The sequence below is a fragment of the Odocoileus virginianus genome, chromosome X, assembly GCF_023699985.2.
Source record: "Odocoileus virginianus isolate 20LAN1187 ecotype Illinois chromosome X, Ovbor_1.2, whole genome shotgun sequence".
Classification (NCBI taxonomy): domain Eukaryota; kingdom Metazoa; phylum Chordata; class Mammalia; order Artiodactyla; family Cervidae; genus Odocoileus; species Odocoileus virginianus.
Window position 1 is genome coordinate 13451914 of NC_069708.1, and position 288358 is coordinate 13740271.

Sequence of the window (288358 nt, forward strand, 5' to 3'; positions counted from 1 at the left end):
TTAAAAAATGATTGGATAGGACCACTGACCTCCCCCCCCCAAACTGGGCATGCGGACACCCGGAAGTTTTTGACTCAGTGACCTTCTGATATCAAAGGTCCAAAATTTCCACCCCCAGGTCGTGCTAAGAGCAGAAGCCTGTAGCTTAGTAGCTCAGGCCTGCGTAGAACTAGATAACAGTACCTCTTTCCAATCACCTTCCCCTCACCATCCCCTCAGTGATGCCCTGCAGGAGAAATGGCTGCGATTCCTGGGTCAGGAAGATCCCACATCCTTGGAACAACTAAGCCCGTGCGCCATGGGAACCACAACTACTGAAGCCCTCAAGCCCTAGAGCCTGTGCTCTACAAGAGAAGCCACCGCAATGAGAAGCCTGCATACTGCAATGAAGCGTAGCCCTCACTCACCACAACTAGAGAAAAGTCCACCCAACAATGAAGACCCAGCACAGCCCAAAATTAAAAAAAAAAAAAAAGCACAGGTAAGGTTCTAGGGCTGACACATGACTGCCATCTCCATTGTTGAGAGTTTCTAGAGGTTTAGTCATCCTCTTTTTCCTGGTACTGGAGAGGGCGACACCCTTACAAATGGAGATTTCCCTTACAAATGTAAATGTCTGTTACAAAAGAATAACTTCTAGTGGGTTTTCAGAGCTTTTCCTATGTCTAAAAATAACCAGCTCAAAAGAATTCTTACGCTAAAGAGGCATATTTTGAGGTGGTAAACGCTGCTTCCCTTCACCTACCACCAATTAAAACATGCCAAGCTCTTCCCCTGCTTCAGGTCCTTTGCACTTACTGTCTCCCAAGCCTATAAATCAAATTGTCCCCCTATTTCACACACAGCTGGCTCGCTTGTATCTCATCTTAGATATCACTCCTTCCCTTACCACCCTAGTCAGAGTAATTTGCACTACTCCCCCAACCCCCCCCCTCCACCAACACACACCCTGATTCTACATCACATGTTCTATTTTCTTCACAGCACTTACTATAGCTGCAATTATTTTTATAGATTCACTTAATCATTGGCCATCTCCCAAGTAGGTTCTAAGGTCAAAATAGCAGGCCCTAGATTTCTTAACCCTACTACCATCCTACACCCAGAGCAGTGCCTGCCATAGATTAGGCACTCAGTAACTATTTGCACTTATTGTTAAACTTGCCTTCTATCAAGATTAGTCATGATCAGACCCTTAGGACATTGTGTCAAGTTTGGTTTCCTGGATAAATGAAACTGGTGAAGAACCTGAAGATGTAGGAGGAGCAAAGGCAGATTAATTAGTCAGCTTGGGCTGCTATAATAAAATATCATAGATTGAGTAGCTTAAACAACAGACATTTATTTTCTCACAGTTCTGGAAACTGGAAATCTGGGATCAAGGTGGCAGCATGGTCAGGTTCTGGTGGGAGCTCTCTTCCTGGCTTGTGGATAACTGCTTTCTCAGTGAGTCCTCACGTGGTAGAGGCGGAGAGCAAGATTGGCAGAGAGAGAGAAAGGTTGCACCTCTACTCTTATAAGGGCACCAGTACCATCCTGTAGGCCCCACCCTCATGATCCCATCTAATCCTAATGATCTCCCAAAGGCCCCATCTCCAGATACCACCACATTGGTGGTTAAGGCTTCAACATATCAATTGGAGGGGTTACAGTTCAGTCCATGACAGTAGTAGAATTCATTAGAAAAGGAATGAAGTGTAGATTCATGGACTTGAGCATGGACCCAACCACCATCCCATTCATTCATTTAATAAACATCTGTTGACTGTTATGAACCAAAATTATAGTGCCGAGCCTTGGAAACATATATGCATAGAGAAGGTGGTGCTGGTACTCAAGGAGAGATGAAACTTGTAAACAGACACTGTAATAAAGTATGGTGAGCAGTAAACTGCAGATTTGAACAAAATACCTTTGGAGTACAAAAGAAGAAGTAATGGGTTCTGTCTGGGGAAGGTAGGAAAGGCTTCACTGAGGAGGTAACTTTGACTTGAAAACTGAGTAAACTGTGATCATTTCGAAGTGTATAGAGATACCAAATCACAATGCTATGTAATACGAACTAACATAGCATTGAAGGTCAATTATCCTTCAAAAACAAACTCATAGAAAATGAGATCAGATTTGTCGTTACCAGAGATAGGGGATGGGGGGAGGGGGGATGGATGAAGATAGTCAAGACATACACACTTCCAGTTACAAAATAAATAAGTACTAGAGATGCATATGGCAACCCACTCCAGTATTCTTGCCTAGAGAATCCCATGGACAAAGGAGCCTGGTGGGCTATAGTCCATGGGGTCGCAAAGAGTTGGACACAACTGAGCGACTAACACAACACACACACAGATGTATTATACAACATGATAAATATAATTAACACTGCTATATGTTATATATGAAAGTTAAGAGGGTAAATCCTGAGAGTTCCCATCACAAGGAAAAAAATGTATATTTTCTCTGTTTCTTTAATGTATCTCTTGGGTTGGCCAAAAATTTCATAAGAGTTTTTCTGCTAGATGGGATGGGAAAACCGAATGAACTTTTTGGCCAACCCAATATATGCAATGATGGATGTTCACTAAACTTACTGTAGTAATCATTTCATGATGTTATATGTCAATTTTATCTCAATAAAACTGGAAGAAAAAATTTTTTAAAGAAAGATAAATATGAGTTCACCAACTGGAAATGCAGGGTAAAGCATTCCACACAACAGGAACAGAAGTCCATGGGTTGCTTCTCCCTTTCTTTTCCTTGCAATTTATTCATTGAAGAAATGGAGTCATATCTCCTATGGAAAGACCTGTTATGCTAGGTTTTGCTTTTCATATACCCAGTGTGACCTTAACAGGTTCATCTTGCCCTTCTATTTTATATATAATAAATATATAAAATTGTATATAAAAATTTTATATATAAATTTATATATTTTATATAAACTGGTAGTAGAACCTAGAGTTTTATCAGAGACAGATTTTTTAAAAAGAATATTTCATAGATAATGTTGTAAATATCTATCAGGAAGTATATAATATCACCTTTTTTGTGATATGGCGACCATCGATCAATTCCTAGATCCATCACTTCATTAATTATTATTATGTGGAAAATAATGATGTTCTAATTCAAAAGTTCTCAAATTTTAGACTCAGAATTCTTAATAGTTATTAAGGATCCCAAAGAGCTTTTGTTTATGTAGGTTATAGCTTCTAGTATTTACCATGTGCAATATTCAAACTGAGAAATTTTAGAATGTTTGTATTAGTGCATTTAAAAATAATGTAATAAGTAGAACATAAATAGCATATTTTATGGAAAATAACCATATTTTGTTTCTTTTTCTAAAAGAAAGATAATTAGTAAAAAAAGTGGCACTGTATATTTGTGTAAATTGTTTTAATGTCTGGCTTACTAGAAGAGAGTTAGATTCTCATATTTCCTATATTCAATCTGCTGTAATATGTTGCTTTGGTTGAAGTATATTTGGTGGAAGAATACCCAGCCTCATACCAATCTGTAGTTTAGAAAAGACCGGAGCATTTCAATAGCCTTTACAGATAATCATGGATGTACTTTTTAGAAAGAAATGGTAATTTCTTCAAGGGTAGTTGCAATGGGGAATCTTAAACCACATCAATGTACTTTTCATAACCTGTTTCATTAAAATCTATCTCGTACTTTGAGTGGATCTTTTACCCATCCATGATTTTGTAACAGCATGCATTAGTCATTTCAAAAATGTTGGTTCACTGAGTTATGCAAATATTACAAATGTTGACATATCTCATTGCACAATATCCCCCAATCACATTTGTTAATATCACCAAGAGTCTCATCTGAAAAGTTTTTAAATATTGACAAGATATTAAACTCACAGGGGTGGATACAAGTTTCCAAAATTCCAATTTTCACTTGAAAGCTTGAATTTTATCATTGGCAATAAATACTGTCAAGTTGTTTTTCTTGAACTGACAAGGTCCACATCTTAATTTTCAAGATGTCTGCCAGATACCTCTGTCTGAATACCCATAGTTTGCCTGTCAGTAAAAATAGCTTTCCACCAAAAAAAAAAAAAAAAAAGTGGCTAGTTCAGCTCTCCACTCAAATAATTGCACAATCGCTTTTCCTGGAGACAGCCATCATATTTCAGAGTGTAGCAGAAATGCCTGGTGCAGACTTCCCATTTCATCACACAGAATATTATAAAGACACGTATTCAAGGGTTGATTTAATAAAATTAATAATTTTTACTACTTCAGCAAAGACATCCTTAAGTGAAACTTGTGATTTTTTTTTTTAACATTGCAGTAAAAATAAGTGACCACTAAGACAATGAGTACAACTGCCTTAACTCATGCTAAAGCACTAGCAGTTTTAGCTTTTCCACCATCAATGCAGTGTCAACCTAGTGAAAAAGGTAAATAAAATCTTATGAAAATAGTTTTGACTTCATGCATCCCTGAAATGATCCAAGGGTCCATACTTTGAGAATCACTGTTCTAATCCTATCATTCCTTCTTCATTTTTGTTTATATATATATATATATACATATATATATATATGTATATATTTAAGTTGCTGATCTCTTAAAATTCAAACATATTTTAACAACCCTGCATTATTCCTTGCCCTCCCCCAACATTTATTGGTTTTGACATCACATTTTGCATCATTTTTTTAATACACCCCTTAACTACTTATTATGGATATAGATTTTACTTTTGTCTTTTAATCTTCCTACTGGTTTTCTGTGGTTAATTTACTACCTGTGCTGTATATTTGCCTTTACCAAGGAGATTTTTTTCCTTTCATAATTTCATGTCTCTAGTTGCAGCCTTTCCTTTTTAGCTTTGAGAAGTCCCCTTAACATTTCTTATAGAGCTGGTTTGGTGTTGCTGAACTCTTTTAACTTTTGCTTACCTGTAAAACTTTTGATCTCTCCATCAAACCTGTATAAAAGCCTCGCTGGTTAGAGAATTCTTAGTTGTAGGTTTTCTCCTTTCATTATTTTAAATACATTGTGCTACCCTCTTGGCTAAAAGAGTTTCTGCTGAAAAGTCAGCTGATAGCCTTATCGGGGTTCCCTTCTACATAACATGTTGCTTTGCCCTTGCTGCTTTTACTTTATTTATTTTGGGCAGCACTGCAAAGCATGTGGGATCTTAGTTCCCTGAACAGGAATCAAACCCACATCCTCTGCATTGGAAGCAGGGAGTCTCAACCATTGGACCACCAGAGAAATCTCACCCCCCCCCCCCCACCCCGCCCCGACTCCCTGCTTCTTTTAGTGTTCTCTTTTTATCCTTAATTTTTGCCATTTTAATGACAATCTGTCTTGGTGTGGTTCTCTTTGGGGTGATCCTATTTGGGATTCTGTGCTTCTTGGACCTGGATGCCTGTTTCTTATCCATGTTAGGGAGGTTTTCAGCTATTATATCTTCAAATATGTTCTCTGCCCCTTTCTTCCTTCTGAGACCCTATTAACATTGCATTAATGGTAATGTTACTACATTTGACGTTGTCTTAAAAGCCTCTTAAACTGTCCTCATTTCTTTTTATTCTTTGTTCTTTTTTAATGTTCCACATCAGTGATTTCTGCATAGAAGATTCTAAAGACACTACCAAAAAATTTCTAGAGTTTGTCGATGACTTTGGTAAAGATGCAGGATGCAAAATTAATATATAGAAATCTAAATCATTTCTATACACTAACAATGAACTATCAGAAAGAGAAATTAGGAAAATAATCCCATGTACATTGCATCAAAAATACCTAAGAATAAATCTAAATTGGTAATCAGAAAACCGTAAGACACTGATGAAAGAAAATGAAGACACAAGCAGTTGGAAAGATATACTGTGTTCATGGATTAGATGAACTAATGTTGTTTAAATAACCCAACTACCCAAAGCTAGAGATTCATTGAAATCCTTATAAAATTACCAATGGCAGTTTTCACAGAACAAGAACGAATAATTCTAAAGAAATGGAAACAAAAAAGACCCCAAATAGTCAAAACAATCTTGAGAAAGAAGAACAAAGCTGGATGTGTCACATCCCTTGACTTCTACAAAGCTACAGTAATCAAGACAGTATGGTATTGACACAAAAACAGACAAATTAGTGCAACAGAATAGAGAGCCCAGAAATAAACCCACACACTCATGGCCCATCGACAACAAAGGAGGCAATAATAAACAATGGAGAAAAGATAGTCTCTTCAATAAGTGGTGCTTGGAAAACTGGTCAACTACATGTAAAAGAATGAAATTAGAACATTTTCTCATACCATATGCAAAAATAAACTAAAAATGGATTAAAGATCTAAATGTAAGACTAGAAATAAAACTCCTAGAAGAAAACACAGGCAGAACACTCTTGGACACAAATAATAGCATTATTTTTTTGGATCTGTCTCCTAAGGCAAAGGTAACAAAAGCAAAAATAAACAAATGGAATCTAATTAAATGTAAAAGCTTTTGCACAGCAAAAGAAACTGTCAATAAAATGAAAAGACAACCTACTGAGTGGGAGAAATATGTGCAAATGATATGACTGATAAAGGGTTAGTATCCAAAATACACAAACAATTTATACAACTCAACATCAAAAGAACAAACAGCCCAATGAGTAAATGAGCAGAAGAACTGAATAGACATTTGTCCAAAGAACATACAGACAGCTAACAGATACATAAAAAGATGCTCAACATCACTAATCACCAGGGAGATGCAAGTCAAAACCAGAACAAGATATCACCTCACACCTGTGAATGGCTGTTATTAAAAATGAAATAAATAAGTGTTGGTGAAGATGCGGAAAAAAGGGAACCCCTCGGTACTGTTGCTGGAAATGTAAATTGGTGCAGCCACTATAGTAAACAATATGGATATTTTTCAAAATATTAAAAATAGAACTACCATATGATCCAGCAATTCCACTCCTGGGTATTTATTCAAAGAAAACAAAAACACTAACTAGAAATGCCGCATCACTATGTTCATTGCAGTTTACAACAGCCAAGATACAAAGCAACAGATGAATGGATAAAGAAGATGTGGTATAAAAAATAAAGGAAAAAAAGAAAGAAGATATGGTTTATATACACAATTGAATATTACTCCACCATAAAAAAGAACAAAATCTTGCTATTTGTGACAACGTGTATAGACCTAGAGAGTATTATGCTAAGTGAAATAAGTCAAACAGAGAAAGACAAACACTTGATGATTTCACTTGTAGGGGGAATCTAAAAAACAAAACAAATTAACAAATATAACAAAACAGAAGCAGAGTTATAGATACAGAGAACAGGTGACTGCCAGAGGTGGTGAGGAGAGAAAAGAAATAGGTGAGGGACACTAAAAGGTATAAGTTTCTAGTTGCAAAATAAATGAATCACAGGTATGAAATATACAGTATGGGGAATATACTCAGTAACTATGTAATATCTTCTTAAAAATAATTTTAAAAATAAAGACCTTGATTTTATTAAATATACTTTTTCTCTTCTATGCTGAAAATCTTGGTTCCTAATGATATTACAACAATTAATTATAAGTCTTATACTACTAAATATATATAACATACATTTAATATATATTTAAATTTAATAAATAGTTATAAGTAAATACAATAAAATTTTTAAATTAAATATTTAATAACTATAATATATAAATATATAGTATTATCAGAAAAACATATATAATTTTAAATATATATTTTTACTATAAAAATATATATAACTTTCAGTTTAAGATTTTTTTAATGTATTTCCTTTTTATTAGGGTATAGCCCATTAGAAACTTAGAGTCAAATTTACTATCTTTTGAAGTTCACTTGAAAGCATTTGTCTCCACCTGATTAAGGCATTAACTTAGTACATAGATCCATTTATTTCATGTTGCTTTGGATTTTTAGATATCACATTTAAAAATTTTATTATTTAATTTTGCTTTATAATTATGTAAAATACTGACATGGTTTTAAAGTTACATCTCTAATTCAAAGTATCTTCAGAAAAAAATCTAGGTTCTATCTCTCCACTATTTCCTTCTTCCTTCCATAGGTAACAGTTTATTTATTTTATGATCTATCCTTTACATTATCTCTTAAAAATATAGATCCTGTTTGGGGAGGGGGTTGGGGTGGAGGGAAAGAAAAACATAAGTACATTCATATTTGCATTCTTCCCCCTTTCTAAGATAAACTATGATAAACTATGTTCTTTTATTTTTCCACTTTACTTTCTTTTTATTTAACATTAAATACTGGAGAATACGTTATAGCAATGCACAAAGATATTCTTTGTTTTCTCCCATATTTAAATAGTATTCATAGTTGGGGACTTCCCTGGCGGTTTGGTGGTTAAGACTCTGAGCTTCCACTGCAGGGGGCATGGTTTCATCCCATCCTTGGTCATGGAACTAAGATCCTGCATGCCAGGCAGTGCAGCCAAAAAAAATTAGTATTCATTGTGTAGATGTATCAGAATTTATTCATCGAGGCTCCCAATAGTCATTTGCATTGTTTCCAGTTTCTTGCTATTATAATTAATGTTGCAATAAATATCTGTGCTTTCATTTTTTTATAGTATACCCTTGGGATAGATTCATAGAAGAGAGAATATCAAAAGAAAATGTCAAACTTTTGGATTTTTGCTAACCTGGTAGGAGAGAAAAGATACCTCAATGTAGTTTTAATTTGCATTTCTATAATGAGCAAGACCAAGCTCTTTCCATATGGTAAAGAGACATTTGCACTTGTTTTTCTTAAATTGATCATTTTTATCTTTAGCCCGCTTTCTAGAATTGTCTTTTTCTTCCCTATTTTTAAATGTTTATCATACATTAGGAATAGTCCCCCTTTATCTGTGCTCCAATTTGCAAATATTTTTTCCCATTTTGTCATTTATGTTTTTATTCTATCTAAGCTGTTTGGGGGGTTGGTTGTTGGTTTTGCATGCAACAGTTATATTTTTATTGAAGTGTAGTTAACTTACAATGTGTTAGTTTTAAGTGTACAACAAAGTGATTCAGTTATACATATATATGCATATATATGCATGCTTTTTCATATTCTTTTCCATCATAGGTTATTACAAGATATGGAGTAGAGTTCCCTGTGCTAAACAGTAGATCCCTGTTGCTTACCTACTTTATATATAATAGTCTCTATCTGCTTGCATGCTCAGTCGTGTCTGACTCTTTGCGACCTCATGGGCTGTCACCCACCAGGCTCCTCTGTCCATGGGATTATCCCAGCAGGAATACTGGAGTGGGTTGCCATTTCCTTCTCCAGGGAATCTTCCCCACCCAGGGATCAAACCCATGTCTCCTGAGGCTCCTGCATTGGGAGGCGGGTTCTTCGGCTACCAGGGAAGCCCATATATAGTAATGTGTATATGTTAATCCCAAACTCCTAATGTAGCTCCCCCCCGTCCCCTCCCACCCTGTCCCCTTTGGTGACTATAAGTTTGTTTTCTATGTCAACAACAGTTATGTTAATGTCGCCACATTTATCTGTATTTTTCCTTATGGCAATTGTATTTTGAGTCATAGTTAAAGATTTTTATAAGGCAGCAGTGCTACTTTTAAGTGTGATCCTCAGATCAGCAGCAAAGTCTGCATTTCTAACAGATCTATTGAATCAAACTCTGCATTTTAACAAGATCTCCCTAGGTAGTTAATTTGCACATTCAAATTTGAGAAGCCCAGTTCTAGAGAATTTTACTCACTTATCTTCTAGAACTAGCGAGGTGGATGACTGGTTCTTAATTGGAAATCGTTGGTGAGCTCTCATCCACAGCTGCTGAGGAAAAACAATGAAGAGACCAACACCAGCAAAGGGTGTAAATGGAAGGCTGTCTAGATAACCAATATTATAAATTCAGATATGAGACTCTTCTATTAAAATGGCCTTTAAAAACATACCTTTTGTAGTGCTATGATTATCTGATTGACTTATCAATCTATCATTTTCTGAGATATCTGTGGACAATATACCAGTGAAAAGAGGGCTTTGGTTATTTTCCAAATGAATAGAACTGTCTCCTGCTGTTAAGCTTTTCACAATTCTCATGACCATGGACTTCACAGAGGATAAAATAAACCTCTTCAAGGCTTGCTGCACTGCACAAGCAAATTCTGTCCCCCTCCCACAAGCTGCAAAGATGGTCACGTGACATACGCTAACTATATGGGTGGATAAAAGATTCCATAGAAAGATTCTTGTCGTGCCTTTGTAACTAGCACCATAAGCTGTTTGTCAGTAATTTTCATTTCTGCCAGAATATGTTATCCCATCTCCTTTGCCAATGGGTTATGTAGAATTTACTCAATAAGAATAAACACATTGGAGAATTAGATCTTGACTCAGCCGTTTATAACAGCTTTTTGCATTTTTCATTGTCTTGGAATGCAAAAAGGGCAGGAATCAGCCATGATAATATGGTGCTGTCACTCATTTTTAATACACGGGCTTGTACTCAAGAGCCACCCAGAGTTCCAAACACTCCTAAAGAGAAAACTAACCACTTTAAAGTCCAGAACTGGGCCTGTGGACATGAGGAACATGTATCAGTTTGACAAGTGACTTCTTGCTCTAGATCTCTTTTGACTTTTGTAGTATTTCTGAGGCAAAGTTCTTAAAATTTAGTATATCAATTTAAACCTAGATTTTAAGTTCAGAGAACATTTTAAAAACTGTGTGGAAAAACACTTCATAAACTATAAAGCATCATCTTTATTTTGGTTATTGTAGTGGGATTATGTTTCACATTTCAGCTTTATAAAAGACAGGAAGCCTAATATTTCAAATAATGAACATTACTTGCTTAATGAGTCTCCCTAAATAAAGTGGCAGCTTTCCACAGCTTCATGGAAGGAATAATCAGCTTGACTCTGCCATATCTGGTGACCTACACTTGTAGGAACTATTTCCATGAAATATTTTTGTGTAGTCATAGCATCAACTTTTTCCACAGTGCAAATAGTTGCTAGTTCTTCTCTTAAAATGCTAATGGAAATATAAACTGGTATAACCCTAGAGGTTAATTTTGTAAAATTTATCAAAATTACAAATGCATACATCTTTTGATCCATCAATTCTAGTTCTAGAGATTCATCCTACAGAAATATTTACACATGCAAAATAATATATGTACAAGATTATTTCAAAGAGCAAGGATTAAAAACAACCTAAATACCCATCAGTGGGAGGCTAAGTTACATAAATCATGGTACATCCATGGAATACCATGCATCTGTGAAAAAAAAATGAAGAAGCCTTCTTTGTAGTGATTTGGAAATATATTCAAGATATATTGTTAATGGAAAAAAGTAAGGAACAAAAGAATATAGTATGCTACCACTTAGGGAAAAGGGGAACATTATATATACAAATTCAAACACCAAAGAGAAAATATGTAAACATAAAGAAATATATATCTTTATTACATATATAGATATATATACACACAAAAAGCAAATAATATTTTTATTGAAAAGAAAGCTAGATGTCTGAGGAGTGCAGAGATGTGAAGGAGACTTTTCATTACAGACTCTTTTACACTTTGAATGCAGAACTATGTGAATCCATTACTTATTCAAAATGTTTAAATGTTTGAAAAGACAATATGTACATCTGTACTTGTCTATTTCCTTTTAAAGCACAGTTGCCAATAGATAGTGGAGTCTGACCATTTGGCCATGTTGCCACCCTTTTGCTTCTTGATGGCTGGAAAATTTCTTCACCAGAGTCACTTCTCTAGGTTATGTGTGACCCAGCTGATAGCCCACCTCTTCCCACAGCTCCATCCACTTTGACCCATACACAGGCTCAGCCTGACTCCAGCCCTAGGACCAAACACCCGCCTTGGATAAAGAGGTGATGGAAGGATGCCCCTGGTGGTCTAGTGGTTAAGACTCGGGGCTTCACTGCAAGGTACCACAGGTTGGATCCCTGGTCAGGGAAGTTCCACATGCCGCACAGCGTGGCAAAAAAAAAAAGTGACAGAAGACCCCAAGCACCAAGTTGACCCAACTGTTATTTGACTCTTACATGAGGACCAGTAAGGCAATGCACATGCTGTTCCCGACATGTGGTCACTTTCCTTGTCCCGGATATCCAACCCTCACTGTTGATAATATGCCCTCCATAGGACTGCATCCTGCCAGGCTTTTGTCAGTACCAGTTCCAGGAACTGAAGCCTTTGCATCTGCTAGCAGATGTCCCTTAAATAGACTCCCTGTTGGCCTGCCTGCCTCAGTCTCAGAACACTGCCTTCTTCTAGAGCCTTGGTCACCAAGTTCTGCCCTCTGGTTGAGAAACCTCATTCCTCTGTTCCCATGTTTGGTCCTCCCATGCTTACCATTTTATTTGTTTTTCCCTGTCAGACTCTCATAATGGTAATAATACTAAAGAAACTGACAGGGGAAAACAAATAAAACTTACCATTATGACTTCCGTGCTGCGTTAGACCTGCTGGAACGAATTTTGTCTTTGCGCCTGGAACTAGGACACAAGGGCCAAGGTTCAGCCTGTCCCCTCCCAGTCTGTCTCATCTCATTGCTCAACACCAGACAGGCTGGACACTGAAGCAACTACACTGTTAAAAAAAAAAATGACCCTTACTGGAGGGTCTTCTGTGCTTCCTCTGAAATTTAGTCTGATTGAAGTTTTGTTTAAATATCTCTAATCCCTCAGTTTTTCATTGGCAATAGACACATTTAATGGAGGCTTAAGATTTCAACTTTTAAGGACAATGCCAAGAAACAGATTAACCATAATCACTCACCATCACAAGAGATTAGTAGAAACCACGGAAGGTATTACAGGGCTTAGAACACTGCTTCTCAAACTTTAGTGTTTATCAGAAGAGGGAGCTCATTAAAGCAGAGTGCTGGGCCCCATCTCCTGATGTTCTGATTTGGTTTGCCTAGGCTGGGGCCAAGAATTTGCACTTTTTCAAAGTTCCCAAGTGGTGGTTAATGCTGCTGGTGCAGGTATAGAGGTTAACATGAGAAAACTGAAATATAGAGGGATTATGTGACTTGCTCAAGGTGCCATAGCTAATACGTAGTGGAATCAGAATTTTGAACCCAGGTATTTTTACTCCAGAATCATCACTACATCATTGCAGTCTTTTTGGAGAAAACATACAAAAAATACAACACAAACAAACTTCAAATCTAAAGCAAAACATCATAATTTCATAAGGATCATTGTGATTTAATACTATTAAATATACTGATTTTTTTGGCAGCATCTATTTTTTCAACAGCCTGATATTCTCTAATGCTATTAACCGTTAAACATGTTTCCTCAAGAGTTTTAATTATTTTCAACTTAGAAGAAAAATATTTATTGAGCATCTGGTATAGTATCCATGGATAGTAATCATCAACAATGCAATTCAGAGAAGCCTCTATTCCACTCAGCAAAATAGCAAGTAATTTAAATTGTCTCTGGTTGAATTTTTAACAGTTTAATGCAAAGCTATAATTTCATTAGCAATGATTCTATTGAACCGAAAATGTTCCACGGGATCTTTTCTACATCTCTCACAATGGAATCTATATGCATTTGTAAAATTTGAAGTAAGACATGCAAATAAGTCAGCAACTGTCCTTACACTTAAAATCATGAGTCTAGCCAGGTACTTTATCAATTACAAGACTAGAAATAGTCAACTACAATTCCTTCCCCTAAAAAAGTGCAGGGGTATGACACTATCATAAAGCAGAGGAAAAATCTTTAATGTATCACTAAATTTTGCTGACATGTGACCAAAAGAGTCATCTACACAGATAATGTGAAAAAAAATCTAATTATCACTTGTTTTAAGATAATCTCTTATCTATTGACATACAATAAATCTTATAATGTGTAATTTCAACTGACTTCCTCATCCTTGACACTAAGAAATGGTTCTGCCTCTGCCACAGCATTTTATCTTTACTTTACAATAAAAGCATCACAATCATTTAGAATGAAAAGCTAGTAAGCTTAGAAGGCAAAGAGAAATGCTCTTGACACACCAGTGAACTATAGATAGGCAGGCTCTCTAGGTGCCTGCAAACTTTGCTCCATTTCAACAAGGGGCATCAGTAACAAATTTAGCAAGTGTCCTCATTGGTAAAATGGAGATTCTGAATTATTCAAGGTAGTTTTCCCGATAAAGTGATCTATTGTGATACCAATTATATGTGTGTGTTCATATTTTCATCATACTATGTAACTGAGTCTAGTAATACTTAGAATATTAGACTTCAATGAAACTGCAAAACAAACAGAATGCTTTATTACTGGATAAACCATTGGAATAGAGCTTAATAGTTTAGAACATATATGCAATTTCATTCTCACTGTTGTTCAGGACACAAAGCTGCAAAGTAAAATTTGTGGCTATGTACCATGATACAGTAGACAGAATTCTAAGAGTTGCAGAAATCTGAATTGATATCCCAAGCACATAGAATGAAATGCTATTCAATATATGGCTGGGCAAACAACAACTTCTGATGAAAGAACTTCCAAAAGTTGTATTCAATCAATTTCCAGAGTTTACACAGGATCAGGGATCTTCAAGTTCTTACCAGTCTGAGTAGAGAAACTTTGATTCCAGAAATATCATATCTTAGGAGTATAGCTAATCTAGCCCTAAAGAAAAGGCTATTCTAGACCAACCCTAAAAATTCTTAAAAGAAAGTCTGGAAGGGATCAAGCTGACCTACAAATAAAATAACTATCTGACAAAACAAGTCCAATAGTATTTAAAGTAATATGGCAAATTCTAAGACTCAATGATGTAAAATTCATAATGCCTAAAATCCAATCAGAAACTACTTAGCATGCAAAGAAATAGAAAACATGACCCATAAGGAGAAAAGTCAATAGAAACAGAAAGAGGAATTACAGAATGATAGGGCTAATGGACAAAAATGATAAAACAGCTATTGTAAGTATTCCCCATATAGTAAAATAAAAATAGGAAGTATAGTAAAGGAAAATATAAACAGAATAAAAATAGAAATGGAAGATAAATGGAAATTCTAGATATGAAAAACACAATACTTAAATTTACAATTCCACTAGATGAGATTAACAGCAGATTACACAACACAGAAGACCAAAGGACTTAAAGATGTAGCAATAGAAACTATCAAAATGAAGATAAAGAGAAAATAGCCAAGAAACAACCCACAGAGCCTCAATGATCTATAGGAAAACATCAAGCAGTTTAACACATACACAACTGAAATCCCAGAAGACAAAGAAAAAGAACATGAAAATACTTGAAGAAGTAAGGGCCAACCTTTTTCCAAAATCGATTTTTAAAATCTGTTAGTGCTCACTTCAACAGCACATATACTAAAATTGGAACGATACAGAGAAGATTAGCATGGCCCCTGCGCAAGGATGACAGGCAAAAAAAAAAAAAAATTTAAATTAAATAACATCTGTTAAATTTTAGTAGGTGAATAAATAAATAAATTGTGGTACATCCAGACAAAGGACTACAGTATTATTCAATGCTAAGAAGAAATGAGTTATCGACCCATGAGAAGATATGGAGGAATCTTAAATGTGCATTACTATGTTAAATCTGAGAATGCTACATATTGCCTGATTCTAACTATATAACAGGGCTTCCCTGGTGGCTCAGTTGTAAAGAATCCGCATGCCAAGCAGGAGACACTGGCTCGATCCCTGGGTCAGGAAGATCCCCTGAAGAAGGAAATGGCAACCCACTCCAGTATTCTTGCCTGTGAAACCTCATGGACAGAGGAGACTGGCGGGCTACAGTCCATGGGGTTGCAAAAGAGACAGACATGACTTGGTGACCAAACAACAGCAACAACAACTATATGACATTCTGGAAAAGGTAACACCATGGAGATAGTGAAAAGATCAACGGTTGTCAGGCAGGGGCTGGGGTTGGAGTGGAGATGGGGATGAATGGCACAGAGCACAGAAGATTTTTAGGACAGTGAAAATATTTTGTGTTTATTATAATGGTGGATATATGTCATTATACGTTTATCCAAAGTCACTGAATATACACCACCAGGAGTGAACTCTAACGTAAACTATGGACTTTGGATGATTATAATGAATCAGTGTATGCTCATCTTTGTTAAAAAAAAAAAAGGTCTACTATTCCCATGAATGATGTTGATAAATGGGAGAGGCTATGCATATATGGGAACAAAGGGCATATGGGAAATCTCCGTATCTCCTTCTCAATTTTAGTGTTAACCTAAAACTTCTCTTAAAAAGATCTTTTAAAAAGTAATATTCTTTTCTTTTTCTGTTTTGCATATAGGGTTATCATTACCATCTTTCTAAATTTCATATATATGTGTTAGTATGCTGTAATGTTCTTTATCTTTCTGGCTTACTTCACTCTGTATAATGGGCTCCAGTTTCATCCATCTCGTTAGAACTGATTCAAATGAATTCTTTTTAATGGCTGAGTAATATTCCATGGTGTATATGTACCACAGCTTCCTCATCCATTCGTCTGCTGATGGGCATCTAGGTTGCTTCCATGTCCTGGCTATTATAAACAGTTCTGCGATGAACATTGGGGTGCACACGTCTCTTTTGGATCTGGTTTCCTCTGTGTGTATGCCCAGAAGTGGGATTGCTGGGTCATATGGCAGTTCTATTTCCAGTTTTTTAAGAAATCTCCACACTGTTCTCCATAGTGGCTGTACTAGTTTGCATTCCCACCAACAGATCACCAGCCCAGGTTGGATGCATGAGACAAGTGCTTGGGCCTGGTGCACTGGGAAGACCCAGAGGAATCGGGTGGAGAGGGAGGTGGGAGGGGGGATCGGGATGGGAAATACATGTAACTCCATGGCTGATTCATGTCAATGTATGACAAAACCCACTACAATATTGTAAAGTAATTAGCCTCCAACTAATAAAAATAAATGAAAAAAAAAGTAATATTCTTTTCTTTAAAAAAAAAACCTATAAACAAACGTATCTGTATGCTCAAGGAGCCCCAAACATGATAAACACAAAGAAAACTACATGAAGACACATCCAAATCAAAATGTTAGAAAACAAAGATCAAGAGAAAATCTCGGCACCTCTCCACTTCAAGATCTTTTCTTTTGGCCACATCAGGTCTTAGTGGTGGCACACAAAATCTTCCCTTGTGACACATCATTCCCTAGAAGTAGCATGCGGGCTCCGTTGCTCCTTGGCATGTGGGATCTTAGTTCCCCAGTCAGGGATTGATCTCACATCCCTTACATTGCAAAGCAGTTTCTTAACCACCGAACCACCAGGGAAGTCTCATGAAGTGTTAAATCAAGTTGTATATATCATTCAAAATTAGAGAGAGAGAGAATCTTAAAAGCAGCCAGAGAAGAAAGGCACATTATGTACAAATGTAAAAATCACTGTAGACCTTTCTTTAGAAACTGTGAAAGGCATAGAAGGTCTTTACAGAGCTGAAAGATAAAAAAGATATGTTGACTTAGAATTCTCTACTCAGGAAATATATCTCCTTCAAAGATGAAGGTGAATTAAAACAGTTTTCAGACTAACAAAAGCTGAGAGGATTTGGCACCAGCACGCATGCACTACAAGAAATGTTAAAAGTTCTTCCAAGCATGTAACACCATGAAAGTTAGATTTACACAAAGGAATGAAGAGTGCTGAAATGGTATATATGGGGTTAAATATATTAAAAGTTATTTTCTTAATTTTCCAATTATCTTACAAGATAACTATTTAAAGCAAAAATACAACATGAATGGGTCTAGAGATTGTCATACTGACTGAAGTCAGACAGAGAAGGAGAAATACTATATGACATCTCTTATATGTGGAATCTAAAAAAGAAATGATACAAATGAACTTACAAGACAATAAGAGACTCACAGACTTAGAGGACAAACATAACTGCCAGGGGAAAGGAAAGGGGGAAGGGATAGTTAAAGAGGTGGGGATGGACATGTACATACCGCTATATTTAAAACTGATGACCAGCCAGAACCTACTGTATAGTACATGGAACTCTGCTCAATTTTATGTGGCAGCCTAGAAGGGAAGGGGGTTTGTCGGAGAATAAATACATGTGTGTGTATATATATATATATATATATATATGGCTGAGTCCTTTCACTGTTCACCTAAACTATCACAATATTGTTAATTGGCTATACCCCAAAACAAAATTAAAAGTTTTTTAAAAAATTAAACATTTCAGTTCAGTTCAGTCGCTCAGTTGTGTCAAAATGTTTGTGACCACATGGACTGCAGCATGCCAGGCTTCCTGTCCAACAAGAACTCCCGAAGCTTATTCAAACTCATGCCCATCGAGTCGGTGATGCCATTCAACCGTCTCATCCTCTATCATCCCCTTCTCCTGCCTTCAATCTTTCCCAGCATCAGGGTCTTTTCCAATGAGTCTTCATATCAGGTGGCCAAAGTATTGGAGTTTCAGCTTCAGCATCAGTCCTTCTAATCAATATTCAGTACTGATTTCCTTTAGGATGGACTGGTTGGATCTCCTTGCAGTCCAAGGCACTCTCAAGAGTCTTCTCCAACACCACAGTTCGAAAGCATCAGTTCTTCAGCACTCAGCCTTTTTTATGGTCCAAATCTCACATCCATACATGACCACTGGAAAACCACAGCTTTGACTAGATGGACTTTTGTTAGCAAAGTAAAGTCTCTGCTTTTCAATATGGTGTCTAGGTTGGCCATAGCTTTTCTTCCAAGGAGCGAGCATCTTAAAATTTCATGGCTGCAGTCACCATCTGCAGTGATTTTGGAGCCCAAGAAAATAAAGTCTGACACTGTTTCCACTGTTTCCCCATCTATTTGCCATGAAGTGATGGGACCAGGTGCCGTGATCTTAGTTTTCTGAATGCTGAGTTTTAAGTCAACTTTTTCACTCTCCTCTTTCACTTTCATCAAGAGGCTCTTTAGTTCTTCTTCGCTTTCTGCCATAAGGGTGCTGTCATCTGCATATCTGAAGTAACTGATATTTCTCCTGGCAGTCTTGATTCCAGCTTGTGCTTCTTCCAGTCCAGCATTTTGCATGATGTACTCTGCATATAAGTTATATAACCAGGTGACAATATACAGCTTTGACGTACTCCTTTCCTGATTTAGAACCAGTCTCTTGTTCCATGTCCAGTTCTAACTGTTGCTTCTTGACCTGCATACAGATTTCTCAGGAGGCAGGTCAGGTGGTCTGGTATTCCCATCTGTTCAAGAATTTTCCACAATTTGTTGTGATCCACACAGTCAAAGCCTTTGGCATAGTCAATAAAGCAGAAATAGATGTTTTTCTGGAACTTTCTTGCTTTTTCGATGATCCAGTGGATGTTGGCAATTTGATCGCTGGCTCCTCTGCCTTTTCTAAAAGCAGCTTGAACATCTGGGAGTGCTCAGTTCATGTATTGCTGAAGCCTGGCTTGGAGAATTTTGAGCATTACTTTGCTAGTGTGTGAGATGAGATTGTGCGATAGTCTGAACATTCTTTGGCATTGCCTTTCTTTGGAATTGGGATGAAAACTGACCTTTTCCAGTCCTGTGGCCACTGCTGAGTTTTCCAAATTTGCTGGCACATTGAGTGCAGCACTTGCACAGCATCAGTTTTTAGGGTTTGAAATAGCTCAACTAACTACCGCACAATTGCACTCATCTCACACGCTAGTAAAGTAATGCTCAAAATTCTCCAAGCCAGACTTCAGCAATATGTGAACCGTGACCTTCCAGATGTTCAAGCTGGTTTTAGAAAAGGCAGAGGATGGAGAAGGAAATGGCAACCCACTCCAGTACTCTGGCCTGGAAAATCCCATGGACCGAGGAGCCTAGTAGGCTACAGTCCATGGGGTCACAAAGAGTTGGACACGACTGAGCAACTTCACTTCACTTCATGGCAAAATGTCTTGTGTGAAACATGTTTATCTTAATTTCCATGAAACAACATTCTGCAGTCTAATAAAACTTTTATCTACTGTACATAGAAAACACAAGCCTAACTTTTAAGTGTCTTTTAAAGTTATATAACAATGTCTTTATATCAGATGACTATCAAGTGAATGAGCTGTTCATGTCCTGTCAGTTTATTAGAAAACCATGTTTTTTAAAAATGTATTTAGATTAACATCTATGTGCATTCCTGCCCAGATCTGCTTATTACCCTTCTGCAGTATTAAATGGTCTTCACTAATAAAAAAAAAAAAAAAGAAAAGGCAGAGGAACCAGAGATCAAATTGCCAACATCTGCTGGATCATCGAAAAAGCAAGAGAGTTCCAGAAAAACATCTATTTCTGCTTTATTGACTATGCCAAAGGCTTTGACTGTGTGGATCACAATAAACTGTGGAAAATTCTGAAAGAGATGGGAATACCAGACCACCTGACCTGCCTCCTGAGAAATCTGTGTGCAGGTCAAGAAGCAATAGTTAGAACTGGACATGGAACAACAGACTGGTTCCAAATAGGAAAAGGAGGACATCAAGGCTGTATATTGTCACCCTGCTTATTTAACTTATATGCAGAGTACATCATGAGAAAAATTGGGCTGGAGGAAGTACAAGCTGGAATCAAGATTGCCTGGAGAAATATCAATAGCCTCAGATATGCAGATGACATCACCCTTATGGCAGAAAGTGAAGAGGAACTGAAAAGCCTCTTGATGAAAGTGAAAGAGGAGAGTGAAAATGTTGGCTTAAAGCCCAACATTCAGAAAACTAAGATCATGGCATCTGGTCCCATCACCTCATGGGAAATAGATGGGGAAACAGTCAGACTTTATTTTCTTGGGCTCCAAAATCACTGCAGATGGTGATTGCAGCCTTGAAATTAAAAGACACTTACTCCTTGGAAGGAAAGTGATGACCAACCTAGATAGCATATTAAAAAGCAGAGACATTACTTTGCCAACAAAGGTCTGTCTAGTCAAGGTTATCGTTTTTCCAGTGGTCATGTATAGATGTGAGAGTTGGACTGTGAAGAGAGCTGAGCGCTGAAGAATTGATGCTTTCGAACTGTGGTGTTGGCGAAGACTCTTGAGAGTGTCTTGGACTTTAAGGAGATCCAACCGATCCATCCTAAAGGAAATCAGTCCTGGGTGTTCATTGGAAGGACTGATGCTGAAGCTGTAACTCCAATACTTTGGCCACCTCATGCGAAGAGTTGACTCATTGGATAAGACCCTGATGCTGGGAAAGATTGAAGGCAGTAGGAGAAGGGGACAACAGAGGATGAGATGGCTGGATGGCATCACCAACTCCATGGACATGAGTTTGAGTAAACTCCGGAAGTTGGTGATGGACAGGGAGGCCTGGCGTGCTGCAATTCATGGGGTCGAAAAGAGTCGGACATGACTGAGTGACTGAACTGAACTGAACTGACCTGGAATTCCATCACCCTCACTAGCTTTGTTCATAGTGATGCTTCCTAAGGTCTACTTGACTTCGCATTCCAGGATGTCTGGCTCTAGGTGAGTGATCACACCATCGTGGTTATCTGGGTCATGAAGATCTTTTTCGTATAGTTCTTCTGTGTATTCTTGCCACCTCTTCTTAATATCTTCTGCTTCTGTTAGGTCCATACCATTTCTGTTTTTTATTGTGCCCATCTTGGCATGAAGTGTTCCCTTGGTTTCTCTAATTTTCTTGAAGAGATCTCTAGTCTTTCCCATTCTGTTGTTTTCCTCTATTTATTTGCACTGATCACTGTGGAAGGCTTTCTTACTCTCCTTGCTATTCTTTGGAACTCTGCATTCAAATGCGCATATCTTTCCTTTTCTCCTTTGCCTTTCACTTCTCTTCTTTTCTTAGCTATTTGTAAGGCCTCCTCAGACAACCATTTTACCTTTTTGCATTTCTTTTTCTTGGGGTTGGTCTGATCACTGCCTTCTGTACAATATCACAAACCTCTGTCCATAGTTCTTTGGGCACTCTATCAGATATAATCCCTTGAATCTGTTTGTCACTTTCACTGTGTAATTGTAAGGGATTTGATTTAGGTCATACCTAAATGGTCTATTGCTTTTCCCTACTTTCTTCAATTTAAGTCTGAATTGGCAATAAGGACTTCATGATCTGAGCCACAGTCAGTTCCCAGTCTTGTTTTTGCTGACTGTATAGAGCTTCTCCATCTTTGGCTGCAAAGAATGTAATCAATCTGATTTCAGTGTTGGCCATCTGGTAATGTCAATTGTAGAGTCTTCTCTTGTGCTGTTGGAAAAGGGTGTTTGCTATGACCAGTGCATTCTCTTGGCAAAGCTCTATTAGCCTGTGCCCTGCTTCATTTTGTACTCCAAGGCCAAATTTGCATGTTATTCCAAATATCTCTTGACTTCCTACTTTTGCATTCCAGTCCCCTATAATGAAAAGGACATCTTTTTTGGGTGTTAGTTCTAGAAGGTCTTGTAGGTCTTCATAGAACCATTCAACTTCAGTTTCTTCAGCATTACTGGTTGGGGCATAGACTTGGATTACCTTGATATTGAATGGTTTGCCTTGGAAACGGACAGAGATCACTCTGTTGTTTTTGAGGTTACATCCAAGTACTGCATTTTGGACTCTTTTTTGAGTATGAGGACTACTCCATTTCTTCCAAGGAATTCTTGCCCACAAACATTTAAGTACAAAAAAAGTAATAAATAAGGCAAAAATAATTATGATGTACTGTGGGGTTTATAACATATGTAGAAATTAACACAAAGACCAGGAGAGGAGAAAGGAAACACTGTTGTAGGGTTCTTATACAATATGTGAAATGATATAGTATCTGAAAACAAATTGTGATAGGATAAACAAGCATTTTGTAAACTTTAGAGCAAATACCTCAAAACAAAGAAGTGTGGAAAGTAAGCCAACAGTGGAGCTGAAAAGGAGTACAAAAGTACTCAACCAATCCAAAAGAAGACAGGAAAAGAGGGGAAAGGAAGTGAAGAGCAGATGAATAAGAAATGAAACAAAGAGCAAATGTTAGATTTAATCATACTGATACATTAAATGTAAATGGTCCAAATGCTTCAATTCAAAAGAAAAATTAGCAGGCAGGGTTTGAAAAAATTAAAATGTGAGACCTACTGGTATGTCTACAAGAAGTAAAAACAGGAAAGAAAGCCAAAATTATTATTGGAGATTTCAAAACAATCCCTATAGAAATAGATAGAAAAGCAGACAAGAAATTGATAGGAGTAAGGAACACAACATAATCGTTCAACTTGACCTAATTAAATTTAGATTTAATATTTAAGTTAAAATTAAAATACTTCATACAGCTACAGAATATATGTTCTATTCAAGTGCGTATGGTTCATTCACCAAAATAGACCATATGGGGAGCCATAAATCAATAAATTTAAGATTATAATCATACAGAGCATGCTGTTTAACCACAACAGAATTAAATTAAACCAATAAGATCTGGAAGTGTCTGAATATTTGGAAATTAAGCCACACTTCTATAAAACACATAAGTGAAAGAAATCACAAGGAAATTTTTATAATTTTAAATATTTATCTTATAAAAGAAGAACTGTCTAAAACTAATAATCTAAGCTTCTACCTTAAGAAGCTAGAACAAAAAAATCAACTATAATTCAATTTTTAAAAAGGAAGCTAGAAAAAGAACTTATTAGACCCAAAGAGATTGCAACAAAGGGAAAAGTAAAGATAGGAACAGAAATCAATAAACTAGAAAATGGACAAACAATAAAGAAAATCAATGAAACAAAAAGTTGGTTTTTTGAAAATGTCAATAAAGTTGATAAACCTCTAGTTAGACTGATCAAGGAGAGAAAGAAGACACAAATTATCAAAATCAGAGATAAAAGAGGACACATCATATGGATCATGGAGACTATATATTTATATAATGACTTAACACCATAAGTTTAACAACTAGATGAAATGAACAAATTCCTTGAAGGACAAAAATTACCAAAATGGAGTCAACAAGAAATAGAAAAGAAGAAAAATCCTATGTCAATTACAAAAACTTAATTCACGAGTAACCATTTCAGAAAGAATATTCTAGGCCCTGATGGCTTTACTGAACTCAACCAAGCACATCAGAAAGATATAATACTAATCCAACTATACTCTTTTCAGAAAATAGAAGAGAAAGGAACACTTTACAACTCATTGTATGAGACTAACATTATCCTGATATAAGAAAATAAAACTACAGGGACTTCCCTGGTGGTCTAACAGCTAAGGCTCCTCACTCCCAGTGCAGGGGCCCTGGGCTCCATCCTTGGTCAGGGAACTAGATCCCACATACCACACCTAGCAGTTCACATGCCACAACTAAAGATTCCACATGCTGCAGTGAAGTTCAAAAATCCACGTGCCCCCCCAAAGAACACAACAAAGAAAATAAAACTACAGACCAGTATTCCTCATAAACATAGACACAAAAATTCCGAATAAAACAGCAACTCAAATCCAGCAACATATAAAAAAGATACTACACCTGACCAAGTGGTATTTATCCAAGGAATATAGGTTGGTTTACCATCTGCAAATCAACCAATAAAAAGACCATATTAACAGGTTTAAAAAAAACTGAATAGGAATTTCCTGGCAGTCCAATGGTTAGGATTCAGTGCCTTCACTGCCAGGGCCTGGACTGGATCCCTGAGGGGGCAACTAAGATACAGCAAGCTGCATAGTCCAGCCAAAACAAAAAAATTATATGATCATATCAATACAACTCCCCCACATTTGATAATATCCAACACTCATTCATAATAAGATCATTCAGAACATTAGGAATAAAAGACAATTTTCTTAATCTGATAAAGAATGTCTATGCTAAATCTACAGCTAACATCATATTTAATGTTAAAGAATAAATGTTTTCCCATTAAGAAAAGAAATGGGGCCAAAACACTGATCTTCACTATTTACACTTAATATTGTACTAACCAGCGCAATAAATCAGGGAAAAGAAATAAATGGCATACAGATTGGAAAGTAAAAAATAAAACTGAAATTATATGACATGATCATGTACATAAAACATTCTAAGGAATCTACAAAAAGCCCTAGAACTAATAGGTGAGATTAGAAAGTCTTCAAGACATATGAAACAAAAATACAAAAATTAACTATATGTCTATCTACAAGTAAAGAAGAGTGGGAAATTGAAATTTTGAAAATATCATCAGTGCTCGCTTCGGCAGCACATATACTAAAATTGGAACGAAATGGAGAAGATTAGCATGGCCCCTGCACAAGGATGACACGCAAATTCGTGAAGCGTTCCATATTTTTTATAAAACTCCTACAGGAGAACATAGGCAAAACACTCTCCGACATAAATCACAGCAGGATCCTCTATGACCCACCTCCCAAAATATTGGAAATAAAAGCAAAAATAAACAAATGGGACCTAATTAAACTTAAAAGCTTTTGCACAACAAAGGAAACTATAAGCAAGGTGAAAAGACAGCCCTCAGATTGGGAGAAAATAATAGCAAACGAAGCAACAAAGGATTAATCTCAAATATATACAAGCAACTCCTGCAGCTCAATTCCAGAAAAATAAATGACCCAATTAAAAAATGAGCCAAAGAATTAAACAGACATTTCTCCAAAGAAGACATACAGATGGCTAAAAAACACATGAAAAGATGCTCAACATCACTCATTATCAGAGAAATGCAAATCAAAACCACAATGAGGTACCATTACTGCCAGTCAGGATAGCTGCTATCCAAAAGTCTACAAGCAATAAATGCTGGAGAGGGTGTGGAGAAAAGGGAACCCTCTTACACTGTTGGTGGGAATGCAAACTAGTACAGCCACTATGGAGAACAGTGTGGAGATTTCTTAAAAAACTGGAAATAGAACTGCCATATGACCCAGCAATCCCACTTCTGGGCATACACACTGAGGAAACCAGATCTGAAAGAGACACGTGCACCCCAATGTTTATCACAGCACTGTTTATAATAGCCAGGACATGGAAGCAACCCAGATGCCCATCAGCAGACGAATGGATGAGGAAGCTGTGGTACATATACACCATGGAATATTACTCAGCCATTAAAAAGAATTCATTTGAATCAGTTCTAATGAGATGGATGAAACTGGAGCCCATCATACAGAGTGAAGTAAGCCAAAAAGATAAAGACCAATATAGTATACTAAAGCATATATATGGAATTTAGAAAGATGGTAATGATAACCCTATATGCAAAACAGAAAAAGAGACACAGATGTACAGAACAGACTTTTGGACTCTGTGGGAGAAGGCGAGGGTGGGATGTTTCGAGAGAACAGCATGTATATTATCTAGGGTGAAACAGATCACCAGCCCAGGTTGGATGCATGAGACAAGTGCTCGGGCCTGGTGCACTGGGAAGACCCAGAGGGATCCGATAGAGAGGGAGGTGGGAGGAGGGATGGGGATGGGGAATACATATAAATTCATGGCTGATTCATGTCAATGTATGACAAAACCCACTACAATATTGTAAAGTAATTAGCCTCCAACTAATAAAAATAAATGGGAAAAATAAATAAGTGGAAAAAAAAAAGAAAATATCATCAATGATACCATCCAAATACACGAAATAAATTTAACAAAATATATCCAAGACTTAGACATTGAAAACTTCAGAATACTACATAAGGAAATTAAAGAAGATCTAAATAAATGGAGAGATATAGCATATTCATGGATTGGAAGATTCAATATTATTAAGATATCTGTTCTCCCCAAATTTAATAGATTCAATGCAATCCAAATAAAAATCCTACCAGTGTTTTTTTTTAAGAAATTGACAAGCAATTTCTAAATTTATGTGGAAATGCAAAATAACTAGATTAGACTAAACAATTTTGAAAAAGAAGAACAATGTTGGAGGATTTACATAACCTAATTTCAAGACTTAGTAAACCACTGGATATCCACATGGAAAAAAAATTGTAGCTTTACCTTGCCTTACATCATACACAAATATAAGCTCAAAATGGATCTTAGTTCTAAATGTAAAACTCAAAATAAAAAACTTTTACAAGAAAACATAAGAGAAAATTTTTGTGGTCTTGGTGTAAGAAGAAATTTCTCAGATAGGACCCAAGAAATGTGAACTAGATAAGAAGAATTTAATACATTGAATCTAATCAAAACTTAAAACTACTGTTCATTGAAAATCAATAATATGAAAATTAAAAAAACAAGTCGACTGGCTGAGAGAAAATATTCCCTATATATATATATACATATATATATATACACACACACACACACACACACATATATATCTGATGAAAGATTCGTATGCATAAAGAACTCCTAAAACAATAAGACAGGGACTTCCCTGGTGGTCCAGAGGTAAAGAATCCGCCTGCCAATGCAAGGGACATGGGTTCCATTCCTGGTGTGGGAAGATCCCACATGCCTCGGGGCAACTAAGCCCATGTGCTACAAATACTGGGCCCAAGCTTAGAGCGTGTGCTCTACAACAAGAGAAGCCACTGCAACAAGTAGCCCCTGCTCATCACAACTAGAGAAAGCCCATACATAGCAGCAAAGACCCAACCATAAATAAATAAATTTAAAAAAAAAGAAAATCCCCAATATATAGGAAAAAATTTAAACAGATACTTTAGAAAAGAAGACATGGCCCATAAATACATGAAAAGATGTTCAATATCATTAGTTAATGGAAAAATGTAATTTAAAACCACCCACTTAAAAAAAAAATACCACCAACTAGATTGCTAAAACTAAAAAGGTTAACACTGCTAAGAGTTGACAAGAATATGAAGCAACTATAATTCCCATACCTTGTTATTGGGAGTAAAAATGCTATAGCTGCTTTGGGGAACAATTTTGAAGATTCAAAGTTAAACATATACTTACTATACAATCCAAAACAAATGAAAACATACGAAGATTTGTGTACAAATGTGCATAACAACTTTGTTCATAGTAGCCAAAAATTGGGAACAATATGAAAATCAATAGAAAAATGGTTAGACATATTATGGTATATCCATATGAAGTGATATTATTCAGCAATTAAAAAAACAAACAATTTATACACACAACACCAATAAATCTCAAAACATTGTGATGAGAAATATAAGCCAGACATACTATATAATTCTATTCATATGAAATTCTAGAATGAGCAAAACTCATCTATATTGATAGAGAACAGGCCAATGGTTGCCTGAAACTATGAATGAAGGTACACATTGACTGAAAAAATGACCAGGGGAACTTTATGAAAGGCTAAAAATATTCTACGTTAAAGATTGACAAACTTCACCCCCATGGGTCAAATCTGGCCCACTGTCAATTTTTGTACAGTCAGTAAGTGACAAATGTCTTATACATTTTTCTTAGAGCATTGAGATAACTCAAAAGAAGCATGTGAACATTATATGGAATTCAAATTTCAGTCACCCTAAATAAATTTAAGTGTCCCTAAATAAATTATGGCTTCCCTGGTGGCTCAGATGGTAAAGCATTTACCTGCAATGCGGGAGACCTGGGTTCGATCCCAGGGTCAGGAAGATCCCCTGGAGAAGGAAATGGCAGCCCACTCTAGTACTCTTGCCTGGAAAATTCCATGGATGGAGGAGCCTGGTAGGCTACAGTCCATGGGATAGCAAAGAGTTGGACACGACTGAGCAACTTTACTGCTACTGTTTGAAATAAATGCAGTTGATTCTCTATTCCAATACAACCATACTATTTGTTTATGTACCATCTATCGCTAATTTCATGCTACAGCAGCAGGGGCAAGAAAGAATTTACGACCTACACACCTAAACTATTTACTATCCGACCCTTTACAGAAAATTTTGCTAACCCCTGAGCTAAGCCATCCAATGCCATGCAGTTTCCACCTTGCTCACTACAATACTCTCTGAGCCCTGAGCTGCCATGTCATCAATCCAGCCACCTAGAGTTACCACCCAGTGGGCATCCAAGTCATAAGGAGAACCACATGTAAGCAGACAATCTCTGGCAGACAATCTGAGTTGAGCCCAGACTCCAGAGTATCTTATCCCAGGCACCAGACACCATAAAAGAAGTCTTTGGCCCAGCTGTTCAGCTCATCCCCAGACATTTCAGTCTCCCAGTTGAGGCCCCAGACTTCATACAACAGAGATAAACTGACCCCACCACTTCCTTCGTGAATTCCTGAACCATCTATAATAAAATACTAGCTGTTTTCTTGCCACTAAGTTTGGAGCACTTTGTTAATCAGCAATGCATTACCAAAATAGGTAAACCTACCTTAATAAGAAAAGGATGGATAATTAGGAATCTGGTTTTAAAGCAAACACAGAAAGAAAGAGAGATAAACATGCTCATACAAGAAACCAACCAGTAAATATTTTTAAAGATTTTCCCCATTTGGTTATTACCTCTTAGAGAATGAATTTTCCACAAAATTCCAGCACATAACATCAAAAATATTCAAAGCTCCAGAGGGCTGCCACTATGAGTCATCATGACGCAGTCTGGGTAGAGCTGGCAAGGTTGCCTTTTATTTTTATGAAAAGGGATATGTTTATTTCAGAAATGCAGGATTGGTGTGCAATTTGAAAGCAAATGCTACTCACTATATTAGCAGAATAAAGGAACAAAATCATGAGTATTTCAAAAGACATTAGAAGCATTTAATATAACATTCATTCATGATAAAAAAAAAATTCTTCGAAAGCTCCAAATAGAAATGGGCTTCCTTAAAGTGACACCTCCTAAAACCCTACAGCAAACATCATACAGTGATGAAATATTGAAGGTTTTGAAATTGGAACAAGACAAGGATGTCCACTCTATTTAACAGCCATCATAATGTAGCTAGGACAATAAGGCAAAAAAGAATGAATAAGAATGCATCATGTATGTGTGCTTAAGTCGCTTCAGTTGTGTCCAACTCTTTGCGACCCTATGGGCTGTAGGCCGTCAGGCTCCTCTGACCATGGGATTCTCCAGGCAAGAATACTGGAGTGTGGTACCATGCCCTCCTCCAGGGGATCTTCCTGACCCAAGGATCTAACCCACGTCTCTTACGTCTCCTGCACTGGCAGACAGGTTCTTTACCACCAGCGCATTGTGTCTAGCAAATAGAAATAAACCATCTTATTTGTTAGCAGCGTGATTGTGTACATGGAAAGTTATGTGTATTGGAAGGTCAGCAAGGTGCAGCAGCAATTGTCAAAACACACTATCAAATTTTTGTATGACATTAAAAGCGTAATTAGGGGACTTCCCTGGCGGTCCAGTGGTTAAGATTCACCTTCCAGTACAGAGGGTGCAGCTTTGGTCCCTGGTCAGGGAGCTAAGATCCCACATGCCGCGAGGCCAAAAAACCAAAACATAAAACAGAAGCAATATTGTAACAAGTTCAATAAAGACTTTAAAAAAATAGCCCACATCAAAAAAACCTTTTAAAAAAGTGTAATTAGGAAATGACACCTTAAGAGAAATATTTTATATTAGCATCAAAAACACTAAACATGTAAACTATCAGAGTTGTCCAAGAACTCTGCAGAGAAAGCTATAAAATACTATTAATATTGTTGACGGGCTTCCCTCATAGCTCAGTCGGAAAAAATCTGCCTGCAATGCAGGAAACCCAGTTCAATTTCTGAATCGGGAAGATCCCCTGGAGAAGGAAATGGCAACCCACTCCAGTATTCTTGCTTGAAGAATTCCATGGACAGAGGAGCCTGGCAGGCTACAGTCCATGGGGTCTCAAGAGTCGAACATGACTTAATGACTAAACCACCAATATTGTTAACAGAAATGCATGGAAACCTAGATTGGAAGACTTAATATTGTGAAGATAGCAATTTTCCACAAATCAGCTAAACTTAAGCACCTATATATTGTTCATAAGGGCACATTGGCTAGCTTTATTGACTACGCTAAAGCCTCTGTCTGTGTGGATCACAACAAACTGTGGAAAATTCTCGAAGAGATGAGAATAACAGACCCACCTCACTGACCTCCTGAGAAATCTGTATGCAGGTCAAGAAACAACAGTTAGAACTGGACATGAAACAAAGACTGGTTCCAAATTGGGAAAGGAGTACATCAAGGCTGTATATTGTCACCCTGCTTATTTAACTTACACGCAGAGTACATCATGCAAAATGCCGGGCTGGATGAAGCACAAGTTGGAATCAAGATTGCCAGGAGAAATATCAATAACCTCAGATATGCAGATAACACCACCCTTATGGTGGAAAGCAAAGAGGAACTAAAGCAACTGAACTGAACTGGCTAGCTTATTCTTTTTTCCTAATGTCGATTTTAATATTTAAAGTTAACAGTGCTGATCAGCAGCAAGGATATAGTGCATAGTATAGGGAAATATAGCCATTGTTTTCTAACAACTTTAAGTTGTTGTTGTTCAGTCGCTCAGTCATGTCCAACTCTCTGCCACCCCATGGACTGCAGTATACCAGGCTTCCCTGTCCATCACCAACTCCTGGAGCTTGCTCAAACTGATGTCCTTTGAGTCGGTGATGCCATTCAACCATTTCATCCTCTGTCATCCCCTTCTCCTGCCTTCAATCTTTCCCAGCCCCAGGGTCTTTTCTAATGAGTCAGCTCTTCGAATCAGATGGCCAAAGTATTGGAGTTTCAGCTTCAGCATTAGTCCTTCCAATGAGTATTCAGGACTGGTTTTCTTTAGAATGGACTGGTTGAATCTCTTTGCAGTCCAAGGGACTCTCGAGAGTCTTCTCCAACACCACAGTTCAAAAGCGTCAGTTCTTCAGCACTCAGCCTTCTTTATGGTCCAACTCTCACATCCATACATGACTACTGGAAAAACCATAGCTTTGACTAAATGGACCCTTGTTGGCAAAATGATGTCTCTGCTTTTTAATATGCTGTCTAGGTTGGTCATAGCTTTTCTTCCAAGGAGCAAGCGTCTTTTAATTTCACGGCTGCTTTCCACCATAAGGGTGGTGTTATCTGCATATCTGAGGTTATTGATATTTCTCCTGGCAATCTTGATTCCAACTTGTGCTTCATCCAGCCTGGCATTTTGCATGACGTACTCTGCATGTAAGTTAAATAAGCAGGGTGACAATATTCAGCCTTGATGTACTCCTTTCCCAATTTGGAACAAGTCTTTGTTCCATGTCCAGTTCTAACTGTTCCTTCCTGACCTTCCTGACCTGCATTCTAGGTTTCTCAGGAGGCATGTCAGGTGGTCTGTTATCCCCATCTCTTTAAGAATTTTCCACAGTTTGTTGTGATCTACACAGTCAAAGGCTTTAGTGTAGTCAATGAAGCAGAGGTAGCTATTTTTCTGAAATTCTCTTGCTATAAAAAGACTGAATCATTATGTTGTACACCTGACATTAATATATTATTGTAAATCAACTATACTTCAATTTTTTTTATACTTCAATTTAAAAAAATTTTTAAATAAAGTTACCAATTCTATTATTGAGGCTATTAAGATGGTTTCATGTTGAAATGATTAAAATAACATTTGGAATAATGAGTGATGAGTAATGTACAAATAGCCCCCAACACTTTTTTTTAAGTATAAAAAGTATAAACAACTATATATTTATTTATATGTAAAATATCTATTTATAGGTATATCTGGAAATAGATTTATATTGTATATTATATAACGGAAAGTCTACAGAGGCATTCTTCTGGAAGACTCAGAGTTGGGAGACCAGAAACACAAGGCCAGAGGGTCCTAAGAGGTGATCTACCACAAGACTTGGAGCCTTCCCACCTACCTGGAAGGATACAGAACATCCCTAGTAAAATGAAAGGCAAGTTGAATTGCTTTGGAACTCACTCTTTATCTTCTTTCTAATTGTTCAAAGACTAAAAATGCCTGTTAAAATAGGCCTTTATATTCTGCCAGGGAAAGTTTGCCAAGGTTGGCTGATTTTGAACCCAAATATTGCTTAAGCATTTAGGGCAGAGCTCCAAATGTATAGAGTTTGTTTCTCCTCCTTGCCAAAGTTGCATCAGGCCCTTTTCAAAGATATCTTAATTTCATTTTTCCAGCAGCATAGGTCACCCACAAAGTGATGCTTTTGGCTTTGGCCATCAGTACACAAAGGTATCATCCTGCTCCAGGAGGGAACCGCTATGGTGATGAAGGTTAGCTGAGCCCAAGCCTTGGCAAGGAGCCGCTTCTTGTGTGATGGCAGCTTGGCCTGCTGGCCTGGAGAAGAACCTTCCTTAAGTACCACTATAAACAGTTCACTAACCAGTTGGAACTCCCAAGGCAAAGCTCCATGGAAGAACTCGGCAGGTTCTTTTCCCTGTCCCCACCTTCAATGCACTGCAAGGCAGTAGGATGGACTATCAATCTTTGGGCAAAAGAATCTGGGTTAGTTCTGGAATAACCCTGACAGTAAAGGCAGAGATACCATCACTTCGGCACCCAGCCTCCTCACCCTCGAAGCCTCTCATGTGCCACCAGAATGACCTTTCTCCTGCCTTCCTGTGGGCTGCTTGATCATTTTTTATAATTCCATTTTAATTTACCTGTAGTGTTCTTTGAGTGTGTCTTTTTTTTTTTTTTTAGCTGTGCTGAGTCATTGTTGCTCAAGGGTTTTCTCCAGTTGCAGCAAGCGGGGGCTGCTCTCTAGTTGCAGTTCATGGGCTTCTCACTGCGGTGGCTTTTCTGGTTGCAGAGCATGGCTCAGGAATTGTGAGCCTCATAACCTTCATGGGTTTAGTTGCTCCACAGCTTGTGAGATCTTCCCGGAGCAGGAATTGAACCCGTGTCACCTGCGTTGGTGGCGGATTCTTAACCACTGGACTACCAGGAATGTCCTGGGTGTATCTCTTTGTACAGCATTTTTAGTGGCTGTGCTAAGTTTTATACATACATAATTTACTAGTCTACTGATGTCAGCATTTTACCAGTTGGAGTAAAGTGCAGAAATTTTACTTCCTTTTAAGACTCTTTACCCTCCCCCATTCATAATATAATTGTTTTTATTATTTTCCTCTACATACATTGAGGAGTTTTGCAGGCTGCAGTCCATAGGGTCGAACAGAGTTGGACATGACTGAAGCAACTTAGCACACATGTGTGCACATACACTGAGAACTACATAAGCCAGTGTTATAATTTTTGTTTCAACCAGGAAACATAATTTTAAAATTCTCTCAATAAAGAGAATGGAAGTCTATTGTATTTACCCACACTTTTACTCTGCTATTTTTCTTCCTTTCTGATGAGCCAAGATTTCCTCTTTTATCATTTTCATTCGATTTAGAGAATTTGTTAGCCGTTCGTTTACAAGAGTAGGTCTGCAGGCAACAAATTCTCTTAGTTTTTTTGTCATGGGAGAATGTCTTGATTTCCCCTTCACTCTCTAAGGATATATTTGCTAGCTATACAATTCTGCATTGAAAGTTCTTTTCTTTCAGCACTTGAAAAATGTGCCATTTCCTTCTATCCTCCATGGTTTTGGATGAGAAGAAATCCACCATCACTCAAACTGTTTTCCCCCATAGGTAGTGTCCTTTCTCCTGGCTACTTTCAAGATCATTTCTTTGCTTTAGTTTTCAGAAGTTTGACTATGGTGACCTTGGCATGCATTTCTTGAGGTTTATCCTGTTTGAGGTTTGCTTCAGTATCTTGAATCTGTAGGTTTATGCATGCATGCGTGCTAAGTCACTTCAGTTGTGTCCAACTCTATGGGAGCCTATGGACCGTAGCCTGCCAGGCTCCTCTGTCCATGGGGTTCTCTAGGCAAGAATACTGAAGTAGGTTGCCATGACCTCCTCCAGGGGATCGTCCCAACCCAGGGATCAAACCTGTGTCCCTTATGTCTCCTGCATTGGCAGGCAGGTTCTTTACCACTAGTGCCAACAGGAAAGCCCCCCTGTAGGTTTATATCTTTTGCCAAATTTGGGGGAATTTTAGCCATTATTTCTTCTAATGCTATTTCAGCTCCACCTTCTTACTCTTCTCCTTCTGAGACATCCATGATCTGAATATTGGTTTTTTCTTATAGTCTTATATGTTCCTGAAGTGTTGTTCTTGTTTTTTCTTTTCTTTTTTTAGTCTGTTTTCTCTCTATTGTTCAGATTGGGTAATTTCTATTCTATCCTCAAATTCTCTCTTTCCTCTGTTCTTTATATTCTGCTGTTGAGTCTATGCATTGATTTTTTAAATTTCAGTTATTGCAATTCTTAGATCTAAAACTTCTATTTGGTTCTTCCTTATATCTTGAATTTCTTCCCTGAGATTTTTTAAAAATTTCTTTCAAGCCTCTTTGTAGTTGTTCACTGAAACATTTTTCCGGCAGCTGCTTTAAAACCCTTGTCAGGTCATTCTAACAATTCTGTCATCTTGGTTATCTCTTCTCATGCAGATTGAAACCTTCCTGGTTCTTGGTATGATCAGCGATTTTTGACTGAAACCGGCACATCTAGGGCAGTACAGTGTTATAAGAGTTCAAATATTATCTAAATCTTGTGTTAGCTGACCTCTTCTGAAGCTGCTCAGGCAGAGGAAGTGAGGACACTGCCCAGCCAGATGAGGGTGAAAGTCCAGTTGCTCCTTTGTTGACAAGTGTGGGGGTGCGCTCCTTGTTACTGCTGGACAGAGACGGGAGTTCAGGCTCTCCATAGGCCTCTACTGATCCCACCCTTCCTGGGAAGGTCAAAGGTGCTTCATGACTGCTGTCACTGACGCTGTGGTGGGGGGTGGCCCCATAACCTCTGAACCTTGGTGAAAGTCTTGGTCCTGCATTGGATCTCCTCTGACACCACCCCCAAGAGAGGGGGTGGGGTACCTTGTTACTGCAGGGTGACGGAGCTGTGAAAGCTCAGGCTTCCAGGTGGCTTCCATTGGCATCAAGGGGTACAGGGCTCCTTACTACCCAACAAGGGGTAGAAGTCCCACCTTCCCATTCAGCCTTCTCCGATACCACTTGGTTGGAGGGTGGGTGGGAAGGGATGGTTTGAGGACACTTCCTTACAGGATGGCAAAGATGGAGGTCCCCACTTGGTCTTTGCTGGCAGAGTAGGACCCCAGTTTTTGTTCTGTGGTGTTTGCCTGAAGTAGAGAGAGTATTGTCTAAAAGTTTCACTAGGTTGTCTTTTTCCTGGTCTTTTGGTTAGAAAGGGTAGGCTTTTCTTAGAATCCTTCTTTTTCTTTTTTTGAGCTGTGAGCTTCTCCAGCACCCAGTCAAGGAGATATGAGACAAAATGAAAACTCTAGGAATTTACCACCATGCTGTTGCTTGGGTTCTGAGGTTCCTAACCAGTCTGCCTTTTTCTCGCCACCTCTTAGAGTCTTCCTATGCTCTAGGGCTTCCCTGGCGGCTCAGTGGTAAAGAATGCGTCCTGCCAAAGCAGGAGACATGGGTTTAATCCCTGGGTCAGGAAGATCCCCTGGAGAAGGAAATGGCAACCCATTCCAGTAGTCTTGCCTGGAAAATTCCACGGACATAGGAGCGGGTGGGCTATAGTCCATGGGGTCACAAAGAGTTGGACATGAGTTAGCAACTAAACAACACCACCAACAATGCTTATTGTACATATAAACTCTAGAGAAAAGTACATTTACTCCATATTCCCAGAAGTAGAAGCCTCAAAGGTTGCCTTTTGGTGTTCAGCCACAGCCAGTATATGATTGTACCATTGCTCTGTATGTGGATTTGGTGGGTCCTTTCTACTGTATGAGAATCCATGTGTAAATGGGGAACAGTCTTAAAGAATCAATTATTGGATTAAAAAAATTTTGAAAAAGTAAGCACTTGCCAAAATTTTTCTGTCTCCCTGCTGTCAAGATTATGTAAGATAACAGAGATCCACTGTTGGGGGAGTGGTGAACCCAAGTTTGGGAGTTTCTTTGCAAGTCTTTATTGAGGTATAATTGATATACAAAATCTGTACCTATACACATTTAAACTATACAATTTGAAAACTATATATATAGTTTTATACATAATATAACTATATTATACATTATATATTATATATATTATATATATAACTATATTATACATAATATAACATATATATATGTATGTCTGTATGTTTATATTTCCATGAAATGATCACTGCAATATAGTGAACCTACCATCATTCTCAGAATTTTCCTGGTGCTCCTCTGTAATTCTTCCTTCCAGTCCCTCCCCACCCACTCTTGCTCTAAGCAACCACTGATCTGCTTTAAGTCACTATAGGTTATTTTGCATTTTTTTATAATTTTATATGAATGGAATATATACAGTATACTCTCATTATTGTCTGGTTTCTTTTACACATAATTAGGTTGCAATTCACCCATGTTGTTGCATATATCAATAACTTGTCCCTTTTTAAAAAATTTATTTTTTAACTGAAGGATAATTGCTTTATAGAATTTTGTTGTTTTCTGTCAAACCTCAACATGAATCAGCCATAGGTATACACATGTCTCCTCCCTCTTGAACCTCCCTCTCATCTCCCTCCCCATCCAACCCCTCTAGGTTGATACAGAGCCCCTGTTTGAGTTCCCTGAGACATAGAGGAAATTGCCATTGGCTAGCTATTTTACATATGGTAATGTAAGTTTCCATGTTACTCTCTCCATACATCTCACCCTCTCCTCCCCTCTACCCATGTTCATAAGTCTGTTCTCTATGTCTGTTTCTCCATTGCTGCCTTGCAAATAAATTCTTTGGTACCATCTTTCTACATTCCATATATATGCGTTAGTATACGATATTTATCTTTCTCTTTCTGACTTACTTCACTCTGTATAATAGGCTCTAGGTTCATCCACCTCATTAGAACTGACTCAAATGTATTCCTTTTTATGGCTGAGTAATATTCCATTGTGTATATGTACCACAACTTCTCTATCCATATTTCTGTTGATGGACATCTAGGTTGCTTCCATGTTCTAGCTATTGTAAATAGTGCTGAAATGAGCATTGGGGTACGTGGGTCTTTTTCAATTTTGGTTTCCTCGGGGTATATGCCTAGGAGTGGGGTTGCTGGTTCATATGGTGGTTTTATTCCTAGCTTTTTGAGGAATCTCCATACTGTCTTCCATAGTGGTGTATCAATTTACATTCCCACCAACAGTGTAAAAGGGTTCCTTTTTCTCCATACTCTCTCCAGCATTTATTGTTTGTAGACTTTTTGATGATGGCCATACTGACCCATGTGAGGTGATATCTCATTGTAGTTTTGATTTGCATTTTTTTAATAATGAGCAATGTTGAGCATCTTTTCATGTGTTTGTTAGCCATCTGTATGTCTTCTTTGGAGAAATATCTGTTTAGGTCTTTTCCCCACTTTTTGATTGGGTTGTTTGTTTTTCTGGTATTGAGTTGTATGAGCTGCTTGTATATTTTGGAAATTAATCCTTTGTCAGTTGTTTCACTTGCTATTATTTTCTCCCATTCTGAGGGTTGTCTTTTCACCTTGCTTAGTTTTATTGAGTAGTATTCCATTCTACAGCTGCATCATAATTTGTTTATCCATTCACCTGTTGATGGACATCTGGTTTGTTTCCAATTTGGAGCTATTACAGATAAAGCTGCTATGAACTTTTGTGTATAACTCTTTGTATAGATATATGCTTTCTTTTCTTTCTTTTCTCTTAGGTAAATACATAGGGGTAGAATAGTTGGATCATAAAGTAAAGTGAAGTGAAGTCACTCAGTTGTGTCTGACTCTTTGCGACCCCATGGACTGTAGCCTACCAGGATCCTCAGTCCATGGGATTTTCCAGGCAAGAATACTGGAGTGGGTTGCCATTTCCTTCTCCAGGGGATCTTCCCGACCCAAGAACCGAACCTGGGTCTCCTGCATTGTAGGCAGACACTTTACCGTGTGAGATATCAGGGATAAAGTAGGTATATGTTTAACTCTTAAGAACCTGCCAGGCATTTTACAAAATGGTTTTACCATTTTACATTTCTACCAGCAATTTAAGGAAGTCCCCCCAGAAAAAAAAAAAAGGAAGTCCCATTTCCTCTGCATCCTTGCCAATACATGATACAGTCAGTCTTTTTAACTTCTGCCATTTTAATAGGTATGTAGTGTTTTCTGGTGGTTCTAATTTACATTTCCCTAAAGGGAATACTGACATTGAGCATCTTTTTAAGTGCTCTTTTGCCATCCATATATCTTTTTTAGTGAAGTATCTATTCAAATCACTTGCTAAAATTGTATTGGGTTGTTTGTTTCCTTACTACTGAGTTTTGAGAGTTATTTATATCTCTTAAACACAAATCCCTTGTAAAACATATGCTTCGTGCTTAGAAATAGAATTACCATATAACCCAGCAATTCCATTTCTAGGTTTAGACTCCCCAGAATTGAAAGCAGGGACTTAAAGAGATCATTTGTACACCTGTGTTCCTTAGCAGCATTATTCACAATAGCTGAAAAGTGAAAGCAACTCAAGTGTCCTTCAATAGATAACAGATAAGTAAAATGTGGTATATCCATACAATGGAATAATACTCAACTTTATAAAGGAAGGAAATTCTGACACTTGTTATAACATAGATGAATCTTAAAGACATTATACTACATAGAATAAGCCAATCACAAAATGATGAGTACTGTATGTTTCTACTTACATGATGAAGTGCCTAGAGTAGTCAAACCCACCGAGATAGAAAGTAGGATGGTGATTCCCTAGGGACTGGAGGAGGGAAGAATGGGAGTTTAATGGGTATAGAAGTTTAGTTTTACAAGATAGAAAGAGTTCTGGAGATTGGTTGTACAATGTCATGAATGTACTTAACACTGATTAAACTGTACACTTAAAATGGTTAAGATGGTGAATTTTATGTTATATAAAAATTGCCACAACTAAAATATCTTAAATATGTTTTATAAATATGTTTCCCAGTTTGTGGCTTGTCTTTTCATTCTCTTGTGTCATTCAAAGGACAGAAGTTTTTCATTTCGATAAAGTTCGGTTTATCACTTAGGGAGGGATGGCACTTTTGGTATTGTATCTAAAAAGCCTTTGCCTAATCCCAGGGCACATTTTCCTGCCTCTTTACATGCCTGGTAATCTTTATTTTTCTTTTACACGCCACCCCCTAGCCTGGTCATCTTTGATTCAATGATAAACATTGTAAATCTTATCTTGTAAGGTGCCAGATATTTCTGTATACCTATAAATATTTTTAACCTTTGTCTGGGATGCAGTTCAACTATGTGGACATAGATTTATCCTTTTGACTCTTGCTTTCCTGATATTTGTTAGGTGGGTCTGGAGCAGTCTAGGACTAATTATTCCCCATTACTGAGGCAAGATCTTCCTGAGTACTTCTAGCTTTGCCTGTTAATTGAGGTGTTTAACCGTTCACATGTAATGTAATTTTTTTTAGATGGTTAGGTTTGAGTCTAACATCTTGCTATTTGTTTTCTGTCTGCCCCACACGCTCTTTGTTCCCTTTTTTCTCTTTCACTAACTTTTTTTTGGGGGGTCTTAATTGAGTATTTTGTATAATAAAGTTTTATCACATTTGTTAGCTAATAGCAGAAGAGGAAGTCAAAGAATCAAAACCCAAGAAGATTTAATAATGTTGTTGCTGCCTTCAAGATGGAGGGGGCAATGTGTCAAAGGTGGTGGGCAACCTCTAGGAGCTGAAGGGCAGCTAGTGGACACCTGGCAAGGAAACATAGACCTCAGTTCAACACAAACAGGGAACTGAAGTATAACAACAAAAGAACTTGGAAGTGCATTTTTCCCCATAAAACTGCCAAACAAGAACTCTACCAGGCCAACAATTTGATTTCAGCCTCTGACACCCTCATGAGAGAACTAAGCCACACTGTGCCTGGCTTCTGACCTATATAACTATGAGCTAATAAACAGATGTTGTCTTAAGCTGCCAAATTTGTGATAATTTGTTATACAGCAATAGATAATAAATTACAGATATTTTTAAATTTTAGTAGCTGTCTTAGGGTTTATAGTACACATAGCTAACTTATTAGTCTACATCTAAGTGACATTTTAACACTTCATTTATAGTATAAGAAACCTTACAATAGGATCCTTCCATTTCTCTCTCTTGGCCTTTAAGCTGCCGTTCAGTTCAGTTCAGTTGTGTCTGACTCTTTGTCACCCCATGGACTGCAGCATGCCAGGCTTCCCTGTCCATCACCAACTCCCAGAGCTTACTCAAACTCATGTCCATCAAGTCGGTGATACCATCCAAACATCTCATTCTCTGTCATCCCCTTCTCTTCTTGCCTTCAATCTTTCCCAGCATCAGGGTCTTTTCTAATGAGTCAGCTCTTCACATCAGGTGGCCAAAGTATTGGCGCTTCAGCTTCAGCATCAGTCCTTCCAATGAATATTCAGGGTTGATTTCCTTTAGGATGCACTGGTTGGATCTCCTTGCAGTCCAAGGGACTCTCTAGAGTCTTCTCCAGCACCACAGTTTAAAAGCATCAATTCTTTGTGCTAAGCTTTCTTTATAGTCCAACTCTCACATCCATACATGACTACTGGAAAAACTACAGCTAGACGGACTAGACAGACCTTTGTTGGCAAAGAATGTCTCTGCTTTTTAATATGCTATCTAAGTTGGTCATAGCTTTTCTCCCATATTCCATAGCAATTGTTGTTTAACCTTAACTTTCACATCTGTCACAAATCCCATAATACAGTATGATTATTTTTGTTTAGTCAATTTAAAGTTGTTTTGTTTAGTCAATTTAGTCCTTTAAAGAGATTTACATAATTAGAAAAAGTCTTATATATTTATCTATGTAGTTAACTTTTTGTGGTGCTCTTCATTCCTTTGTGTAGATCCAGATTTCCATCTGGTATCACTTTCCTTCTGCCTAAAGGACATCTTTTAACATTTCTTGTACTGCTTGGGTGCTGGTTATGAATTCTTTCAGCTTTCAAGGGACTGAAAATGACTTTTTATTGCTTTACATTATGAAGTATATTTTCCCCAGGTGTAGAATGCTAGTTTTCTTCTCATTTCTTGTGTTTGTTGAATTTCTAGGATCTGTGGGTTTATAATTTCCATGAAGTCTAGAATGTTTTGTCCAATATTTCTTCAAATACTTTTTTCTGTCCTTCTCCCTTTTCAGGGGCACCAGTTATCACATACTAGACCTCTTAAAGTTATCAAACATCTCACTTATGCTTTTTTAATTTTTAAAAAATTTAAACAGTTTCAATTACTATATCTACAAATTCACTATTTTTTTCTCCTCCAAAATTATAAAGGGCACCTACCAAAAAATCTATGTCTAACATTAGAGTTTATAGTAAAATATTGAACATTTTCTCCTTAAAAGCAGGGGCAAAGTAAGAATTCCATTCTCATCACTTCTATTCAACACGATACTTAGAAGCCTCAACCAGTGCAACAGGGAAGAAAAATAAAAGGCATAGAGAGGTCTGTTTGCAATTGACAGAACTGTTTATTTAGAAAATCTTAAGGAATATACACAACTATAACCTAATTTTTAAATTCACAGATGACAGCGTTAATTTTTTAAAACTCGATTGCATTTTTATGTGCTACTAACAAACAATTGTAAACTAAAACTAAAATGAATTTCATGTATGTTGCTGCTGCTGCTGTTAAGTCGTTTCAGTCGTGTACAACTCTCTGCGACCCCATAGACGGCAGCCCACCAGGCTCCTTCGTCCCAGGGATTCTCCAGGCAAGAATACTGGAGAGGGTTGCCATTTCCTTCTCCAATGCATGCATGCCTGCTAAGTCGCTTCAGTCGTGTACAACTCTCTGCAACCCCATAGATGGCAGCCCACCATGCTCCTCTGTCCACAGAATTCTCTAGGCAAGAATACTGGAAGGGGTTGCCATTTCCTTCTCCAATTTCATGTATAATAACATCATAAACAAAATACTTAGGGATAAATTTAATATATAAAAATCTCTATACTATGTAATAATTTTGAGAGAAATTAAAGAAAAACTAAGTAAATGGGAGGATAGATTAAGTTCATGAGTTGGAAGACAATATTGTTAATCTGTCAATTCTCCCTAAATTGGTCAATAGAGTCAATGCAATCTATATCCAAACACTAGCAGTTATTTTTATAGGTATTGAAAATCTAGTTCTAAACTTCATATGGAAATATAAAGGACCAAAAACATGCAAAGAATTTGAAAAAGAACAAATTTTGAGAACTTACACCACACAACTTTAAGCCTTAATGTAAACCTACACTAATCAAGACAGTATAGATCATAAATTAACAAATAGAATAGAGAGCTAGAAATAGACCCACACTTACACACAGTTGTTTGATTTTTTTACAAAAACACTAAGCATTCCAATAGGGAAAGGAAAGTTTATGCCACAAATGATGCTATAATAACTGGCTATCCATATGCAAAGGTATGAATGTCAACCTCTACATCACACCATATACAAAAATTAATTTGAAATGGATCATACACCTAAATGTAAGTAGTAAAACTGTATATTTTAGGATGACTTCCCTGGTGGTGCTGTGGTTAAGACTCCAGTCTCCCACTCCCACTGCAGGGGGCTTGGGTTATATCCCTTGTCAGAGAACTACAATCCCTTATGCCACATGACATGGCCCCGAAAAAAACAAACAAAAAACAAATATTTTACACTTGATCTTAACCAAAAGGTCAAGAAGTGTTTAAAAAATATAAAACATATAATTTAAAAAGAAAACCTTAGAAGAATATCTTGCTGATTTGGGATAGGTAAAGTTGGCTAGCAGATCACAGATATCAATACCATAAAAGAAAACACTGATAAATTAGATTTCATCAAAATAAAAAACTCTATCCCTATGCTAGACAGTTCCTGTTGTAGAATAAGTACTGAATAAATAAATTTGTATTGAATGAAAAAACAAAAACTCTGCTTATCAAAAGACACTATTAAAGAGAATTCCCTCACAGACCAGTGGTTAGTATTCCACACGTTCACTGCCAAGGGCCTGGGTTGAAGCCCTAGTCAGGGAACTAAGATCCCTCAAGCCATGTAGCGTGACCAGGAAGAAAAAAAAAAGACACCATTAAGAATATTGAAAAGCAATCTACAGACTGGGGAAAGAAATATGCAGAGAACATACATCTGACAAAGGACTGGTATGCAAAAAATGAAAAGAACTCTATAACATTGGTAATAAAAAGACAAACAACTAAACTTAAAATGGACAAAAAATTTGAACAGTTACTTCTCAAAAGAAAATAAACAAGTGGTCAATTATCACACTAAAAAGTGATCAAGATCACTGATAATTTAATATAAATTAGTCACAGTGAAATACCACTATACACGTATTATAGTGGTTAAATTAAAATGACTGACAACGCCAAAGTTTGATGAGGATGTAGAGAAACTCCAACACTCAAGCTCTGTTGGTGAGAATGCAAAATTGTGTAATGACTTCGGAAAAAGATCTGGCAGTTTCTTGTAAAACCAAATGTTCAGTACCCTGAAAACCAGCGATTACATTGCTAGCTACACAGAAGAAATGAAAACATATGCCTACACAAAGATGTGTATATGAATGTTCATAGCAGCTTTATTCATAATAAAGATGAGGAAATATCAATAGGACAGTCAACGATTCTAGGAGAATGGATAAAACAAGCTCTCCTATGGTCATACACTGGAATACTACTCAGAAGGAATGAACTGATACATGCAACATCATGAAGAATCTCAAAAGCATGTCAATGAGTGAAAGAAGCCTTACAAAAAGAATGCATACTGTATGATTTCATTTATATGAAATTTTAGAAAGAGCAAAATTCATCTGTAGTGGAAAAAGCCAAAACATTGTTTGCCTCTGGCAGATAGGGTTGGGGAATTATAGGAAAGAACATAAGGAAACTTTTGTTACTGAGTCCAAGTTCATAGTGCCATACTCTTTGCAGTACACAGGCCAATAAATTGAGAGATTAGTTGTTGGGACAAAAAATAGCAACTTTATTTGGAAAGCTAGCAGCCTGAGAAGGTACTGATCAACTGTCCCAAACAACCATCTTATCAGTTAGAACTCAGACTTCTTTTCTATTAAAAGGGGAGGGAGTATGGTTTGTTTTTGCAAACTTGGTGTTGCAATCTTTTGTTCTAGCAGCTGTCCATGTAGATCTGGTCATAATGTTGCTATAAAGTTCCCTCAGGAGGTTATTTTCTGTTCTGCAACTTTTTGTTTTTGCATGAAAGGAGAAGAAGTATTATACCTTTAAAGGTATGAGATTGGGCTCTCATTCTTTCACAAAGGTGCAGAGCCAACGTGACTCAGCACAGCCAACAGAGCATAAGGATTAGAGCTAAAGGAATAGACCCAATATGGAGTCTAGTTTGTTCTTCTCTGTTCCACTTTCATGAGTGATGGAAGTGCTCTATATCTTGGTAGGGGTTTAGGTCACTAGTCATTGGGCAAAATTCGGTGAATGTATTCTTAAAATTTGTGTCTCGTTATATGTAGATTTTATATTAAAAGAACTGTAAACAAATGTTCTAATTAATTATCTGCCTGCTGAAGTATTTGAGGGGACATGTACTGATGTCCACAATTTAAAGTACATTAAAAATGAGATAGATTAATGGATGGAGGGATGGATCAAGAAATTTATGATAAAACAATTTAGTAAAAAGTTAATGGTAAAATCAAGATGGGGTATATCAGTGTTCACTATAAAATTCAGTTTTGCTGTATGTTTGAAATTTTAGTATTAAAATACTGAGAAAAAATTAAAAGAACACAGAAAAGCATGTTGTAAAAAGTAAAAATCCCCCTTTCTCCACCTCAACTTTTGCCCTTTTCCAGAAGTAACCACTATTATTAACAGTTTGGTAGATATTATTGGGAATCCTTTTTCTTTGAATGTGCATAAATGTAAAGGTTGAAATATATAGTGATCTTTTTAAAACACAAAGGGGGTTGTACTAGTCATGCATTGAGTCATCTGCTTTATTCACTTGATATTTTATCTTGGAGATCATTCTACATCAGCACAAATGTTACTGACTTTTTTTGCTGTTGAAAAAATAAACCTCTCCAAAGCAGCTGGGTAGGGCTGGGTTTGTTTTTTTTTTTTTTAATATTTATATCAATGCCTGATTCCCCACACTCTTGCCAACACTGAACATTATCAGTCTTTTTCATTTTTGCCTGTCCAATGGGTGAAAAATGTTTTGCATTTTCCTGAAAGTTGGTGAGTTTCTGACTCAGTATTTTATTGGCCATGTATGGTTTTTCTTTTGTGACTTGCCTTTTCATATTCTTTGTCCTCTTCTCTATTAGGTTTCACTCCTTCTAATTCTTCATATATTCTGGATATATTCCTTTGTCAGTTATCATGCTGAAAATATAAAAATATGGTCTTCTAGTGTGTGGATCATGGTTTCACTTTCTTTATAGTGTCCTTCGATTAACAAGTTTTAAGTGTATTAGTCGCTCAGTCGTGTCCGACTCTTTTTGATCCATGGACTAGAGCCCACCAGTCTCCTCTGTCCATGGAATTCTCCAGGCAGGAATACTGGAGTGGATAGCCATTCCCTTCTCCTAGGGATCTTCCCAATCCAGAGATGGAACCCTGGTCTTCTACACAGCAAGCAGATTATTTACCACGTGAGCCACCAGGGAAGCCCATTCAAATGTATAAGCCTTTCTTCATGGTTTGTCCTAAGAAATTTTCTGCTATCACAAGATCATCAAGATATTCTCTTATATCATCTTCTAAAAAGTTTTCCAGATATTTTTTTCTCTGCATATTTATAGTCTGGATAATAAGAAAACAAGATGACATCATGCATAGTGTTTTACAGTCTGCGGTTTTGTCATTTAGCAATAGATTTTGAACATCTTTTCATATGAATAAATGTGTTGGTAATGTTGTGGGTGGGGTTTCCCAGGAAACAGACCCAGAGACAAAGATTTGTGTGCAGGAAGTTTATTAGGCAGTGCTTTCAAGTTCAACATGTATGGGGGAAGGGAGTGAAGTAGGATCAGACAGGAGGGCAAGCTAGGTAATGGTGCAGGAGCAGCAAGGGCTCCAACTTTGGAGCTTAAAGGGTCCTGTAAAGCTGTCTCTAATTGAAGAAAGAAGGCTAGGACTTTATACTCCTGGGTTGTTAGATGTGGGCTACCCCCACCCTGGGAAGAGGGCGTGACACTGGGCAAGGTAGCTGACTTCCTCAAGAGAGATGACAGATGAAGGCTGTCAGCCAGTAGTACTTGCAATAGTTGGGCTTCCTGAAGAGGTATCTATGCAGCATATCACATGGTCCTAACCATGGTTAGGGCCGCTTTTGACTCTGAAGAGCAGAAAACCTCACCGACCCTTGCTGAATAAACAGGAGTCGGTCTGACTTAACAGAAGGTCTGCAGTAGGTGAGCGCTGGCATCAATCGTATCTGTCCTTTTTATCAGGAAAGCAACATTTTTTCTCAGAAGTCCCCAGAAGATTTCCCCTTCTATTCAATTGGCCAGAACTGGATCACAGGACCATCCCTAGGGGCAGAGGAAGATGGAAAAGTGGGAATAGGATTGTCTGGATTCTGTGCCTGGAGCAGTGAACATTCATTGCTAAGTGACAAATCTCTGGGTTCTGTTAGCAGAGAAGAGGAGGGGAAAGGATATTAGACCCAAAAGTAACAAGGCCTGCCACAAATAGACCCCTACAAAATTATTTTGGAATAATTGCATACAGATATTATAACTTATTGAAATGATCTCCCTGGTAAAGGGAATGGCTACCCACTCCAGTATTCTTGCCTGGAGAATCCCATGGACAGAGGAGCCTGGCAGGCTACAGTCCATGGGGTTGCAGAGTTGGACGTGACTGAGCAACTAACACTTTTACTGTAGTATAATAAATGTCTTTGTAATTTTTCCCTGCCCATATCCTCATTTATTTCTTCAGGACGAAATGTTCTATATGTAATTGCTAGGCAGAGGTAATGTACCTTCAAAAAATGTTTGATGCAGATTGCCAAGATGTACCTTAGAAAGGCTCAACAAATTTATGTTTTACTTGAGCAGTGAATGAAGAAGCCTGTCCTTACTGACACTAGATATTAACATCCTCATTAATTTTCACCATTTTTATACACTTTAAAAAGTAACCTAGTTTGGGCTTTCCCAGTGGCTCAGTGGCAAAGAATCCACCTGCCAATGGAGGAGACATGGGTTCGATTCCTGGCCCTGGAAGATCCCACAGCCACAGAGCAACTAAACCCGTGAGCCACAACTCTCAAGCGAACGCTCTAGAGCCTGAGAATCTCAACTACTGAGCCCATGTGCTGCAACTACTGAAATCCATACACCTGGAGCCCATGCTCCGCAACAAAAGTAGCCACTGCAATGAGAAGCCCACGCACTGCAACTAGAGAGTAGCCCCTGACTCTGCAACTAGAGAAAAGCCCTCCCAGCAACGAAGACCCAGCGCAATGAAAAGTAAATAAATAAATGAATTTTTAAAATACCTAGTTTTGATTTGCACTTTGCTTTGATTTTTATTAACCATTTCTACTAATATTTTCATCGTGCTCTAAAAGACAAAAATGTGCTTTGGACTGTAGCTTTCTGGAAAATAATGAGATATAATCAGTGTTTCATTTTCATGCTCTGGGGGTTAATTCCAGCTGGACTGAGTTGTTTTGCTGGTCAAGACATGAAACATAGTAATTAACAGTTTTCTTTTTAACCTCAGGCCCAAGGAATTTCAGGGCATTTTGACCCAGTTTGTGAACATTGTTTATCAATAACAGTGAAACTGATGATTTGCAGGTGGTCTTGATGTTACCCATTCCTGCCTCCACACCCAGAGGGCTCTTGTCTGGTTACATTTCAAGAAAATGTCTAGGTGTTATAAATACCTAAATATATGTTCATGACTGTTCATAGTATTCACAGTGGCAGCAGTAGAGCTACACATATGAATATTTATATGACCTATAAGTTGATTACACTGAGCAAGGTAAAAGGAGAAAAAAATCATTTTGCCAATTCCTCCAGTGAGGATTGACTTGTGAATTTAGAAACATATGCCATAGCTATCTTATTGGGAAATATGGCAGAGCTGTTTTAAAAACATTTACTGAATATGTAGCTCATGAATAATAGATCTCAAACTCCAGATTGTATTTTCTTAGTGAAAAAGGGTTAACAGTTATCATTAGAGCAAAAATAAAACCATAGTGCTATAAATCTGAAAAAAATCACATGAATATTTTAATGGCTTTAAATATATGAATATCTTGTACTAAAATTGCTAGAATAATTTTTATTGCATTTTATATGACTTTTGTATAATCATTGCTGTATTTTATAATTTTTGCACATGTTATAGTCTTGCATGTAAGTACTCAGTATTTACTGGCTCAGAAAAATATTAAGTCTACATGCACTTAAAAGATATAGAAATATAAATTTAAATAGTCAAAAAGATATTTGATATATTTAGTTTGTAAATTAATAAGAGTTATGTCTGAAATACAGAGTAATAAACGAACAGTACTGAAGCATGATGTGAAATTACATGGCCACTACAAGAATATACCTAGATATAATTGTCAAAATAGTATAGATTAAAAACAATTAGACTACTCAATTCAGATTAGATATAGAGAAAATGTAATATAGTGTAGTTCTTTTCTGAACCAATTTAGTAATACATAAATAGAGCATAAGAACTGTTCATAATTTTGATTTAATAAATATGCATCTGTAGTAGTCTAATATAATAATCCTACAGCCAGAAAAACCTGTATACACAAAGATATCCATTGCAGCACTGTCTGTAGTGATGAAAATTATAAGCAATTTAGACGTCCAAAAGTTGGAGAAGAATTAATAAATGATGAAACCAGTAAGATATATAATGGAGTTTTTGTTGTTATTCTTGTTTTGGGGCCACACAAAGCAACATCCTAAATCTTAGTTTCCCAACCAGGGATCAAATCTATGCACCCTGCATTGGGAGTGTGGATGGAGTCTTTAGCCCTGCACCACCAGCGAAGTTCCTATAAAGGAGTTTAATGAAACTATAAAATGGAGTAATGTAGAGCCCTGTGTGTTGCTATTAGCTGATTCAGTGGGAGATGACGCTAACTGAAAATAAGCAAGATGCAGAAAAGCTGAATAGTAGGGAATATGTTTTGAGAGTATGAATATAGGTACATATTTCCGGATGTTTTTCAAAACAGAGCAATGGAAAGATAAAGCAAAAACTAATATAATTAAAGTAGTTTTGTAAAGTGAGAGGAAAGGAATGTGGAAAGCACAAAGATGGAAGCTTGTAAAAGATGGCCTCCAAAGATCCCCACCTTCTGGTATTCACATCCTTGTAAAGTTCTCTTAACATTGTGCCAGGATTGGTCTGTGTAGCCAAAAGAATTTGGCAGAAATGATATGTGACTTCCAAGATTATGTTCTTAAAAGACAATGTGGCTTCCGTTTTATTCTTTCATTTCTTCTGCATCACTTGTTCTGGGGGAAGGCAGTTGCCCTGTTGAGCGGTCACTCCCACAGGGTGAGGGTCTGAGGTCTGCCCACAGTCACATGTGTGAACCAACCATCTTGGAAGCAGATCAGTTAGCCCCAGTTTAGCCTTGAAATGACTGCAGCCCTGGCTGGCATCTAGACTGTATTTCATGAGAGACCCTGAGCTAGAACCATCCAGCTAAGTCATCCTAGATTTCTGACCTTCCAAAACTCTGAGATAATGAACATTTGTTATTTTGAATTGTTTAGTCTAATTTGTTAGGCAGCAGTAGATCATGAATACACGTTGGAGCCATAAAATTGTTTTAAATAATTAAAAACCTGAATATAAATAAAAAGAAAAAAAAGCAGTCCTTAAAAATTCAAGACAAAGGGAAACAAACTGAACTATCAAGCCGGTGGCAAAACTACACAGACAATAATTGCTTCAAGTGACTTGCAAACAATACTTTTTACTGGACATCCCTAATGTGCTAGATCCTAAGGACAAAAAGAACTGCAAATAAATCTTAAATGACATTCAGTTGTTTAATTGTAAGCAATGACATTGGTATTGCTGCCCTGACACTATTCTATCTATATAGAAGTAAAGCAAAGTCATTATGTTAACATCACTAAGAACCAAGATTTTATATGAGTCAGAAAAGAGACACAAACACAAAATCAAAGAAGTAAGTAAAAATCCTTTGCTCTTTAATTTGGATTGGAGATAGCAGTATAGATTCATTATTTTTCTGTCTCCAAAAATATGTCTTTCTAGCTCTGTGCACTGAAAGACCTAAAAGAAATAACAACATGATAGCAATAAATATCCATCCAGACTGTGATGACTAAATATAATTTAAAACAAATAAACATGCAGAATTCCTTAGGGAAATGGCTAATTTCAATTTTGAGACTGGAAATAGAAAAGATGAACCTGGAATATTCTGTCTTACTAGAAATTAAGAGCTACAAGAGTCAAATTAAAGGACTAAGGAGCCAACTTTTTGAGGGGTTCTCACTGACCCAAGATAGGGCCTTTGAGCATCCAAAAACTATAATGACTACAAAGTAGCATATGTTTTTATACACCAAATATTTTAAAACTCTGTGAGTTCATAATTATGTGTGTTAGTGGCTCAATTGTGTCCAACTCTATGTGACCCCGTGGACTGTAGCCCACCAGGCACCTCTGTCCATGGAATTCTCCAGGCAATGATACTGGAGTGGGTTGCCATGCCTTTCTCCAGAGGGTCTTCCCCACCTAGGGATCAAATCTAGGTCTCCTGCACTGCAGGCAGATTCTTTATCATCTGAGGCACCAATGATACTAAAATATAAGTAAAACCTCAATGTTCACTTTTTGGAGGTTGCTTGGACACCAACTTATTAATCATAAAATTGACAAAGGAAAAAAATGTAAACATTTTTTACCGCCTGTCTGTGTTTCAGAGCATCCAGAATTAATGGGAAAGTTCTTCAGCTTATAATTCAAGCTCTTGAAGAATGTCAGAATTAGAAAATCACCATTTCATGAAGGAATGGTCTGGGTTATAAAAATGCTTTAATATCTTGATCGAAGTGGTAGCTACATGACTGGATCATTTATAAATATTTTTTCAGCTATCCATTTAATTTTTATGCATTTTATTGCAAGTATACTTCAATTTAATAATTTTACCTCAATTATAAAAAATTCCCATTATGTTTTCCCATGTAGTGTAATAGGAAGTACACAGCACCCTATGAAATATCATTGCCAAAAAATTGAACTTGAATCTAAACAGGGCTCCAGATATAACTACCAGCTCACAGAAAATAAAGAGAACAGAGGAACATGTTAAATGATACCAACAGGATACAACCAGACAAATGGAGAATATGGAACGTTCTATAGAACAAATGTGGTTTCCCTGGTGGCTCAGCTGGTAAAGAATCCACCTGCAATGCGGGAGACCTGGGTTAGGAAGATCCCTTGGAGAAGGGAAAGGCTACCCACTCCAGGATTCTGGCCTGGAGAATTCCATGGACTCTATAGTCCATGGGGTCGCAAAGAGTCGGCCATGACTGAGCGACTTTCACTTTTCACTTTCATAGAATAAATGTCCATGGAGTAGCCAAGAGTTAGACATGACTGAGTGACTGAATACACATCTGTGCACAGGACAAATGATGTGACTTCTTCAGTAAATTCATCATATAAAAGGGAAAGAGAAGGGGAAAGGATGAGTCATAGATTGAAAGATACTTAAGTGTTAGTCACTCAGTCGTGCCCGACTCTGCAACCCATGGACTGCAGCCCACCAGGCTCCTCTGTCCATGAGATTTTCCAAGCAAGGATACTAGAGTCGGTCGCCATTTCCTTCTCCAGGGGATATTCCCAACCCAGGGATCAAACCTGGGTCTCCTGCACTGCAGGCAGATTCTTTACTGACTGAGCTACAAGGGAAGCCCAAAAGAGACTTAAGAGACATATTAATCAAAAAAAAAAAAGAGACATATTAATCAAAACAATACCTGGACATTGTTTGGGTCTTGATTGAAATGCTGCTGCTGCTAAGTCGCTTCAGTCGTGTCCAACTCTGTGTGACCCCATAGACGGCAGCCCACCAGGCTCTGCCATCCCTAAGATTTTCCAGGCAAGAACACTGGAGTGCGTTGCCATTTCTTTCTCCAGTGCATGAAAGTGAAAAGTGAAAGTGAAGTCTCTCAGTCATGTCCGACTCTTTGTGACCCCATGGACTGCAGCCTACCAGGCTCCTCCGTCCATGGGATTTTCCAGGCAAGAGTACTGGAGTGGGGTGCCATTGCCTTCTTGATTGAAACGAACCAATATAAAAAGCCATTTTTGAGACTATCAGAATCATTTGAATACAGATGATATTAAGGGATTAGTGTTCATTTTATTAGATGTGATGGTGGTATTGTGTTCTTAATGTCTGTATTGGTAGATAGCTAAGTATTTATGGGTGAAATTATACGATTTGCTTTAAAATATTGTTGGGGAGAAATACAGAGAAGAATAAATGACTCAAGAAAGCCACAAGGGTAATAACTGTTGAAGTTGTATGATAGATAAATTGGGGCTTGTTAAACTTGTTTTCTTTATTTTTCTGTATGTTAAGAAGTTCTTCAGTTATTGAGCTTCAATTCACCCTTCTATACCTTTTGATTCTGGGGATGGAATTTGACCATCCACATTTCTGCTTTGCCAACTGTTCCCCATCAGATTCTGACTATAGGGGGTTGATAGAGGGAGACTGCAGGACTGGAGGAGAAAAAGGAATTTAAACTCCTTTCTGCTCTTCCTTGTTCCCTCCTCCCAGCTTCCTGCCTCCCTCAGCATCCCCCCACCCAGGAGCATTTCTTCACCCCTGAACCCGCAGCGCCATTCATGTCAACAGCTGATTGCAGTTTGCAGTTTTCCAACATTCACAGAATGAGCCTCATCAAACCCACATCAGAAACACCAGCATGAGGTGAGCAGCAGCCCCTCTTCAGAGGTCTGAGTCCCAGCCCACAGAGCCCTTCCTCTAAGCTTCTAAGTTGTAATGATTCCATTCTCTTTCCCTGGTAATCAAGCCTTGGGGCGGGGGTGGTAGCAATTTTCTGTTTCCTACTCCAAGATATCTTACAGTTCTCTGCACCATTTGAGTTAATCTATTGATACTTCACTTTATGACTACTTCACGCTTTTTACATGAAATTCTGCCTGTTCAGATAACTAATGTGGCTTCTGCCTCCTGACTGGGCCCTGACTGAAAGGTACACCCATCTGTCATTGGTTGGAGGCTGCTTCCAGGGAGGTTCATTACCCAGCATTTACTATCAGTCACAGGGGAAGTAAAGTCGACACCTGCAGCAGGGCAGTCTCCAGTGGCAAGACACAACACTCAGGCAAAGTACTGCAGGAGCTAGCTTTGAAGTCGGGCCGGTGTGTACTAAAGTGATAAGGGAGAGGGAACAAGGGCGGGGTGTGACAATGTTCGCTACATGGCCTAATGCTCTTTATAAAAAATTAATGTCTCATTACACAAGCATTCATTATCTTTGAAAGACTCTTAGTCATTAAGCATAAGGCAAAAGTCCTCTCAATCACCATTCCCCATCTAGATTCCCTTTTCTTCCTTCCTCCCTAGAGGTAATCACTGTTATCAGTTATCATTTACATGTGTTTTTCTACATATATATGTATATAAAACATACAGGGCATTATTTTGTAGGTTTTGGTTTTTATTTCAGAGTATACATTGTTTCTTGCAATTTGCTTTATTTACAAAACAATTTGTCTTGGAACTCATTCCATATTATGACACATAGAGCCACCTATTTCTTTTTAACTGCTGCATAATATTCCCTAATGTCCATATGCCATTGTTTATTTTGCTTGTGATCTATGTTCACAATTAAAAAAATTCTATGATTAATATCCATGTCTGTGTGTCTTTGTACCAGTTTAGGAGGGTTTTTCCAGGTTAAATACAGAGCAATAGAAATGCCGGGTCAGAGAGAATGCAGTTTTAAATGTGCATTAGATGTTAAAAATATGTCTTCTAAAATGTGGTTCTAATGTACAAGCTGTGATATTGCAGCTTATAATAAGAAATATATACAGTAAGTCCCCTACATACAAATGAATTCCATTCTAAGAGTGCATTTGTAAGTCCAATTCGTTTGTAAGTCCAACATAGTTAGCCTAGGTACCCAACTAACACAATAGGTTATATACTACTGTACAGTAATAGGTTTGTAATATTTTTCACACAAATCATACATAGAAAAACAACACAAAAAATAAGGAAAACATTTTTAATCTTATAGTATAGTGCCTTGAAAAGTACAGTACTATAGTACAATAGCTGGCATATAGAGGCTGATAGCAGTACAAAGTACAGCTTTTACGCTTGTTTCCGGGCATCCTGAGCTTGAAATAAAGATACTGTACTACTGGACTCTATACAGTACTGTACAGTAAGTTACGCAAAAGCACAGCCACTTATAGAGGATGCACGCACAAGACAATGTACGCCAGACCTGTCAACTATTATGTGATTGGATGTGCAAACACACATTTGCATCTTTGCTAGTTCACCACTTGAACGTTCCTATGTAGGAGACATACTGTAGTTGGCCTACATCCACATTTCTGGCAGAGTTCCTAAAACCCTTGGAATTTCCTAAGCGAAGAGAGCAACAAAGGTGTCTTTGTGATGTGAATAAGGTGATTCCCCAACTGCACCTAAGGATGGGGGCTGGTTGCCAGGGGAATCAACACTGTGATTAGAGGGTTGCAACTTTCGGTCCCACCTTCTAACCTTGGGGGAGGGGATAGGACGAGAGCTGGAGGTTGAATCAGTCAACCAATGGCCAATGATTGAATCAATCTTGACTAAGTAATGAAGCCTCCTTCAAAACCCAAACCTATAGGATTCAGAGAGCCTGGATTGGTGAACTCGTGCTTATCGGGGGGAAATGGGACTACTGGAGGGGTCATGGACGCGCCTCATCCTTTCCCCACACCTTGTCCTAAGGATCCTTTCCGTCTGGCTGTTCCTGAGTTATATCCTTTTATAACAAACCGATGATCTAGTAAGTAAATCGTTTCTCTGAGTTTTTTGAGCCGCTTTAGCAAACTAACTGAACCCAGGAGGGGAATCTTTGGAACTTAACCAGTCGGTCAGAAATACAGTGTCAGGATTGAGTTGAATTCTTGGACAGCCCACTGGTGTCTGAAAATTGGGGTTGTATGGGAAGCACCTCCGCTCCCACCAAAAAAAACCCTCCACATTCGAATTGGGTTTGGGAACTCAAGAGTTGGTGTCAGTGAAATAGGATTTGCTAGAACGGCCCAGGCTCAAAGAAACTTGTAGTTTGGGAAGGGAAAGGATGAATGGGGGTGGGGAGGTACATATAACCTTATTACAAAATTTTAAACTTGTTCGGGAAGTCTTAACATAATTTGCTCTTCTGCTTCCCCTCAAGGGTCTTACAGATGCTAATTAAAAACATTAGGTTAATTAACAAGACAATGAGAAGACACTGAGAGGCAATTCTTCTTCCCCACTAGGTGGAACTTTTAAAACTGTTTTTAAGGCATAAGGTGGATAAAATGAATATTGACTGGGGTGAAACAAAGAAGAATCTGGAGAGAGCCTTGGGGACTTGTACCAGTAGAGTGGAAATCTTTAGATGGTTGTTAAGAAATAGGATGAAATAAAAATGGGACATTGGTGGGGTTAAAACAAAGGTTTCTTTTAAAAAATAATTTCTTTTGGCCATGCTGTGCGGTTTGGGGCAATTCCCTGACCAGGGATTCAGCCTGGGCTGCGGCAGTGAAAGAGTCCTATCCAATAGACCACCAGGGAACTCACCAAAGCAAAGGGGTCCTAAGGATGGGTGGGCAAAAGGACCCCTTGTTGACTCCCAATATTAAAGGACCCCAAACAAGTCCACTCTATTTACCCTGGTGGAGAAATTAAAAGCTGGAAAGCAAACTTTGCGATGAGAAACATGACCAGTATAGTAATTGCTTGGGGTCATGCTTAGGCCTGTTAATCAAAACAGAGATTGACAAAAGGATTGGGGTCCCTAGGCTTGACCCCTCGCTGGAGACCTAAAGCCTTTTACACTAAAGTGGATAAAATGGGGAGGGGGTGAAGAAGAGAAGTTGCCAGTACTCACTGATAGAATCCATTGAACCCACTAGTGAAGCCCTTACTTAGGTTACAGCTAGATCGAGAGAAAGTAAAACTGGAATGGTTGATAGAATCATGAAAGCTGAAATGTCTAAGCAGGGATTATGTAAAAAGTTGTGTCAGTGTTACCGGAATGTTTTGTGGGAATGGCTGTTATGTCTGGCTGGGGAACACCTCCCCTACCTAGTGCTGTAAAATCCAAACCTGTGGATGAGGTCCTGAGGAAGGCTACACTTAGGACCGTAATGGATGGTACTAAGGTAAAGTTTTGTGGGAGAAGCCGTATGTTGGAACAGGCTTTCTGTGAAGTGGTGATGTCTCTTTTACCTGTCATGGGGACGGACATGCTATCTGACCAGGGAATGTTTCTCCCACTGAGGATTGTAAAACAGAGGACACGTGACTCCACCCCTCAAGCAACATTAATGGGACTTGCTAAACGGGAACCGGTAAGACCACCTAAGCCCACACAGTGGAATAGAAGCTGGGGTACCAGTAGGGACAAAGTCTCTGTGCCATAGCCCAACATGGAATGTAGCTTGGACTTAGGGCAGGAGCCTGTCAGCGTTCCCCCTGACAACTGGGATTTGCAACTAGAGAATTCCCATTTGAGGGCTATTTGCTATCTTGTTATTGTACATTATTAATTGAAGCTACGCTTATGACTGAAGGACTTAAAGTGCTCTTAAATCTGAAATGGTTATAATGTCAAGGACAACATTTGAGAAATGCCCTAATAGGAATGGCAGCACCCAGAACAGTTCCTTAACAATGTGGGAATGGGTTATACAGGATTTTGTTATTGGGAGAAAGAAAGCGAGGAGACGGGCAGGAGCAGGGAGCCTCTTTTCTCCTAGGACTGACTCTAGAACTGTGTGAGTAGCGGCTAGATTCTATTGTCATTTGAACAGTGTCCTATAAACAGCTCTCTACCAACAGAGAAAGAGCCGCTTGGTTTGTGGACAGCAGTTCCACGGTAAATGAACATCCCCGATCGAAGAAGGTGAAAACAAATTAGCTCAGTGGGCTGAGTTGCATGCTGTTTGCCTAGCAGTGATGAAAGAATTGAATAGTGGTAAAGCCCCTGTCTCTGAGTTTTTACTGACTCATGGGCAGCGGCCGTTGGCCATACAGTCAGGCAGAGGGCAAGGGAAACCTGGATTATTTAAGGATATATATATTATTCCATATCCCGTATGGAAGTCACTGTGGGAATTTGAGGGGGGCGTGAAGGTAGGATGTGTCAATGCTCATTGGCAGAACCCCCTTCCAGCTTTGGGAGGTGACTGGAATCAACAAGCAGATATCCATCCCCACGCACTTGCCGGAGGTGGTCACCTGGGTCCATAAAGTGAGTGGATATGGGGGTGCTGCAGCATCGCAGAGACGGGACTGATCCGGACGTGGTCCTCTTGTTCCCTCTGAGATGCAAGATGCCAAATAAGAGCTGTTCTGTCAGTGAGACAGACAGGGGTGCGGTGGGCTATGTGGAAGATTCTGGTGGGAAGACCTTGACTGTAGCTGCCAAGTGAGGCCAAGGCTGGAGGCTCAGGGCTCCAAATGGGTCCTGGGTCCTGATAGGAGCAGTGTTGAACCCAGCTTGGGCTTTACTTGCCTGGTGGTTGATGCCAGTTCTCAGGGTGTTAGGAAAGGACCTGAACACAGGAGAGGGCACCAATTTGAACATCTGATAATCATTTCTTCAGACCAAGGAACACACTTCACCAGCTCGTAATGTCCAAGGACGTATGTTTGTGCTAAGTCACTCAGTCATGTCAGACTCTTTGCAACCCCACGGACTATAGCCTGCCAGGCTCCTCTGTCCATGGGATTTTCCAAGGATGGACTGCAATATATCCTCTTCAGAGTGTGATGGAATCTGAAGGGGCAGTTAGAACAATGGTTGTCTATAACAGGGGATAGAAGCATGAAGGGCCAGCTTCCATGCCTTCAACACTCACATGAGTGGGGCTAAAGGGTTTCCTCGCTGGGTAGATTTCTCTGTGTCTCTGGTGGATCTGAAGGAAAGGGGGAGTGAAAGGCGTTGGTATTTTTTCTTCCCCACATCACTTTGGCTTTTTTTTCCTCCCTACTTGATGCAGGGGTCACAAGACCAGGGCTAGAAACAGGGATGGTTCCTGAGCAAGAAACTGTAGCTGTGTTTTTAACCTTTGTGTCAGAATTCCTAAGAGCCTGATGGGGCAGGATGTGCCTTCACCCACCTGACAAAATCGGGATCAACAGCAAAAGCAGCTATATTGCCTGGAGGTAAAGATAGCCTGCTAGTTCTGAGTCTGTGTAACCTTATCTGACTAGAGGAGCACTCAGGGGGAGGTGCTTGCTTGACTAGTATTGCTGCCTGCCATCTAGACCAGCACCGAGGCCGAACCTAAAGTCCCTCCCAGAAGTAGGAAAATTTGGATATAGATAGAGGGAAGGGAAAATGGTAGCCGAGGGTAAATAGGAATGAATAAATAAATTGGTTCGGTAATGAGGGACATCCAATATTATGTTAACATCTCCCAGGAGGCTCAAAGCACGATACCTGAAAGGGTGAAGCCACATGTTGCTGACCCCACTCCTGCTTTTAGAACCTGACAAGATCAAATTGAAGCTTGCAAACCTGAGTGGACCTGGCCCTGGGAGACATTTTCATACGATCTGATGCTGGGTTGGAAATTTATTAATGACTGAGTGGGATTCTAGTCATGGGCCGGTATCTTTTGACTTTTAGGATTATTTTGCTGTAAGGGATCCATATTTGAAGATCAGGGAGTGACTGGGATATTTTGACTTATAATAAGAAATATATGTCGTTGGTCCCCGATTCTGGCAGTTACTAAAATCCTTGGAACTTCCGAAGTGAAGAGAGCAACAAAGGTGGCTTTTGCTATGTTAACAAAGTGGCTTTTGGACTGTACCTAAGAATGGGGGTTGGTTGCCAGGGGGGCCAACGTGTTGATTAGAAGGTTGGAACTTTTAGAAGTAGAGGGGAGCTGTAAGTTGAATCTGTCACCCATGGCCAATGACTTAGTCAATCGTGCCTGTGTAACAAAGCCTACATAAACACCTAAAAGTACAGAGTTCAGAGAGCTTCCAGGCTGGTGAACACGTGGAGATGTGGGGAGAGTGGTGAGCCCAGGTAGGGCATGGAAGCATGAGCCCAGGGGAGTCCTATCCCCCCACCTTACTCTATGAATCTCTTCCCTCTGGCTTCCTGAGTTGTAGCCTTTTATAATGAACCAGTGATCTAGTGCCTAAAATGTTTGAGTTCTTTGAGCTGCTCTAGCAAATTAACAACAAATTAACAACAAGTTAACAACCCAAGGAGTGGGTTGTTAGAACAAAGTCAACTGCTCCAAAGTACAGGTCATAGCCGGGGCTTGTGACTGGCATCTGAAGTCAGGGTGAGGTAGAGGGCAGTCCTGTAGGATTGAACCTTCAACCTATGGAATCTGATGCTGTCTCTGGGTAGATGGTATCAGAATTGATACGACCTGAGTTGAATTCTTGGACACCTGCTGGTGTCTGAGAATTGTTTATTTGCTTGGGGAAACCTCCCCGCCCCCAACATACCTTGGAAATTGGATCTCAGAACACCTAAAAGACAAGGGTACTAGGAAGGTGCCAATTTTCTTCTTGTTACAGGACTCGCTATAGCTGTCTTAGCCTTCATTTCCCATCTGGCACTGCTCTGGGCCCCCTTAGTAGAGGATAACCCAGTGGGGAGAAAGTTCACCCCAACCATCCACAAGCCACCTGGCATCTTCTGCATTCTACTGTCCACGGGGCCACCAGGGCAGGACTAACTTGAATGTCACAGCAGACACCAAAGGGGAGTCTTCAGGCTGGCAGCAATGTCTGTGGTGTCCCCTGAGAACAGAGTCTCATAGAGATTGTTGGAATGGGCTTGTTCCTGGGCCTCTGTGACAGTCCTTAGCAACTCCTGGAAATAATTTCAGTAATTACATATGAGTGAGTTCCATCTGGAGAGTGCATTCATTAGGTCCAATAGGTCCAATTTGTTTGGAAGTCCAACAAAGTTTGCCCAGGTACTCAACTAACACAATCGGCTATACTGTAATAGATTTATAATACTTTTCACACAAATAATCTATCAGTGCAGTTCAGTTCAGTTGCTCAGTCATGTCTGACTCTCTGCCACCCCATGGACTGCAGCATGCCAGGCTTCCCTGTCCATCACCAACTCCCGGAGCTTACTCAAACTCTTGTCCATTGAGTCGGTAATGCCATTCAACCATTTCATCCTCTGTCATCCCCTTCTCCTCCTGCCTTCAATCTTTCCCAGCATCAGGATCTTTTCCAGTGAATCACTTCTTCACATCAGATGGCCAAATATTGGAGTTTCAGCTTCAGCATCAGTCCTTCTAATGAATATTCAGGAATGATTTCCTTTAGGATGGACTGGTTGGATATCCTTGCAGTCCAAGAGACTCGCAACAGTCTTCTCCAACACCACAGTTCAAAAGCATCAATTCTTTGGCGCTCAGCTTTCTTTATGGTCCAACTCTCACATCCATACATGACTACTGGAAAAACCATAGCTTTGACTAGACAGACTTTTGTTGGCAAACTTATGTCTCTGCTTTTTAATATGGTGTCTAGGTTGGTCATAGCTTTTCTTCCAAGGAGCAAGTGTCTTGTAATTTCATGGCTGCATGAAATAATACATAAACAAACACAAAAAATAAAACATTTTTAATCTTACAGGACAGTACTGGTGGCTCAGCAAGTAAAGAATCGGCCTGCCAATGCAGAAGATGCCAAAGATGCGGGTTTGATCCCTGGGTCAGGAAGATCCCCTGGAGAAGGGAATGGCAACCCACTCCAGTCTTCTTGCCTGGAGGATCCCATGGACAGAGGAGCCTGATGGGCTACAGTCCATGGGGTTGCAAAGAGTTGGGCATGACTGGGCAACTGAGCAAGGCACACACTACTGTACTCTATACAGTACTGTGCAGTAAAGTGCACAAAAGTACAACCACTCGTAGAAGATGCACATATATGACAATGTACGCCAGACACTTGAACTAACTTACATGATTGACATTCGAAGAAGTGTTAGTTGCTCAGTAGTGTCTGACTGTTTGCAACACCATGGACTAGAGTCCGCCAGGCACCTCTGTCCATTGGCTTCTCCATGCAAAAAGACTGGAGTGGGTTGCCATGCCCTTCTCCAGGGGATCTTCCTGACCCAGGGACTGAACCCAGGTCTCCCGAATTGCAGACAGATTCTTTACTGTCTGAGCTACCAGCGAAGCCCCTGACATGCAAACAAATGTTCGTATCTGTGAAAATTTGAAATTTAAAGTTTCATATGTAGGAGACTTACTGTAGTTGCATTTGAAGGGCTCTGAAGTCCTTGCCTGACCCTGGGGCAGAGTGAGTAGCTTACCATAGCCTTCCTTTTATGTCACTAACCCTGGACCCAGTGCCCGTGGGAGTGGCATCAGGTCCATGGGCACTGGGTTCAGTGTTAGTGGCATCTGCATGAGAAAGGCTGGTTGGTTTCTTTCAGTTACCCCTAAGCATACCTGGGATTGGGATCCACAGTGTACTTGGCCATGTCAGTATGTGGAAAAACATTTTTCAGGCAGAGGAAACACAGAGTCCTAGGATCTGAAGTGAGGACATGCTTATCATGTTGACGGAATGGTCCAGGGTCTGGTTGGAATAGAGTGAGGAGGACAAATGGGATACGGAGTCAGAGGCAATGATGGGGATTGGAGACTACATCAGCTCTCCAGCTCACTCCTGCCCAAGGGTTGTTTTAAACCTCCCAGTCTTTCCAGACTGGGCTCTTGGTTTCTTTGGCAATTCAATTCCCTCAGACCTGAATAGCCCTCTGATCTTTTTGCTTCTAGGCAGTTTTGAGTTTTGTAACCATAGTCACATTTCTTTCCTAGACATAGTTGTTAAGTCTGCTTTGTGTTTTTACCTCCTTCCCATGCTTTTCCTTTTTCAAGTGACTGGTGGCTACCTCGATGTTGTCACAAAAAAACAGGCTCAGATAAGAAGGATGGACACCACCCTCAATCTGATTTTTTTTCTTGAAGTATGGTTGATTTACAATGTTGTGTTAGTTCCAGGTGTACACAAAGTGATTCAGTTAGACATATATATATATTTTTTTTCAGATTCTTTTCCCTTATGCGAATGTGCTCAGTCATGTCTGACTCTTTGCTACCCCAAGGACTGTAGCCCTCCAGGCTCCTCTGTCCACGGGATTTTCCAATTAAGAATACTGGAGTGTGTTGCCATTTCCTCCCCCAGGGGATCTTCCCAACCTGGAGAATGAACCTTCATCTCCTACATTGACAGGCGGATTCTTTAGCACTGAACCACCAGGGAAGCTCTTTTCCCGTATACGTTTTTATAAAACATTGACTATAGTTCCCTGTGCGATACAGTAGGTCCTTGCTGGTTATCTATTTTATACTCAGTCTGATTTTTGCTTCAGGGCAGACTCCCTGTGTTTAACTGAGGAGTCTTTTCTTTCTTTCTTTTTTTAACCTGAAGAGTCTTAACGTGCCTTGTGTCAAGCGCTTAAGCAGTCCCTAAGCTGGGGCCTGGTGGCTGACACGATTGCAGCTGTTAGGCTGGGGAGAGAAAATGAGGCCGAATGCATTTAGATTATATATTACAGAGACCACATAGGCGAGATCAGCATGGTCTCCGCTCCCCAGGTCCCTCGCCCCACAGCATCATACTGAACAAGAGGAGCTAAATGACTGAACACCAGTGTGCTAAGTCGTTTTGCTGGGGGGAGGCCAATTCTAAACTACAGTCAAGCAGTTTTCTAGATAGCCATGGAAGTTGGCAGCTGTAGCCTGGCGGGTACTGGGGTGGGTAGAAAGGGTTGCCCTCCCCAGAACCAGGGAGATGGGTGAGAAATGGCCTCTGGCAGTCTCCTACAAGATAGTGAGGGGAAACTGCTTTGTAGCAGCTCCCTGTCCGTATCTCCCTTTGTTCCAGGAGGAATCACAGAGCTTTCTGCCAAGTCTGGTCAGACTACCGACAAGCCCTGCTTCTGTGACCTATATGGAGATGTGCAAGGCCACCAGTGTGTCCTGATACAGCTTGTCCCTTACACTCTGTCACACAAAGCCTCTTTCAGGTTTCTCTCTTGTCGTTGGGGATTCAAAAGCAGGCAGCTTTTCTAACCCTGTGTTCCCCAATTTTTTCCCTCTTTTCCTTTTTGTCCTTGAATCTGCCAATTCTGGCCTGAGCTTTTCATTTTCTTGGAAAAATACCTTGTTAAACACACCAAGTAACCATCAATACACACTATTAACATTTCCTTCTATCCTCTTTCCCTAAAGCCATTGGCTCAGTCACATGTAGAATCATCATTGTGGCATGTCAGCTCTTAGTTGGGCCACATGGGATCTTTAGGTGGCATGCAGAATCTAGTTCCCTGACCAGAGACTGAACCTGGGCTTCCTGCATTGGGTGCTTGGAATCTTAACCACTGGACCACCAGAGATATCCCCTGACATCTTTTTTAATACAGGCGTTACCTTAATCAAGCCTTTTGCACCATTTAATAAGACTCTCCATCTTTCCATCGGAGAAGGCAATGGCACCCCACTCCAGTACCCTTGCCTGGAAAATCCCATGGACGGAGGAGCCTGGTAGGCTGCAGTCCATAGGATGGCTAAGAGTCAGACAAGACTGAGCGACTTCTTTCACTTTTCACTTTTCACTTTCATGCATTGGAGAAGGAAATGGCAACCCACTCCAGTGTTCTTGCCTGGAGAATCCCAGGGACGGGGGAGCCTGGTGGGCTGCCGTCTATGGGATTGCACAGAGTCAGACACGACTGAAGCGACTTAGCAGCTGCAGCAGCAGCAAACAAGGTCATCCATAGGTTAAGGTACAGAGCCATCTCTGTTGTAGCAAGCTGGAAACGTTGTAGCAAGCTGGACCGTTGTAGCGAGCTGGAAACGTTGTAGCAAGCTGGAACGTTGTAGCAAGCTGGAAACGTTGTAGCGAGCTGGAGACGTTGTAGCAAGCTGGAAACGTTGTAGCAAGGCGAAAACATGTAGGCGTATGCTCCGGGGGTTATATAAGCAGGCTGAAAGTGGCCATGCAGTTTCTTCTCACATTCCTTTGCTCTCATTTCATTGCCTGGCCATACCTAACTGCAAAGGAGGCTTCGGAAATGTGTCCCCAAGAAGACAGAGAAAACCTGGATTAGGTAAGCAGCTATCCATCTCTGTCAAGGGGTGCTGTGGAACAGTGTGTTGGCAGTGTGAGGGTGGTGAGAAGTGGTTTGATGTCTGTCATTAATATTGGAAAATACTCAGCAATTGTTAGTTCAAATATTTATTCATTTCCTTTTTCTCTTTCTTCACCTTCTCTTATTCCCATTATGTATACATTATACCATTTATAATTGTGCCCCTCTCCCAGTTCTTGGATATTCTATCCTGTCTTTTTCATCCTTTTTTTCCTCTTTACATTTCAGTTTTAGAAGTTCCCACTAACATATATTCCAACTCACTTATTCTTTTCTTGGGCATGTCCAGTCTACTGATAAAGCCACCAAAGGCACTCATTTCTGTTATAGTGTTTTTTATTTCTAGCAATTCTTTTAAATTATTTCTTAAAGTTTCCAACCCTTTGCTTACGTTATTTGTCTGTTCTTACGTGTTTTCCATTGTTCCCACCAGAAGTTTTAGGATATTAATCACAGATTTTTTAAAAAATTTCTTGTATGATAATTCTAACATCTTTTCTGTATCTGAGTTTAGTTCTGATACTGCTGTCTCTTGAAACTTTTTGACTTTTGGTATGCCTTGTAATTTTTGGTTGAAAGTCTGGGACATGATGTACTGGGAAAAGGAAACTGTAGCAAATGGCCCTTTCGTGATGTGGTGGTAATGTGTGGGGGAGGGGAAGCATTCTATAGTTTATGTCTTTTTTTTTTTTATGCATTTTATAGTTTATGTCTTAGTCTTTTTCTGAGCCTGGGTCCTTGAACCGTGACCTTCACAAGTACTTCTCATCCTTTCCCCCTTCCTCATGATAGATGAAATAGGAAGGCTAGTGGGGACTGGAGTTGAGTATTTCTCTTACTGTTTGCAAAAGGCTACAGAGACCAACCTCCCAGCCCACATCTTTTAGGCTCTAGTGATACCCATCATAGTTCAGCAATGTTAAAATGTTTCCCTTGGGACTTCCCTGGTGGTCCAGTGGATAAGAATCTGCCTGCCAATGCAGGGGACATGGGTTCAATTCCTGGTCCAGAAAGATTTCACATGCTGTGAAGCAACTAAGCCTGTGTGCCATAAGTACTGAGCTCACCAACCTAGAGCCTGTGCTGCCCAACAAAAGGCACCACAGTGAGAAACCCAGGTATCACAACTAGAGAGCAACCTCACTCTCTGCAGCTAGAGGAAGTCTGCGCAGCAAAGAAGACGCAGCACAGCCAAAAAAAAAGTTTCCCTTGAAGGCAGGTCTTTATTAAGGAGAACAGAATACTCTGGGCATATTTCACAAAATTATTTTTCCCTCTCCCTGCTGAGAAGTAGGAGGGGATTTTTCTTCAGTCTGCACAAAATATGGTGGAACTCTTAGAGGTAAAACTTAGAAAATTATGGGGGCCCTCCTAAGATGGGACAGCCCCACCCCCAACCTCGAGTATTTAGCTCTCTAGTTTTTCCACACTGAATCTCCAGTGATTTATTGATTACAATTTAAGTTTTCCTATCCTGGTACTGGCTCCAGCTGCAGGCTTCTGTTCCAAGGCTTCTGCTCTAGTAAACTATAATTTTCTGTAATTGCCTGTCTCTCCCATTTGAGGGGCAGTTAACTGTGAGATCTCAATTTTCTGATGGATTTAAAAGGAGTTGTTGATTTTCAATCTATTTACCTTTCTTCTTGTGAGGATGGGAGTGATGAATTCCAAACTCCTTACATGCTGGATGGGAAACTGGAAGACAGCATTTTCTTATAATAGCAAAAGATTAAAAACATATCAAATGGATGCATCAATAAATGACTGGCTATCCTTCCCTGATAGCTCAGCTGGTAAAGAATTCGCCTGCAATGCAGGAGACCCCAGTTCAATTCCTGGGTGGCGAAGAGCCCTTGGAGAAGGGAGGCTACCCACTCCAGTATTCTGGCCTGGAGAATTCCATGAACTGTATAGTTCATGGGGTCACAAAGAGTTGGACACAACTGAGTGACTTTCACTTTCATGCAAATTATGCTGCATTCACCATCTGCTGTGATTTTGGAGCCCCCCAAAATAAAGTTTGTCACTGTTTCCATTGTTTCCCCATCTATTTGCCACGACGTGATGGGACCAGATGCCATGATTTAGTTTTCTGAATGCTGAGTTTTAAGCCAACTTTTTCACTCTTCTCTTTCACTTTCATTAAGAGGCTCTTTAGTTCTTCGATTTCTGCTATAAGGGTGGTGTCATCTGCATATCTGAGATTATTGATATTTATCTCAGCAATCTTGATTCCAGCTTGTGCTTCATCCAGCCCAGCGTTTCTCATGATGTACTCTGCATATAAGTTAAATAAGCAGGGTGACAATATACAGCCTTGACATACTCCTTTTCCTATTTGGAACCAGTCTGTTGTTCCACGTCCAGTTCTAACTGTTGCTTCTTGACCTGCATACAGATTTCTCAGGAGGCAGGTCAGGTGGTCTGGTATTCCCACAGTTTGTTGTGATCCACACAGTCAAAGGCTTTGGCATAGTCAATAAAGCAGAAATAGATGTTTTTCTGGAACTTTCTTGCTTTTTTGGTGATCCAACGGATGTTGGCAATTTGATCTCTGGTTCCTCTGCCTTTTCTAAATCCAGCTTGAACATCTGTAAGTTCATGGTTCACATACTGTTGAAGCCTGGCTTGAAGAATTTTGAGCATTACTTTGCTAGCGTGTGAGATGAGTGCAATTGTGCGGTAGTCTGAGCATTCTTTGGGATTGCCTTTCTTTGGGATTGGAATGAAAACTGACCTTTTCCAGTCCTGTGGCCACTGCTGAGTTTTCCAAATTTCCTGGCATATTGAGTGCAGCACCTTCACAGCATCATCTTTTAGGATTTGAAATAGCTCAATTGGAATTCCATCACCTCTGCTAGCTTTGTTCGTAGTGATGCTTCCTGAGGCCCACTTGACTTTGCATTCCAGGATGTCTGGCTCTAGGTCAGTGATCACACCATCATGATTATCTGGGTCCTGAAGATCTTTTTTGTATAGTTCTTCTGTGTATTCTTGCCACCTCTTCTTAATATCTTCTGCTTCTGTTAGATCCATACCATTTCTGTCCTCTATTGTGCCCATCTTTGCATGAAATGTTCCCTTGGAATCTCTAATTTTCTTGAGATAGATCTCTAGTCTTTCCCATTCTATTGTTTTCCTCTATTTCTATGCATTGATTGCTGAGGAAGGCTTTCTTATCTCTCCTTGCTATTCTTTGGAACTCTGCATTCAAATGAGTATATCTTTCCTTTTCTCCTGTATCTTCTCTTTTTTTCTCAGCTATTCGTAAGGCCTCCTCAGACAACCATTTTGCCTTTTTGTATTTCATTTTCTTGGGGATAGTCTTGATCTCCACCTCCTGTACAATGTCACAAACCTCCGTCTGTAGTTCTTCAGGCACTCTATTAGATCTAATCTCTTGAATCTATTTGTCACTTCCACTATATAGTCACAAGGGATTTGATTTAGGTCATACCTGAATGGTCTAGTGGTTTTCCCTACTTTCTTCAATTTAAGTCTGAATTTGGCAATAAGAAGTTCATGATCTGAGCCACAGTCAGCTCCCGGTCTTGTTTTTGCTGACTGTATAGAGCTTCTCCATCTTTGGCTGCAAAGAATATAATCAATTTGATTTCGGTGTTAACCATCTGGTGATGTCCATGTGTAGAGTCTTCTCTTGTGTTCTCTTGGCAAAACTCTGTTAGCCTTTGCCCTGCTTCATTCTGTACTCCAAGGCCAAATTTGCCTGTTACTCCAGGTGTTTCTTGACTTCCTACTTTTGCATTCCAGTCCCCTATAATGAGAGGGACATCTTTTTAGGGTAGTAGTTTTAGAAGATCTTATAGGTCTTCATAGAGTCATTCAACTTCAGCTTTTTCAGCATTACAGGTCGGGACATAGACTTGGATTACCTTGATATTTTTTTTTCATTTATTTTTATTAGTTGGAGGCTAATTACTTTACATCATTACAGTAGTTTTTGTTATACATTGAAATAAATTAGCCATGGATTTACATGTATTCCCCATCCCGGTCCCCCCTCCCACCTCCCTCTCCACCCGATCCCTCTGGGTCTACCTTGATATTGAATGGTTTGCCTTGGAAATGAACAGAGATCATTCTGTCATTTTTGAGACTGTGGTAGTTGAGTCGCTAAGTTGTGTCTGACTCTTGAGACTCCATGGACTGTAGCCTGCCAGGTTCCTCTGTCTATGGGATTCTCCAGGCAAGAATACTACAGTGGGTTGCCATTTCCTTCTCCATGGGATCTTCCCGACCCAGGAACCGAACCCAGGTCTCCTGTGTTGCAGGCAGATTCTTTACCAACTGAGCTACAAGGGAAGCTATTCTTCAGGCCATAATACTCCGGGTACCTGGTTAACATTTGGGCATCTCAAAGGCTTAATGGATGACTGCGGATTGGCCTTTGGCTCTAATTAGAAAATCCATAACATTTATCCAGAAAAATGTGTTTTAAGGCCCAGACTTCCAATCTATAGCTTCTTGGTTTCAGCCTGACCCCTGTGCAGAGTGCAGATAGCTTCTCCTGCCTTGGAACTTTCCACTATGATTTGGCGTACCGTAGCAGCTAAATGAGGGCTTCCCAGGTGGTGCCCTCAGAACCAGCCTGCCAATGCAGGTGATGTTCAATGCAGGTGGGTTCAATCCCTGGGTGGGGCAGATCCCCTGGAGGTGGGCGTGGCAACCTACTATAGTATTCTTGCCTGGAGAATCCCATGGACAGAGGAGCCTGGTGGGCTACAGTCTATAGGGTTGCAAAGAGTCACACATGACTGAAGTGACTTAGCACGCACGCACAGCAGCTAAATGGTAGCATCTTGGTGGCAGGGTAACTGTAGTGCTGTTTTGATTGTGAAAATGGTTGAGAAGATCAGGTCGACTCTGCACTTCCACATTTAAATCATGAGGCATATACTTTGGCTAAGTAAGACTTGGAAAATTTGGAATCTTCTGGACAGATACATGGACAGAGCCTTGCTATACCACTGTTGAGGAGCTCTCAGTTTATTAGAACTAGCATAAGGGCAGGAGGGAGGCCTAATTAGCACTGGGAAGTCATGCTCAAGCAGCTCACCTGTGCCACAAACTGGTGAAAGGAAGATCCAGGCTTCTCTAGACTCACAGTTGTTATTCTCCAACTGGGAAAATATGTACTTCCCTCGCTTAGATGAAATAGCAAGACTGTGCTAGTAAAAACACATTTAAAGGATCGGATTATTTTGCACTGTGGTTTATGTGAAATATATGAAATAGAATTCTTCAAAATTTAAGTAAAACCCAAGAGAACCAAAAATTCTAGAGTAAAATAAGTCAAATAATAACCTGGACTGTAACCAAGTGCTTGACTGGGAATAAGTCCGTTTCAGAGAGATCCTCTCAGAGCAGGATGGACGGACTATTTTTAAGCATGTCTGTTCTAGGCACTGGTGTCTAAAATTCAATTGAATATCCTTGAGCACTAGCATATTATCGGCTGTGATCTTTTATGTTGTACCTTTTCTCCCTGGCTTCATTCTCTGCTTGATGTCACAAAGGAAGATGAAATGGGGCCATGTCCTCAGATTCTTAGTTCTCATTTTTTTATGTTAAAATACCCAGTCACTGTGGACTTTCTTCATTCCATTCAAATCACAAAGCCTTCTCTGGGGGGCATATTATCAAAGATCCCTCCTTTTTTATATTTGCTTGGACATTAACCTAGAAGACACTTCTGCAGGGGTGAAGCATTTAACACTTTGCCTATAGAACTTTGAAATGTGTAGCCCTGAAAGTATTAAATAATAACAATTTGTTCAGGAAATTCTATTCTTTTTTTCTGTCTATTCTTTAAGTAAAGTGTACTAGGAAGTAATGAGTAAACTTACCAAGGTTTTCTGGGGGTCATGGAAATAAGAGTATATTGGGAAATTTTATGAGGAAATGTGATATAATAAGGCTTTGCTCTACCAAGGCAGAACTAGGAAGTAAAAAATTATAGTTTTAAACCTAAAGGACAGGTGTCAGAAAAGAGAAACCAAAATAAAAGACCTAAGAAGGAAGCCCTGGACTATATGGATTTTAAGGAGCTGCACTGTGACACTGAACCTATTCTTTAAAGTTGTGCTCAGTCATTCGGTCCTATTGGACTCTTTGTGACCCAGTGGACTGTAGCCTGCCAGGCTCCTCTGTCCATGAGGATTCTCCAGGCAAGAGTACTGCAGTTGGTTGCCATTTCCTCCTCCAGGGGATCTTCCCGATCCAGGGATTGAACCCGAGTGTCTTGTGTCTCCTGCGTTGGCAGGCGAATTCTTTACCACTGGGCCACCTGAGAAGCTCTATGCTTTAAATTTAAAACTGTTCATTTTCTATCCCATTAACTGAGTGGTGGTGGTTGAGTCGCTAAGTCGTGTCCAACTCTTGTGACCCCATGGACTGTAACCTGCCAGGCTCCTCTGTCCATGGGATTCTCCAGGCGTGAATACTGGAGTGGGTTGCCATTTCCTTTCCCAGGGGATCTTCCTGACCCAGGGATCAAACCTGGGTCTCCTGAACTGCAGGCAGATTCTTTACCAGCAGAACTTCGAGGGAAGCAAGTGGAAGGTGTCAAAAGAGGGCAGTCTTATAGGCCACACCCACCCTGGGAGCCGCGTTGCACACTGGGTAGCTCCAAAGAGCAGAGAAAGGAATGAGTTGCTGCTGACTTGGTGGACTAAGTCCCGCTAGAATTACTGATGGGGATGTAGTTTAGGCTAAAGCATATGACATTGATTTTTTTCCTACTTGCACAACATTGCGGGTAGGAAAAAACTGGTAAAATGTATATAACATAAAATTTTAAAATGTGTACCATTCATTGGCTTAACGTGCATTCACAGTGCTGTGCAACTTCCACCACTTTCGATTTCCACCACTTTTGTTTTCATCACTGCAAACAAACACTGTACCTGTTAAACAATTACTGTTCATTCTCTCCTTCCCCCAACCCAGGTAACCTCTATCCTACTTGTTGTCTCTTTGTGTGTGCTTCGTTGCTCAGTTGTGTCCAACTTTTTACCATTCCATGGACTGTAGCTTGCCAGGCTCCTCTGTTCACGGGAATTCTTCAGGCAAGAATACTGGAGTGGGTTGCCATTCCCTTCTCCAGGGGAGCCTCCCAACCTAGGCAGCAAACCTGCATTGTAGATGGATTCTTTACCTTCTGAGCCACCAGGAAGCCCTGTTGTCTCTATGAATTTGTTTATTATAGGTACCTCATTAAGTGGAATCATCTGATATGTGACCTTTTATGTCTGACTTCTTTCACTGAGCACAATGTTTTCAAGGTCCATCCATTTGTAGCATGTATTGAAATGTCATTCCTTTTCAAGTCTAATAGTCCATTGTATGTTTATACCACATTTTGTTTTTCCACTAATCTGCTGATGAACATCTGAATCGTGTCCACATTTTGGCTATTGTGAACAATGCTGATGTAAATATGGGTGAACAGGTATTTGTTTGAGTCCCTGCTTTCAATTCTTGTGGGTATATACTTCGGAGTGGAATTGCGGGATCATATGATTTAAATTTAGCTATTTGAGGAATTGCCAAACTGTTTTTCCAAATTGCCAAATGTTGGCTGCATCATTTTACATTGTCCACCAGCAGTGTACAAGAGTTCCAAGTTCTCCACATCCTGGCCAACACTTGTTATTTTCCACTTTTTGATAACAGTCATCCTAATGGGTGTGAAGTGGCTTCTTCTCATGGCTTTGATTTGCAATTCCCTAATGTCTAATGCGGAGAAGGCAGTGGCACCCCACTCCAGTACTCTTGCCTGGAAAATCCCATAGACGGAGGAGCCTGGTAGGCTTCAGTCCATGAGGTCTCTAAGAGTCGGACACAACTGAGCGACTTCACTTTCACTTTTCACTTCCATGCATTGGAGAAGGAAATGGCAACCCACTCTAGTGTTCTTGCCTGCAGAATCCCAGGGACGGGAGCCTGGTGGGCTGCCGTCTGTGGGGTCGCACAGAGTCAGACACAACTGAAGCGACTTAGCAGCAGCAGCAGCAGCAATGTCTAATGATGTTAAGCATCTTTTCATTGTGCATATTGCAAAAAAGCCAGCTGGGATTTTGGTAAGGAGTGGGTTGACTCTGTAGATATATTTGGGGAGTACTCCTATCTTAACAATATTAAATCTTCTAATTGTTGAACACTGGCTGTTTTTCCATTTCTTTTGGTCTTTAATTTTTGAATGATGTTTTGTAGTTTTCAGTATACCAATCTTGTCCTTTACTTAAATTCATTCATTAGTATTTTATTCTTTTTGATACTATTGGAAGTAGAATTGTTTTCTTAATTTATCTTCAGACTGTTGATTGCTGGCATATAAAAATATAATTGAGTTTTAAAATATTGACCTTATATACTGCAATCTTGCTAAACTCATTTATTAGCTCTAATAGTTTTTTTTTTTTCTGCACTGGGTCTTCATTGCTGCACCCAAGCTCTCTCTGATTTTGGCAAACGGGGGCTACTCTAGTTGTGGTGCATGGGTTTCTCATTGCAGTGACTTCGTTGTTGCGGCGCATGGGCTCTCAGATGCATGGGCTTCAATAGTTAGTAGGCACTAGAGTGTGTGCTCAGTAGCTGTGGCGCACGGACTTAGCTGCTCTGTGTCATGTGAGGTCATCCCTGGACCAGGGATTGAACCCGTGTCCCCTGCATTGGCAAGAGGATTCTTAACCTCTGGACCACCAGGGAAGCCCCTCTAATAATTTTTTATAGTGGATTCACCAGGATTTTCTACATACGAGAGTTATGTCATCTGCAAATAATAGTTTAATTCTTCCTTTCTTACCTGCATGCCTTGTAGTTCTTTTTCTTTCCTTGGTTTGAGCCACACGTACAATGTTGAAGAGAATCAGTGACATCCTTTTAAAGGTGCATTTTAAAACTTTTTTATTTTAAGTATTATTTAGTTGGCTGTGCTGGGTCTTAGTCGTAACTTTCAAATTCTTAGCTGCAACACGTGGGATCTAGTTCCCTGACCAGGGATCAAACTCAGACCCCGTGCATTGTGAGCTTGGAGTCTTAGTCACCGGCGAAGTCCCTAAAGGTGCAGTTTTGATAGGGGTAAAAGACCTATGTTCCATTTACCAATCCTGTCTGGTGACCTTGTAAGAATCACTTATCCTTTTTGCTATCTAACATCAATAGTAATAAATGTTCTGGCTATCTCATGCGGTTCTGAGGATTAAATAAAACAACCATTCACTTCGGAGTGTACGTGGATGGCAGTCTACTCTTTAGGAGCTCATACACTAGTGGAAGACAATCCATTCATGGAAATAATTACAAAAATAAGATTAAATGTGGTGTCAGTTATTAGGCCTATGAATTTTGTGTCTTGGACACTTTATTAGATGATTTTTATGGTGAAACTGTGTAGTTTACTACTGCATACGGAAATAGTTAAAAATTATTTTTAATATTTGTTTTTCGCTACACTAGGTCTTCATTGCTGGGCATGGGTTTTCTCGAGCAGCAGAAAACGGGGGCTACTCTCTAGGTGCCCTGCCTGGGCTTCTTACTGGGTGACTTCTCTTGCTGTGGAGCACATGCTCCAGGGCACTCAGGCTCCGTAGTTGTGGCTCATGGATTAGCTGCCTCCTGGCATGCGGCATCTTCTCGGATCAGGGCTTGGACCGGTGTCCACTGCATTGGGACACGGATTCTTAACCAACGGACCACCAGGGAAGCCCTGAAAATTTAACGTACTAATAACATTATGCTCTTCTAGTGTCATCCTAGTTTGGACTCCATCTTAACAAGCGTTTATTAAAAAGGAACTTAATTGTAGCCACTAAATCCAACCCTGCTCTACACAAAATGTAATTTTAGTTTTTAGAGTTTTGCTATAATTTTGCATACAGTTTGGTGTCCACAGCATTTTTTTACGTCCAAAGAGTATCTGTGCTTAAATTAGGAGCTGCATTTCTTTTCTCTTCATCTGGGCATTCAAGACAGGCTGTATTTTCCTTGCACTCCATTTATTTGAGATTAGCCTGATAGGCTTCACATTGGACTATAAACAAAAGTAGAAAATAATGCATGACATGGATGACATAGGTTCTTAAGGCCCTTCCGGGTTCTAACACTGAATTGTGCTGATGATTTGGTATGAGGCTAATCTTGGTACATTCGCTGTGCCACCAGTGGCACCTAACAGTGTTCTCTTTGATGTTTCAAGGCTCCAAAGGGTGGCCAAAGGGTGGCAGGTCACGGTCAGGCTGTGAAGGAGCCCAGATGCTTTCTGGCACAGGTGCTGCAGGATCACCTGAATGAACTTCTCAGAGCACCTGCTTCTAAGATTGGGGAGAGGGCCCCCACTCCCAACTCCCCCCGGCCGCCACAGAAGATAGCCACACCTTCTCCCTATCGGCAAGGAGCAGGTGGCTGGCCCTTGGCACCTCGCACCACGGCCCCCGCAAGGTACCCGCCCCGTGGGCCTGGCCGGCTCACACGTGACGAGGGTCAGCTGTGCCACTGGGACCCCCCCCCCAACCACTGCGAGCGCGCTGCGCGCGTTCTCTGGATCCGCCACCCCTCCCCCCACAATCCCGGAAAAGGGGGGAGGTGGTGACGTCATCATCCGGGCACTCGGCGGCGGGACCTCGGTTCACAATGGAACAAAAACAAGCGGCCCAAGTGAAACTCTGAGCGACGCGACTGTGGCTTGCGCGGTTAACTCTGTCCTGTCCACGCACCCTGCCAATCCTGACATCCCAGTTCCTTCTCCGGCGTGCCAGAGCCTTTCGGGCTTCCCCGTCCCCGCTTCTGCCCGTCCTGCCACTTCTGCCCTCACACCGCCCCGGAGGCGAGGGGCATGGAACAGTTCCTGGCCGTAGTGCAACCCTGGAGGGCCCGACCGAAATAAAGGGTACTGTTTGAAAAATCTTGGCCGCATTTTCCTCCCTTCCCCACCCCGGCTCCTCGAATTCCAAGCGTCTCTCGCCTGGCCCGGCTTTCCCCGAGGCGGGAGCCATTCTTCCCCGACGGAAGACCGCCCCGGCTGGACGGGGGAGAAAAGGGAGAGCTGAAGGAGCCGCTGAGCGAGAAGGGGGGTGGGGTGAAGAAGGAGGAGGGCTCAGGGGCTGGCCCCGTGAGGGGCGGGGAACCTCGGGTCTGGGCGGTGCTGGGGCTTGTAGGAGTCTGCGCCGTCGCGCTGCTGCCTCCACCGCCGCCACTGCTGCTGCCACCGCTACCGCCGCCGCCACTGGCCGAGCGGTTTTTTTTTTTTTTTTTTGGTTTGCCGGATCCGCCATATTGAAGAGGACGGGCATCCGCGGCTGCGGAAGCTAGTCTCCGCCGCCGCCGGAGCCGCAACCTCCCTGCACCCGGCCCGTCCGGGCCTCTGCCGCGCGGAGCCCCTCCCCGTATCGCTCAGCTCACAGGCCTCGCGGGAGGCGGCTGCTTCTGCGCCCGGTGCTTCGCTGGGCGCCGGGTGCTAGGAGCCAGCCGCAGCAGAGCGAGCAGGCCCGGAGCGGGGACAGAGGCGGCGACCAGTGGAAGGTGAAGCCGCCACTGCGGGAGGAGGAGCAGGAGGAGGTGACGCAGGAGAAACGCACCGCCCGGAGCCCGTCTGCGCTCTGAAAGAGCCTCAGCCAGAAGCGAGAAGGGGGAAGAGGCCCGCTGCCGGCTGAGGAGGAGGAGGGGGAGGAGGAGGCGGCCGCGGCCACCTCTGCTGCAAGGCGGGCGCGGCGAGCAGCGAATTCCGGTGCCCCTGTGCAGCGCCCCGGTCCCTACGCCTACGGTCTCTCGACACACTTTGTCGCCCGTCACCGTTGGGCCCGGGATGCACCCAGGGTCGGCCTTGTCCCGGGACTGAGCCTTGATTGTCTCCTCCGCGTGTCTTGTTTCTTAAGAGAAGACGCCTGTTTCGTGCGGTGAGTAGCCAGCAGCGCCGGGACGACGCGCTTTTCCGGGGCCAACAGCTGGATCGAGGGGTGGGGAGAGGAGGGGAGGGGAGGGGAGGAGGGCGAGGGGGTGTGCGTGTGCGTGGTTTGTCTCGCCGCCGCCGCAGGCCGGGCCCGGGGCTTCCCGGTCCCGGTCCTGGGCCTCGGGCGGGGCGGGAGCGCGCGGCGCGGGTGGGGGCGCGGGGCCCCGTTGCACGCCGAGCCGGCGTCCCGGGAGCGTGTCTGTGTGTTTTGGACTGTAAGGGAAAATGGCTGACGGCTCCGTCCCTCCCCCCTCCTCCCCTTCCCGTCCTGTCTGGGGCCGAGTCGGAGGATGGAGTCTCCGGGCGCGGCGTGCAGCCCCCGCATCCGCAGCCCACGGCCGGGTCGGCGCCGGGGGCTCGTCGCCCCCCAGGCCTCGGGGCTTGCAGCCCAGCGCTCGGCGGGCTCGCAATCGCTCTCCTTCCCGGTCTCGTTCCACTTGACACCAAACGCCATTACTGAGGTGGAGTGATTTGGAGCCGTAGAGCTAGGCCTCGGCTACGCCTGGCTATCGGGCCCGCCGACTTGTCCACCTCCCCCCCACCCTCCCGTGATAACCCGCAGCTTCTCCTGGGCCCTGGGGTCTGGGAGCCGGAGCCGGGTTATCGGCCTCCTCCACCTCCCTCATTTACGGAGGGCTAAAGCTGCGGAAGATGTTTTGAAGCAGAAATCGCTTCCCCAGAGAGCTTGGACCCACCACCTTTTATATTTTTAACTGTTTCTGCCAAAAAAAAAAAAAAGTACTAGCATGTGCGAGTTGGTTAATGATAAAACCTTCGGATTCTTGTGACGTGAGGCTTCGGATTTGAGAAATGGTATATTTTTCATTCATTGTGAAATATTCAAGAGTTATGGAGCAGGTGTATACGTGTTTTGCAGTATTTGTATGGATTTCTGGGGCGACTGGAACTTACCCGGGGATTTTTAAACTCTTCAACAGAATCTGCTTAAATGAAGCTTGTTATTATTTGGAAGTTCCATACTTAAAATGTTAATTGGGTTTTCCGTCGTGCAGTTTACAGGTGTGTGTAATTTCTTCAGATTGTCTTTGAATGTAACTGAGCGGCTTCTTGGTTAAATAGTCACGCTTCATTTCGAGGCGAGGGAAAAGACTTTTGCAGCTTTCTCTGACCTGGAAACCCTCGAGTCCCCCTGAATCTGCCTAACATTGGTAAACCTTAACTTTTGAGGAAGAATTTGGGAGTCTTTGATTAAAGAAACTTTTCAGCAGGTACTTAAACCTCTTTTGGAGCGCATTATCCATCCTTAGTGATTATATGGTAAGGACTCCTTAACCGTGACTCGCTGGGCTTTGTTAATCCGTACACTTGAACTTAAAAATAGAGACTACAAACTTCTTTAGATCTTACTGGTGTACTGATTCGGTGGGCTGCCATTTTGGTTTTACCAAATGCCTTCATAGTTCTGAAAGATTTATGCATCAAATGTACAAAGATGTCAACATTCTCAATTTGATAACCCATGTGCTTTGTCATACTTGTAACAGCGCTTGGATTGGAGTGAAAAACATTTGGAATTGATAGACCAAGGGCGAACTCAAAATGTTTGTGATAGCTTATTATGTTTTGTTTTCTCTCATTTAAAAATGATCCTTTTGAACTATACGTGCTTTTTTTCCCTCTATCCTGTTACCTATATTTTTTTTCCTCTATCCTGTTACCTATATTTTTTGCAAGAACACGATTTGTAACTCTTAACCTGTTATCGTACTGTTCTCTTGCCGTTTCTTTTGTTTGCTGACCTTGGTAGTTTCTGAGAGAGAAGATTTCTGGAGGGATTAAATAGCAGCAAAAACCATACAAGAATCTATGAATCTAGAATCTGAGAATCTAAATTCTTAAGAAAATAACTTTGAAGGGCAAGTTTTACCTTTCATCAAATTTCTGGAATCCCTTGGTGTTACGTAGTTTTCTTGTTTTATCGATGAAAATGCTTCAGGAGGATTTACTTTGGATCTTTTTTTTTTTTAACCCAGGCTTTTGAAATAAATTTTCTGATATCTCAAGAAAACGAGATATTTTATGCATACCTCCTTAAAGATAATTTTTCTGATATGATATTAATAATGCTGCTTCGTTTTTGAAAATGAATTTTTCTCATGAATTTGCTAGTCCTCAAGTTCTTGATTAGTTGGGCACAGCAAGCATTCTTTCTTTTAGCTCATTGTTTCGTAAGCTTATTGTTTGTTTCATAACAATTTTTGTACAATTTTTATATTGTACAATTTTTATATTGTAACCAAACTTGTTTAAATCAGGTTAAAGAAAGTTTTTTTAAAGAATTAGTTCTCTTATAAATGTTTTGGACAATTACAGGGGTAGGGGAATTTTATTCTGTGGTTGTGGAGCTAGTTGGTTTTTTTTTTTTTTTTTTTTTTTTAATTTTAAACAGTATAATGCTTTTATTTAGCCTGCATTATATTTTTCCTAGTGGTGGTATGTTTTCTGAATCTTGAAATATTTTCCCCCAAAATTTGGAAAATGGGGTTTTAGTTTCTATGTAGTTCTTTGAGGAGCTGTATCTTCGAAAGGTATTGTATTTATTGCTAAATTCTCTTCTAATTTTAACATGGAGTCTAACAATGTTTAGAAAAGGTTTAATGCGTTGGACCTCAACTCTGACTGTACATTAGAATCACTTAGGGAAGTTTTTTGTTTTTAAAAACAAAACAAAAACTAATGCCTGGGTCCTGCTCCCAAAGACTTATTAATTGGTCTGATTTGGGCCCTGGGCAGTGTCTTTTAAAAGGATTGTGGGTGATTGTCACACTGTCAGGGTTGAAAAACCACTGTTATTGCTGGTAGCATGTTCTTACTGAACTTTCTAGTGGATAAATAAGATAGTTTTTTCTTCCTTAACTGTTTTCCATTATCACAACAATTGTCATTTGTTGAATTATGTGCCAGGACTATGTTAAACACTCCATTTGACACCATATGTGGATATTAAATATTATTTCCATTAAACAAAGGACTAAGGTCTGTTAGGTTCAAGTAATGGTGCTTCAACTACTCTGCCTTGTTAATAAAATGATGCCAATTATTTTTTTTTTTAATGGGACTTTTGTTTCCTGTACCAGAGAGGCTTTAGATTAAAATTTTAATAAAAATATAATAGTCTGCAATTTCGGAAATATCTTGATTGACTAAGGGAAATGCTAAAACTCTGCTGCAAATAGGTTCTTCCTTCCCTTTCCATATGTTTCCCAACACGTTCAGGTTGATCGTTTAGTTGGTGGATCTGTTTATGACTAAAATAACGTAAGGCAACTTAAGATTACTAAAAGATGCAACATCAGACATTTCCTTCCCAGCAATTTATTTAAATCATCCCATAAGTGAACATTTAGTATCATGTGAATTTCTGTTACCTCAATTTGAGAACTCTTGAGTTTTACCTAGCTTAGTTTAAAATCAGTGTAATTTTCACAAAAAGATTTTCAAAATGAAGGGTTTTATTTTGCTTTTTTTCTTTTTGCAGTATTGGTTGATAATTTTATGGGATGAATGAAATAGCAATAACACCTTTATTTGGTGTTTCTCTTAATTCCCTTGGTCCATTGTGCTAAATTCTATATGAGAAGGCTGCTAATACAGAGTCTGTGAGCATCCTTAAGGTGTCACACGATTTGTCACAGATCTGTTACTTTAATGATCACTGGCTTCCTATTTTCTATGCTGTAGGGTCCATCATAAGGAAAAAAAAATCACGAAAGGTCTGATATTGGAGTTTGAATTTATCGTTCAGTTATTACTGTTGCATATAAAGTAATGATCAATGTAATAAGCTTTTAAGGAATACGGTGTGAAAAGGCATACTGTTAAGATGAGGTACGTTACATAAATTTTTTTCTTCAAATGTGCCTATGCCAAAAAAAAAAAAAATGTGCCTATGCTAGTCTTTGGGCCTCAGCACACGCACACTCTCTCTACATGCATTTCATAGCTGGTGGGTTTCCAGTTCTACAGTCACTGTCTAACAATTTTCTAGTTGAGCTGTGTATCAGAATCACCTGTGCAGCTTTTTCAAAATGTATTTGCTTGGGTCTTACTCTCTGGAGATTATAATTGAGTAGATTTGAGGTAGCAACTGGCATTTAAAGACTAAAAATATGATTCTGATGAGCAGCTAGGTTGTTTTTTGGCAATGCATTTTAGAAAAAGGGAAAATGAGAATCTGAGTTACACATATTTATTTATTATCTCTTAATGAGCATCTTCTTAGAGTTTCAACTTTAATACTAACATTATTAATACCTGTTAAGGCATTAGTTTTCTTTTCATCAAATATTTATTTGGCATCTACCACGTGCCAGGCACTGTTCTAGAGATTACTGTTGTCTGGAAGCTTTTGTTATATGAAGTGAGGGCCATTGGACTAGCTGGTCTCTAAAGTCCTTCCTAGCTCTAATTTTGTTATTCCTTATTGTGCTTCATAGAAGGGGCCTTAGTTAAGTTGTTGTAAGAAATATGCTGAGGCTTCTCTGGTGGCTCAGCGGTAAAGAATTTGCCTGCAATGCAGGAGACATGAGTTTGATCCCTGGGTCAGGAAGATCCCCTGGAGAAGGGCATGGTAAGCCACTCCATATTCTTGCCTGGGAAGTCCCGTGAACAGAGGAGCCTGGCGGGCTACAGTCCATGGGGTCACATAGAGTTAGACACGACTGAAGCGACTGAGCACGCACGAATGTAAGGAATATGCTTAGTTATGGTTCACGCCAGTGGAACTTGCCTTTTACCCTTTATTCTCTTTAAGTAAATTAAATAGAATTTCCCTATGAATGCCAGCCTTCTCCAGTGAGCCCAAATGTCAAGTGCAGCGGACATGTATTCTTTCAGTATTGGTTTTAGAAATAGCCGTACTTAGGATGTTTTTAATTTTGGGCCAGTAACTACTACATACTCTGGTGTTAACTGTTATTTTACCATTGATGTTCTGTCAGTTATCTCTGCACTGCTTGTATTTTTTTGTTTGTCTTATTTTGTTCAGATGCTTTGATTAATTAGTTCAAATTCTTTCTGGGTTGGTGGCATCTATCTGATCAGATTCAAGATCCTAAGTCATTGACATATGCCTGGCACGCAGACTTTCAATAATTATTTGTTGGACATTTAGTTCATTTTCTTAGTATGATTCCTCTATTTCTTTGTGTGCGCCACCTCCCCTGCCCCATTCTGTTTATTACTTGGAGTCACTTAACTTGACCAAATAATCCTTTTATGATGAGCAGTCCTGGAAGGATCTAGTCAAACTCCTTGTTTTTCAGGTGTGGAACATGGCTCAACAAACTAAGTAACTTCACTAAGATAGTGTGCATAGACTAGCTTCTGTGCGAAGCTATTTCCATATCTAACAAGCCACGTTAATTACTGAATTCTTTGGATTCCATAACCTTAGTAGTCATTCAAAATTCACACTTAAAATCTCTTTTAATAATGGATAAATAAGGTCAGAGATTCTGTCCTTCATGTTTGTGTATTACAGAACACAGAATAACATTGTTTACCGGGACTTCCATGGTGGTCTGTGGTTAAAACTCTGTGCCTCCACTGCAGGGGGCATGGGTTCCATTCCTGTTGGGGAACTGTAAGATCCCACATGGCTCACCATGTGGCCAAGAGCAAACCAACCCTCCAAAACAAAAAGAAACCTCCCCCGGACATTGTAAACAATAACTTTGACTGCCTGAATGGCAAAATTTGGGGGAATGTTTGACTCCTGATGTCTAGAATGGCCTATACAAAATTGATGTATCATATTATGGCCCCTTTCTGTTTATCTTTTCTGTAACTGATCAATCATGTACGCTTTGAACACTTTAGACTAATTGGCCAACCATTACCGAAGAATTGTTTTCCTTGGGACAGCTTTGGGCTGGTTGTCTTGGATCCGATCCTCTGCTACAGAGCCTATGAAGTGGGAAGAGAAGAAAATTTAGAAAGAAAAGGAGTAGGAGAAACCTCTTTTTCCTGTCAATTTATTAATGTCCATTTCCTTCATACTGACTTTGGTGATTAAGAGTTGTAAGTTTAGGTGGTTGGTTTCCTCTCTGTGTTCTGGTCTTTTCTTTCAGCTGGCTACTTAGAACTTCCAAGTAAGTCTACCCTGTTTAACTTGGATAAGGAAATTATGTGGTATTAGACCTATGTTCTGCCTGCTGCTGCTAAGTCTCTTCAGTCGTGTCCGACTGTGCAGCCCACCAGGCTCCCCCGTCCCTGGGATTCTCCAGGCAAGAACACTCGAGTGGGTTGCCATTTCCTTCTCCGCGTGTTCTGCCTAGGTATAGTGTAGAAAGATTTGGCCTCTCCTTGATAACACTGCCTGAGTTGTTTCTTGTAAAGGGCCAGATTGTAATTATAGACTTCAGTTTTTGCATTCTATGAGGCAAAATCAAAGCTATTAGGTAAATTTTTTGTTGATAAAATTTAAACTTTAATGATAATTGAGTACAATTAATTGTAATTCTGGTCTAATGAGAGGCATAGAAATGGGGAGAAGACTAACAGTACAGTATTTTGCTTATTGGGAGTTTAAAGTTCATATGCTCTGCCATTAGGTTGACCCTGTGTGAAATCCATTCTCAAGTTTGTGGGCTGTACAAAACAGGAGGCTAGGTTTGATCTGATTGTAGTTTGGCAGCACTGGTATGGAGCATTGATTCTTAAACCTGGAGGGCTTGTTAAAACAGATTGCTGGGTCCTGCCTCCAGAGTTTGATTCAGTAAGTATGGAATGGGGCCCGAGAGCATGCATTTCTAACAACTCCCAAGCATGGAACTACTCTTGGAGAATTACTGGTTTAGAGATGAAATCCAGCATATCCTAATTTTCTTCAGGTTAATCGCTTTGTCTAATTTTTTTTAATATTTTTTATTTTGTTTTGCTTTGTACTTTAAATTCAATGATTACACATTAAATGCCTGTTGTGTAGTGTTATACCAGGTAACAGATACACAAGGTGAACAAAACAGAGTTGTCCCCATTATACATACTGGTTGGAGGGAATTTAAAAATTAATTTTCACAAACCCTTTAGAACTGGAGTCTGGGGACAAAGAGCACCATTTTAAAAGCAGTGCAGCGGTGTTTGATACTCCTGTTAAAGGAAATCTAAATTGGAAAGGTTCATTATCAAAATATTCATTAATTTGATTTCTGAGGGGATAATATTCTGTTTAAATGAATTTTTCAAAACACCAAAACTTGCTTTTAAATACTTAAAACCAATTTATTATTTGATGGAAAGCTTTCTAAAGATGTTAAATGCTTTTTTAAAAATTATCTGATTATGAAATTGCTGTTCTCTATTCTGTTTAAAAGTTTGGGTAGCATAAGAGAATGAAAGCAAGGAGCAAAACACGCAGACTCCACCCCCTGACAATGCCGTCATGTAGAAGCAACCTTATTATTAGCTGTGTGTTAAAGGTTCTCATCACATGATCAGTTTATTAAGTCGTGTTTGCTCCTGTCCTGCCTCCACTTCTGCCTCAGGACTTCAGAGTGTGCTGTTTGTTCATCCTAGAAGACGCTGTTTTGGGTCCCTCCTCACTCTGCTGCTCCTTTTTTAGATGCTGCTTTGGTAAATATTGCTCAAAAATCATGAAATTGATTTTAATATGATTTTCCAATTTTCCTGCTGTTTAAAACTTTCTTTTCCCTGTCTGTTCGTTTTGACTCAGGATTCTTGGTAAACCTTGTGTGAGTCCCCACTTCGCTTGCCTTTTCTTCAATCCCCCTTTTAGGGGCTTTCTGTTCTTTGCTAGTGGGAGTAACATCGGGAATATAATTTAACTATTTTTAGCCTGTTTCATTTTAGGTATTTCTTGCTTGTCTTCTTTGGTGGCTGTTGAAGTTTAAGGATGGTTCGCATATACACTAAAAAGGTCCCAGATGTTTTGAATTAATTTTTTTTTTTCCTTAAGCTATCTCAGTTTCTCAATGTTTATTTTCACTTTTGTCAGTCCTGGTTCCAGTCTTATTTCCTCTCCCCACCCCACCCTTTAAACTGTGCTGTGGACTGGGAAAGGAGGTAAGAGTTAATAGTCTAATTGTGTGTGTGTGTGTGTGTATGTATATAGAGTGTGAATTTCTTCCAATAACTTTGAGCTCTGCTTCCTGTTTCTGTATTTTTTCCATTGAACCATGTTAGTCCTCAACGGTGATACATAAGATTTTTGTATACTCAGTACTTTAATACACTATGTATTAACCTCCCTTCTTTTTTTCTTTTTTGGTGGGGGGAGCTGCGCTGGGTCTTTGTTGTGGTACATGGACTCTTCCTTAGTGGTACAAGGGCGTCTCTGGTCATGGTGCATGGGCTTAGTTGCCCTGAATTATGCGAAACCTTAATTACCTGATCAGGGATTGAACCCACATCTCCTGCATTGGGAGGTAGATTCTTAACCACTGGACCACCAGGGAAGTAACTTCCCTTCTTTAAGTCGCATTCAGACTTCTGTCCATTAGCTGAAATGAAGCAAATGTCTTTTTATTGCATGGTGGTAGCCTGGTGGGCTGCCGTCTATGGGGTCGCACAGAGTCGGACACGACTGAAGCGACCTAGCAGCAGCAGCATTGCCTGTCTGAGAACAGTTCTGTTTCGGCAGTTATGCTATATTTGTACAGCACTGTCTTGTATGTTAATTTGCAAGTTCAATTGTATTTTGCCCCTTTAAAAATGAGTAGGAAAACAAAAGTGCATCAGCTTGAGGGCTCAAACCTAATGTCTTTGAGGCAAGGAACTGATTGGGGATATGAATCTTTAACCTTAACTGGATTAGGTTCTGCTCATTGGTTATGTTGGTTGACTTTGTTAAGTGATGAATGAAATAATTAGGACAAAACAGGAAATTAAGTATGGTAAGTATGTAATAAAGCTTATATGTGAAAGGTGAAGTGTCATTAGGGATTTTATAATACTTTCCTTTACTCTGACAGAGTTGGAAACACCCCTATAAACATGTAAATCTGTTGTTTGGCTTTGAAAGATTTGACTTCTGTCACATTTTCAGGAATGCATTATGTATGAAAGGAGGGTACTGACATATACAGCGTTTGCCCGGACTCTTGTGAAAATGACTACAGAAAGTCTCGTTTTCTTATATTTAACCTGTGTGTATACGTTTACTGTGTTCCCTGTACATAGATATCAATCGGTTACCAAAATTCTTTTTGTTGTTGTTGTTGTCGAATGTAATTGACATACAATATTAGTATCCAATGTACAATATAGTTATCCAAAATTCTTGAGAGTTTTTAACTTGAAGCATGCTGAACTGGGGTGAGAGAGACTGTGAGTCTGGGCTGAGGTTTGGAGAAGCCCATTGGAGTCCCTGTCTTATAATGAATGTCATTATCAGAGCTACCTGTCAGCTATCTTGAATTGCTTCTACTGGAAAATCCCATGAACAGAGGAGCTTGGCACGCTGCAGTCCATGGGATTGCACAGAGTCAGACACAACTGAACACACGCACAGTACACGAGGATCACCTTAGTTATCCTCAGTGCATCATGGGAAGAAGAATCATGTCAGCAAAAGGAGACTAATGGAAAGATTCTTTGGCTTCTGTTCATGGGTCGTTGCTGTTTAGTAGCTCAGTCATGACTGACTCTTTTGCAACCCTAGGGACTGTAGCCCGCCAGGCTCCTTCCTCTGTCCATGGGGATTCTCCAGGCAAGAAGACTGGAGTGGGTTACCACTTCCTACTCCAGGGGAGCTTCCCAATCTAGGGATCGGCTCTTGTGTCATTGGCAGGCGGATTCTTTACCACTGCGCCACCTGGGGAGCCCTTTGTTCATCTACACAGCCACAAAAATCAGGTTCTTCGAGTACCTCCATTTCTCTTCCTTCTCTCTTCTCAAATACTGCTCAAAACTCTTACCAGCTTTACCCAAATAGGTCATTTTGATGTACTTGCCATCTGCTTTTCAGAGGTTACTTCTTCTTCTCCCACCTAATCAAACTATTCATAGTTGGTGTGGACCCTCTAGTCTTTGCAGTCCCCATAGCTGTACTTTTGGAACTCTATCTCCCCTTTGTGGCTAGCCTGCCACCTAGCTCACAAGCCACCTTAATGAACTGTTTTCTGATTCTCTATAGTAGGAAGTAGTATTTATTTTCTCCCTCGTAGCTCAGTCGGTAAAGAATTTGCCTACAGTGCAGGAGACCTGGGTTCAGTCCCTAGATCGGGAAGATCCCCTGGAGAAGAAAGTGGCAACCCACTCCAGTATTTTCGCCTGGAGAATCCCGTGGACCGAGGAGTCTGGCGGGCTACAATCCATGGAGTCATAGAGTCAGACACAACTGAGTGAGTGAGCATGCGTGTACGCACGCATGGCTGAAGATAAAAGTGGTTTGGGGGAGTGGAGTAAGGGAAGGAGGTACCTGAGACTTCACTTATATGAGGATGATACTTTGGCTTCTGTATCAGTGAATGGAGTGCGTGATAAGTCGCTTCGGTCGTGTCTGACTCTGCTACCCTATGGACTGTAGACTGCCAGGCTCATCTGTCCGTGTAATTTTCCAGGCAAGAATACTGGAGTGGGTTGCCATTTCCTCCGCCTGGGGGATCTTCCCAACCCAGGGATTGAACCCGTGTCTCTTTATTTCTCCTGCATTGAGAGACAGGTTCTTTACCACTAGCGCCACCTGGAAAGCCTTTAAAAAACAATCCTTAGCTAAAAAACCTTTATTATCTTCCCTTTAAACTCTTTTCCCCCACTCTCTCCACTGAGAGCTTCTTTCTGTTCAGATCTATTGAACGGTCATCAGGAGAAAGGAATCTGTATTATAGAATGACTTTCTCAATGTGGCTCCACTACTTAAACAGTGGATTCTCAAAGCACATGCCTTTTTATATATATAACCAACCCTTTCCCTCAACATGTAGGGGACTAGAATCTGACTGGCATCCAGTTAAGTGTTAACTGTAAGCTCTCCATGATTTGTATAGGTGATATTTTACAGCTTTTTAAATAGATTGATACACAAAATAGATGAATAATGTTATTGTTTAAATAGTTGCAATAACCCCACTGACTCCTGTATTGGAGAGTTTTTTGTTTTAAAAAACTTCACATATTTGAAATGAAAATGACGTAGTCCGTGAAAGTGTACTAGATTTGGAGTCAGAAGGGCTGTTGTAGTTGAGTATCCCCCTCTATATGTTAAATCACTTAACTAACCTTCTGAGTCCTCACTACACTTATCTGTAAAACCAAGGTGTTGGATAAGAGATGACTTAAGGAACTTTATTTTTTTTAAGTTAGTAAATTTTATCTGTATCCCTAGAGATGTGGAAAAAACTGGAGTCTTACAGAAGAGACATTTTCAAGTAAAGGAACATCGGAAATTTTTTTTTTTTTAAGAGTTAATAGGCCTAAGCCTATTAGTTAGCATGGGATTGATAGGTAGGGAGAGATAATGTAATTTGAATTTTTCCTCAGCTTTGTTTTTGGTTGTGCATGTGTGTGTGTGTGGAGGGCTTTATTTTATTTAGTATCCTGTGGGTTAATTGTGCTTGCCCAGCAGCTTGTAGTGTGAATTTAGCCAGAGGTATAATTTCTTGGCTGGCAGAGCAGCTTAAAAGTTTGGTTAAGTTTTCATCTGAAGTCTGCTGCTGCTTTTGCTAAGTCGCTTCAGTCGTGTCCGACTCTGTGCGACCCCACAGACGGCAGCCCACCAGGCTCCCCCGTCCCTGGGATTCTCCAGGCAAGAACACTGGAGTGGGTTGCCATTTCCTTCTCCAATGCATGAAAGTAAAAAATGAAAGTGAAGTCACTCAGTCGTGTCTGACTCTTAGCATCCCCATGGACTGCAGCCTACCAGGCTCCTCCGTCCATGGGATTTTCCAGGCGAGAGTACTGGAGTGGGGTGCCATTGCCTTCTCTGCATCTGAAGTCTAGATTAAGCTTTAAGAAAGTATGCAGATAAATATAGTAGCAGTGATTTTTGTCTGGCACAGATGGTTTCAGAGAAAATGTTGATAACCTTGGGTTTTTTTTTTTTTATCACTTTAAGTAGCAAAAGAAGCTTATCGTTTTTATTGTTTATCAGTAGGCCAGTCATTCTTAAACTTACTGATCTCAGGACCCATTTATAATTATCAAGGACCCCAAGGAGCTTTTGTTTATGTGGAGTTCTGTCCATTGATGCTTACTATATTAGAAACTAAAACAGAGACATTTAAAAACTTTGTGTGTGTTTGAAAATAAAATTCATTGCATGTTAATGTAAATAATACTTTCATGTAAAATAGCTTCCAAAACAGAAATTAAAAGTGACATTTTAAAAATGTTTTTGCAAAATTTCATATCTCACTTAATTTAAAAAAAAGAAAAAAGATGGAGTCTCTGTCTACTACTTTCTTCAATTTGTACATCATATAGACTCTGGAAGAACTCCACTGTATACTCAAGAGAGAATGACAGTGAAAATGGCAGATAATGTCATATTATTTGTGAAAACAATTTTGATCCATTGGATCTACTGAAAGGCTCTTAGCGGACCACACTTTGAAAACCAGTGCGTTAGACTCCCAAGGGAAGTTTGATATTATCTTTTGAGTGGCTTCCCTTCTATATAGGTTTACTTTTTATTTTTTGGCCTTGGGGTGCAGCATCTGGGATCTTCGTTCCCTGACCAGGGATCAAACCTGTGTCCTTTGCATTGGCAGCACAGGGTCTTAACCATTGGACTGCCTGGGAAGTCCAGTATGTGTCTTTTGATGGTCTCTTTGGTATACACCCAGAAGTGAAATTGCTGGCTTGTAGGGTATATGTGTGTTTAACTTTAGTAAATACTGCCAAATAGATTTCTCAAGTATTTGTACTAGTTTAGAATCCTACCATCAATGTAGTTGATGTTCTTCCTTAGCACTTAGTATTGTTGATCCTTTTAAGTTTGGCCATTTGGGTGGAGATTTAGAAATATCTAATTGTGGCTTCAGTATCTATCTGCCCGTGTTTAATGATGATAGAACTTTTTCCATATGCTTATTGGTCTTTTAAACTCTATTTATTGGCCCATTTAACTCTTTCTTACCTGTAAAATTGAAGCTTGGCCAGTCGATGACTTAAGTCTCTTGCGAGGGCTTCCCTGGTGGCTCAGTGGTCAAGTAGTCTGCCTGCTAATGCAGGAGACATGCGTTCGATCCCTGGTCTGGGAAGATCTTACATGCCATGGAGTAAGTAAGCCCCGTGCACCACAACTATTGAGCCTGTGCTTTAGAGCCCAGGAGCCACAACTCCTGAAGTCCACACCCCCTGGAGCCCATGCAAGAGAAACCCCCACAATGAGACTAGAGAAAACCTTCACAGCAGTGAAGATACAGCACAGCCACACCCCCCACACACACACTGTCTTGCTGCTCAAAATCACTAGTTCAGTGAATTCTCTGAAATAAGAGATTCTTTAAGATGAACTAGTAATTGATCTAGTAGTGACAAAGAGGATAAACATTCCTGTGATAATTTAAAACATAATTGTGCATTTTATGGCTTTAGAATATATCTGGAAATACGTTTGCACGTGAGAGATTGAATACTTCCAATTAAAATACGACCTTTAGAAATAAACTGAGAAGACAAGAAATCACAAGTGTTGGTGAGGTTTTGGAGAAAAAGGAGTGTGCAGTGTTGGTGGGGTGTACATTGGTGCAGCCGCTGTGGGAAATGGTATGGAGGTTCCTTAAATTACAAACAGGAACTACAATATGATGCATCAATTCTACTTCTGGTATTCTTCCTAAGAAAACGAAAACACTAGCTTGTAAAGACGTATATACCCCCATGTTTATTGCATCATTATTTCCAATAGCCAAAATATGGAAGCAACTTAAGTGTCCATTGATAGGTAAATGGATAAAGAAATTGTGGTATGTTTGTATATACTACTTGGCCATAAAGAAGAATGGAATTTTGTCATTTGTGACAACACAGATGGACTTTGTGGGCAATATGCTAAGTGAAATAGGTCAGAAAGGCAGAAACCTTATAATTTCTCTTGTATGTGGAATCTTAAACGAATTGAAGTTCACTGATATTGGGAACAGATTGGTGATTACCAGAGGTAGGGAGTAGGATGGGAGAAATGGGTGAAGGACGGGCAAAATGTAAAAATATTTAAAAAAAAAAAAAGTATGTTTGTTTTCATAAAAGCTATAAACCAGGAAGCTTATTCCATTCTCCATTTGTTCAGGACTGTCCAGGACTTTTATTTTTAATGCATCCTAATAAATGTCACTAAGCTTGTATGCATGCTCATTTGCTTCAATCATGTCCAACTCTTTGTGACCCCACGGGCTGCAGCCCGCCAGGCTCCTCTGTCTGTGGGATTTCCCAGGCAACAATACTGGAGTGGGGTTGCCATACCCTTCTCCAGGGTATCTTCTGAACCCAGGGATCGAACCTGCCTCTCCTGAGTCTCCTGCATTGCAGGTGGGTTCTTTACCACTGAGCCGCCAGGGAAGCACAGGTTGGCTATTGTTTTTTTGTGTGTGTGAAATTCAGTTATGAAATACATTTTAAAGAATTTGCTTGCTGTCTGTTCCTTTAGTGGGGAGGGAGCTAGACTAGTGAATTCCTGAAGGGCAGAAACTGTGTGTTATTAGTCTATCTTTTCAGGGTCTGGCACAGAGTTGCTATTCAGTAATGTCACCAAGATAAAACAAATTATCTTTCTCATAGATATTTATTTCACCCTGCCTTTATTTAACAAGATTTCACCTATATAAACATACTTTAAGGAATAGGCAAGGATAAAGATAACTCTTGCATACCCTTAACACTACTGATTTGTATTAATAAGACTGCATGTTTTACCACCTTTGTTATAATTTTGCATCTAGGGACTTCCCTGGCATTCTGGTGGTTAAGACTCTGTGCTTCCACTGCACAGGGCACAGATTTGATCCCTGGTCAGGGAAACTAAAGTTCTGCATGCCGTGGCATGGCCAAAAAATATATTACATCTGATGACAGGGGGAGAACCAAGGTTGTGGATGCTGCCCAGTTATGCGTGCCATCAGCCTTATTTGGTAATTGGTGCTGGCCTTTTGTTACTCTGAACTGCGTCGCCTTAGGTTCCTCTGTCCCTGCACACGTTAATTGGGCTGGCCTGCCACTCATCCTTGGGCTTCCCTGGCGGCTCAGCGGTAAAGAATCTGCCTGCCAGCTTCTGCCAGTACAGGAGATGAGGGTTCGATCCCTGCATTGGGAAGATCCCCTGGAGGAGGAGATGGCAACCCACTCCAGTATTCTTGCCTGGAAAATTCCATGGACAAAGAATCCTGGTGGGCTACAGTCCATGGGGTCACACAGAGTCAAACACGACTGCGCACACACACGCATAGCACTTATACATATGCATACAATTTCGTTATATTCTTACAGCAACTTGAAAAGATAGCTACTATTAACGTCATTTTATACGTAAGGAAAGCAAGATACAGATGTGAAGGTACTTGTCCGGTTTGGACACCTAGTAAATAACTGAGGCAGTTTGTCTTCATTCTATATTTTTAACCACTGCACTGTATCTGACTAAATGAGTTCCATTAGCATTCCCCTTGTTACTAATTTGGCCTTCTTTTGCCAACAGCATGTAGGCATGAAATGTAGTTAAAGGGCCCTTAGCATGCAGCCTCTCGTTTTAAAGATGAGGTTCCCTTGCCTTTAGCATTTATGCTTCTTATTTCATTTGTGATCTGTCAAAAATATTGCTAACCTCTGGCCTCTTTTTTAAAGGTCTCAGTATGCTAAGTGGGGGAGGTGCCATAATTGATATTAGAATGTTTTAAACTTTTTAATGTTGTTTTCATGTTCAGTGACTTTATGTAGCTTCCTCTTTTGATTTGAGTATTAGCCTTCATGGTATATTGCAGAATGTTATTTTGAACCTTTAGGATTAATTGTACACAGTCATGCAAACTTGAAAGGATAGCTTTTTTCTTATATCTCTCAGTGGAGTCTACACGTATAAAGCAGTGTCCAACTAATGAATACATAAATAAAACGTGTAACATACAGTGGAATATTTTTCAACAGCAAAGAGAAATGATATGCGGTAAAACTTGGATGAGCCTGAAAACAGTCGTGGTGAGTGAAAGAAGCCAGTCACAAGACTCCATGTTGTATGGTGTCATTTATAAGAAGTGTTCAAAATAGGCAAATCCATAAAGACAAAGAGTATCAATTAATTTGGGGCTAGGGGTGAAGCAGGAGGGAATTGGGGGTGATTGCCACTAATAGTATGGGGTTTCTTTTTGGGGTGATACTCTAAAACTCTAAACTCTAAAACTCTAAAACTGATAGCTGTACAACTCTGAATAAACTAAATACAGTTGAATTATATCTCAAGACATTTAAAATTTATTATATCTAACCTCATGTAGTGAAGATAATCTCATTGACGAGAAGGAATTTCAAATTCTTGGTTTTTCAAATTCTTTACATTTGTGATTTAGTCTTGTGAAGATTCAAGCAAAAAGAGTACTTACCTACTGGATGCACATTGACGATGGTAATTATTGGCAATCTATCTGCCTTGTATAAAATTACTAAATGAAATGAAGTCTCTTTTCAATTTGTTGGATCAACATATTCATGATGGGATTAGTAACTTTTAAGTGAAAGTGTCACTCCCTCAACTTGTGTTGACTCTGCCAGCCTGCAAGTCTCCTTTGTCTGTGCAATTTCCCAGGCAAGAGTACTGGAGTAGGTAGCCATTTCCTTTCTCAGGGGATCTTTCTGACTCAGGGATCTAACCTGGGTCTCCAGCATTGCAGGCAAATTCTTTACCATCTGAGCCGCCAGGGAAGCCAAGTGTTAACTAATTTTGATAAAGATTGGTAAGAGTTGTTAATGAATAACTTTGAGTTGTTTATCTTAACCTGTCTTTTAACAAAGAGGAGACTGATAAGTAGGCATATGTTCTGTGATATTTGATATGTCACCGTGTCTAATATTTTAAGTTGGTGTTGCTCACTTGCTTTTTATGATTTGTTTAGGGACTAAAATATATTGAGACCTCGCACTCTTTTTAAGGATTTAATAAAGGAATATTTAAGGAAAAATATATCTTTTTTTGAGAAGTGATTTGAGTTTAGGTGAAGGATTATAATTTAGAAAGTGGTGAATATTTTGTTTCAGTGGGCAGAACTGTAAGCAGTAGGTGTCAGTGACAAGGGAAATAGACCTTAGACTCAATAAAAAAGAGACCTTGCTGAGAGCAGTGAGCTTTACAGTGTTATACTGAAAACCTTCAAGGGAAAATGTAAATGTAGAATTTCCTACAATTGGAGCAGTTTCCAAATCTTCGTAGTCTTTGAGCACCTCTCCCTGATGCCCTGCAAGGTTCTAGCTTTAAAACAAGTATCTCTATGGTGCCCTTTTTTTTCTGCTCAATTTAGAAGTATTTTCTTTTTAAAACAGATATTAAATATTAGTGTATGTGTTTTTGGGTACCTGGATGACTGTCTTATGAGTCAAGAACTGCCACACCATTTCAGCACTTAACGTTCCCTTTGTGTTTTTAATGTATTAACGTTCAACTGTACAGTTTGTCAGATGAGAGCAACAGAGGCAGATCTAACACACAAATGATGTGTTGATGTGAAGGAAAAGTGGTGTCACGGCAAATCCTGTATACAGACAGAGTGATGGAGTAATTTAAGTAGGAAAGCTATATCTCCCACATAGTACGTGATGGTAGTAAGATAGCCATGCAACACTCAAAGGAACCTATGCCCTAACAGTCAGCAGTGTGCTGCCATCTGTCACATATTATTAACATTAATAGTTTTGTTTGTATTTAGTTTGTAAACTTGTTCTGTAGTAGAGCAGTAAGCATAAGGAGTTGAATTCTAATTTCATTTATGCACATCTTTAAGCAGCATTAAAATAGAAAGTAATTTAGTTTTTTTTTAAAATACTGTTAAGGTAGAACCAGATTTGGCAAACTTGAGCCAGCTTAGTATATTATTGATGGAAATCTGATGCTTGGAGTCACATGACTGGGGCTCCAATTCCATGTTTACCAGGTTATTTCCCTATTTACTTAGTGAAAAATATATTTATACTTAAAAGGGCAGTTCACTTGTTCATTATTTTACTCAAAAGATAGGTTACTTACTGTGTAGTAATTTCGATGTCTTGTTACTGGTTTCTTTAGTTTTCCTATTGTAACATTTTCTTTAGAGCCAGCACAAATTCTGATAGGAATGCTGTGCTATGAATTGTCTTACAGATGGTAAGATTTGATTTGAGACTTTTCAAAAAGCAGGGCAAATTTTTGAAATATGGGATTTCTGTGTTAATGTTAACAGAATAATAAAAGCAACCACTTTAAAATTGTTGAGGCGGTTCATTTTATTAAGTTCAACCTGCACAGTTATGATACGTATATCAGGAACACAGAATCCTGGTAATTTACAGTTGGGAGAATACTTTTCCTCTGGACTGATCTAGAGATCATATTCATAGGGAGGGCCAGGAAAGTTCAGAATTAATTGTCAAGTGTGTGTAATAATCGAACTAGCATTTCAAGGGAGAAATAACCAGCGTTTGTTAAAACATTACTATTTATTGAGTGCCGCCTTTGTGCATGGCACTTCAAAGTCATTCTTCCATTAAAGTGTTTCAGGAATCTCTCAGGATGTTGAGAAGAAAGGGAACTAATGCTTAACTGGATACCTCTGACATTTAAAGATAATGATTACCTCATTTAATCATCACAACCGTAGCCTCGTGTCCTCCTCGGGTGAGGAGACCAAGTCCCAAAGAAGTTTGGGAATTTTGCCCAAGATCACACAGTTACGTACCAGAGTAGAAATTTAAGTTCATATATTTCTGGCTAGAGAATTGCTTTTGTATACCACACTGCTTCTGGCAAAATAAGTTTTGAGATCTTTAACAAAAGTGGTTGACTAACACACTTAATAGAATTGATGAAGTCCTTCTATTTATCTCCTCTATGGTCTTTCCTCCTATAGCGCTGAAATAGGAATAGCAATTGTAGCATAGCAGGGAGATGAGCAAAACTGTTGGCACCAGGGTATCTAGATTCGAAACTTAATTTGCTAGCTTTGTCCCCTATTTGTTATTTCATTTTAGTCAGATTACCTTTATGTGCCTCGTTTTTTTCCATCTGTAAAATGGTAATAATAATGAGTACTTAATTCTTGAGATTGAGTATTAAATGGGTTAATAGGTCAAAACTTTTAAATGATACCTGATGTGTAGTAACTGCTCAGTAGATGTTAACTGTTTGTCACTCCTGCCCCATTGCTTCCCTCATTTCCTTTTTGGTTCATTCTTTTTCTATGCTAATTCCATACTGTTTTCCTAATTTCTCGCTTTCCTCCCCATCTCTTCGTATCATTGATTTGAAATAGTTAAATATAGATTGTACTTATGACTATTAATTTTTCCAATACTTCCTAAGTTTTCATTAATGTTTTGGGTGTATATGTTTGAATACCTGTTGTTTGTAGGGCTGGACAGTCTTAAAAATCAGTGATTATAAGGACTCGTAATGCTTTTATTTCTTAAGGTAAGTGCTGTGCATTAGTCTAACCATTTTGTGTGCCTAAGTTTTTTGTATTTTATATACACATTAACCAAGAAAAAAATGTTAAAGTATATTTCAGTGACAAGATCTTACCTCAGTTTTATTTTATCTTTAAGGAGAATTCAGAATTTTTATTATTTGTATGTGGCAGGATTTTATACCGGGAAAATGAGCTGAGGAGCTAGTAAGTTGTTTGAATGATTATCATGCCAAAATTAATCTATTTGATTTTCACATATTTGTGAATATCCAAAGTTCCCTTTGGCTAAATTCTAATTTTATCCCACTGTGTTCAAAGAATAGACTTAACTTTCTGTCTTTAAATTTCTTGAGACTGACGACAGTCTAGCATGTATACTCAAGAAGACTATATATTTTGCTGTTGGATAGAGTGTTCTATAGATGTCTATATGACCTAGTTGATGTGTAGTTGTTAAAGTCTTTATTTGTTGACCTTTTGCTTAGTTCTATCTATTATTGAAAGTGGGGAGTGGGGGGATGTTGAAGTCTGTTTTTCGGCAGTGTCACTCCACATGTGGGATCTTAGTTCCCTGACCAGGGATTGAACTCATGCCCTCCATCTTAACCACTGGACTGCCAGGGAAGTCCCAAACAAACTTACCATAGCTGTTTGAAGCTATCTTTACTTGATGAAGACCCCCTCAAAGTCGTTTGGTTTTTGCTTGCCTTCTTCTCCCCACCCCCGGTGTATGGGGCACACTTTCCTGTTTCTTTGCATATCTGGTAATTTTATTTATTGTGAAAATCGGACCTTTCATATAATGCAGCAAATTTGTATACTGAGTCCCCAGTACCCCCATCCCCAGGGCCTTGTTACTTGCTCACCTATTTGTCTACTGACTGGCTAGACTACTTTAAAGAAGTCTGTTTTCCCTGCATTGTTCAGCCTGCGCTTTTGCTCTGCAGCGGGCACAGCTTTAGTCACACACACAGCCATCCTGGGACAACAGTGGTTTTAGGGAGGCTTTGTGATGATCTCCCTCTCAAGCTGTCTCCCGCTGTTGGCATCACCTGCAAATGTTAGTGTCCACTAAAAATGTTGGCTGATTGCTGTATTGTTTTAGGTGATATCCTGGGATTTAATTGCCCCACAGCCTTATCCACCTCAATTTCCCCTACTTTCCAAAGGGGTAATCTTTGAGGTCAGTCTTTTAGGTTTGTTCTGACCTCAGGGAGGCTCTTCTTGGCTGTTTTTTCCCCTTGTTCTTTCTGGTAAAGTTGAGCTTGTTGCTGTTATCAGACAGACAGCCCTTTAAATTGCTTATTACCTCAGCCTCCATTATGTTCAAGTGCAGCCTCAGGCATGAACTTCCCTTTACTCTGTTCCAAGTAAAGTCAGCTCACTTGGAGACAACTTCAGAGAGCCCTTCTGGCCTCCTTCTCCCCTTGAACAAAACCTTTACGCCATTGCTTCAGAATTGGGGTCGAACAGTGGCCCTGCTTCAAGGGGTGCTTGCCAGTGACACCCCTGCTTCATGAGCAGCGCTGAGGGGAGCAGCAGCCTCTAGTTTCTTGGTGTGGAACCTCAGTCATGTGCGTGAGACGGAGGGTCATTAGGACCGCGTTATTCTCGGCCTGCTGAACCTGGGGTCAAAGCTTCTGCTCTGCCAGCGGGACCTGGATGGAAGGAAGGAGCCCCACCCAGGCTTCTCAGCTGCTCTTCGCTGCAGTAGGAGCCTCTGCAGCTGAGAGTTGAGGATGATGAGGGTCTTCCTCCTCTCAAGGGGAGGGTGGGGTTGACTGGGAGTTAGGGGGCAAGAGCCCTGTGTTCCTCTCTGTACCCACCTGGAATGGAGCTTCTGTCCTGCTGAGCTGGCTCAACATGCCAGACTCTCTGTTTTTACTGAGTAGATTTTTTTAGTATTCATTTGCTGTATACCCTTAGGATGATTCCTGGAGACTTACAAAAAGTTTTTTTAATGGTTTTTACCAGTTACAGTTGATTCACTGGCGAGAGCGTCCACAGAGCTTCTGATGCCATCATTCCACAAGTCTTTTTTTTTTTTTTTTTGCCACACAGTGCAGCATACAATTCGGAAAAGGCAATGGCACCCCACTCCAGTACTCTTGCCTGGAAAATCCCATGGATGGAGGAGCCTGGTAGGCTGCAGTCCATGGAGTCGCTAGGAGTCAGACATGACTGAGCGACTTCACTTTCACTTTTCACTTTCATGCATTGGAGAAGGCAATGGCAACCCACTCCAGTGTTCTTGCCTGGAGAATCCCAGGGACGGGGGAGCCTGGTGGGCTGCTGTCTGTGGGGTCGCACAGAGTCGGACACGACTGAAGCGATGCAGCAGCAGCATACAAGGATCTTAGTCCCCCAACCAGGGATCCAGTCAGTCTCCCCTGTGTTGAGGGGAGGGAGAGTTTTAACCACTGAACTGCCAGGGAAGTCCCCTATAAGTCATTTTTAATTTATTACTCATTGCCTACAGCCACTAAAAAAATTCACATTTGAGAATGCTTTGGGAAGGATGCTAGAATTTATTGAAGCTTTTATGTACATATGAAAACTTCTTGTACCCCAGTTGTGTACGTATGGCTTGATAGACACAGTATGGAGAAGTTTTGAATAAAAAGGACCATTTACTGAGCATTTCTAAATGAATAAATTTCTGTTGCCACAGAGTTGAGAATGCAGGATGCAGTTCTGTTGTGATGACTTCTAGGAAGTACTAGTGGATGTACGTAGTGATTTGGTGACAAATTAATGGTGTGTGTGTTTAATAGTGATAATAGAATATGGACATTTAGCTTAAGTAATGTATTTAGATTTAATAAAGATTAATTAGACATCTTTGTTTGCATTAGCCTGAGTTATTGATCGAATTTGAAGCTATCTAAAACTAGCATCACACTGAAGGGGTGGGGACTCTGTTTAATATAGCTGCCTTGACTGGTTTTGTGTATAATTTATCGTAATAATGTGTGATAAGAATGATGAGTCCTGTTATAATGATAATGGCAGTGCTGGTGGAACTACGAAAAGAAAGGCCTTTACTCTTGAGTGAAGGCTACATTTTAAAATTACCTAGGGATATTTAGGTTTATAGTTATGGACATGAAATGGCATTTTCCCATTGAACTATTGTTTTTTATAACATCATTTTTGATTATGCCATGTTTCTTAGGAGTACAGCTATTGTGCTTTAGAAGAAAATATGTTGTGATATGTAGCCATTAAAGGTGAATATAGAAGAATACTTAGCATGAGGAAATTATAAATTAGGTGAAAAATCCAGTTTTATCAAATGTGCTTCTGCATCATAAATGTTTTGATACTGTATCTTGGAGGTCTGGATATGGTGAGATTAATGGTAGTTTTCTCCCTATTTGCAAGCATTATTCGTGCGTGGCCTGGTAGTTAAGACTGTAGAACCCTGGAACTTGTACTGACTCAAGTTAGAATTCTGGCCCTTCCACTTGACTGCCTCTTCACTCTGCCTCACTTTCTGAGGCTTGTCAACCTGATTGTGATAGTATTGAAATTGGGGAATGAGAGATAGACTTGGAAGGATAAGTTAGGGCTGATTGTGATTGATCTTGAACAAAATTATGTAAAAAGTAGACAGGAGGAAGCCACTAAAGGTTTCAGAGACTGAAAGTGTTGAGAGATTAATTTAGCAATAATATACTAAAAAGATTGGTAGTGTGGAGACCATCCAGGATGTTAAAATTGGAGTCTAGCCTGGAGTGGTGTGAGTGGGAGTGGAAAAAATGATGTTGGACATGTCGTAAAAGGAATTAATAGAACTGGAAAGGGAGAGGTTTGACTTGTAGTTTACCACCACCACCCCCTTTTTTTTTTGTTTGTTTTGAGTGTTTACCTATTGTGTGCCAATGAATTCTTGGGATTCAATGATGAGCAAAGCTCATACAGTTTCAGCCCTTAGAGTTTTTTTTTTTTTTTTAAACTGTTCCTTGAGGCACGTGGGATCTTTGTTCCCCTATCACGGATCAAACCCGTGGCCCCTACAGTGGAATTTCAGAGTCCTAACCACCGGACTGCCAGGGAATTCTCGCTTGTGGAGCTTTTCTGTTCTGGTAGGGAGAGAGATCATACACAGGTGCTATGAAAGAAAAGTGCAGTTTCCTCTGAGAGCCGCTGAGAGGAGTACTTGATGGATTCTGAGTAAGGAGAGTTGAGGATTGGTGAATCAGTATGGGCAAGACTAAGACCACTTTTGCAAAGGCTGCACAGTCAGCATGAGAAAGTGCATTTTGAAGGAACAAGAAGTTTTGGGTAGAGTAAGTTGCAAGATGAGCCCGAAGGTGGGTGTTCAAGAGCCACTAGACCATTAGAGAAGTATTTTGGTTTTCATCAGGTCTTTGAGGATTTTTAAGCAGGGCCATGATATTTTAGGGTTTGCATTTTAATAAAATTCAATAGTGATCATTTTTAATGCCAAAAAAAGAGAAACATAATTGGCACAGACAGGCCTGACAGTAACCATACTTTTAAGAGAAAAATCAGTCTCTTATCCTTGCCTCCCACCTTCCCCTCCCTCTTAATTCTCCCTCTTCAAATATGGAAGATTGGGGGCTGTAGAGAATCTTCATGATATATAATGGAAGAGCCAACGGCTTTGAGAATCTAAAAAGATGTTAATGCCATTTTGGACAAGCTGAAGTTACTTAATCTCTTAGCTTCTGCTTCTGTTTGTTAAATTGGACTGATAATCATGGAATAGGTATCCTGGTGATTAAATGAGATTATATAAATAAAGGACCCACTATTGTGCCTCGTACATAAGTGCTCATAACTTTTCTAGAGTAATGTACAAATTAAGATGGAACTGGAAGGGAACCTGGGATATTGTGATTTATAATAAGAAATGGTCTATATCCCAGTTATTGGCAACTGAGCTTTTAAAACTTGGCATTATCTAAGTGGTGAGGATCTGGAAGGTGTCTGTTGTTATGTTAATGAAATAACTTGAAAAGCCCCTCGATCGCCAAGGATGGGCGCTAGTTGCCAGGGAAGCCAACCCTATGAATAATGTTCTCTCTCCCTTCCTAAAGGAAGGGGAGAAAGGCTTAGAGGTCCTTAGTGGCCAGCGATCTAATCAGTTGTGCCTAGGTAATGAAGCCTTCCTAAAACCCCAAAAGGATGGGTTTCAGAGAGCTTCCAGTTTGGTGAACCCATGGAAATATGGGGCGAGTGGTGAGCCCAAAGAGGACATGGAAATTCCATGCCTTTTCTCCATACCTTGCCCTATACCATCTGGCTGTTCTAAACTTACACCCTTTTACAATAAATAAACCAACAATTTAGTAAGTAAAATGTTTCTTTGATTTCTGTGAGCTGCTCTAGCAAATTAACCCAAGGAGGGAATCTTTGGGGCCTCCATTCTGTAGCCTGTCGGTCAGAAGCACAGATTTGTGGCTGATAGGTGAAGTGGGGGGAGGGTCAATCTTGTAACACTGAGCCCATAGCAAGTGGAATCTGAAGCTGTCTGAAGATAGTGTCAGAATTGAGTTGAATTGTAGGACATCCAGCTGGTATTGATAATTACTTGGTGTGGGGCAAAAAAACACCCATTGTAAATAATGGGATACAGAATTGTAGAGCCACAGAGAAACTTTGAATGGAATAGAACCAACAACTCCACAAAAGAAAAAATTCCTTGGATAGTATAAATACTGAAATGTGTTTTGCCTTACCCACTAAAGTGGTTATGGATCATGGTGTATTAATATAATTGATTGTGAGGTCTGTCACAAGTAATAGTAATAAGTAGTTAAATAATTAGTTAAAACAAATACAACGACAATGTTTGCAAATGAGTTTATCTAAAAATTAGTCAGGATTATCCCCCAATAATTTTCACTTAACATTTCAATGTTATCTTCGAAGGGATTTTTTAAAAACCAGAAGTCCAGGTATTGTACAAATAATTAAAAGTACATACCTGTTTTTGATTGTTTGTTTTTTTTTTTAATTTCATGTTCTATTTCATACATGTTGAGGATTTTGGCAGTTTTTCTCTGTCCATGGAAGTGTGTCAAACCTGTAATACCCCATGTGTGCCATTTGTTATGTTGTAGAAGAACTGCTATGTAGGGAAGGATACTTTTTCTTCCAGACTACAATGCATAAAAAGTTTGCTTTTAAACATGTTGAATCTGTCATAGCAATAGAAATTCCAATTTAAGATTCAAGAAGATCTAAGTACTCTGGGCTTAAAATAAGCCAATACACTAAAATAGTGGTTATTTTGAAATAAAGCTTAGTACTTAAAAGATGTTTCATATTGACTTGTAATAAAGATGAGACGACTTACATATTTTGCAGTAAAATTTTAAACCAACATGTAAGTTCTTTTTCTGTTATGTGCTAGAGTATTAATTCCAAAATAATAGTTTGTCTAATTAGTTGTAATTAAGGTTTTCATTTTGTAGTGATTGGTCAGAGTAGTAAGGTCTAGTGCTAGGTATGTACAGGTTGTGTGTGTTTCACAGTTACGTCTCTCACCTCTTGAGTCAAGTATTTTAAGAGGAAAACAAGGGTAATAGATGCCAATTAAACATAGAAAGTCACTAGATGGAGAAAGATATTGAATAATTTTCCCCTTTGGTTTTCATACATAAAACCAGAATAGGTTAGGTTTTCAAGATAATTTCACGAATGTATATAAGGATGATCTGTCAGATTAGTTTTAATGAACTCATTTTGGTGATCAGTAAATAATTTGTTGGACTTGGCATTGTTGCTTGTTTATCTCTCAGCACAATGTGTAATGTTAGTTCCACAAGAGCAGAGAGATTTGCCAGCTGTGTAATGGCATGTATTTATTCCTTTAAGCTTAAAACAATATGTGGCCCACTGTAGATACTCAGCATATATTTCTTAAATGACTAAGCTTTGAGTTTTTATTTTAACGTCCTTTATATTTTGGATGAAAAGAGGAAAATTTAGAAAGAGAAGGGACTCTTTAAGTATAGTAGGATCATATATGTGGAATTGTAGAGACTTTCAGTGTGTTGTATAAAAGAGATTCTGGAATGTAGGGAAAGTTTGAGCAGAGATGGAAGAATGTAGAGAAGGACCATTCTTTGTCTTGAGGGTTTCTGTGGTATTAAGGCCCTTGCATTGGAAAGCTGCTATAGAAATTCAGTCATACAAAGTTTAAAATAAATACAAATGGTTGATGTTTATGGAATACTAGGTTATTTAGTATAATGGGTGACCAAGCTTTATCCAGGTAAACGTGATGCTGTTCCCATTTTGGAAGATGCTAAGTTTGAATACAAAAATACTGTAGGTTCTAAAGGGACTATCCTTTTCAACAAAATAACACTAAGGTAAATGGAAAAGGCCTCAGTCTGAGACCTCTCCCCAGATAAAACACCTAATATTGCCATTTTGTATTGCAGAAAATCCAAGTTGCATTCTGGTAAAATTCATATGGAAGGGAGGGAGAACAACGACCCTTGCAGTACTCTTGTTTTTCTAAAATAAAATGTTTAAGTTTCAGACTTTACTTCGTACAGTAATCACATTGTGATTTGTTGACTTTTAGTGTTCCTACAGGAAGTGGTGGGTATTGTGTCAGATTTTAAATGATTTGAATGATTATTGAGTTGCTCAGTTCTGTGTAGGATACTGCTACTTTGACTTGGTAGAAAGTTTGTTCTAACTCAGCTATGAATGAAAATGCCTAAATATCTGTGACTTGGAAGAGAAACTCCTTTAGAACCTTGAGAGTACTTCTTGTAATCAAGTAAAGGAGTGTGATAGCCATTCAAATCCCATCTGCTTGAATTGAATGGGATTTATTAAGAAAGGTACCAGTGTTCCAGGGGATTCCCTGATGGTTCAGATGGTAAAGAATCTGCCTGCAGTGCAGGAGACCCAGGTTCGATCCCTGGGTGGGGAAGATCCCCTGGAGAAGGGAATGGCTACCCACTCCAGTATTCTTGACTGGGAAATCCCATGGCAGAGGAGCCTGGCGGGCTACAGTCCATGAGGTGGCAAAGAATTGGACATGACTGAGCGACTAACATTTCACTTAAAAAAAAAATTAAGAAAGCTACCAGTGTTGGAAATTCCCTGGCTGTCAGTCGTTAGGACTGCACTCTCACTGCCGGTGACCCAGGTTCGATCCCTGTGGGGAACTAAAGTCTTGAAAGCTCTGTGGTGTAGCCCAAAAAAAAGAAGAAAAGAAAAAGGAGGAAAAAAATAGTTATTCTTGGGTGACAAAGTTGTAGCGTATCTTTGAATTTTTTTTTCCCCTCCATTCAGACTTTCCAAATTATATTTGAATACATTATTTTCAAATTTTTAGCTCAAATATTCACTAACCCTGCACAGTACACTATAGAAAAGGAAAATTAAAATTGTCACTTTGCTGACAAAGGTCCATATAGTCAAAGCTATGGTTTTTCCAGTAGTCATATATGAATGTGAGAGTTGGACCCTAAAGAAGGCTGAGCGCCAGAGAATTGACACTTTCAAAGTGTGGTGCTGGAGAAGACTCTAGAGAGTCCCTTGAACTGCATGGAGATCCAACCAGTGAATCCTAAAGGAAATAACCCTGGATATTCATTGGAAGGACTGATGCTGAAGCTGAAGCTTTGTCTGATGCAAAGAGCCAACTCATTGGAAAAGATGCTGATGCTGGGAAAAATTGAGGGCAAGAAGAGAATGGGGCAACATAATGAGATGGTTGGATGGCATCACCGACTCAATGACATGATTTTGAGCAAACTTAGGGAGATAGTGAAGGACAGAGAAGCCTGGTTCGCTTCAGTTCACGGAATCACAGAGTTGGACATGGCTTAGCGACTGAACAACAACCCATATGATGCTAACGAATCCATCTCCCACTCTTTTGTGAGCAATAGCGTTCTCTTCAAGACCCCCACCCCCAAGTTTTCCTTCAGTTTCTGACCTAAAGTCAACTGTTTAGTGGATGTTTTCACTGTTGTTTCAGCATCAAAAACTGTACTTGTCACTGATGTGACTACTATCTACTTACTATTCTCTTCCCTCCCCTTTGAAAAGAAGTGGAAAGGAAATCAAAGTTCAGGATTGTAAAAGCCGAGGAACCTCAGAGGTTCAGGTACAGACATGGGAGTAGTGGCAGCCAGTTGCGGCTAATTCTGAGAAGAGGACAGACAGGGTGAACAGCAACAGACGGTCATTTGACTATCACCTGTCAATTAGTAGAGCATTGGTCAGTGAACCAGACCTTCTTCCCCCTCCAAAGTACATATTTATAAAGATTTGCATGTAATTTGAGGGGAGTTAATCCTCAAACCTGTCCATAGACCTCAACTGAGGTCTAAGACCCACTGGCTTAAAATAGTCTTGATAGCTTAGATACAACTAGATGATGAGAGAGAATGGAAGAAAGGAAGGGGGAAGCAGAGGCATTCTTTTAAGATTTGGGGGGAAAGGGAAGGGCAGAAGTTGGTGAATTTTCATTTTGGTAATGAAGATTCAAGCACATTTTTTATAGGCTGAGAGACATCCAGGAAAAGATTGAGGGGGGTGACAATTGGGATATCATTCATTGGGGATCATGAGTAATGGGATCAAAAGGAAGAGATTGGAGCAGGGTTGAAGTAGAAAAGATTGAAGTTGAATCGGTTAGCTGATGTTTTGAGTGGTAAGAAAAAGAATAGTTAAACAATTTGCCAGCCAACCCAAAATGGCTGAAGAAAGTGATAGGTCGGTTTTTCTGTGTTTTTTAAATTGTCTACTTCATGTAAAACTTTTTTGTAGTGTAGGTTGTATAAAAATGGAAAGCAAAAGTGAGAGAGAGGCTGTTCAACCATATTACCTTTTGTTTTTCCACTTTGCGTATTAAATAAAGGTTTTTCCGTTTTTAGCCTCACCAGTACTTGATATTATCAGTCTTAAACTTTTTGTTATTCCAGTTTGATAAGTGAAAGGAAATCTTCTTAGAACTCCATCTCTGGGTTAAGTGATTGTATTTAAGTTTGAGGCAAACATGGAGTAAATGGAAATGTGGTTTCCTGAAAACTAAATACCTGTAAATCAATCAGTTGAGGTTCTCATTCTTGTGACATATTAGAATTAGTTATGGGGGAGATTTTTTTAAAAGGACTGATGCCTAGGCTTAACTCCAAATATTGTAATTTATTCATTCTGGAGAGGAGTTTAGACATCAGTGTTTTTAAAAGCACCTTGGATGATTTTACTCTGCAGCCAAGAATACAGAATTGAGGATTTGGTGGTCTTCCTCTATACACCTTTGCTGCTCAGGTAGCAAAGAAGAATTCCATTGTTAAACAGCTTGGGTCTGGAGCCCTGCCGTGGCTCTGGGAGTGCCTGTGGCCAAAACCTTCCCAAAAGGGAAAAGTCAAGGTCATTTGACAAAACAGGTTGTATTGGAGGAGTAGGATCCAATTTGAACCCTCTCCAAAGAAAAAGTCCCCCAAAGTTTTAAAGTTTCTGTTAAAACCACTTGTACATTTGTTTAGAAACCATTTTAATACCCATGTACCAGTGATAAATGTTAGTTGTACAGTTCTTCCTGAAATATTTTTAATAATCAGATTTTATTACTTGGTTTATGTCTTAAATAGGTTTGTGAAATTGTGTATATTCAAGGCATTAGCAAATTGAAGACAGTTTTTGCCACTCCATAATTGAAATAACAGCCAAGTAAATAACCTTGATAAGGTCTTTGGAATCCCAGGAGGAAACTGAAATATTATGAGGCTGTACTTGTATGTTTTCTTGATGTAACTACTGATACACTATTATCAGTTTATTTAAATACAGTATTAATGAAACTAACTTTTCACTTTGTCCTCTCTTTTATATAGCCACCTTTTCCTGACTAGATTCACTGGTAATATTGAATTTGAACAGTTCCTTGATGTTTTTTATGTCTAAAACAAATGTGCTTTTTTTTTTTTTTCTTGTAGGTTATGCAATGGTCTCTGCAAGATGGTTTATTCTTGAATTGGAGCTTTTTAAGACTGACAAATGCTGGTACTTCATCTTCTATAAGTGGACTATAATTTCTTTTTTCAAGACAACTACATAAGCAGACAAAATTGCAAAGATCTGCCCTGTGTCGAGTATGACAGCCACGACTCGTGGCTCTCCAGTAGGAGGGAATGACAGCCAGGGCCAGGCTCCTGATGGACAGTCTCAGCCCGCCCTCCAGCAGAATCAGGTAGGAAGTCTAAGATTCTAGTTAAAGCTACGTTGGCGTATCTGTTACGGATGCAGATATCCCATGTTCTGAATAATTAGGAGCATGTTCTCAATAATTTGGGAAGTAACCATAAAGCTGTTATTAAGAAAAATAAACACGTGTCCTACACAGTAACAAGAATCTCAAATGCTGTATAGGTGGTGATGCTGATGCTTGGGTCTGTAGCCCCTTTTTTCCCCTCTGGTGTCTTATTCTACCAGTAATCGTTAAAGTTAAGCCCTTTGTCAGTTCCAGAGCAAAGCATTAAGTCATTTGATGTAGCCTGTGGTGAGAGTATGGACTCAAGTCATGTTGCTATGTTCACATTTTAGCTTTGCACCATGCGATGCTAGCTTTATGACTCTGGGTAAATTATATGACCTTTTAAGCCTCAGTTTTTTCTGCTGTAAAAAGATAACAATACTGTAACTACCGCATGGGATCATTAAGAGGATCAAATGAAATAATATTTTCTAAGAGCTTAAAATAGATTTTGGTATCAAGATTTTATGCTGACCTCAAAACTCAGAGGGTAATATTCTTTTTCTGTTCTCTGGGTGAATTTGTGTAAGATTTCAGTTATTTCTGCAATAATAATTTCACCAGTAAAATTGAAACAGTCTGGCCTGGGGCTTTATTTGTGGAAAGGATATAACTGCAAATCCAGCTTTTTTTTTAACAGGGGGATTTTCTGATATGTATGTATGTATGTGTGTGTGTGTGTGTGTGAGTGAGTGTGACTTTTGGTAATGTGTTTTCTCAAGGAATTTGTCCACTGCATCTAGATTGTCAAATTTATTGAAGCAAGACTTTATAATATCCTTTTTTTATCTTTTTAATGTCTTAGGATCTGTGGTAACATCTCCTTTTTCATCCCTGATACTGCTAATTTGTGTTCTCTCTCCTGATTACCCTTTCCTAAAGGATTTACCAATTTCATCAAACCTTCCCTCAAACCAATTTTTGGCTTTAACTCTCTTCTTCCTTCCTGCTTGTATGCTTTTAACCCTTATTTCATATTCCCTTTTACTTCTTTTGAATTTGAATTGCTGTTCTTTTTCTCATTTCTTGAAATGGGAGTTTAAAGAATTAATTTTCAGCTTTCTGTTGTACTTACTTTTATATCAGGAAATATTGAATTGAATAAGACAAACATTAAAACTTGTAATGCAGCTCAAACAGCACTTAGAGGTGAATTTGTCACTGCGGGGCATGCCCGTGAATCACAAACTTGCTTACAGTTGGTGCATGTTTATGTAGAATTCTGTATGGGTAAGTTTTAGGCAAAAGTTATTGTAGAGTACTTACATCTGTCATTTGAGGGTGAGTTTTTATTGTATAGCTATTATAGGTCATTCTCTCTATTTACAAGTATGATAGGAAAGAGTTGCACGTGTGTGTGTGCGCCCATGTGCGTCGTCCTCTTTCCCGCCCTCCTTCCCCCACTTTCATCCTCTCCCTCTGTCATTTTAGAGAAGTGAGCAAGTCAGGTTTTAATAAATGTCAACTTTATTCCTTTTCCTCTCCAGTTCCCACTTTTAGGACATGTAATACTTAGGTATATGGTCACAGGTCTTGGACAGAGTTAAGTCTTTCCTATGTCATAAATTTGTTAGCCAGTACTCATGTTTCTTTAAACGTAGTCAGTTTGTGGTGGGTGCCAGAGATTTATATTTTTAAACCAGGAGCTTGTAGTTCGATTTCCAGTGTCTTTTGCCCTCTCTTTTCTGTTTCATACCTGCACTGTGCACAGACTCCTAAATCATTCGCCAGTGTTTGTGGTTTGCATGGCTTTAGGTAGAAATTAAATCTCTAATATTACTCTTAAGGTATACTAAGAGCACTTGGGTTTGTGATCTTCAGCTTAATATTATGCATCTGCATTATGTCCTCTTCCTTTAAATAGCTCTTTATATTTTTGGAGATGATAATTTAAAAAGGAACAAACAAATTGCATTCTTACCTTTTTTTGGCCTCACTGCTTGTGGGATCTTAGTTCCCTGACCAGGGATTGAACCTAGGCCCTTGGCAGTGAGAGCACGGAGTCCTGACCACTGGATCGCCAGGGAATTCCCACAAATTATATTCATAACTGCCTGTAGTATCCCTTTTTCACTTTCTTATTCTCTACTTTTTAATGTTAGGATTCTAGTTATTTCAAAAGGTTTGGCACTTAATGGACCTGGGATAAGCAACCATAGCACTAATCACTGCCCACCTTATGGCTTACCTTGAATATTTTTTTTTCATATGGCATAAAGGGAATTTCTAAAATCAATCAGATTTTTCACTTAATATATAGTAATTTTTAAAAGCGTTCCCACAGGAGAGAATTTTAAGCTGTACTACAGCTCAGTGATAAATGAAGCAGCCTTGGCAAAGGCCCTATGAGATGAACACTCTTGGGAGATGTTTATGGGGGGGTGCAAACTTTCTGGAATGGAATTTGGTAGTATGTATGTCAGCAGCCCTAAAAGAAATGATTTTTACCGTTGTTGTACTAATTATATTCCCAGGATCCTGTCCTAAGGAAAAATTGAAAATTTTTATGTAAAAGATTTATATATAAAAGTATAATTTTATGTTAGCAGTAAAAATTGCAGAATGCTAAATGTGCTTTAATTTTGTTTAATTGATTGAATGCTATGGCCATATGGCCATTAATCTTTTTTAAAGAAAAAAGATTGTTAGTGATGTGGGAAAATACTTAAATGGAAAAAGACACAAACTTAAGCAAGTATAATCCCAATTTTATTGAAAATTTATACGTTTATATGGACAGGATTTGTGGGGGTCACAGAACAAAAAATTTCAGGAAATAATTGAAAATGTCTCTGGTGCTTATCTTTGGTGTATTATTATGGGTATCTTAATTGTTATTTTTGTCTTTACAATTTCTGTGAACATATCTATAATACATATATACCAGAGGAAATGGGGGGGCTTTTAAAAAATTAATGAAGCAGACTTCCTAAGTTACATACTTAAAATGCAAATATTTCTGTTGGGCTTCTAAAACTTGAATTCTGGTCTGTAGTTTTTCTGCCTTGAAACTAGCCCTTTAGCACCTGCATAGTGTTCATCATCTTAAGTAAAGATTTGCTGTTTTCTTGCAAATTGTCTCTGAGTTCATGTATAAAGTTTGTAACTAGAATATAGTATACCCACCTATCTTCAGTACAAGCATTTATTTATGCGTCTGTTCAGTAAGTGCTAATAAAATGAAAAAGAATGGGGCCTTCTCTAAAAGGGCCGTCAACCTTCAGTGGGTAGAAAAATTCAAACACACACAAAAATCAGCTTAAAATTTAGATTAGTTTCAATTAGGAGAAAAATACCATCTGCTTTCAAAATTAATAAGGGTTTTAAAAGTTCATACACTTAGCTGTGCACAGTATTTCTACAACTAAAGTATGAGGGGGGAAGACGCACTAACAGTGAAGAGTAAAGTTAGCCTTATTAGTTGAAGATGAAGTGACTTGTTTAGAAACCACAATAAAGTTTTAACAATTGTTTCGATAGTAGTTTGAGACTAGGGTAACTATGGAATAAAAGTCATTGTTCCTCTTCAAAATGAAAAATAAAAGTTAGAAGTCAAGAGACTTTTTAATCTGTAAAATGTGTGCAATAATTTGTATCATGAAGGGCTCATATAATGGAAAATGTAAGTGGAGAAGCAGTACACATTGTAGATAAGAACTCAGACTTTAGAATCAGACCTGGATTTAAATCCTGACCACAGAATTGGAGCTTTGTGACCTTGGGCTAATTATGTATTGTTGAGGTTTTGTTTTTTTAATCTATTAAGTGAAAGAATACTTCCTTAGGCTGTTGAGGATTAAATGAAATTATGTTAAAGTGTAGTAGCCCAGAGACTGCCTGATACATCATAAATTTACAATGATCATATCTTCTTTAAAATTTTAAATTATGTCCCCCTAATCTGTTTTGGTGTTTGAATTATTAGATGTACATTTGTTATAGAAACTTAAATCTGGAATATCTAATCTTTAAGACCTCGTCGCCTGATTCTTCCAATGAAAATTCCCCGGCAACTCCTCCAGATGAGCAAGGTCAGGGTGATGCCCCATCACAGCTTGAAGATGAGGAGCCTGCATTTCCACATACTGACCTAGCAAAGTTGGATGACATGATCAATAGGTGAGTTGATTTTGTCTTGTTTTTTGATGTATGTCATACACAGGAAAAACAAGATTTTCAGCATAGTCATTAGTACTAAGAAAACAGCAAGAGTGGATAGGAATATCCTGGTTAACTATGTTGCCTGTTTAAATAACCTTAACATCTTAGTCATTGCCAAGTACTTTGCAACCTGTGGTTCTTAATGGATTTAAAAATGAAAGGAAGTAACAGTGTCAATAAAGTGTTAAGATTAATGATGATCACTCTAGCTGGTGTATTACTGAAGTAGAACCATATGTGTGATTTCCCTTTTTTCTTATGGGTGAATGGGTTACTGGATGACTTGAATACTTTTTGCATGGCCCTGAGGTAAACCAGGTCATAAGGAGATTGAGTTCCTCAGAGCCTGCCCCTTGTCAACTGATTAGTTTGAGGCATTTAAGCATCTCACCCATTTGTTTCTCCTGATCTTTATCTCATGGAGGTAGTTCAGAGTATACATTTTTTCATACTCATAATACAAACATTCACCTCCACCCACCCCCACGCTTTATTTTGAATAAGACTCAGAGATTGAAAGTTTAAGCTTGTGTATACGGAAGGAAAATATTTAAAAAGAAGATAAGGGAAGAGTGTGTCAGGGACCCTCCCCCTCGCCCCCACAGGTCTGTGGTCTTACACCAGGCTGTAAGCTCAACAAGTGAGTCCTAGGGAGGTGTGACACATCCCCTCAAAAAGAAAAGGCAAACACACACTTATAGGAACTTACTTGCTTTACTAAGTTTACTTCTTAAAAACATTCTGATTACATAACTAATATAATGTAAGTATGCACTGTTAAATATAGAAATGTATTATGTCAGTAAGGTTCACTGTAATTTCCTCCTTAGGTACACACCTCCCAACCAAAAGTTAGCACTAGCAATAAGGTGTGCGTTCTTCCAGGTTATCTTTGTGTTTATTATCATAAGTACTGCTTTCTCTACAAATAATGGAATTCTTATATGTTACTGAAATGTTTTCCTCATTTCATTTATCTTAAATATTTTTCCTATTAATATATATTTAATTCATTGTTTTTAGAGGTATATTTGAAAGAACACATTAAATGTATATAATGAGTTAGTCAAGCAAGCAAACAGTTGTATAAAGTTGTGATGTCCCTGACCATTCTCTGTAACAGAGATACAAGAGCAAAAAGTTATATTTTGCTTTTCAATTTTTGTCTGGTGGTTGCTCACTCAAGGACAAAATTGCACGTTACCAAATCTCTTGGGGAAGAGAAACATAAAATGATTGTTTTTTGCACTTTTGTATGAATTCTAACAATAGATATCCATTTAAGTGATATTTGATTATTATAGTAGTTTTATAGCTAAGTTATTAAAATAATTTATTTCCCCCTTCTCTCATTGCTATATTTTTTCTTTTTTTATATATATTTTTTTCTTGACAGTGTCTTAAAAAGTTTTTTGTTTGTAGAGACAACAGAGGACACTTAGTCAAACAAAGCAGATAGTTTGCCAACTTTGTGGTTTTAATATTTTAGTGTCATTTTAATTTTAATATTTTCATGGTGAGGTAAGTAATTAGTAACTCATTTATAGTGCCTCTTTCAGTGTTCAACCAATAAACATCTTTTTATATTATTAAAACTCTTAGGCCTCGTTGGGTGGTTCCAGTTTTGCCAAAAGGGGAATTAGAAGTGCTTTTAGAAGCTGCTATTGATCTTAGTAAAAAAGGTGAGTTTAAATGGTATGAGGCTTTCCATATAATGTATCCTACTAGAAAATAGTTTCACTTCATGCCTGAATACTTTTCCTGTATATTCCTAAACAAGAACATTTAGCAAGTTTTCTTGCTATGGCTTAAGATTTATACCTGAAGCACAGGTTCATATGCTTTGGACAACCTTCAAGGATGTTTGTGAACTCTCTGAAGTTATACATGAAATTTGTATATAATCATGTTTAAACTTTCCAGCTTATGTGTTGATTATTTTTTAATACACAGAAAGGTTTGAATTTCCTCTAAAAGAAAAAAAAGACTTGAAAGATGAGATACTGTGTTTTTTGTTTTTTACTAACCCATTTTTTAAAAACTTTTTATTTTTATCTAAAAGTAAAAGCTTAATTTTGGAAATAATTTTTTTCAATGATTGATTCTTGAGGTGCAACTGAATTCTCTTAGCAAAGGGCTACTGTTGTAATATCTACTTATTTTTAAGGCTTTGGAGATTAAAGTAAACAGCAGTAGCATTTTAGCTTCTGAAATTGGGTAGCAATGGATATGTTCCAATTATCAGTTGAAATTAATTATTGTAAAAATTGTCTTTGGTACCTTGCTTAAGTCTGTCTCATTCCATGGCAAGGGTAAAATTTCCTTTGTCTTAATTACCCTCCTTCATTTAAAGAATGTGTCTTTATACCTTATTAATCTTATAAAACCAATATAATGAGTTACGAAAATGCATTTTCAGATTACCATTGTTTTTTACTGCTCAAATTTCTTTTGTTCATTTACACACTTATTCATCAGTTCAGCAAATTTTTTGAAAACTTCTGTCCTAGGCATGTTTTAAGTCCTGACTATGCAGTGGTAAAAACACACAATGGTTATTTCATTTAATATCATTGATGTCCATGGGACATGCAGTCTCTACCCCTCCCACTCTCCCATATTTCTTTAGGACCCATGGTTTATTTTAATTTTAGACAAGGTTCAGATTTTTTAAAAGTACAGTACTAGGGTTAAATGTCATGTCTTTTTACAACCAAAATCAGATAATACTTTATATACAAATTGAATGGCTTTTCATTTTGTCATCAAGAGTTAAAGATTTTTTGTGTGTGTTTGGGGACATGTAGCACTATTGCCTTTCTGAAACCAGATGGAATTAAAGACATTAAGAAACAGATGTTAGGCCAGTAAAAGAGACTAATAATGAAGATGATAATTTATCTTTAATTGATGAAGCTCTTCTGTAGAATAATATAATAGTATTTGTCAAGTGGATAATTTACAACCAAAATGAGATTTTAAAAATAGTTGAGAAGCATCATTTTTTATTTGTTTTAAAGTTTGTTGTCAATAAAATACTATAACGTATTTAAATCTCCAACACATTGTTCTCATAACCATTGTGTTTTTAATGTTGGGCCACTGTCTAATTAGAAATATTTTCAGTTCATCTTAGTATTACTTGGCTTAATGTACTTTTATACAGTTAAGTATTTTTGAAATTCACTGTTGGTTGTTTTTATTTTTCAGTCTGTTACTTTTTTGACCTCTTAGATAATGCTGTGAATTTTTTTCCAAAACTAGTCTGCAGTTGTTAGCTGTTACTGAATATTTTACAGTTACTGCTTTTATCATGTAATTGGACATTGTAAGACAATCAGATAAATAATTTGTTTACATTAATTTTTCTCTCCTTTTCTTAGGCCTTGATGTTAAAAGCGAAGCATGTCAGCGATTTTTTCGAGATGGGCTAACAATATCTTTCACTAAAATCCTTACAGACGAGGCAGTGAGTGGCTGGAAGTTTGAAATTCATGTGAGTCTTTTATTTTAAAAATCTGATTTATGTATATATATTTGGTTACATATTTGATCACTATTTGAACTAAAGGATTTTTTAAAATGAGAAATTTTGTTATAATTTCTGTTGAAAGAAGCATAATCATTTAGAATGAGTGTGAGTTTTCAAGTTAGAAAACATTGGTTTAATCTGTTTCCTTATTTCTCGAGTGCCTTGTGACTTTTGAGATGCCACCATATTTCATTGAAAATATGACACGGTTGTGAAATGCACCAACCACTCATTTTATGTAACACTCAGGAAGGAAAATGCCCAAGATGGGGAACCTGTTATCTGGCACACAAAGGGTCAATGCAGAGAAATAAACTTTACATACAAAAAGAGACACCAAAGAAACCTGAACATTCAACTTTGGCACCTGATGGAGGGGGAGAAAATCTCTTGAAATTTTTAACCACAAGCCAATATTGAGTAGTGGTCTCAGGTTTATATGATATTATATGATTATATGATATAATCAGATTCTAAAGATCTTAAAAAGTGAAACAAAATGTGCATTTTTAGATAGAAGTACTGTAATTACTACAAGTCTCTGTTCCTTGTTTATTATAGGGAAATACGGTCACAAATTGTGAGTTTTTGAGTATGGAATGGAAGCTTTGGGAGTTGTATCAGACTTTTGCATTGAGGCTTAGATAGTAAACCTACTCCATCTTGGATATTTAGTACATTGCTTAGATTTTAGAGTTGTTGCCTCTAGTTTAAAAATTGCAGAGAGGAAGCAGTGGTACTTTGCATCTTGTCTGGGGACACAGAGCAGTGCCTACCTCATTTTGTAAGCCATTGCAAATGTTTTTTGAAAGTAGATACTATATAATTTATATAAAGTAAATGCTAATTTCTTTTTTAAAATTTATTTTTAATTGAAGGATAATTGCTTTACAATATTGTGTTGGTTTCTGCCATAGGTACACATATGTCCCTTCCCTCTTGAAACTCTTTCCCACCTCCCTAATTTCTTTTTTGATACATCGGTTTGATCCCAATATTAGTAAAGTTAAACATAACTCAAATGATCAGTATCGAACAACTGAAGGATAATTGTTAAAATATAATTAATCAAGATTGGAAGATACTTCTGTTCAGAATGTCTTTATCTCATTAATTACCCTCTCCTTTTATATAACAGAGGTGTATTATCAATAATACTCATCGCCTGGTGGAGCTATGTGTGGCCAAGTTGTCCCAGGATTGGTTTCCACTTCTAGAACTTCTCTCCATGGCCTTAAATCCTCATTGCAAATTCCATATCTACAATGGTACACGTCCGTGTGAATCCGTTTCCTCAAATGTTCAATTGCCTGAAGACGAACTCTTTGCTCGTTCTCCAGACCCTCGATCACCAAAAGTGTGTTGATTTGTTGTTTTTAAAGTTAAATGTTAACAGTTGTTCTGCTCTGCTACAGAACTTTAAATGACCTTAACCTCCTGGTAGCATGGAGTAGAGTTATTTCATATAGCTCTTAAAGGGATTTTTCATTGTTGTTGTTATTTTTTTAATTTAAAAATATTTTTGGCTTTCTCAGTATAGTTAGTCCCATTGTCTTTTACCCATTCTCTTGGGAAATAGTCATAATTTAAGTTAGTATGAAACAGAACATGTTTTTCCTTTTCAATAAGGGTGGAGTAGATTATTTCTTTGACTGAGGCCTGTCTAATGTGTCATAAAACAATAGAAAATACAAATGAAAGCAAAATAGCAAAGCTGACAAATATCAATTAAATATATTTAGTATACAAAATGTGAAAGTCCTCCAGTGTAAATTTTCTAAACCAGCATAAATAGAATGTACATTAAAAAATGAATGCCTAAAAAAAAAAAAAAAGAATGCCTAACTATACTTAATCTAATAAATATTAAATAATTAACCATATATAGTTTTTAAATTTTAGAATTTAGGAAGACATTTTTAAATTTGATGACCTTATTATTATTTTTTTTTTAAATAGGAAAATTTGAACTTAAAATGTTTGGTTTATCCTGTTAAAAGTAGAAGTCATCAAAGTATATTGATTACATTGAGCTAAGATTTTCTGATTTTTCCTAAGATTGATGTTGTTGCTGCTTCAGGCTTGTTTTTGTTTGAGTAAATCAGTATTTAAATAATGACAATCTCCAAAATATACCTTTTTTTTTTTTAATTAATTTTTTGCTCTATAGTCAACAATAATCTGCAAGAGCCTCAGAGGGGACAACTTGATTTAGGATGGCGTTGAGTTGAAGATTTTTTTATATACCTTTGAAGCCTAGTTTTTCTTGAATATTACTAGTTTTTTAGTATTTCTAATTGCTTAAATGTACATTTCAACTAAAAACATATGAGATTAACTTTAGACTGATTTTTACTTTGTGCACATATATTATAATAACTGTTGAGTGTATCAGCCTAATAGTCCCATTGCAGTTACTGGAGAAATAAAAATATATTACATAATAAAAATGTACTTTCTTTGAATTGCTGAATGCCAGAAAGGACCTGGTGAATTAAATGCTCAGATTTTTCATTGTTTTGATTTAGCCTTTTAAGGCCAAATTAAAAGGAAAATATTATAATGAACTTACACAAATCATATCAAAACTGCCATAGTGTTTCTTTAAAGCATTATCTAATACTTGGCATTTTCCCCATGTCCTGAACATTGTTTTTTTGTTTGTTTTTAAATAGTGTAGAAATGACTTTTGCTTAAGACCTAATATAGAAAGTGCCCCCCCCCCCCCACCGGCTCCCTTTGTTTTTCTTCCCTTAGGGACTTCCAAAATGTAGCCTTTTAGAAGGCAAGGAATAGAAAGCTGTTTTAGGTAGATGAGTTTTTAAATATATTTGATTCTTTTATCTATGTAAGCTATTGATTTGTTTTTAATTTTACCTATAGGCATGCTTTTAACTACACATACTGTTGCCTATCCCAGCTACATTATGCTTGTTGTCTCTTAGGGAGGAGGTTGAAAGGTAATTCATAGTATATTGCATTGTGGTACCTCTAACATGAGAGGTATTCATAAGTGGGGTATTCACAAGTGAGCACAAAGCATCAACCAGCATGTTCTAATTAGGAGCAACAAATAGGATACCAGGAATTCATTTTTAATGGATAGATCACTCTTGAGCTTTAAGATTATTGTGTTTCAAGGGTATTTGTGGTTATTCAAAGCTACAACAAAAAATAAATTTCAAACATTAGGTTACCAAATAATCTTTCTTTTCTTAAAGTCTTTTTACCCTCTTAAATTTTTAAAAATAGACCTCAGATATTAAGGTAGTCTCATGATGGGATACTTGAGATAGAAGCATGGCATGTAATTCCAGTTCACCAGTTATATTGATTCAAACAAACAGCTGTGCCCTAATGATCTGATCGGTACTACCAATTATGCTTTTCTCTTATAGACAGGATTACTGTGAGCAACATGCAATATTTTGTGTCTTTTTTTCAAAGATGGTTTTACATAATTATTTTCCTTTATTGCATTTCCTGTTTCTAATGTGTTTAAGAAATTACTTCAGATAGCATTTTCCCTCCCAAACTCGGAAGTTAACTTTTTTACTAACTGTATTACAGGGTTGGCTAGTGGATCTTCTCAACAAATTTGGCACTTTAAATGGATTCCAGATTTTGCTTGATCGTTTTATCAGTGGATCAGCATTAAATGTTCAAATAATTGCAGCCCTTATTAAGTAAGTTATGTTTTAAAATGAATCTTCAGTGCATTCTAGAAATTGCTACTTAATTGCTTAGTAAAAATTGAGTTTCCTTTCTCAAATATGGTTTCTTTAGCTGGTAACTTGGATTTAAAAAAAATTAGTCTGAGTTCAGTCCTAGTTGATTGTAAGAAATTGTATATTGAAAGAAATTTCTGTCTTTCTTGTTTCAGACCATTTGGACAATGCTATGAGTTTCTCACTCTTCATACGGTGAAAAAGTACTTTCTTCCAGTAATAGAAATGGTTCCACAGTTTTTAGAAAACTTAACTGATGAAGAACTGAAAAAAGAAGCAAAGAATGAAGCCAAAAATGATGCTCTTTCAATGATTATTAAATCTTTGAAAAATTTAGCTTCAAGAGTTCCAGGACAAGAAGAAACTGTAAAAAATTTAGAAATATTTAGGTTAAAAATGATACTTAGGTAAGATATTTACCTCTTGAAATAATTTATGTTAATTTTAGAATCTTTTTTTTTTTTTTTTAGAATCATATTTAACACTTAATTTCTCTTATAGATTATTGCAAATTTCTTCTTTCAATGGAAAGATGAATGCACTTAATGAGGTGAATAAGGTGATATCGAGTGTATCATACTACACCCATCGGCACGGTAACCCTGAGGAGGAAGAATGGCTCACAGCTGAACGAATGGCGGTAAGTCCTTTGATTCTAATTTCATGAATAAGAATCTGTCTAAGGCAAAAACCGTAGCTCTACTTAAAGTTAGTGATATTAGCATTTTAAAGAAAATTTTGCAATTGGGAGATGGTTGGATCAGTTTGTGTCTGTTAATCCTGAGAACTTTTTGTAACTAACATGGTTTATTATTTGTTTTATTTTTTTTGGTGATATATAATTATTTGATAATAATGGGTAGCTTAGCACATCTTTGATACACTTACTGCTGAATGTAGGTGTTCTGAAGTAATTATTAGCTGGGTGGGAGTTGAAGTTGAGTATAGAAAGGTGATTGGGTGGTATCTGGTACCTATTGAATGAAGTCACCTATTCGTTTGATGAATTCCACTTAAAGATTTTAAAATAGGAAATACAATTACTGGAATAAGGAACACGTAAGTTAATGTTTTATCATAATTGTAAGGACTTCACTTAAGCACTTGCGTTTATATTATTTTGATGTTGAAAGTTTAGGAAATTTTACTTACCATAGATGATTGCATCCTTGCAGTTTAGAAATGAGTAAGAATGCCACTTAAACATTGGTTGCATAACCCCAGTGCATAGTGTCTGACAGTACTGAGGAGACATCTGTAAAAGAAGTGTCCTTGACCTCAAGGAGGCCTCAGTTTAATGGGGAAGACAGTGGTTAGGATGTGATAAAAGGTATGGTATGTGGAGGGTGCCTTGATTTTGGCCGTGTGTTAGGGGGTCCGGTGGTAGCCTTCTGGTTTGGGGTGTGTTATTTGTCTGTTCACCTTACGGGAGGTCTAGCACAGAGTTACTCAGTGTGGTCTGAGGTCTCATTCTGGTCCTTGAGCTGCTACAAAGCCTAGATGAATACAGAAAATGGCAGTGAGTGTTTAGGAACTTCTGTAGCAAATTGATACTGCCACATTTTAATTGTGTTCTTCAAAAATATATGCCTGTAACAGATTAGAAGTGAAAAATGGACCTTTACTAGCTGAGAAGTGTACTTCTTTCTCTAACATGTTTTGGGACTATATAGTTTTAATAAGTTGAATACTGTGAAATCATACAGTATGGGCTATTACTTTGTATAATATCATGAGTTAGTTTTCTTTTATTGGCTTAAATGTTAAATAAATGCCTGTCAAACAATATAGCATAGTGTTCAGACTTAGGAAGCTTACAGCCTTGATTCAGTTTCTGGTTCCAATACTACTGAGCCTGTTTACTTTTCTGTAATAGGGCAGTATAGCCCTCATTAGGATTGTTAAGATTAAACAAGCTAATGGATAAACAATAATAGTGTAATTGGGTAATAAATAAAAGCAAAAAATTTAAAAGTAACTTTGATCCAAATCAAAACCAGTATAAAAAAATCTAAATCTTAAAATGGGTCCTGTACCTACCATAGTTAAACCATGGTGATTGCTACATTTAAGTAATAATTTTCTGAGTAAATGCTAGAGTAAAATATTTTTTAATGATTTCACTATTTTTAATTCATGGAAGCATTTCTGTTTGTGCAAAATTAAGTTCCATGAAATTGTGATTTTTCATAATTTTGTATCAAAACACGTAAATGTGTTACATTAGTACATAATATTTTGTGAGTTTTTAAATTCCTACTAATGCTTAGAAGTGTGAGCAATACTTTACGTATATATTTTTGAAAACTTTGAGGCAAGTTTTTTAATTCTTTTTAGGAATGGATACAGCAGAACAATATTTTGTCCATAGTCTTGCGAGATAGTCTTCATCAGCCTCAGTATGTAGAAAAGCTAGAGAAGATTCTTCGTTTTGTGATTAAAGAAAAAGCTCTTACATTACAAGATCTTGATAATATCTGGGCAGCACAGGTAAGGACTTTAAGATGGTGGTTATTTGATTTGTAAAAAGAAACATACTAAAAACTAAAGAAATGAAGTAGTTGTAGTGAAATGAAATGAAGGCTTACATTGTTTGAAAGTCCTGTCAAGAATCTTTTTGAAGTAGCCAGTCATATTTTTAAAATAAAAATAGTCCATCATCTACTGTATATATTTGGTAAAAGTCAGCAGTTTGTAGGTTTTAAATAAGAGACAAAGTAAAATAATGAGAAATGTCTATTGAAAGAGTATAAGACATCTATAATTGATATCTTCATATACTTAAAGAACTCTAGTGTCAGGAGAGTTAAATCACTAAATTATTTATAAAAACCTGTAATAATCCAAAGAATTAATAGTTTTTAGAACGGTAAGTAGTCTTTGGTTTCAGAGATAGAAACTGATTCCTATGATTATCTTAATGACAAGTTTTCTGTTCATTGGAGCACTTGAGAATTATTCATGAGTTCTGTACTACAAAGCTTTGTTTATTGAGTTTGTTGTTGTTGTTTAGTCGCTCACTTGTGTCCGACTCTTTTGTGACCCCATGGACTGTAGCCCACCAGGCTCCTCTTTGCATGGGATTTCCCAGGCAAGAATACTACAGTGGGTTGCCATTTCCTTCTCCAGGGCATCTTCCCAACACAGGGATTGAACTCACATCTACTGCATTACAGGCTGATTCTTTACCACTGAGCCTACCAGGGAAGCCCTTATTTAGTCTTCACAAACTGAGAAAATGTTCAGTTTTGTCTTTGGTTCCAGTTTTGAAACAATACCACTGGTGTGCCTTATTATTTTCCTATTTGCATTGTGAAAATTAGCATGTTAAATTCAATAAACTGTACTAAAAGTTAACATGAGTTCCCAAAGTCTACATTAACCATCTACATTTAACCATCAAGAAATCAAGCTGTCAGGTTTTAGATGGCTGTTCTAAAGCATTTAAAATGTTAGGAATTTTCTTAGGTTACACAGTTAGATGGAGATGGGAACACTTGATTGATTAATTAATAGTGTTCATAGACAGCATATGCTATTTATTGCTGTTGAGATTTTAGTGTGCTCTGATTTTGTTTGTTTTTTTCCATAGGCAGGGAAGCATGAAGCCATTGTGAAGAATGTACACGATCTACTGGCAAAGTTGGCATGGGATTTTTCTCCTGAGCAACTTGATCATCTTTTTGATTGCTTTAAGGTAATAGTTAACATAGTTTAGTAGTACAGTTTTATTTTTAATAGAATTAGTTCATTAGATCTATGAATGATTCTTACCCAGTAAATACTTAAATAGAAATCATTAAATGATTTCTGGTGTAACAGAATTGACCATTGTTTTCTTTTTCAGTGAGCACTTTTTATAATAATAGCCCTTATAAATAAAGAACCTTTTTTTTTTTTCCTTCTTGTTTTTTAAACTCAGGTGGTCAATTTGGATTCCTTTCCCCTAGCAGTTTGTGTTTTTATTATAGGTTCTGTAGGACTGAAGGGAAAGATAAGTGATTACAATGAAACATCGTCAACAGCACGGACTACCTGCTGTGGATAGTCCTGGTAGTCTAGGGTGATATGCACAGGCAAGCTGGAAATGTAATTCATGGCCTTTGTGGACTTGTAGTTCATAAGGTGTAGCCCAAGAGCTCCTATGGGCATATCTGCATTAGTGCCTTCCTGCACTTTTTAAGGCCATATTGTGTAGTGGTCTCTCCAGTTACTAGTATTGGGTTTGTAAAAGCCAAGTGATGACTGAATTTGTGGATTAAGAAGACAAGACGCCATGGCAGTGTTCACAAAGGGGTATTCTGTTAATAACTGGTGTAAGATCATGAAGGTATCTTGTTAAAAATAAGTTATACTGACTGCTGATGGGAACATAAGTTCTTGCAACCCCTTAGGAAAATAGTTTGATGTTTCTGGCAAAGTGTTAAGATTTTCATGACAGTCAGTTTGACTTCTGAATATATACTCTAGAGGAACTGATGCATATGTGCACCAGTATACACATTCAACTTACCTGGTCTACTTTTTCATTGTTTGAATTCTAATTAAGTCTATGTTCTTTAAAGTGCTTATACCAGTTTACAGTCCCATCAAGATTTTCACATCCTTGCCAGCGCTTGTTTTTGTCAGAATTAGGGATTTTTGATAGTCTGCTTGGTATGAAGTGTTACCTCATTGTGGTATTGGTTTTTATATCCTTGATCACTAATGAAGTTAAACTTCTTTTCATATGTTTCTATTCTTCGTGTGTGAGTGTGTATGTGAGAGAGAGAGAGAAGCCTATTCAAGTCTTTTGCCTCATTTTTCCCTTTTGAGTTATTTATACTTTCCTTTATTGATTCATAGAAATTCTTGACACATTTTGAATGCTAGTCTTTTATCAGTTCAAGTGTTGTAAATTGTGGTTTTTTTTTTTTTTTAACTATATGGTGGCTTTGGATGAACAAATGTTCCTAATCAATTTCTCCTTTTCATATTTAATGATTTTAGTATACATCTGTTTGAGATGGGTACATGAAGAAAAAACTTTGCAGTGTCATTATCATACCTAAAAACTAATGCTTCCTTAATTGTCACATAGTGATAAAACTTCCAGTTGTCTCAGATTATACTTTGTTTGAAGTTTGTTTGAATTAGGCTCCATAGTTTGTAATCGGTTGCAAATGTTTTTTAAGGCTCTTTGAAGCTGTAGTTTCCCCCATTGTCTTTTGTTTTTCCTTGTAAATTATCTGTTGAAACTGGATTGATTATTGATTGTGAAAAGTATGAAACAAAGGCTTTTTCATTGTTCTTTTGCTAATATATATCGTAGATGGTGATGTGCTCTTCCTTTAGGAGGCACATTATGCTTGCTAGTCGCTTTAAAATATTCTTATTTGTAATATAATCTAATATTTCAGTCATATTCTTAGCAGCTTTCTGATATTCCTTTCATAATTTTAAGGGGTTTGGAGGAATTGGAAGTATGCATTCCAGTTGACTTCAAGATATCCTGTATTTACCACATTGTTAATGTCTGCATAATAATTCCATTGAAAGAGTCCTCTGTAATCACTTAATCATCCTGCTATTTGCCATTTGGTTGCTTTCAGTTTATTTTCCAATAAACAACCAGTTACCAACTTTATACATACACGTTTCCTCATGTTGTTTAGCAATGTCCCTGGCTTCTACCCACTACATGCCACTAGTGCATACACACAGACACAGACACACACACACCATTATATAAATTGGGTGTTTAGGGAGGGTGTTTTGGTTGTTTTGTTTTGTTTCGTTTCTATTTTAGAATTTTTAAACGAGTGGCCTATCATCTACTAAATTGAAATAGCATTGTATCATGCCTGTAAGTTAGAAACTACTTCTTAGATATTAACAGAGTTTGTTATAGACTTTTTTTTTAATGTGTGCAATGCACATTGCTTTTTCATTTATTATGAATATTTTTGTATATCAAGTTGTCTTTAACATCTTTTAATATAATTTTAAAGGTACAAATGACAGACTGAGTCTAAGGCACTAGTTTTCAGCAGGAGGCTCTTGTGCTTCCCAGAGTTACTTGGCAATACCTGGAGATATTTTTGGCTGTTACAGATAAAAGGAGGAGTTGGTACTGACTTCTAGTGGGGTAGAGGCCAGGGGTGCTGTTAAACTTTCTATAGTGCACAGGACAGCCCCCCACAACAGTTTTCCTAGTCCAAAATGTTGGTAATACCAAGACTGAGAAACCCCGATCTATGGTATTTAACTGTAAATGGAGATTTATTTTTATTTTTCTTGGAGTTTAAATCTATCGTATCTTACTGCTCAAATACCACTTGAATAATTCTGTGCTCAGCTGTGTTGTTTTTCTGATGAATATTGTTTATCTGGTGACACTTTTAAGCAGTGATGAATAAATAGGTGGTGGTGCCATATCGTTTACCATTTATTTTCTAGGCCAGTTGGACAAATGCGAGTAAAAAGCAGCGAGAAAAGCTACTTGAGCTGATACGTCGTCTCGCAGAAGATGACAAAGACGGTGTGATGGCACACAAGGTGTTGAACCTCCTCTGGAATCTGGCCCATAGTGACGACGTGCCTGTAGACATCATGGACCTGGCCCTCAGCGCCCACATAAAAATACTGGATTACAGCTGCTCCCAGGTGAGGCTGTGCTGGCTTGCTCACTTTTGGTGACCTTCCTCTTTCATGATGAGGATGGCTTTTAGGTAGAGAATAGTTCTAGGTTTTTCTGACATCATTTTTGAAGTGATCTTTAAGAATTGACATACATGGTTCACTGCCTTCCTCTGTCTCTTATGTCTTAAATTTTCTGCATCATCTGAAAACATTTTAGTCTTCTTGGTAGAAAGACAGTATAAGTAAGTTACAAAGTTGTGGTAATGTCAGATGCATGGTGCTAAATACCAGTTTCAAGTAGATCATACGATACTAAAGCTAATTATGGATTTCCGAGGTAAGAGAAGTTGGGTTTTCTTTGCTTCTTAGGGAAGTTAAGAAAAATTAATAGAATTTCCTAAACACTGAAACATTTAGTGCCTTCCCTGTAAGCAAGTTATACAACTTGCCTGCATTCTAACTTGTAGCATGTGTATCTTTTAATTCATGGTAAAATGAATATTGCTGAAAAACTAATTTCCTGCTTGTTAAAACTTTTTGCTACACTGATGAACTGAAATTTAGATAAAAACCAATAAGTTCAAGCAGGTGTAGGTGTTTTTTTTCCTATACTTGAGATAGTTCATTAAGTATTTGGTATATCAAATAATAAGTACCTCAAGTTTGAATTATTTCATTAAATACACAAACACAAAATAAAAGTAATCCGAACTTAAATTTTTAGGTACACAAACCTGCATTTCTGATTACTATGGACTCAGGGAAGGAGTAAAGTAAACAAAGTATGAAAAGTAAAAATATTTGAAATTTTGATTTTATAACATTAATTTTTAATTGCTTATCACTGTTTCTCTCCTTGTGGGTATGTGGAGATGTCCTTATTTTTATTTTTGGTGAATTTTTTTCACTCAGTTGCTGTACCATTGTTTCCTTGGTAAAATACAAATTTTCTGTGTTCTTTCTATGCTAAAAACAAACCCATACAGAGTCGCAATCGGAGTTACATGTTCTTGCTGGATTTTTATTATATGGTAGAATCTCTTAAAGCATTGGGTAAAGCTTAAATGCCTACCTCCTGGCAACTTTTAAAATCAAACTTTCTGTCAGTGTGCTTAATACCTTTCAGTAGATATATATGAATCCATGTCATGTTGAGTTTTTATAATAGTATTTAGGAGTTTTGGTAGTATATGTGGAATAAAAGCATATTTAAAGCAGCTTTTTTTATCATTAAATTCTTTACTGCAACGATGCTGGTATTACAAGAAGAGCTCTGTTTGGTAATTCTCAAACTATTTTGGAGGTAGAATTCTTCTGAGTATTGACCTATATAAAACACTGAAATTGTTTCTTAAGGACCGTGACACACAGAAGATACAGTGGATAGATCGCTTTATAGAAGAGCTTCGCACAAATGACAAATGGGTAATTCCCGCACTGAAACAAATTAGAGAAATTTGTAGTTTGTTTGGTGAAGCACCTCAGAATTTGAGGTAAGACTTATCAGAAAATTTCAATATTTTTAATTACATATTTTACTGAAAAGAAACATTGTTTGGTGAAAGCAGGTTTTAAAAAGAAAACTAGAGTAGGATGACAGGAAGCTTACACACTAAATTCAAAAAGAGGATTCCTTTATCACATCTACCTCTTTGATTTTATTGATGAAGAAGACAGAATTTAGTGATAAGTATCAGAATAGAGGTGATAATATTGCCTTCATGTTATCTGTTCCAGCTCATGTAACCAGAAAGTTCAAGAACAAATTATTTCAGTAACTAAAGTTTGGCATGTAAGATATTTAAAGTTGGCTATTTAACAGAAATTTAGCTAAAAAAAAATCAGAAAAGGTATTTTCAAACTATACCTTGTCATCTTTCATCATTTAAACATACGTGCAATCTAATATTTGAAATTAACTTTAAAAATTAGCTATTTAAAAAACCAGTAGATTTATTTTACTGTGAAGGCTTAACGTAGTATGACATTTCAAAGTCACTAAAACATTAACTATTTCAGAGTAAACCGATCATGGGAAGGTAACATCTGTAAGAAAAATGAACGGATTAGCGTAGATACTGGTGGAAAGGGAAACAAAGCAGGAGGGAGAAAATGGAATGAGGAACGACATTAATAGATAGAAAACACGCCGCTGAAAGTATGTTGGCGTATTTGCTAGAAATAAGAGAGAATTCTGTACTTTGGCTAATAAAATTTTAATGAAAGCCCTTTCTTTGATTAAATCCTCCACTACAATTACAACATAAATCTTCATGGTGCTAATGTTACAAGAAATGTTTCTGTTTTATAACTCTGATAATAATCATGTAAACTTAGAAGCACCTTGGTACTACTATATATAGTATAGAAGAAGACATCCGTCATTGATTTTTCCCATGGTGTGAATTGGAAAATATTAATGCGTAGTTTTTCTATAAAGTAAGAATAATGGAATTAATGTCTTATTTTTGAGGCATTGATTATTTTCTTTTAAATCGCTTAATATTATCATTAAAGTAAATGGTCAAGTTAATTCTGTTACGAAGGAAACCATTTTAAGTTTTTAAATTAGGAGCTAAGAATTTAGAATTGTATAAACTCTTTTGATTACAGCAGAGTTTAATTGCCTAATTATATTGTTAAGTTCTTCTCGTTTCAGTCAAACTCAGCGAAGTCCCCATGTATTCTATCGCCATGACTTAATCAATCAACTTCAGCACAATCATGCCCTAGTTACTTTGGTAGCAGAAAACCTTGCAACTTACATGGAAAGCATGAGGCTATATGCTAGAGGTATGTATTGTAATCTAACATGAGCTATGGGAAATCACAGCAGTTTCCCTTCCCAGTTTTTTTAAATCAGTTACCATAGAAGTGACAACAGATATATTTTTTAAAATGCAAGGTTTTATAACTTGTGATCCTTTATGAGCTTGTGATCTTCTTTTACTTCTTATCTTACACACCCTAAACTCCAGGCCAGCAGTTCAAGGCTCTTTACTAAGTGCTTGCCTTTCTTACTCTCCTTCTTAAATTGATTTCTTTTTCTTCTCTGCCTGGGAGCTCTGCCTGCCTATACTACAATTGGTTGTTACCTTTCTAGGTATGTACCTGACTCACTTCCATCCTTTGTTTCCTTCCTACCACCACCGTTATCTTTTTAAGAAAACTTTTGTCAAAGTCTGTTCTTGCAAATACCATAGTTCTTTTGTAATCTTAAGTCTGTGTTTCATAAGTTCTTCAGACTTTATGAATTGAAAGTTTATGAGATCCGAAAAAAAAAAAAAGAAAGTTTATGAGATCCGAGACTACTAGAGTCCACATATTTACATTGGATTTCAAAGTGTGAATTTGTTTTAACATGTTCTGGTAGAGATATCTGTGGCGTCAACAGTCAGTTTTTAAGCACCTGCCATATATGGAGCTCTGTTTCAGTGTGTTTTTGCCCTCTGACAATTGTGTCTGAGTGTGTGTGCTAGAGTGCAGATGGGTTGTTGGTACATATTCCTCTGTCTTACACCAAATTCATAGACTCCATAATAAACCCCCAAACTTTCTCGTAGGTTGAAGTTGGTCCCCATAGGCACAGAAAGAAAACTTTATATTACCAGAGAGATAGAATTAACAAAATGGATATTGAACATACCACTCCTTTTAACACGTTAGAGTCTGCAGAAGCCAATATATGTACTAAAAATGAGGATATTTTTCATACCTCATTATTTGAAGATTTAGACTGTTGGCATTGTTGGATAAAATTCCAACGAAGGCTCTTACACATTAAGGATATTTTTCCTTAACACTTCAGGTACATACATACATTCCCATATAAAATTCAGATAAACATAATTGAAAAATGAAGCAGCTCTCAGATACCTGAGCTGATTTTGTTGACTGTCTTCCATTTACCACTCTGAGCATAAGGAATCTAAGCATCAGGCAACTGATAGGCACCAGGCAGTGATGTTTTATCATTTCATTCCTTAGTTCCTTCTAAGTAGCATGCTAGAATAATCATGGCAGTATATGAATGCAGCCAACATTTGGGACATGTTTGCATATGTCAAACAAAATCTGAGAGAGGTATAAGCTTAGTTTAATGTAATTGATTCTTCAGTATGATGTCACCTCCTCTTTTTGGTTTAATGCCTTCAACAGAGGCTAATACAGGCCTTCCCACAATGAAGCCTTAATATAAATCACATGATTCCATTACTAATTTTTACATACTTTATTTGCATATGGTATTTCATTTAATTTCATTGGCACAGGTTGAGACTTCTGTAAAGGCTATCAGGAGATGATGCACATGCAATTCAGCCTCACTCGAATTTTCTGCTCCTTTGTAGTCAAATTCTACATGAGTCTTTGCTTCATCTCAGTTGCATGGACTTAACATCTTCAGGCTTCAGTTTCCCCTTCTTATATTATCTGTATCTTCATAAAGTAAGAGCTGTGAATCTGCACAGATTGCCTGGATTTGAAACATGGCCTAATGTGTTAGGTGTATGACCTTGAACAAGTTATATATGCTAGAATAATGCCTGGCACATAGTAAGCCCTTGAATTTTTGTTGCTATGTTCCCCTGAGTTTATTGGAACCATACCTTGTTTGTCCTAACCTTTGATATACCTTTTCTTCCTATATTATAGTACTCTTCTGATTAATACTGATCAGTCTCCAGCTAGTAAAATTCTCCTATTAAAACAGGCTTTTCACAGCATTTAGAAATTGGTGGTTGATGATACCATCAGTCACTAATTTCCAAGTCTGTAATTCTAAAATAAATTTCTTTTAGCCTCTACATAATAAAAGTGTTGCATGGATCCCATTAGATATGAGACATTATTCAGTAGGATAATATCAGGCTTCTAGTTTACTGATATTCTTAGTTTCTGATAAGTATTCCACCAATATTAAGTATTTGTCCTGCCCATGTTTCATCTCTACTAGTATCTTAAGCTATGGGGAGTAAAAAACCCTACTTCCTCAATAGTACAGTCAACTGATTCTACCTCCTGTTTTAGCATTATTTATAACTAAAATTATCTTCAGTATTTACTCATGTTCTTATTCTTACTGTCTTGGTGCTTACCAAGTTATTCTTTAAAAGTTTTTCATGTACATATACAACACAATATAAAACCATCTTTCAGTTTTTACTTAAGTTTTACCTTATTGGTAGGATAGACTGTACTGACTTGAACACTTGTAAAGGTTTTATTTACCTTTTTTCCTTGGTTTCTGGATAGAGTTGGAGGACTTGTCTTTACTGTAGATCACAGTTTTGCATTCTGTCTTCTCAGGGCTGCCACTTTCAGTTACGTCCTCATAGACGAGGAAACCCCACTAAAATTAACAACTGAGTTATCAGAACATTGAAGGCAATAGGACCACCTATTCAAAGTGCCAGGGGCGAGGGAGGGACCTGACAACTAAGAACCTTAATTCAGCAAAACTGTCTTTCAAAAATGAAAAGTAAAGACATTCTCAAACAGTGGGATAATTTGTTGTTAGCCAACTTGCCTGAGAAGAAATACTAAAGGAAGTAATTAGACTGAAAGCAAGTGACAGCAGACAGTAATTCAGAGCCACCCAAAAACATCAGAATGTATATTCTCACATATACACAGGATTCTGCAGGACAGACCATACTCTAGGCCATAAGCAAGCCTTACTAACCTTAAAAGTGTTGAAATTATACAAAGTAGGGTCTTTTTTGGTCCACAGTGAAATTAAATTATAAATTAAAAAGTAAATCTGGGAATTTCACAAGTGTGTCAAAAGAATGCATTCATTACTAACCTAGTGGGTCAAAGATGAAATGACAAGTGAAATGAGAATATGCTGAAATGAATGGGAAAAAAACGTGAAATATAAAAACTAGTGGAATGTTCCTAAATCAATGCTTAGAGGAAATTTATACTGCTGAGTTCTTACATTAAAGAAGAAAGATAGCAAATCAGTAACATTTCACCTTCAAAAAGTGGGAGAGAGAAAACTAACCTGAAAACAGAAAGAAATTAATAAAGATTAGAGTGGCGATAAGTGAAATAGAGAAGAGAAAAATCAATTAGCGTTCTTCAAAAAGATCAGCAAAATTCACAAACCTCTAGGCTCAGTTGGGAAAGTAAAAAAGAAGATATCACTGCTAACCTTACGAAAATAAGAAAAATAAGAGAATGCCAAATTACTGAAATTGACTCAAGAAGCAAATGAAAATCTGAATAGGTGTATAACATGTAAAAGGATTGAATTAGTAATCAAAAAACTTCCCACAAAGAAAAGCCCAGAACCAGGTGGCTTCATTAGTGAATTTACTGGGTATTTAAAGAAGAATTAACACTAGAATTAAACCAATTCTTTCAAAAAGATAGAGGAACTGGGGCTTCCCTGGTGGTCCAGTGGTTAAGAATCCATCTTGCAGTGCTCTTAGATCCCACATGCCTCAGAGCAGCTAAGCCCCCAGGCCACGACTATAGAGTCCATGCTCTGCAATGAAAGATCTAACATAACAACGAAGATCCTGTATGCCACAAGTAAGACCCAACACAGCCAAAGAAATAAAACAAAGAGGAGCACTTCCAGGCTCATTCTATGAAGCCACTGTTACTCTGATACCAAAATAATACAAAGACTTGTGAATATAGTTAAAAGTTCTCAAAAAACAAGCAAACAGAACCTTAACAACGTATAAGAAAGATAATCAGTGTGTCCCTGGAATACAATGTTGATTTGACACTCCAAAGTCATTTGTTAATAGAATAAAGGGCCAAAACTATGAGGTTATCTCAGTAGATGCAGAAAAAGCATTTGACAAAGTCCAACACCTTTCATTTATAAAAACATTCAGCAGACCTGGACTAGAAGGAAATTTCCTCAACCTGCTAAAGCACATCTCAAAAAAGCTACAGCTAGCATCATACTTAACAGTGAAAGGCTGACTACTTCCCTCTCGGGAACAGGAATGAGACAAGGATTTCCACTCTAGTCACTTCTGTTTAACATTCTCCTGGAGATGCTAGTGAAATTAACTAGACATGAAAAAGAAAAAGCATCCATATTGGAAAAGAAACAGTGTCTCTAATCTTAGATAACACATATGCAAAAAATTCTAAAGAATCTGCTAAAATCTGTTAAAATTAATAATAAATGAGTTCCCATAGATTGCAGGGATTAAATAAGATCAGTATACAAAAGTTGTATTTCTATACACTGGCAATGAACATTCTGAAAATGAAATCAAAATAGTTCCATTTACAATAGATAAAGTACAGTTGGCTTTTGAAAATCTCATTTGAACTGTGAAAGTCCAGTTATACATGAATATTTTTCAGTAGTAAACACTACAGTACTGAATGGTCCATGGTTGGTTTAATCTGTGTATGCAGAGAAACTGCGATTGCAGTTTGCTGAATTTGTTATACTTGGCTTTACCCCTGTGGTGTTCAAGGCTCAGCTGAAACAAAACAACATACAAATAAATCTTTGTGGTCTTGAGTTAGGCAAAGGAAAATTGTAAGGATAAAAAACAGTGATTGGACTATATCATACATTTAACTGCTACAGTTTACAGTAAAATGACAACCTGAGAAAGGGAGAAAATATCTGCAAACCATATATCTCACAAGGGACTAGTATCTTACAACCCAGCAATTAAGACATAACCCATCAGGAGCCAATAGAGAATAGGAACAACGAAGAGCTTCCCGAGTTAAAGGGTCAGTGAAAGATGGCGGCCACCGAAGGGGGTTGGTGCTTGTGCGAGTTGAGGTTGAAAATTTATCATTAGTACGATAGCATCCTCAATAGCAGTGTATATGTATTCTCTCCAGAATTCAGGCTTTTTAATTCATTATTCTTCCCTGGGCTAATTGCATGTGGAACTTTATGTGTGTGTTTACTTACTGTCCTTTGGGGAGTCCGAGTGCTGCTACAGAGAAAAAGTCTGTGTCATCTAGCAAAACTGGGAAAAATCAAACGGTGATTGCGTTTTTCATCCATACTGCAATGCTGGTGGAGGAAGGGAGAGAATGTTACGGTGTGCCTTAAGGGCTCTGCAGGAAAAGTAGGTATCCCGAAGCAGTTTATGTTGTTTATGCTGGCAATACCGATGTCAGTGGCCAACAGATACTAGAAGGCACTTTCAGAAGATTTAACATCAGGTTAACTTGCCCAGTGAAGTTTGTTTTCTTGAGGAAGCGCTGCCTTGTGGAAGATTGACTGTATCCTCATTTCACACTGCTGGGCCAAAGCCTGGGATCCATTTTTATGGGCTAGGAAGCTCTGTTGTAGTGTGTTCCCGATGTTTACATTGATGCAATGAGCCAAGCTTTCAGGCTACCTCTGTTTTAAGTATCTAGGTGGTTGCCGAGTTGGAAGCTATATTCATTACCCCACCATCAGCACTGGCATGCTCTCTGTAATCAGAATGTGGGACTTAACAACACAGCCTTCATTACCAGGAATCCTTTTCTCAGCGGTGTTTTAGGACTGGAGGTGCTTTTAAAGATTTTTTTTTTTTTTTTTTGCTCTTCCATTGCAAACACCAAGGCTCTTCCCCCCCCCCCCCCCGTATGATATATTCAAATGAAAGTAAAATTAAACAGTTTACTGAGTTTTTTTTTTTAAGTTTTTTTGTTTAAGAATTTCCCATTTAAGCTAGACCTTGTGACCAGTACCTACTCATACTCATGATAGAAGGGTAGGTTTTCTTAAATTAATCTAAGACTTTCATAACAACATGCTAATGATAATTACGGTATGATAACTTCATTATATAGAGAAGCATCTTGTGTCACTCTAATGTCCAGATGGAAGTTAGTAATATAATTTTTTATAACTATATTTTTTTTTCCATGAAGACATTTCATTATAACAGGAAATTAGAGAAAAAAGTTTGTCTTGGTGGTCAGTTCATAGACCATTCAGGTCAGTCTTACGCTATAATCAGACATTACTTCATTATGTATGAAAATTGGACAGAGGGTTGTATGAAGAATTATTTTTGACGACACATTTAACAGACCTTTTTTTTTTTTTGGTTAGAAGAAAAGGGAAGATTATTCTGGTTGGGAAAAAAGGAGATGGATAGAAACTATGACTAATAAGTAAATTTCAAGTTGCCTTTAGTGATAAAGAATTAACGATCTTTTAACTGACTTGTTTTCCTTTGATTAAGTCAACAATGATATGGGTAGCCATGTGTGTAATGCACAATTTTTCTTAATTTGCAGACCATGAAGACTATGACCCACAAACTGTGAGGCTTGGAAGTAGATACAGTCATGTTCAAGAAGTTCAAGAACGGCTTAACTTCCTTAGGTTTGTTTTAAACAATTAGTGTTGCTCTCTAAGACACAGATAAAGAATGTCAAGTTGATATGCTCTATGGCTAGGTCTTTGTCAGGTGACTCTTGTCACCTTTGATTTTTCCAATCTGGAAATCCTTACGTGAAAGTCACAGGACATTTCCCTGAGTGTTTATGATTAAATATTTTTAAATTATTGACTGGGTTTAACTTTTCTTCTTTGCAGTATTGGAAAAGAACATATTTAAACCTTTTGTATAGACTTCTGGTCTTCATATGTGTTTATATTGAGAATATATTTAGTTTTTAAAGAACAAATTTCCATATTTGACACAGCCAGCTGGAGAACCATATTAAGGAAATGGGGACAAAAGTCAGTTTGACCAGTACCCTAAAAGAGTGGTTTGAGTTCTCTGGTGCTTTGTTTATCCTAACAATGGCTGACAAAGGCAGTCTGAAATCATGTGTTAATAACATTCTGTTGGGGATGGAGAAAAGAGATTTATTCCCATAGTGAGTGAGTGAGGGCGTGAAAAGTCGCTCAGTTGTGTCCGACTCTTTGCGACTCCATGGGAATAGTCTATAGAATTCTCCAGGCCATAATGCTGGAGTGCTGCTTCCTTCTCCAGGGGATCTTCCCAACCCAGGGATTGAATCCAGGTCTTCCACATTGCAGGCAGATGCTTTACCAGCTGAGCCACCAGGGAAGCCCCTTATTCCTGTAAGCCAAAGCTAAATGTAGTCCAGGGCTTGATATACTCAGTGATTAGCTTTTAATGATTATACACTTATATATTTAAAATTGTTAAAAAATTTTGATGATGAGAGGTTTCTTGCAATTCAGAAACCCCACCATGTATTTTCAGATCATAAGCACGCTAAGGGAAATGCCCAAATGATCAGTGCTTCAGAAAATCTATTGCATGTATTATTTTGATACACTGGGGAATTTTCTCCTGGACTGCATTAATTATAGGCTTATGTTTATTGAATTATGTGCTTACTTGGAAATATTTGCATAAGTAGTTACATTAAGATTTTAACGAGGGTAAAGTCTAGACACCAGAGTTTAAGAAATTGGCCTTTGTTTAAAGCAAAATGGTTCTGTGAGTTGTAGGGGGGTGGGGGGGTGGGTGTGGGTGTGGTTTTTCAACCATCTGAATGAAAGGACCTTCCTCCCCAGATTGAGAATCATCGCCATAGTTAAGTCATTGTTATTGATTGGTGTGTGTTGTATCCTTTAGATTGCCTAGAACAGAAGAGTGATTATAAGCTCTTTTGCTAAATTAAAGTTTGGGATCAGAGAACCTGTTTTAGTCCCTGCTCTATAATACTTATCTGTATGACCTACATCAGTTCTCTGAAGGCGCAGGAACTGAACTTTACTCACTTTACATTTATTTATTTTTTTTCACTTTACATTTAAACCTCATAGCACAGGGAGACAGGTATTATCCCCATTTGATTAATATGGAAACTGAGATTCACATGGCTTAAAGCTATGTTTGGAATCACACAGCCGCGGTATATAGTTAGTTACACTACTCAACTAGGTGTATCCGACTTCAGTCTTTGCTCTTTATATTAGACAAGTGATTTTTCAAACCTACTTTGGAGCCTTAGGGCTTCTGAGGAGCTTCCTCCAAGATTTCTGGACAAGCAGTAGAAGTTTTATCTCCCTTTCTCACTTTCCTCCTTCCCAACAGTTGGAGCAGCTCTTTTATTTTTTATACAGTGCCCTTCCAAATGGAATTTTTGCTTAAAGAAAGCAAAAAAAAAGAGAAGACACACACACACACAACCCAAAAATGAAAACAGTTGTATTTTATCACATTGGACCTCAGTTTCCTATCTGTAAATTATAGACAGGGTGACAGGGTTAAGTAGGACAGGTGCTAGAAAGCCCTCTTTAAGGTCAGCAATCTTATGAAAATACCAAAGACACTAGAATTAATAACTCAAAATGCTTTGAAATGAAAAGGGAACCTTAAATACATTCACCCTACTCTGTAATTGGGTAAAGAGATACCATTAGATTAGCTAAAAACTGTGTTAAGTTTTTCAGAATAAAATGAGATATTCATTCTGTCATTCAGAGTTCCGGCAGACAGGGTGGGTGGATGAATGCTAAAAGAAAAAGAAAGCTAACTGAGGAAACTAGGTGAAACAGAGTTCACCTTTATTGTCTTTAACTAAACCTATAGTCCTCAAACTAGAAAGACCCCTGAGAATGCCATTGAATAATTGATAAGCATCCTGTTGAATTTTTACATTAAAAAGTTTAAGACATATGTAGGTTACTCAGTTCAATGTGGCCAAGTGCTGAGTGATGACTGTTAGATCATCAGCAGATGTTAAAATTTAAGGAATTTTAACTCTTCAGTGTTATGATTTATCTGTGAAAGTCACAGAATACCTCTTTGTCCAGTGATACCATATAAGCAGAATGCTAAAACTCAGATAACCTGTTAAATATACTTTCAAAATTGGCTGGTTTCAGAGATCAAATCAGGGAACAAATCTTTTTTTTTCTCCCACTGTATATCCTTTTGTTTTTATTGAAATATAGTTTATTTACAGTGTTTTCAGGTGTACAGAGAACAAAGGTTGTTTTTTTTTTTCCTAGTTTAGGTCCAATGATGTAGCAGAGTTCTTGGCACGTTGTAAATGCTTAATATGTGCTTGCTGAATGAATACCTAGTATTTTTTAGTAATAGATAAAAATTAAATGAATTATTTTAAGATGCTGATAAGAACTGACATCCTTTTACCTGTAGTTAAAATATAGTTGTGATAAGTGGGTTATTTCCCATATATACAAATAGATTGCCTTTCAGAATAAAAAATTATGTAGATCTAATTGCTAATTTTATGTTTTTCAAGATTTTTATTAAAGGATGGCCAGCTGTGGCTATGCGCTCCTCAGGCAAAACAAATATGGAAATGCTTAGCAGAGAATGCAGTTTACCTTTGTGATCGCGAAGCCTGTTTTAAGTGGTATTCCAAGTTGATGGGGGATGAACCAGACTTGGATCCTGATATTAATAAGGACTTCTTTGAAAGCAATGTGCTTCAGCTTGATCCATCCTTATTGACTGAAAATGGGATGAAATGTTTTGAACGATTCTTCAAAGCTGTGAATTGTCGGGAAGGAAAACTGGTAGCCAAAAGGAGAGCATATATGATGGATGATTTGGAGCTAATTGGACTAGACTACCTTTGGAGGGTAAGTGAGAAGTAGGAACTCGATGAACAGTGTATGTGATACAGTTTTTTCAAATAGATAAGAAATCACAATTTTATGTATAAATTACATGTATATATGCTGCTCTGATGCTTGTCCTAGGAGCTAGTGATAGTTCATCTTTATCTTACTATATCATTTGTCATTGGACTTTTTCATATCACTCTCCCTCCACCTCCCTGTCCTGCCACTGATATTCCTTTTCTCTTGGTTTAGAATCTGTCTGCCCCCGATGCGTTTAGAAGTAAGTGCACTAACCATAGAAATCTCTCATGCCTCTCCATGAAAGTTATTTTCTTCCCTTTCTTAATTTAATGTAGACCTCTGTTTCTTTTCAGTATTAATTTTAGCTTATTATGCACTTAATGCTAATATAGAAGACAGAAAAGAAGACTTTATTTAGAGAGGCTTATGGATGTATACTTTATCAGCACTATTTTAACTTGCAATATTATATATATTTTTTAGTAGAGTTATAATTGACATACAACACCATATTAGTTACAGGTGTACAACATAATGATTTGATGTGTACATATTACAGAATGATCACAATCTATTGTCATGAGTTTTTTTTTTTTTTCTCATAGTGAGAACTTTTAAGATTTACTTGGGACTTCCCTGGTGGTCCAGTGGCTAGAGCTCTGCTTTCACTGCCAGGGCCTGGATTCAGACCCTGGGCAGGGAACTAAGATCCCACAAGCTGTGTGGCGTGGTCAAAAAGAAAAATTTATTGCCTTAGCATTCACTCTTTCAAATATACAGTACAGTATTATTAAATATAGCACCATGCTATATGTTACTTTGAGCCTCTTCACTCATTTGGCAAACACCAATCTATTCTGTGTATCTATGAGTTCAATTTTTTGTTTGTGTTTCTTTGATTTTTATTTATTTTTTGTTTCTTTGATTTTTTGATTCCATATGTAAGTGAGATCATACAGTATTTCTCTCTCTGACTTACCTCACTTAGCATAATGCCCTCAGGTTCCATCCATTTTGTAGTTATTAATTACTCGTCCCATCTTTAAATATCTTTAAAAATCTGACCTGTTTGCAGCAGTTTATATTGTTTTCTGGATGTGAAATGTGTTTCTGCAAACCATAGACTAAGTTGTTTATTTTAGTATTTGATTATTCACACTTTAAGTGGTTTTCATTTTTAAACAGCAGAAACCATTTTTAAAAATCAAAGTTTACATAACACTTCAAAATGTAAAACTAGTTGAAGTGAGAAAAGAAAGCCTGGTTGTTTTTTTCTTGTGACTCAGTCTCCCTGTGCTTTACTCCCTTCCCCTTCCCCTGCCTATTACATGGTTCATCCCTAACATTCTTCATCACTCGTAGAGTTCTATACATTGTTTGAAAACCACTGATACGATTAGATGATAAAGATCTATAGTAATGGGGTGGGTAGCCTTTTATGCTAAGCTGTATTTCATGTAATCTTGATTTCCTTTAACTAATTTAAATTCCTTCTTTAATATCTCACTACTTGGTTGTTATTGTTTAGTCACTGAGTCGTGTCCAACTCTTTTGCGACCCCATGGACCATAGCCCTCTAGACTCCTCTGTCCGTGGGATTTCCCAGGCAAGAATACTGGAGTGGGTTAGCATTTCCTTCTCCAGGGGATCTTCCTGACCCAGGGATCCAACTTGCATCTCCTGCACTGGCAGGCGGGGCTTCCCTGGTGGCTCACCTGCCAATGCAGGAGACCCCAGTTCAATTCCTGGGTCAGGAAGATCCCCTGGAGAAAGGGATAGGCTACCCACTCCAGTATTCTTGGGCTGCCCTGGTGTCTCAGATGGTAAAGAATCTGCCTACAATGCGGGAGACTTGGGTTCGATCCCTGCATTGGGAAGATCCACTGGAGAAGGGCATGGCAACCCTCTCCAGTATTCTTGCCTGGAAAATCCCTATGGACAGAGGAGCCTGGTGAGCTACAGCCCATAGGGTCACAGAGTCGGACACAACTGAGCAACTAATCGGACACAACTGAGCAACTAAACACAGCACCAGGGAAGCCCACTGCTTGGTTACCAAGGTGTTGAATTGCAGGAGTAAATGATACTAATGACAGCATATTTTATTCTTAGTGAAATGTGTCTTCCTTTCTTAACTTGATTTATACAAATACTTGAGTTTTGCTTTTGTTACAGTTTTGGTCTGTTCTCTCACTTTAATTTTATTTGATTATTACAAATCGATATTCCTTTTTAAATTATTGAATGCTGTATTAAAAATACTGAAGGTATGGTTTGAATGGAAATGGCCAACTAAAATATTTCTTGAAAGATACTTACACTTGAATCTTTTTGAATCTAGGTGGTGATTCAGAGTAATGATGATATTGCCAGCAGAGCTATAGATCTCCTTAAAGAGATATACACAAACCTTGGTCCAAGGCTACAGGTCAATCAGGTGAGGATTAACATGTATTAAAGTTTTCACAAGTTTGAATTCTGATTGAAGAACTCTTAACCTTAGCTTTCTTTGACAAAACATAATGAGTGTTTGTTGTTTTTATTTTATTGAAGTAGAGTTACTTTACAATGTTTTGTTAATTTCTGCTGTGCAGCAAAGTGACTCAGTTATACATATATACAATATGTCTTTTTCATATTCTTTTCCATTATGGTTTATCACAGGATATTGAATATATTTCCCTGTGCTATGCAGTAGGACCTTGTTGTTTATCCATTCCATATATAATAGTTTACGTCTTTAATCCCAATCCTTCCCTCCCCTAACCTCTCCCCCTCTTGGCAACCACAAGTCTATTTTCAAAGATAGTGTGTTTTATTATATGTATAACCTCTTGTTAAATATGATTATGGTTAAATGAGATCTACCTTTAACTTAATTATTCCCATCTTTAATTATAGAAAACTTGAACTGTCTTTATTTGGCCCATTATTTGTAGGTGGTTATCCATGAAGACTTCATTCAGTCTTGCTTTGATCGTTTGAAAGCCTCCTATGACACTTTATGTGTTTTGGATGGTGACAAAGACAGTATTAATTGTGCAAGACAGGAAGCTGTTCGAATGGTTCGAGTATTAACTGTATTAAGGGAATACATAAATGAATGTGACAGTGATTATCATGAGGAAAGAACAATTCTACCTATGTCAAGGTTTGTAACTGATCTACTGTGCTGCTCCTTAATTATTTGACAGTCTCCTAGCCATTGGATTCTAAAAAGTGATGTACAGGAAGAAGGAGAGGAAATTTTTCATTTTTGAAAATGTTTAGCATCTTCCTTAAGAACAGTGTTTGTATCTTACAGAATCTTTTTTTAATAGTAGACCATTTTTGTTTTGTTTTCTGGATCTGTTTTTTGTTGGTTTTTGTTTAGGGCATTCAAATTAAGTCTGGTTTCTTTTTATTCTGTGGGGGGAGGGTTGTTTGGTGTTTTGTTTTTGTTTTTGCCATTGACTTTATTGGTCATTAAATGTTGCCAGGGATATTTTGCAGTTGAGGTATTTTGACACCATTCATTTCCACTTTTGAAAATAATAATACAGTCTGATTGCAGAGTTAATTAGAAAGAACTCTTAAAATAGGCTGCTTTGACAGATAGCCAATATAGTAAGAAATATTTTCAAATGATTACTAACATTTCTTTTTTCACCCAATTTTATTGAGATATAATAACTGGAAGTTTATACCTTTTAATCACCTTTATTCAATTCCTCACTCCCTGTCCTTCCCCCTGCCTGATGATCATAAGTCTGATCTCTTTTTCTATGAGTTTATTTGATCTTGAGGTATAATTGACCTACAGTACTATGTTAATTCCTGGTATACAACATAGTGGTTGAATATTTCATTACAGAGCGATCACCATGATAAGCCTAGTTACTACCTGTCCTGTGACTCTTTTATTTTGTAACTGGGAATTTATGCCTGTTAAAATTCCCCTTACCTAATTCACTCATCTTTGGGTCTATTAATATTTCTCTTAAGATTTTACCATTTAGTAGTTTCAAATAATATGTATAATTTAGAAATATTTATCGAATATGAGCCATTAGTATTTAAGAGTTCTGTTTTTGACCATGAAATTATTTAAATTGCTCCTTGAATATGTTTATTTTTTTGCTTCTTACCTGCAGAAGATAATATGCCAACATAAATATCATTGAGGGGATGAGTTTTGATCGGCTTTTATAGCATAAAAATTAGTGAAATGTTACTCATGTCTCTGTTATAATGTCTTGTAACTAGATACCTACAAACTAGGTACAAGAGTAACAACTATGATTTTTGTGTTTTGAAGATTACTTATAATATTTGTAGTTGAAAGGAGCAGTAAATACTTGTTTTAAGATCCTAAAAATCTGGGCTTCCCTGGTGGCTCAGATGGTAAAGAATCCTCCTGCAACGTGGGAGACCTGGGTTCAGTCCCTGGGTTGGGAAGATCCCCTGGAGGAGGGCATGGCAGCCCACTGGAGTATTCTTTCCTGGAGAATCCCCATGGACAGAGGAGCCTGGCACGTTACAGTCCATAGTGTTGCAAAGAGTCGGACATGACTAAGCAACTAAGCACAGCACACAAAAATAATATGTCTTTAACTCATTTTCTCTTGTTTAGTAAGAAAATGTTCCATTTTAAATTCCTAACTTTATTTTCTTAGCAAGAAATTTGAAAGCCTGCTGAATACGATGTTTTCCCTTTTTATTTCCCCAGAGCTTTCCGTGGTAAACATCTCTCTTTTATAGTTCGATTTCCAAACCAAGGCAGACAGGTTGATGATTTGGATATATGGTCTCATACGAATGATACTGTTGGTTCAGTACGACGATGTATTCTCAATCGTATTAAAGCCAATGTAGCTCATACAAAAATTGAGCTCTTTGTGGGTGGTGAACTGATAGATCCTGCAGATGATAGAAAGTTGATCGGACAATTAAACTTAAAAGATAAGTCGGTAAGTATAATTACCAAATTTTTCAAGAAAATCAAGCCTGGGACTCTCAGTTTAGTAGTTAGCATTTTAATCAATAAATGTTGATGGAGCATCCATTATATGTGTGACTGTATTAGGTGTTTGAATTACTATAACACTGAGACAGGCATATTGGTACCTACAATATAGCAGAGGAAAAGATTTCTAAAAACAAAACTGTTTAAGTGATTAGGTTAGACAATAGTTATAATCTATATTTCTAAAAAGATAGTGTGTCGTTTTTTGTTTTGATTGGTGTATCACTACTGTTTTGTGTATTTTTCCTTGTCTTTGATACTAACTTAGTATATCATTTTTAGCTAATTACAGCCAAACTTACACAGATCAGTTCCAATATGCCTTCAAGCCCTGATAGCTCTTCTGATTCCTCAACTGGGTCTCCTGGAAACCATGGTAATCATTACAGTGATGGTCCCAATCCAGAAGTGGAAAGCTGTTTGCCTGGGGTGGTGAGTAGATAGTTTTGAACTACTGTATGCAAGGCATTATGCTGGATTATTTAAGAAGAACGTGTATAGAATAGTGTTTTGGTTTTTTTTTTGAGCTTACAATTTATTGTGGCAATAAATATCAACTGTACAGTTAATCATCAACTTTCAAATGGATCCCCTTGAAAGGTGATTGTAACTTGGTTGAAATTTTAAAAACCACATTTTGTATAGATGGAGTGTCATTATATTTACATAAAACTAGCCTGTTATACAACTTAATTATAACTTGTAAGTTCACTGAGAAAAATAGCACTGTATTTTGTATTTGTGTCACAAAAAATGAATTCTTCAGAACTGTTTCTGTAGGAAAATACCCGCAGTCTTTCTCAGATCGCCAGTAATGTATTTTTGTTTCTAAAGTAACTTCTCCCTCGCTTACCTCCCCACAAAAATTTTAATGGCTACAATAATACCAGCCACTCTAGTGTCAGAAGAGTTGGCTCTCTCTATCAGTTGGATTAGGAATTTAACTGTTGGTGGGGCATGGCAGCTGTTTGTTTATACAGAATCTGACTTGTATGAATAATGGGAATAGTTTAACAAAATAGTAAAAAAGCTGTCGGACACAAAGTACTAAAGGTGGCTTTTATAATATATTCAGTCTACACTATGAAGGATTTCTAAAGGTGAGAAGATGGTGTAGGCCGACCATTTCAGGATAGAAATGACAGAAGCAACAGTATGGAGATTAGCAAACATTTATTTGGGGACTTCCTTTGTGGAGGTGTAATTTACAGATAAACATTTCGTGTATTTTGTATTCTAGATAATGTCACTGAATCCCAGATACATCTCTTTCCTTTGGCAAGTTGCAGACTTGGGTAGCAGCTTAAATATGCCACCTCTTAGAGATGGAGCAAGAGTACTTATGAAACTTATGCCACCAGGTAAGACTTTCCTTCTTAAATAATTATAGTGTTGATAAAGTACATGTTGGACAGGAATGGGTTTATTAGCAAATTCTGTTCCTCGATGGAAGATAATGGGAGTTGGCAAACTATAGCTCACTGGCCAAATCCAGTCCACAGCCTGCTTTTTGAACAGTCCAAGAGTTAAGGATGGTTTTTACATTTTCTAATGCTATAGAAAAAAATCAAAAAGAATATTTTGTGACTTATGAAAATTATATTGACATTTCAATTTTTATATCCATAAACAAAGTTTTATTGGTGTATAAGCTATGCTCATTCATGTACATGCTGTCTGTAACTGCTTTTGTCATAGCATAGCAGCAGTTATGGGAGAAACCATATGGCCTGCAAAGCCTTAAATATTTACTATCTGGCCCTTTATAGAAAACATTTTCTGACCCTTGGACTGTGTTTTGGATCATGGTCTATAGCATTGTTTCTGTTTTATTTCTGGGAAACATCCATTTTCAATTTGTTAGCTTTTATTATCTATGTTTGTATTATCAGTAAATAATACCCTCATACAACTGTCAGTTTTACATACCTACTGGTTTTCCGTTGTGTAAATGTAAACTTACTTCCACATTCTTCCAATTTTTTCTTTTTCCTTTTTTTGTCTGCACCACATGGCATTCAGGATCTTAGTTCCCTGATCTAACCTAAGCCCCCTGCAGTGAAAGGGCAGAGTCTTGACCACTGGCCCTGTAGGGAAGTCCCTCCTCCAATATTTTCTTAAAATCATATTCAGCATTTGCTTGTTCAAGAGTGTGTGAAAAATAGTTTGCTAGATTAATGGCAGCTTTTTGGGGAGGGGGGGCTTAATAATTTTCCCTTTTCATTTTCTTGATTTTCTATACACCTATCACTAATTCTTCCCACGTATTCTCTAATAATCTCTCGAAATAGTTTTCCATTATCATGGGTATTATATAATATGTCGGCTCCACTGTTCTGGAATTTTTCTTCTGCCTCCTCTCATCTGGTTGCTGTTTGTTATGCAGTTACCATTTTGGGACTTCTTTCTTCAGCCTTCCTATGGTAGATTTCTGTTCATCAGCTCCTATGTCTTGAACCTTTTTTGAGGGACTCTGTTATCATGCTGATAACCTTCGTGCATTTATTTCAGAAGGGGTACATGGGAGGTGGTTTGGTTTGTTTGTTTGTTTCCAAAATAATACTAATCTGAATATATAACATTCACATTTGATTAGTAGTTCGGCTTTGTGGTGGCATCCTTAACTTTTTCTAGCTCTTCTGTTAACTTTTTGACCCCAGGTATTCTAGTGTTAATATTTTAAGACCTTCCTCCAAGGAATCCTTTCCATAGGATTTTGTTTTTCATGAACACATTTCAGTGTTTGTGCTCTAATAGATGTTTTCGTCTAAAACCTAACATTCTACAAAGTTATGAGCTGAAAATAAGAGTTGGTGGAAAGAATTGAACCAGATCATTCAATTCTGTACAACTTTTTAAAAAATGTTTAAAAAAACTTTTTGGAAACATTTACTACCTTATAGAAAAGTTGCAAGTACAATTCAAGAACTCCAAGAACGATAAAGTAGAGCCTTGCTTCTCCCCTGTAAATTAACGTGTGATCACTATTTACTCATAGATTCTTATTTTATCCGTTGGGTTATAGCCATTACGTTGTTGCTGAGTCGTCTCCGACTCTCTCTGACCCCATGGACTGCAGGCGCTCCAGGCTTCCCTGTCCTCCACTGTCGCCTAGAGTTTGCTCAAGTTCATGTCCATTGAGTCGGTGATGCTATCTAACCACCTTATCCATTATAGCCGTTACAATCATTATTTATTTTGACGCTCAGTTGTCCCAGTTATGGTCAGTGGATGTACTCACTATGTTTCTTATATGAACCCAATACTTTTTTAGATGTAGTTTAGATACAGTTTTATCATCTTTCAAGTACTTTTTACTTTCTGGCACAAGATATGTAAAGTTCATGTAGCGCTTTCTCTATTCCAGCCCTAGAAACAGGCATTTCTCCTTTTAGCAAGGGGGAGGGTACTCTGGTAGAAACCAGAATCCAACAGCTAAATTGTGCTCGTTACTACTGTGGTGTTCTTGTCACCTAGGCCTTTTCTTTGAACTGAGGAAGTAATACACACTTAAACACACACACATTTATATCAGAAAACAAACATGGACACATACTGACTAATCCTGCTTCTTAGTTTTTCTGCATTCCATATCTGTCTCTATTCTCTGTTATTGAGACATCTGCTTCTCAGCTTTATCACTCTATTAGGGAGGGAAATAGAGTAGAAAGTGGCTTCTTTTGCAGACTTCAATCACTCTGTTTTTAAAGTCTTTAATTCATCTGTATCTGCTCAAGTATGTTTTGCTTTCATATACTTAACTTTCCTAGAATTTGGTGGGGTGCTGATTTATAGGTACCCTTTTTCTTTCTCCCCGAAAAGCACTTCTTGGGTTCAGCTAAGCCAGCTATTAATATCTTCCGTCCCCTCTACACCTTCAATAATTAGCCGACATCTCTAATGTTCTTTCCACTCCTTTCAGTGTCTCTATTCTTTTTGAGTTTATGCATTTTAGTTTATTCTCATTTTAGTGAAGTTTATTGCTGATAAATGCAGTTCAGTAATTGGCCTACATAATTTTTAAAACTGTCTTTGTGTTTCCGTTATCTTCTCTAACGGAAGAAGATACTTTCTCTACTTCTCTAAGTAGACACCATGTTGACCTTTCTCACCCTATCTCATTTCTTGAGTCATATGGTATAGAATCAATTCAGATGTTAATTAGATTCTTAAATAAAGCTTTTCTTAATGACTTGATTTAATTTGGTCTTTATCCATTGTATTGCTTAGAATTTATTTTATTTACCTAGTATTCGAATAAGAGTTGTTGCTTTATGTATGCAAATTCATCTTTAACATTTGAAAAGGCCATCTCATAATCTCTGATCTTGTGATTGGAGCATACTGCCACCAGATGGTGAGAGGGAGCTCTTGCCAGGCAGCTCAAACAGAAAACTTAAGAGGGTGCTTTTATCATATTTTATATAATCCAAGTATCATACCTAAATTTGAAATAGCCAGCTTTGAAAATGCCAGTAATGGTTGTACGACAGTAGACAAATCATAGGCTTTGGACTCAAATGAACTTGAGTTCAGATCCTGCTTCTTCAAGTTGCTATTCCATGGCCTTAGACATAAGTTTTCTTAGTTTTTCAGAGCTTCCTTATCTATAAAACTGGACCAATAATAACTCTTTCATAGAATTGTATGGAGTAAATGGGATCATATATGGAAAACCCTAGCCTGGTGACTGGTGTTTAATCAGTATTCAACAAGTGTCAGCCTGGTCTCTGTCACTGCGGTTGTTACTCACATGGGCTGCGCACCAACACATTCTTCAAGAAAGGAGGCAGGAGCTCAAAGAAGAGGAAGTAGTTATAAATTCTGTTTCTAACATTTGAGGAGTCGTTTAGTGCTTGTGTACACTTGCACATATTTTAAAAGGAGGAACAAAACCAAGGTGGAATTAGAAGCTTTTTCCTAGTAATTGACTTCTGTTTATTCTGAATCTTTGCCTAAACTCAAGTGCCTCCATTATAATTTGCTGTTAAACCTTAGAACTTACACTGTCCTCTGTAGGTAAACTCCTCAAGAGTTCTTGTGACCCTTTAAGCACATCAGGAAACCAGGTTCTTGCCTGATACAGAGAAGTTAAAATGTATGTTGCTTTACCAGCAGAGGAGTTGCTTTTCCTCTTCAGAGCTTTCTTCACACTTGTTAAGTTACTTAACCTCACAACATTCCTATGGAGGGAATTGTTTTTATGTGTATTTTAAAGATGGGGAAATTGAGGCACGGAGTGACTTTTTTTTTTGTTGTTGCTGCTGCTGTTGCTGCTTTTGGCCAAACACACACAGCTTAGAGGAATTTCTAAAAATGCATGCAGTTGGGCTCTAAAGTTTGTACTCTTAACCCATGTGTTACTGCTCATCATTTTCTAGACTTTTAAATAGCATGCTGCTATATCATATAATTAATTAGACTTAGGTATCTCTTCAAAAGACTAGAGAGAAATAAACTAAAATCTAGCATTATGGGCAGTTTAAATTTTTCTCTTTATTTTCCATATTTTGTTAAATGAGCATGTACATAATCGAGGACCTAAAGTTATTTAGGTTCATAGATGCCAAAGGTGAAGTGGCCACTGGTGATGTGGTTCAGATCCCGCAAATGAATAAACTATAATCCCACATTAAATGATTTACTTAAAACTCAGTGCATCCTTTTCTTACAGCTCTTGTTTCTTTTCTCCTATTCCCTTTTTGCCCTTCACTCAGAATACTTACAAAACTAAGCAAGATATTTTCAGATGTAGTGTATGAATTGGTTTCTTTGTAGAGAATAATTTGGATCTTTATTGTCTAACAAATGTTTTTTGAGAAAACCTAAAATACCCATTGCTAGATATTAAACTAGCATACTGGTTAAAATGACATATCATTTTAATCATTAAAAATGATGTAGGGGTGAATATTTAATGACAGGAGAAGATATTCACAAATGTTATATTATTAAACAATATTTCATTTAGGTACATGTTACTCCCCCTTCAGAATAGGGAAAACCAACATATTTCAACTCTAATTTGAATTTTTTTATATAAGATATTTCTGGGCCACTAAAAGTTAGCTTAGCCTATGGAAATTATAGTAACTTTCAGTTATCTTTACTCTTCAAGAAAAAAAGCTTTTACTAACAAAAGAAAATCTTATTTATCCAAGTGTATTTAAATCATAGGACATTTACCTTGCAAATTTTTTCATTATTAAAGTACTTTCTGAAGTAAGTTTGAGTATTTGGTAGCTAATAATGGGATTCTTTCTCTTTTCTACTGTATCTTTTCACTGTGACTTAAATGAAGTACATCTTTTAATATTATAAAAAAAATCTTTTTACTTTGAGATACTGTTCCTTTGTTGTTTTTTTTTTAATGTTTACTTTTTAAGGTACAGTTATTAATGGTACCACTAAGTTTCCTGCATTGTAACAAACCAGTTAATACATGGTGTCATGGAGGCTAAAATTGGAGAAGTTGGAAAGGAGAGCTTGTCATACTTTGATTTTGTTATTTTCAGTAAGAACTACTTCCCTTTGAAGTGTGTTGTATTTTTTAGTCTCCGTTGCTGTGTGCTCAGCCACTCAGTCGTGTCCCACTCTTTGTGACTCCATGGATTGTAGCCTGCCAGGCTCCTCTGTCCATAGGATTTCCTAGGCAAAAGTATTGGAGAGGGTTGCCATTTCCTTCTCCATTTTCAGCCTCTAGTGTCTGAGGAAGACATGTTGATTTCAGATCTGAGTAGGAGGAGACTGCTTCCTTCATATCTGCGTTGAGTGATAAAGGAGCCCTGATTGATTGTGACTTTTTCTTTGTTTTAAATCAATGCAGATCTGGTTATGTCTTGTGAAGTTTGAGTCTATAACTCAACTGATTTCTATTCCATACTAAAGTAGTCTTCAGAATGTCCAAAATGAAATATGAATGCATGAATTATGTTTTATTTTAGACTATGTCTTTCTTTTTTTTCTTACAGACAGCACAACAATAGAAAAATTAAGAGCTATTTGTTTAGACCATGCCAAACTTGGAGACAGCAGCCTTAGTCCATCTCTTGACTCACTTTTCTTTGGTCCTTCAGCCTCACAAGTACTATACCTAACAGAGGTTTGTTTTTACTTTTTGAATTTATCCCATGTTCTTTAAATTTGGCCTTTTATATGATAGTGTGAAGAACATGGAATACTTGTGAAGTATTTTTGAAAGAATTTAAAAATACAGGAAAATTTTAAACTAATGATGATGAGGCAAATAAGTTGTCTTTTTAAAATCTTTTAATACAGGTTTTTCTTTTTTCCAGGTAGTCTATGCCTTGTTAATGCCTGCTGGTGCACCTCTGGCTGATGATTCCTCTGATTTTCAATTTCACTTCTTGAAAAGTGGTGGCCTCCCCCTTGTCTTGAGCATGCTAACCAGAAATAACTTCTTACCAAATGCAGATATGGAAACTCGAAGGGGTGCCTACCTCAATGCTCTTAAAATAGCCAAGCTGTTGCTAACTGCCATTGGCTATGGTCACGTTCGAGCCGTGGCAGAAGCTTGTCAGCCAGGTGTGGAAGGCGTGAATCCCATGGCATCGGTAATACAGACTTTTTAAAAATCTTTTTATAATAACAGATGGCAGTTTTTAAAGTTAAACTTAGTAACTCTTAAGTATAGAGTTCAGAGTTGATTCAAAATGCTTTCAGTTCCTTTCTAGTAGTACCTCATTTTATTGGTTTCCTTCTATTAAATTATATTTGTATTAAAATTAAAAATGCTTTTCACTGACTGTACTCTAAGCAGAGAGTTCTTCCTGGCCCCCTTAAGTCCTGTTGACTTTCATTTAATATTTATTGACACATAGTTGACTACAATGTTATGTTAGTTTCAGGTGTGCAGCATAGTGATTTGATGTTTTTATAGATCATACTTCATGTAGTTATAAAATATTGGCTATATTCCCTGTGCTATACCTTCCATCCTTATAACTCACTTATTTTATACATAGTATTTGTACCTCTTATCCTCTTCACCTTTTTTGCACTTCTCCAACCTACCCCTTTCCACTCTGGTTACCACTAGTTTGTTTTCTGTATCTGTGGCTCTATTTCTGTTTAGCTACACTTGTTTGTTTTATCTTTCAGATTCCACATATACATAAAAATATATAATATTTTTCTTTCTCTAACTTACTCTATTAGCATAATACCCTCATGATCGTCCATGTAGTCAAAAATGGCAAACCTTCATTCCTTTTATGGCTGAGTAATATATTCCATACACTACGCACATGCCACATCATCTTTATCCATTCATCTGTTGATGGACACTTAGGTTGCTTCCTTTCATATCTTGGTAATTGTGAATAATGCTGTTAATGAACATTGAGGTTCATGTGTCCAAATTAGGGTTTTCATTTTCTTCAAGTATATACCCAGGACTGGAATTGTTGGATCCCTGTTTGCAGATGACATGATACTATTTTTAGAAAACCCTAAAGGCTCCACCAAAAAAAAAAAAAAAATAGTAGAAAAAGTGAATTCAGTAAAGTTGTAAGAATCAAGATTGATATACAGAAATCTGTTGCATTTCTATATGCTAATTATAAACTATCAGAGAAATCAAGAAAGGAGTCACATGAAAAATAATATGTAGCAATAAATTTAACTGAGGAAATCAAAGACCTATAGTCTGAAGATTATAAGACATTGATAAAAGGAAGTTGTAATACAATATGAAGAAATAGAAAGTTTTGCTGTGTTCATGGATTGGAAGAATTAATATTGTTAAAATGTTCATACCCAAAGCAATCTACAGATTTAATGCAATTGCTATCAAAATACTTATGACATTCTTCACAGACCTAGAACAAATAATCCTGAAATTGGTATGGAACCATAGAAACCCCAGATAGTCTTTCAATTATTTTATTTATTTTGGCCTTGCTGAGCAGCTTGTGGGATCTTAGTTTCCCAACCAGAGAATGAACCCGGACTCTCAACAGTGAAAACGCAGAGTCCTGACCACTGGACCACCAGGGAAGTCACTCTTTCAATTATTTTAAACCTATTAAAAACTCCATATGAATCTTTTACTACCTCATATAGACACAGGTGGTAATAAAAAGATGTACAGTTGACCCATGTACAACACAGGTTTGAACTGCTTGAGTCTACTTATACATGGATTTTTCAATAAGCACTGCAGTACTACACCATCCTAAATTGATTGGAACCACAGATACCCAGGGCCAACTGTAAAGCTGTGTGCAGATTTTCGACTGCATGGAATGTCTGTCTTAACACACATGCTGTTCAGGGGTCACCTCACCTGTAACTGATTTACCCTGTTGGCAGCCTCTCTTCCCACCTTAACAGGCTTAACCTCCAATTCTGATCTCATATTGACTGTTTTCGTCTTGATGGCATCCTTGATCCATTTTAGCAAAGGTTCTCAAGACATGCCAGAATTCAATGTCTGTTATGAGAAGTCAAAACTATGCATTTGAGTTCTTTTACGTGCCTTATAAGTGATAGTTTTCTAAGTTAGCAATAGAAGATACAAGGTTCAGAAATACAAATTTTCTGTTTTAGGAATGGCTTAGGTCCTAGAGAGATTAGAATATTGATTATATATGTGATGTTATAATAATCACATGTAATTAAGATAATTATTTTAGGTGTGATGATGATACTTATGATTATGTTTAAAAGAAAGAACCCTCTCAAAAATAATTGTCATTTACAAATAAAATTATAGTATTTAGGATTTGCTTCAAAATAATCCTGGGGTAGGGAGAGGATAGAAAGTGAGCAGGAATGGTTAGCCAAGATAATTTTGGTCCTTTTGTTCATAATTGTTAAAAGCAGCACAGTGGGTAATACTATTCTCTCCATTGTCATATATGTTAGAAATTTTCATCAAAAAGGATAATGAAAAAAAGTGGCCTAAGTCTTAAATTGTTCTGTATTAAAAGTAGTATATTTACTAGGATTTTTAAACAGTGGTGTTCTTCTTAAGATCAAAACAAATTTTTATTGTAATTCCTGACACAGGAGCTTGTTAATGAGGTAAACAAAATATAAATGCTTCCCTCTTTCACTTTTCTCTTTTATTCAGAAAATGTGCTACTGTGGATATGAAGGTACATAATAGCCACTAATCTCAAGGAGCTCACAGTCAGCAGGACACTAAAGGCAAAATTAGTAAAACAGGCTTTGTCTTAAATACTGTTGTAGAAATACTTGGAGCATAACGAGGAGGTAGAACTTGTAAAACAGAATTGCCTGGCTAATGACTTTAAAGTAACATTTTTTCTTTATGAACTTAAGTGTGATGCTCTAGTGCCTTTTATACATTAATGCTTCTATTCTGTTACTGATATTCCTTAGTTTTTCTCCTTTTCTAAGAAGAATTAGATGACCAGGTGAATGGGGAGCAGGGTCTGCCCAGGAGCATGCATGTGGAGTACTTAACTGAGTTTCTAGATAGAGTTGGAATGAGTCAGTTTGGTTTATCATTCACTCACCTCTACAAGTTATGCTGAATGCAGTTATAGAGACACAAGTCAGATTGATCTAAAAGGGATTTGCAGAGGGATATGTGGCCCTCCACTGCACAAGGTAAAGAGAAAGCCCACATTGTTGGTAATGCAAAGAACTTTCTGTGTAAACCACACAGGTTCTACAGTGTATTTACAGAAGGTACATCATCCTGGGGGGGTGAGGATGAATTGAGGGGCAAATGATTGGATCTGGGTATGTACATAGTATTAAAATGTTTGACTTTTTTCAGGTCAACCAAGTGACTCATGATCAAGCAGTGGTGCTACAAAGTGCCCTTCAGAGCATTCCCAATCCATCATCTGAATGCATGCTTAGAAATGTGTCAATTCGTCTTGCTCAGCAAATATCTGATGAGGTTAGTATTAAACTTGTAAGGCTCTCAAATTCCAGAAGGTTCATTTCTTTCATTTTTGACCCTCTGTTAATGTAGAAATAACCCTTATCACATTTGGGGGCTTCCTTTTCCTAGACCCACTCACTCTAATCACCAAGTCAGTCCAGATAAAGTCCCCTTAACATGAATTGTATCTAATGTTAATATTAATACTTTTTGGTTTTAATCACCTTCCCAGGTGGCTCAGTGGTTTAAAAAAAAAAAATCGACCTGCAAATGCAGGAGATGTAAGAGATGTGGATTCGATCCCAAGGCTGGGAAGATCCCCTGGAGCAGGAAATGGCAACCCACTCCATTGTCTGGGAAATCCCAGGGATAGAGGAGCCTGGTTGGCTACAGTCCATGGGGTCGCAAAGAGTTGGCCACAACTGAGCAGCTGAACACATAATACATGATGTACAATGAATAGCATCCTTTTAAAGTATATACTTCAGTAAAATCTAACAAATACATGTTTGTGTCACACCTCCACTGTAGTCAAGACACAGAACATCCCTGTCCCTCTTTCAGTATGCCCCTTTGCAGTCACTTCTTCCTCTGGCCTCAGATAACCACTGATCTTTTCTTACTGTATAGTAGTTTTCACTTTCTAGAATTTTACACAAGTGGAATCTTACAGTTTGTGTTCTTTTATGTCTAGCTTCTTTCACGCAGAATAATGGCTTTGAGCATTATCTATGTGGTGTGGACCTTTAGTCCATTCCTTTTTATTGCTGAGTATTATATCCCATTATGAATATTCCACCTTGTGTTTATCCACATACTTGGCGAAAGACATTTGGATTGTTTCTCTTTCTTAGCTCTGAATAAAGTTCCTGTGAGCATTCTGTACAAGTGATTGTGTGGATGTAAGTTTTTATTTCTCCTGGGTAAAAAACTAGGAGTGGAATGGTTAGGTCACGTCTGTAGTGTTTTTCAGATTCTTCTGAAAGTAGTGTAGAGCCGGGTAATAACTTGGAGAGCAGACTTCATGGTATTGCTGTTAAATGAAATAATGGAACAAAGGCAATGTGGGAACCTAAAGTCAGTGGTTCTGCTTCATAGCCATTTCTGTTTCCTTTACAGAAAAGTATTTTTGCTTTTCTAGGGATTTTTTTCATTCCAGTGCTTTATCCACTGTTCTAATTACTCATTGTGTTGCAGGCTTCAAGATATATGCCTGATATTTGTGTAATTAGAGCTATCCAAAAAATCATCTGGGCATCAGGATGTGGGGCATTACAGCTAGTATTTAGCCCAAATGAAGAAATCACTAAAATTTATGAGAAGGTAAGAATTACCACAGGAATATAATACTTTAAAGTAAATGCTGTTTAATTGTGCATGAGGCTGAATTATTATATCTGCCATCTTTAAAAGTAAAACCAGTTGCATTTTAATGGTTGAAAGTAAACTGGTAGCTATAGTTAAGGTGAGAATATAGTAAAATTTTACTTCGAAAATAAACTACTTCGGATTTGTGCCACAAGGCTTTTTCTTAAACTATCTTACTTCTCACTATGATCAGATATAATTGTTTCATACTGAATTTGCTTTCTCCTATTCTCTTTATTCTTCTTTCATTATCTTTCTGTCTTATGTAAATTTTAGTTTAGGTGACTGTCAGTTGGGATACCATGGCATTTAAGTATTTTTGATTCTTTTAAAGCAGTCAAGAATATCAGCCAGTTAGGTATTATCCTTGATCTCCCATTAGATTAATCAAGTCATTTAAAGAAGAGAGACTAACTCTGACTTTCTGTTATATATACCTGCCCTTGAATACCACTGCTGCTTTTATAGAAGGGGAAATTAAATTGTAGGAGCTTCCCTTTTATGGCCAGCATAACCCTGATTTGCCTGGGATACGTTTTTATGTCCTACGATATGTCTGGTGTGGTGGTGTTTATTCATTTAGCTGATATTTGAATGCCTGTTCTTTTGCCAGCATGTACTAGAAACGCTGCTTATTGATAAATTCAGGTTAGAATTTATCAGCTACCTGCTGAAGCATATTTTAGTTTATAAAGCCTGCAAATCCTTCCTGAACAGTGGTCTAAGACCATTGCGTTTGAATAAAATAGTACTGTAGGCAAGCTCCATGATGGAACTAGTCAGTTGAGTAGTCTGTCTGCAGTGCCAGAATGATTCTTGAGGAAGGAACAGTTGTTGGTGCAGAACTACACGACTCAGAAGGTCTCTAGGAGCCGGAAGGGCAGAGAACCAAGCAGTATGCTCAGTGTGCTTCCGCAGCCCTCCTTGGGATGTAGCAGAAGAATGGCATTAGACTTCATCCTCTGGAGTCATTTCTGGACTGTTCCAAAGGGGCCTTAGGAGTTGTAGGGAAAGAGGCTCAGGCCAAGTGGTTTAAGTGAGTAGGTATGTATTAAGCATTAACTTGAAGCTGTATGAGATTTTTCTTAAATGCATCTCTAGGTAATTTGTCCCTGACTATAATTTTACAGACCAATGCAGGCAATGAGCCAGATTTGGAGGATGAACAGGTTTGCTGTGAAGCAATGGAAGTGATGACATTATGTTTTGCCTTGATTCCAACAGCCTTAGATACTCTTAGTAAAGAAAAGGCTTGGCAGACATTCATTATTGATTTACTATTGCACTGTCACAGCAAGTAAGTATCTTTTTAATTGTAAGAGATTTGATCTTAATTTTTGAAGCAGAAATGAATTAATTTATGTTGGCAAAATTTGTCCCGGAAATCAAATGTTTATTGTCTCTATAGAACATTAATATTGAGGAAATTTTTATTAAACTGTGTTTTTGCCTAGACCTGAATTTGTTTGGTTTTGTCTACACAATGCCAACATTATTCTCAAAAGTAAAATTACTTTTTCTATAATTCCAGAATTTAGTTTCACCTAAGAGGTATGTATTTTAGTCCATTTTAAAAATGTGGTTTACAGGATTTAAATAAGTAGGACATTGGCTTCCTTTCTTGCATACCTAGAAGGCAAGTGTTTTTTTAGTGAAGTTGTTAAGTCAGTATGAAATTCACAAAAGGTGGTTATGGTAATAACTTTTACATTATACACCAAGAATAAAGGCCAATTATAAAGTCCTAGCTTTTCATTTTAAGAGCATTTAATAAAAAAAAGAGCATTTAATCAATGACATTGATTGTGCTTTGGGCTTCTTTTTATGCAAGTCAATCAAATTTGTAGAAAATGTCGGTTTTCCATCCTCTGTCAATCTAATCTTGACCTTCATGAGGTAACTTTTTAAACTTGAGCTCTAATAATTATTACTGTCATATGTAACTTAGCTACTGGGGATATAGCAGTAAATAAAACAGGCAAAATGTCAACCTTCTTGGGAGTCTGTACTAAAAGAGAGGTGAGGAGTGGGGAGGGAAGACATGGGGAAATATATGGTATGTTATAATAATAAATGCTATTGAGAGAAAGCAGGAATTACAGATGGGGGGGTGGTCAGTGGAGTTCAGTTTTATGTAGGATAGTCAGAGAAGGCTTCCCTGAGAAGCAGACCATTTAAACAAAGCTCTGAAAAGAGTGACATAGAGATCTTTGGAGGAAGTGTTTTGAATTTTTGGGTGGGATTTTTTTGTGTTTTGTTTTTCATTTTGAATTGTATTTTTTTATTTTGTTCGCTTTATTGAGATGTAGTCAACATAACTGTGTAAGTTTAAGGTGTACAAAGTGTTGGTTTGATACACTCATATCTTGCAATATGGTTACCACCATAGCCTTAGGTTAGCTAACACCTCCATCATATGTTTGCTTTTTAATTAAGGTATAGCTGCTTTACAGCTTTTTCAGGTGTATAGCAAAGTGATTGAGTTATATATATATATATTTTCAGATTCTTTGCCATCATAGGTTATTACAAGATACTGAATATAATTTCCTGTGCTATATAGTAGGTCCTTTATATATGTATATAGTAGTCTGTTAATCCCAAATTCCATGTTTATCCTAATCCCAAATTCCATGTTTATCCCTCCCCCTACTGCCTTGGGGAAAGTGTGCTTTAAGCAGAAAGAAACAACAGGTGCAAATATCCCAAGGCAGGAACAGTATGGAGGAGATGAGGATTACTGGAACAGCAGAGGCAGGGAAGTTATAGGAGGTGAGGCCAGAGAGGCAACAAGCAGCTTGTGAGGATTTTATAGATCACTGTAAATACATTAACTTTTACCCTAAGTGAAATGGGTATCCATTGGCGGGTTTGTTTTCCATTTGGGTTGCGTGGTTTTTGGAGGGTTTTTTTGTTTTGTTTTTTGTGTGGTTTTTTTTTTGGCCACTCTGCTGGGCATGTGGGATCTTAGTTCCCTGACTAGAGATTAAAATTGTGCCCCCTGCATTGGGAGCACAGAGTCTTAACCCCTGGACTGTGAGGGAAGGCCCCTATTGGCCCTGGGTTAACATTTAAGTTTATTCTGGTTGCTTTGTTGAGAATAAGTTACAGAGTGGCAGGAAACGCACTTGGACTACTTCATTAGTCCAAATAAAAGATGAGAGAATCTGAAAGTACAGACTAGGGGCGCAGAAGTAAACTAAATGGATGATGTCTTTGCCCTCTTGAAGCATTTATTCCAGTGATAGCTGTATAGGATACATATTTTTTAAGAGATCCATGATGCTTCGGTAGAAGTGAGAAATAATCAGATTGAGTAAATTGTGAGGATACAGACAACCAGATTTTATTTAAAAATCCTATTAAAGACATGTTTCTTTTGACGAGTTACTGAAGTCTGCTTGTGTGAAGGAGGATTCATTAGGAACTGGCAGGCATCAACTCTTTATAGACCCGCATGCTCTTTGGGCTGCATATCTAACTTCAAAAAAGAAAAATAAGCTGGGACAGTATGAATGACATTTATCTTTGTAAAAGTTACAGACCCTCTACCCCCAAAACTAAGTATTCTTGGTGTTGATTTATTTGATTTATTTCACCAGACTCAACCGACAAAGCTTCTAAAGGTCCCTCAGGTTTATAGGACTATGTATGAGTTCAGAAACCTAAAAAATACCCATGAGGGAGGTTAGTACACAGAATGTATACTTTCAGCTTCTCATATTGAATTAAAAAATTGGTTCTAAGCTATCAGCTAGCACATTGACAGAAACATAGTTATTCTCAAAATGTAGTTTGTAATGTCTGAAATGCACCAATGTTTTGTCAGGAGATGCTTTTTGAGCATCTTCCATATGTCAGAAATTGCTTTAGGTGCCAGGAACTCATGTAACAATGAAGCAAAGGCCCTGCCCTGAAAGAGCTTACTATCTAATGGAGACAGACCTCCATCTTGTAAACCAACAGTACTTATACATCTGGTAACTAGTTCTTAGCACCTGTTACATGCCAGACATGATTCTTCATTCTGGAGGCACAAAAGTAAACTAAATGGATGATGTCTTTGCCCTCTTGAAGTATTTATTCTAGTGATAGCTGTATAGGATACATATTTTTTAAGAGATCCATGATGCTGAGGTAAAATTCCCAGTACTGGGACCAGAGAAGCTTTTCCCATGAGTAATCCATAGAATGTTGTGTAATACAGTTGTCCTCAGTCTTTAGCACATATTAGAATCACCTGAAGGGTTTATTAAAGCACGGGTTGCTGGGACCTGAGAAACCACATAGCAGGTTCTCAGATGCTGCTGATGTGGGTAATATGCTTTGAGATAAAAATTCTGTGGAATGCCCAGAAGATGCATAAGACTTAGCATACAATTCTTGTATCTAGAGGAACATTTCCAGCCTGTTCCAAGAGAGGGTGTGAGAGGGTATCCCTCAAATTCCCTCAGTGACATTTTGACATTTTAGTTCTTGACACAGAGCCTAAGTTCATCTATGAAATGTTGCTGTTTAAAGGGGTGTTACATATTCTTGTATTTTTACTTTGAATTTACCAACCCCTTAACACCGTCCCCCGTCCCAAGAGACAGTGTTGGAAGGTTGGGGTTGTTTTTCCTTTTTTTCATGAAGATAATATATTGAATGTGAAAAATTTTTATTTCAGAACTGTTCGCCAGGTGGCACAGGAGCAGTTCTTTCTAATGTGCACCAGATGTTGCATGGGACACAGGCCTCTACTTTTCTTCATTACTCTGCTCTTCACCGTTTTGGGGGTGAGACATTTTAAAAATATGCTTATCATTGTGATTCATTCTTACACCAGGAATAGTCAAGAATTGATGGTTCTAGCTTATGTTAAAGTCAGAGCAGTCTATATTTATTTAATAAATATTGGTAATTGCCCATACTATCTTAGTCATCTACTCTGGTTAACTCTGGGTTTTTAAAAAGTGGATTCCAAGGATGGACTTGTAAATTAATATTATTCAACTTTATTGTTTCAGAGCACAGCCAGAGAGAGAGCTAAACATTCAGGCGACTACTTTACTCTTTTAAGGCACCTTCTTAATTATGCCTACAATAGTAATATTAACATACCCAATGCTGAAGTTCTTCTTAATAATGAAATTGATTGGCTTAAGAGAATCAGGGTAAGTTGCATTTAATACTGTGTTTATCGTATCAATAAATAGAATGTTTTATTAATAGATAGTTGATAGTCTTTGAGCAATTTGGTTAAAGAACCAAAGAATATACTCTGTGGTGTTGGATATTACTAACTCGTGATTCACTGAATGAATGCATAATTAGTTTTGTCAAATGCTTTGTTGTACATGAGACTCAAAACACTGATATTCAGCTTCCATTTTAGAATCTTAGGCCCATTTGCAAATTTTCATCTTTTGAAAAGTATTTTTGAATTGTTTTCATCAAAAAATCAGTGATAGGCCAGCACTTAATTTAACTTGATTAACATCTGATACTTAGTTGTAGAAGAATTTATTTCTAAAAAGATTGATAGTTAGTAGCCTTCGGATTAACATTTCTTCCTAGTTTGGGAAGCCTACTTCTGAAAGTTCTGGAGAGAAAAAAATTGTTTAGATAGAAAGGTTTGAGGAAATTGTCTGTCCAGCTCTTTTGTCCTGACTTCTCCTTCCCTCTTTACCACCTTTTCATAAGTTAGGTATTTGATGTTTTTCTTTGGCAGGATGATGTTAAGAGAACAGGTGAAACGGGTATTGAAGAGACGATCTTGGAAGGTCATCTTGGGGTAACAAAAGAATTACTGGCTTTTCAAACCCCTGAGAAAAAGTATCATATTGGTTGTGAAAAAGGAGGTGCTAATCTCATTAAGGTAAGTTATGTCATCTTGGTCCTAAGCTAGATATCATAACCTTCTGAATGTTTGTTAGCAAATCTGGTTAATTTATGGTATCATTAGTCTTTGGTATATTATCTTGTCCTTTTCTCTTTTCTACTTTTAAAGAATATAGAGGCTACAGTAATGTTTTAAATATCGTCTCTAAATTTTATACATAAATAAAATTTCAGTACTATGTAAATAAGCACTATTTAATTTTTCTATTTAGAAAATCTGAACTTTTCACTTCATCAGATTATGTAAAATGAGACAGACCTCTATTATGTAAGACTGTGCATATTTCTTTCTTTTTTTTTAATATTTATTTGGCTGCACTGGGTCTTAGCTGTGGCATGCAAGGTATTTAGTGGCAGTGTGTGGGGTCTAGTTCCCTGACCAGGGATCAAAACCTGGCCCCCAGCATTTGGAGTGTGGAGTCTTAGCCACTGGACCACCAGGAAAGTCCCAAGACTGTGCGTATTTCCATAATGAGTTTTTTCACATACGTGGTAACACAGGGAAACAAAAAGTACCACTTTAGGACATTTTCTTCTAATTCAAAATGAGTTTTGGTATACATGTAATTAAGAGTAAATTCACTTAATGTGAATTGTAAGTGCTACAGTCAGCTTGTTCTTGATACTTAACAGAGTTTTTAACCTGACAGATTAGATTTGTTTGTTAATTGTAGGAAAGTGTTTTGAAGTAGGGATCTTTTTATTAGAAAATCCAAGTTAGCGGAAATGTAATGAGATCTTGTGTTCTGACAAGTAATTTAACAATATTTCCTGCCAAGAGACATTTCTTTCTTAAGAAACACATGCACACATAAATAACTATATTTGTTTTATATAAATACATGCCATTTCTAATACATAATCGTTTTTCAACTTTGTAGGAATTAATTGATGATTTCATCTTCCCTGCGTCCAATGTTTACCTGCAGTATATGAGAAATGGAGAACTGCCAGCCGAACAGGCTATTCCAGTCTGTGGTTCACCAGCTACCATTAATGCGGGCTTTGAGTTACTTGTAGCATTAGCTGTTGGCTGTGTGAGGAACCTCAAACAGATAGTAGATTCTTTGACTGAAATGTATTACATTGGTACAGCAATAACTAGTAAGTATTTTAAAATACAAAGTTCTGATGACAGATAATTCTCTAATGTGTTCAAATTCTTTTCCTTTTAGTAAATATCTTCAACTCAATATTTTCCTTTCTTTCAGCAACTAGTTTAACACCATTACAAGCGAGTCTTAATGTAGAAAAGTTTTCAGATGTTTGTAAAATGTCTTCCTGTGAGTGGTACAAGCATTTAGCCACAAAATTTGATTTCAGTCAAATATGGACTAAAATCCAAACTCCAGAGTGATAAATGGTGGTTTAGTCGCTAAGTTGTGTCTGACTTTTGTGACCCCATGGACTGTAGCCTGCCAGGCTCCTGTATCCATGGAATTTTTCAGGCAAGAATACTGAAATGGGTTGCCATTTCCTTTTCCAGGAGGGAATAAATAGTCAATAGATTTCAGAGTTCAACAATGTAAAAATTCAAATTACATGCATTGAAAAACCTTTTAGGCCCTCACTTAGAAGCTCTTTATGTTATTTTCAAATGAATTCTGAGAAAATCTGGTTTTAAAGACTAGGATGTGAGAAGGTAACATTCTAGTGCCCTTGATCCTCAGTTAATGCCCACATGAAGCCCATGGAACTGACTGTAGACTCCAGATCTCGCTGATACAGAACTGAAGCTCAGAGGGGATGAGGGTGATACGAAAATGACTGACACAACAGACATAAGAAAGCAAACCACAATGGAGGCTGTTCTGTTTTCGAAGAATTGATAATAGGCAGTCTTCGAGAACATGTCATATTTTTTTGTGATTTGTTATATTTTAGAATATCAGGATGTTTAATAATATTTTAGGAGATTCTGATTAAACTGCTTAAAAGGTTATATAGTTATCCTATCAAAATCTATATACAGTAGGATCGGGATTTTTTGTTTTCATTTTTTTTAAACAATTCCACACTTTAGTTTTCAATAAGTATAAACCCTCAAGAGATATAGTGGAATTCCACAAGAACCAAGCCACTGTTTCCATGGACACAAGTTATCTTTTTCCCAGATTCTTACAGTTTTGTTCAGTTTGGCACCAGGAGTCACCATTCTTTGCTTTGTACACGTGAGCACATCTCTTGCCCAAATTTCGGTTTCATCTTGGGCATAAACTCCTCCAATTTTCAGAAGAGGAACCAAATGCTCCCTCTGGTTTCACAGGACCCTGCTTATAGCCACCACAAGTGGAGCCTTGGACCATAGCCTTCCAGACCTATTTGTTTTAGAAGTACTGTTCCCAGCATTCCTCCACAGGCTCCAAGATGTCAGAAAGAGAAAGGCCACTTGTTTTTAAGTAGTACATTTGCACGGTAAAAATTTCAAGTACCAAAGAAGGGTATATCCTACAAACTGTTTTCTGCCCATTCCAGTCCCATAGTCCCCTTCAATAGCTGTAACCATCATCTTCAGTCCCTGCTGTCCTCCCAGCATCTCTGTATGCAGAATCCGCACACAAAATCTTGTTCTGTTTAGTTTTTTAACCACACATTGTGATGTAGTGCACAGTGTTCTTCACTTTGTTCTCCCCCTTTATATATTTATTTCCTATCAACACATAAATATTTACCTAAATCCACTTACTAGCTATACATCTTTCAGTTCAATGTACTGTAATTTCTTTAACTGGTCTTATAGGCAGTGATGATATTTGCATTGTTTTCAGGTTTATACTAGGTAGAAGGAGATGTTCAGTCATTTACAGTTCTCACAGAACTCAGATCCACTGTCTCCTTTGCTCCTCAAAATAACATTGTAGTTATAAGCAAGGCAAGTGTTACTCTTATTGCGACACTTCTTAGGAAGGAAACGGAGGCTTAGCTGAAGATGAAAGAGTTGGTAGGTATCAGAACCTGGCTATTAACCCAGGTAATATCTTAGGATTATTTAAAACTGAGTAAGCTATTATGTATTTATATATTTTATATAACACTTCATGCCAGAATGAGTTTGAAGGCACTTTAAAAAAACATACAAAAGAAGAAAAAGTTAAGTTCATAATGACTAAACTATAATAAAGTTAAAAGTAAACATGTGGTGCTCAGCAGCACATATACTAAAATTGGAACGATACAGAGAAGATTAGCATGGCCCCTGCGCAAGGATGACACGCAAATTCGTGAAGCGTTCCATATTTTGGGGAATACCGATAAATCCATTGCTAATTCATTTCAATGTATGACAAAAACCACTGCAATGATGTAAAGTAATTAGCCTCCAACTAATAAAAATAAATGGAAAAAAAAAAAGTAAACATGTGGAAAAAATAGCCTTGTGCCATCTTGTGAGACTACTGAGACTGCCTTAGAAGCAACTTCAGATAAAACTTGGGTTCACAGACCCTGGGGTAAGAATGTATACAGAGGTACATGTTGCCATACATCTTAGGTTTATTGAGACTGAAATGTATGCTTAGAGCACCGCTTCAGGTCACCATAAGAGTAGTGGAATTGTTGGTGATGTTAATTTATCAACTTGATAAAGTATAAAGTGGGCAAAATATTTGTATTCACGCTGCAAGAACCTTTTGTCTTCTCAGCTTGTGAAGCACTTACTGAGTGGGAATATCTACCGCCTGTTGGACCCCGCCCACCAAAAGGATTTGTGGGGCTGAAAAATGCTGGTGCTACTTGTTACATGAACTCTGTGATTCAGCAGCTCTACATGATTCCGTCCATTAGGAATGGTATTCTTGCAATTGAAGGCACAGGTAGTGATGTAGACGATGATTTGTCTGGGGATGAGAAGCAGGACAATGAGGTAAATTTTATTTAGCATTTTTGTCTTCTGTGTTCGAAGTTCTAATACATGATAACTGTTGTTCTCTCTTAGAGAGCTACTTTCATTGGACCTGTTGACCTATATTTGAAAATAAAGCTAGAACCTCCCAGTGTAGACTGCTCCCTCTACATAGTGCTCACTACCTATGGGACTTCCAACTACAGCTGATTTTTATGATAGTTAATTTTTTTTTTTTGATAGTTAATATTTTTAAAGCAACAGTTAATGTACTCACTTTTGGAGGTTTGGTTTAATTTAGAGTTTGTATGATGATAAAAACCTTCATCTTTAATAATAGTTTGATTACACTTTTACTTTCCTGTTTGATATTTTAATTATGTATCTCCATTTATGCTGTTATATAATATACCAGTTTCATTACCTATGCTTACTTTTTGATTACTTTTGCCTTTCTCCCAGATCATAACTCTTTTTACTTAGGCAACAAGCTTCTCTCTACTTGCAACAAAATTTAGGCTCCTGCCAAGTATCCAATGCAGAAATAAAGCTGTAAATAAATTAGATAGTGATGAAGCAGAGTTGATCCTAACTATGGCATAGTTCTTTAATGAAGAGACTGTGGTCATACTTGTGTTCACCCTGTATTTCTTTGTTTTTATTTGACCTTTTCCCATTCATGGTGTTGGTGAGAGCCTAGGAGAGAAGCCAGAGCATGCTCTGTCTGTAGCAAATATCTTAAATGGTTCTTTTCTCATTCCATCTCTTCAGTCACCAAACTCTTTGCTCTGAGTAGTTGAATCACTTAAGGGGAGGGCTTCTGAAACATACACTTGCCTCAACTCTTCCCCAGGTTTGCTTTTTTTTGCCTCTGTGCTTTTTTCCTTGGCTAGACTAAGTTTCTCTTGAGCAGGGACTGACCATTGTCTATTTCTACATCTAGGTCTCACTCACAATTCCACAGCCAGGATTGTCTTTCCATCTCTATAAATTTGACCATTCTAGGTACCTCATCAAAGTAGATTCTTACCATGTTTATTTTTCTGTGACTTGCTTGTTTGACTTAACGTAATATCCATTTCATAGCATGTTTCAGAATTTCCCTTCTTTTAAAGGCTGAATAATAATCCTTTGAATGTTTGTACCACATTTTGTTTATCCATTTATTCATCAATGGACACTTGGGTTGCTTCTACATTTTTCTTTTTTTTTTTTTTGCCACTTGGCTTATAGGATCTTAGTCCCCCAACCAGGGATGGAACCTGTGCCCCCTTCATTGGGAGCTTGGAGTCTTAACCACTGGACCACCAGGGAAGTCCCTGCTTCCACCTTTTGGCAAATAATGCTGCCCTGAACATGGGTATACAAATAACTCTTTTAAGATCTTTCTTGCAGTTCTTTGGTTGTTGAACCCAGGCATGAAATTGCTGGATCATTTGATAGTTTTATTTTTCTTTAGGAACTGTTTTCTACAGTGGCTACACCATTTTACATTTTCCACCAACAGTGTCCTAGCATTCCAGTTTCTTTGCACAGAGCTCTTTCATTTTTCTGAGGTCCAATATGTCTCTGTTCTTTCTTTGCATGTGCTTTTGGTATCATATCTAGTAATTCATTGTCAAATCTAATGCCATGAAGTTTTTGCTCTATGTTTTAAGAGTTTCGTAGTTTTAGCCCTTACATTCAAATCTTTGATCCATATTGAATAACCTTTTGTGTATAGTGTTAGGGGAAAGTCCAGCTTCATTCCTCTGCATATGGATATCTAGTTTCTCCAGCACCATTTGTTGAAGAGTACTACTCTCTTAACATGTACATTGTATTGAATGTTTACAAGTCTAAGCAGTTGGCATACATTATCTCATATCCTCCTCACAACAGCTACATGAAGAGTATGTTCACCCATTTACACATGAGGCACTCAATGGCTCAAAGTCACTTAGCCTTATAAGTAGCAAAGCCTGCGTTTGTGTCCAGTACAGCCTAAGTCAATTACTTACCTGTCCTTTGCTCTGTCACCTACCTCTGCAATACATGTTTATTCCTTTATGACAACTCTTATGTGAAATGGGTGGGGATAAACACTGATACTGTAAATTAAAATTTATAAATTGAACGTTAAGTGCTTTGGAAATAAATAGAAATACAAGTGATTTGTTCACTAATCGTTCAGCACTTGTCTCAACATAATTTTTACTGTACTTTGAAGTTCGATTAGTTCATTAGTGATACGTTTTGCTTTCCAGGGCAATGTTGATCCCAGAGATGATGTATTTGGATACCCTCAACAATTTGAAGACAAACCAGCATTAAGTAAAACAGAAGACAGAAAAGAGTACAATATTGGTGTTTTGAGACACCTTCAGGTCATCTTTGGTCATTTAGCTGCTTCTCGACTACAATACTATGTCCCCAGAGGATTTTGGAAACAGTTCAGGTAAATTATGGATGACTGGTAATTGGGATATTGCTTAAACCTTTATGACCGTCTCATGACACTAACATTAAACTTCTAAAACCTATATTAGAAAGCACTTTTATGTTTAATATTTAAGCAATAGTAATAGTCAAAGTTTATTTCCATAGTTAGGTTTGTTTTTTCATTGTCCCCAAAGGAGGTAGAAAATGTCTTAGTAAGAGGCAGCATTCTTTAGTCTCATAAGATGTTAATAATTTTTTATTTTGAAAGCTTATAATATTTACATATGTAGGGAGAAGATTACGAACCCTTATGTATTCATCACACAACTTCAATAATTGTCAACTCATTGTTTTCCCATCTGATTCTTTTTAGGTTGTTTTGAAGCAGATGCATAATTTCACCCATAAATATTTCAGTGTGTATCTCTAATGTCTTTTTTAACATGACCATGATACTATTGTCTTTAAAAAATTCCTTAATATCCTTGTCAATGTTTGATTTTATCCAATGACCTCATATTTTTTTTTTTTACTATTAAGTTTTTTGAAATCATGACCCAAATGAAGTCCATGTGCTACAGGTGTTGATATGTCTCTGTAGTCTCTTTTTTCACCCTTGTAGTTATTTGTTGGGGATAAAAAACAAGTAAGTAGTTAACTCCATACATTTTCCCATTTGGATTTTATTGAGATCCCTGTGGTGCTGTGTTTTCCTCAGTTCCCTACATGTCATATAAATAGGTAGAGAGAGAGAGGCTCGATCAGGTTCCACTATTATTTTTTTCTTGTTTTGGAGTGGCTAGACAAGGCCTATCTCATAGGTGATAACAATAAGCTCAGTGAGGAGAAGTACATAATGTCTCTCTGCCTCTTAGGATAACACCCATTGATTATCATTGCGTAAGTGCAACATTTCATCAGGACTACAAAGTGGTCACATCCTAGTTTTATCATTCTTTCATTTAATAGCCAGAGTAGATCTGTAAAGGAAACATCCCCATAGCAACTTTTTGGCTAGTCTTTTGTACAATTTTATAGGAAAGGTGTGATAAATACCGGGGGGGGGGGGGGGGGAGGGGGGGCAGGATTTGTTGTTGTTTTTTAATTTAAAAAAATCTTCAGTTATGTCTTGATCGTATTTCTCTGGCTTCATTTATTTCACCTTTTATCTTTTTTTTATTACCTCTTGTGTCATGCGCTGTTCTAAAATACTGTAGTATTATACAACTACGTATCTGTACTATGTATGAAAACACCATAATCCTTCAGATTAGTGTTTTTGTTTTTAAATAGTACTCCTTTCTTGCCTTTTTTTTTTTTTTTTTGCTGTACCAGACAGCTTGTAGGATCTTAGTTCCCCAACCAGGTATTGAACCCAGACCCTTGGCATTGAAAGTGTGAAGTCCTAACCACTGGACCAGCAGGGAATTCCCTTAAATAATACTCCTTAGAATCCCTTCAGGGTATCTCCCAGACAGCTGAGAGCAGGGGAGCCAAGGGTCACCTGACAGTGCTGCTCTGGTCCACCTTCTCTGCTTCAGTCATAGCAGCTGCCCTTTTCCCTACCAGGATACTACTAAGATTTCTTTTGAAACCACTAGTTTATAATACAGTGACCTCCCTATGACTCACCATATAAATTCCACCAATTTCTCTAACTAGGCCCTCTATTTAATCCACACTTACTGGCTTACACACACACACACCCCTTTCCCAGCTCTGCTTTCGCTCTTTCAGTCCCATCACCTGGCAGAACTCTCACCTTCCTCTCTGACTATTCAAGTTTTCTTTCTTTCCCTAGCTTGTGCCATCTCTGCCATAAGGCTTTTACCATTTCTGTTCTTTCTCTTCCAGATTATTACTCTTACACTTTTTGAACTTTTGTCTTAGAATTTGTTATTCGGTTATAATTATCACTCTTCTTGTAATATATTTGCTTTTTTTTGGCTTCTCAGTTAATTGTTCCCTATGTTAGTGGAGCTCTCAATTTGTCTAGACTAGCACTTTTGGATTATCTACACTTTAGACCTGTGATGTACTCCAGGTACATGTGGGTGAGTTAACCACATTTTGCACCCCTAATTTTTTATGTTGAAAAATTTCACACCAGCAGAAAAGGTAAAGTAGTATAAGAATCACCTTTATGATGCATATTCTTCACTCAGATTTACCAGTTGTTAACATTTTGCCATATTTGCTTATGGGTATACTTGAGTTTTGGGTTTTGTTTGTTTTTTCTAAATTAGTTGATAGTTGCAAATATTAGTCTTGATCCCCTCATATGCCTCAAAATGTATCCTCTAAGAATAAGGACATTTTTCTACATAATATTTAATACAGTTATCACATGCATGAAATTTAGTATTTAGTAATGCCTAATTCATCAATATATATTCCAATTACCCCAAAATAATCTTTGTAATTTTTTTCCCCCAATTTCAGACTGGTATCCTAGAAGGAATCACAGGAATTTGGTTGTTAGCTCTTCAGTCATCTCTAAATTAATCTCCCTAATTTGTCATGACCTCTATGGTACTTTATTGATTTGTATGATTATTTCCCCATGATTAGATTCAGGTTAAACTTTTTTGGCAAGAAGAAATGCCTCTGAATACAGTGCAATGAGAAGCATATAGTAACATCACCTATGTAGTTTTTCTTTGTAGTTTTGTGGTATTTCTTTCCTATTAAAGTACCACTTTTACTGTGAATCTTACTTTCTCTTCCACAGCAATCAATACATAAAGAACATTCCTTTTTTTCTATTTCCTCATGTAATTGAGGAATAAAGTCTCAGTTTATATGTGTTATTTTGGTTGTATTGCTTTTTTCCTGAAAAATATATGGTATTTATTGTTCTGGGAGTGTCGCACATTACATATTTTACTCCATTCATTTCTTAGGCTTTGGGGTGAGCCTGTTAATCTTCGTGAACAACATGATGCTTTAGAATTTTTTAATTCTTTGGTGGATAGTTTAGATGAAGCTTTAAAAGCTTTAGGACATCCAGCTATGCTAAGTCAAGTCCTGGGAGGTTCCTTTGCCGATCAGAAGATTTGCCAAGGCTGCCCACATAGGTGAGTACTAATTGCATACTTTATATGTATGTTGTACTGTTTATTATTAATTATGTAAGCAAGTGAAATATGCTACCGATTACTAAATACCTGAGATGGGATGAATAATATATTGTGCATACCTTACTATTGAGGGGGGTTGTTTGTTTTCTCATTTTATTACAATGAAGTTTAACAGAACAGAAAAGTTACATGACCTTTGTGGATCTGTTTGTTTTTGTCAAATAATACTTGGTTCCTTTAACTCCACCTGAGCTCTTACTATTTTATACTCTTGTATGTCCTTATGTATGATCATGCCTAAGAAAATACATGGCATTTTGCATATACGGGTATTACTAATGAATTTTTCCTTTATCTTAAAATAGTTAATTTTTATATTGTAAATATGTTAAGTTTAGAAGATGACAAGTGTGGGGCACTATTTCCTATACAAATGAAATACTGACTTTTTGAAAATAGCATTGATTCATTGTCATTGTCTTTAAGGTATGTTTCCCACACAAAGCATTTATAGCGAAAAATGACTATAAACAAATTTGTTAGGATTTTTTCTTAAAAGGGAAGTTGATTAAGAACTTATTGAAAATAGTTAAAATAACTTAAAGTTTTTTACTGATAGATACACGTTTATGACTACTTTATGGAAGTTTTACTTTGGAACTTCTCTTGTATGTCATCAATTAATTAATGTTAGTGAAGTCCCTTCTCACCAAAATATCACAGTAAGAGGTAGTATGTTCTACAAGGACACAACTTAGCAACTGAACAACAGCAACAAAAGAGCATTATGTATAGTCATAGGTTGTGTGTGGATATGGTTAGTGGGGGGTGCTTCATTTTTGAACCATTTTAGAATCATTTCATTTTGGAAATGATTGAGGGAGTGGTAATATTATATATAAATGTTAAGCTGTTCATTCTGAATGAGGCCATAAAATTGTTTACACAAACTGGGCAACTTTTGCTTCTTTTGAAAGACCTTGTGCATTATTAGGTGGACCATAAAATTGTCGTTTTAACCTCTTGTTTTTATACTGATTTATAAAAAAATTTTCTGGCTATCTGTTTTGGTCAGTTTGTCTTGGTTTCTTATAGACAGTTTTCAAAATTATTGGGAAATTACTGGTTTTCTTTGCTAAGTGAAAATGTCCAGAGAACATATACTTTTTTTTTCCATTTATTTTTATTAGTTGGAGACTAATTACAGTATTGTAGTGGTTTTTGTCATATATTGACATGAATTAGCCATGGATTTACATGTATTCCCCATCCCGGTCCCCCCTCCCACCTCCCTCTCTACCCGATCCCTCTGGGTCTTCCCAGTGCACCAGGCCCGAGCACTTGTCTCATGCACCCAACCTGGGCTGGTGATCTGTTTCACCATAGATAATATACATGTTTTGATGCTGTTCTCTACTCTTAAGTAAAATTCCTGAAGTTCAAATACCTACTCCACAACTAAACTAGTCCTGTTCCATGCTAGAAGGTTACATAAATGAGAGTCCTGTGACAGTCTGTTTTAGGGTATTTATCTAGAATAACCGTTAACAAACTATGGACCATAGTTCAAGTCCAGCCCCACATCTGTTTTTGTAGTTTTATTGGCACATACCCGCTCCTTTACCAGCTGTCGGACTGCTCTTACTGTAACAACAGACTTGAGTAGTTGCTATAGGGACCTCATGGCCCAAAAAAGCAGGTAATATTTATTCTCTGGCCTTTTACATACAGAAAAACTTTGCTGACTTCTCATTTTCGAATGACCAATTTTTTACCTGAAATCATAAAATCGAACTTCTTTTTCCTCATCTATGGGCTGTTGCCTAGTTATCATAACAGTTTGCTTAATACTTCATATTCCATTCATGTCACTTACAAATGCCTTTTTCACTAACTAAATTGAAAAGCCCTTAATATGAGGGACCATCTTAAGCACTGACTATCCCACAGTGCTTTATACATGGTAGGCACGGCATATATTTGTTCAGTGAATTAATTTAATGGTTGAGAGTGAAATTCTCACATCCCATGTTCTAAATTTATGAATATGTCTCATCACAAATCTGAGAATTCCTTTGGTAGAATATTGCCAAAAGGTGGGATTCTGGCTCCTAGTCAGATTGCTTAGCACATGTTCATTTGTATGTTTAACTTGTGCTTTAGTAATGTTTCCATTATAGAAGAGGAGAAACATTTAGAAATTTAGCTCATTATAATCTAAACAGATGATGGCGGAAGGAGCATTGTAGATTATATAGAGACGGAGCTGTGAAGCCAGACAGATCTAGCTTCAAAACACCATTTCTTCTGGTAATCTTGGCCAAATCACATTCTGAACCCCATTTCCCTCATCTCTGATGTGGAGATGGTGATAGAGAATATTTGTTGTGAAGACAAAGAACCTGTTATGTATATAGTGTGTAAACAATCTAATGTAGTGCCCAGCAGAGGATAAATGGCCCGTAAATGGTAACTGTCATTTATTAGTACATTTTTTGACTTAATGGGTTTTGTGTTCTATTATAAATATTGCAAAAGTAGTTTACATTGAGCCCATAACTAAGTAAGATGTTTAGAAAATTAAGGAATAAATTCTCTTTGATCATTTCTTAAATAATATCTTTAGATACGAGTGTGAAGAATCTTTTACGACTTTGAATGTAGACATTAGAAATCACCAAAATCTTCTTGATTCTTTGGAACAATATGTCAAAGGAGATTTATTAGAAGGTGCAAATGCTTATCATTGTGAAAAATGCAACAAAAAGGTATGGATTGCCCAGTTTTGTTTAAAATAATGATGGTTACATATAATGGGTTTGGAAGAATGATTGTTTTCATTTGTTCTCAAAATTTGCCCTCTTTATTCCCTGCCCTGCTTTGTTAACGGTGGTAGCAGAGAGGTAGTTAAGATAACGGACTTAAAAGGTTTGTCAGATAAAGACTATCCAGAGAAATTAGTGCCAGAAAGGGCTAGGGGAAACAGGTAAAGATAAGAGTGCATCACTTTAGAGGTCACAATAGCTTATTAATACCACAATCTCTTGTCTGACTTACACAGGCACCTTTCATCCATATCTGACCAGACTGGTTGAGCTCCGCAAAGCTACAGAGCTCATAGAGGAAAACATTGCTCCTCTCACATCCAGTTACTAGCCAAGACCGAGAAGTTCGCTGAAACCAAACTGTTTGAATTGCTTTATTTAGCCACATAAGATTTCTTCTACCACCTGTATTTTTTAAACCACTTGGATCAAATTTTTTTTTGACTCACCTGATATTGGTTTTTGTCTATGGGCATTTAATAGTATCTTTCTGGGCTCCCAAGCCCTCTCACCTCTAAGTCACCTGTATTATTTTGACTTTACATACCACTTGGAGAGGTTTTAAAATCTAGAGGTTGAGATGACCTGTAAAGTCATACCCCTGCCACTCACAGCTCTAAGACTTGAGGCAGGTTACTTAAATCTCTCAACTGCTCCTCATTCTCATGCTTAAGGTTCAGTAGCACCTGCTTGCGAGGGTTGTGAGGATTATACCTGTTACTACTGGGGCAGCACTTAGCATATAATTTGATACCTAACTGCCCAATATATATTAGCTGCTATTATTATATTTCTGTAGTTGGCTTACAGGAAACCACACCTTCATTAAAATAACAATAAATATCAAGCAGAGAATAATGGTTAGATAATACTGCCAATATTGAAATCAGGCAGTGAGTAAATCACTCATTTTTTCAGTTTGTAGCAAGTGGCATCAGGGTACTTCTATATTACTTGTTTTAGTTAACATTAAAACTATAAACTGACAGAATTGCTCTGATTATGTTCACTATCACGTTATGTTTACACTTAAAATTTCAAATTAATGTTGAAAATTTAACAATAGAGTTTTAAAGTTTGGTGTTTTTTTTTGTAGTGGATTATAAGAGAACATCTAGTAATTTCCTCTGTTCATTTTAGGTTGATACTGTAAAGCGCTTGCTTATTAAAAAATTGCCTCCTGTTCTTGCTATCCAACTAAAACGATTCGACTATGATTGGGAAAGAGAATGTGCAATCAAGTTTAATGATTATTTTGAATTTCCTCGTGAGCTGGACATGGAACCTTACACAGTTGCAGGGGTTGCAAAGCTGGAAGGAGATAATGTAAACCCAGAGAGTCAGTTGATACAACAGAATGAGCAGTCTGACAGTGAGACAGCAGGAAGCACGAAATACAGACTTGTGGGGGTGCTTGTACACAGCGGTCAAGCAAGCGGAGGACATTACTATTCTTATATCATTCAAAGGAATGGAGGAGATGGTGAGAGAAACCGTTGGTATAAATTTGATGATGGAGATGTAACTGAATGTAAAATGGATGACGATGAAGAAATGAAAAACCAGTGTTTTGGTGGAGAGTACATGGGAGAAGTATTCGATCACATGATGAAGCGCATGTCATACAGGCGCCAGAAAAGGTGGTGGAATGCTTATATACTTTTTTATGAACGATTGGACACAATTGACCAGGGCGATGAGTTGATAAGATATATATCAGAGCTTGCTATCACCACAAGACCCCATCAGATTATTATGCCATCAGCCATTGAGAGAAGTGTACGGAAACAGAACGTGCAATTCATGCATAACCGAATGCAGTACAGTTTGGAATATTTTCAGTTTATGAAAAAACTGCTTACATGTAATGGTGTTTACTTAAATCCTCCTCCAGGTAAGTATCAAGAATTTATCTTCTTAGTAACAAAGCATTCCTCCTCTTGCAGGATTTCTTAGCAAGCGTCAATATGTTTGTTTTCTTTCTGATTGTTTTCAAGTCCTGTTTCAAATGACTGTTACCTTTGAGCATTATATATTGTCTGGGTATTTAGAGACAGAGGAGCTTTTGTTTGTTATAACAATTTGTTTTTATTTACTCAAGCACTAATTGAAGTGTGCTTTAATGAACAGAATTATTTCATAAGTAGCCTCAGAGGGGTTTTAACATAGTTGGGGCTTGGAAAATTGTAGGTAATGCAGATTTGTATAAAAATGGGGCTTGGGCATACAAATTTGACTATTTTTTTAATCTGCACTTTTTTTATAGGGCAAGATCACCTGTTGCCTGAAGCAGAAGAAATCACAATGATTAGTATTCAGCTTGCCGCTAGGTTCCTCTTTACCACAGGATTTCATACCAAGAAAATAGTCCGTGGCTCCGCCAGTGATTGGTACATTGTTTTGGATTTTCATTCCTATTATTACTGGCATTTAGTTTAGTTCTTTAATATACTGCTTTATTTTTTCCAAGCTCTAATAATCTTGTTTCAGATTTGGAATGCAGAATTTAAAAAATCTTGGTAGCAATAGTGAAAGAAATCATATTTAAGTAATTCCTGAGATTAAATGTGGCCCTTTATTACTCAAGAGCCACCTTCTGTTATAGTGTATATCATATCTTTGACTTCTGTGTACAAAACATTACAGGATGATACTTAAAGATTATCTAATCACAAAATTATCACGTTTTAGCTTCCCTAGATTACATTCAGCCGTAGATTAAAAAGGGAAAAACTTAAAGTGAATTTGTTTCTAATTGTGGAAGTTTAGAGACCATTTATATCATACCTTGATTTAACAGTATTTACTTAACTATTCTAGTAGTAAGATGTTAATGGGGGTTATCGTTTTTGTCATTGAACCTCGTATTTTGTTTGTTTTGTCTTAGGTATGATGCATTATGTATTCTGCTTCGTCACAGCAAGAACGTACGTTTTTGGTTTGCTCATAATGTCCTTTTTAATGTTTCAAATCGCTTCTCTGAATACCTTCTGGAGTGCCCTAGTGCAGAAGTGAGAGGTGCATTTGCAAAACTGATCGTTTTTATTGCACATTTTTCCTTGCAAGATGGGCCATGTCCTTCACCTTTTGCCTCTCCAGGACCTTCTAGTCAGGTAATTGCCCACTTTACTTCTAATGATTAAATGCTTACACATGAATTCTGTTTCCTGGAAGCTGAAGCCACACACATGTGCGTCTGTTTGAGACGTTTACCTAACAAATGTGCATGAGCATGTAATAACCATGTGATCTGATGCCTCAGTGTCTATGAGTTCCATTAAAAAGTACTTCCCAGCAATGAATAGTGACTATTGCATCTTTAAAACTTAATGGAATTTTCTGTTAATTTGGTTACATTCAGTGGCTTAGTTATACACTTACTGTTATATGTTATAGATTAATTTTAATTCATCCCCTTTCCTAAAAAAGCAACCCTTTTTAATCGTTCTTGTGTGATCAGCCCTTCCAGAAATTTCTGCCTATATTTAACATGTATATGTACATCTTCCTTTTTTATGTGAAGGAAATTATATCATACCTGCATCTTGTTGCTAGGAAACAACCAATGTTTTCATCTTTTACAGGCTTATGACAACTTAAGCCTGAGTGATCACTTACTAAGAGCAGTATTAAATTTGCTGAGAAGAGAAGTTTCAGAGCATGGGCGTCATTTACAGCAGTATTTCAACCTGTTTGTAATGTATGCCAATTTAGGTAAGAATTTAAGTTTTCTTAATTTTGTTTTAATGTGTTAAGTAATGAAATCATTTAAGTCAAGTAATGAAATATAACCTGGTCTAAAATAGAAAGTGTTTCATAAAACCTAATATGAATTTTATCTGAAACTTTTTGCTACACTTTTAACCTTGTACTTTTATTTATGCATGTGTCTTATCTCTGCTCAGACACAGGTCAGAATCTGTATCTTAGTCATATGTTTATCTCCCTAAAGCAGTGGTGCTAGACCTGGTTTTTTGAAAATACTGATTCCTAGGCCCCATCCCAAACCAACTGAATAAGAATTCTCAGAACTAACACGAGGAATCCACATTTTCAAAAGGCACCAGATGATTGTGTAATATTCATCAAGTTTGGGTAAAGGATTTAGTCTATACTTAAGTTTTGGTTTGAAGTAAATGAAATTAAAAGTTGGGGATAATATAAATATTCACTTAAATTACCTGTTATTTATGTTAAATTCTAAACCCAAACATTACTGTCATTCCAGGGTTTGTGTGTGTCACTTACTAATCACCATTGATCCATGACCCTTTTAACACAGCAACATTCTACTTTGTATTTGTCTTCTTTTCCCTTACCTCCCCATACTAGAAATACTTGCATATTTGCAGTTGAAAAGAATATTTATTATACAAACAAACATAGGGGGAATCTGTACTTTACACTTAGATGTGCTAAATCATAGGTATTTATAAAAATTCTACTCTGTTCAACTCCCTTTTTTAGGTACTCCCTATCTAAAAAAGCATTCATCATTTGTCCATAATGTAATCTAAAGTTTCGCTGCTGAAACCAAATACAGGTCTATAAAGTTTAATGCAGAATCCTTAGGACCAATAGGCTTTGGGGTTCAGAACTGTTCGGGTTTAAGAAAGGTAAAATAGTGCATATACCATGAATTGTGTAACATCCCTGGAGCAGTGTCCAGAACAGCACTTTGTAATCATACACATGAATATTCACATTGAGAGGGGCTGGATGGAAGACTGTAATAGCTTTTGTCAGTTTAGGCCAGATTTTCAAACCAACTTTATGAGTGAACTTGTTTATATTGATGAAAAGAGCTGTTTGAATCTAGGGATTTCAAATAAGGGATTGTGGACTTGTATTTATTATACTTCTTGGAACATGGCAATAAATAAGACTGTTACTTTCTAATGGGGTATAGAAGCAAATTAAAGGGTACTTGCCATAAAATATGTTTGTGACAATAATGGGGAAAATACAGAGTGCTGTGGAAGTACATCAGTAGGGGTACCTGACCAGATTTGGGGGGGGGGGTGTGGAACTTAATGGAGAAATTGATTGTAGGAATTGGTTGAATTTTTCCATCCAAAGTGAACAGTAGGTGCAGAGACTTGGAAGTAAATTCAGCATGGCTCATTGGAGGAAGTGAAAGGTTATTCAGTCTGACTAGAATTGATGTAATATGGGGATGGCAGGAGCGGTGAGCAGATTTCTCTAATTGTGCTATTCTGTCAAGCCTTGAGAGATTCTGGACTTTATCCTGAGGGCATTGATGATCCATTATAGAATTTTGAATAGACGTCTGGCTTCTAGAAAGATCATCCTGGCTGCAGTGTGAAATGGATTACAGGGAGAGTAAGGCTAGAGGATTTTTTAATCCTAGACCACCTGTCGACAGAAATGTGGCTTATACTGAGAAATTGACAGGGAGGGGGATACAAGTAGACAAATTCTGGTGCTTTTCATTAGATGCAAGGCCAGTAGGATTTGGTGATTGTATGTTCAGGGAAGGGTAACGTGGAAGAGATGTTAAGAATGATGCCCAGAATTCCAGCTTGATAAGCTGAGCAGGTAGTAGTGCCATGTACTGAGCAGGGGAGACACAGGAAGAACATGGACAGGGAATTTGAGTCTTTGTGACACCCAAATAAAGGTGTCCAATAGAACAGGATCTCTTTGGAAATATTTTTGAATCAGCTGAATGAAAATAGCTGGAACTTGAAGCCATTAGAATGGGTTTGATCATCCAGGGAAGGCATACAGTGTGAGGAGATAGCCTGACATGGGAACTTGGAGGGCCATCACTTTTTAAGAGACAGAAGGAGGACTCACGAATACGACCAAGAAGAGGTAGAAAGAAAATAAGAGAGGAACCCAAGAAAGGGTGAAATGGTTACAATTTGAGAACTATTCCTTAACTTTAAACCAGAAAGAGGGGCAGAAGCCAGATAAGCATGGATTGAAGAGCGGGAAAACGAGAAAGTAGAGGGAACGAGGTTAGGCGTCTTTCAAGAAGCTTGGCTTAGAAGAAAGAAGAAAGGCAATTTATAAAAGAATTCTGATTTCTCCATTTTCAGCGTTCACCTAATGTTAAGGATTGCCATCTAGGCTGGTCCCTGAGACTCCCCTGGCCATAGAAAGTGTCCAGAGGATTGAAGTGTCCTTTTAATACTTAACTCCAATTAGATTTTTGGTTCTTTTAATTTTTTAATAATTATTTTTGTATTAAGTATGATTTAATAATACTCTGAATGCCAAGTAAAAGTAATCTTCTGATCATAAAGGTTGTAGAAAAAATAACTACTTTATTATGAAGCCCTTCCGTCCCAGTTCTTTCATATAATTCTTCCCCTCTCTTCCTGCTTCTCCCTTCTGTACTGTAGGTGTAGCAGAGAAGACACAGCTTCTGAAATTGAGTGTACCTGCTACCTTTATGCTTGTGTCTTTAGACGAAGGTCCAGGTCCTCCAATCAAGTATCAGTATGCTGAATTAGGCAAATTATACTCGGTAGTGTCACAGCTAATCCGCTGTTGCAATGTCTCGTCAAGAATGCAGTCTTCAATCAATGGTAAAGTCAAATACTCCATTCTTTACATTGGTTTTAAAGTACTGCTGGCCATAAATAGTACCTCATTAAAAGTGATTCTGAAGAAGCTTCAGTATAAAACAAGTATCTGTGAAAGTCCATGCTTTGGAATATCTTATAATATTTTGAGTCCTGCACATTTTTCACATGCTTAAAAGAGAATCTTTCTATCTGCTTGCTACTGAGGTTGGTGTCTTGTTATGAAGTAGTTTAAGAACTAACTTTTAAAAAAGAAAACGCCAGTATTGGTGTTTAACTTTTATGTTTTACCATCTTGTTATATCTGATCATTATAATGCTTCATATTAATTTCTTTGTACTTAGGAAACAGTCTATATTATTATTTTCTTTTAAAACAATGATGAAGCTATTTTCTGTAGTGAAAGCTGGATATTCTTGTGGAGAAGCCGATTAGTTTTTCATTGATGACAAATCTGTATTCTAGGTAACCCTCCTCTTCCCAATCCTTTTGGTGATCCTAATTTATCACAACCTATAATGCCAATTCAGCAGAACGTGGCAGACATTTTATTTGTGAGGACAAGTTATGTGAAGAAAATCATTGAGGACTGCAGCAACTCAGAGGAAACCGTCAAATTGCTTCGTTTTTGCTGCTGGGAGAATCCTCAGTTCTCATCTACTGTCCTCAGTGAACTTCTCTGGCAGGTTAAAGGAAAATATACATTCATATGTCTCTATAACTTGTTATTTTATTTTTATTACATTTTTAAGTATAATTGACTTTACAGTTATACTAGTTTTAGGTGTGCCACATAGTGATTTGATGTTTTTATACATTACACATTACAAAGTGATCACCACTATTGCTGCTTTAAATAAGGTCTTCACCATGTTTTACCTGTTTTTAGGTGGCATATTCCTATACTTACGAACTCCGGCCCTACTTGGATCTGCTTCTGCAGATCTTGCTGATTGAGGACTCCTGGCAGACTCACAGGTAGCTACCCTTTTTTTGTTTCTTGCCCAATTCTTAGAGTAAGTGAAATTAACAGCACATTTATTCTTTTTAACCTCTTGGAAGTCTAATAAATGTTTTATTGTAAAACTTAAGGATGAATAAAAAGGTTCCCCCTTCCCTCTCAACTTCTTTTTTTTTTTTTTTTCCTCTCATTGCCCAAGTTGCATACTTAATATACTAACCACCTTCTTTCAATTGGTGTTATGTTTTTTATTTGGAGGAATTTTTTGGTGAATGTTTCCATTTGATCAGTGATGCTCTAGAGTTATTTTAGGATTGGATTACGTTAGTTTTAGAATTACGTGAGAGTCCCTTCGGTAAATAAGTATAGGCGGTTCCCAATATTCGTAGTAGTTAATTTAGATCTGAAAGTCAGTATGAACACTGAGCAAGTACTAGGGCATTGCTCCCGGGAGATACATAGAGTTAGGTTCATGCAAGCCTCTGGGCACATTTTTTTTCAACCAATCAATACATAACCTTTTTAAAATTGTGTTCTCTTTAAAGAAATCTTATTTAATATATATTGAAGAATTTGTTGGGAAACCATTAAGAATTTATATAGTAGACTGCTTCCTCTCTGTCACTATAACTAAAACAGAAACCTGAAAACAAATTCTGTAACAACAAAAAATAAAAAGTCTTGAGTCTTAGTGTGGATTGCAAATGCCAGATATCATGAAATAATATTTTCAAATTATTCACCAAAATTAACAATCATAGTTTTCAAACAGTTAATATTACAAAAATTGGATTAAACCAGAAATCCGTTTCCATTAAAAACAAAATTTAATAGTTCCAAAACTATAGCTGTTTATTTTGAACACTACCAGTACCCTTCTGAATATGATCAGAGGATTTAAAACTTATGAGTCAGTTGAAATGGAATCTTAAGTTTTCACTATTTTCTTTTGAAAATATTGTTAATATGTATAGCTTTAAACCAGTTAGCCATATCTCAGCCCTAATTAGAATAAGTAATAACACTAAAAGCACATGTGCTGGTTTAAAACATGAGAGTTTGTTTTTTGTAGTAAGATTGTTGTTATGATTCCCTGGCATCAAGCTTGAAAATAATTTTCTCATAGTGGGCTATTAGTCATTCAGTAAACTGTGTATTTATGGAGCATCTCCCATGGGCTTGGCACTGTTAGGCATTGAAGAACAAGGGAGGCAAAAGATAATATTGATAAAAATGGCATTTGTGAAGCAGTTGATTCATTATCACTTTAAAAAATTGAAGGTAAAAACAGAAAATACACTGCAGTGTTTCAGATTAAATAGCAGGAAGCCTGTACATGGTTGATTGTGTGGCCTGAGATGGTTTAACTTTGCAGAATTACAGAGTTACTTCCAAACAAAATGAATTTTATGAATGCATGTAATACAGAAAAAACAAAACTTGCCTTTTGATTTGAAATATTCTATTAAGTAAAATATATAGTGTATAAAAGGTTTTTTAAAATTACTGACTATACAGGTAATGTTTCTTTATTGAGATAAAATTCACTTTTTTTTTTTAATTTACTGTTTTAACCATTTTGAAATATGCAGTTCAGTGACTTGTAGTATATTTAGTGTTGTGCAACCATTACCACTGTCTAATTCCGTTCATTTTCATCACTCTGGAAGGAAAATCCAAACCCAGTTAAGCAGTCACTTCCTCGTCCTCCTATCCCCAAGCCCCTGACACCCACTTGTCTGCTTTCTGTCTAGGTTTGTCTATCCATGGGCAAAATACCCAGGACTTGGCTGTTCCATTCATCTCATATGATCAGAATCATACAATATGTTCTTTTGTATCTGGGTTCCTTCACTTAGCATAGTTTTCAAATGCATCCATGTTAGAGTACATATCTGTAATTCATCCCTCTTCATGACCGAATAATATTCTGTTGTATGGATACACATTACATTTTATCTATTTGTTCATTTGTTAGTGGATATTTGAATTGTTTCCACCTTTTGGCTGTTGTGAAGAATATTGTTGTGAACATTCATGTACACGTTTTGTATTTTCAAAAAACCACCTGTTTTCAATTCTCTTTTTATATAGTTTAGAATTGCAGGCAGGTAATTTTTAAAATATCTTTTGAAAAATTGGAAGTATTCATAACAAGATTTGCTGTTTTAACCATTTTTAAGTGTACAGTGTTGTGTTACCATCACTGCTATCCATCCCCAGAACTTTTTCATCATCCCAAACTGAAACTCTGTGCCCATTATTCTTGCTTTCTCTGACTTTTGCCTATTTTGAATACCTCATGTAAGTGGAATCATACAATATTTGTCATTTTGGATCAGAAATAAGTTGGTTCTAGGCAGCCACATGACCTTCGGTGCAAGCCTTTTAACCTCTTTTTTCTTATGTGTTCAAGTATTAGATCACATGACTACATTAAAGACCTTTATTGAATGGCCCATAGTAGGCACTTAGTAAATGTTAGCTGCTATTTGATTTTAGAAGTTTTAATTTATGTCGTTTCCTTTCAGAATTCACAATGCACTCAAAGGAATCCCAGATGACCGAGATGGGCTGTTTGACACAATCCAGCGCTCTAAGAATCACTATCAAAAAAGAGCATACCAGTGTATAAAATGTATGGTAGCTCTCTTCAGCAATTGTCCTGTTGCTTACCAGATTCTACAGGTGAGGGTTTTTTCTCTGTGTCTGTGTATATAATTTTGTAGAAACCTCCGTCTGTGTGTGTGTGTGTATAATTTTGTAGAAACCTGAGTCTGATTTAAGGATTCTGTTTTAAAAGAAGAGAATTATGAGAATTTGGAGTTGTCGTTTCAAGTTAACTTTGAAAAACATTGCAAAACCTTTTTACATGCATAGCTTTCTTTTCTTTTGAAGGGCAATGGAGATCTTAAAAGGAAGTGGACCTGGGCAGTGGAATGGCTTGGAGATGAACTTGAAAGACGACCATACACTGGCAATCCTCAATACACTTACAACAATTGGTCTCCTCCAGTGCAAAGCAATGAAACATCAAATGGTTATTTCTTGGAGAGATCACATAGTGCTAGGATGACACTTGCAAAAGCTTGTGAACTCTGTCCAGAGGAGGTAAAAAAAGCCACCAGTGTGCAGCAGATAGAAATGGAAGAAAGCAAAGTAATTCTTTACTTTATAGGCCAGTGTTTATATATTAATGATAATGGGGAGGGGGGCTATGTGGAGATTTGTTTGCTTTAATATGTGTTCTATATGTGGTCTTAACTTAATGAGGGAGTCTTCTTTTAAAGTAATTTGGGGGAGATTGCCTGAATCTAGTATTTCTGAGAGAACCCAAATCAGGTTTCTTTCAGTTATCTTCTCTATAATAAAATTTATTAGTGGGTCGGTTTTTTAAAGATTCTGTTTCAAACACCTCAAAAAATTGAATTTGCATACATAATTCTTTATCTTCAAATATTTAAAATCAGGAGCCAGATGACCAAGATGCCCCGGATGAGCATGAGTCACCTCCACCTGAAGATGCCCCGTTATACCCCCACTCACCCGGATCTCAGTATCAGCAGGTATATCAGGCTTAGTTTGGGTTTTTATCCCCTAGAATTTGTACGCATTATTTATAGGATGGCTAAGTTTTTTGCTGCCAATGTAAAGTAATAGGGGGATAATCTAGACCAGCTTTGGGGACATTATCAAAAGAGGAATGGTTGGCATGGGATCACCGTGTGACATGTTTGAGCTGCCCCTGTGGTGTTCCTGGTCAAATATATGCACCCCTCTTGTACTTAGTAGATGAAGTCAGTAAAAACTATGATTAATTGTATCAATATAAAATGATAATATTTAGTATAATGGATTAAGATGACATTTCCTGGTAGGCCAAGTCTGTGAGTAGAGACATGAAACATGGCAGTGAAGGAAGACCCTGGATATGGCAATGAAGGAAGAACTGTTTGCTTACATAGCATAACCAAGACTTCAGTGACAGTAAAAAATTATTGGAAAAAAGTCAGGGATTTGACAGATTTCCCTGAATTTTTTTAGAAGATCAATAACTAAATTTAGATGAAACTTTCTAAATGAGAATGTATCTAAGTCCCGGGTGTGACTAATTTTGATCTTTTGTGGCAGTGATTCTGGAACAAGCATTGGAATCCCCTGGTGGGCTGTGGGGGGGGGGGGGGGGGGTACCTCAAGAGTTTCTGATTTGATAGGTCTAGGAGGTGGGAGCAGAAAAGTCTACTTTTCTAATGAGTTCCCAGTTGATGCTGCTGCTGGTCTAGGAACCATGCTTTCAGAGCCATTATTTAAGCATTCTTGCAGTTCATAGTAGAGGTAGAAGCATGCTGGATAATTAGAAAATGCATATTCAAGGTATTTATTTTCCTAATAGAAACTACAGAAAGTGAAAGCCTAAAATCTTCTTGGCTTGCCTGGTGGGAATGTACAGAAAAATGAGAGTTCAGGGGTTTAAAACATTAAGGACCCAAATCCAGCAGAAGAGTTACTTCCCTCAGCCCTGAGAAAGCTCATGCTTAATCATGCCTGATTAATCCATTATCTTCAATGTTGTTTTGTTTTCATTAACATCATTCTGTGTTGAGGGTTGTTGCTTATGCGGATTTCATATGATCATTTAGTCAGATTTCTCATATAGAAGTTACGTGCTTAGAGTGAGAATGGATGTGTTCTGGCTCTTTTGTGAATTTTTTTTTTTTTTTTAACCACAAGCAATAATGGGCTGTGTTATCCCTTATTTGTCAGACTTGAATGTGAATAATTTTGGACACTTAAAATCACCTTGGCCAAAGAATCACACCTACGCTGCTCTTACTTGAGGCTTTGAGGCTGTCTTTTCTGTTTCAAACCAATGTTTCTCATCATCAGCCTAAGCGTATTTACTCGTTAAGTCCCAGGAATAAAAGGAAATGTTTACATTTCCACAAACTTCAGCCTGTGGTCTTTAAAGATGAAGTTCAATATATTAAAAGTTTTAACATGCAGATCTTGTCTTCCCCTCCCAGAATAACCATGTGCATGGACAGCCGTATACAGGCCCAGCGGCGCATCACATGAACAACCCTCAGAGAACTGGCCAACGAGCACAAGAAAATTATGAAGGCAGTGAAGAAGTGTCCCCACCTCAGACGAAGGATCAGTGAAATGCACATGATTAACTGGTTCCATCAAGACTGTGCACCCAGGCCTTACAGTCCAACCTTTTTCTGTGTCTGGCTAATATTTAAAACTAGAAAAAACTATTCCTAATCAATATGGAGTGGAAAGTTTATTCACTGTCTTATCTGCAGAAATTTGCTGTCAATATATAACTCGCCTGCAGTGGAAAGTGTATAGTGTTTTGTAATAAATGGCCTGATGCTAATGTGTAAATGGCAAAGGTGTATATAGTATATTAATGTCTGACTGTTAATTCTTAAGCGAGACTTTTTTCTTGATGAGACTCACAGATCTACAAAACCTACAAAAGTTAATTTTCTTGTTATACCCATTGCACTCTGCAACCAGTGTTGCCTGCCTGATGGCAGTTGGATCAACTCCTTTACAAAAACATAAAATAAACCAACAGCAACAAACCAGAGCCCATCCATGTCAGCCACACCAATAGTTTCATGTTAATTCTTTGCCACTGGAGTCAGTTTTATTATGAGCAATGTAAGGCTGGTAACCTTTAAATTATTTGGTTGATGTGGAAAATTGGTGATGTAACATTGTTTCTAGATCTTTTTCATTGCCTTTTTATTCTGATGTTAGGTTAATCACTTTGAAGCTATAGTTATGCTGTAACATTTAGCATGGCTTCACACCAGGTTAGTGTAGCCAATGAGGAAAAAATTACCATAATGACAGCAGTTGTCCCAGTGTGACAGCTGTATTGCTCAGAGCTTTTCCTTCTTACACCTAGAATATAAAATAGAAAAACAAGGGGAGAAGTGTGATAAACAGGTGGATTTCAGTTACACATATGTTGCTTACATCTTAATGTTTGACAATTCAATCTCTGGGTGGGATAAAGAAACTTTAAGTGTCAGTAATGGGAATTTTAAAAGATTTAAAACAAATATGCAAAAATTTGCTATGCCAGGATGCTCGGAGCATAATAGAAGACTGTATTTGGTGTGCTTGTTTTGTTTCTTTTGTAGAGCTTACTAGGAGAACCTTCTAAAACTTGCCTTCTACTGGATCCCAGGGAAGCGGAAGTCATCAGAAACCCACAGTACTTGGAATACCACTGCACCAAGATGTTTGCTGAGCTGCTGCTCAGTCACAGTTTTACTTGAAAGCAAGAGTTGTCCTAGCTCCTTTTCCATTATTCCAAAAATTTTCATGTTTGAAGCAGGGTCTAATTAAAAAGAAAACTGGTTAATATAATTGAGGTATCAATATCAGAATAAACATTTAAGATGATAAATTCATCAGCTAATACTGTATTTAAAAGAGAATTGGTAACTTGAATGTGTGTAATTTTTTGGAACCTGTCTAAAAACCAAATACCCCTGCAAACAGATACAGTCCACCCTATTCTATTTAAATATTTTGCTGTTTTGTTTTATAGAAATTATTTTGCTGAATTCACAAATAGAATTTGATTTAAGAAGAACTTTTCGTCCTGTGGTGTGTTTTTGGGTTTTTTGTTGTTGTTACTTTTTTGTCTTTTTTTTTTTTTAAGGACTGCATATGAAGGTTAATTCTGTGCATAGCACACCTAGACATGACCCTGAATTCAGGAGTTCAGTCCCATTGAGTTTTTGTGCACAGGAAGATTTGACCTTTGGCCCTTGACTGAAGGTTTAAGAGAAAAAACAGGATGTTGACACTGTAAAAGTTTCGTAACATAATCAATCTTGTACTTTTTGTATGTTTTTTATATACATGTATATTTAATGAGCACAAGCTTGGTTGTATTTTTTACAATTCAGTTAATAGGCAAATGTTTTGTCAAAAAGGCTATAGTTGGAATTGAACAAAGCAGAAACAAAATTGAGAATTTGTTATTTTGTGATTAAAGGGGGCAGGTATTTAAGATAAAGCTTTGGATATCTTATTTGCAGTACTCTGTAGTCAATCTGTGCTTCTAGGTTTTCTGTGACTTTAGGAAAATTTGACACCAGATAGAGCCTGTTTTTACCTTAAGTATATTACATATGAGTTTAAGTGTGAGCCAAAGTCATACACACTATCTGCAATTGCAATTGGTAACTTTAATTTAGAAGTTCCTCAATTCTAAGTTTATTTAACAATGAGCAAAAATAGGTTAAATTTATTTGAACAAGTTGCTATCATAAATTAGGCCATCTAACCATCTGAGGTGATTTGTGTGTGTCCTGGTCCTTAACAAAAGTATGTAATATACTTAATTTAAAAACAAATGACTTCCTAGACGTGAAAACTTGACATTTTAAAAGGCTGTGAATTTTTCTCCTTGGAGGGAGATCCCACCTTGGCTGCTTTGAGGGCTTGTGAATCCTTTCCCCCTCCACTTGAGGAAGAGTGGTCTGTGCTGTGATCAGGATCTAGGGAAAGTGAGTGAAGAGTTACTTTTGTGCAAATTATTTTCTCTATTTAACTCTTAAGCAAGCATTAATGTATAACTGAAAATTTTAAGATGCATGTTATTGTAAGAGCAACATAGCGGTGATTTTGAGGTCTTTTTCTGAAAACAAATGGCACATTTTAAACTTCAAGTCTTCAAAGTGCCTACAGATTATTTAATTCTCCCTCAACTGATTTCTTGAGCCATATATATATTTCCTACTTTAAATGTTTGTTGCAGAATCACTAGTCTTCCTTTCAGAGAAGTACCCCCAAAAATTCTAAATGGCATGGTTACTTTATAGGAGACAGTAGAATCTGTTAACATAAAGACTGAAGATACTTGCATTGTTAATCTGTGTGAACAAGGGCTTTGCCCTATTGAATCTAAGTATTTCAGTGCACAACTTGGCAAAAACCATACTGCTGCTGTTTCTAAGCCCTCTATCAACCAAATTTTCACGTTCAGCATTGTCGAGGCAGAAATAAGACCATCCTCATATTTGGGGTTTTTGTCTTCATTGATTTTTCTCTCAATGATAATTTCCCAGCCTTGTCTTTCAGCTGTTATGTGTACAAATTTAGAATTATGAAAATGTTTTATATTTTTTTCATGATTAACTTTTATTAGTGAATGATAACAATTTAAGTATTTAACCCTAGTAGTGGGTTAAAAAGATGAGGAATCTTTTTTATTTGAATTACATTTATAAATGAAAACAAGTCTGTGAATACTCAGATGACTACTCCAAAATAGTTCCATTTTTTCTTATTTTTCCAGCTGGAACTCTTACTTTGCTGAATCTTGTGGTTAATTTTGGTGGATATATCCTGCCTTATTTAGAATTATAACTGGATTTAAAAAATTGCCTTTTCGTAAGTGCCCAATTTTGGTTTCTAGTTTGAAGGTATTACATACTGCCGAGAAAGTAAACACTGCTCCTCTTACCCCCCAGTTTTTGTGTTACTGATTAAAAAAAAACATTCAGTACTGGTTTCCTAGTGGGGCTCAACTAAAATTGATCCTGCGCTTATGTGAGTGTTTAGTGTTTGAAACTAAGGTTTTGGGTGTGGTAAATCACTACAGAAGTGCTAAATGTATTAACTTGCCGATTGTATTTATGATTATTTTTAGATTATTTTACATCCACAGAAATGTAGAACTTTTCCTCCGAATTTATAGGTCTAAGAAAAAGGGGGAAAGGTGCACCATGTTCTCAACTTGCAAATGAGTGAAAAAATTTTTTTGCATTTTGAAATCCAGATTCCTAAAAGGAAATCTCACCACCCAGATCACATACTTCTCAGCCTTTTACAAGCCAACAGACTGAAGATTGTCCACAGTTCCTAAGATTTAGCACATATACAAAAATAAAACTTTATAAATTAAATTACGGTTTCCCCTTTTATTTATTAAAATAATATTTTCTAAATGGAAGGTAAATTAGAGGTGTAATTGATTGGCAGGGAACTTTAAAAGGAAAATGTTTATAAGAGGGATGCAGCCCTTAATTTGTATCTTCACATCTAAACCTTTCAAATGAGATGTGGTCTAACTATTGACAACCCTTAATTATAAAACCAAGATTGGTCAAGCACTTGGTTTCAAAGTTCACTTAAATCAGCAATAAAGCAGGTCACATATTTGAGGGGTGTTAATAGAAGTGGAGGGACTGATGCTGAAGCTGAAACTCCAGTACTTTGGCCACCTCATGCGAAGAAAAGACCCTGATGCTGGGAGGGATTGGGGGCAGGAGGAGATGGGGACAACAGGATGAGATGGTTGGATGGCATCACCGACTCAATGGACATGGGTTTGCGTAAACTCCAGGAGTTGGTGATGGACAGGGAGGCCTGGCATGCTGCGATTCATGAGGTTGCAAAGAGTTGGACATGACTGAGCAACTGAACTGAATAGAAGTGGAAATTCACTTAATTGTTTAACAGATTCCATCTGCTCTGCATCTGAAAAGTAATTCTTTGTTGCCATGTTCCAAAGAAATATGACTTCCATAGAAACCTGTTGGTACTTAAGTTGGGTTACTGCAAGCATTACTGCTAAAGAAAGAGACATAGCCCTAATTTTCATCAAACTTTGTTTTTTAAAAAGAATGAGAAGATTAATAAATCCAGTATTCTGCAGTTTGGAAAACTAGTTGGATTAAGCCATTTGACTTTTAAGTGTTTTTAGGCACATGAACACATCTAACAATGAAAATGTATATGGCCACCAATATTTTGAACTGCTTCATTGTAATCTGATGATTTACAGGTAGATGGAAAAATGTATATTTCTACCTTGAAGTTTACACTTGATCTTGGCCAAAAGGCCGAGAAGCGATTCTACCTTTAAAGTTAAGGTGATAGCAAAGGCTTTATTAATAATTCATTTGCTTTAGGACCTAAATTCTCAAGGGGAATGTTCTTAAGCTATTCTAAAAACTTTCCTCCACAAAACAAATTACAGACCCACATAAAAATCAGTTTAAAGACATTCCACTGAAATGTATGCAGCTCAAGAGTAAAATGGGAATGCTTTTAGTTGTCATCTGAAAACAGATGGTCATCTCATTTTGCCCCATCAGCATTTATCTAAAAATAGAAGTTTTTCATTGTGGTGGGCTTTTTTCACATAAATGACAGTTCAAACACCAGCTGCCCCAGCCTCACCTTCCCTTCACCACCACCTGCCCCAGAGGGAGCCCAGTGGGGACCACCCTACAAAATTGAAGTCAACTCTTCCTTTTTCAATTGTATAGATGTAAAACTATTCAAAACAGATGCTTTGGACACTGGAATGTTTTTCTGCAAGCAAATCATCACATGAGGATTCCATGTGTATTCTTTGAGTTGCCATCTAGTTCCCCACCCATTAAAACACGGTGCATCTTTGGAATCCGGAAGTAGATAACTTGGGGTCTTAAATCTGGTGCTCTTAAGTGGGACTGAGAAGGAAGTGTTAACATTGTGAAGGCTGGCAATGTCCTACTATGTGTGCCCCAAGGCTGTCAGCAAGAAATAGTGTCTTTGGGTCACCAAGGAGATATAGATTAACCCTTCGTAATCCTTTTCCCAAAGGTCTCTCTGTTTAGCATGTGTCCCTAAAGGGTTCTTGATGTAAATTAGTGTGTTCTGTTGGGTGAATAGAGAAACAGCTTTTTCAGGCTGTGTGTTTAAAGTCAAAAATCTAGAAGGTTATTACTACTGAAAATATTAATCAGTAGTACTAATCGTTAGTTCTTCCAGTCATCTACTTTCAGAATGTCTTAAGCATTTAGTATAAATCCTTCTTAGCACAATGGGCCTAATGTGGATTCCTACAAGGCTGTGTTAACCATATCTTCCTTAGGAAGTCTGACTAGGTCATGAATGTATTACACTAGAGAGATTTAAAAGCTAAAGTTACTGAGTCATTTAAATACCAAGCTCTTGGGTTGTAGTTAACCTCTATTGCCCCAAGGTTGAGATTTTTAATTAAAAGCCAAAAACCAAAAATTGAGATTTGCGGGCTTCCCTGGTGGCTCACTGGTAAAAGAATCCACCTGCAAATGTAGGAGACATGGGTTTGATCCCTGGTCCAGGAAGATTCCACATGCCTGGAGACAAAAAAAAGTCCATGCACCACAACTACCGAACCTGTGCTCTAGAGCCCGTACTCAACAAGAGAAACCACCACGATGAGAGACCCACACACCACAACAAGAGAGTAGCCCCCACTCGCTGCAACTAGAACAAAGCCTGCGGAGCAACAGAGACCCAGCACAGCCAAATCAATTAAAAAAAAAAAAACCTTAAGATTTGCAGTAAAATATGAACAGATTTGCCTTTCTAATTTACTGAAGCTTGGATTAGTTAACTGTAACTAGTAATGTAAGTGGTAGATAAATCGGATGTCGGGTTTTTGTTTAGCACTTATCCACTCAGCATCAGACACTTGAAGTAGGCTTCTTACACTGAGATTTGCAGATACTCCATTCTTACAGGGAAAAGCTTCCAATATACTGTTTTGGAAGGAGTGCAGGCCAGAGTAGAATGTAGTGAGTGTTGAAAAAAACCTTACACTTTGATAAACGAGAAATGGCTATAGGATGTCCCTCTCATTGTGTTTTTGTCTTTAGAAAAGCATGGTGCCAAGTAACCAAAAGTAGCACTTAACAATTTTCAGATGCTTTTCTGCAGTGATAATTTATCAATATGCAATTCACGTTTACGTTTGTAATCGCTATTCCTCTGTGACAAAGTGTGACAGGCAATAGTCATTACAAAACCAGTTTGAAGCTGAAAAGAAGACTGATAGTTTACATCATAGAAAAGCTGGTTTAATTCTAGAAGGTTTAAACACTTTAAACACATTTAAACACTTTCTTTAAAGTCAAGAATGAGCTGAAAATGTAATGCTAGAACCAAAGGAAGACGTACATGTCATACCTGAATCTCCTAAATACTCAAGTTCAGTGTTAGGTTGGAATGAAGTGAAAGTCGCTCAGTTGTGTCCGAGTCTTTGCGACCCCATGGACTATACCAGGCCAGAATACTGGAGTGGGTAGCCATTTCCTTCTCCAGGGGATCTTCCCAACCCAGGGACTGAACCCAGGTCGCCCGCATTGCAGCCAGATTCTTTACCAACTGAGCCACCGGGGAAGAACAAGGTTGGTTTGAAAGCAGGTGTTAAAATTTGGCCTTCTAAATTTGGCTAGTGACTAAGGGGGGAAAAAGTAAGGTTTTTTGGTGTATTCTGAATTTGTTTATGGGTGTATTAAATCTGAAACATAGTGTTACACCTTGAGCCTAGGTTAAAAGAGGAAATACAGCTGCCTAAAATAATATCTCGTATTTTAAATTACGCTTTACATCAACTGCAGTAGTCCTTTGCCATGCGTTAAGTGTGAGCTCTCATTGAGGAAGAGCGTTAAGAATTTGACGTGAGGTTACAACTTTGAAAACTGAAATATGCATTTTACTTTTTTTTCTTAGTTCTGATTTGAAAATAAGTACATTTGAATGGCAGGTCACCCCAGTATTTATGCCTGGGAAATTCTATGGGCAGCGGAGCCTGGCGGGCTACCATCCATGGGGTTGCAAATAGTCGGATACAACTAAGCATGCACACACATTCTGAAAAGCTATACTCACACATTTCTGGTAGCTCAGATGAGGGGTTTCTTGTAGCCAATTCTTGGGATGAGAAGATGCTAACATGCCTTCAACAAACATAGACCCCTAGGGAAAAGAAAATGACACCTCATATTTCCAAGGGGCAGTAGGATGTATCCTGCCCCAGTACCACTCCCAGCCATTTCCTCTGCCCTAAAGTGTGGATGCCACAGACTCCAGTAATGACTTCAATCCCACACCAAACAGAAGAGGTGGTCTATGCGCTGTGTTCTTGCCCACTCAAATAGCAATGCCTAGAACAAGGCAGCCTGACTTCGTGTGGTCCTCAAGTTGGATCTCAACTATAAACATTCTCCTCTGTGAAAAAATAAGACGCTCTTTTAAAAAGCTTGTTTGTTCGTATTAAACCCAACCATGAAGATTTTGATTTAAAGACTCACCTCCTTATAACCCTTTCGGAAATGGTCTGAATTTAAAGTGCACCTGGGTAGCCGCAGGGCAGGGACTTTTCTCCTGTGCATTTTAGTCTGGTCGTTAAAAGGAGTTTTCATCAGAAGTTAATTTTGCTGTAACGGTCACGCTGAAGAAGTACTTAGTACTGCAAATAGGTTATGGGCCCTGAAGAAATAAATGAATGTAAAGAAAGGAGGTGAGGGTGCTTATCAGAGCAAATGGAAGCACGGGTGCTGCATGTCAAGCACACTTCTCACTCAAAGACAACTTCAGATAATGTGTTTAATTGCATCATCTTGCATTGCCCTCTTGGGCTTCCCAGGTGGCGCTAGTGGTAAAGAATCTGCCTGCCAGTGAAGGAGACAAGAGACACGGGGTTTGATCCCAGAATCGGGAAGATCCCCTGGAGAAGGGCATGACTACCCACTCAAGTATTCTTGCCTGGGAAATCCCATGGACAGAGGAGTCTAGCAGGCTACAGTCCATAGGGTCACAAAGAGTTAGACATGACTTAGCAACTAAACAACAACAACAGTTGCTCCCTTGATTTGAATATGGGGATTGGGTCCCAAGTGCATCCCTCATAAGCTCTGGTCATCAAGTGCAGTCATTAATCCTGAGTGTAAAGTCATTTGCGTTCGCTCCAGAGAAATGCTAGGGTCAGCATGTCCATGCTGGGGGTTTTCAGATGTACTTGCTTGTGTCTTTTATAAGAAAAGCCAGCTTTCTTTATAGTCATTGCAACCTTCAAGTTTAAAGAAAGGCAACCAGTCAAACCTTTCAGTTTTGAATTAAAATCGAAAAACTAAGTTTAGGATTCCTGTAAATAAAATCCTATGTTGAGCTTGGTTACCTGGATAGGTGGACACAGCCCAAAGTGGTTTGTTTACATTGTTGGCTTTTGAGTTGCTTGTTCGTATTTACTTTTTCTTTAACATTCAGATTTTGAACATATACACATTTAAGAAATATTATTTTGTCCAACTCTAGCCACTTTCTTTGTGACTGTCTGCTATGTCACTTCAGTCCTGTTTGACTCTGTGTGACCCCATGGACTGTAGCCCACCAGGCTCCTCTGTCCATGGTGATTCTCCAGGCAAGAATACTGGAGTGGGTTGCCATGCCCTCCTCCAGGGGATCTTCCCGACCTAGGGATTGAACCCACATTTCTTATGTCTCCTGCATTGGCAGGCGGGTTCTTTACCACTAGCGCCACCTAGGAAGCCCTTATTTCTTTGTATTTGCTTGAATTACTTTGCACTGAAAATGATCAAGGGATTTCCCTGATGGTTCAATGGTTAAGACTGCACTTCTACTGCAGGGGAACTAAGATCCCACATGCCACATGGTACAGTCAAACAAACAAACAAAAACTCTCTGCTGTTCTAATGTTCCTATAGACTTGAACTTGCTTTCCTTTTTCTAATGTTATGAAATCAAGGAACCAACAAGGGCTGCAGTGACCCCTAGGAAAGTTCTGGAGCCAGACAAAAAGAGCAGGGACACTTCACATGAGTACAGCTGGTCACTAGGTCTCCGGTTCTGCTCTTATTATAAGCCTGTCCACATCAGTGAAGTTGCAAACAAGTCAGAGGATAGGAGAATTTTACACTGAGAAGAAGAGAATCTTCTCAGTTTTCGCTACCTACTGAAATGTATGCAAGACGTTGTTGGACACGTGACAGGTATCGCAGGAATATGGATGAAGGACACGATCATGACAGGTGCCAAAGAAATACACGATGATTCCTGCAAGGTTGGGCTAAGAACCCACTCAGCCCAAAGCGGGCCAGCATCACACTCACAGTCCCAATCACAGTCTGGACAGCCAGGGCTGGATGGCCCTCTGACATGGAATGCTTCTCACCTGTTAGAGGATCGATCTTAATTTGTTTTAAAGAAAAGAGAAAAACCCAGCCTAGTCTTAGCTGTTGTGAAGAAAACAAACCATAAAATATACTTGCATATTTAGTGCAAGACATACATAGTCATAAAATTGTCCTGGTTTTGATTTATTAGGTTTAGCTACCTCGACCAAGCTGCTGCCAAATAGCAAAGAGAGCTGTTTAATTTCACTTCCTTGTTTTGTTGCTCACCATCTCATAGAGGATGGGGGTAGTGGTGAAGGTAGCGTAGTGGTAAAGAATCTGCCTGCCAATGAAGGAGATGCAAGAGACTTGGGTTCGATCCTTGGGTTGGGAAGATCCCCTGGAAGAAGAAATGGCAACCCACTCCAGCATTCTTGCCTGGAGAGTCCCCCTGGACAGAGGAGCCTGGCAGGCTACAGTCCACGGGGTCACAAAATTCGGACACGACTGAGCCACTGAGCACAGATTGAGCAAAAGGGAGAGATTTCACGTGTGCCACTGGGGCAAAACTGTCAACAAGTGACTTTGCACACATGTAAGTGTAAGTACATATATGTGGACTTAAACTCATTACCTTTAAAACAATCATTTTGAGTGAACATGGCAGAATTCCCTAGTGGTCTAGTGGTCAGAATTCCATGCTTCCATGGCTGAAGGCCTGGCTTCAATCCCTAGTCAGGGAACTAAGTTCACGCTATCTACAGCCAAAAAATAGATAAATAAAAACTAATTAATAAAATAAAACTAAAAAAATTCTGAGTGAGCCTGGGAAAAGAAAAGCTAAACATGAGGACAAGCAAAAGAAATTTTGTATACAATTCTATAATATCCAGTGATACTGGGGAAAAGATGCTATTGTCAAGCTGAATTGCCCTAAACCTGGCAGAATTAAAGTTCCAGATTGAAAAGGAAATTTCATGTATATTGAAAGGCCATTTATAGACTGTGTTGTAATCTAAAATCTAACCTAAATTTTTAAAGTTTAAAAGTTTGGCTTTAAAACTGCACAAGGATCTATGTGTTGTCAAATGAGTTTTGACCTAGTTTTCACAAAGAGACTAAAAAGAGACCCTTTTATTACTCTAGCAAGACCAACAATTTAGGTTATTATAATTAGATTAAAAGGACCCAATGATAGATACATACTAAAAAACAACCACCCCATAGTGTAAGTTAACACAATTTGGGGTTATACATAGGATTATAAGTATTATGGGTTTCCCAGGTGGCACTAGTGGTAAAGAACCTGCCTGCCAATGCAGGAGACATAAGAGATGCAAGTTTGATCCCTGGGTCAGGAAGATCCCCCGGAGGAGGGCATGGCAACCCACTCTAGTATTCTTGCCCGGAGAATCCTTATGAACAGAGGTGCCTGGCGAGTTACAGTCCATAGGGTCACAAAGAGACGGACACAGCTGGAGCGACCTAACACACACATGTAAGTATTATAATACTTACAAGTATCAACAGAATGACCTTTGCAAGGTAGTGGTGCTTCAGATCTAGTCTAAGGGCTAACACTGGACTGGTTGAATGAGAAACATCTGGGGAGCTTTTTAAAGGACCCTAATTTCCACCCCTGAAAACTGAGTATAGGCGTATCGGGCCCAGGAATCTGAAATATTTTTTAAAGTTCCACATGTAACTGCAGCCAGGTTTGAAAACCATTTCCAGAGTGCACTGTTGTTCTTTTCAAAAAAAAAAGGAGGGGGTTGTCAAACGTTAAAACTATAGACAAGTAGACAGACACCCAGGTGCCTATTACTAGCATATTTGCCTCAAGTATTATTTTCATTAAAAACATCAAGTGTTACAATAAAGCCCCCGAGTCCCCCCACCCCGTGCTCAGCCCCATTCCCTTCCTCCATTTCAGAAGCCATCGCGGTTGTGACTCAGCGAGTGTCCCTCAGGCGCTGCTTGTGATGGCGCCCAGGCTGCTGCCAGGTGGCCCATGAGGACCACAGCAACTCACCCCCAGGCACCTCACAGGGTTTCTCTAGAGAAGGAGCAGGGAGAATCTTCCCTAAAGAACCCCAAGGGGGAAAAAAAGGATTTAGTAAATTCAGGAACATTGACAATGCAGTGTGTGAACAAAACAACCGTAGTATCTTGTAGGCAAAGGTGTCAAAGGTCAAAAGCGGTGAAGGGATTCTGGGTTAGAAATGGTTTTCCCCACCAACTCTAAGGCCATGGGATAAGACATGACTGCTGATGGAAGAAGGTTTCAGGTACTGAGGTATGGAGAAGTCATTCTGGCTTAGATATAATCTAACTCGAACGTCATGCTAACTAAACAGCCTGTTTGTGGCCTATGAAACATATATTGTATATCTGCTTTAATTATTGAAGAAAAGGGTGCATTGACCAGAAGTAAGGAAGTTTGTTAAAAAAATAAAGATTATGGACTTCCCAGGATGTCCAATGGTTAAGACTCCATGCTTCCAATGCAGGGGGCCCGGGTTCGATCCCTGGTGAGGGAACTAAGACCCCACATGCTGTATGGCAGCCAAAAAGTAAAAATGAAATAATAATAATAAAATTAAGATTAAATGCTCCCCTTCCTGGGACACCAATGGTGGTGCTCCTTCAATGAGAAGACTCCCTTCTCAGATGCCAAGGCCATACTGACTCGCTCTGTATGTGCTGCTCTGTTTTTTCAAACCTTGCAGGAATGTATCCCTGGCTTGTTTAATGTTCTTCATTCTGATGAGATTTATTAATAAAACTGCACTGAAAACCAAGCTTCTCTAGAGCACTTTCTCAGAGTCATCTGAGAGGCTGTCTCTCGGGCTATAATCTTCAGTCTGGCTCAAATAAAACTCTTTTCTATTCCTACTATAGACTGTTTATTGATTATTTTCATCAACATTGCCTTCCCCCATTTGTAAAGACAAGATTTCTAGCCACCTGATTTTTTTTCACCTGGGGGAAGAGCCCCATGGGCAAGAAGAGAATGATTTCTTTGTCACCTGTTCCTTTCAGGGAAGGAAAATACTGATCCCCAGCTTTGCAACGAGGGGCTTTGATTCTGCCCAAGACAATTCCTCTAGTTGAACGCCTGTAAGCCCAGCAGCCCAACTCTGCAGTATTCCCCAAACCGATAATGACAAATGAAATAGCATTTTAACCATCTGTTCTAGTTGCTGCATTTTGCCCCTGGTGTTTATAAACCTGCTTCCATGAAAATCAAAAACAAAGCCCAGAGTTTAGCAGAAAAGTATGGCTGGGTGAGCAGCCAAAAGCAATTTCCATCTCGGAAAGAAACACAACTTAATTTATTTTTAGCCAAGATGTTTTGGAAACGTGTGATTTGCTTCAGAGAAAGAAATGTAATGTGCTCTGGTGTTGCTCAGGCACCCCTCCTTTTGGAAGAAAAGCAAGAAAATGTGGGGGTGTGGCAACGTTGAGGGGGTACTTTTCTGTTTAAATTTGGCTTTGTTGCTGAAATTAGCACAAAGGATCTTCTGGAACATTGGCCCATGTAGTTCACCAAGTGATTGCTGGTAACGCTTGGGGAATGATATTCATAAATGACCAATGGCAGTTAGCTTTCCTCTGTGTTTGCTTTGGAAAAAAAAAAAAGCCCAGTGGGGATTTTTCCTTATTGATTTGCTAAGTGATATCACAAGATCACATTATATTTATTTGCTCTTTTCTACAGAATAGGACAACATGAAAAGATTGGATTATTTCATTCTCAGCGAGCAGGACAGCCCTAATCCTCAGCATCATATGAGTTATGCACATGAAGAAATTTCAGCTCAAAAAGCTTAAATGACTTTTTCTGGGGTTGCTCAGCAGGGAGAGAGAAAAATGAGAAATTGTTTTCTTTGTATTAAACTATTGGTCAAATGAATAAAACAAACAGGAGGTAGCTTTGCGAAACTACCCCACAGTTATGGATGGTGCTGATGGCTGGGGCTCCTGTGTCGTGACTTGACTGGAATCCATCAGCATCTAATAATGAAATGTTTCATCTGTGGGACTGGGGACCAAAATACGTGGTTTTATCTCTTTGAAGAGAAAGCTAGCATTTCCTGACTGTTGTTATTGTTCAGTCACCAAGTCATGTCCAACTCTTTGCGACCCCATGGACTGCAGCACGTCAGGCTTCCCTGTCCTTCACTCTCTCCCTGAGTTTTCTCAAACTCATGTCCATTGAGTCAGGGATGCCATCCAACCATCTCATCCGCTGCCGCCCTTTCTCCTCTTCCTGACTGTGCCTGATACTATTTGTTGATCAATTCTACTCCCCACCCCATGATTAATGTTACATACCCAGTATTGAAGATGTTTTTGTCCAGAAACAAGTCACACTATCTTCAAAGGAAACAAAGGAAAAATTGAGTTTTAAATTTGCACAGTTACACATCAAATGTATTTCAATTAGAAAAACTGTATTGCAGGGGTTAAAGTTATCATTAATTACTGGCAAGCAAATTGTAATTGAATCAGCCTGCAATGAGGGAGACCTGGGTTCGATCCCTGGGTTGAGAAGATCCCTCTAGAAGAGAACAGCTACCCACTCCAGTATTCTGGCCTGGAGAATTCCATGGACTGTATAGTCCATGGGGTCACAGAGTCAGACACGACTGAGTGACTTTCACTTCAAACGGTAAGAAGTGTTATATATACATATATTTAATATTTTTATTTTTGGCTGTGCTGGGTCTTTGTTGCTGTGAGTGGGGACTACTCTCTAGTTGCAGCGTGCGACCTTCTGCTGTTGTGGAACACAGACTCTAGGGCACCTGAGCTTCAGCAGTTGTGACTGCCGGCTCAAGAGCACAGGCTTGGTAGTTGTGGCGCATGGGCTTAGTCGCTCCGTGGCATGTGGGATCTGCCCAGACCAATGATCGAACCTGTGTCCCCTGCATTGACAGGCAGATTCTTAACCAGTGGGCCACCAGGAAAGTCCATAAGTGTTGTATTTGTAACTGTGTTCTTTTCCTTCTCCTTTCTAAACTTATTACCAAAGCAGAAATATCTAATGAAATTGCATAAAACTAGAAATGCAGAAAATAAGATGAGAACTTCTGTAGCTTTCATGGCCTCTAATAAATGGGCTCTGCAATGCTGCAGACTTCAGAGAGAATGCAACTCAGGATTTTCTACATCATTTTTTAACAATGAAAACCAATTTGAGAATTAAGGCCTGGCAGACAATGTATTTAGTCTTGCTATGGTAAGGAACATTCTTGCCTAAAACTACAAACATAAGGAAGTGAATTTCAAAACGTCTCCCAGATCATGTGATTTCTCCAAGTTTTGTACCCTATGTCTGTTCCTCCTCTGCTATATCATTAACAAGTTCCCATATGTGCCATCTTGCTTACCACCTTACCCTCCCCTGGTCTTTCTGTAAGTCCCCCTGCACTAGTGGCCAGAACAGAGTGATAACTAGATAGCAGTGCTTTCTCAGGGGTTCCAATCTGGGCACTTTGACTCCAGATGTTAACTCAGCTGCCTCAGCATCAAAGGAATCAAATTCTTTGTTACCATAGTTCTAATCAACTAGGACTCGAATGATTTAGTAAATACAAGTGTCAACCACACAATACTTTGAGTTAGGACCTGTGTGTCAAAATCTGCCTGATAACACATAAGGACTTATATTTGTAATATTTTTTTAAAGCCTCCAAAACCAGCGATTCCAGTAAATTCGGTCTGGGCTCCCTTAAGGGCCTCTTAGGAAGCCCTCACTCCCTGGGGGCAGCAGCTATTTTGAGCACTGGCCTTCATGGCTGTACCTTAGAAACCATTTGAGTTCTGACTGAAATGTACAGCTTGCAATGTATTACCAACAAGCGGAATTCTTAATAAGCTGGTTTCCTGTAGTGCATCAAAACAAGTCTAACTGATGTATCAAAGGGAGTGAGATGAAGCCTACTACTTGTAATAAATGGTTTTATGCTCTTCTATTTATCTCTACCTTCAGCCTGTCAACTAATTTTAGGATAAAAAATTAGAAAACTGCCTCTATGTGACTAGTTTTCAATTCTGCCGATATTAACATTTTAGTAACTGGCAAATGGCATCAGTTGCTCATTAGAATAAATCTACTTGATTGCACAGGCAAGCTCCCCTGGAAGAAAATACATATTTCCCCCACAGGATTCAAAGATATTTTCATTTGCAATGCAAATACAGGCAGCCTATAAGCATCATTTTCTTTCCCTGAAATTGTCTCTTGAGGAAGGCCACGGGGGAGGTGGGGTGTGGGGGGGAGCAGATAAAGGTTGCTCACCACTAATACACTAGAGATTTCTAGAAGCTATCAGAGGTTCTGATTTGAGCAGTATGCTTTCTAATTAGCATGGGGTGCCGTAGGTCAAAGGGTACAAATTTGCATCTACAAGAAGAATAAGTTCTGAGGCTATAATGAATAGCATGCTGATGGTAGTTAATAAAAAGGTATTTGATACCTGAAAGTTGGCAAGAGTAGACTGTAAGCATTCTAACCACACACACACACACACACACACACACACACACACACACATGCACAGAGTTAACTATGTTAACTATGTAAGGTGATGAGTGTGTTAATTATCTCGATCTTGGTAATCATTCTATGTGTATGCATGTCAATAAATCACATTGTACACTTTATTCTGTTTTTAATTTTTGGCTACATTGCATGGCTTGCAGGATCTTAGTTCCTAAACCAAGGAGTGAAACATATGCCTCCTGCAGTGGAAATGCAGAGTCCTAACCACTGGACTGCCAGGAAAGTCCCCCATTGTATACTTTAAATGCATACAATTATATCTGGCAATTACTCCTCAATACAGATTTTTTTTAAGCAAACTAGAAATCATCCATACTTCAATTTGAAAAAAGAGTAAACTGGAAATACCAAGGCAACGTACAGATTCAATGCAATCTCTATCAAATTACCAATGGCATTTTTCACAGAACTAGAACAAAACATTTTTTAATTTGTATGGAAACACAAAAGACCTTGAATAGCTGAAGAAATCCTAAGAAAGAAAAATGGAGATGGAGGAATCAGGCCCCTTGACTTCAGGCTATGCTACAAAGCTACAGTAATCAAAACAGTATGGTACTGAAACAAAAGCAGAAATATAGATCAACAGAACAGAATAGAAAGTCCAGAAATACACCCATGAACCTATGGTCAATCTATGACAAAGGAGGCAAGAATATACAAAGGAGGAAAGACAGTCTCTTCAATAAATGGTGCTAGAAAAACTAGACAGTTACATGTAAAAAAAAATGAAATTAGAACATTCACTAACACCATATACAAAACTAAAGTCAAAATGGATTAAAGACCTAAATTAAAGACCAGATACTATAAAACTCTTAGAAGCAAACATAGGCAGAACACTTTGTGACATAAATCACAGCAATATCTTTTTGAATCCACCTCTGAGAGTAATGAAAATAAACAAATGGGACCTAATTAAACTTAAAACCTTTTGCACAACAAAGAAAATCATAAAAATTTAAAAACAACCCACAAAATGAGAGAAAATATTTGTAAATGAAGCAACTGACAAGGGAATAGTCTCCAAAATAGACAAATAGCAACATGCAACCCTATATAAAAGAAAAAAAATCAAAAAGTGGGCAATCTAAATAGACATTTCTCCAAAGAAGACATATAGATGGCCAATAAACACATGAAAAGATGCCTAACAGGTCGGCGTCGGCAGCGGTGGCGGCGGTGGCGGCGGCGGGTGGGAAATGGCGGAGTACTTGGCCTCCATCTTCGGCACCGAGAAAGACAAAGTCAACTGTTCATTTTATTTCAAAATTGGAGCATGTCGTCATGAAGCCAGATGCTCTCGGTTGCACAATAAACCGACCTTTAGCCAGACCATTGCCCTCTTGAACATTTACCGTAACCCTCAAAACTCTTCCCAGTCTGCTGACGGTTTGCGCTGCGCTGTCAGCGATGTCGAGATGCAAGAACATTATGATGAGTTCTTTGAGGAGGTTTTCACAGAAATGGAGGAGAAGTATGGGGAGGTGGAGGAGATGAACGTCTGTGACAACCTCGGAGACCACCTCGTGGGGAACGTGTATGTCAAGTTTCGCCGTGAAGAAGACGCGGAAAAGGCTGTGATTGACTTGAACAACCGCTGGTTTAATGGCCAGCCAATCCACGCCGAGCTCTCCCCCGTGACCGACTTCAGAGAAGCCTGCTGCCGCCAGTACGAGATGGGGGAGTGCACGCGGGGCGGCTTCTGCAACTTCATGCACCTGAAGCCCATCTCCCGGGAGCTGCGACGGGAGCTGTATGGGCGCCGGCGCAAGAAGCATAGATCGCGGTCCCGCTCCCGGGAGCGTCGCTCTCGGTCCCGAGACCGCGGTCGCGGCGGCGGAGGTGGCGGTGGCGGAGGACGGGAGCGCGACAGGAGGCGGTCGAGAGACCGGGAGCGGTCTGGGAGATTCTGAGCCATGCCATTTTTACCGTATGTCTGCTAGATAGTGTTGTAGTTGATTGACCAAACCAGTTCATAATGGGAATTTTTTTAAAAAAAACAACAACAAAAAAAACAAAGATGGGTTTCTGAATAAAATTTGTAGTGATACAGTGAAAAAAAAAAAAGATGCCTAACATCACTAAGTATTAGAGTAACGCAAATCAAAACTACAATGGGGTATCACCTCACACCAGTCAGAATGACCATCATTAAAAAATCTACAAACAATAAATGCTGGAGAGGGTGTGAAGAAAAGGGAACTCTCCAACACTGCTGGTGGGAATGTAAATTGGCAAAGCTACTACAGAGAACACTATGGAGGTTCCTTTAAAAACTAAAAATAGAACTACCAGCACCATCCCTGGTGGCTCAGTGGTAAAGAATCCTGCTGCCAATGCAGGAGACATGGGTTCGATCCCTGATCCGGGAAGACACCACATGCCAAGAAGCAACTATGCATCACAGCTATGGAGCCCGTGCTCTAGAGCCCAAGAACCACAACTACTGAACCCTGTGCCACAACTACTGAAGCCCTCACACCCTAGGGCCTGTGCTCAGCAACAAGAGAAGCCATGGCAATGAAAAGTCTGTGCACTGCAACTAGATAGTAACCCCAGCTCACTGTGACTAGAGAAAAGACTGCACAGCAAAAAAATTTAAAAACAAACAAACAAAAAAATAACTACCATATGATCCAGCACACACACACCTGGGCAACTATCTAGAGAAAACTAATCTGAAAAGATACATGCACCCCAATGTTCATAACAGCACTTTTTACAATAAATGTCAGGATATGGAAGCAACCTGACTATCCATCAACATAGGAATTGATTAAGAAAAAAAAAAAAAGACATGGCACAGGGGATTCCCTGGCAGTCAAGTGGTTAGGACAACACACTCTCACTGCTGAGGGAGCAGCCCTCCCCACCAAAAAGACATAGTATATATGTACAATAGAATATTACTCAGCTACAAAAAAATGAATCAACTAATGCCAATTTGTAGCCACATGGATGGACCTAGAGATTCTCATACTAAATAAGACAGATAAAGACAAATAGAGTATCACTTATATGGAATCTAAGAAAAAAGATACAAATGAACTTATTTACAAAACAGAAACAGACTTACAGACTTCAAAAATAAGTTTATAGTTAACCAAAGGGGAAACATGGGATAAATTAGGAGAATGGGATTAACATATACACACTACTATATAACCAACAAGGACCTACTACAGAGCACAAGGAACTCTACTCAATATTCTGTAATAACCTATATGGGAAAAGAATATGAAAAAGAATACATATATATTATATATATATATATACACACACACACACACATATATATATATATACACACATATATATAACAGAATCGCTTCACTATATACCTGAAACTAACACAACATTATAAAGCTACATGCTGTGCTGTGCTCAGTCACTTCAGTCATGTCATGTCCAGCTCTTTGCAAGCCCATGGACTGTAACCCACCAGGCTCCTCCGTCCATGAGATTGTCCAGGCAAGAATACTGGAGTGGGTTTCCATGCCCTCCCTCCAGGGGATCTTCCTGACCCCGGAATCAAACTCTCATCTCTTACGTCTCCTGTATTGGCAGGCGAGTTCTTTACCACTAGCGCCACCTGGGAAACATATATATAAATGAAGTTTATATATGATTTTTTAATCATATAAATGTTTATAAATGAACTTCATATAAATATATATGAAGTTGTTGTTCAGTTGCTAAGTCATTTCTGACTCTTTGCAACCCAATGGACTGATGGGCTGCAGTATACCAGGCTCCTCTGTCCATGGGATTTCCCAGGCAAGAATATTGGAGTGGGTTGCCATGCCCTCCTCTGGGGGAATAAAATGATAATAAATAAATAAATAAGCTTAAAAATCAAATTGGGAATACTAATTGAAGAAGGAAACAACATAACCAGATGAGAAGATTCCGGGGCCCTGGTAGGGGATCAGTGAAGAGGTTTCTAAATCCTAGTGAAAATATTTAGTCGCTCAGTCATGTCCAACTCTTTGCGACTCCATGGACTATAGCCTGCCAGGCTCCTCTGTCCATGAAATTCTCCAGACAAGAATTCTGGAGTGGGCTGTCATTTCCTTCTCCAGGGGGTCTTCCCCACCCAGGGATTGAACCCAGGTCTCCGCACTGCAGGTGGATTCTTTACTGTCTGAGACACCAGGGAAGCCCTAAACCCTGGACTGCTCCTCAAACCTCATATTCTGAGCATTTGTCTGGTCAAATTAAGGAAAAATGAGAGAAATAGGGACAACATCGTAAGATTTTAATAAAATTGAATTTGTTTCATTTAAAAGACTGCCTTATAACCTTCCCTGGTGGCTCAGTGGTAAAGAATCTGCCTGTCCATGCAGGAGACTCAGGTTCAATCCCTGGTCTGGAAGATCCCACATGCCATGAGGCAACTAAATCCGTGCGCCACAAGTACAGAAGCCCATGCATTCTAGGGCCTGTGCTCCGTAACAAGAGAAGCCACCAAAATGAGAAGCTGTGCACCGCAACCAGAGGACAGCCTCTGTAGCAACAAAGACCCAGCACAGCCAAAAATAAATAAATAAAATTATAAAAATAAATAAATGAAAAATAAAAGACTGCCCTATAAGATTATAGGATTTTTGGATCTTTTCTTGGTATTATTTAAATTTTTATTGAAATATATATATATTTTTACATTCTCTTCCATTATAGGTTATTACAAAATATTGAGTATAGTCCCCTGTGTTATAGAGTAGGTCTTTGTCAGTTATCTATTTTATATAGATGGATCTTTTGAAATTTAAATCTCCATCCTTATATGATGAGGTGGCTTTGTGTGTATGTGTGTTTCATTCTCTAAATGGTATAGCACAAGGTTGACAAACACCTCCAAGATGACACTAAATAACTGATTCTCCTAAATTCATAGTCAGACAAATATAAGTAAAATGAAGAAGCAGAGGAAGCACTCCCAATTAGGAGAGTAAGAGAAATCCCCTGAAAGAATAAACAATGAAACCAACCTCTCCAGTCTACTAGATCTTCAGTTCAAAAAGGAGGTTATAAAAATACTGAAGGAATTATAAAAGGCTATCAATAGAAGTGCAGATCACTATAACAAGGAATTAAAAACTATAAAGAGGAGCCAATTAAAATTAGAAAACTCGTGTGCTAAGATGAAAGCTGAGCTAAAGGCAATAAATAGCAACTTTAATAATGCAGAAGAATAATAAATGATCTGGAAGACAGAATAATAGAAATTGCCCAATCAGAACAGTGGACAGAAAAATGAAAGCAATATATGAGACCTACCAGATTATATGCCTACCTACTCATAACAGGGTTCCCAGAAGGAGAAGAGAAATGGGGATCAAAAATGTATGTGAAGAAATTATGGTGGAAAACTTCCTAAAGAAGGAAATAGACATCCAGGTACAGGAAGTACAGAGGATCCCAAACAAGATGAACCCAAACAGACCTACACTAAGACATAATTAAAATGCAAAAGTTAAAGAGAGGATTCTAAATTCAGTAAGAAAATACCAAAGTTAGTTACAAGGGAACCCCCACAAGGCTATCAGCTGATTTCTCTACAGAAAAGTGACAAGCCAAAAGAGAGTGGCAAGAAACATTCAAAATGCTGAAAGGGAAAAACCTGCAACCTAGGATACTCTACTCAGCAAGATAATCATTTAAAATAGAAAGAGAGATAAAGAATTTCTCAGAGAAATAAAAACTAAAAGACTACAGCAATACTAAACCTTATCCTAAAAGAAATATTGAAAGGTCTTCTCGAAACAGAAAAGCAGCAAGAATCTGTAAGAGAAAATAAAAATTGGAAAGTAAATCACTTAAATAAGTGAGTACAGGGTTAGTGGTTAGGACTCAGTGCTTCCACTGGACAGGTAACTAAGATCCCTAAAGCCACATGGTGCAGGTAGTGGGGGAAGCTAGTACACAGAATACAAAAATTTTTTGTGAATTCAATTATAACTCCAAAGAACAGCAAAAAGATGAACATGAAGATGTAAAAGAGGACATCAAAATCATAAAATGTGGGGAAGGGAAATAAAAAATTGTAGATTTTTTTTTAACTTATTTGGCTGCACTGGGTCTTTGTTGCTGTTTGCAGGTTTTCTCTAGTTATGCTGCACAGGATCCTCATTTCAGTGCCTTCTCTTGTTGCAGAGCACAGGCTTTTAGTAGTTGTGACACATTGGCTCTGTTGCCCCACGGCATGTGGGATCTTCCCAGACCAGGGATTGAATCCATGTTCCCTGCATTGGTAGACAGATTCTTAACCAGGCAAGTTCTGTAGTTTTTTCTAAGGAATGTGCTTGAGCCTATATGACTACCAGTATAAAGCATGTAGATACAGTACTGGGTTAATATACTTGAAAATCAGGGCAACCACAAATCAAAATTCTCCAAGCTAGGCTTCAACAGTACGTGAACCAAGAACTCCCAGGTGTTCAAGCTGGGTTTAGAAAAGGCAGAGGAACCAGAGAACAAATTACCAACCTCTGCTGAATCATAGAAAAAACAAGAGAATTTCAGAAAAAAATCTACTTCTGTTTCACTGACTACGCTAAAGCCTATGACTGTGTGGATCACAGCAAACTATGGAAAATTCTTAAAGAGATAGGAATACCAGACCACCTTACTGTTCCAGGAAGGGGGACACCTTCCAGGGTCCAAAACTGGGCTCTTGTATAACACTTGGAAATGAATTGTCCAAGGAGACACATGTGCTGACAAAGCAAGAGATTTTACTGGGAAAGGGCGCCTGGGTGGAGAACAGTAGGGTTAGGGAACCCAGGAGAACAGCTCTGCCACATGGCTTGCAGTCTCGGGTTTTATGGTGATGGGATTAGTTTCTGGGTTGTCTTTAGCCAATCATTCTGACTCAGAGTCCTTCCTGGTGGTACATGCCTTGTTCAGCCAAGATGGATGCCAGAGAGAAGGATTCTGGGAGGTGGTCGGACATGTGGTGTCTCCTTTTGACCTTTCCCGAACTCTTCCAGTTGGTAGAGGCTTATTAGTTCCCTGTTCCTTACCAGGACCTCCTGTCGTAAAATAACTCATGCAGATGATTGTGAGGCTGCCAGGGTTAATACCATGACAGGCGGCCTGGACCTAAGTTTTAGCTTCCCCCGAAATGGTAAGATTCCCTACCCCCATCAGGTAACCTGGAGCCAGCCAATCAATATGCGCCCAGTAAGAAACAAAGGGAGAGCTGAAAAGCCCGCGAACGCCCAGGTTTGAAAAAAAGCCCGCGAAAGTTTGTACCAATAAAATTGCTTTGCAAACATGTAACCAATCCGCTTAAGCCAGCTACTAACCGCTTATGCATACCTTATAAATCTGGGTAACCGCCTCTGCTCAAGGCTTTCTGACCCTGCACCACTGCGATGGTTGCTGCAGAAGGCCCTGGCTCGAGGCAGTAATAAACTTCCTTTTTTTTTTTTTGCGAATTGCATTGTCTTGGAAGCCTTCTCTCTTCCCGCTCGGGGATTCGGACATCGGGCAAAACAATGACTATGGTGCCTGGCCAGGGTGGGCGGTTTCAATCAGTGTGCTTCCCCTATCATTACCAGCCTCCTGAGAAACCTGTATGCAGTTCAAGAAGCAACAGTCAGAACCAGACATGGAACAACAGACTGGTTCCAAATTGGGAAAGGAGTATGTCAAGGCTGTATAATGTCACCCTGCTTATTTAACCTATATGCAGAATACATCATGGGAAATGTGGGGCTGGATGAAGCACAAGCTGGAATCAAGATTGTCGGGAGAAATATCAACAACCTCAGATATGCAGATGACACCACCCTCATGGCAGAAATAAAAAAGGAACTAAAGAGCCTCTTGATGAAGGTGAAAGAGGAGAGTGAAAAAGCTGGCTTAACTCAATATTAAAAAAACTAAGATTATGGCATCCGGTCCCATCACTTCATTGCAAATAAATGGGAAACAAAACAGTGACAGACTATTTTCTTGGGCTCCAAATCACTGCAGATGGTGACTGCAGCCATGAAATTAAAAGATGCTTGCTCCTTGGAAGAAAAGCTATGACCAACCTAGACAGCATATTAAAAAGCAGAGACATTACTTTGCCGACAAAGGTCCATATAGTCAAAGCTATGGTTTTTCCAACAGTCATGTATGGATGTGAGAGTTGGACCATATAGAAAGCTGAGTACTGAAGAACTGATGCTTTTGAAGTATGGTATTGGAGAGGACTCTTGAGAGTCTCTTGGATTGCAAGATCAAACCAGTCAATCCTAAATGAAATTGTTAGGTAGTTAGAAGAGGGAAAAGGAGTCCGGAATGGTGGTGACTAAAACACTTGGAAGGGAAAAGCCCGCAAAAATAGAACAAAGGAAGTTCCAAGCACTGGAGTGAGAACCTCAGGTAAAACAAACAGCACCCCTGGCTGGCCCAATTTAGATAGGACAGGCCCAGGGAGGAAAAAAACAAAAACATATAAAAAGAGGAGCCAAAGGGCTCTCTCTCTCTACTCCCCATCCCCCACGCGATGGGGCGCTCTTCTCTTCGCGTCTTTGGATCGACGTGCCCTCATGAGTCATAGATGAATTTTCCTGCTATTACCTAAATAAAAGAGAGCTGTAACACTGATTTATTTAAGAGCTATAACACAGTCCGTTTGAGACCTGAGAGCTGTAACATGGTCTGTCCAAGACCCGAGAGCTGTGACACGCCGAGTGGGGCTTCAATGTCCGTCACTCCAAATCTTTGTTGTGATGAGACAAAGAACCGAGGAGCATACACTCGCCTGACATCTATGGTGCTGTGACTCGGGTTTAACCTGGCTGAAACAACCTCCATGAGGAGGAGGCCAAGCGCAGCAGGAACCCAACTCAGCAAAGCTCCCGTGGTAGAAGGGGAACAAAAAGAAAACCCAGCGCCCAGGAAGGCCCATCGTGCTGGAAACCGGGGCAGCGAAAACCGAACTCGGCAGAAAGCCCACGCAGCTCAGCCTCAAATTCCAGAAGACCTCCGGTTAAGGTAGGAGGTCCTCACTCCTATGGCTGGAGGGACATATGCCTAACAAAATCGTAATTCCTTTACAGTCTCTTGTTTCTTGTTTCCTCGAACCCCCCGCAAACAGGCGGGAGGTAGTGGGCGCAATTGAGGGACTCTGGAGAGGCTACTGATGCTGAAGCTGAAACTCCAATACTTTGGCCACCACATGCGAAGAGTTGACTCATTGGAAAAGACCCTGATGCTGGGAGGGATTGGGGGCAGGAGGAGAAGGGGACGACAGAGGATGAGATGGCTGGATGGCATCACCGACTCGATGGGCATGAGTTTGAGTAAACTCCGGGAGTTGGTGATGGACAGGGAGGCCTGGCGTGCTGCGATTCATGGGGTCGCAAAGAGTCGGACACGACTGAGTGACTGACTGAACTGAACTGGAGAGGCTACTCTTCGGTATGTCCCAAAGGCACTATCTGCTGAGCCCCAGTAGCTGTTACCCAAGCCGGTGGGGGTTCTTCTGTCCTTACTCTTCTTTGTGCCAAGGATCAGGCCAATGAAAACTGTGAGCACCGGTCAGATATTTAGCAAATTTTCCAGCAGGCTATGAAGGGGATTCCTTGGCACGTTTTTCCCACTGCTTTTTCCTCCTGTCCTTCAGCTCTCTCTCCCAGGACTTGAGCCCGACCAAAACCCAGGATGCCCGGCTCCAGGACCTAATGAAGCTCAGGCTCTGATGTCTCATTGCAAAAATTCAGTGAGACAAAGCAATAGGTAAGAGGTAGATTTGTTAGGATTCAGAGAAAAGCGCCATTCTACGTGGTCATGGAATGAGGCCTGGCTAGGTTTTGAGAGTGGGGTGAATTCATATGCTAATGAGTGGGAAGATCATCCCAGCCATTGGGGAACCACCCACTCCTCTGTCTTTTGACAGTGCCTTAGAGCTGTCCTGCCACCTCTGGGTGTGTCTTTTGGTTTACAAATTGGGGATTAAGGTTTACTTGAATTTGACTTGTCATCTTGGACCCAGTTGATTTTATTTTTTTTTTAATTTTTTTAATTTTTTTTGACCCAGTTGATTTTAATCAGTTTACGTTAGGCCCTCGTGCTATGCCATTCTTTCAAAGGTTTTGCTCTGCCTCGTTCCCTCCTGTTTCATGCTCCTTTCCTCAGCCCCATCCCGGCCCACAATGTTGCCTCTATAATCTTCTAGAGGGACAACCAGAAAATAGCTAGCCTTGGGAGGGAAGTACTGTATAATATCCAACCCCTTAATCCTACCTAGCACTGGTCACGCTGGAGACTTTGGGGACGCCCAAACTCTAGTCCGGGGGTCCCAGGAGGTCATCACGCCTCGACCTGCCCAGGGACCCAATTCTTGGGCGGCCGTCATGCCTCGACCTGCCCGGGGATTCGATCTCTAGGAGGCTGCCTGGGGATCTGCACCCTGACCCGGGGACGCCTGGCTCTCAGGTTGCAACAGTACTAGATAGGATAAGCTTCAGAAAGACTCACCCCTAAGGAAGTCCACCCATAGAAATAGAAGGAAGCCTATTATTTGTGGGACTGTGCCCAGTCTCAGCAATAACTCAGGAGCCCAATGAGGACCCCATTGCCTTTCTGGAAAGGCTAAAAGAGGCCCTCGAAAAGTTTACCAATCTGGACTTTGACTCTTATGAGGGACAGGTGATTTTAAAGGACAAATTCCTGTCCCAATGCACATCAGATATCAGAATTAAGTTACAACAGCAGGACCCTGCTTCCCCTTTAGAGAGATGGTCCAGGCAGCCACCAATACCTTTTATAACAGAGAACAGGAGAAGGAGGCCAAGGCCCAGGAGAGGGAGAGAAAGAAAGAGACAAGGCATGCCCAGATGCTGGCTGCCCTCCAGGGCAGCCCTATGGCAAACCCCGAATCCTTCAAGGACAAGGCACGAAGCAAATGCCTAATCTGTAGACAGGCAGGACATTGGGCCAAAGAGTGTCCAAACAGTGACAAGTCTCCTAGAACGGCTTGCCACAAATGCCATCAACTGGGACACTGGGCGGCACTCTGCCCTCGGGACCCAAGAGCCTCAAGGTCAAGCGCCAAGCCTTCCCTCACGATGGTTCAAGAAGACTGAAGCGGCCCTCTCCAGCCAGCCTGCCTGTCACAGATAACCATCACGGGGCTGGAGCCAAGGGTGCAACTGGATGTGGCAGGTAGGTCCGAGAATTTCTTGGTTGACACAGGGGCTACCTACTCTGTCTTGATCTCCTACTCCGGAGCCTTCTCCTCCCAAACCTGTACCATTTTGGGTGCTGCAGGAAAAGCAACTACTAGAAGATTCACCCAAGTACTTCTTTGTTGCTGAGATGGACAAATATTTTCCCACCAGTTTCTGGTGGTCCCTGAGTGTCCTACTCCCTTATTGGGAAGAGACACACTCACTAAACTGGGGACCACCCTTGTGATGGGAAGCTTTTCAGCCCTTGAGCCCTGCAGCTTCTGGTTACTACTGAAGAAACCATTACACTTTCTCCAATAGAGACAGACCAAAAACTATGGGAAGACAAAACTAAACCCCAGGTGTGGGACCAGGGAATTCCTGGACGAGCCCACCAAGCTGAACCAGTCATCATTGTCCTCCAAGATCCCACTCGGTTTCCTAACCAGAAACAATATCCTCTCAAAAGAGAGGCTCGAGAGGGACTACAGCCTTTAATAAATAAACTCCTTGCTTGTGGGTCCCCACCAGTTCACCATGTAACACCCCAATCCTCTCAGAAAAGAAAAAGGACGGGACCTGGTGAATGGTTCAAGATCTCTGGATCATAAATGAAGCTGTAGTCCCCCTCCATCCCACAGTACCCAATCCCTATGTAATCTTGGGAGAAATCCCACCCAGTGCCAAATGGTTTACAGTCTTGGATCTCAAAGATGCATTTTTTTGCATACCACTGGCTAAGGAATCCCAATATCTTTTTGCCTTTGAGTGGGAGGCCCCAGGAGAAAAACACCAACAGATGACTTGGACAGTATTACTTCAGGGGTTCAGAGACAGCCCCCACCTGTTTGGACAGGCCCTTAGCCGGGATCTCCTAGATCTGGACCTGGGACCTAATGGGAAAATATTACAACATGTAGATGACCTACTAATCTGCTCTCCAGATGAAAAAAGTGCCCAACAACATGCAATTCAGGTTCTAAACTTTTTGGCAGAAAGAGGATATAAAGTCTCCCGTGCTAAGGTACAGATGGTCGAGACAAAGGTCACTGACCTGGGAGTTCAGATTACACACGGGTCTAGGGGGCTGTCCTCTGATCGGGTACAAGGAATCCTCCAGTTGCCCTCCCCCACGACTCAAAAACAATTGTGAGCTTTCCTGGGGCTAACTGGGTATTGTATCTGGATACCCAACTATGGTCTAATTGCCCAGCCCTTATATGAAAGCTTGAAGGGCCAAGATGATTCAACCCCACTGACGTGGAGAACGCGTCAAAAGAAGGCAGAGGCTACACTAAAACAGGCCTTAACTCAGGCACCTGCCTTGAGGCCGCCAGACCCAGAAAAAGCATTCCAACTTTATGTCCATGAAAGAGAGGGAATAGCCTTGGGAGTGTTAATTCAAAGGTTGGGATCTGAGCCCCAGCCTGTAGCTTACTTATCCAAGAGACTCGATCCAACAGCCCGAGGCTGGCCCCGCTGCCTTCGAAATCTTGCAGCTATTGCAATCATGATAGAAGATGCTTTAAAACTCTCCTTTGGGGGCAAACTAACTATTTTTATCAGCCACCAAGTAAAACAACTCCTAAATGGGAGAGGCCATTTATGGATGTCTAATCAAAGAATCCTCAGATATCAAGTAATGCTGATGGAAAATCTAGGCCTCACTATATCCCCTTGTGAGGTTCTTAACCCAGCCACCCTCCTGCCTACCCCCGAGGGCTCTCTCCCCTTTCACTCTTGTCTAGAAACCTTGGACCACTGGGCAAAACTCCGAGAGGGATTGTCAGAAGATCCTCTAACCAATCCTGAGGAAATCTGGTACACTGATGGGAGCAGCTTTGTCTTGGATGGAAAAAGAAGAGCCGGATATGCAGTAGTCTCCAATTTTGAGATTATAGAGGCTAAGCCTCTGCCACCAGGTACTTCAGCCCAATTAGCTGAGCTCATAGCCCTGACTCAAGCTTTAGAGCTGGGAAAAGGAAAAAGAATAGCCATTTACACTGACTCCAAGTATGTCTTTCTGGTGCTACATGCACATGCAGCTATTTGGCAAGAAAAGGGCCACTTGACCACCTGAGAGTCCCCAATCAAATATAGTAATCAAATTCTTAGACTCTTGGAGGCAGTCCATCTGCCCACTGAGGTTTCAGTCTCCCACTGTAAAGGACACCAAAAAGGGAGCACGGAAGTGGCACGAGGGAACCAAGCAGCTGATCAGGCAGCTAAGAGAGCAGCATTACAGAACCATGACCTAATAGGGGTTACCACCTTAGTTCCACAGACTAATTTGCCAGAAACTCCTTCATATACTGAAGGTGAGACTCTTAAAGCTAAGAGTGAGGGCTTTCAAGAAGATCATATGGGGTGGTTCCAAAAGGAAGGACTCCTTTTTCTGCCTGGGAACCTCCAATGGAAGTTGGTTAACTCTTTTTTTTTTAACTTTCTTTTATTTATTTTTTTTTCCATTTATTTTTATTAGTTGGAGGCTAATTACTTTACATCATTACAGTAGTTTTTGTCATACATTGAAATGAATTAGCCATGGATTCATGTATTCCCCATTCCAGTCCCCCCTCCCACCTCCCTCTCCACCCGATCCCTCTGGGTCTTCCCAGTGCACCAGGCCCGAGCATTTGTCTCATGCACCCAACCTGGGCTGGTGATCTGTTTCACCCTAGATAATATACATGTTTCAATGCTGTTCTCTTGAAACATCCCACCCTCGCCTTCTCCCAGAGTCCACAAGTCTGTTCTATACATCTGAGTCTCTTTTTCTGTTTTGCATATAGGGTTATCGTTACCATCTTTCTAAATTCCATATATATGTGTTAGTATGTTAACTCTTTACATGCCACCACTCATTTAGGGAAAAAGGCCCCCCAAAGATTACTAGAAAGGTCCTTCAGAGGAACAGGCTTCCAAACAACTATAAGACAAGTGGTCTCCTCTTGTCCCACTTGCCAATTAAACAACCCCCAAGGACCTCGAAGACCCCAGCTGGCCCAGCCCATCCAATGATATGGGGCCTACCCAGGAGAGGACTGGCATATGGACTTAACCCAGATGCCAGTTTCTCAAGGGTATAAATACCTATTAGTCATTATAGATACATTCACAGGATGGAGTGAAGGCTTTCCCACCCAGACTGAGAAGGCTGGGGAGGTGGTTAAAAAAACTGCTCCATGAAATCATTCCAAGATTTGGTCTGCCCAGGTCATTACAAAGTGACAATGGGACATCTTTTACTTCTAAGGTCACCCAAGGGGTCTCTAAAGCATTGGGCATTACTTATTATCTCCATTGTGCCTGGAGGCCTCAGTCTTCAGGAAAAGTAGAAAGAGCCAACCAATTCTTAAAATCAGTGATAAAAAAGATTACCCAGGAGACCTCCCTGGGATGGAAGGAGGCTTTACCAGTAGCTCTCCTCCACACCCGTATTGGCCCTAAGGAACAGGTTGGTCTTAGTCCTTACGAGATGCTGTATGGGAGACCTTTTGTTTATGTCAGTGACCTCTTCCTAGATCCAGAGATTCAGACCCTCCAGTCTTATACCATGGCCATTGGGCAATTCCAACAGGATATACGCTTATGGGGTAGGAACCAGGACCCAAAAGATTCTAAGGAGTCACCACTATATGCTCCAGGGACTCCAGACCTAATTAAAGTTTGGAAAGATGGGTCCCCAAAGGCCCAACTCCAGCCCACATGGAAGGGCCCCTACCCTGTTATACTTTCTACTCGCACAGCAGTCAAGGTGCCAGGACATGACTCCTGGATTCACTACTCACGAGTCAAGCCGTGGAAGAAAAGAGAAGAGGACACTCAATACACCTGGGAGATCTCAGATACCTATTCAGAACTACAAATGAGTGCCATTCTATCGAACACCCTCAAAATCTGATATCTGGGGATAAGATTTCTCAAGATAGCTCTAAGGAGCCAACACAGCTGGGCAGGGATAATACTCCAAACCAGACAGGAGATAGATCTTCTGATCCCTGAACAAGGAGAGACTTGAGCCATGCTGGCGATGTAAATTTGAAATTGGCTAATGCCCCTACTAGTCCTTGTTATGCCATATGATGCTGCTTATGATTGTCCCATGTACTGTCAATTGTCTAACCTGTCTTGTCTCTGCCCATGCCAAGCTGCAACATGCAGTGCCAGTTCAACAAAGATATAAAACTACAGCTGACCGTGGAAAACATCACTCACCCTTAGATGGACACTGCTATGAGGACTCTGAGGCTTGAGATTAGCAAGAGGGGGAGGCCCAATGCCCCTCGCCATCCCAGTTCAGCAGGAAGTAGCCAGAGAGACCTCGACACCCCTATTCCCAAAGAATTGGGCCTCCCATCTCTTGAGGGGGGAATGTTAGGTAGTTAGAATAGGGAAAAGGAGTCCAGAATGGTGGTGACTAAAAGACCTGGAAGGGAAAAGCCCGCAAAAATAGAACAAAGGAAGGTCCAAGGACTGGAGTGAGAACCTCAGGTAAAACAAACAGCACTCCTGGCTGACCCAATTTACATAGAACAGGCCCAGGGAGGAAAAAAAAAGAAACATATAAAAAGTGGAGCCAAAGGGCTCCGCCCCCCCCCCCCCCCCCCCCCCCCCCCCCCCCGCCCAGTGCAATAGGGCGCTCTTCTCTTTGCATCTTTGGAGCGACGTGCCCTCATGCCTCGAAGATGGATTTTCCTGCTATTATCTAAATAAAAGAGAGCTGTAACACTGATTTATTTAAGAGCTATAACACGGGCCGTTCGAGACCTGAGAGCTGTAACACGGTCTGTCCAAGACTCGAGAGCTATGACACACCGAGGCGGGCTTTAATGTCCTTCACTCCAAATCTTTGCTGTGATGAGACAAAAACTGAGGAGCATACAAAATCAATCCTGAATATTCATTGGAAGGACTGATGGTGAAGCTCCAATACTTTGGCCACCTGATATGAAGAGCCGACTCATTACAAAAGACTCTGATGCTGGGAAAAAAATGAAGGCAGGAGAAGGGGACGACAGAGGATGAGATGGTTGTATGGCATCACCGACTCAATGGACATAAAGTTTGAGCAAGCTGCAGCAGATGGTGAAGGACAGGGAAGCCTGGCGTCACAAAGAGTCAAACACAACTGAGCGACCAACAAATCAAAAACATAACAGATACACAAAAACCAAAAAGAAGATAACTCAAGCATAATAGATTCTCAAAAAAGAACCATGAAAGAAGACCATCAAACCACAAAACGAAAAACAAAAAGAAGAAATATAAAATCAACTGGAAAAAAAGGTTTTAAATGGCAATAAATACATTATCTATCAATAATTACCTTAAATGTCAATGAACTAAATGCGTCAATCAAAAGATATACAGTGCAAATGGGAAGGAAATCTAAAAACGAGTGGATAGACGTGAGCGTGTTAATCGCCTCGGTAGGGAGGCCAGAGGTCCCTAAGCAGCAGGAGAAAACAAACTGCAAGTGGCAGACTTGTTTTTTTCTTTTCTCTTCCAGTCCTATGTTGTCATGGTAACACCTGGTTCCACCTGAACTTATCTCAAACCTTGAGCTAACCATTGTGTTTTTCTTATGGAAATATCTTTCTTAAGATATGCTAATGAACTATGTATTTGCTTGGAAATCTGCCTTTCTTCAAGATTCCTGTGAATTGTTTTACGGCCCGGGATGACTCACTTTCTGCCAATGCTATCTCAAAATGCATGTTGTGGGTGAGGGGCCTGGTGCAACTCTCTCAGTTTTGAGGCATTTCCTTTCTCTAATTAGCAGCTTGCTAATAGGTATATAACTCCTTGCTAAAAACTAGCAAGGAGGCACTCTTTCTGTCCCCTTCTGCTGTCTATGTCAGAAACTTTCTCTGTTTTATACTATTACACAACAAGCTATTAAACAACAAGCTCTGAGCGATCAAGCCTCATCACTGGCCCTGGGTTGAATTCCTCTCCTCCAGAGGCCACGAATCCTGGTGTTGTTCATGGCTCATAGCAGCAACCTTTCATCTGTGTACATATAACTGATTCACTTTGCTGCATAGCAGCAGCTAATACAACACTGTAAAACAACTATACTCCAATAAAAAATAACTTTAAAAAAGACATAGAGTGGCAGACTGGGTAAGAAAACAAGAGCCTACAATATGTTGCCTACAAGAGACCCATTTTAGGGCAAAGGGCACGCATAGATTGAAAGTGAGGGGATGAAAAAGGCTATCTCATGCAAATGAAAATGACAAGAAAGTTGGGGTAGCAATACTCATATCAGACACAACAGACTTTAAAAAAGAGGCCATAAAGAAGGATGAAAAAGAACACTATACAATGATAAAAGATCAGTACAAGAAGAGGATGTTACACTCATTAACATACATATACTCAGTATTTGTTGTTGCTGTTGTTCAGTCGCTCAGTTGTGTCTGACTTTTTGCAACCCCATGGACTGCAGCACGCCAGGCTTCCCTGTCCTTCACTATCTCCCAGGGTTTGCTCAGGCTCATGTCCATTGAGTCGGTGATGCCATCCAACCATCTCATCCCCCGTCACCCCCTTCTCTTCCTGCCCTCAGTCTTTACCAGAACTCAATATAGGAACACCTAAAGACATGAAACATACTAATAGACATAAACGGAGAAATTGACAGGAATACAATAATACTAGGGAACATTAACACCCCACCGACATCATTGACAGATCTTTCAGACCAAAACAAAACAAAACAATAAGGCAACAGAGATCCTAAATTCCACAATAAAATAGTGAGACATAATTGATATTTTCAGGACATTACAGCCTCAAAATACCAGAATACACTTCTTCATAAGAACACCAAATGGTGGATGATATTGGTGCTGTGAGAAAGCCTAGAGAAGGCCTGGAATGGGAGGCCGTGGTGGCTTCCAAGGTGGCTTCAGCAGGGGGGTCCCGGGCTTGGGTCACAGTCAGGATCAGGGATAGGGCAGAGATCACAGAGCTCACAGAGGCAAGGCCAAGGACAAGGTGTGGCTCCCGGTTACCAAGCTGGGCTGCCTGGTCAAGGACATGAAGATCAAGTCCCTGGAGGAAATCCATCTCTTCTCTCTGCCCATCAAGGAATTTGACATCATTGACTTTTTCCTGGGAGCATCCCTCAAGGATGAGGTTTTAAAGATTATGCCCATGCAAAAACAGACCTGGTCAGCAGACCAGGTTCAAGGCATTTGTCGCCATCAGGGATTACAACAGATGTGTCGGTTCAGATGTCAAGTGCTCTAAGGCAGTAGACACTGATATCCGTGGGGCCATCATCCTGGCCAAGCTCTCTATCATCCCCACGTGATGAGGCTACTAGGAAAATAAGATTGGCAAGTCCCACAGCGTCCATTGCAAGGTGACTGGCTGTTGTGGCTCTTTGCTGGTGTGCCTCATCCCTGCTCCCAGGGGCACTGGCATCACCTCAGCCCCTGTGCCCAAGAAGCTCCTGATGATGGCTGGCACTGATGACTTACATCTCTGCCAGTGGCTGCACCATCACCCTGGCATTTTCGCCAAGGCTACTTTTGATGCCATTTCCAAGACCTACAGTTATCTCACCCCTGATCTCTGGAAAGAGATGGTGTCCACCAAGTCTCCATATCAGGAATTCACTGACCATCTTGTCAAGACCCACACCAGAGTCTCTATGCAGAGGACCTAGGCTCCGGCTGTAGCCATCACATAATTTTATATGAGAAAAATAAAGTGAATGAAGCCAGAATAAAAAAAAAAACCAGAATACACATTCTTAACAATTACACATGGAACATTCTCTAGAATAGTAGGACACAAAACAAGCATCAACAAATTTAAGAGAATAGAAATTATTTCAGGGATCTTTTCTGATCACAATGGTATGAAACTAGAAAACAACCACAGAAAGAAGAGAAAAATAATTACATTGAGACTAAATAACATGCTCTAAAAAAACAATGGGTCAACAATGAAATCATAGAGAAAATTTAAATATACCTTGAAACAAATGACAATGAAACCAGAATCATACAAAATCTATGGGATGCAGCAAAAGCAGTCTTAAGGGGGAGGTTCACAGCAATATAGGCCTTCCTCAAAAAACAAAAAAAAATCTCAGATAAACTCCCTACTTACCACCTAAAAGAACTGGGAAAAAAGAACAAAGAAAACCTAAAGTCAGCAGAAGGAAGAAAATAATAAAGAGCAGAGAGAAAATAAAATAGAAATTACAAAAATAATAGAAAAAGAACATCAATAAAACTAACAGCTATTTTTTGAAAGGGTAAGCAAAACTGACAAATCTCTGGCCAGGCTCACCAAGTAGAAAAGAGGAACCAATAAACAAAATAAGAAATAAAAGGAGAAATAATAACAAATACTGCAGAAATTTTTTTAAAAAATAGAATACAATGAACAATTACATGCCAACAAATTCAACAACCTAGAGAAATGGACAAGTTTCTAGAAACAGACAGCCCACCAAAAATGAATCAAGAAGAATTAGATAAATTTGAACAGATCACTAGAAGTGAAATAGAATTTGTATTAATAATAATAGAAAAAAACCTCCCTGCAAACAAAGTCCAGAACCAGATGGCTTCATTGGGGGATTCTACCAAACACAGGAGGAACTTATACTGATTCTTCTCAAATTCTTCCAAAAGACTGAAGAGGAGGGAGTACTCCCAGTTATTCTATGAAGCCACCATCACCCTGATACCAAAACCAGACAAAGACACTACCAAAAAAGAAAACTACAGGGCAATATCCTTGATAAATATAGATGCAAAATTTCTCAGCAAAATATTAGCAAATCAAATCCAACAATATACAGAAAAGATCATACACCATGATCAAGTTGGATTCATCCCAGGGTCAAAAGGATGTTTCAACATATGTAGCCCAATCTTGTCATACACCATATCAACAGAAGAAAAGACAAAAACCACATGATCATCTCAATGATGCAGAAAAAACATTTGACAAAATTCAACATCCATTCATGATAAAAAGTCTTATCAAAGTGGGGATAGAGGGAATATATTTCAACATAGTAAAAGCTATTTATGACAAACCTACAGCCAACATAATACTCAAGAGTAAAAAGCTAAAAGCCTTCCTGCTAAATTCTGGAACAAGACAAGGATGTCCACTCTCACTTCTTCTATTCAACATAGTATCAGATAAGAAAAAGAAATAAAAGTTGTCTAAATTGAAAGGGAAGAGTAAAATTGTCATTATATGCAGATAACTTACAGCTTAAAGACTTAAACATAAGACATGACACCATAAAACTCATATAAGAGAACATGGGTAAAACATTCCCTGACATAAATTGTAGTGATGTTTGCTTAGGTCAGTCTCCTCCCAAGATAATAGAAACAAAAGCAAAAATAAGCCAATAGGACCTACTTAAACTTATAAGCTTTTGCACAGAAAGGAAACCATCAGAAAAACAAAAAGACAACCGACAGGCTGGGAGAAAATATTTGCAAACAATTTGAGCAACATGGGCTTAATTTTCAAAATATACAAATAGCTCATACAGCTTAATAACAAAAAAAACAAACATCCCAAACAAAAAATGGGCAGAAGGCCCGTTCTTTCTCCAAGAAGACATACAGATGGCCTATAAGCATATGAAAAGATGATCACCATCTTTTTTATTAGATGCTAATCAACACTTCTAATTATTCGAGAAATTCAAATCAAAACTACGAGGTATCACCTCACACTGGTCAGAAGGGCCATCATTAAAAAGTCTAGAAATAATAAATGCTGGAGAGGGTTTGAAGAAAGGGGAACCCTCCTACACTGTTGGTGGGAATATAAATTGGTACAGGCACTATGGAAAACACAGAGGTTCCCTAAAAAACTAGAAATAGAGTTACCATATGATCCAGCAACCCCACTCCTGCACAAATATCTGGAGAAAATTAATTTGAAAAGATTCATGTACCCCAATGTTCATTACAGCACTATTTACAAAAGCCAAGACACGAAAAGAACCAGAATGTCTATCAACAGATGAACGGGTAAAGATATGGTTCATGCATACAATGGAATATTACTCAGTTATATAAAAGAATGAAATAAAGCCATTTGCAGCAATATGCATGGACCTAGAGATCAAACTAAGTGAAGGAAGTTAGAGAAAGACAAATACCATATATCACTTACATGTGGAATCTCAAAAATGATACAAGAGAATTGTTTACAAAACCTACCCACAGTCATCGAAAACAAACTTATGGTTACAAGAGAGGGAATGAGGAGGAAGGAGGGATAAATTAGAAATTTGGGTTTAATATATACACACAATTATATATAAAATTAACAGCAAGGTCCTACTATATAGCACAGGGAACTATATACACTGTCTTATAATGAACTATAATGGAAAAGAATCTGAAAAAGAAATAGATATATATATATATACACACACACATATGTAACAGAATCACTTTGCTATATACCAAAAAGGAAAGCGTTAGTCGCTCAGTCGTGTCTGACTCTGCGACGCCATGGACGATAGCCCATCAGGCTCCTCTGTCCGTAGAATTCTCCAAGCAAGAATACTGGAGTGGGTTGCCATTTCCTTCTCCAGGGGATCTTCCCGACCCAGGGATTGAACCTGGGTCTCCTGCATTGCAGGCAGACTCTTTACCGTCTGAGCCACCAGAGAAGCCTATACCAGAAACTAACAACACTGTAAATCAATTATATTTCAATTTGTATTATTATTTTTTTTTAAATATTTTAATGGAAAAAGTTTTTTCCATGCTGCACATCATGTGGGATCTTAGTTCCCCAACCAGGGATCAAACACATGCCTCCTGCATTGGAAACACGGAATCTTAACCATTGGACTACCAGAGAAGAGCTTACTTCAATTTAAACAACAACAAAAAAGGATCTAAAGAAGAAAAAACAAAGTTGGCAAACCAGTGTTGTGCTGTGTACTAAGTCCTGTCCAACTCTTTTCGATCCTGTGGACCGTAGCCTGCCAGGCTCCTCTGTCCATGGGATGTTGGTCTCCTTTCAAATAAAAAAAAAAGTGAAACCTGGGAATCTGAGAGGAGCTCATCCAGAACATCTCAGTTAAACGCTGAATCCCAACTGCAGTGAGTTAGTGGGGCTGCATGTGTATCTAGCAAACCCAGGTGGCGCTTGTGGTAAAGAACCCACCTGACAAATAAGGTTTAATCCCTGGGATGGGATGATCCCCTGGAGGAGGGTATGGCAACCCACTCCAGTATTCTTGCCTGGGAAATCCCATGGACAGAGGAGCCTGGCGGCTATAGTCCGTGGGGTGGCAAGAGAGTTGGATAAAACTGAGAAACTTTTTAAAAAAAGAGGACTTGATGCATCAAAGGACCCTAGGCCATTAAAATCCTAGATTGACATGATTTGTTAGCTGATTCACAGGCCTAGGGAGGATTCTCTGCCTGTGTACTTTGTGGATATGGGGAGAGATTCCCCCCACCAGAGGCCCATTGGCTGCCTTTTCCAGGACCGGTGATCACAATTTACCCATCTCACTTGGCAAAGAAGGACCCCTGGTTCTACTTGTCCAAGTGGGGTTGCCCCCTGCTCCACATACACATGCCGCCTCCCCTCTTCCTGCTTCATATCAGGGTCTGGGCAGACTGGCCCTGCTGAGGCAGAGAGCCCCTCCTGACTTCCCATCCACATTTTCCTGGGACGTGGCCTCCATGTCCCACATTGTTCCACCCTCCAATCATGTGTACATGTTGTTCACAAGAGAGTAAGTAAAATCAAAGTATGCAGGTCGTATTTTCAAACTGACACCTTTGTTCCCCCATATCCTCCCACCTTTTAGGGTTTTTCCATTGTCCCTAGCTCTTTCACCCTCTCAATGTGGCAGCAACCAGACCAGCCTCGTCCTCTGCTTTATGGATGTATTGATATTAGCAGAGAACAGAAAAAAGAGCAGATTCTGGTGTCTGAGTTGTAAAGGCCTAGCCCCTAAGAGGAAACAAAATAACTCCAGTGAACTCTGTTTGAGGTGGTGACTGATGAGTCCAAGCTCCCCCAGACCACACAAAGGTTCCCTGGGCTGGGGTGGTGGGGAGCAGGGGTACATGCCAGAAGACCTGCTCACAGCCCAACATTCAGACACAGCTGCATCCAGAGGGGCCCACAGAGGACAGGAAGACACAGATGTAATTGCACTTCTGTTCCCAGTCACCAAAAGGCAGAAACTGTGCAAGTGTTCATCAACAGCTAAATGGATTCACAAACTGTGGTCTACCTGCACAACAGAATATTATCTGGCCATAAAAAGGAATTAGGTACTAAATACCTGCTATGACATGGATGAACTTTGGAAATATCATGCTGAGTGAAAGAAGCCAGACACAAAGACCGTACATTGTTATGATTCCATCTACATGAAAGGCCCAGGATTGGCAAATTCACAGATTAGATTAATAGTTGCCAGGGGCTGGGAAGGGATAGGGAGTGACTACCAATGGGTGAGGGTTTCCTTTTGGGGTGATGAAAATGTTTGGAACTAGACAATGTTGATAGTTGCACAACACTGTGAATGTATTAAATGCTACTGAACTGTATACTTTAAAAATTGTTGGGAATTCCCTGGCAGTCCAGTGGTTAAGACTCTGCACATTCACTGCTGAGGGCCAGGGTTCAATCCTTAGTTGGGGAACTAAGATCCTACAGCCACAGAGAGTGGGCCAAAAAAAAAACAACAAAAACAAAAAACTCAAATTGTTAAAATGGTGACTTTTATGTTATGTGTATTTTAACACACACACACTACACAGGCTTCCCCTCCACCGCGCCCCCTTGTGGTTACAAGGAGCTCTTGCACACACCCCTACTCCCACTGCTGGGTATGCACTGGTTCCTTGCACAACCTCCTGTACCCTCTTTGTTTGGCTGACCCTTTCTGCCATCTATCCTCCCCCGCCCAAGTCAATAAGTATCGATTTAAATTGAGCCCTGCACTAAGCCCTGCACGAAGGAATTCCACATCACCATGGACCAGGGCTATCCCAGGGTTCACTCGTGGGGACAGACAACTGTTGTTAGGCAGATCGATTTCCTCTCACCTACATCCTTTGCTTCTGCCTCCTCACCCCCACCCTTTCTACCCAGACGTGGGAGGGGGGCTCAGAGCCCCCTCGCATGCCTCAGGCCCAGGGATGAAAGACAAAATCTCTTGCGAACTTCCGTTGAGCAATGCCCATCACTCTTCAAGAGGGCCACACGGCAGGATGGGATCCTCTGCGGGTGCATGACCTGACCTCCAAATGGGGGCTCTGCGGACGTCATCAGATCCTACCACCTAGCCCAGGGCAGTGCGACCAACACAGGGCCTCCAGGACCGGAGCCGGAAGAGCAGCCGCCTGGGAGGCCCCTGAGCCTTAGCTCTCTCATTGGTGGTCCAGTCCGTCACAGATAACTTGATCAGCCCTTCCCCGTCCCAGACGCCTCAAATCAAGGAGTGTCCTGTGAGTGTCATGAGCCTGAGGGGTGACAAAGCCCCCTGGTGGCAGGGAGGGCCACGGCAGGGATCACAGCACTCGCCGTCACAGAACCCGCCTTCTCTCTAAAGCTCCCATCGCAACGCGAGCGGCCAAAGTCAAGCAGAGTCTGCGCGAGGCCCTGCCCACTTCACCAGTTTTCTCTGGGCGTCGACGTTTCCCATGGAGCACGATTCGTGATTGGTCGCGTAAAGCATCCAAGAAGGCGGAGCTGAGCCAGCAGCTGCTAGACTGCCGCCGCCGTCGCCTTGGCAACCCGGCCCAGTCGCCCGGCCTCCCCAGCTCTGAGACGGGGCTATGGTGCCCTCTAGCGGCCGCGTCCTGACACCGCAGGGGACTAGCACCGGGTGGGCGTTAGGAGGCCCTTCGCGCGTGGGAGGCTGGGAGGTGGGGGAATCGAGGCAGACGGAGAGGGGAACAACCCGTTCAAGGTCACGGAGAGACACAAATCCAAGCCTTCCGGAGTCGGCCCTTTGGTATTCTGCTTCCGCTTTTGTCAATTCAAAGAAACAACAAAAACCCCTCACAGGCTGGTACCTACACAGAGCTTAAGCAGCAGAGCCCCTCATTGGCAGACGACTCGGCGGAGGTAGAGGTGGGGGTTGGGGGTGCGGCCAGAAATGGATCCACCTGGTCCTACGCGTTGGTACCATTTGCAGGAGTGAACTGCAAATTAGTTAAGATATGTATTGAATCGTAATAGGTAAAGATGGCTCTCTTCTCACCCTGACTCTGTCACGCTTCCCCTCGGGTCCTGAAGCATTAGAAGCTGCCTGAGAGCAAGTTGAGTTGGGGGTACTGTGGCCTTAATGGAAACTGTTTACATAGATAGCTATTACTGGCCATCCTGGGGTAGGAATGACTTCCAGGAATAATCCCACTGCCCACCTGCCATCATGACACTGAGCACTAGAGCAGCTGGGATGTGGGAGGAGGAGGAGGAGAAACAAGGTTTGAAATGTACAGAGCCGGAAGCTGGTATGTGGAAAATTCTTCCAATCATCAAATGCCTAAATTTATGAGCAGCTCAAAACGGAAGTTTTTCCTGTTGAGAGTTATCATCAATAATGTAGTGAATATAATTGCAAACTCCCTCTATAAAAATTTTTCAAATATGTCCATATATAACCAACAGAAACAATTTTGGCAGGGAGAAGTAAATTGTAACAAATTTTTTTTCAGATCATACCAAAAGAGAAAGAGATAAAATTTGAATAGAGGCAATATATGGGTTTGGGGATTAATAATATACTTAATGAGAAGAAGTGAAGTATATGAACACACTGGAGGAAAATTAAGTTTCTTGCTGACTTGACCAAAATATTGACACTGATAAAAATAACACACATCTCATAATAGATCTTTACAGGACATTGAGGTCAAGTTGACTGAGTATTGTCACTTCAGAGTATTTAAGATGGGTCTCTGAATATGAAACCTTGATATGCCCAGAAAATGTACAGCTTTTATAGGAAAGAAACTTGACAGATTTCCTGAAATTTGACAGCAGTCCTAAAAATGTACACAGCATTAATAACAAATTGCAAAGCTGAAACTTCTATCAATAATGAAAACCAAATTTCCATCTACCAAACAAAGAAAATCAGCATGAATTATTTTTCTATCCTCTTGCTAGAAAATGGTATTACAAGATTGTTGTCATATGAAAAGGCAGGCAAAGCATCTACAGCCAAAAATTGTAGAGGGAAAAATGTGTTATAGGAGTTTGTCAGGCAGTTAACAAAACTTTATATCCGTTTTCTGAATTATGTGAGATTTGAAGTATTTCTCAGCTTTTAAAATGTTATGTATTGTGCTTTCTGATTCTAAAGAACATTCCTTTCCTAACTAATTCTGTATTCCTAATTTTCTGTTCTTTTTTACCCCCCCCCCCAAGTTATATAATCTTCAGTAACCCACAAAACCTGGAGCTGCCTCAAATGAACACCCACACACCACCATTCATCACATACTTGAGAATCAAGAGCTATAGCCTCATTAAGTAAAAAAAGGCACATGATCTGTTTTCTAGAGACATTTGTGTGCTTTGAAGTAGCTCTTTTATCAGTAAAAAGGTGCTGGTGAACATTAGGTCCAACAGCTGACTTTAACTCTAGAAAATTCAGAGAATCACAAAATCATAGACTTACTAAAAGCTTGATCCAATGAGAATGACCTTCACTCATTAAGCTACTTTTGCTGTTGGTTCCCCCAGAGCCTTCCATTCCTTTAGTGTCATCCCCCAAAGAAACTGCAGAGGACAGCTTGGGGCCATTCTGTCACCATTCTCTCAGACAGAAGGGGTGAGTTTTCTTCCTTGTTAGTCTCTTGGGTATTTTAGGATTATCATCATCTGTTATGCAAAACAAAACAAAATTTCATGTTTTACCTTAATGTTTCATGAGGTAAACTTCTTTCATCTTGTCCTATAGACATCTGTAGAAAGAGGATTTTGTTTTGAAAGTCTGTTGCTCAGAGCCAAGCGGCTACAACTTACAGAAAGGTGCCTTATCCATTCGAATGTACAACAATATCCTCTTTGGTGGAGAGCTTCTAGTCCCACGTTGGTTTTTTCCTGTCAGGCTGTACTAGAAGAAGAAACATAAGAGGCACAAGGGTATGCCAGATGGTGAAAAATAGGTTTACAGCACCAAAATAGTGTTGTTTTTATTAAAAACTAGGCTAGCATGGAATGCCAGAAGGTGTGAAACCCAGCTCTGAATAACAGTCTCCACATTTAGCGTTAATCTTGGCCTGTGTGAACCTCCCACCAGGTGAAGCAGGGTGGGCCTGCCAACCTTCCTGGGGCGGAGGGGCAAAGGGGGGCGGGCAGGGAGTTGTTTTTGCAGGGCTGGCTGCAAAGGATCCTGGAGGCCCATGGGGGAGCCAGTGGGCCTGCTCTTTAGGGGGCCAGCTTGGCTTCCCACCCCTTCCTATCCCCATGCCCCGCCATCAGTACACTGAAATCCTCAGCCAGGCGCTGATTCACCCATATCTCCTTCATACTGGAGTCTGAGGTCCAAGAACAATTATGGCTGGAAACATAACCTCCAAGTAATCCTAGGTTTCTTCAGCATTATTTTATAGAATTTTCTTTCTTTATTTTTGACTGTGCTGGGTCTTTGTTGCTGCGCAGGCTTCTCATTGCAGTGGCTTCTACTGATGTGGAGCACGGGCTTTAGCATATTTGGGCTCAATAGTTGCAGCTCCCGCACTCTAGAGCACAGGCTTAATAGGTGGGGCGCACAGGTTTCGTTGCTCCGTAGCAAGTGGGATCTTCCTGGATCAGGGATCAAACCCGTGCTTCCTGCATTAGGCAGGAGGATTCTTTACCACTGAGCCACCAGGGAAGCCTTCTTCAGCATTATTGAAGGGAACAGCCACATCCAAAAGTTTTCCCCTAACACTTTGGGTTATTGAACCAAACTTGGATCCGCTCTCCCGCACAGTAAAGCCCAACTACTGACGCCAGTTATGGGGAAGGAAAGTGCACCATCTGTCTCAGGGCTTCCAGCAAAGAGCCTAGGCAGTATTTAAGGGTCAAAAGACCCAGCTCTCTGATGGCTTTCAGGGGAAGGTTTTTAAAGATGAGAGAGAGGGTTGCCAGGTACATGATCAGCTGGTGGACATTCTTCCGATGGATTGGTGATGAGGTAATCAAAAGTCAACATCATCAACCACCTGGTTCCACCTGGTCTGGGGCCTATGTGCTTGTGGCCAGCAGACAGTTAACTTCTTCCATCTGGTGGGGGTTTTGGTCTCTGCGAAAGAGCTCAAAGGATTTGGCTCAGAATTTTATCTATAGCCTTTGAGGAGGAACTAAAAGTCCCTGACTTTGTTTAAGGGCTAAACTATCCTTATTTTGTCCTGCTTGACTGTTGCTTTCTGCATTTTCTCACGATTCTGATTACATTCTTTGGAACCCGGGGAAGCGCTAGAAGGCTAAAGTTTTCCTACAGACAAGAGGCAGGTGGAGGACATGGGTGGGGGGAGGTGTCCGTCCTGGGAAGGCCCCCTTAGGGTCCTGCTTGGTTACATTACCAAACAGTGTCCCTCAAACTCTCCAACTTTAAGGAAGCCAGCATCTGAGAGGGTTAGTCTCCTCATCAAAAAAGTCCATTGTCATACTCTGAGTCAGTGAGTTTTTGCTACAAAACAACCAACCACAAAGCTTGCTGCCTTAAGGCAGTGGTCCTCAGCCTTTATGGTACCAGGGGTGGGTTTCTTGTAAAATAATTTTTTCATGGACCAGGGGGTGGAGAGGTGGTTTCAGGATGATTCAAGTGCATTACATTTATTGTGCACTTTATTTCTATTATTACATCAGCTCCACCTCAGATCATCTGGCATGAGATCCCGGAGGTTGGGGACCCCTACCTTAAAGTACCAACTCTGGATTTAGCAGACTGGCAATCTGAGCTAAACCCCAGTGATGCACTTGGCTCATGCCCACATCTGTGACACCAACTGCCAGGTTGGCTAGGGACAGGCTGGTCTGAGATAGCCTCAGCTAGTTAGATTGTATTTCTTCCGTGTGGTCTCATATCTCCCAAGGCTAGCCTGGGTTTGTTCACAGGGAGGTAGCTGAGTTGCAGAAGAGTAAGCTGAAACAGCAAAAAAATGCTCACAGCCTTTTGAGATAGGCCTGGACCAGGACACTTTGTATTCACTTTGTATTCAATTGGTCAGAGCAAGTCCCAAGGCCAGCTCAGGTTCAAGGGCTGCAGTTCTTGATGGGGGCAGCTACTCTGCATTGGAAAGGGATGCAGGTACAAAGAAGATAATAATGACGGCCATTTTTTTCTTTTTCTAAAATTTTTTAAATTGAGGTAACATTCTTTTGTATAAGTTTCGTGTGTACAACATATTTCTATTTCAGCTTGCAGGATCTTAGTTCCCCTATCAGGGATTGAACCTGGGCCCTTGACAGTGAAAGTGAGGAGTCGTAACCACTGGACCACGAGGAAATTCCCATATTTCTACTTCTTTATACGCTAGAACATGCTCACCACCAAAAATTTAGTTTTCATCCATTAACATACAGTCGATCCCCTTTACCCAATTTGCCCCCCTTCCTCTGGTAATATTGGGGGACAGAGGGAACAAAAAGTGCCCATGAAACTGAGAAGTTGTCTTGAGACCAAAAGATTAGTCAAGCAGCTCCATATAATCAAGTTGGCAGCTGCACTTTGCACCAATGAGGGGCACTGGGACAATTTTATAGTTAATCTAGGGTAGGGGTACAGATACTTGAAAGCAGGCCATGCATTCCTAAATTAAGATTTATGAATGGGTAGCTAGTCATGTGGGCACTGGGAATACGTCACAAAGGGTTTTTTCATCATTATTTGGGGACTAAGAAAGCATAGAGCCTACCAGATCCTGATGATTATGAAACGACATCTATTAACTACAAAACCCTTGATGATAGATAAGTGATTCACTACATAGTACAGTCTAGGTAGGGTCAGTGAAAAGATGGGAGAAATTGCAAGAGCCCAAGATGGCGTCAGTTATGCTGCCAGCCACACAGGTAGCCACTACTCTGCCCTCTGTATCTACATATTTGTTTTTTGTTTCATTTGGTTTGTTCATTTATTTTTTTTATATCCCACATATGAGTGAAATCATACAATATTTTTCTTTCTTCTGACATTTCACTTAGCATAATACCCTCAAGATCCATCCATGTTTTTGTAAATGGCAAGATTTCATCTTTTTTATGGCCGAGATGTAATCTATTATATATAAAGAAGATGTGAGAGATATATATCTCATATTCATGATTATATGGTTTTCCTCATCATTGATATAGTGAATTACACTGATTAATTTTTGAATATTGAACTAATCTTGCATTCCTAGGATAAAACCCACTCAGATATGATGTATTTTTCTTATTATATATTATTGAATTTGATTTGCTCAAATTTTGTTAAGAACTTTTGCATTAGTGTTTCTGAAGTACATTGGCATATAGTTTTCTTATAAAATTTTTGTTTGATTTTGGTATAGAGTAATGCTGACCACTTCATGAATGATTTGGAAAATAGTCTCTCCTCTTTAATTTCCTGGAAGAGTTTGTGGAGAATTGACTCATTTTGTCTTTAAATATTTATTGGAATACTCCCATGAAGCCAGTTGGGCCTGGAGTTTTCTTTGTAGAAATGTTTTCAATAAATTCAATTTCTTTAATCAATATAAGGCTAAACAGGTTACCTATTTCTTCTTATTGAGCTTCAATAGTTTATGTCTTTCAAGGACTTTTACCATTTCACCTAAGTTGTGAAATTTGTTGGCATAAATTTCACGACTTTTCCCCAATATATATTAAAAATACTATAAAGCCTCTAGAATGAAAACAATGTAATATTGGTACATGAATAGAAAAGAAACCAGTGGAATAGATCAGAGAAAGTCTAGAAAGAGACTCATATATTTGGCAATTTAGTATATGACAAAGTATAGGGCATTTCAAATTATTGGGGTAAAGATGTACTTTAAAAAATTTATTTTGGTAAAATATCCACAGCATAAAATTGATCATTTGAGCCATTTTGGGGTATACAGTTTAGTGGTATTAAATACATTCATATTGTGGAACTTCCCTGGTGACTCAGATGGTAAAGAATCTGCCTGCAAAAAAAAAAAAAAAAAAGAATCTGCCTGCAATGCAGGAGACCCGGGTTCAATCCCTGGGTCTGGAAGACCATGGACAGAGGAGCCTGGTAGGCTACAGTCCATGGGGGTCACAAAGAGTTGGACACGACTGAGCGACTAACTCTTTCACTTTCAGAGACTTAAACTCTTACATGCTGAATGGTGTGGCAAAAAAAAAAAAATGCATTCATGTTGTACAACCATCACCACATCCATTTTCAGCACTGTTTCTTAATAGACTTTTTTTAAAATGCTACCATTTATTCATTTAGTATTTTAGTTATTACAAGACCATTTCTTTTTACTGCCTCAAAAATCCTCTGTGTTCTTTGTATTCATCCCCCTTTCCCCTAATTCCTGGCAACCACTGACCTTTTTACTGTCTCCATGGTTGTGCCTTTTCCAGAGTGTCATATAGTTGGAATCAAACAGTATGTAGCCTTTTCAGATGGGCTTCAGTCACTTATTAATATACATTTAAGCTTCCTCCATGTCTTTTTCTGACTGGATAGCTCACTTCTTTTCTGTATTGAATCACGTTCCATTGTTGGGATATACCACAGTTTATCCATTCATCTATTGAAGGACATCTTGGTTGCTTCCAAATTTTGGCAAGTATGAATCAAGCAGCTATAAACATCTGTGTGCATGTTTTTTCGTGGACATAAGTTTTCAGTTCCTTTGGGTAAATATCAAGAAGCACAAGTAGTAGATCATATGATAAGTATATGTTTAGTTTTCTAAGAAACCACCAAATGATTTTCCAAAGTGGTGGTATCATTTTGCATTCCCACAGGTGATGAATGAGAGTATCAGTGGTGAATTGGAGAAGAACTATATTCAATATCCTGTAATAAACCATAATGGAAAAGGTCATGTATACTTATACACGTATATATATATACATATATGGGCTTCTCTGGTGACTCAGTGGTAAAGAATCCAAAGAATCCACCTGCCAATGCAGGAGACATGGGTTTTATCCCTGGATCATGGGAAGAAAATTTCCTTCTGGAGGAGGAAATGGCTACCCACCCCAGTATTCTTGCCTGGAGAATCCCATGGACTGAGGAGCCTGGTGGGTATAGTCCATGGGATCACAAAGAGTCGGCATGGCTTAGTGACTGAGCATGCATGCAGTGCAAGCATAAAACCTCATATGTTGATAAAAACTGTGTACTAGGCTGGTTAACGGCTACAATCCCTTGCATTCTAGTATTCACTTTGCAATGTATCCCTGCCCTTCATTCCTTCCATCCAAGGGTGGGTCTATTTCTTCACCCACCTACCCCAGAGTCTAGACTGGCCTTGTAACCTGCTTTGGCCAGTAGCAGTAGATGGAAGTGACTTGAGACTCCCACAGTCAGTTCAGGAAGCTTGAGGCTTCTGCCTTGATTCTCTCAGAAAGTTCTGGTTGCCATATAAAGGAGTCCACTTATGTTTTTTAGAACATAAAAAGCCATGGAGAAGAGGAGACCTGAGGAGCCCTAGTCCATAGCCAGATATGTGAGTCAGGTTATCTGGAATCTTCCAGCTCAGCTGATTCTCCCTCTTGAATGAGTCTAGTCAAAACTGGCAAGAGGAAGTACCCAACCAACCAGCACAATCATAACACATCATAAACTATTACTGTTTTGGGCCACTATCCCTTGGAGTGGCTTGTTACACAAGAAAAGGTAATTAAAACTGGAGTTCAATTTATCATTAAAACATGAAAAACCATAATAGGCAGAGGAAGTGGGTGGGGGTAGAGAGGAAACAAAATTGGCCTTACCTTGATAATTACTGAAGCTGGGGATTCATTATCTACTCATCTATTTTTGTATATATTTGAAATTTTCCATAGTAAAAAGTAAAAAATAAAAGGGAGGGTTAGAAAGATTTCATTGGAAAAATGTGGCTCTTCTCTGGTGTCCCAGTATTGCTAGGATTCCATGCTACCGATGCAGGGGGCCAGGGGTCCATCCCTGGTGGGGGAACTAGACCCTCAATATGGCAACTAAAGATCCCACATGATGCAACTAAAACCCAGTGCAGCTAAATAAATAAATATATTTTTTAAATGTATATGTCTATTTTTGTTTTTTAGCTATACCACTGGGCATGTGGGTTCTTAGTTCCCAGCACCCCGGCTTTGGAAGAGTCGAGTCTTAACCACTGGATCGCCAGGGAGGTCCCTTAAAATGTATATGCATACTCGATATTCAACACATTTAATTTTTTTTACAGGATTACATAATACACAGAATGAAATACATTTTTTCCCCCAGCAGGCCACATTTTGACTCTCCAAATACTCTCCAGTTCACCCCTGAATGTCATAGAGATATTACATAAAATTTCTGGGTGTGTCATGAGACCAACAAGGATGAGAAACCAGCTCCTAAGGCAGTTGGGGGCCCCCAGCAGGCAGGACTCAGCGGGGCAGGAGCCCCCAACCCCGCAGCCTGGAGTATGAGGAGACGATGAGGAAGCTCAGCTTGGGGCAGCCCGCTCTGCCTTCCTTCCTTCCTTCCTGCCGCATCACGGCAAGACTGTACCCAGGCCCGCCTGCCCTGCACGACAGCAAGGCCTTGGGCTCCGGGGGAGGGTGAGAGTGGGGCTGAAAGCGGCTGGAAAAGGCGGACCAGCCTGAATTTCAGCCCTCCATCCTTGCAAGGGGACAGGCGAGCCACCCTGGGGCTAAAGGTCGCTCTGGAGCTCTCCGGGATTCAGCCCCTCTGAGTCACGCTCTCCCGGAACCCCGGCATCCCCGGGCTCAGATTCTAGACTGTAACGCCTGCGGGCAGCCCCGAAGTGAAGGAGCGCAGCTGGGCGCCCGGCAGTCCGGGAGGTGGGGCGGCTTGCGACCGCCTTGTTGATCCCGTCCCTGCTTCCTTCAAGAATGACTGATGGCGAGTTCTCTGGCCTCGAAACCACTCTCTCAGCAAGCCCTTTCCTTCCAAGGACGCCAGGAACCCGCGGAGGAGCGGGGAAGAAGGTGGGGAGTCGGGGGGGGGGGCGGGGAGGGAGGAAGAGGAATGAATTGCATTGGCCCGTCGTCTCCGCAGCGGAAGATGCTGACACCCTCCGTCCAGCCCCCTCCCCGGGGGCCCTGCGTCCCCCTTCCCCCTGCCAGGCTGCAAACACACGAGCACACAGACCCGCGCACTAGAACATAAACAAGGTTATTTCATTTCTTCCTTTTAATTTTTTTTAAATTAAAAAAAAATTTTTTTTTGCACACTAATAAATAAACTACTGCAACAACAACAGAAAAAGCAAGCGGAATCCAAATATCCTCTCGGTTGCCATTTGGTTATATAAGAAGGACGAATTAAGGCGAGCTGGCGGTAAAGAGTCGCTCCAAATCCGAGCCCCTGCACCGGCCTTAAATCAAAAGGGAAAGTGGGGCAGAGTTCTGCCAGCAGCAAACATGATCTGCTTCTGGGGAGAGGACTGTCACAGGTCACAGAACTCGGCCCAGCTCAAAGTCCGCAGCCCCTGCACACCTCCGGGAACCCTCGCTCGGGGTTGTTCTGCAGGGATGGGCTCCAGGCAGCTTCCTTTGTAAGGTGGCCCCCACCCCCAGCCCGCGGGTCGAGCTGCTGGGGGAGGGAGCAAACACCCGCCCCAAGGTACTGGACCACCGGCGCCCCTTTGCCCAGGAATTTAGGATTGGGATGGAGAAAAAGAAAACAGTGTTTATGAAGAGCCAGAAAGCGGTCTGTGTAAGTAGGGGGATTGTGGGAGGCTGTGAGCCTGAGGAGGGGAGCTGTGTGAAAGAACAAAAGGCTGAGGCGGGGCGAGAGAAAGAGAGAGAGAGAGAGAATATAAAGATTGCTGGCTAGAGAGGGACAGGCCACAGGAATTCTGCTTGAACTCCCTGCTGCCTTCCAGGCCTTTCCGAGCCCCAACGGCTGCCTTCTCTCATTTTCCAGAACAAAAATCTCTGTCTTCTGTTTCACCAGACACCTATAACCTTCTTCGGAGGTTCAGGAAGCTTGAAACTTCCGGTACTTGTACTCAGAATTCTAAATAATATGCCCTCAAATTGAAGCTTTCTTTCTCATTTTACTTAGTTTTTTTTTTTTTTTAAGAGCAGTTTTAGGTTCTCAGCAAAATCGAGGGGAAGGTGCAGAGATTTCTGGTATAACTCCTGCTCTCCCCCCTGCCACACACACACACAGCCTCCTCCATTATCAACATCTCCCCTAGAGTGGTATGTTTGTTCCAGCTGATGAACCTACACTGACACACCATCATCACCCGAAGTCCCGAGTTTACATTATGGTTCACTCTTGGCGTTGTGTGGGTTCGGATAAACGTATAATGACCTGTATCCACCATTTTAGGGTTTTAGTGTGTGCTCAGTCATGTCCGACTCTTTGCAACCCCATGGACTGTAGCCGGCCAGGCTTCTTTGTCCGTGGGATTTCCCAAGCAAGAACACTGAAGTGGGTTGCCATTCCTACTCTAAGGGATCAAACCCGAGTCTCCTGTGTCTCCTGCATTGGCAGGCGACTTCTTTACCGCTTGAGCCATCGGGAAAGCCAAAGCCGTACAAGAGGCCACTGCTCTAAAAATCCTCTGTGCTTCTCCTGCTCATCCCTCCCCCACCTCCAGCAACTGCTAATCCTTTTACTGTGTCCATAGCTTTGTGTTTTCCAGAATATCATATAGTTGGAATTTTGCAGTATGTATGGCTTTTTGGATTGGTTTCTCTCACTTAGTAATTCATCTTACTTTTGTGGTAAAAGTTTGCTGCTTACATTTTCCTAACCCTTCTCTCCTTTAGTACGCAGTCCATAATACCTTCCAGTTGAGGGAAAAAAGCTTATGTCAGGCTTACAAATAAATTGGAAACAAATGTTTTTCCTTTGGGAAAAGGAAAATTCATACTTCCTGCATACTGGAAACTAGAAATCCTTGTGTTTCCAGTTTCAGCCACAGTCCAAACTTTTTCTTTTTTTAAATTTTTATTGGACTATAATTTATAACATTAGTTTCAGATATACAGCAAAGTGAATCAGTTATACATATGTACATATATCCACTCTTTTTAGGTTCTTTTCCCATATAGGTCATTACAGAGTATCGGGGAGAATTCCCTGTGCTATTATCTATTTTATAAGTGTGTGTGTGTGCACGCTCAGTCGCTCAGTTGTGTCTGATTCTTTGCGACCCCATGGACTGTTGTCCCCCAGGATCTTCTGCCCAGGGAATTTTCCAGGCAAGAATACTGGAGTGGGTTGCCATTCCCTTCTCCAGGGGATCTTCCCGACTCAGGGATTGAACTCGAGTCTCCTGCATCAGCAGGCAGATTCTTTACCACTGAGCCACCAGGAAGCCCACTTTACATATAATACTGTGTATATGTCAAAGTCCAGCCTTTCTAAAGCATTCTCTGACTTCATCTTCCGGAGCAGGGATTTTTAAAACCCAAGGACGCATGCTCAGAATCATGGCCGCTTCGCTCAAGAATGGGCATGACCTGAGGCCTGGCATCCATGGGGCCATCCTAAGGGCTGCCTCTCCTCACCTGGGCAGGATGGTCCCACCTGCAATATACAGAGCCTGGCCATGCTCTGCCTGGAGGCAAAATCACAGGGGCCTGTTTCAGGAGGACTGGTAAAGACTCATCCCACCCTTACTTCTCTGGAAATCATGATCATGGTGCTGTGGCAGTGTTTCCCTCACCTCCTCCTCACACAGCCTCCTTCTCCCATCAGCCAGAATCATAACAACAACAGCAATCAACATTTACCGACTGCTAATTACATGCCAGGCACCTGGCTCAGCCCCTTTTATGTATGTATTTAATCCTCATGACCCGATGAAGCAGGTAACAGTAGTGTCCCCCATTTTTATAACTGAGGAAGCTGAGGCACCGAAAGATTCAGTCACATGCTCAAAGTCACACAAGCCTCGAAGTAGCCTAACCAGGAGTTAAGACCAGACAGCCTAGTTTCAGAGTTCATGGTTATAAATTGCTGTGTAACGAATTACTCCAAAATGTGGCAGATTAAAACAATGGACAGTTATTATTATCACACGTGTCTTCTGAGGGGCAGGAATCTGGATGCTCAGGGGAGCTTATGGGGAAGGCTACTGTCAAGCTGGCAGCCAGGGCTGTGGTCTCCCAAGACTTGACTGGGCCTACAGGATCTGCTTCTGACCTCATTCATGTGGCTGTGTTGGCAGGATGCCTCAGTGCCTTGACACGTGGGCCTCTCTGTGGGGCTGCTCCAGACAAGCATTCCCGCAGCCCGAGGGATGAGGGGAAGAGAGATTGAGAGATGAGCCACCCTGCCTTTTATGACCTAGTCTCCTGGTCACCCATCATCATTTCTGCCTTATTCTTCTCTTAAGTCCAACCTACACTCAACAGGAGGGCTTACACAAAGGCATGAACCCCAGAAAGCACCAGAAAGCAGAGATCACTGGAGGCCATCTTGGAGACTGGCTACCACAGGTGTGAAGAGGAGCTAAACAAAAGGACCATGTCCACAGAAAAACCTAAAACCTGCTCTAGAGGTGACGGCAAAGAGCTAGCATGCAGAAATTAGAAACAAAGGATTATATGTACACATAGTACCAGGGACGCTTCTGAAAAACTTAGTGCAAAAAGAAACAGGATGAATTATAGAACACAGTGCCATTAATGTAATTTCAAAATATATTCATACAGGTGCCATTCATCTCAATTGCAAAAACAGGAACCCTAATTGATGCTGTTAGAAGTCTGGACAAATTGCCCTTGGAGAGGAGCTTCTGGAACACTCATCATATTGTCTTTTTTGGGCTGGGAGCTAGTTACACAGCTGTACTCATTTTATGGAAATCCATCCAGCTGTGCACTTATGATGTGTGCATTTTCCATATGTCTGTTACATGGCTATACAATTTACATTAAAACCAAAAATACATTCATGGAAAACACCAGTACCCATTTTGTAAGAGCCTATGTAAAGGAAAAGATATACATTAAAATGATGGTCTATGGGGGGATGGAAGTGGGGAATGGAGATCAAAAGGAAATACACACACTCACACACACACACACACACACACACACGACAGGTCTTATGCGATCGTTGTTGTTGATATACCACAGAGCAGTGTTATTAATTTGACCCTCTGCACCTGAGGTTAAATAAGATAACAAAAAAGCTGTGTTTATGATCTCACATTCAGGTGGACCACAGGAGAACTTAATTTTTTTATGGTGCTTATAAAATTAGTCTGTCTCCATCTACCCAGATACCTAAGGTCCCTCACCCATCAATGCTCCCAAATCAAAAAGAGTTGATCCCAGAGGCTCCGCCAGCCTCTGCAGAAGCTGCTCAGGTCAACACCCACCCCAGCTGAGTTACTTAGTGGGGAGGAAAGATGCACTCTAATCAAATCCCCGGAAAGACTTAAAAGAGCTTAGCAAATTCTCACACTCAAGCTGCATCCCATTACCCTGGAGAGCTCATTAAAGCAGAGTGCTGGGCCCCTCCCTCGGAGTTTCTGAATTTGCATTTCTAACAAGTTCCCAGGTCCTGCTGCTGCCGGTGGGCCCAGAAGCTCACCTTGAAAATCACTGGTGCTACAGAGGAGGAGGAGAAGTATGGCTACTGCCATTTCTGATTAGCAAGTTTTCCACCCCCAGGGCAATCCCAGGTTCTAGAACAAACCTCAGCCCTGGCTGCTGTCTAACCGGGTGGTGTGTCCTGAGAAACGGAGCTAATCCCAGAGACAATAGAGGAAGCTTTGTGAAGGGGAGATCTCTGGGCTTGGAGATATCAACACTCACCTTTTGCAGCCAGCCCCACCCTCCATCCTGCGTAAGAGGTAATGGTCTGAGCTTTCTGCTGAGAAATCTGGGCCACAGCCATGTTCACTAGAGTGGTAGTCTCAGGGAAAACATCGGTGTAAAACCAAGCAGAACCCTGTAGGGTCCTCCTGGGTACCAAAGCCCCCCCATGTTTCCCATTTCTTGTTTGTAGAGAAAAAGCTTTAATCTCGTAGGCCTTCCGTGAGTTCCAAAGAGTAAACTCAAGCTCTTACTAATTAGGGAAGTAAGGGAACTCAGAAACAAAGGGAAAGCAGTTAAGCAAGAAAAATAATGATAGCTTAAACAACAGTGAGCAATGAAGCAGAGTCCTGGTTCCTCCTCTCAGAACAGACATAACAAAAAAAAATAAAAAGAACAGACATAACAATCTGACACATACATTTTTAGTTGTTCCATTGAAATGAAGACCCCCAACCCAGGTAGAGGATGGCGACCACACGCCAACCACAAGCAGGTAGACCCCAGACTGGTTGGAACCAGAAGGTTGATGATTAAATTTCCTGACACAGTATGGAGGTTCCTTAAAAAACTAAAAATAGAGCTACCATATAATCCAGCAATCTCACTCCTGGGCAGATTGCTGGAAAAGATGAAAACTCTAACTCAAAAAGATGCATGCACCCCCATGTTCATAGTAGCACGATTTACAATAGCCAAGACATGGAAACAACCTAAATGTCCATCAACAGAAGAGTGGATGAAGATGTGGTACATATATACAATTGAATGTTGCTCAGCCATAACAAAGAATGAAATAATGCCAATTGCAGCAACATGTATGGACCTAGAGATTGTCATACTGAGTGAAGTAAGTTAGAAAAAGACAAATATATGATATCACTTGTATGTGGAATCTAAAAAAGGTACAAATGAACTTATATAAAAAACAGAAATAGAGTTACAGTGTAGAAACTAAATTTATGGTTAACTGGGGGAGGGATAAACTGGAAGATTGGGATTGACATATACATACATATACATATACATACATACATACATATACATATGTGAAATAGATGACTAACAAGGACTTGTATGCTTGTTATTGAACACTACTCAATACTCTGTAATTGCCTGGGAATTGCATGGGGAAAGAATCTAAAAAAGAATGGATATATGCATAACTGATTCAGTTTGCTGTATACCTGAAACTAACACAACATTGTAAATCAATTATATCCAATAAAATTTTTTTTAAGTGTTCTGAAACACCACCCTGTTACCACACCATCAACCAATTAGAAGGACGTTTACAAGCTACAACCCTCACCCCAAATGTTACTTTAAAAACCCTTCCCTGAAAGCCATGGGGGAGTTTGAGTTCTTTAAGCATTAGAACTTAGCCAGTGCCCCTTCCTGCCCTCTCTGATGAATGCTTCTCCCTCCTGTTACTCCCTTGTTGGCCGGAAGGACCTCTTCCGTCAACCCAGGTTTTCTCTAAAGACTGGAAAGAGGACTTGCCTGGAATAATTTAGTTTTGTTTTGCTTTGCTTCGTTTTGTTTTGATTGAAGTATAGTTGATTTACAATGTTGTGTTAGTTTCTGGTGTATAGCAAAGTGATTCAGTTATACATATACATATTCTTTTTCATATTCTTTTCCATTATGGTTTATCACAGGACATTGAATATAGTTCCCTGTATTACGCAGTAGGACCTTGTTGTGTATTTTATTTTATTTTTTATTTTTTTATTTTATATATTGGAGAAGGAAATGGCAATCCACTCCAGTACTATTGCCTGGAAAATCCCATGGAGAGGGGAGCCTGGTAGAGGCTACAGTCCATGGGGTCGCAAAGAGTCAGACACAACTGAGCGACTTCACTATATAGCAGTGTGTATATGTTAATCCCAATCTCCTAATTTATCCCTCCCTGTTTGGTTAACCATAAGTTTGTTTTCTATGTCTATGAGTCTGTTTCTGTTTTGTAAATAAGTTCATTTGTAGCATTTTTTTAGATTCCACATGTATTATATCATATGATATTTGTCTTTGTCTGACTTAGTTCACTTAGTTAATCTCTAGGTCCATCCATGTTGTTGCAAATAGAATTATTTCAGTATTTTGATGGCTGAGTAATATTCCATTGTATATATATACATCACAACTTATTTATTCACTCATCAGTCAATGAACATTTAGTTTACTTCCATGTCTTGGCTGTTGTAAACAGTGAGAGCAGCTCATTTTTGACCCTTCAGAGGCCCTAAGGCAAGGAGCTACACGGGCCTGGCCAGCTTGCCCAGAGCATATAAAAGACTAGTTCAGTACTTCATCCTGCTGAGAGTGATCAGTTGGGACAAACGTGGGAATGCTAAGGAACTTAAACTTTATTTTGTAGGCATTAGAGGCTACTAGAGTTTTTTCAAGAAGGAAAGTGTCATGACCAGTTGTGTCTTTTAGAAAATAATTCTGGAGGCAGTGAGAAGATGGGACTAGAATGGGAAGGTTCGAAAACAAGGACACTACTTGGTAGGTGCCTGCCAGGTTCTCAAAGAGAAACAGTGAGGCAGTCCAGATGGAATCTTAAGGGAACTTGGTTATAAAACTAATAGAATGTGATGTTGGAAGTGGGAGATAGAGAGGAAAAAGTGAGTCTGCATTTTCTACATTTAGTGGCTAGATGATTTCTAGCATTAATTGAGTACATATTATACATCTGACATTATTCTAAGTGCTTTACACGCACTAATTCGTTTAATCCTCCTGCACTAGGTGTGACTATTACCACCATTCCCATTTTACAGGTAAGAAAACTGAGGCTCCAAGAAGTTAACTTGCTTAAGGACACATAACTGGTAAGTGGAGGAGCCAGAATGCAAAATGAGGCAGTTTAGCTTCAGACACTCTGCTTTTAATCATTACACTCTGCCATGGCACTTGACAGTCCTAGGGATGTCATTTGTGATGTCTGCCAATCCTCACCATCTTCTGAGTGAGACTGTCCCAGCTACGGCCCCCTGGAAGGTGGTTTTCAATGAAACACCTGACTCCACCCACTTTCAAAGGCCAATCAGATGAGCGTGAGCACTTAACCTGAGACAAATAAATCCACAAGCCCAGACAAGATTTCCTCTCACTTGGTGATTAAAACTAGGACATGCTGAGGAACTCATCGGATAATAGTGGGAGCAGAAGCTAAAAGGTCATGATGTGGGTAGGCCCTGAGTCAGCAGAGGTTATGAGGGAACAGAAAGGATGAATGAGTAAGCCTAGGATGTGATCATCAGAGAGAGAAGACAGCAGATTGCCCAAGAGCTGGGGAGATGTGATGAGAAGGTGGCCTGGAAGAGTCTCAGGCTTCTGCTAACCTGGCTTCTTTCTGCCTTTGGTGGCCTGAAGAGGCCCTGTGGCCTGTATGCCTGATTTCCACACATGGGACCTACAGCTGACCTCTCTGAGGAAAAACTGTTTTCTATAATCTAAAAAGTCCCAATTAAACTGGAGATACTGTCAACAGAGAGAGGGACGACAGAGGAGGAGGAGCTGAGAAGGAGATGTCCATAGAGGAGGCCTTTGAAAAGTTCCAAATACACCCGGGTCTAGAAGGCCACCTGCATGCATAGGGATGTGCACGTGCCTAGGAGAGACCTGAGAAAGTCCTCATCTCTCAGTTCTGACTGAGCTTGAGGCTCTGTGCCAACAGGAAGTGAAGGCTATGGCAGAGTTGTCAACTGCCTGACTGAGCACTGAACAACAAATACACAAAGCCCTCCAGCAATGACTGAGAGACTTATTAGTTCCAGACACTTAAGGACATCGCTGGCCATTCACTAGCTGACCACTAAGCTGATGAGCAGACTTCAGCGGCCACTCATAAAAAAGAATATTTTACAGAATTGGTTCAGAAACAAACAATAAGAATACACAGCAGCAACAATAACTAACGTTGGAATGGGGGAGACTATGATTTCCACAGTTGTCATATTATTTAAGTGTCCAATTTTCAACAAATTTATGAAAATAGAAAGAACTCAGAACTCAGAGGGATCATAGTTACACCCATCTGTAAATATACTAAAAAGCATTGAATTGTACACTTTAAATGGGTGAGGGAATTCCCTAGTGGCCCAGTGGTTAGGATTTCACGCTTCCACTGCCAGGGGCCTGGGTTCAGTCCCTGGTTGGGGAACTAAGATCCTGAAAACTGTGTGATGCAGCCAAAAAAAAAAAAAAGTTAAAAAATAAAAATGAGGGCTTCCCTGGTGGCTCAGTGGTAAAGAATCTGCATGCCAGTGCAGGAGACACAGGTTCGATTCCTGCTGCAGCAAGATCCCATATGCCTCGGAGCAACTAAGACCGTGTGCCACCACTTTTGAGCCTGTGCTCCGGAGCCCAGGAGCTGCAAATACTCAGCCCATGTGCCACAACTAGTGAAGCCCATGTGGCCTAGCGCCTTTGCTCCACAACAAGAGAAGTCACGACGAGAGGCCCACACACCACAGCTAGAGAGTAGCCCCCACTCTCTGCAACTAGAGAAAAGTCTGGGTAGCAATGAAGATCCAACACAGTCAAAAATAAATAAAATTATTAAATTTTTTTTTAAAAATTGGTGAATGGTATGTATGTAAATTACATCTTAATGAAGCTGTTTAAAAAGAAGATGCTTCTCCACTTCACACTTTATACACTGAACTTTCTGATTTAAAAAAAAGTGCTCATTTAGAAAAATTTTTATCAAGATCAAATAATTTTTTAAAAATCAATATTGAAAAAAAATAAATATTGATATTGATAGTCACTAAAATTTACTGCAATTTGTTGTCAATAGTTGGCTTAATAAAATTATTTCTAAGGTCAAAACTAAATTCTCTCCTCAAACATAATGTAGACCTATGATTGTGCTGTACATGGAATTCTCAGTAGACTCTCTGGATAAAAAGAAATTAGATCAGAGGCAATTATGGCAAAATGCTAACATCTGACAAAGCTAGGTGCTGGGTCAATGGTATTCATTATATTAATCTCTCTTAATGTTTCAAATGCTGAAAATATTTCATGATAAAAATCTAAAAGAAAGCAGAGTGCTATCACACAAAATGGTTAGAATGGCTAAAATTAAAGACTGACAATACCAAGTGCTGACCAAGATGTAGAGGAACTGGAATTCTCATACACTGCTAGTGGGAATGTCAAATGCTACAGAAACTCTGGAAAATGTTTGATACTTCCTAATCAACATAAGGAGGCCTCCCTGGTGGCTCAGCGGTAAAGAATCCACCTACAATACAGGAGACACAGGTTCTATCCCTGGGTGGGGAAGATCCCCTAGAGAAAGAAATGGCAACCCACTCCAGTATTCTTGCCTGGGAAATCCCATGGACAGAGGAGCCTGGCGGGATACAGTCCACGGGGTCTCAAAAGAGTCGGACATAGCTTAGCTACTAAACAACAACTATCAACATAAACATAAAATTACCATATGACTCAGCCATTTTATTCTTAGATATTTACCCAAAATAAATGAAAACAGGGAGTTCCCTGGTGGTCCAGTGGTTAAGGTCCCAAGCTCCCAATGCAGGGGGCCTGGCTTCCATCCCTGGTCAGGGAACTAGACCCCACATTTCACATGCTGCAACTAAAAAAAAAAGAAGACGACTTGGATACAAAATGTTCATGGCAGCTCTATTCATAATATCTTTTAAAAGATTGGAACTAGCACAAATATCAGAGAAGGCAAGGGCAACCCACTCCAGTACTCTTGCCTGGAAAATCTCATGGGCAGAGGAGCCTGGTAGGCTGCAGTCCATGGGGTCGTGAAGAGTCGGACACGACTGAGCGACTTCACTTTCACTTTTCACTTTCATGCATTGGAGAAGGAAATGGTAACCCACTCCAGTGTTCTTGCCTAGAGAATCCCAGGGACGGCGGAGCCTGGTGGGCTGCCATCTATGGGGTCACACAGAGTCGGACACGACTGAAGCGACTTAGCAGCAGCACAAATATCCTTCAGCTGGTAAATGAATAAACAAATTATGGTACATCTACATGGATAAACAAATTATGCTACTTCTACGCAACGGAATACTACTCATCAATTAAAAGGAATGAATTACTGACATGCAACAACATGGATGACTCTAAAAAAACATGCTGAGCAAACAGAGCAAGATGCAAAAGGGTACATACTGTATGATTACGCTTATGTGGAAGTTTAGAAACACAAATCTAATCTAGAATGACAGAAAAGAGGACCAGTAGTTGCCTGAGAAGGGACACAATGGAACTTTTTAGGGTAATAAAATCTTTTATACCTTGAATGTGATAGTGGTTATACATGTGTATACATTTGTAAACTCATCAAAATATACACTTAAAATTCTTTGATTATATGTAAAGGATACTTTAATAAAACTGTCTTTTAAAAAAGAATTCTAAACACACAGGAGTTGCCCTGGGCCTAGACAATGACTTGCAGTGGTTTGGGGGCTGGAAAGAGAGGCAAGAGAGATGTGGTATGGCCTGGAATAGAGGCTGTGCTAAAAGCCACAATTTGGGTTTTATTTTTTCAAGGACAAAGGAAATATGAATCACATGGGCAGCCTGTGAAGATGAAGTCTGGTTCAAGAGAGAATACATAAGAGTAGGGAAATCATGAAAGGTCTCAGATATGGATGAGAAGGATGAATTCAAGGGCACAAGTGCTCTGTCAGCCCCATGAGAGGGCACAGCCACTCAGCCAGTCTCTGAATTAGGAGGGATCTAATAGGCAAATTGATACTTTTGAACTGTGGTATTGGAGAAGACTTTTTTTTTTTTTTTGAGAGGACTCTTAAGAGTCCCTTGGACCGCAAGGAGATCAAACCAGTCAATTCTAAAGGAAATCAATCCTGAATATTCATTGGAAGTACTGACGCTGACTGAACTTTAAATAGGCAAATGAGGAGAGAGGAGTTGAGGGTTAGGGGCCCTCGGTGGAGAAGGAAGGACCAGTTATCCCTCTGGACTGTGCTGGCGGAGCGTGGGGCTGGGGGGAGAAGCACAAGGCTTGGAATCTGTTAAGAGGAGCTGGGAGCCACTTGGTTCAAGTCCAAGGATTGTCAGACATAAAGCTGGAGCTCATTAATCCGCAACGAAGCCAGTCAGTGTGTTTATGAATTTCACCCTAGCAACCTGGGAGCAGAGCGGAGGAACAAACATTTCAAGTGCCAGTTCCCTCCCAGCCCCCTGGATCGTGCCAGCTTCTCCCACAGGGCAGGCTGGCCACAGAGAATGTCTGTATGAGCCTGTCTGCTGGGTGGAGAGGCTGCCGACTAGCCCCTGAGGCCTGGCCTCAGCTCTCGAGCCAGATGCCTAACTCTTGGGGCCTCTGCTTGTGGGTCTCTCAGCTCCTGTATACTTAACCACCTCAGACCCCTGGCCAGGGCTCAGGTTGGGGATATGCATTTGCTCTGCTTGCAAGTCCCTTTTGCTCAAGCAGGAGAATCATCACAACTTTCTGGGGGTCAACTTCCTCCAGAGCCCTAACCTTTTGTCTGTCTGCCTCTTTCCCCGTCATTCCCAGGGATTTAAGCGAAAGCGGACCCCTCCCTCTTCCAAAAAGGAAAACCCTCTCCTGAGATGACTTTCAGCCAGAGTCCCATGACATGCTCTTTTCATGGTCATCCATCATATTATGTCCTCCTCTGTTAGAGCTTTTTCATCTTTAATTATCTGGTGATTAAAAATTACATGCTCCTTGGAAGACATTCAAACAAGGTAAAAATATATTGTGTTAGCCACAAAGTTCATTTGGGTTTTTCTATAAGATGGCATGACAAAACCCAAATGAACTTTGTGGCCAACCCAATAAATTATAGAATATTCTCTGTGCTTCCACCTTCCAGACGGCTTCCCAAGTGGCGCAATGGTAAAGAATTCACCTGCCTACATAGGAGCTGCAGGAGATGTGTGTTCAATCCCTGGGTCAGGAAGATCCTCTGGTGGAGGAAATGGCAACCCATTCAGGTATTCTTGCTTGGAGAATTTTATGGACAGAGGAGCCTGGCGAATTACAGTCCGTGGGATTGCAGAGTCAGACATGACTGAGTAACTGAGAACACATGCCACCTTCCAGAAACAACACCTGCTCACTCTGGTTTATATTCCTCAGGAGATACACGTATATTCCCATATATAAGAATGCATGTATTTTTATTTAATTTTTATTGTGCTAAAATATGTTACATTTTTAAAAATGTATAAAGTATGAAATAGCAGGAGGAGAAGGGGGCAACAGAGGATGAGATGGTTGGATGGCATCACCGACTCGATGGATATGAGTTTGAGCAAGCTCCAGGAGTTGGTGATGGACAGGGAAGCCTGGCGTGCTGCAGTCCATGGGGTCGCAAAGAGTTGGACATGACTGAGTGACTGAACTGAACTGATGAAATATTAAAAGTTGAGAGGCATTAAGTACATTCGCATTGTTGTGCAACCATCATCACCATCCATTTCCAGAACTTTTTCATCTTCCCAGACTGAGACTTTATACCATTTAAAACACTAACTCCCCACTTACCCCTTCCCCTAGACCCTAGCAACCACCATTCTAATTTCTTTTTTTTAAATTTATTTATTTTAATTGGAGGCTAATTACTTTACAATATTGTAGTGGTTTTGCCATACATTCGCATGAATCAGCCACGGGTGTACGTGTGTTCCCCGTCCTGACCCCCCTCCCACCTCCCTCCCCACCCCATCCCTCTGGGTCATCCCAGTGCACCAGCCGTGAGCGCTTGTCTCATGCATCGAACCTGGACTGGTGATCTATTTCACATATGATAATATACATGTTTCAGTGCTATTCTCTAAAATCATCCCATCCTTGCCTTCTCCCACAGAGTCCAAAAGACTGTCCTATACATCTGTGTCTCTTTTGCTGTCTTGCATATAGGGTTATCGTTACCATCTTTCTAAATTCCATGTATATGCATTAGTATACTGTATTGGTGTTTATCATTCTGGCTTACTTCACTCTGTATAATAGGCTCCAGTTTCATCCACCTCATTAGAACTGATTCAAATGTATTCTTTTTAATGGCTGAGTAATATTCCATTGTGTATATATAACACAGCTTTCTTATCCATTCGTCTGCTGATGGGCATCTTGGTTGCTTCCATGCCCTGGCTATTATAAACAGTGCTGCGATGAATACTGGGGTACACATGTCTCTTTCAATTCTGGTTTTCTTGGTGTGTATGCCCAGCAGTGGGATTGCTGGGTCATATGGCGGTTTTATTTCCAGTTTTTTAAGGAATCTCCATGCTGTTCTTCATAGTGGCTGTACTAGTTTGCATTCCCACCAACAGTGTAAGAGGGTTCCCTTTTCTCCACACCCTCTCCAGCATTTATTGCTTGTAGACTTTTGGATAGCAGCCATCCTGACTGGCGTATAATGGTACCTCATTGTGGTTTTGATTTTCATTTCTCTGATAATGAGTGTTATTGAGCATCTTTTCATGTGTTTGTTAGCCATCTGTATGTCTTCTTTGGAGAAATGTCTGTTTAGTTCTTTGGCCCATTTTTTGATTGGGTCGTTTAGTTTTCTGGAGTTGAGCTGCAGGAGTTGCTTGTACATTTTTTAGATTAATTCTTTGTCCATTGCTTCATTTGCTATTATTTTCTCCCATTCCAAAGGCTGTCTTTTCACCTTGCTTATAGTTTCCTTCATTGTGCAAAAGCTTTTAAGTTTAATTAGGTCCCATTTGTTTATGTTTGCTTTTATTTCCATTACTCTGGGAGGTGGGTCATAGAGGATCCTGCTGTGATTTATGTCGGAGAGTGTTTTCCCTATGTTTTCCTCCAGGAGTTTTATAGTTTCTGGTCTTATGTTTAGATCTTTAATCCATTTTGAGTTTATTTTTGTGTACACCATTCTAATTTCTGTCTTATAAGTCTGGCTACTCTAGATATCTCATATAATTGGAATCATAAATATGTCCTTTTGTGCCTGGCTTATTTCACTTAGTAGGACATCTTTAAGTTTCATGAATGTTGTATGAATTTCCTTCCTTTTTAAGGCTGATATTCTTTTTAAGAATTTTTATTTATTTATTTTATTTGGCTGCACCAGATCTTAGTTGTGGCACATGGGTTCTTTAGTTGCAGCATGTGGGACCTAGTTCCCTGACCAGGGATGTAACCCAGACCCCCTGCATTGGGAGCAGGATGTCTCAGCCACTGGACCAGGGAAGTTCCAAGCTAAATGATATTCTATTGTATGACTATATCACATTTTTGTTTATCCATTTATCCATTGATGGTATTTGGGTTGTTTCCACAAGAATGTATTCTTATATATAAATATGTTCTTACATGAAAGAATATCGTTAATACCATTGATTCTCTCTCTCACCCCAACCTAGTTTTTATACAGAAGCCATGCCCTCTCTCCTTCTATATCCTTAATCTTTTAGCAGTTTCTTTTGCCTGAAACTATCTCTGTACTCCCCGTGCCTATCTAGTCCCTACTTGGCTTTCCCAACAGGTCCAACTCTCCCCATGTCCAATGGCACCTGCTGTTCTTCTCCACAGCAGCACTTTTACAGATTAGCACATAATAAACCTCTTGTTTGTGTTATTATGACTTCCCAACTTTTTCATCAGCAGCGTATAAGATGTTAAAACACATGGCCAAGTGGAGTTATTGCAGGAATGCAAGGATGGTTCAGCATCAGCAAATCGATTATGGAATTTGGTGTTGAAAGAACTCTTGGGGTGGGCATCAGAAGACAGAATTAAGTGCTATCTCTGTTCTGCCATTGACTAGCTGTATAACCTTTTGCATCCCTCCCTCCTACTTCCAAAGGGGTTCTCAGGGAGGCCTCTTCACTGAGGAGGGGAGCACAGCTTTGAGAAGCAGCCTACTCTTCTCCCTGTTCTGTTTTCTTCACCTGTAAAATGAAGAAACGTTCTAATTCCATGATTTTATAAGAAACATAATAGAGTCAAGCAAAACAGGAAGGGAAAAACTGCTGTATAGCTGGGTCCTAGCCAATTGTGTCCATGGTTCTGGTGGGCTCCTCAGAAGAGATCAGACTCACAAGTGCCACACTGTGGACTGTTGGGACATGCATAAAAGGCTTAGACACAGCTAGGGTAGACTGATTACAAAAAGAAAGAAATTTGGACTAAATACAGTGGTGGATGATGGAAGTACCTGAAGTAGTTTTGATAATAAACAAAACTGAATCTGATCAAGCCTCTAGATCTGCATTGTCCACTAGAGTAGTCAATAGCCACATGTGGCTACCTATATTTTAATTGGGCTAAAGAATTGATGCTTTCAAATCAAGGTGCTAAAGAAGACTCTTGAGAGTTCCTTGGATAACAAGGAGATCAAGCCCGTCAATCCTAAGGAAATCAACCCTGAATATTCATTGGAAGGACTGTTACTGAAGCTGAAGCTCCAATACTTTGGCCACCTGATGCAAAGAGCTGACTCACTGGAAAAGACCCTGATGCTGAAAAAGATTGAAGGCAAAAGAAGAAAGGGGAGGCAGAGGATAAGATGGTTAGATAGCATCACTGACTCAAATAGATAAAAATCTGAGCAAACTCTAGGAGATAGTGGAGGACAGAGGAGTCTGGTATGCTATAGTCCATGAGGTTACAAAGAGTTGGACATGACTTAGCAACTGAACAACAGCGATAGTTGATTTACAATCTCGTTGGTTTCAGGTGTACAGCAAAGTTAATTAGTTATCCATATACATATCCACTCTTCTTTAGTTTATTTTCCCATACAGGCCATTACAGAGTACTGAGTAGAGTTCCCTGTGCTATACAGTCCTTATTAGTTATCTATTATATATATAGTAATGTATGTGTATTAATCTCAATCTTCCAATTCACTGCAACCCCATCTATATTTAAATGAACATAAAACTACATAAAACTACAAATCCAATTCCTCAGTCACACTGGCCACATCTCAGGAACTCAAAATTTGCATGTGGCTAGTGGCTACCATATTGGACAGTGCAGATACAGAAATTTTCTGTAGCTGCAAAATATTCTATTGGACAGCACTGGCCTAGCTCTAACTACCAATTTACAGGGAATACAGAGGACAGAGGAACATGTGAAATCATACCATGAGGATGCACTAAGCAATGTTCAGGTTATGGGAAATTCTTATTTTTTTTTTCAACAATGACAAAAAATTACAAGAAAAAAAATGAGTGGAGAGTAAACCTATAGATTAACAGACTTAAGAAACATACTAGCCAAATGCAATGTATGGATTTATTTGCATCTCGATTCAAACAAACTATTAAAATCATATTAAGACAATTGGGGAAATGTGAATAAGATAAGATAATTGATAATATGGAGTAGTTATTGTTATTGTAATAACTTTCAAGGGAGTATAATCTGTGAAAATGCTGAATTGCTATGCTGTACACCTGAAATTAATATATTATTATATTATTATATTATAAATCAACTATACCTCAATAAAAACTAATAATGTATTAAAAAGAAAAAAGAAAAGAGAAGCTGGGATGATGAGAAGAGGTAAGAGAGGAGAGGAGAGGTTGTAGAAAGGAAATTTTGCAGACTAGAGAAGGAAATGGCAACCCACTCTGGTATTCTTGCCTGGGAAATCCCATGGACAAAGGAGCCTGGTGGGGTACAGTCCATGGGGTTAAAAAGAGTTGGATATGACTGAGCAACTAACACACACAAGAAGGGAGAAGAGAGCCAGGAAGAGGCACTAGGAAGGGTGGGAGTTAGGCTGGCTCTTGGCTGCAGAAGAGCCACTGTTTCTAGGAGGTACAGTAAGGCCCCTACATACGAACCTTCAAGTTGCAAACTTTCAAAGATGCCAATGTGCATATATATGTCCAGTGATGTCAGGCATGAGTGAAATTGCAGCTTGCCCTCCATCTCCTGTTGCTGACGATCCTTCATCTCTACCATCTCCCACCTCCTCTCCCTTCTCCAGTCAGTAACTCTTCTTGCCTGTTCACTCGATGCCAGCCCCTGTGTGCCAGCTGTTGTACCATACTACAGTGCTTTTCAAGGTACTGCACTTGAGATTAAAAAATGTTCTATTTTTTGTGTTTGTTTTTTATGTATTACTTGTGTGTAAAGTATTACAGTACAGTCCTATATATAGCTGATTGTGTTAGTTGGGCACCTAGGCTAACTTTGTTGGACTTAGTGAACAAATTGGGCTTACAAGCTGGCTCTTGAAACAGAACTCATTCGAAGGTAGGGGATTTACTGTACTGGCCTATCCCCTCACCCCCAGGGTGGCCTCACCAGCATTCAATCCAATTCATGGCAATAGAGTCAAGACACAACGCGCATTTCTGGGCCATCCCAGGCATGCTCCTCTCAACCCATTCTACTTTGCTTCCATCTCTCATAATGGAGGGGCTTCCCTGGTAGCTCAGTTGGTAAAGAATCTGCCTGCAATGCAAGAGACCCCGGTTCGATTTCTGGGTCAGGAAGATCCCCTGGAGAAGGGATAGGCTACCCACTCCAGTATTCTTGGGCTTCCCTGGTGGCTCAGATGGTAAAGAATCCACCTGCAATGCGGGAGACCTGGGTTCGATCCTGGGTCGGGAAGATCCCCTGGAGGAGGGCATAGCAACCCACTCCAGTATTCTTGCCTGGAGAATCCCCATGGCCAGAGGAGCCTGACGGGTTACAGTCCATGGGGTCACAAAGAGTTAGGCTGAAGCAGCTAAGCACTCGCCATGACTGAGCACTCACTCACAAGACCACATGTAACAGTGAGTTCCTTAGGGTTATAACTATGAGATGCTGCCTGCAGTTCAGAGGATGGAGCCCAAAACTGAAAGCCAGGAAGCTACTAACAATGTCTCAAGACAGAGGAGGAAGGTGGAAGGGGACAGGGTAGCCAAGGATCAGAGTCAGGTTCAGTAGGCCCCATAGGAAGTCCTGAGCTAGTTCTAAGGGTGTAACTGGCATGTTGTCTATGCTTGACTTGCATATAATGAAAACATGACTTTTACTGAGTCACTTAAAAAACCCATTCAGTGGGGACTTCCCTGCTGATCCAGTGGCTAAGACCCCAAACTCCCGATGCAGGGGGCCTGGGTTTGATACCCCTGCTCTAGGAATTAGATCCCACATGCTGCAACTATGAGTTTGTATGCTGCAACTAAAGAGTCTACGTGCTGCAAAGAAGACTGAAGATCCTGAGTGCTGCAACTAAGACTCTTTGGAGCCAAATAAATACAATTTTAAAATGTATCTCCTGAATGTGACGGTTTATTTTATGTCAACTTGACTGGACCACAGGGGACCAGCTATTTGATCAAACATTATTCTGGGTGTGTCTGAGGGTGCTTTGGGATTTTTTGTTTGTTTTGTTTTTTCAGCCATGCTGCACAGCTTCCAGGATCTTAGTTCCTCAACCAGGGATCGAACCTGGGCCCTGTGAGTGAGAGCACCAAGTCCTAACCACTGGACCACCAGGGAATTCCCCTGTGAGAGTGTTTTTGAATCAGGTTAACATTTGAATCTGTAGACCAAGCAGATTGCCCTCCTGCGTGTGGGTGGGCCTTTTCTAATCAGTTGAAGGCCTGAATAGACTGAAGAGGGAATGCCTCCCACCTGACTGTCTTTGAACTGGTACATTGTTTTTTTCTGCCTTCAGACTGGAACTGAAACATCGGCTCTTCCTTGGTCTTGAGACTGCTGTCACTTGGCCTGGACTACATTATCAGCTCTGTGGGTCTCCAGCTTGTCGACCCAAGACCTTGGGACTTGTCAGGCTCCCCAATAGCATGAGCTGATTCCTTAATAAATCCTTTTCTCTGTATATATATATATACCCACATCCTATCAGTTCTGTTTCTCTGGAGAATTCGTACAAACACACTGAATAAATAAATGCCATTACTGGATAAATATTCCAATGGACCCCATTACTTTTCAGCTCAGGTAACATAGAGCCTTTGAGTCCTTCAAAGTAACAAATACAGCCTCTCTTCCATAATTAGAATATCCAGCCCAAGATACTCTTCATAACTTCTCCCCTCCCCCAGCTCAGGCCTGCTTCCAATTGAAACCGTCCAGCAGTAAGTCTGTGTGACTGACTTCCCTTTCTATTTCTCCATCTTGCACTTCCCCTTCCCTTCCGCACCTCCAGCTCCTCACGGGGAGGGTGGAGTAGGGGGAGGAGTGGTGTCTCTTGACCTGGTTCTCTCTCTGGGCCTGGCAGGTATCTAGAACTGATTCTCTCTTCCTCGTGAGTGTTCATGGGCCTGGCAATGGCAGTACCTCTCAGCTTCTCTCTAAGTAGAGGTCTCCCTACTCCCCACCCCAGAAGTCCTCTTGGGTAGTCTGAGACAACCTGTCCTTACGCTGTCTCCTTTCAGGGCCAAGGAAATGCCCAGACAACCTTTCTCCCAACACAGTATAGGCTGATCCAACATGGCAATGTTCTCCTGTCTTAGTCACCAAGGCAGTGAGCCTGTCATTTGCCCTTTAGATGTCCGGGGTGGGAAGAGACCCCAGTCTCCAGCCTGCTTTAGCTTTCTCAGCTATGGAGCTAACACAGTCCCTGGGGCCCCGGCAGCAGCATGTTGAACTAGCTGAACTAGCACCTCTCGCTGGGGCCTGGGCTTCTTTGTGGCTGGGTGGAGGCTGGGAGAACCCAACATTCTACATGTGACATTCTACATGTGTGCAAACACCCTGAGTGCAACCCTCAATCTATTCAGGCTTGGAGCCTGAATAAAAATTTTAAAAATACTGTCTTTTTCCATCACTCAGACAGACATTCCTGAGGCACTTTTTACGAGGCTCCTCAGGAAGTCCCCAGTGATATGAGACCCCAGTTCCCTACAATAATGATGAACTTGAATCGGTGTTCCCTTCTTCCCTGTTTCACTCTTCCCTGTCCTTCATTCCTGTTCCTTGGGGAAGTGGGAAGTGTTGGTGGTTCAGTTGTGTCTGACTCTTTGCAACCCCATGGACTGTAGCCCACCAGGCTTCTCTGTCCATGGGATTCTCCAGGCAAGAATACTGGAGTGGGTTGCCATGCCCTTCTCCAGGGGATTTTCTTGACCCAGGGATCGAACCCAGGTCTCCTGCATTGTGGGCAGATTCTTTACCATCTGAGCTACAAAGGAAGCCCTTGGGACAATTTCACATACACACGGACAAAAAAATTATGCAAAGCCCTTTTCTCAGGCTCTGCTTTCAAGAGGCAGTGAGGACACCGGCTCAGAGGGACTCCTTATTAGGCTTTGGGTTAAAAGGCGTCACCTCCCACATACATCCTTCCCCATATAAACTCTCATTTTTAGGGGGTGGGTGGGGTCTCAGACACGGCAACTACTACCCATCTCTACCTCAAATCTCTCCATCTATTTTCTACTTCCCACTCTCAAACCTTTCCTATCCTTGACCCCCAGAGTCCAGGAACCATTTCTTTTGTAAATCTGTGTATGATGACAGATACCAATTTGGAACCTCACTCTGTAAGTTCACAATTACTGTCGCTCGGCTTCTCTGTAGAGGTTTCCATTTTCAGGTCGGTTACCCACTAAGCATTCGACCTAGAGTTCCTTTTCCGGAAAACAATGACATCTAGTTTTTCACAGTGTGTATACCACAACTTCCAGTTCTCCTACCATCCTGCTCACCCCCCATCCCCCACCACACCCAGACCTGTTCTGAGCTGGGTTACTAACGTCAGTCTGAAACTATGCCCACTCCCTCCCCACTGCTAGTGATATAATGAGGCGCACTCCACCTAAGATCTGACTGGCAAACAGCCTCTGCCTAAATACTACACAGCTATAAATGCAGCCTAATACTGTGTTTGTTTTAGCAGCCACGTCATCTGGCTACTTAGTGGCTCCCGCTCCCTATTTCCTAATGCCCGCCGGTCATTTCCACTCGGATGCCTGCAGGCTCCTCAGATTAACAAGCCCACAGCAGGGCATCATCATTGTTACGCCCTCCCACTTAGCTCCACCTCATGTATTTGTGGTCTTGGTGGATGGAATCATTGCAGGCTAGCCACCTCAGAGGCTTTCGGAAGGGCTCTGACTCCAAGTCTGCAGAAACTAGCCTTAACAGGCTTCCTCAGCCTCAGCCTATGCCTGTGTGTGAGGCCCACGTGTGTGATCTTCCTCTGAAGTCCAGTGAGACTGTGGCTTGAAGCTCTATGTCCCTCTTCACTTCTGACAGAAACCCGGTGACTGTGCTTTTCCAGTGTCATAACTTTCTGCTCTCATTTTATTCCTTCATGGAGTCAGGTTTCTCAACGATGACACCTTGCTATTAATTTTCAGAGACTCAGGATCATGCTGGCTGCCTTTAAATAGCAGTCATCTGAGTGCCTAGTCCCCAGTCGCCTAGGACCATCAAGTGACCAGGGCTCATTAGGAAGCCACACAAGTGGCCTGCACGCTGTACTCTTAGCACCCTGGCTTCACAGGCGAGATCCTGAACACTGTGATCGTCTCCACTCACACCTCTCAGTTGTTGATGTCACCCCGAGAGGCTATCCTAGGGCACCTTCAAAGTACCTGCTTGGGTCCATGAATCCACAGAGGCTGATAGGCATGTCCATGCTCTTGGAGAGACAGAGGAGACCACAACACCACTGGAGTGATTAAATCCACAAGGTGGAAGCCATTCAGACTGTGGCTGGGCAGTTCTTAACTTGGGACCTATCAACCTGGAGGTGGTAAATCCCCAGAAATGTTTGGTGAAATTCGATGATGGGTATTTACACTTCTGGGGAGAAAATTTACATTTTCCCTCAGATTTGCAAAGGGATTTGTGACACAAATGAAAAGTTCAGAAAAGGAGAACAAAGGAGCCTTACAGAACCACTATTTTGTTAGAATGTGTTTATTCCTGATGATATTATATATATATAACTGATATGTGCACTGTAAAATTGGGAAATAAGATGGGCACAAAGAAGACTCTAAAATCACTTTTGGGAATTCCCTGGCAGTCCAGTGACTGGGGCTCCATGCTCTTACTGCCAAGGGCTCCAGTTCGATCCCTGGTCAGGGAACTAAGATCACACAAGCCACTCAGCACAGCCAAAAAAATGTATACACATCCCTCAAAATCTGGACAAGATGCTCCTTTGTGACCTGCTTCTTTCTCCTTAAGGTATTATGGACATTAAAGATTTTTCTAGAACTTTAATGACTTAAATGACTTCAAAGTACTCAGTCCTTTGGGGTCCCCTATTTTTTCACATTGGTTTGTTTTGCTTGTCTTTGCTATTATAAATAATACTGTAATAAACATCTTGCACACATTTTCAAAATACATCTTTGATTTATTTTAATACAATTCTAGAAGTGGAATTTCTAAATGAAAGGGTATAAATGCTTTTATTTAAGGACTTTAGTATCGACAAAATTGCTGTCCATAAAGGTTGACTGCAATTTATTCCTCCATAGTAAGGGGGTATTTGCAATTTGAAATATTACATCTCAGGTTGTATTGGCATCTCTTGTGGAAGCTGGTCTATGCTCTAGCTGTAGATTGCACAGTTAACATTGCCTGAGAAGTCTTTCCAGAGTTTTGGCAACCCTCTGACAGGTGCTGTTCAATAGAAGATGACTCTGCTTTCGTTTACCATTTTAGGAGGCCTGACATGGTGACAGATTAATTTTCAGGCAGTGATTAGAGTTCATGAGATTGAGTGGTGACAAATAAATATTTAGTGTCTCTTTAAAAAATTCCCTCCTCTCACTCCCTGGTGCTCCAGGAATTAGGACTCTGGGCTTCCACTGGAGGGTGCAGGAGTTCGATCCCTGGTCGGGGAACTAAGATCCCTCATGCCACTTGGCGTGGCCATAAAAGAAAAAGATTCCCTCCTCTCATCTCTGGCTTAAGTCAAAATTTCTATATCTTGTTAAAGTTTAAGAATTATGGCTTATCCAGAAATAAACCCACACACGTAGGGTCAGTTAACCTATGACAAACAAGGCAAGAATGTACAATGGGGTAATGACAGTCTTGTCAATAAATGGTGCTAGGAAAACTGGACAGCTACATGTAAAGGAAATGAGAACATTTTCTCACACCATATATAAAAATAAAATCAAAATGGATCAAAAGCATAAACATAAGACCCCAAATCATAAAACTCCTAGAAGAGAACATAGGCAGTATGCTCTTTGACATTGATCTTAGCAGTATTTTTTTGATCTGTCTCCTCAGGCAAGGACAACAAAAGCAAAAGTAAACAAATGGGACCGGCAAACTTAAAGCTTTTGCACAGCAAAGGAAACCACCAACAAAATGAGAAGACAACCTACTGAATGGAAGAAGATGTTTACAAACTATTCGTCTGGTAAGAGGTTAATATAAAAAATATATAAAGGTGTAAGATAGATAGCTAGCCAGAAGCCACTGTATAGCACAGAGAACTCAGCTGGGTGCTCTGTGATGACCCAGGGGTAGGATGTAGGGGGAGAGGGAGACTCAGGAGGGAGAGGATATATGTATACTTAGAGCTGATTCACATTGTTGTATAGCAGAAACACAACATTGGAAAGCAATTATCCTCCAATAGATAAATAAAACTACTTGACAAGAGAAAAAATATATATATAACTCATACAACTCAATATCCAAAAAGAAAACAACTTGATTAAAAGATGGGCAGAGCAGCTGAATAGGCATTTTTCCAAAGAAGACATACACGTGGCCAACAGGCACAAGAAAAGATGCTCAACATCACTAATCATCAGGGCAATGTAAGTCAAAACCATAATGAGATGTTGCCTCATGCTTGTCAGCATGGTTATTGTCAAAAAGGCAAGAAATAATAAGTGTTGGCCAGGATGGGGAGAAAAAGGAACCCTAGTGCACCGTGGGACTGTAAACTGGTACACCTGCTATGGAAGACAGTATGGAGATTCCTCAAAAAATTAAAAATAGAGCTACCCTATGAGCCAACAATCCACTCCTGGGTATTTATCAGAAGAAAATCACAAGACTAATTCAAAGGATACATGAACCCCAATGTTTATAGCAGCATTATTTACAATTGCCAAGGGATGGAAGCAACCTAAGTGTCCATCAACAGATGAATGGATAAAGAAGACATAGTATGTTTATGTGATATGTGTATACAGTGGAATATTACTCAGCCACACAAAAAATGAAATCTTGCCATTTGTGACAACATGGATGGACCCAGAGGGTATTATGCTTAGTGAAATAAGTCAGACAGAGAAAGACAAATACTGTATGTTTTCACTTATAAGTAGAATCTAAAAAATAAACAAATAGAACAGAACAGAAACAGGCATACAGATACAGATAACAAAGTAGTGGTTACTGATGAGTGAGGGGTGTAGGGGGAAGGGTAAAATAGGTGAAGCGGATTAAATTACTAGGTATAAAATAAATTACAAGGATGTAATATATGGGACATGACTGAGTGACATCACTTCACTAATACACAGTACAGAGAATATAGCCAATATTTTATAAAAACTTTGTATGCAGTATAATCTACAAAAATATCAAATTACTATGCTGTATCAGTTCAGTTCAGTTCAGTCACTCAGTCATGTCTGACTCTTTGCAACCCCATGGACTGCAGCACTCCGGGCTTCCCTGTCCATCACCAGCTCCCAGAGCTTGCTCAAACTCATGTCCATTGAGTTGGTGATGCCATCCAACCATCTCATCATCTGTCATCCCCTTCTCCTCCTGCCTTCAATCTTTCCCAGCATCAGGGTCTTTTCCAATGAATCAGTTCTTAGCATTTCAGCTTCAGCATCAGTCCTTCCAATGAATATTCAGGACTGATTTCCTTTAGGGTGGACTGGTTGGATCTCCTTGCAGTCCAAGGGACTCTCAAGAGTCTCCTCCAAAACCACAGTTCAAAAGCACCAATTCTTCGGTGCTCAGCCCTCTTTATGGTCCAAGTCTCATCCATACATGACTACTGGAGAAACCATAGCTTTGAGTGGACAGACCTTTGTTGGCAAAGTAATGTCTCTGCTTTTTAGTATGCTGTCTAGGTTAGTCATAGCTTTTCTTCCAAGGAGCGAGCATCTTTTAATTTCATGGCTGCAGTCACCATCTATAGTGATTTTGGAGCCCCAAAAAATAAAGTCCATCACTGTTTCCATTGTTTCCCCATCTATTTGCCATGAAGTGATGGGACTGGATGTCATGATCTTCGTTTTCTGAATATTGAGTTTTAAGCCAGCACTCCTCTTTCACTTTCCATCAACAGGCTCTTTAGTTCCTCTTCACTTTCTGCCATAAGGGTGGTATCATCTGCGTATCTGAAGTTATGGATATTTCTCCCGGCAATCTTAATCCCAGTTTGTGCTTCACCCAGCCTGGCATTTCACATGATGTACTCTGCATATAAGTTAAATAAGCAGGTGATAATATACAGACTTGATGTACTCCTTTCCCGATTTGGAACCAGTCTGTTGCTCCATGTCCAGTTCTAACTGTTGCTTCTTGACCTGCATACAGATTTCTCAGGAGGCAGGTAAGGTGGTCTGGTATTCCAATCTCTTGAAGAATTTTCCACAGTTTGTTGTGACCCACACAGTCAAAGGCTTTGGCATAGTCAATAAAGCAAAAGTAAATGCTTTTCTGGAACTCTCTAGCTTTTTTGATGATCCAACGGATGTTGGCAATTTGATCTCTGGTTCCTCTGCCTTTTCTAAATCCAGCTTGAACATCTGGAAGTTCATGGTTCACGTATTGTTGAAGCCTCACTCGGAGATGTTGAGCATTACTTTGCTAACCGTGTGAGATGAGTGCAATTGTGCGGTAGTTTGAACATTCTTTGGCACTGCCCTTCTTTGGGATTGGAATGAAAACCGACCTTTTCCAGTCCTGTGGCCACTGCTGAGTTTTCCAAATTTGCTGGCATATTGAGTGTAGCACTTTCACAACATCATCTTTTAGGATTTGAAATAGCTCAACTGGAATTCCATCAGCTCCACTAGCTTTGTTCGTAGTGATGCTACCTAAGGCCCACTTGACTTCTCATTCCAGAATGTCTGGCTCTAGGTGAGTGATCACACCATCGTGGTTATCTGGGTTGTGAAGATGTTTTTTTATAGTTCTTCTGCGTATTTGTTGTATACCTGAAACTAATACAATATTGTAAGTCAACAATACTTCAATTATAAATAAACAAATTATGGCTTATCCCAAAGTCCCTGTGGCATGCCCTGATAATTTAATAATTCAAGGGGAAAAATGAGCATGTCTAAATAAAAAACCATCCATAATTAACAAACATCTGCATAAAGGCATTTCTTATTTTATGGAACAGACATGCTGGGATTCCAGAAAATTGTGGCTAGCTGAAATCCTATTTCTAATTTCTCTAGGATTGCCCAGGGTGATTCTCTTTATGAAATAATAACATTTGTTGCAAATCCACATTTTTGTCTAGCTAGAGGGCTGCAAGTCACTTAGTCTGTTTACCAGAATACTAATGTATGAAGAACTTTGTGTTAGGACCCGTAGGAAGGATTTTGCTTTTAGTTCTGCTGTCACAACTGTTCCCACTGTCTTCTCAATCTTTGGGTACCAGCAGCTTGAAAGGCACAGCTGAGGGAAAGCAGATTAATGTGGAAAGTGACCCCAGAGTCACCAGCCCAGACAGTACTGTTGTAAAACTGGCCAGCAATGTCAACCATCAGTTTTTTGGTAGTGTTTTTTGGCCGCGTTGTGGGGCATGTGGTATGTGGAATGGAACCTGTACTCCCTGCAGTGGAAGCGCAGAGTCTTAACCACTGGATTCCAGCAGTTTGTTTAAATGGAAAATTGTTCCTAAAGGGAAATGCCTGCATTTCTCTGGTTTTACAGTAAGGCTAAAGATTTCCACAGATGGTGACAGCATGGCATGAAGACACAGAATATTTTGAAACTTCCCCCATCGACTTAGCTTTTCAGTTTCTTAATGTAATACAACCAAATCCAAGTTCATGATATAACTCCATGGAAAAAAGAGAAAGAGTAGGCAGAAGTCAGAAACAAATGGGGCGTGTCCACAAAATGCCATGCTGAAGTTTGTGGTTTCAAGCTTGGAATGCTTTTTCCCAGAGGAAAACAGTACTGTTTAAAATGGTCGTTAGATTTCTAGGCTAGACCTCAAAATTCTATATATGTTATATTATGGCTGAAATACCCATATCTTATAATTAAAACTTAGTAGGAAACAAACTGTCATTTTACAAAAATAATTTTTAAAGAAACAAAGGATAAACAATTTCAGAACAGAAAATAAGACAGGTTTTATTCATCCAAATTACTAGTACTTAAAAAAAAAAAAACAGAACACACTTAATAGAAAGTAGAAAAGAAGCCATTAACTTTCAGGAAGATTTTAGTAGGTACTTCTGAGTACTTTCAAAGAGTTTAAGGACTTGAAGTCACTGGTACTTTTGGTCTAATTTTAGTTCACAATGTATGGCCTTTTTTCAATACAACCATAGCCCTAAAGTTCCCTGGTTTAACATCAGCCATGGTTAGGTGGGGCTTGGGCTAGTACATGGAATTAAAAGAGGGAGAGAGATTATTGAACTATCTACGTACTAATTGGAAGAAGCTCTGGGGAAAAGGTGAAGGAGAACAAAAGTGAAAAAAGATAGTCTGAGCTGGAATTACTTTGCCTGGCATGGTGACAGACAGTGGTGAGCAAAAAGAATGGTGAAGGTGAAGAAAGCTTGGGTCTGCCAGTGTCCTGGCCTGCAGAATGGCTCCTCTGAGCCTGAGAGCTTGGGTTCTGTACCTGGTGTTGGGAAAGGCATGCAAAGCACCATGTGTATCCCACCACTCACATACTCGCATGTAAGTCCTGCTTTAATAATACTGGTGTTAGAAACCTCCTCATGCCTGCTCCATAGTTCTACAAAGGACTGGTATTCATGCTCCTGGATCCTGACTGACCCTGGAACTTGTTTTTTGGCTAACAGAACACTGTGGAATGACACTGTGTGACTTCTGAGGCTAGGTTCTAAGGAGTCTTGCAGCTACCACCTGGGTCTTTTGGAACACATGCTTTGGCTGCCATGCCAGCTTCAAGAAGCCCAAGTCCTTGGAGACTGCCATGCTGTAAGGAAGCCCACAGCTGCTTTCCAGCCACTCTAACCCAGGGGCCAGATGAGAGTGAAGAAGATTCAGATAAGTCCAGCCTTATGCACCATTTGACTTCAACCAAACTCAGAACCTCAAGGAAGCACCGCAGAGCTGAGCCTTTTTTTATCATCTCTCAGAACTGTGTGGCTAGTGGTAAAGAACCCGCCTGCCAAAGCAGGAGATGCCTGAGACTAGGGTTCGATCCCTGGGTTGGGAAGATTCCCTAAGGAGGGCGTGGCAACCCACCCTGGTATTCTTGCCTGGAGAATCCCATGGACAGAGGAGCCTGGCAGACTATGATCCATAGGGTTATTTTATTTATTTATTTATTTATTTTTGGCCACACTGAGTGGCATGCAGGATCTTAATCCCCCAACCAGATATCGAACCCATGCCCCCTGCATTGGAAGCATACAGTCTTAACCACTGGACTGACAGGGAAGTCCCTGGGGTGTCTTTTATATAACAATACATAACTAGCACCCAGATTAAGCCCCAAACAGTTCCCTAAGTGCACCAAAATTTCAGTTCCAAACTACTGTCTACTCCCATGAGGATGTGCTCACTCATCCTTCTGCATGCTCAGCATGACGGGACATCAAGAATCTCCCCAGCATTTATACTTCAGCTTTTACTAAAAAAATTTTTTAAAGATATGCATTTTTCTTTTCTTTTTTTAAAAAATACTTATTTGGCAGTGCTGGGTCTTAGTTTCAGAATGTGGGATCTTTAGTTAACAGCATATGGGATCTAGTTCCCTAACCAGGGATTGAACCCAGGCCCCCTGCATTGGGAATGTAGAGTCTTAGCCACTGGACCACCAGGGAAGTCCCTTATACCTTAGCTTTTAGACCTCAGTTAGTTTCTTCTTGGATCTTACTTGTGGGCCCCCTTTGCTAGGTTGAAAGTTTTGCGATTACAATTAAGGAAAAGAAATTAAGTAATAACAATCATGAGCCTCTTGAATGAATAAAGGTAACATTAGCTACTGGTAGCATTCTGGTGGGGCAGCCTTGGTGGAACCCGGGAAGTAATTCTGGGCCAATGTTCCAGAGCTGACTGGAAAAACAGCTTCCTGTTGCTACCATTTCACTGCTCTTAGTTAAAATCATGTTTCTCTTTCTAAGAATTGGGTCCTTCTAGAGACATAGAACACAGTACAGGTGTATTTCAGAGACTGACTTAAAGAATTCAGTAAAGAAAGACAATCTGGGCACTCTGCCTGAGATTCCTTGAGCTGCAGAAACGACTTTAGCAGAGCAGTCGTTTTCTTGCTGAGTTTTCACAGGATTGTTGTTGATGATGATGAGTCTGGTAGACTCAACACTGAACAATTATACACATGAAGGTAGTCAGGACAACACAGTCATTGAGCTGACCGAGAGATTCCAGTTTCACCAATTCCCTCCTCTCAGAAGAAGGAACGAAACATGTTCATTTTGTTAATGGAGCTGATAAGACACAAAGAATTTGTCCAGGGGTCAGTGTCTCCCACAGGGTAGATAATCAACGGGAATTGCTTTCTTCCTTCTCCCTGGAATGCTGTCATGAAACACAGATGGTACTCAAAAACTCTGCCTAATGAATGAATCTATGACTTAGAAGTCCTGAAACTGAGTCGCTTAGAGTCAGGTAACCCACAGAGATACTATAAATAGCCAGACTGAAAACAGTTCCATTCATGGTGTAACTGAGTCACACCCTAGCTAACTATACAGGGTAGTCATCCAGAATGCAAAGGGGCAAAAGTAAAGAATGTCATCAGGATATCATCAGGTTAAAAAAAAAAAAGCATCTTTGTTTCCAGAGTTTATGGACGCCCTGTATATTAAGACCAAATATTTCTGATCTTTCACTGGTTTGATCTCAGAGGATGTAACAAATCTTTGTTGTGTGTTGGAAGGCTTTGTTCAAAATCCTGTGCGAGGACTTCCCTGGTGGTCTGGTAGTTAAGACTTCGCCTTCCGATGCAGGAAGTACGGGTTGGATCCTCGGTCAGGGAACTAAGATCCCACCTGCCTCGTGGCCAAAAAAAAACAAAACATAAAACAGAAGCATTATTGTAATAAATTCAATAAAGACTTTAAAAATGGTCCATGTCAAAAAAAATCTTTAACAGGAATCAAACCAACACTGTAAAGCAATTATCCTTCAATTAAAAATAAGTAAATTTTTAAAAACTTAAAAAAAACCTGTGTGGCATAAACCCTATGGTCAGCACCGCCAAGGAGTCTCGCACAGAAGAGGGACTCAGAAGTGAAAAAGGTGCTTGTGAACTGGACTGTGATAGCTGGTTCCTCTTGGGCCCCCAAGGGCATGGCGAAGATATAAGCAGTGCAAACCTGAGGCCCAACGGCCAATGGCAAGGAAAGTGGGAGCAGAACAAGAGGCCTGACCCCACCCCTATAGCTCCCAGATCTTTCTCAAGAAATATTTTCCCTGAGGGGACTTGCCTTTCTTTTCTCTCTGCTTCACCATCCAACCCCTGCGGAATCCCTGGAGGACCTGGGAGAAACATTCTTCCTAATATTGAAATCCCAATTCCCCAGGTGATGAAATTAGGAGGTGTGTCCTTTGCGAGGTGATTAGGTCATGAGGGCAGGGCCATAGTGAATGGGATTAGTTAGTGTCCTTATAATAAAAGAGAGCTCAGAGAGCTCCCAAGCCCCTCATGTCAAATGAGGCCACAGAAGCAGATGATCATCTAGGAATAAGGAAATGGGTTCTCACCAAACACTAAATCTGCCAGCATATTGATCTTGGACTTCCAGCCCCCAGAACTGTGAGAAATCAATGTCTGTTGTTTCTGAGTCACCCAGTCTCAGATACTCAGTCTGAGTATTTTGTTACAGCGGCTGGAATGGACAAGACAGTTCTCCAGTTGTCCTTGTGATGAGGTCAAGAAGTAACAGAAGTTTGTGATGGTTAATTAACCACCAAATAAGGAGCCCAGCCTGCTATTAAAGTTAGGCTAATTGAAGAATATGATTGTCCAATAAACCTTTGGGGGAAATGACAAAAGGAAAGTTCAGCATGTATGTCACTGACTAATTTACATCTCTGGACACTCTATTCATCTTCCAGAATCATCAGAAAACACTTCAGCCAACATTTTTCAGAAGAGTTTACCAAGAAGGAAAGTGATAATGATTTCACTAACCAGGAGGAAAGGAAAGGAGGGGACTGGCATTGGGCCTCTAAAAGAAATCAAAAAAGAAAGAAATCGACTTCCACTGTTATCACCACAAAACAACAACAAAAAGATTACAACTTTAAAGGCAACTTTGAAGCCTCTAGATATATTTTAATTGCCTCAAAGTTCTCACAAATCATGATGTAAGAAGCAGTATTTAAAAGAGAGGGAGTACATAAAGATAAAAAAACAAAGTTGCAAGTCAGAAATGCTAACTTGCTTCTTTTTTAGAAAACAATCTTTTTTTTATTAGAAAAAAATTCTTTTAGTTGAAGTGTATTGTGATTCACAATATTATGTTAGTGTATAAAAACTTTTAATTCTGAAATAATTATAGATTCACAGGAAGTTGTACAACTTAGTACAAAATTAAAATCGGGAAATGTACAATACATAGACTGTATTCAGATTTCATCAGTTTTACATGCACTCATGTGTGTGTGTGTGTCGGGGTTGGGGGGGGTGCTCTGTGCAAAGCTATCACATGTGTAGCTTTGTGTAACCACCACTGCAATCAAGACACTGAGTTCTACCATCTCCAAAATTTCCCTCAGGTTATTCCTTTATTGCTACACCCATTCCTCTCACCTCCCCCATCTGAACCCCCGGCAATAGGAAGCTATTCTCCATCTCTAGAATTATGTTATTCCATTAAAGTTATATAAACAGAGTCATACAGTATGTATTCTTTGGAGACTGGATTTTTTTTCCCACTCAGCTTAATTCCCTGAAGATATGTCCACCGTGCTGTGATATGTACAATGTGTCTTAGTCAGCTCAGGTGGCTGTAACAAAGTACTGCAGACTGGGTGGCTATACTTCTCATAGTAGTGGAGCCTGGAAGTCAAAGATCAAAGTATGGCAGACTGGATTCTTGGTGAAGGCCCTCTTTCTGGCTTCAGACAGCTGCCTTCTTGGGGTGTCGTCACCTGACCTTTCCTCTGGGTGTAGGATGGTGACAGGGGAGGGAGGGAGAAGGAGGAAGAGTGAGTGCAAGCACACTCTGGCATCTCTTCCTCTTTTTGTTTATAAGAGCACCAATCCCACAATGAGGGTCCCAACCTCAAAACCTCATCTAAACCTAATAACCTCCCAAAGGCACCACCTCCAAACACCATCACACTGGAGCAGGGAGGGATTAGGGTTTCAGCATATCAACTTCATGAGTACATAAACATTGAGCCCATAATACAATAGCTTGTTCTATGGTATAGTGTGTTCATGGTATGGATGTATCATAGTTGAACCAGTCATCCATTGAAGGACATTTGGGTAGCTTTCAGTCTTTGACTATTACAAATAAAGCTTCTATGAACCTTTGTATGCAAGTTTCTGTGTGAAAATAAGTTTTCATTTCTCTGGGAAAAATGACTGAGTGCAAGGGCTGGGTTGTATGGTAAGTCCATTTTTAGTTTTAAAAGGACCTGCCCAACTGTTTTCTAGAGTGGCTGCATCATTTTACATTCCCGGCAGGAACATAGGAGAGATTCCGTTTCTTTCCATCCTCTCCAGCATTTGGTGTTGTCAGAATTTTAAAAATTTTAGCCATTCTGGTAGGTGTATGATACTATCTCATTGTGGTTTTAATGTGTATTTCTGTAATGGCTAATGATATTGAACAACTTTTCATGTGCTCATTTGCCATCTGTATACTCTCTTCAGTGAAATATCTGTTCATGTCTTTTGTCAATTTTCTAATTGTATTATTTATTATCATTAAAATTGAGAGTTCTTTATATATTACAAATACAACTACTTTGTAAGATGTATGATTTGCAAATATTTTCTTCCAGTTGTTAACTTGTCTTTTCTTCTTACCAGGGTCTTTGGCAGAGTAAAGCTTGAAATTTGGATGTGGTTTCATTTTAAACTTAAAAAATATATATAGTGATCTCCCAGCCTACCCTGCATTCCATTCCAAATAAAGTCATGTACATATTTCATCCAGCTGTCTGCCCATCCATCCAGCCAGCCAATGTTTTTATTAAACACTTAACTATGTTTCAGGTTCAGAGTCAGGTCCTAGTGATGTGAAAAGGAATAAAGTATAGTTGACTTTAGGTGTCTATAATCTAGCGGGGACAGGGACATGGAGCACGTGCCTTCTATGGAATGTGGTAAGGGATGGAAAGCAGGTTGTGGGAGCCCAAGATAGGGCACTTGCTCTGACTGGGGGAGGTGGGAACGCCGATCCTTGCTTGCCTCTTTTCACACAGCTTCTCAAGGACTGTCAGTTATGGGTGATTGAAACCCTAGTATTATTCTAACTATACGTAGATCATGGTATATTTTGTAAAAACATTTCCACCCATTCTTCTCATGAAAATGACCACTCGTTCATTTTCTAGAATATTCTTTCCACATCACCCACTGACTAATACTCCAACTGCGATCCTATGAGGTTAATGGAGAATTCACCCCTGGATGTGATCATTTTTCAAAAATAAAATAACACCTGTTAGTTCAACAGGTGGTCTTCACTAAGAAGTTTGGGCATCAAGAAAAGGTGTAGCTGGGTCTTGTTGCATAACAGTCCTTGGTCTTAATATAGCAACGTCACCCAAGAAGCTTAAAGGACTGGACTCACATGACAAGCTGCCTCATTTTGCACTGACTCTTCAAAGAAGGCAAGACAAGATTTATTATGCAGTGGCCTATATTCCGAGTAAAGTATGATGCTCCCTTCCCAGGGACCTAGAAGAGTATGTCCAGCGACTCATTCGGGAGGAACCTAGGGATTCTTAGGGGCTTCCCTGGTTGCTCAGACAGTAAAGAATCTGCCTGCAGTGTGGGAGACCTGGGTTCAATCCCTAGGTTAGGACGATCTCCTGGAGAAGGGAATGGCAACCCACTCTAGTATTCTTGCCTGGAGAATCCCATGGACAGAGGAGCTTGGGGACAGAGGAGCTACAGTCCATGGGGTCACAAAGAGTTGGACATGACTGAGCGACTAATGCTAACACTTTAGGGATTCTTAAGTGAGAAAAGAGGATCAGACTTGGAATTCCCTGGTGGTCCAGTGGTGAAGACTTGGCTTCCAAGTGCTTCCACTGCAGGGGCAAGGGTTTGATCCCTGGTCTCTGTCTGGGGAGCTGTGCATTGCAGGCAAGGCCAAAAAGACAAAACAAAAGAAAAATCTTATGAAAAAACAAACAAAAACAAAAGAATGGAACCAGGTTTAGGTCAAGAATCTTTTAAGTATAAAGCTTGATCAAATTAACATTATAACAAATACTTGAGGCTGAAAACGTGAGAATGCTTTCTGTTCTTCTGTCTAATCAGGACTTCATTCTGTAAATTCTCCCTTATGTTCTCCCTTTCTTCCTATTCCCACTTCAGCTTGGTGTGGGGACACTTGACAGATCCAGCTTCAGCTTCTCTGCCCCCTGCCCCAACCCATCCTGTACACTCTAGACTTAAAGTTTGTGACCTCCCAAATTCATGTGTCGAAGCCTAATCCCCAGTGTGATGGCATTAGGAGGTGGGGCTTTGGGAGGTGGTTAGGTCCTAGGGGTGGAGCCCTCAAGAATGGGGTCAGTCCCAGAGGGATGGGGCGGAGAGGGAGGTGGGAGGGGGGACCGGGATGGGGAATACATGTAAATCCATGGCTAATTCATTTCAATGTATGACAAAAACCACTGCAATGATGTAAAGTAATTAGCCTCCAACTAATAAAAATAAATGGAAAAAAAAAAAAAAGAATGGGGTCAGTGCCCTTATAAAAGAGGCTTGAAAAAAAAAAAAAAAAAGAGAGACTTGAGAGTTCCCTCGTCTCTTCTACCTTGTGAAGACATGGTAAGAGGTCTCCTCCATGAACCAGAAAGTGGAACATTACAGGACACCAAATCTGCTAGTGTCTTTGTCTTGAACTTTCAGCTTCCAGCACTATGAGAAGTAAATGTCTGTTGTTCATAAGTCACCCAGTCTTGTGGCATTCTGTGATAGCAGCATAAGCTAAGAAAGCAACAATAGATTTACATCCCAAACGCAACAGTTCCTCCTGTCACTCCCTGCTTAGAAATTTTTAGCTGCTCCTCACTGCTTACAAAATAAAGTCAATACTTCATTTTCCATAATCAGCTTCAATCTAACTTTCTTTTTTTCTTCTTATCTTTTTTTCTACTTACCTTTTAGTCTCCCCCATTTGTCTAAACTTAAACACCATAGTCAATGGATGGCCATCTCCATGACGTCAAGGACTGGAGTCTTGCTTATTCACCACTGTATTCCTGCTTTGTTTTGTTGATAAACAATCAAATTGTCCCCTCCAACCATTGTTTCTAAAACTCACTGTTTCAAAAAATTCCCTGGCCATTTCTACCCCTCCCCAGCTACCAGTTTCCATATACTAGGTTTCTTCTCCCTCATCCCCATAGCTACCCCCACCAGAAACGCCTTTCCCCTCCCATCTGTTCCTAACCATATCTGAATCCTAACCATATCTCCAGGTTTGACTCAAGCTCCAACTTTGAAGGCTTCTGGAACTTTCTAGCCCACCAAGGTGTCTTCCTTCTTAGAAGAGCTATTGTACTGTTGGCACCAGTCATTCATTTGAAAGAAAGTGTTAGTCACTCAGTCTCATCCAACTCTTTACGACCTCATGGACTGTAGCCCACCAGTTTGCCCTGGACTCATTCATTTGGTCCACATTTAACAAGACAAACAGAACGCAGGCCCAGTAGTAGAGGAGCTCACATTCTAGAAGGCATTTACCACATATTGCCTCATGTTGGGTTAATCACTTTTTGTGTGTATGTCTTGTCTCCCCAGTTCTATGATTGCAGAGGCCATTTTTGAATCTAGCATTCTTTCTTTCTTTTTTAAAAAACTTTTTATTTTGTATTGGGGTGTAGCTGATTAACAATGTTGTGATAGTTTTAGGTGAACAGCAAAGGGACTCAGTCACACATAGGCAGAGGCCATGTTTTAAACTTTCCACCCCCTCACATCCAGCTCTTATCGTGATGTTCAATAAACATCTTTTGAATCATAACCAGCAGGACCTTATGTGGCATTCCTGGGATAGGCCCCTCCCCTGTATCCTTAGCTTTAGGCTCCTCTCCAGAGGAGATGGGGCCTTTGGAAGGTGATACCCAGATAACAGTATCTGAGTTGTTTTGCAGATGTGAAAACTCCCCGCCACATGGAATTATGTTATCTACTGACCCTAAGCACATAGCCTCCAGGCCTACTGGAGCCTAAGGATTGATAATGTGACATCCCTGTGACATCCCCCTGCTACCTCACCATCAGCCAATCAGAGAACTGTGCATAAGATGATTACAGACCTTGCAACCCCCCTCCCTCACCTGTCCTTTAAAAATACTTTCATTTAAAAAAAAAATACTTTCCTGTTTCAAACTGAGTGAAGTAAGACAGAAAAAGAAATACCTCATGATATTGCTTATGTGGGAAATCTAAGAAGAAAAAAAAAAAAAACCAGCACTACAAATGAACTTATTCACAAAACAAAACAGACTCATAGGCCTAGAGAACTAATTTATAGTTACCTGGTGGGGAGGGATAATTAGAGTTTGGGATTGACATGTACGCACTGCTATTTAAAAGAAACAACAAACAAAAGGACCTACTGTTAAAAAACAATAGATATGGCAGAAACCGATAAAATATTGTAAAGCAACCATCCTCCAATTGAAAATAAATAAATGAAAAAGGGACAAGAGAATGAAATAGATGAGATGAGATTGGCCATGTATTGATAATTCTCAAGGCTAATCCCCCATGGGAATTTATTACACTAGCCCTTCTGCTTTTGTGTATGTTTGAAATTTTCCATAATAAAAAAAAGTTAAAAAAGAAAGTTTCTGAAACCCCGTTGGGGGTTTTTTCAGCACTAGCTGGCCCAGATGACTTGTACAAAGCCTTATAATAAAAACCGCACTTTTCCTTCATGACAACCTGGTTGTCAGTAGATTGGCTTTACTGTACACAGGGGAGTAGACCCAAGTTTGGCTTGGTAACAGAATGATTAAAATAATAATTTGATTTGATATTTTTCCCTCTCTGTAGTTTTCTTCCTCCAGCCAGATAAAATAATTTCCTATCACCCATACATGATACTTAAGAGATGGCTCTCATTATTCTTATTTTATCAATGAGGAAACTGAGGCGAAGAATGGTGAAGTAAGTTGTTCCCGGCTGCAAGGGAGTCATAGTTGCTTCATTCAAAATAGAGGCTGAACATTTTTGGAAGCAAAGACAGAGCTATCTCCATGGTGCTAGTATTTAGATCTCTCTCTCAGACGCTGAGGACAAATTGTGCCCTGTTACACACACATCCAGACTTCATCAAAACTGCAAAGAGGGACATGTATATGCTTGGAGTCAGAGTTTGGTTTGTGCAGTGTAATTAATATCCTTCTATTCAAGATCAAGCTGTGCAAAAGGTAACATATGATAGATAAAAAAACATTCCAGAGAGGAAGGAGTGGGTGGCAGTCAGTGAGCCGCAACATTTTTCCTTTCATAGAGCAATTCTTGTGGAAGAAACAGCATTGCTGCCTTTTTTCTATTTTCGGCCCAAAGTAAAGCTTAGCTAATCCAGTCATTATTCAAGAGAAGGTATATAGCCAAGAAGCTTCATTTAATCTTCGAGTTTTGCAAAACAACAAACTAACCTGCAGCAGAGGACACAGATGGGTGGTCTGCTGGCACGACTGCATTCACATAAAGGGTTTACAGACTTTTCGGTTTAATTTGCAATGCACAGAAACGGGTATTTCGAACATCTGTGAGGCAAGAAGAATCAGGAAAAACAAACCCTCACATAGCCGTCAACCCGGCTTAACAAATAGAACAGTACCAAGAGCCTGAAACCTTCTAGGCACACACTGTAAGATTGGGGCATTTCACACAAAAGTCTGGATGGCTAGCCTCTCTGGAAAAACTTGGCACCCCTGGGCCTGCATTCCTCTAGGGAAATAATTAGTAGGCCCTGCATGGAGTCGCCCCTCTAGTTTCACCATGTCCCCCACTATGTCTGGCTGTCTTCCTTCATCCTCTGGGCCTGTCTGGCCCTGAGGAGTATTGAGTTTATAACCTTCGGCCCGTGTGTTTCCTTTCGGGGTTGGTTATTTCCCCTTTGCTCTGTTCAAGCCCTCCATTTCCCCAGTTCTTCTGCCTTTGCTTTGGGGCATCTCTTTTCTGGGTGAAGCAAGATCTTTAAGAGGCACTGGGTTCTATGGAGATCTGCAGAAAAGAATGTGTCTCTGCCCTCACTGGACATGTACCCATGGAGGTGCTGACCTGCGTACACATGTATGTATGTTACACAAGACAGGAAGCAATTGAAACAGAAAGGGTTGCAGGAACACAGAACAGGCAGAAACTGTGTGTCAGTCAGAGTTCTCAAAGAAATAGAACCAATAGGGTTCTGTGTATGTGTCTTTCTTATTGATATGTCTTTCTATCTATCAAGAGATAGATTTTAAGGAATTGGCTCATGTGATGTAGGGGCTCAGAAGTTTGAAATATGCAGGGTGGGCTGAGAGGCTGGAGACACAGGGAGGGGCTGCTGTTGCAAAAGCCCTCTTCTTCTGGCAGGCTACAGTCCATAGGGTCGCAAAGAGTCAGACACGACCGAAGCAGGCACGCATGCATGTACATGATGGACGATGATTATCTGCTTTATTCAAAGTCTACTGACTTAAAAGTTATTCTCACCTGAAAAGTATCTTCCCAGCAACACCTAGATTGGATCTGACCAAATAGCTGGGTACCATGGCTGAGCCAAAGTGGACACATTGCAGGCTGCATTGGAGTGTGCAGGTGCGCTTGTAGGTGCGTGTAGGTTCAGGTAGGAACCTGAGAGGTGGGAACACAGAGGAGGAACATTTCGTGTAGAGGAAACACTGTGAACAAAAGGAACAGAGGTGGAGAAAAATGGAGTCTGAGTGTTCAGAGTACTGCGCAGTGCAGCGGAGAGGTGAAAAGTACCAGGAAGGAGCTGGAGACACGCAGCAGAGGGCAAGGTGCATAAGCGGGGTGGGGAATGGTGGGGAACCGCGAGCTAGGTCGGGAAGGACCTTGGAAGCAATGGGAGGTGTCAGAGGTTTCTGAGCAGGGACGTGGCACACTAGGACTCTGAAGAAGAAAACTCTGGCAGATCTGTAAAGGGTTGGGTGGAGAGGGGGAGGGAGGGAGGGAGGAGAGGCAGTGAGGAAGCTCCTGGGATAATCAAGAGCAGGCTTGAGCCATGTTCCAACCATCTGGGAGAAGATAGTGGGTTTTTTTTTTCTCTTGAGAGAAAAGACAGCTTATAAACATGTATATTGTTCTTAAATTGACACTAATGCAAAAAAAAATGAATGCTCACTACTAATGTGGAAGTTAAAAAAAAAAAAAGGCTTACTATGGAAAACAGTGTGGAGATTTCTTAAAAAGCTGGAAATAGAACTGCCGTATGACCCAGCAATCCCACTTCTGGGCATACACACCAAGGAAACCAGATCTGAAAGAGACACATGCACCCCAATGTTCATCGCAGCACTGTTTATAATAGCCAGGACATGGAAGCAACCCAGATGCCCATCAGCAGACGAATGGATGAGGAAGCTGTGGTACATATATACCATGGAATATTACTCAGCCATTAAAAAGAATTCATTTGAATCAGTTCTAATGAGATGGATGAAACTGGAGCCCATTATACAGAGTGAAGTAAGCCAGAAAGATAAAGACCATTACAGTATACTAACACATATATATGGACTTTAGAAAGATGGTAACGATAACCCTATATGCAAAACAGAAAAAGAGACTCAGATGTATGGAACAGACTTGTGGACTCTGGGAGAAGGCGAGGGCGGGATGTTTCAGGAGAACAGCATTGAAACATGTATATTATCTAGGGTGAAACAGATCACCAGCCTAGGTTGGGTGCATGAGACAAGTGATCGGGCCTGGTGCACTGGGAAGACCCAGAGGGATTGGGTGGAGAGGGAGGTGGGAGGGGGGACTGGGATGGGGAGTACATGTAAATCCATGGCTAATTCATATCAATGTATAACAAAAACTACTGTAATGATGTAAAGTAAAAAAAATAAAAATAAAAAAATAAAAAAAATAAAATGCAAAAAAAAAAAAAAAAAAGGCTTGAACTTGGCAGTGAGAAAAGGAGACCGATTTGAGAGGCATAAGGTAGGAAAGAGAAAGGGACTGTTTATGGTTAGCGGGAAGTAGAGAAGAGACATAGTGGTTTTAAGTCTAAATCTTAAGAGATGATGATGCTCTTATCTGAGATAAAGACCGTAGGAGGAAGTCATTTTGTCCGACATAGGACTGTCTGAGTTTGAGGGGTCTGAGATGCTCTGGTATCTCACTAGCCTTACTAGCCTTATGTGTGAACCACAGCAAGTCTTGGGGTCTCTCATCTGTACACCGGGGGTGGGGGTGGGGGTGGGGAACCGTACCTTCCTTCGAGGGCTGCTGTGAGAATTCCACAAGCTAATTACGCTTGAAGCACTTAGAATAGTGCTTCTAAATAGACCTAGAAAAACATTGAACATGTAGCTCTTTAGCTTCCCAGAGAACCAGAAGAGTTCCAAAGTACCTTCTCCGGACTCCACATCCCAGGAGGAGTCACCTGCCCTGTGTATGTGGTGACACTCACAGACTGTAATTAAACTGTATTTCCAGGATGAATCTTCCCTGCCTTTTTGCTTTATAATATTAGAATGGCCAGTGTGAAGGGAGAATTCACAGAAGCTCCATGATTCTATCTAGGAACCAGATTTGGTAGTTCTTAATAGAGCAATGGGCTGGACAGTACAATTCTGGCTCCAATTACAATGTATGTTTTTTTTTTTTTTTCCTACATCACCCTGCAATTCTCTGTCACTAGCTGGGTGTCCTACAATTCAACTCAGTTCTGACACCATCTACCTGGAGAAGCAGGCCCCACAGGCCAAGGCTCAGTCTCAGGAGGCTGCGGCTTCCCCAACTTAAGAAAACAATTGTGAATCCAGGTGTCACCTGCGCTTCTGACCACATGACTATAGAATGGAGGTTCCAATACCCCCGCCTAGGGTTCAATTAATTTGCCAGACTGGCTCCCAGAACTCAAAAAGAACATTTTACTTACTAGATTACCGATTTATTATAATAGGATGCAACTTAGAGACAGCCAGATGAAAGAGAGCATAGGGTAAGCTATGGGAAAAGAGCACAAGCTTCCACGCCAACCTGGAAACTCTTCGAAACCAGTCTTTTTGAGTGTTTATGGAGGTTTCATTACGTAGGCATGATGGATTAAATCATTGGCCACTGGTAATTGAATTCACTCTCCAGCCTCTCTCCCCTCCCCAGAGGGCCCCAAAATCACTGCGTACGGTGACTGTAGTCACAAAATTAAAAGACGCTTGTCCTTGAAAGAAAAGCTATGACAGACCCAGACAGCGTATTAAAAAGCAGAGACATCACTTTGCCAACAAAAGTCCATACAGTCAAAGCTATGGTTTTTCCAGTAGTCACGTACAGATGTGAGTTGGACCATAAAGAAGGCTGAGCACTGAGGAATTGATGCTTTCTAACTGTGGTGCTGGAGAAGACTCTTGAGAGTCCCTTGGACTGCAAAGAAATCAAGCCAGTCTATCCTAAAGGAAATCAACCCTGAATATTCATTGGAAGGACTGATGCTGAAGCTGAAGCTCCAATATTTGGCCACCTGATTCGAAGAGCCGACTCACTGGGGAAAATCCTGACACTGGGAAAGATTGAGGGTAGGAGGAGAAGGGGGTGACAGAGTATGGCATCACCAACTCTACAGACGTGAGTTTGAGCAAACCCCGGGAGATAGTGAAGGACAGGAAAGCCTGGTGTGCTGCAGTCCGTGGGGCTGCAAAGAGTCGGACATGACTGAGTGACAGAACAATTGAACTCTCCAGCCTCTCTCCTCTCCCCAGAGATGAGGGCGTGGGATTGAACGTGCCCACCCTCTAATCACGTGATTGCCTTCTCTGGCAACCAGCCCCCATCTTTAGCAGCCTTCACAAAGCCACCTAATTAACATAACAAAAGACCTTTAATCACTCCCGTCACAGGAAATTCCTAGGGTTTTAGGAGCTCTGTGCCAGGAACAAGGTCAAAGACCAAATGCTGTATGTATTTCTTATTATTAATCTCAAAATTACAGTCAAAACAAGACGTCTTTGAAAGAATAAAAATTAAAACATTGAAAAGATTTTAAAAACTTTAAAAATGATTAAACCTACTAGCTATCAAGGTCTATAGGACAATGAGAGTAATAATCACTAAATCGGAAGGAGTAGGGGAAAGTGAATTAATTTCAGGAAGCTCAGAGTATGTACAGTTGGCCCTTCATATCTTTGAGTTCTGTATCTGAGGAAGGAAAATACTCAGGGAGAAAAATTCCATAAAGGTTCCTAAAGCAAAACTTGAATTTGCCCTGTGCCAAGGACTTCCCTGGTGGCTCAGATGGTAAAGCGTCTGTCTACAATGAGGGAGACCCGGGTTCGATCCCTCGGTCAGGAAGATACCCTGGAGAAGGAAATGGCAACCCACTCCAGTACTATTGTCTGGAAAATCCCAGGGACCGAGGAGCCTGATAGACTACAGTCCATGGGGTCGCAAAGAGTCGGACACGACTGAGAGACTTCACTTTCACTTTTCTAGCAACTATTTACATAACATTTACATTGTATTTACAACCATTTTTGCATGTGTTCCTGCTAAGTCGCTTCAGTCGTGTCTGACTCTTTGGACCCCATAGACCTGCACCGTAGCCCGCCAGGCTCCTCTGTCCATGGGATTCTCCAGGCAAGAATACATGGAATGGGTTGCCATGGAATGGATCTCCAGGGGATCCAGGGTTCGAACTCGAGTCTCTTATGTCTCCTGCATTGGCAGGCGGTCTCTTTACCACTAGTGCCACCTGGGAAGCCCTATTTACAATCATTTACATAGTCTTTATATTGTATTAGGTTTTATAAGTAATCGAGAGACGGTGTCAAGTACAGGCACATCTCTTTCTCCTGTGCTTCTGAGATAATTTGTTTTTTACAAATTGAAGGTCTGTGGCAAGCCCGCATGGAGCAAGTCTCTGGGCATCATTCTACCAACAGCATTTGCTCACTTCATCTCTCTGCGTCGTATTTTCGTAATTCTCACAATATTTCAAGCTTTTTCGTTATTATATTTGTTATGGTGATCTGTGATCAGTGATCTTTGATATTACTATTGCAAAAAGAGTATGACTCTGAAAGCTGAGATGACAGTTAACATTTTTAGCACTGAAGTATTTTAAAATTAAGCTATGTCCATTTTGTTAGACATGCTATTGCACACTTAATACACTACAGTACAGCGTAAACATAACTAATTTTCTTTTGGAGCCGCGCTGCACAGCTTGTGGGATTAAGGATTGAACTCAAGCCCTCAGCAGTGACAGTGTGGAGTCCTAACCACTGGACTGTCAGAGAATTCCCAACATAACTTCTATACACACTGAGAAAGCAAAAAAAAAAAAAAAAGTGTGTGACTCGAGTTATTGCAATATTCGATTTATTGTGGTGCCCTGGAACTGAACCTGAAATCTGCAAAGTCTGCCTGAATATGGGAGGATATGCATAGCTTATATGCAAATACTATGCCATTTTATATAAGGGACTTGAGCATCTGAGTATTTGCGTATTTGAGCGGGATCCTGGAACCAATTCCCCGTGGATACAGAGGAATGATTGTAATTCCAACACAAGGACTGCTATTCAGCCCTATCTGTGAGGTCATGGCCAAGTTCTTTATCATCTGAGAGAGAAACTGCTAAAAATGCTCCTATTACTTAAGACACAGCAAGGAATTTTGAAGGTATGTGATCCCTTTGCTGTATTTCCAAGACCTCTTGTCTCTTCTCTCAAAGCAAGGCAGCCTCCTTGCTCCTTTCCCTTCAGTTCAGAGCCTCTACCCAAGGTTTCTTTGTTATTTAGCCCTATTACTGCCCAATCACTTTGCATGAATGAAGGCAGAAGGACACTGGATTCTTCTGTTTGAAAATATTTTTAGCAACATTAGTTGTAGAGAAGATGCCTTCTAATATAATTTTGTTTTTAATCTTGCCATCTTTGTGAAAGGAAAGCAGATTCCAGGCCAGATCTGCTATTTGGGAGTACGCTGCTGTTTCGTCGCTAAGTCGTGTCTGACTCTCTGCGACCTTGTGGACTGTAGACTGCCAAGTTCCTCTGTCCACTCGATTTCCCCGGCAAGAATACTGAAGAGAGTTGCCATTTCCCTCTCCAGGGGATCTTCCCAACCCAGGGATTGAACCCATGTCTCTGTCTCCTGTTCTTTACCACTGAGGGAAGCCGGTTGGGGAGTATAATAATTGCCTAAAACAAAGCTGGTTTTGTATGTACCAGCTCTCATCCTTGGAGAATAAAAGTACAACAATATCCTAGAGCCTAGGACTCCTCTATTCCCTTTAGAACTTTTATCTGCCTTCATCGTAACATCTTCTTAATTACTGTAAATCACCTGGCATTGGAAGCTTAACCAGTTGTATCTGAAGCCACAAACAAACAAACACTCAAAAAGGCAATTACACTTTAAAACATAAAAGGAGACTCACTAGGCAACAGCTTTAACTCTACACTTATAATTATCCTTCCGATTACAGGGGAGTTCCGCCCTCCTTGGACTTTATTCACCATCCACACTAAAGGGAAGTGTGGGTCAGTTGGACCCAAAAGACCTCCTGGACCTTGCAGAAAAATGACTGGCAATCATGAGGTTGATTAAAGGCTCTGAGGTTTCTGTCTCTTGGAATTCCTCTTATTACTGCTTTTCTTCGAGTTGCAGACTATTGTAATTATCTTTCTGTGAGGTTTTAGGCTACTTGGACATTTTATTTTATTTGCATCACGATAATGTGATTTCAGTCTATCTTAGTCTCAGAGAGTGGTGATGAAATTTTCCTAAAGCCATGTGTGGAAGCAAAATAATGGATGTAGACCCCTTAACATGTCCCATATGTTGCTGAGGCTGGATATCTGCACTGTTCATTCATCTTTAACATCTATTGGGCCTCTGTGTACCACACCTTGTGCAGCCCTGGGGTGGGACAAGTTTCCTTCCCTCCGTGGGCTCACACCCAACTGCAGTACAACATAGTGGGTGTTAGAGTGGAGACTTGAACAGCGAGTGCTCTTGGAGCCCAGCAACCTACCCTGCTGGGGTAGTTGAGACAACGGAGAGATAGATATAAAAATATTCTCACTGCTTTCATACGTGAGCCCTTGAATCCCAACCACGTTTTGAGGCAGAAACTAAACTATTTTTATTCTAACTTTATAGACAAAGAACCTGAGGCTCTAAGATGTCAAGTAAGTTACCCCCAGTCACACAGCTTGTAAGCAGTAGAATGGCAGGCGATCTGCTCCCGATGGAGGGGTGAGGAGGGGACAAGAGTCGGGGTGGTGCAAATAGTATATTTGTTTCAGCATGGGTACTCAGCTTAACAATGCCTGGGAATGTAAGAAAAGGAACAGGTGAAAAAAGTTTCTTTGGTTTCAGCTTTTCCTAACTATTTATTTTTTATTTTTTAATTTTTCCTAACTATTTTTAGGTCCCTTCAAATAAAATTCACAAAGAAGGGCCTTGTGATGGGACTTCCCTGGTGGTCCAGATCCAGTGGTTAAAACTCCTCACTTTCACTGCAGAGGGTGCAAGTTTCATCCCTGGTTGGGGAATTAAGGTCCAGCAAGTCGCACAGTGTGGCCAAACAAAAATAAAACCTACAAAAAGGACTTAATGGAAAAGATATGCAAATATCTGCTTAGAGGTAAAGTCATTCCGGGTGTTGTGAAAGTTGGCTCATTTAGCTACCTCAAGTGCGCCCATCCTTTTTCAGAATGAATGCGTTTGAAAACAAAGCTTTATCTTTGCTTTGCTTCTTTTCCAAATTGATATTCCAATGATAACAAATTGATTAACAAAACATGCCAGTGGTTTGAACTGAGAATGCCTGTGAGCAGGGGTTAATTGAAAATGGGAAACGGCTATATATTTTAATTCTTTTAGATACTCCCATGGCAGTACCCTTTAATTGGCTCTACTCAAAAGCAAAATAAAGCCCAGAACCTGGGTACTCAAAACACCCCATCGTTGCTATATGCAGTTTGAACTGTCGGAACTCTGGGCTTTCAAATGTTTACTCTGGTCCATATGAAAAGGAAGCAAAACCAAGTGAAAACACGCTTCACCCATGCTCATAGGGCTGAAAGGGACCTTAATGATCATTATTAAGCTTAATAGTTCTCAAGGGGGCATTGTGAACATATTTTTTTTTTGGCTGTTGCAATGATTGACAAGGGCTACCAAAGTTAGTGAGCAGAGACCAGGTTTGCTAGATATTCTAGCTATATCTGATTCGTTCAATATCTGCCAGTTCAAATCTTAACTATCCCATACAGCGAAAAATTGACGCAACGGAAAAAACAGTTCATCATGATATAAGCTTAGAATTAACACTATATTTTACGTATAAACAAAAATATTTTTACCTAGTTTCGATATACACTGAATTCTAGGAATAAAACTATCAATTGAGGGAAGACTATTGTGTTTTTGTTCCAAACATTACCAAGAGTTTGCCATTTTGGAAAATAAGGTCACCAATGTAACATTGCTTAAGGTACTTGAATTGTGAAAACACTTTTTTCAGTTTGCATTTGTGACTGCGCTAGGCAGGTATCTATCATCATTTAGTGCCCCTGTGTGGGAGCATTCATATATTAAAATATATTGCTTTATTATAATTATTTTGTTTTTATTCTCCAGTTAGGTCGTGTTTTTTGAAATTGTGTGTTGTTAGGTTATATTATCTATGGTGTACTATTTCAGTATGGTTAAAGGGGACATTATCAAATACTTGTTATAAAAAGGAATTTGGTCTTTCGCGGGGTCATGTAGTCCAGCTCCTTTTATAGAGGAAATCGAAACCTAAAGCAGTTAAGCAACTTGCCCAGGACAGAAGTGTTATTTTATCTCCCTATCTCGTTAGAATTTGTTTCAATTTTAAAAATTGGAAGAGAAAAGCAAAGTGGTAAAGTACGCAATGTGAACGAGCTATTTGAATTCTGGCAGCAGCAGATCCTTTGGGGGATGGTTGGAAACCCTGTATATTATTTAATTCTGTCAGGCTGAGGGTCAGAAAAGAGAGAAAAACGTTTCTAAGAACCATGTATGTGCCGCCGCTCGCTTAAAGCAAGGGATTCACTGGTCAACACATTTTCTTCTATTTAAGGTTCTGTGGCACTGAGGTTGGGACCGGGGGTCGCCTGCTTAGGAGGAGAGCATAAGGGGTTCCTCCAATCCATTCTGGCCATTCCCCATCCACCGCAGTGGCCCGAGGGTCACCCTGAACCTAGGCCGATGATGCGGTAGACTTCCTTCGGCAGGCCCAGATTGCGCCCGACCACAAACGCCTCCGACTCCCTAGGAGAACGGCTCTCCATCCCCAGAGTCCTCTGGCTTTGAGGGAGGCAGCATCGCGCCGGTGGTGGCCATCGGCCCTGAGCCGCTGGACGCCCCGCAGTAGGAAACCAGCGGCCTAATGGAGCTGTGCTGCCGGCGGAGGGCGGGGGTCCCAAGAGGGTGCGCTACCACCCGCTCGTGTTCAGCGCGATTGTCTCATTGTTTCTTAACTGCGGGGGGCGGGGACGCGCGCGCCAGAGCGCGCTCTCTTGGTGGGGGAGTCGGAGGTGTGTGTGGGAACTGAGGGGCTATGGCATTCCTAGGCGGCGCACCCGCTCCCTAGGCAACTAGTGTCCCACCACCCGCGCGCGCCGCCAGCGCCCCTCCACTTCTCCCTCCCCCCTACGCCCCGTCACCATCACGCCCTCTTCCCTCCTCCTTCCTCTTTCCCCCTCCCCCGCTCCTCTTCCCGTCTCTTCCCTCCCTCTTTCCCCTCTTCTCCCCCCGATTCCGAGCACTCTATTTAAAACCACGGTTTCCTGCTCCACAAAATGGCCTCCGCATTCGGCACCTGCGGTCACGTGACCCGCTGTCCCCTGGGCTTCGGGCCCCTCATTGCCTAACTTGGATTTCGGGGCTTCTGCCCGGGAAAATACATGGGCTCATTAGTTTGGAGAAATCGCATCACCTTTCAAAGTCTAGGGGACTGAGAGAAGAAAAGAGCGCTCCCTAGAAAGAAAGGAACAGTGAAAACTGAGGACCTTGGGAAAAAAAGGGGAAAAAGGTCTAGGTTATATTTTCAGGTCTCTTAGTTGACGGAAAAACGGGAGGGGACGAGGTCTCGCGAGATCTCGAGACAGTCTTGAGAAAAAGGTAATAGCGGAGGACATGGGAAGTGGCACTCAAGCGATCTAGGACAGCATTTAGCGCTGAGTGCCAAGGCAGGACGGCGAGCCGCAGACGCGACCGACTAGGAAATCCCGCGAGGTTAGGACTAAACGAGCGCGCAGTAGCTAGGCAAAAGTCGTAGCGGCGGGAGGAGTGCGGGTGTGAGAGGGAGGGCACACGTCGTACGTGCTGACGTAGCAGTCACTCGAGCGGGTATATTAGATCCGTGGCCGCGCCGTGCATTTCAGAGCCGCAGTTCTCCCGTGAGAGGGCCTTCGCGGTGAACCCAACACATTAGCTCAGCAGCGGAAGACTCCGAGTTCTCGGTACTCTTCAGGGATGAGTCATGTGGCGGTGGAAAATGCGCTTGGGCTGGACCAGCAGGTGAGCCGCAAGGAGCCTACCGGGATTGTTGCTGCAGAAATTCCCTCCCCCGATCTAACCTGGCTTGTGGCGCAGTGCTACCTGGTACCCTCAGTTCCCATTTTCTGGGTCCCTCAGGCTAGCGAGTGTCAGTGCCCCGGGGCTGTGGGGGAACGGGAAGGTGACGGGAATGCTGATTGTGGCTGTCGCAGGGGCCCCAGCTTGGCCGGCGGTATTGTCCCCGGGCAGAGCACAATGGCGGCTTTTGTGTGTGCTTGCGCAGGCGGGCGGAGGGGGAGGGGGCGCGCGCTCTCGCGGAGGCGCGCACGCGCGAACCTCGACTTGACTAGTGACCCATGGGTGTTGCGGGGGGGGGGGGGGGGAGGGGCGCTGCGCGGAGGTTCGCGAAAGGGGACCTTTATGGCCCTGAGAGTTCGGGCGTCCGCGGCTCAGATTCTTGTCGGAGACCCAGGCGGCGTTGGCGTGTCTGTGTGTGCACGCGCGTGTGAGCGGGAGGTGGAACGCGGCCCTGGAATGTGGGAGGGGGCGGTGCGGGGGGTGGCCTTCGCTCGGGGTAATGGCGGCGGCCTCCTTTGTGTGGTGTCGGGTGGCTGGGCGGCGCTGCGCCCCCCCGAGCGGGAGAAGACGGGCCGCCGAGGGCCGGGAAACGGGGATGGATGGGCATCTTGTTCTTCCTGGGCTTCCTTCCTCGGGCTTTTTTTTTTTCGCTCCAGCCCGGCTTCCGCAGCCTCGGCTCCGTGGCCCGCGAGGCCGCGTTTCCGGAGTGGAAAGTTTTGTGACGCAGAAGATTGGGGGGGGGGGATGGAGAGGAGGGAGGAATGGGCCGCTGCGTGCGCGGTGGCGCCGGGCTCTGGAGATCGAGGTGGAACGCGGCGAGGAGGTTAGAGACCCGGCACGGCCGGCTCCGCCTCACGTGCTCGCAACAGTTACATTGTAGAGATTTAGCTCCGAGCCACGCGTCGTTTTGGGAGGTAGCACGGAGTGTACCCGTGTCCTCAGGTTGGGAACGTTTGGTGCGGGGCTCGGCCTGGGAAAAAACGCCTGGAATGTGGCTTGGGAAGAAATAAGCAATTTTGTTGGTGACTTGTTGCTGC

The 288358-nt window shown here is 39.6% G+C and overlaps 3 protein-coding genes, 2 long non-coding RNA genes, 3 other non-coding genes and 1 pseudogene across 18 annotated transcripts in view; 8 read left to right on the forward strand and 1 right to left on the reverse strand.

Moving 5' to 3' along the window:
• The first annotated feature begins 15353 nt into the window (after positions 1-15353).
• LOC139033226 (U6 spliceosomal RNA) lies at positions 15354-15460 on the forward strand. Its single transcript, XR_011485849.1, has one exon. It is a non-coding gene; the product is annotated as a U6 spliceosomal RNA (small nuclear RNA).
• Positions 15461-25175: 9715 nt separating this feature from the next.
• LOC139033216 (U6 spliceosomal RNA) lies at positions 25176-25282 on the forward strand. Its single transcript, XR_011485839.1, has one exon. It is a non-coding gene; the product is annotated as a U6 spliceosomal RNA (small nuclear RNA).
• A 40049-nt stretch (positions 25283-65331) lies between these two features.
• On the forward strand, positions 65332-188210 carry USP9X (ubiquitin specific peptidase 9 X-linked). Of its 5 annotated transcripts, none has more exons than XM_020875430.2 (45): positions 65332-65349; positions 107871-108124; positions 112161-112306; positions 113951-114030; positions 115732-115844; positions 117019-117237; positions 119451-119566; positions 119764-120015; positions 120110-120248; positions 121946-122098; positions 123201-123305; positions 126047-126253; positions 127586-127722; positions 128874-129022; positions 135467-135554; positions 138425-138767; positions 141112-141207; positions 141710-141921; positions 143479-143719; positions 144058-144207; positions 145016-145136; positions 150747-150877; positions 151071-151349; positions 154547-154672; positions 155855-155980; positions 157156-157322; positions 160695-160803; positions 161035-161181; positions 161739-161885; positions 162790-163012; positions 165550-165770; positions 167996-168186; positions 171074-171247; positions 173877-174018; positions 175216-175969; positions 176342-176465; positions 176963-177188; positions 177660-177789; positions 180447-180632; positions 181096-181316; positions 181520-181608; positions 184123-184279; positions 184490-184750; positions 185062-185157; positions 186616-188210. In XM_020875430.2, exons 2-45 carry the CDS (start codon positions 108029-108031, stop codon positions 186751-186753), a joined length of 7728 nt encoding a protein of 2575 aa, XP_020731089.2. In that variant the 5' UTR covers positions 65332-65349; positions 107871-108028; the 3' UTR covers positions 186754-188210. The 5 variants fall into 5 exon arrangements, with proteins under 5 accessions (XP_020731089.2, XP_020731088.2, XP_020731090.2 ...); XM_020875429.2 differs by lacking the exon at positions 65332-65349 and adding an exon at positions 76934-77306; XM_020875431.2 differs by lacking the exon at positions 65332-65349 and adding an exon at positions 76935-77306 and having other exon boundaries at positions 128889-129022.
• LOC139033214 (U6 spliceosomal RNA) lies at positions 165048-165149 on the forward strand. Its single transcript, XR_011485837.1, has one exon. It is a non-coding gene; the product is annotated as a U6 spliceosomal RNA (small nuclear RNA).
• A 239-nt stretch (positions 188211-188449) lies between the features above and the next one.
• Positions 188450-194882, reverse strand: LOC110126001 (uncharacterized). Its single transcript, XR_002310268.2, has 3 exons — positions 194698-194882; positions 194276-194362; positions 188450-189123 (listed from the first exon to the last, which is right to left on the reverse strand). It is a non-coding gene; the product is annotated as an uncharacterized lncRNA (long non-coding RNA).
• Positions 194883-204252: 9370 nt separating this feature from the next.
• On the forward strand, positions 204253-205159 carry LOC110125970 (splicing factor U2AF 35 kDa subunit-like). Its single transcript, XM_020875363.2, has one exon. The coding sequence runs from the start codon at positions 204292-204294 to the stop codon at positions 205003-205005; it is 714 nt and encodes a 237-aa protein (XP_020731022.2). The 5' UTR covers positions 204253-204291; the 3' UTR covers positions 205006-205159.
• A 15992-nt stretch (positions 205160-221151) lies between these two features.
• LOC110122201 (small ribosomal subunit protein uS5 pseudogene) lies at positions 221152-222007 on the forward strand (annotated as a pseudogene).
• Positions 222008-237477: 15470 nt separating this feature from the next.
• LOC110122200 (uncharacterized) lies at positions 237478-271489 on the forward strand. Of its 5 annotated transcripts, none has more exons than XR_011485770.1 (6): positions 237478-238162; positions 245022-245072; positions 250101-250221; positions 261443-261575; positions 269438-271099; positions 271368-271489. It is a non-coding gene; the product is annotated as an uncharacterized lncRNA (long non-coding RNA). The 5 variants fall into 5 exon arrangements; XR_011485773.1 differs by lacking the exon at positions 271368-271489 and adding an exon at positions 253552-255285 and having other exon boundaries at positions 269438-271298; XR_011485771.1 differs by lacking the exon at positions 271368-271489 and having other exon boundaries at positions 237482-238162; positions 266191-271298.
• A 15621-nt stretch (positions 271490-287110) lies between these two features.
• The window catches only part of DDX3X (DEAD-box helicase 3 X-linked), a 15193-nt gene continuing 13945 nt past the window's right edge, over positions 287111-288358 (forward strand). For all 3 annotated transcript variants that reach the window (XM_020898952.2, XM_020898953.2, XM_070461915.1), the window contains exon 1: positions 287111-287264. In XM_020898952.2, coding sequence (XP_020754611.1) covers positions 287220-287264 — 45 coding nt within the window. In that variant the 5' untranslated portion in view covers positions 287111-287219. The remainder of the gene's footprint in view (positions 287265-288358) is intronic.

Bases quoted from the DNA above. Each gene is read 5' to 3' on its own strand.
- USP9X (XM_020875430.2), top strand. From the start codon at position 108,029: ATGACAGCCACGACTCGTGGCTCTCCAGTAGGAGGGAATGACAGCCAG. The intron at 143,720-144,057 runs GTAAGTATAATT...TATCATTTTTAG, and splicing joins TAAACTTAAAAGATAAGTCG to CTAATTACAGCCAAACTTAC. The intron at 168,187-171,073 runs GTAAATTATGGA...TTCATTTCTTAG, and splicing joins GGATTTTGGAAACAGTTCAG to GCTTTGGGGTGAGCCTGTTA.
- LOC110125970 (XM_020875363.2), top strand. From the start codon at position 204,292: ATGGCGGAGTACTTGGCCTCCATCTTCGGCACCGAGAAAGACAAAGTC.